General features: G+C 45.1%; 2 protein-coding genes across 3 annotated transcripts; both read left to right on the top strand.

The window, feature by feature from the left end:
- The first annotated feature begins 13995 nt into the window (after nt 1-13995).
- On the top strand, nt 13996-92018 carry SOGA3 (SOGA family member 3). Of its 2 annotated transcripts, XR_003941484.1 has the most exons (7): nt 13996-14775; nt 15213-15437; nt 22180-22338; nt 56589-56660; nt 74406-75581; nt 78301-78404; nt 91802-92018. XR_003941484.1 is itself a non-coding variant. In XM_030196866.1 (6 exons), exons 1-6 carry the CDS (start codon nt 13996-13998, stop codon nt 78232-78234), a joined length of 2523 nt encoding a protein of 840 aa, XP_030052726.1. The 2 variants fall into 2 exon arrangements, 1 of the variants encoding a protein (XP_030052726.1); XM_030196866.1 differs by lacking the exons at nt 78301-78404; nt 91802-92018 and adding an exon at nt 78124-78234.
- A 12975-nt stretch (nt 92019-104993) lies between these two features.
- KIAA0408 (KIAA0408 ortholog) lies at nt 104994-142629 on the top strand. Its single transcript, XM_030196867.1, has 5 exons — nt 104994-105236; nt 113775-114065; nt 114371-114450; nt 117546-118842; nt 140528-142629. The coding sequence occupies exons 1-5, from the start codon at nt 105102-105104 to the stop codon at nt 140699-140701; spliced, it is 1977 nt and encodes a 658-aa protein (XP_030052727.1). The 5' UTR covers nt 104994-105101; the 3' UTR covers nt 140702-142629.
- Nucleotides 142630-256727: the final 114098 nt, after the last annotated feature.

The raw sequence follows: 256727 nt of genomic DNA, 5'->3' as shown, positions 1-256727 counted from the left end.
TTGGAGGGGGGAACAGCGGCGACGTACTCAGGGGGCAGGGCAAGGGGCGGAGGATGGCGGGAGGCGGAGCAGTGTTGGGAAAAGAAGATCGAGACAGGAAGGGAGGGGCGTCTGGCGCTGCAAAAGTTTAGATTTTTATTTTCAGTTTTTAATTTAGTAAAGAGCGGAAGCGGGGAACAGCAGCGATCTCGGAGGGGGGGGGGGCAAGGCTGTCCATACAGGACGCTTCTGACGAGCGCCTTTGCCCCCTCCCGATCCTTTTTAGAGGTATGTTTACTTTTATAGTGATGCAGGGGGAAGCGGGGAGCCACGTGTTTGTGGGTTTTTTTTTTGTTGTTGTTCTGATGTTTGTGGCATGTGCAGAGCAGCCAGCATAACGCTTGGCTGCTCTGCGCATGATCTAGGGGCCGATTACCGACGGGGATTACGAATCTTTTGATACATTGTACTTTTCAATACCGCACCGAACATGTGCGACTTGTTTTTTTGGTGCATGCTTCGTTTTTTCAAATTCGTTAGGGAGTTTAACGTTTTTGAATTTTTTATGTTTGGTTAATGCATCTAGCCCTGAGTGAGAAACAGATACTGATTACCTATACATTGTTTCATTTGTAAAAAAAAATATATATATATATTTATGCATTTTCAAAACAAAATTACACAAGTATCCACTTGTTACAACAAAACAGAAAGGAAAATAGACAAATATCATATGAAAAGGGGAAACTTATTTGATTCTTCCTTACACCGCCCAAAAAAAAAAAAAAAAAAAGGAAAAGGCGAGGTGAAGTAATACCTAGATTTAGGAGAAGGAGATCCAAAAAATGAAGCAACTATACCATTATTAACCAGTCAATTCTTTCAAGTGATCTTTTTGAGTTTTAAAAAGGCTTTTAGTTGTTCTGGGGGGGGGGGGGGCACATATTTTAACCCCCCAAACTGTACTACTTACAGGGGTAACCCAACTTAAATGTTGCCCTAAGATTAAGCGTTTCTTGTCTATAAGCTAAAAAAAAGCTTTCCTACGATCTTGTGTAGCGTTTGTTACATCTGGGCTCTAGTGTACCAAGGGTGGGGTGGTGGGGGAGGTCTGTCCCGGGTGCAGGCAACAAGGGGGTTTGCGAAACAGAAGTGTGGCTATGAGCTCCGGCGGTCCCGGCCCTGAAACAGGAAGTTGACATCAGAGGGGGCAGGGGACCACCAGAGCTGACATTTGCGCACCTGCTCTGCGCACCCCCTTGCTCAGAGGAAGAGGGAGCTCCACCCCAGATGGCATCTAAGGTAGGTATGCCACTGCATCTGGGCATATCCATACTTCATGTCATGAAAAAGGACCTGTGAATTGCAAAAGCAAAACTTCATCACATTATTTCCTGTTCAAAGACAAACGAGGCCACTAAAGTAGACTTCTGAGTAGAATCTGAAATGGATTCCTCCAGTATTTCTGAAATATTGTTCAAGTCCATCTGTCCTTCATGTCAATGATCAGATAATAGCTTCCTCTGGGTATCCTTCAAGGGGACATTAATATAAAATACCTTATTAAGAGGGGAAATAAGATCCGAGGAAAACTGTAGAACTTCCATTAGGTACTTTTTAAACATGTCCATAGGCAAAATTCCAGTAACATGGGGAAAGTTTAATACCCTAAGGTTCAATCTTCTGTTAAAGTTCTCCATTTCTTCAATTTTTCTGTGGATTAACAATCTATCCTTGCCCAGCATTTTTAAAATCTTGGATATTCTCCTGAAGTTGCTGGAACTGGCTGGATGTGGCTTTCTTTATATCATCTATTGCTTTAGTTGGTCAATTAACTTTCACAACTAAAGCTATTACCTCTTCTGATGACTTCTTCACCGTAGTGGTAAGGTCCAAAAGAGTTTTCCAGATTGTTTCCAATGTTACCGCCATGGGGGACAGATATACTTCTCTTCCACCAATGCCTTCATTCTCTCAGAGTATACTCAGCGGCATACTACCCTCATCCAATACCAATACCAATGGCTTTTGTTAACTGCTATATCCCCTAATAAGGGTTCAATGTGGCTTACAGCATCAGAATGATAACATCATAAAATTTTACATTAATACCAAACAGAATTGATTTATAAAAAAAAAAGAAAGAAAATACAAAAACTACTTCAATAACATAGTATTAGACATGTCCAAACAAAATTGCCACAAAACGCCTAGCCGCCCACCTGGGGTTACCCTGTTGCCACCTAGAGGGTCTGTCTCCAGCACAGCTCAGGTCCGCTTGCACTTGCTGCTTGTACTCTACACTAGCACCCTCCTCCCACTGACTGGGTTACAACCGCCTCTGGGTGAGTGTCCTGCTCCAGTGATTTCTAGGTTACTGGGGGCCGCACTCCCAGTGGTCCCACAGTTCCCAGAAAGCACTCACATACCCAACACACAAACCACCAGGATTCTTTATCAGTCCAGACAGGCAGAGGCAAACATTTATTGTCTTTAAAAATTGGAAAAATGAACAAAAATATGTGCAATCATCAAACAATAACAGGTAACTGAAATATGGATCAATTATAATACTAACTAAACGTTTGTTTACTTCCTAGAAAGTACATGAGGAGATCAGGGCATATAGCTGTTCACCAGTTATCAAATATAACTATTTTTTACAGGGCTTTAGCAAAGAGCTCTCTCTCTCTCTCTTCTCCTGGGCTGAAACTGAAAAAAGCTCCTGAGCCAATCAGAGCCCAGTCAACAATAGCATTTGGAAAAAATGCTGGTTAAATCACTCAAACATTTCCTTACTAGTAAAAGAGGCCCGTTTCTGAGCAAATGAAACGGGCGCTAGCAAGGTTTTCGTCGCCAACACCCCTCCTTCCCTCCCTGGCCAACCCCTTCGTTGTTCTGCCATTGCTCCGCCCCCAACATCATGACATTTGACGCAAGGGCGGGACCCGGAGCGATTTTGGTGGCTTCACCACCATGAACCTTCGAACCTTTTTGAAGGAAGTCAGGGCTTGGATTCACTGATGTCAGTGTCCTCAGAACGTTGAGGGTGAGTTTTATGATAGTAGATCTGTGTTAACTAAAGAAAGAAGGTCAGTTCTTTGTAACAGCTGAAAACATAACATGCACCACCTGCTGGCCAAACTAGAGAAATACACTTCAAAATATAATAAAGACAGTTTTACAGGCTTAAAGTGCACTGTTCTGTCACACCTTCCTCCTCAAGAGAGGGACCCCAGACTGCAGCCTGTACAGATCACTGATTGGGTCTCACTAGTCCAGTGTCAGGGTGGTTTTGGCTCTTCCTTTCTGGAGAGTCCATCAGCTTTACCATGTTCATTGCCCTTCCGGTGCTTATAACAGAAGTTTTTACCATAGTCAGTACATGCTAACAGTTTTAATCCTGTATGCTTTATTTTGTGGATAGTGAGGAGTATCTTCCGACAGAAGCTTTTACCACACTCGGCACATGTGAATGGTTTTAGTCCTGTGTGTATTCTCTGATGCTTCATTAGCTGTGTTTATGAATAAAGCTTTTTCTACATTCATTTCATGTAAACAGTTTTCTTCCTGAACGAATTCTATGCTGCTTTGACAATAATTTCCTGCAACTGAAACTCTTTTTTACATTCCGTACTTGAAACTGGCTCTGCTTTCAAGGGTAATGTTCATTGGACCCATGTCGGTCCCACACAGTATTGGTACAGCATGTTTTTCATTATTACTACTTCTCTGTATCCAGGCTTGGTACCCCAATCCAGAAATGCTCGGGCAATGTGTACAGTCTCTCTGGATCCATTGGCTAGCACTGCCTCAGCAGTGCGCCCTGACAGACTAGCATCTTCCAGCACTAGCTCTGGTCATAACTGTCACAACTGTCAGGAATGGTGAGCCCTTGGACCAAAGCTGGAGCCTTGGCAGACACATCACCGGGGCTGGCACAGGCAGGAATCAGAACAGACAACTAGGATAAACTAACAGACTCAACAAGGCAGGGCAGAGGTAACTAAACACAATGGACAACATAAGAACCGGATCCAGACGAGGCAAGGAAAAGAAGGCAAAGGGCCAGAACTGGAACCCAGACAGGACAAGGCAAGACTTGGAACTGGATTAAAACTGGGACTGGGACCCAGAAATGCAAGACAAGGCAAAACACGGAAGTAGATTAAAACTGGGTCCAGAAAAGGGCAAGACAAGGCAAGGAATGGATCTGGATGCTGGATCGGGCTTGGCTTGGCTTGACTGGAACTGGATTCTCAAACAGGATTGGCTTGGCTGGAACCAGATTCTGGAATGGGCTTGGCTTGGCTGGAACCAGATTCTGGATTCTCAAACAGGATTCAGGGCTCTCAAACAGGCTTGTCTGGAACAGGATTCAGGATTCTCAAACAGGATTCAGGATTCTCAAACAGTCTTGGCTGGAACAGGATTCAGGATTCTCAAGCAGGATTCAGGATTCTCAAACAGGCTTGGCTGGAACAGGATTCAGGACTCTCAAACAGGTTTCAGGATTCTCAAACAGGCTTGACTGGAATAGGATTCTGGATTGTCAAACTGGATTCAGGATTCTCGAACAGGCTGGACTGGAACAGGATTCAGGATTCTCAAACAGGATTCAGGATTCTCGAACAGGCTTGGCTGGAACAGGATACTGAAAGGGACTTGGCTTGGCTTGACTGGAACAGGATACTGGAACAGACTTGGCTTGGCTTGACTGGAACAGACTTGGCTTGGCTTGACTGGAACAGGATACTGAAAGGGGCTTGGCTAGACAGGATACTGGAACAGACTTGGCTTGGCTTGACTGGAAGGAGTAGGCTGATGATATCACAAGTAGGAAATGAAGCAGAAGCATGGAGACCAAAGCGAGACTTGGCTTCAGGGACACCAAAGCGAGGCTTGGCTTACAGGAAGAACAACAATAGGAAAAAAGGCAGATTGGAGAGGTCACAGAGAATCAGTAGGTCTAAACATAAGGGCACAGCCACAACCGTGACAATAACAAAGTCATGCTAGAGCAAGTATACACAAGTTCAGCCACCTGGTTCTGATTCACAGTTTCTGGGGTGCTGTACTGTTGTGGAAATGCATCTGCTTCCTTGCTTGATGAATGGCCAGTAACCTTTTGTGCTGCGGTAAATGTGTGGGTCTCCTTTATGGTACTAGAGCCACCCACAAAAGCCGCCAGCCTTGTTGCAGGATTATTTGGGCAAACCGTTTTGAGATGTCCTGTGCTCCCACACTGGTAACAAGGACATTCATGCCTAAAGTCTTTAGACTTTGGGGAACACTGGAAGGTTTGCTGACAGTCTCTGAGGTTGCAGGGATATTTGGTTTAGGACCCTGGCTGCCCTTAGATCCCGGCTGCTGAAGATAAGGACAGCTTCTCTTTGCCAACCAGGGACGGTTAGCCATAAAAATGTCAACTAACTCAGCCACCTTCTCTGGAGTATGGGGCTGGTGATCTTGAACATATTCCCTCATCTCTGGACGACAAAACTGAAGAACCTGCTCCAGGACCATCAGGTTTTGTCAGTCCTCCACTGAGCCACCGCTGATGCTGGTATCTTAGCTGAATCACAAACTTGCTGTATCATCTACCCCTTTTTGCAATGTCCAGAATTTTAGTCTGTAGGTCTCAGGGGTAATGGCATAATGGTTCAACAAAGCTTTGTACTCCTCCTCAAACTGGGAGCATGTCTCCATGGACAGTTGGAATGCCTCTAATGCTCTACCAGTGAGCTTTCCTCCCAGATAGCACACCCAGTCTTTCTGAAGAATCTCATTGAGGCTGCAAATTTTTTCAAAGGCAGATATCCATCAATCTCACTTCTGGTATCATCAAACTGTGAAAACAACTTGGGCCCAATCTGAGCTGTGGATCCTGCTTCAGGCCTTGGAGCAGGGGTTGGGCTGGAGATTTGGATATGAGCTATTTCCATTTCCATCTTTAATTTCTGCAGCTGGAACTCCTGCTCCTCACACCGCTGTCGCTCTTCCCGTTCCTCTTGCCGCATCTGATCTAACTGCTGTTGCTTTATCATGTAGATCTGCTGGATCTCAGCTGTTGTGGTATCTGGCCCTGCCATCGCACGAGCCGTTGGCCAAATGGAATCTGGTCGCCCCTCAGGAGAACTCTGCACAGGCTAGTCCTGTGTATCCTCCTCACTAAGGCCATCCGATTGCTCTTGTGTTAGGTCAGGCATTTCCAGTGTCTGCTGGCTGCTACCAGTCACCATCAGCACACTGCTAATCTCCTAACACTACCAAAAAAAAAAAAGTGACCAGGAAAGGACACTGTTACTGCTGCACTTGTTCACAGTGCTCTGTGTCTGGAAGTTACAGATCAAAAAGACTTTGAACCACTCAGTGGATGACAACCCTCACTCCATGCATTGAGTCTGGCAATCCCACCATGCTGTCACCAAAACAGAAGGATAGGTCTGTCATGAAATGCCTAGCCACCGGCCTGGGGTTACCCCGCAACCACCTAGAGGGTCTATCCCCAGCACAGCTCAGGTCCCTGCACCTGCTGCTTGTGCTCTATACTATCACCCTCTTCCAACTGACTGGGTCACAACCTCCTCTGAGTGAGTCTTCAGCTCTCAAATTATCCCCAGTGATTTCTAGGTTACTGGGGCTATACTCCCAGTGGTCCCACAGTTCCAAGAAAGCACTCACAGACCCAACACACAAAACAACAGGATTCTTCATCAGGCAGAGGCAATAAACAATTATTTATTGTCTTTAAAAATTGAACAATGAACAAAAAACAAATGTGCAACCAGCAAACAATAACAGGTAACTGAAATATGGATCAATTATAACACTAAATATTTGTTTACTTCCTAGAAAGTACCTGGGGAGATCAGGGATATAGCTGTTCACCAGTTATTAAATATAATTGTTTTTTTACAGGGCTTCATCAAAGAGCTCTCTCTCTTCTCCCGGGCTGAAACTGGAGCAAAAGCCAGTACAATTGAAATGAAAAAAGCTCCTGGGCCAATCAGAGCCCAGTCAACAACAACATTTGAAAACAATCTGGTTACATCGTTCAGGCATTTCCTTATTTGTGTTAACTAAGGAAAGAAAGGTCAGTTCTTTTTAACAGCTTAAAACATAACATGCACCACCTGCTGGCCAAACTAGAGAAATGCACTTCAAGATTTATTAAAGACAATTTTACAGGCTTAAAGCACACTGTTCTGTCACAAAAATGTTTTCAACTTCTTACGAAAATGTAAGTAAATTGTTTCAACCCTTATAGCACAGGGTAAAGAATTTCAGAAAGATGACATAGCAAGGGGAAAAAAAGAGGTAAACTGCTTAGTATATTGAACCCCTTTAACGAGTGGGGTTGAAGCAGCATCCTATTCTGTAATCAAGAGGAAAGCGATGGGAAAGAGATAAAAACACATCCGAGGTCCTGCAAGCTGGTTCCGATTGCCCTTGAGGATCTCCAGCAACACTGCTGCTGACACCAGACATGGCAGGTGACTGGTATCTGGGGGGAGATAAGGTGACATCATGCCCCAAAGAAGCAGTTCTTCCTTCATTCTGCCCCTGTGCAAGGCCTCCAAACCCAGCCTCCACAGCCATAGGTCTGGTGGTGTATCGCTCAATTCTCTGCTGAATGGGAGATGAAGTACGAGCTGGTGAGGGAACCAATCTTATCACTCCCTTCCTCTTCATGTGACGCATAATGTTCAAGAAGAAACTGCGGGAAAAAGAGACACAGCAGAGAGGAGCCAGCACTGCTCACCAGGTTCCTGCCACCATCTTTGCCAATTCCCCCCCTCCCCTATACATTATTTTAGTAGTTCAAGGATAAACAAAACTATAATAAGATTTCAGCTAGGTTCCGTGTTCTTGTCCCCTGACATCTTATTCTTGATTATTTTCTGCTTGCATCCTTAACCCCTGATACCGCTCCTGGGGGAATAGTGGAATCCTATTCTCATAAATGATTTTGTGTCCATCAGGATTATCTTATCAATTTGTTGGATGTTTTTGAAGGTGTAAACAAACATGGATAAAGGTGAGCTGGTTGATAGTGAGTATAATGTTGAATAGGTTGTGTCTATTAAAAACACAGGGCCCGATATTCAAAACTACTCATCTGCTACCCAAATAAGTAGTGCAGGCCGAGGCTACCAATGGATTTTCCACAGCATTATCTAGATAATACTGCAGGAAATCCAGGCAGACCATCCCAGAGCTATCTGGTTAGAACCTGGGCAGAGCCAGAATAGCTCCAGACACTGGCAATAATCAGCACCGGTATCCAGATTAGGTAGGATGAAAACGTTCTCCAGATACTGATCCAGATCATAGCGCCGACTACCTCCATCTGGAACAAAACTGCAGACCCCGGTAAACCTGGCTATTGAGCTCCGATATCCAGAGAGCAGGCAACACCAAATATTGGGTAGATCTTTAAATGCTATGGCCAGCATTTAGAAGGAACACAATGACTGCAATGTATTAATATTGACCAGAGATATTTTAAATCTATACATGCAACACGAAAAAAAACTCTAGTGTTTTAGGAAAGACTCGGCAAACAAAGGGGCCCTTTTACTAAGCGGCGGTAAGCACTAACGCAATGCTTCCCGTGCACCAAAATCAAAACTGTGCTCAAATGCCCGGTGGTAATTCAGGCATCTGCGCACACTTTTCTGGGGGCGTGTTTGGGGGGGACAGAGAGTAGGCATGTACAGTCATGAGCTGTTTCCACCTACTAAATAGGTGTCAGTAAGGGCTCATGCGCTAATGGCCGCTCACTAATTTGGAAATTAGCACCTGGCCATTAATAGGAAAAGTGGAAATGCGGCCATTTTACAGCCGTGTTAAAAGTGGCCTCAGTATGCGGGGAAACCCACATGCTAATCAGAGTGCATGGTCCCTTGTAGCGCAGCTTAGTGAAAGGATCCCCTAGAGCCTCTTCTAAAATAAGTAAAGCGCCACCACAGAAGCATATATTTGGCACCACACAAAATGGGAATAGTCATTTTACAAAAAAAAAAAAAAAAAGTTCAAAAAGTGGCATCACTGTAGTGGAGGAGTGGCCTAGTGGTTAGAGCACCAGTCTTGTAATCCACAGGTGGCCAGTTCAAATCCCACTGCTGCTCCTTGTGATTTTGGGCAAGACACTTAACCCTCCATTGCCTCAGGCACAAACTTAGATTGTGAGCCCTCCTGGGACAGAGAAATATCCAGAGTACCTGAGTGTAACTCGCTTTGAGCTACTACTGAAAAAGGTGTGAGCAAAATCCAAATAAATAAATATATTGAAGCCGCAGAAAAAATGTGCATTTACATTCAGGTTTTACCAGGCCTAGATGGAATGTTGCTACTATTGGAGATTCTACATGGAATGTTGCTATTCCACTAGCAACATTCCACGTAGAAGCCTGCCCTTGCAGATCAGCAACGCAGGCTTCTGTTTCTGTGAGTCTGACGTCCTGCACATATGTGCAGGACGTCAGACTCACAGAAACAGAAGCCTGTGCGGCCACGTTGCTGATCTGATCTGCAAGGGCAGGCTTCTACATGGAATGTTGCTAGTGGAGGAGTAGCCTAGTGGTTAGTGCAGTGGAACATTGAACGTTGCTACTATTTGAGATTCTACATGGAGTGTTGAGGAGTGGCCTAGTGGTTAGAGCACTGGTCTTGCCATCCAGAGGTGGCCGGTTCAAATCCTGCTGCTGCTCCTTGTGATTGTGGGCAAGTCACTTAACCCTCCATTGCTTTAAGTACAAACTTAGATTGTGAGCCCTCTAAAGACAGAGAAATGCCCAGTATACCTGACTGTAACTTATCTTGAGCTACTACAGAAAAGGTGTGAGGAAAATCCATATAAATTAAGGAATCTGCATGTGTAAGTATCACTACAGGCATGTGTTTGTGATGATTTTTGGTACTTATACATACAACTAGTGCCACTTCCATCACAGGAAGTGGATTTTGGAAATCTGCGTGTCCATGAGGTGCTGTTCTCCAAAAGTCCCACATTTTGCAGTCAGAGGTAGGTTTGAATGCCAAAGCGGTAAGCACAATTCCCCCCTCAAAGTTTCCTCCAAACCCCTGATCCAAATGAGAAGGTTGACAAGAGTTAGGTATGATTCAAAGCAGATACATAAATACCAATGGAGAAATTGTGTGATATATATGTATTACTACTACTACTATCTATCATTTCTATAGCTCTACAAGTATTACTGCTCTAAACTTTAAAATACAAGTATAATTTGAAGAACATCATAAGCCATACCCAGAACATGCCTCCTTTACATTTTTCATGCTAAGGCATGTATGCATAAGTAGCACCTGTTCTAAAATCACTATTTATATGTGCATGGTGATTTAGACCTATATATGCTTTTTCCTTTGCAAATGGTGCATAGCTCTTCCACAAGGGCCTCCACGGTGTGTCTGCATTTTCAGAAGACTTTTGACAAAGTTAATCATGAAAGATTCCTTAGGAAATTAAAGTCATGGGATAAGAGGCAATGCCATGCTGTGGATTGGAAGTGGCTATGAGACAAGAAACCAAATGGTCATTTTCCAAATGGAATCACATCAGTTGTAAAGTGTCCAAAGGGATGTGTACTGTTTAACAGATTCATTGAAGAGAAGATCTCAGGAAAGAAGCAACAAGTGGGGTGATCAAGAGCAGCATTTTAGAAAGGATTTCCAACTTGGAATTGAAATGCCCAGGTCGATACATCACAGGTGGCACTTGAATTTCAGAACAGGATCTGCCAACATGGAGGCTATTCTAAAATACATGGTGGCAAGGGTGCCCAAGCACAGGTTACATGCAGCATGAATATCCAAGGGGGAGGGGTACATAAGTACGTAAGTATTGCCATACTAGGACAGACCAAAGGTCCATCAAGCCCAGCATCCTGTTTCCAACAGTGGCCAATCCAGGTCACAAGTACCTGGCAAGATCCCAAAAAAGTACAAAACATTTTATGCTGCTTATCCCAGAAATAAGCAGTGGATTTTCTCCAAGTCCATTTTAATAATGGTCTATGGACTTTTCCTTTAGGAAGCCGTCCAAATCTTTTTAAAACCCCTCTAAGCTAACCACCTTTACCACATTCTCTGTCAACAAATTCCAGAGTTTAATTACACATTGAGTGAAGAAACATTTTCTACGATACGTTTTAAATTTACTACTTTGTACCTTAATTGCATGCCTTAGTCCTAGTATTTTTGGAAAGGGTGACCTCCCTGAATCCCTCTAGAGGAATGCTGCTCAATCAGAGCACTTTTCTGTAATCTGGGCATTAGGTCTAAATGGTCAAATCCATCATTGTGGACACAGATGATGTTTCCAATTCTTAAATGGAGAATTGATGTCTATATTTTAGCCCCTCCCTAGTCCTGCCCATAAGATACCCAGACCATACCCCATTGCCATATGGATGTACTGAAATTTTACATGTCCATGCAATATGCACATCTAAATGGATGACTGAAACATGACTAGAACTTCTAAAATATGGGCCCAAATCTGCAAATGACATAAAATTATTCAAAGTTGCCAACATGGCAGAAGATGGCAGAGAATTGAAAAAGGATCTTGTGAGACTAGGAGACCGGGCATTTAAATGACAGATGCAATTTAATTTGGACAAATGCAAAGTGAGGCACATAGGGGAAAATAATCTCACCTGCAGGTACAAAATACAAGGCTCTGACATGCAGATGATCAAGCCCTGCGCTATTCCAAACAGTGCTCTAAAATAGCGCTGGAAAAGCGTGGGGCGCTATTAGACCTATGATCAGAGATAATGCATGCAAATTTAAGCAGTGCAATTATCTCTGATTATGGGGTAGAAGTGCGGGAGAATTGTGCCTGAGCATGCGCTCAGCACAATCCTCCCGCACTTGTTTGACAGGTCTGGGCTGGAGACCAATGAAACGAGAAGGAGGCCCATCTTTAAAGCGGAAGATGGACGTCAACTGCCCTGTTGCAGGGACGACCAAATTTCAAGGGGGTGTTGGGGGTATAGCGATGGGGCAATTGAGGACATCCAAAATTTGGACGTTTCTGCAATGGTAAGTTAAGGACGTCCAAAATTGGATGTTTCTATGATAAAGACATCTTTCTCATAGAAACATCCAATTTTGGACGTCCTTAACTGCCCATTGCAGAAACATCCAAAATTTGGACGTCCTCAACTGCCCCGTCACAGAAACGTCCAAATTTTGGACGGCCTCAACTGCCCTCACTGGCAGGTTTGCTGTAGGGGGGAATGGGGCCCTGCCAGCATGCAAATGCATGCTGGACAGGGCTTACCATTCCTCCCCAACGATCTGCAAACCCTAACCTGGCGTAGGGTTTGTCGCAGCCAGCGACCCAATCTTTGGCGCGCTGGACGCTGATCATTGGGAATGAATGCATTAAGCGCTGATTAGCATGCATTTACAGGCTACTTGCGCTAAGAGCCCTGTTTAGCATGCATTTGCATGCTACTTGCGCTACGATCCCTCAAGCATGTTGTTTCACGCGCTCAAGGGATCTGATCATGGGGTGATAGCAAACGCCGGAGCTAGTATGGCGCTAACAGCCTCTAGCGCTGGCATTTGCTTTTGATCATCTGCCTATGAGTTAGGAGTCACCCAAGAAAAAGATGTTGAAATTGTTGGCCCAGTGTACTAGAACTGCACTTAACAAAAAAGAAAACAAAAGCAGAATGTTAGAGATTATTCAAAAAGAAGGCATGCAACAAAATTGTAAGAAGGCTGGAACACCTCCCTTATAAAGAAAAACTAAAGGGGGTTACAGCTTACAAGAAGAAATACTACAACCCAAACCAGTGTAATCAATTAAAAGAATACAAATATAAAATACAGTAGACATCATGCAAGGTATAAGAAACTAATTATAAAGGAAAGATGATGGAATGCACTGTCTTTATGTGGTTACAATCAAAGCAGTTCACATATTATATATAAGTACTTATTTTGGACCTGAGCAGTAGAGAGCTGCATGACTTGTCCAGAGTCACAAGTAGCTGCAGTGGGAATTGAATCAGGTTCCTCTGGTTCTCGGGCCACTGCACTAACCATTAGGCTACTCCTACGATCCATTTTGCATTAAAAACTCTGCCAAGTGGCTTCATGTTTTGAATGGAAGCAAAATAAAGAAACCTAGCTAGTCCAGAAAAAGAGGCCCTCAAGCTAAACCTGCAGTATTTGCCTCCAAAACAAAGAAAAATGTGCTATAAAGTAAGGTATCTTAGTGTGAATGAAGGGTCTGTCTTAGGTTATTCAGCTCCAGGGCCAGTGCAAGAGTATTGGGCACCCTAGGAACCCTCCTCCCCCAAGGTTTGGATAATTAAACTCAAAAATCATGCTTATTCTAACACCAGCACTGTCAGAACAATCTTATCAACCAAAATTTGGGCATCCTACTCTAAAATGTTAAAGCTTGTCTTGTTATATATATAAATAAATGAGGCCAATGTTCAAAAGCCATACACAAAGGCAAATGTGTTATTTGAAAATTACCTATACTTTCTGTAGGGAAAAATGAGCACTGAAGGCTTTTTGAATTTGTGTGGCTGTCAGGATTTATTGTTTTGCTTTGACTGCAGATGCTTTTTTGCTGCTCCCCAGAAGCTTCTGCCCTAGGTGACCACCTGGTTTTTTCTTTATGGTTGGGCCAGCCCTGTTCATCTGTAATTCACATACGTAGAGATAAAATGCACAAACCTGTCCGATTACCCTTTCAACCCTACGAGTTAAATAAAAGAAATACAAAAAGGTTGTTAGAACGATGTAATCCCTATGGGCGTTATTACTAAAGTCAATTATTTAGGAAAATATTCTAGTGCCTTAAATAATTGTTGGTCACTGATGGCTGTCTGTGAGTGAATTTTGTCCAATGTCTTTTCTTCTACCCCACCCCATGTCTAGGACGGAGGATGACCTTTGTGATGGAGACCCCCGAACCTCAATATCTGTGCACCTGTCGTTGTTCTTCCAGATAACATCATGAGTCAGCCAGTCGGTGGCGCTGCTGCTGCTGCCGAGCCTCGCCTGCATCCGGAAGGGAGCAGCAGCAGCAGCAGCAACAAAAAACAAGGAGCTTCGTCACCGGCTAGACCCAGAGAGAGCGCAGGCAGACAGGCGGGCAGATCACAGGCTGCCCCCAAGGCCAACGCCGGCGCCCGCCAGGGCTCAGGCAGGGGCAGCCGGCAGCAGCCCGGGGCTCTGGGCGCCGGGAACAGCAGCGGAGAGAAGCAGCCTCAGCTGCGAAACGCGCCGGGAGCTGTCCAGGGCGGCGCTGGTGCTGAACCCCGCGGCGCGGCCAGGGCGGAGGCCGGCAGGAGAGCCTGGGCGGAGGGAGAGCTGGAGGGGCAGCGTCAACCTGCAGAGCCTCTAGCCTCAGATCTAGCGTCCACAAAAGCGGAGCAGAGCCGGCCGAGCCCCATCGCCGATTCGCCCATCGAGGGCGCGGCTGGGAGTTGGAAAGGGAAGAGCTCCCAGACAGGCGGAGGGGAGGGGGCCGCCGCCTCCTCTTTCGCTTCTACAGGGAAGAGCCCCCGGCAGGCAGGAGGCAGTGGCGGAGCGTACTGGCAAGAGGGATGTCTGCAGTCTGAGCTACTTCAATTTCACCAGAAAAAGGCTCAAAGCATGCACACTAAAAGCGGGGAGTCGGAGCCCCCCGAGGCTGGCATGGAGGTCGAGAGGACGGACGATCCCTTGAGCCTACAGGAGCAACAGCTGCAGAGCGAGGTGGAGAAACTACGGGAGGAGAACGAGATCCTGAAGGTAAGCACTAAACACTGCTGAAAGGATTGCAATATCCAATTCTTGTGCGCTTCATAGTCTAGTGCTGGCAGGGATCCATGGTCGTAATCCAGATCTTTGCTTAGAATTTGAAGCGGTTGGGTTAGCACCTACTGTTTAGAACCTAGAGTTAATAGGACAAGCTTTCATCTGGCACTGGGAGGATAAAAGCCTGTGACGGGGGCCTGAGAATAACCGGGAGTAATACAGTGTTGTTTGTGCGGTTTTCGTCATGTCGTTCGGTCTTTTTCTTTGCAGGGGATGCCTTAGGGGGGTTACGATGGTAAAGTGCCTATTGTATTTCTAGTATTCCGCTACCATTTTCTATTCACGTCGTTTTATTTCTTTTTTTTTTTTTTTTTTTAATACTATTAACATTAAGCCCTCCTTTCATTCCCCGCCTCTGCTCAACTCAAAAGAACGAAATCGACGAGATGAGAACGGAGATGGACGAGATGCGGGATAGTTTTTTCGAGGAGGATGCCTGTCAGCTGCAGGAAATGCGCCACGAGCTGGAGCGAGCCAACAAGAACTGCCGGATCCTGCAGTACCGCCTCCGCAAGGCGGAGCGCAAGAGGATGCGCTATGCGCAGACGGGCGAGATCGACGGAGAGCTCTTGCGGAGCATGGAGCAAGACCTCAAGGTAAAAGTCCACTGGCTCTTGCAGCTCGATCTGTGTCCTTGCTTTAGTCAAAGCCAGAGTCCCAGCCAAAAGGATGCTGACAAGCCCAGATAGGTCTTCTTCAGGAAGGGAAACCCGATTCTAATGACATACACTCAGTGATCTGTAAATTATATACGTGTGTAGATACATGGTAACACAAGTTTTAAAGAAAGATAGCATCCCAATGAGAGGAGGCAACAGTAACTCTAAAAGTCATGGATTCAACCCTAGTTTCTTGCTCATTCCCAAGTTTCAAAATTGACCTAGTTTACCATTTTTTAAAATCCTTGCTTGAAAGATAAGACAAGTGGTTAGTAGCTAGGATTGAACTTGATGATTGGAAACCACTAACTTATGTCCTGATTTTTTTTTAATAAGTAAGAAACTGCATTCCAATATATCTTGCTCAAATAATATATCTGCCTATATCTTTGTGTTTTGAGCAACACTCCCCAAGTCAGTCTCTTAGATGCTTTCTAAAAATAAGGTTTTCACTAACTCTCATAGTCTATGATGACCCCTCCCCTTCCAATCTGCATTCCAAATGTTAATCTTTTGACTTTAATACTTAGATTATGTTACACAAACCCTTAAAACTTCCAAGTCAGCAGGCTCAGTCTTTCTTATCATTGGCAGCATGAGGTAGATGAAAATTTAAAAAAAGTATTTTGATAAGGTAATTGAGATATAAATGATTTTGAAAAATTCAGAAATTGTTAGTCGCTAAGGTTGGTATTATTGCTGGCAAATTTCAAATATATGCTAATGGAACCATTTTATGTATCAAATACATTCTTGGAGATATATCTTTCAATTTTCCAGTTTTTCAGACACTATGGTACATCTGCTTTAACATCCCCCCCCCCCCCCCCCCCACACACACACCAGTGGCGTAGCCAGACTGCCAATTTTGGGTGGGCCTGAACCCAAAGTGGGTGGGCACAAAATTTTCTCTCTACCCCCCTCCCCCAGCAAAATGTAGTCACACTCAGATACATTTGTCACACAGGGTAAAGTGCTGCTTTTCAGTGCATCAGATCTCAGACAATTTATTTAATAGCCTAATCCTTTTCAGTGAGCTTTCAGAGGCCAAAACCTCCTGCCTCAGGTCAGTATAATGCTGTTACGGTATCCTCTCCTGACCTAAGGAAGGAAGTATTGGTCTCTGAAACTTTATTAACACCATATTACTTTATCCTAAATTAAAAATACAATTATTTTCTTTACCTTTGTTGTATGGCCATTTACTTTTTCTCATTGTGTTGCTCCCAGTCTCTAGATTCTGCTTTCCTTCGTTTTCGCTTAACTCTTCTGCCAGGGTTTCCTGGCCATTTGTCATTTTTCTCTCCTTTTTCTTTGCTTTCTTCAATATTTTTCTGCCTCTCTCTCTCTGTCCAGATTTAATTCATTCTTACTATCCATTCTTTAATTTCCTTCATCTACTTATGGCTTTTCATCTTTTTCTCACCCTTGTTCTCCCCATGCCCCTTCCTCTTATTCTCCAGTCTTTTACTACTCTCCTTTTCCATCCAGCAGCTCTCTTCTTTCTCTCCCCATCCTTCCAGTGTCTCCCCTCTCTCTCCCCATTCTTCCAGTAGTCTCCCCTCTTTCTTTCTGCATCCTTCCATCCAGTGTCACCTCTTTCTCCCTACCCTTCCATCCAGCGTCTTCCCTCTTTCTCGCCCCATCCTTCCATCCATCTACCCTCTCTCCTGATCCTTCCATCTAATGTCTCTCTCTCCCTCCTTCTAACCAGTGTCTATCTCTCTACCCTTTTCTGTTCAGTGTCCCTTCTCTCTCCACATCCTTCCAGTCTCGCCCCTTTCTCTCTGCATCCTTCATCCATCTCCCCTCTTTCTCTCCCCATCCTTCCATCCAGTGTCTCTCTTCCTATCCATCCATTTTCCCTCTTTCTCTGCCATCCTTCCATCCGTTTTCCCTCTTTCTCTGCCATCCTTCCGTCTGTTTTCCCTCTTTCTCTCCCGATCCTTCCGTTTTCCCTCTTTCTCTGCCATCCTCCCATCCGTTTTCCCTCTTTCTCTCCCCATCCTTCCTTTCCCTCTTTCTCTGCCATCCTCCCATCTGTTTTCCCTCTTTCTCTCCCCATCCTTTTGTTTTCCCTCTTTCTCTGCCATCCTCCCATCTGTTTTCCCTCTTTCTCTCCCCATCCTTCTGTTTTCCCTCTTTCTCCCCAGTCCCCATCCTGTCATCCGTTTTCCCTCTTTCTCTCCCCATCCTTCCGTTTTCCCTCTTTCTCCCCAGTCCCCATCCTGCCATCCGTTTTCCCTCTTTCTCTCCCCATCCTTCCGTTTTCCCTCTTTCTCCCCAGTCCCCATCCTGCCATCCGTTTTTCCTCTTTCTCTCCCCATCCTTCCGTTTTCCCTCTTTCTCCCCAGTCCCCATCCTGCCATCCGTTTTCCCTCTTTCTCTCCCCATCCCTTCCGTTTTCCCTCTTTCTCCCCAGTCCCCATCCTGCCATCCGTTTTCCCTCTTTCTCCCCAGTCCCCATCCTGCCATCCGATTCAGGCCCGCCAGCCCCAGCTACAAAAAGAAGAAGCGCTCAGCTGATTGAGCTGAGCGCCGCCACCAACGCTAAAGACGAGAAAAAATGTTTAAAAAAAAAAAAGCGCGGCACCCCGTAGGCAGCCTCGAAGCATTGGCTGCTGGCTCTGCAGGCTCCTCCCGTCTCTTACGTCACTGGCCCTGTTTCGCTCCAGGGGCAGTGACGTAAGAGATGGGAGGTGCCTGCTGAGCCAGCAGCCAATGCTTCGAGGCTGCCTACGGTGCCGCGCTTTTTTTTTTTTTTTACATTTTTTTCTCATTGTTAACGTTGGCGGCGGCGCTCAGCTCAATCAGCTGAGCGCTTCTTCTTTTTGTAGCGCCGGCCCTGCTGCTCAACAGGAAAAGCAGCAGTGGCCGGCAATGGGAGCAATGGGAGTGGGCGGGCCAGAGCTGAAATTGGGTCACCCGTAGCTATGCCCACACACACACACGTTTTGGAGGGAGAAAGGTAGCAAGGGGTGACATTTGAAGCAGCAATATATGTGAAAACCAATAATTATGTGTTTATTGTAGTCTACATACCTGAGCAGCGATTTGGAGAAATGGCCAGCAAATTATAATGTCAAAAAAAGAAAAAAAAAAGGAGACTACAAGATCTGGATATCTACTTTCCATGATGTTTGTTCTGAAAATTTTAAGTCTTATTCTCAACTCACCTATTGATGCTTTTCTATTGTTTTTTTTCTTGCTTTTCTTTTTTCAAAATTGTGACCATCTCTGAGAAAACTTGACTAAAGTGACCTGAAATGAAATATGAGGTTTTAATGAATTTTATTATGGCATACACTTTGTAGTACAACAGTGCAAACCCCATCCTTTTTTGTGAAAATGTTTAAAAAGTTGCAGAAATTAATATTTTGGATCTGCTACTTTAGTCATGTTTCCCCAGAGACAGTCACAATGTTACATTTTGAAGTGTGTCTCTATAGCAACATACAATAGTGATTACTCTTGTTCAATCCAGAACACACAAGGGCAATTCTATAACTGAGCACCACAGGTTAGGCTTCTAGGTGCAGTGTGTTGAGTGCTAACTGTAGAATGGCATCTTGATGTCAAGATTCGGTGAGAGAATACTAGCATAAGTTGGTAAATATCCCCCCCCCCCCCCCCCCCCCCCCACCGATATTGAGCCGGCAGCGGACAGTGTTATTTTTTTTGTACACCGCCAGCACTAAAACCAGAAATTCAATGTCTGGCCCTGCCCAAGCTTTGCCATTGAATATCCAGTTTTTTTTTTAATCCAGCTAGTGCATGGCTGGTTAAGTTAATATTCACACGTAACCGGCCATAGGTTAATGGATACAGATAGAACGGCTATTTGTGTGGCTGGTTATGTCTGAATGTCAGGAAGTAATCGGACTCTGCCCCCGGAATGCCCCCGACATACCCAACTTAATGTTTGCCACAAACTGGTCATTGTCAGGGACACTAACCAGTTAAGTGCCCCTGAAAATGACCAGACAGCCATAAACAAGAGAGTTAACCAGTCGGTTAAATCGTTCTGAATGTCGGCCGGTGGGTGCCACCTGCTTACGCCATGTCAATAGCAAATGTAAATGCGGCAGTTATGTACATAACTTACATAACTATTAGACATGCTTCTGGCTCGTTCATGCTCCTCCCCTGTGAAAGCCTCGTTGCATTTGTTTGGTAAGCAAGTTGAAAACCTACATTTCAGAATGGCTCTGAGTGTGCGGCTGCCATTCAGACCCTTAAGACCACACTTACTTAAGGGACCCTTTTTCTAAGCTGTGGTAAAAAGGACCCTGCGCTAACGGGGGGGGGGGGGGGGGGTGCATGCCGAGGCCCTTTCTACCGCAGCAGGGGAAAAGGCCAAAAAAGACATGACCATGCATTAAGATTACTCTTACGTTGCCGTTCAGGGGGGAGCAAGTACCGCCACCCACTGAGGTGGTGGTAAGGGCTCCCATGCTAACCCAGCGGTAACCGGGTAGCATGTGGCGCTGCCCGATTACTGCCAGATAACCCCCTGCGAAAATATTTTTTGAATATTTTCGCTAGTGCTGGAAATGCCATGCACTGGGGGTGGAACTGCCACCGGTGCCCGTGTTGGGCCAGCGGTAGATCCAGATTGGCACGCAGTAAGCCCACTGTGGTCTTACTGCTGCAAAGTAAAAGGCCCCTAAATGGCAGTATTCACCAGATGGCCTGTACACCAGTTTTTCCAGTTGAACCATGACTACATTTTTATGAAGTGCACTTTTTATACCCAGCCTCCTTCCATTTACAATTCCATGCCTCATATCACTGCTATCTTAGTTATCTTTGGACACCGATATCAAATGATAATACTTTTGTTAAAGCTCTTTCATTCCTGTTGATGCTTTCGTGTATTTGAACTTGATCTCTAATCAAAAAGAAATGCTTGCAGGTTGCTTCTCTCAAATCTAGTGTATGAAAATACAGAACTTGGTCACAATAAAGCTATTGGCACAAACTTATTGAATCCCTTCAGTGGAGAAGACAAGTCTTTATGGACCCCAAAGAGTGCATCAGCTAAAAATTCTTAGTGCTGTGAAGTAATGCATTTGAAAATCTGCAGTCTTTTCTCCTGGAAAGGAAATATTTTATTGTCATAATAGAAAATGTTGAACCAGGGATCCCTTTTCAATTTTATGTTTTTTAGAAACATCTATAAATATTTACATTTTAGCTACCTTGACTGAATTTGTAACTGTGATGCAGATCCGTATTGTTGACTTTCTAAACATACAGACATTTCCCTGGCCTTCTGGCAACAGTGGCATAGCCAGATAGCTAATTTAGGGTGGGCCTGAGCCCAAAGTGGGTGGACATGAAATTTTCTATCCATTGTCATCCTACCCCCACTATTCGTTTTGTCCCCAACCTCACAAACTCAAAATACAATTAGCTGAGGTGGTGGGGATCCCCATACCAGCTGAAGACTCCTCCCAGCCAGAACCTTTCCAAGCTGGGTAGCTGTTGGCAGTGTCCCAGAGTATTAGCGCTGCCCCACCTCTGGCTCCCCATGCCTGCTCAGTTTTTGCACTTATGCATATGCGCAAAAACTGAACATGCAAGAGGAAGGGGAGAGATGGCCATGATGCAATTCTGCCACTGGCTACCCAGCTTGGAATAATTCTGGCCACAAGGAGTCTTCAGCTGATGGGAGTTAGGGGGTCCCTGCCAGCCACAGCAAGGTTGGGCCAATGTTGGGTGGGCCTGAGCCCATCTGGGCCCACCCATGACTGCTCCACTCTCTGGAAGTCTTCAGATACACACTAATGCTCATAACATAGTTCTAGATGGAACAGACAGGATCAGTATATCAAAGGGATTTTCCTGTAGGCAGTTAATGAGAGAAAAGTGAAAATAGGTCTATAGTTTAAAAACTGCACTGTGACAGAAGACCCGATAGATTCTGGTGCATATGAGATTGTTCAGGTGGGTGTGGGAGATTCAAAGAATAGAAGGGTACAACGGAGTAAAGATGGAGGCATCTAAGTGACAGGAAGAAATATGGTAGGGAAGAATAGAAGAGAATAAAAGAGATGTTCAGCTATACGAAGTGGGCTAGGAACAGAACAATGATATATAACCTTGAGCAAAGCAGTAGATAAAGGGCTGAATCACTCTCAAGGGTACTAACATTTCAGGATTTGTCCACTTGCTTCTGTGCCTCAGACACACCAACGTGTTCAAAAATATAGAATCTCCCCTGCATTTGACTTGCTGTCCAACATAAGGTTAAAGACCATCAGCTACTGTTATGTAACATTTTTAGGGGTCCTTTTACTAAGGCGTGCTAATGATTAGCATGTGCTAAATGCCGTGCAGCGCTTTGTGTAGCTATAGGCTGCATGGCATGTAACACACACTAATTTGTTAGCACACACTTAGCCTTAGTCAAAGGACCCCATAATGACTTGGCAGGTGTTTTCAAAGGTTATAGTTGAGAGGACAAAAACTATTACAGAGATGACAGGGATTCAAATAGATTATTAAGCTTCCAGAAACATCAAGCAAGGAGAGCCAGGGTTTCAGTGACCTATATGAACTATTGCATGACCTTAACTGAAGGAGAAATATTTTGTTTTAATCAATGCAAAAATGGTTCAGCACCAGTAGGTGACCCTCATTTCATTAACTGGGATCTGACTGTGGTTGTCCTAAGGTTGCAAAGGATGTGTCAGTCCGACTTCATCATGAACTGGAAAATGTGGAAGAAAAGCGGACTAAAACGGAAGAGGAAAATGAGAAATTGCGACAACAGCTTATAGAAGTGGAAATAACCAAGCAAGCTTTGCAGAATGAGCTGGACAAAGTGAAAGAGGTCAGTGATATTATTCAGTGGTGTTAGAAATTGTGCAAACCATAAAAAGGACTATTTTTATAGCCATTTAGGACCAGATTCTATATATGACACCTAAAAATTGGCGCCAATATGCCTAGGCATATTCTATAAAGTACTCCTAAATTTATGTGAATTTTATAGACTAAGCCTAAATTTCCATGCGGTTTATAGAATACTAGTAAAAAAGGCCCGTTTCTGGAACGAATGAAACGGGTGCTAGCAAGGTTTTCCTGGGAGTGTGTATGTTTGAGAGAGAGAGCCAGAGTGAATGTGCGGGTGTGTGACAGAGTGAGACTGTCTGTGTGACAGTGTGTGTGTGAGAATGAGAGTGTGTGACAGGGCCCCCTCCCCTGTTCCTAATGCCCCTCACCCCGTTCCCTCCCCTCCTTTTCCTCCTCCTTCCCACACTTTGGTTCCTTAAGGCTTCAAAAGTCTATGTACCCCCGTGGCCCTAACGCCCAGTATCCGGATACCCCACCGCTTTCCTCCTCACCCCTCCCCCAAGATGTAATACTTTCACGTCCTTCATTTTTTAAAAAAAGTGTCCTATCTACCTGTGTACAAATGCCCGGCATCAGATTGTGTTCCCTCTCGTAAATTTTCATTTTCTTTCATTCATTCAGAACTTGCCCCCCCCCCCCCCCCCCCCCCCCCCGAACACTTTGGTTCCTTCAGTCTTTTAAAACTCTCCTATGTACCCTGTGTGCTAATGGCCAGCATTGAGATTGTTTTCCTGTCCCAAATTTGCATGTCTTTCAGTCATTCACAACTCCCCCCCCCCCCTTCTCCAGTTTAACACTTTCGTTTCCTTCAGTCGTTTAAAACTCTCCTATCAACCCTGTGTCCTAATGGCCAGCATTCAGATTGTTTTCCTTTCCCAAATGTTCATGTCTTTCAGTCGTTCAGAACTCCCCCCTCCTCCCATTTAACACTTTCGGTTCCTTCAGTCTTTTAAAACTCTCCTATCAACCCTGTGTCCTAATGGCCAGCACTCAGATTGTTTTGCTTTGCCAAATTGTCTGTCACTGATGTCACTGAGGTCAGTGCGTGCCTGCCTAGCAGACCACTTCCGGCAGGCACGGTCCCAAGCACATCCTGTTGGAGGTGAGAATTATTATATAGAATGTCGAGCACCCATCCCTGCCAATGCCTAAATTACATGCAGACCAGGTGTATTCTATAACCACATGCATAGATTTTAGAAATGCCCATGACCTGTCCATTCCACGCGCATTGCCATGCCCCCTTTTCAACTATGTGACTTAGAATGTACATGCATCATGTTATAGAATACGTGTAGACAGTCCTTTGTGTAAATTCTAATTAGTACCAATTAATGTCAATAATTAAGTGGCAATTATCAGCGCTGATTGGCTTGTTAACTAATTAAGTTGCAAGGGCAAATCCAGAATATGACTGGATTTGCCAGCGCAACTTAAGTCACGCTATATAGGTTATTGTCTTGGAAAATTGGCTTGTTTAAAGTTATTACCCCCCCCCCCTTAGCTAAAAGTGTATGCAGGCTTCCACTAAAGGACGGTGTTCTTGAGAGTTGTAAGAGGGCACAATAAACAAAAGGAACCTGTATACTTGCAAATCTACACACATACCCTGATTTATCTTATGCACACATTTTTGCACTTAGAATGCAAACTTAGTTGATATTTCAGTACCTATGTCTGCACGCATCCATTTACACCAACTAAAACATGGCATAAATCCTGGCGCATAGATTTAGGCGCACTGGGCCATATTCTATAACTAGGTGCCTAAATTTTGGAACACCCACGAAACTCCCATTTCCCCGCTCATAACACCCCCTTTTGCCTGTATGCATTAGAAGTTTGACGCACATCGTTACAGAATATGCTTAGTGAGTTATGCGCCTAAATTCTAATCAGTTCCAATTAGTGCTCATTATTGTTAAGTGCTGATGTCAGCGCTCATTAGCTTGTTAAACCAATGAAGTTACGCGTGGTGCTATAGAATCTGTGCTGATTTTGGCGCGTAACTCTAAGCGTACTATATAGAATCCAGGGGTTAACAGATAACCTGTTATATTGCACAATATAACCAGCTATCTGCCAATGTTCAAGCGCATTGATGGCCAAATTTGGCCACCAAAATAGCAGGTATATCTTTGTCCAGTTTAAAATTAATCAGCTAGCATTCCAGTTAAATTTAAACCAGCCAAAATACACCTGGATGTTCAATGCCGGTCACCAGAAACGGCCCAAAATTAAATATCTGGGCTCAGTTCCAACTGCAGTAGGCAGCCTGGCTACCTCCTGCGGTCTGAATATCAGACCCATAGCCTCTAACTACAAGGGTGGTGTACATGTGGGCAGAGCATTGGTGGCTCTCCCAGTTTGGCACATAGTTTTTAGAATACTATTATGCGTGTCAGTTGGCACACCAACTTATGCCTGCCATTGCTATGGTATATATATTTTATTTATTTATTTATTGAGATTTTGCTCACACCTTTTTCAGTAGTAGCTCAAGGTGAGTTACATTCAGGTACTCTGGATATTTCTCTGTCCCAGGAGGGCTCACAATCTAAGTTTGTATCTGAGGCAATGGAGGGTTAAGTGATTTGCCCAAGATCACAAGGGAGCAGCAGTGGGATTTGAACCGGCCACCTCTGGATTACAAGACCGGTGCTTTAACCACTAGGCCACTCCTCCACTAGCAACAGTCCATGTAGAATCAGCAATAATAGCACCATTCCATGTAGAATCTCAACTAGTAGCAACGTTCAATGTTCCACTGCTCTAACCACTAGGCTACTCCTCCACTAGCAACATTCCAGATCAGCAACGCGGCCGCGCAGGCTTCTGTTTCTGTGAGTCTGACGTCCTGCACCTGCAAGGGCAGGCTTCTACATGGAATGTTGCTAGTGGAATAGCAACATTCCATGTAGAATCTCCAGTAGTAGCAACATTCCATCTAGAATCTCAAATAGTAGCAACATTCCAGGTAAAATCTCAGATAGTAGCAACAGAATCTCAATTTATTAAGATTTTGCTCACATCTTTTTCAGTAGTAGCTCAAGGTGAGTTACATTCAGGTACACTGGATATTTCTCTGTCTCAGGAGAATCTAAGTTTGTACCTGAGGCAATGGAGGGTTAAGTGACTTGCCCAAGATCACAAGGAGCAGCAGCGGGATTTGAACCGGCCACCTCTGGCCGGACATGCCTACCCATGGGCATGCCAGTGCTGACTTTATGTTAGTATTCTCTAATAGAATCTTCGCACCAAGTTGCTGTTATAGAATTAATGCTAAGTGCACGGCCTTGTCTAGACCAGTGTTTCCCAAGTCCAGTCCTGGAGTATCCTTTGCCAGTCAGGTTTTCAGGATAGCCACAATAAATATGCATGAACTTCATTTGCATATACTGCCTCCATCATATGCAGGTCTCTTCCATGCATATGGATGGAGTGGAGGAGTAGCCTAATGGTTAGTGCAGTGGGCTTTGATCCTGGCAACCTGGTCTCAATTCCCACTGCAGCTCCTTGTGGCATTGGGCAAGTCACTTTATTATCCATTGCCCCAGGTACAAAACAAAACTTAGATTGTGAGCTCCTTAGGGACAGAGAAAGTACCTGTATATAATGTGTACAGCGCTGTGTACATCTAGTAGCACTATAGAAATGATTAGTAGTATTAGAATAAATAATACCTTCTTGGAACATATGAAATGTAGTCCAAACCTCCTTCCAAAAGCTTGATTAAAACCAATAGTTTCTTCTATCTGGATGCATTGGAGTAGTGCATATTCAAAAGGGGGGTAGGCAGGAGTGCTCCTCCCTTTAGGCCCTCATGTCTCCCTCCTCACTCTTGGAATCTTCCACCAATATCATTGCTGTTCTTCATCTTCCCACCTGATTTCTTGTTTTGCCTATTCTCCAGTTGTCTATCTCTCTCACCATACTCCTTTTCTCTAATCTTCCCCCACCCCAACTTCTCTTTTATTTCTTTACCCTTCTAATCTTTATTTACTTAAATTTTGCTCACGCCCTTTTCAGTAGTAGCTCAAGCTGAGCTACATTCAGGCACACTGGGTATTTCACTGTCCCTGATGGGCTCACAATCTAAGTTTGAACCTGAGGCAATGGAGGGTTAAGTGACTTGCCCAATAACACAAGGAGCAGCAGTGGGATTTGAACTGGTCACCTCTGGATGTCTAACTGGTGCTCTAACCACTAGGCCACTCCTTCACTCCTACTCGCTTTATCTTTCCCCCCTCCACACCTTTCCTCTTCACTCTCTTCTTTGACCCTTCTTCCTCTCGCCTTACTCATCCTCTCTTTGCAGGGCTTTTTTTCAGGGGGTACTCGGGGGTACTGAGTACCGGCACCTTTTCCAGTATCTGCTAAAATTGACCCATGGACCACAAGTTTTAATGAAAGAGCTCAGGCTCAACACACCAGTGCTGCCTTGTCATAGATTCTGTGACTGGTTGCAGGGGTCCTGGCTATTGTGGGGTGAGTCCCTCAGTGATCACCCCACCCCTGAAGGGTGGCCTGGCATTTGAGTACCGTCACCTTTTTTGCTAGAAATATTGCACTGTCTCTTTGTGCCCAGTTCCTCAACAGAAGAGCGGAGCTCCATAAAAGAAGCAGGCCGCACGTCTTCTAAGCCTCAGTGTATTAATTTTGAAGCTGCCAAATTAAAACGATTACAATTACTCCAACATTCTGCAATTAGGCTCCTTTTCAGTTCTAAAAAATTAGAACATGTTACCTCCCTTCTGCATGAAGATCATTATTTACCTATCATTCACCGCATCACTTTCAAGATTCTGACTATAGTACATAAAGTACATTTATCAGGACTTCCTTTATACTTACTAATTCCCCATTTACCAGTGAGAACTCTTCATTCTTCACAATTCAACGTGATGATTGTTCATTCCTATCATCACATTTGTTATGATTGTGTTGGAACTAGAATCTTCAGCGTGATTGGTCCTTCTTTGTGGAATACTCTTCCATTACACCTTCGCTTGGAACATTGTCATGTGCAGTTTCAATCTGGATTGAAAACATTTTTATTTAATCATGCATTTACTAATTAATTTATTGTTCTTGCCTGGGGGAGTTTTCCAGGCTCGCAGCAGGCTGATCTCCTTTATTTTTTTTTTTGAACCGCCTTTCCTATCCATAGTTCCACCCATCCCACTATTTTATTCTATCTTTTTAAATCTTACCTCAACATTTTTAATGTACAATGTAAACTGCCCAAAAAGTACTTCTAATGGGCATTATATCAAAATTTTAATAAACTTAAAATTTCAGACCCCCTCCCGTCCCCACCTCATTCAGAATAGGCCCCTCAGGCCTACCTTAACCTCGCTGGTGGCCCAGTGGAGCAGTAGGGGCAGGAGTGAAGCCTACTTGCTCCTGCCCCTTGCAGCTGTGTCTTGAAATAGCCACCATGACTTCTAGGGCATTGCACCTGCCCCCATCATCCTTATGGACCAAAACATGAGATAAAGGTAGGCCTGCAGAAGCCTATTTTTTTATTTATTTATCATTTTACTTAATTACATTCACATTTATCACATAAATGTAAGGAAAAACAGAAATTAATATAAAGGAAAAAGAAAACATTTTCTCTCATCAATATATATTATATAATTGTCCACAATTGGGAGATCCAAGATCAGGAAAACAATCTCAGAGAAAATAAGAAAAACTCAAAATGGTTAATCTTACAATTCACATTTTCTGAGGGAGGAAGGTTAATCGGTAATTGCAGCCGGTACAGTGGTAACCAAAGGAAGTTGCTGCAGAGGGTTCTTCATCTGTTCTTTCAACTCCACAAACTCTTGTAATTTCTTAGGTTCAACAAATAAGTAATAAGGAAATAAAACACTTACAAGGGAATCGCAGAAACCTATTTTGATCAGCAGAGTGTGGGTCTTCTTGAGGGAGCTATGAGGGGCTCTGAGCCTTTGTCAGGGGATGGAAGGGGGAAGATGCTGGAAATATGCCAGCTGGTTCTGGAAGTTATGCAGGTACCAGCTAATATTGGTATCCACATAGCTAAGCAAGCAAATATAGGACTGCCAACATAGAATAGTGCTAACTCTTGGCTCCTCCCTAACTCTACTCTAAGGGTGGACTGACAGTGGTCAGAGTCCCCGGGCAGTAAAGGTCATTGGGGCCCCCTGGCCACTGTCCACCGCTGCCCCCCTCCTGCACACTCCAGTTGAGACAAGGACTACCGCAGTTGCTGCCCCTCTCCCACACACCCTGAGCCAAAGTGGGCCCTCCCCGATCCTCCTTGAAAGGCCCCTGGTGGTCTAGTGGCTTCTTGGGGGCAGGAAAGAACCCCACTCTTTCCTGCCTGATATCGCTACTGTGCACTGCGCCGCCGTGTTTTCAAAATGGCTGCCAAGACTTACCGCTCTAGTCTCACAGGTCTTGGAAGTCTTGGCAGACATTTTTGAAAACACGGTGGCACTGCCAGAAAGAGTAGCGGCAGTGGGAAGGAAAGAGAGGGATTCCTGCAGAGGCCACTAGACCACCAGTGCCCTTCAAGGTAATGTGCGGTGGCGGGCAACCAGGCAGAACCTCTGGGCCCTCGGGCACTGCCCAGTTGCCCAAATGGTCAGTCCTCCTCTGCCCTGCCCCCTGTAATGCCCCTGTGTGTTCCAGCTCCAACTACCTGGTTAAGTGCTGCTGAATTTTGGTGGGTAGCTGGGTCCAAGCCTCTCCCGCCCCTTTAAATCACTTTGAATATTGACCCTTATGCCTACAAATGTAGGGTCTGCCATTCTTTTGCCTGAACCTAATTTATGATCCCAGTGCTCCTAAGCTTCGTTCCTGCCGTAGATCTGCCCCTGTTGCCACTCACTTTTCATACTCCTAAATTTAAGAGTTCAGTAAAGTTTTGAGCATAAATTTAAGCACTCAGCCCTAGTAAATTATCAAAGAGGCCAATTTAGGAGCCTGACTCTGAAAGGTAGGAGGCTAAATCCTTTAACTGTCCGGCCCAGTATTTTTATGACGTAGCACTAGAGTACTTATCAGTAGGGGATGTCAACCACTTAATTGTTCTTTAACTGCTGGCAATTATACAAATAACTTTTGACCGTATAAGTTGCTATCCCTCGAATTGTATAAAAAGTACTAAACATTGTGTGCACAAATTTGGGTGCGTTTACAGAATAGCATTTTTTCAGCGCCAATTTTTTTTGGCGTCATAATAGAATTTAGTCACTATCCTTGTGATTCTGTATATCGTGCTGAGATTTCCATATGGAAACTGAAGCATAGTCCATAAAAATGTGCATAACTTAGTTAACAAGCTAATCAGTGCTGATAATTGGATGTTAACCAATTATCAGCACTAATTGGCATTAATTAGAATTAACACATATTACTTGCTAAGCGTATTCTGTAACGTGGCGTGCGTAAATATAAATCGCATAGTTGAAAAGTAGGTGTGGTTATGGGGTGTAATGGGTAGGTTGTTGACATTTCTAAAATCTATGCACGTTGTTGTAGAATACACCCGTTACGTGTCTAATTTAGATGTCGGGATTTATACCCAGTTTTACCTGGCATAATTGACTGCGACTAACTTTAGTTGCGTGGACCAGTGCTCAGCGTATTCTATATACCATGTGGAAATTTAGCCTAAATTAAAGCATACTTTAGAGAATATGCCTAAGCGAATTTCATTCCAGCACTGAATTTTTAGGTGTGATATATAGAATCTAGTCCTGTCTATTAGTAGGTGACTCCTTTTAGGCATTCCGATGCTGCACAGTGACATCTTATTTTATAATGGCATTTGGACCCCCAGATTTCATTTTTAGAATATTAGCGGAACCTAGCATCAGTGCATCTTACATTTACAGTAGCCATAGGCGTGATGTAACCGAGCCGGGAGGAAACACCAAAGAAAGACCATGATCAAGTAAATAATATGCTCATTGTTGATTTAAAATCTTGAATTGATAATGAATGTGACTTGTGTAGACTGGATGGACCATTGAGGTCTTTATCTGCCGTCACTTACTATGATACTATGTAACTGTGGGCGCCTAAATGCAGGAAGGACACGCATAATTTACAGTATTCTATAAGTGGCTGCACCATCCATGCCCCTCCCATGTTCCATCCTTGTGAACGCCTCATGCAGTTACGTGGTGTGCCACTCATATGCATCCTTTCAGAATAGCGCTTAGTTGCTTCATTTTCCCATAAGCATGTACTGTCACCCGCGACAATGCCAGTATTCTGTGCATTTCCATCTGCAAGTGGTGTGTAAGATGAAGTGCCCAGCTATATAATTGCCCTTCACATGGCCAATGTTACTTTGCCGACTTAAAAATGATTCTGACTGGCTAGTGTAGATGACCTAAGGTTCAATGCCTGGACCCAGCTCTTGATCTTTGTGCCTGCAAGGATGGGAGTTGATGGTGATGAAACATTCTTAACACCCTGAAGGAAGTCCCAGTCATCAGTGGATAATGACACCTGCTGGTCGACTCAAGAGCATATGTGTATTGGGTTGCAGAGCACTGTTGACTGTAGTAGGTAGGTATACCAGACAGCAGGCTCAGTTGCAAATGGGAGAAGTGAAATAAACAGATAAACCAAAAATGTAGGACCATAGATTACAGCTTAATTTGGATTAGGTTCCAGCTGGGATGCGCTTCATTGTTTGTAACATAATTCTCTATCTGAATATTAATTTATAAGTACATTTCACTAGAGACAGTGTGTCTATTGTTGAGGTTGTGTCTTTCTGTCTCTCAGTCTGGCTGTCTATTTGAGTTCACACATGCAGCTTACAGACTGCAAGAAATGTAATGTAGGACAGTTCAGCAGGAGCAAGTATTTTGCCATGCAGTTCGTGATGAGGCCAGACCCTCGGAGCTTGCGTACTTGAGTTGAAGAGTTATTGGAGAAACCAGAGCCTGCTGATGATTGAAGAGGACCTGGAGCCAGTACAACTGGGCTGTGGGATTGAAGAGAAGCTTAGGCCCCAGCAACTGAAGAAGAAAAGTAGATGATAGAGGCTGAGTTGAAGGGGTGAGGGGAGAATAACATGAAGTGGAGAATTCAAAGGGGAAAGAGTGTGCTCCCTGCAGACACAAACACACCTCCCACATACCCACCACACCCGCCTTCCCCACACACACTCCCCACTTCATGTACACCAATCCTAAAGTCCGCTAATGGAGGTAAGGGAAACATGCCATCGTGTCTCAGTGTAAGTATACATTTTCCAGCTTGTTAGGATTATGGGGCTCAAGTGCCCAAATACTCTGTACACTGCTGAGGCACTGAAATACTTCTGAAGGTTTCACAAAATGGTACTATTCGTGCATTTTTCCAAAAGAGCCAAAGCTGTAGACAGAATCGGTATTAACCCTGAGCTTTGTTGGTTAGAAATCTGTGGGCAAATATAGCTAATCAGATAGAAAGCTTGTGAAATTGTTCAAATATGTATAGTTTTGTAAAGCAAGAATCAAATCTAAAAAAACCCCCACACATTTTCAAAGTTGAGGTTCTTTCTTAAACAATGGGGGAATTTTATATATGGTGCCTTAAAAATCGGCGGTTAGCGTGATTCTATAAACTATTCCTAAAGTTAGGTGTAGTTTATAGAATATGCCCACGTGCGACTAAAATTTAGCTGCACCCATTTAGGCCACCTAAAACCAGGCCTAAATACCTGTGCCTAACTTAAGTGCAGATCAGGTGTATTCTACAATAGTGCACAATGGGGGTCTTTTAATCAATTAAGTTGTGTGCGCAGTTTGCCATATGGCCAAATTATCCCGCACAACTTAAGGTTCCATATATTTAGGGTTAACATATGTCCGGATTTACCCAGACATGTCCTCTTTTTGAGGACATGTCCGGGCAACCGGGCGGGTTTTGCCAATCTGTCCGTTTGTCCGGATTTCTGGACAAACGGGCAGGCTGGTGGGCAGATTGCTAGCCTCCCCTTACGTACTACTGCCCAAGAGCCCCCTCTTTCCTGCTCGGAGCGCTGCCCTGCATGCATCCTTCCTATTGCTGATCTTGGCGCTGATTCAAAATGGCCGCCAAGAGTTGAAGTGACCTGCGAGACGTCAACTCTTGGCGGCCATTTTGAATCGGCGCCGAGATCAGCAACAGGAAGGATGCATGCAGGGCAGTGCTTCGGGCAGGAAAGAGGGGGCTCTTTCCTGCCCTGAAGAGGTCACTAGAACACCAGGGCAGTAGTAAGGTAAGGGGAGGGGGGTGACGGGGTGTGTGACAGGGAGAAGGGGAAAATGTGATAGGGGCGGAGCGAGGGTGTGAAAGGGGGTGGAGCGTGAAAGGGGCGGGGCATGTGTCCTCCTTTTGGGGGGACAAAATATGGTAACCCTACATATATTGAATTTGAGGGAATTTGCCTAAATTGGCCTGCTTTCCAGCATGGAGGGTCCTCCTTCCCACTTCACCTTCCCCCAGCCAGCAGCCTTTCTTTTATAAGTCTCGTTTTCATAACAATTAGAATTGTACACACCTTCATTTCTAGTGACAAAGCAGGCACTGTTTCAAATGCTAAAAGCTGTAGCACCTTTTTATAAATCTGTGACCATGCTAAGCCCCAGCAGTGGCACTTTTGAAAATGATTGCCTTTAATTTATTTTAATCTGTACCTTTCACTTTATCAAACTTCTCTATACCAAATTCTTAGGCATGTGAGATTCCATTAGTAGAAGAGCTGTACCCATTTTGGTTCATATTTAGATGTAGGCATTTTCTTTGTGGGATTTGAATTGCACATATATAAAACATAAATGTACAATGTCTATACATTTGAAAATGGAATTATAAATTGTAAACAGGTCTTTTGGAAATTGCATGGACAAAACTGAAATGTTTTAAGATGAAACTAAGATGTATGAATAGAGTTTCCAACATGCCATAAGTAGAGCTCTTTTACCACTTAACTGTGTTAGCAGGAGGTACAGCTATATCAGTCAGCTTGCTGCCAAACGTATTGAATGTTCTGGAGAAGTTAATTGCTGAGAGAATCAGTGACTGTGACCCAGTTCAGAATCTCTTCATGCAAGTGCATGGTACAAAAGCGGCTTGATTAATCAGTGGGTGGACACTTAAAACAAAACTGTGGTATTTCGGGGTTAAAGCATGTAGTCATCACTTCATATATCTAAAAGCTTGGAAAAAAAAGAAAAAGTATGACAGCCTGAAATACATTTCCTGTTGAAGATTACATTATGGAGCCTCTACACTACAGATTAACATGCACAAATAAAGCATGCTATTCAAGAAGGCCCTCGTATACAAGCTAAGCTAGACAATTTAGGGGGAAAGTTATCAAGATGCGGGAAAAGGAAAGCTTGCACTGCACCTTGAATGAGCAGCTTGTGGTATCTCAATACTGTAGGTTCCTGACTCTCATGGCAAATGAACAGCGCTGCTTACGAGCAGTGCATTTTTCTAGCAAAAAAGGTGCCGGTACTCAAATGCTAGGCTACCCTTCAGGAGTGGGATAATCAGTGAAGGACCCACCCCACAATAACCATATCCCTACATCCAGTCACAGAATTTATGACAAGGCAGAATTGGTATGTAGAGCCTGAGCTCTTTCATTAAAATTTGGGGTCCATGGGTCAATTTTAGCAGACAGTGGGAATGGTGCCGGTACTCAGTACCCCCAAGTACCCCCTCAAAAAAAGCCCTGCTTACGAGCCACCTTGCAAACAGTGTTATTCCAGCAGCCTCAAAGTCATAGACTGATGTTCTTAGGCCACTACTTAAAAGGCCATTCAGTTGGAAGCCCCACTCGATCCTTACCCGGCCCCTCGATCCTGTCTACTCCCAATCTTCCCCTGACCCCTCAACGGCCCCCATACCCACTCCCAGAGGCCTACAGCCTGTACCTGGTGGTTCAGTGGGTCACGGGGCAGAAGCGAACCCTAATCGCAACTGCCTGGCTGGCGCCACCCCCAAAAATGGCACCACTTGAAGTAGTATCATACTACTGCCACTGTGGGATCATGTTTCCATAAAAGGACACCTTGCTTTTGCTCCTTCTCCGATACATTTTCAATCTGGTCTTGACGCTTGGCTTTTAAACGCGCTTTTCCTTCTCTTTCTTGATTGAACTTTATGTGTTTTAATTCCTATTGTGTTGCCTTTATGTTACCTGTCCTCATTATTATACGAGGATTGTTTCTGGAATAACTTATTCTTGTCATTCCTCTTCCTCTACCTATTGTTTTTAATTGTCTTTGTCGTAACGTTTGTTGTGTTTTACTGGCAGATTTCGATATGCAAACTGCCTTGACACCGATGTGGTCTATCAAAATCATCCAAATAACTAAATAAATAAAAATTAAATAATGGGAATGTGGAACTCAGGAAAGGAGACAGATAGAGAGCAATAGAGGACAGGCACCAGCACTCACTTGAGATCTTCAACAGTGGTTTACAATCCAATAAAAACATTAAAAACAATCTGGAAAAGAGGGCTTACTGGTGAAGGGTGGAGGAGAGCAGAGTTGGTGGGTGGCCTGGGAGGACAGGTTTTCTATCAGAGGGGGCTGGCTCGGGCTTGCAGCAGTGGCACAGACTGGTCATGGGGGCGGGAAGTTTTGGTTTGAGCCAAAAGTACGCTGGCATTTTCAGCCATAACTTAGACCTGAATTTTGGGCCAATTTTGGTACTGAAACTGAAATTAAAACCGAAATTCAGTCAACCTCTAATGGCAAAAGTGTTAGTGAGGGGCACAGGGTGGGGTGAGAGAACGAGTGAGGGGCACAGATTGGGCAGGAGGAAGTAGCCTACATAAATAAAAGTGTACTGCTCTTGTTGCACTAACTGGAGACACATGGGGTCCAATATTCAAAACAAAACAAAAAAATCTGAACTCCTGAATTTATGCTCCTAAATTTACCTCCTGTGTGAGGTCTAGTGTTGTCATGTTGCAACAAAATTTCCTTTTTATGCTTCCAAACACTTCTTAATCATTCTTTCAAGGTTTTCAGGGTTGCAATATAATGCTTTGAGTGATCCTCCGATTATCCTTTGTGAGTTTGTCAATCTTTCTCATTTGAGACTCGTCCATTGCTATCATGGATCGTCCGCTTCATTTTTGATCACACAAATCAGTCCATCCTGGTCCGCAATCTTTACATTTTTTGGCCAGTGGTTCACAGTACTCGCATCAACACAGTAATCATCGTAAGCAACCTGCAGGCAAAGGTGCACAGAATGGATCCATCCTCGTACGGAAAAACTTTATCATCTTAAATTTCTGACTACTTGTGAGTCAGATTTTGTTGTATATTTGCCCGTATCATATGTTTTATGTGGGTCATACTACTAGGAAGATTAAAGTCAGTTTGACTGAACATAAAAGTAGATTAAATAGTAACATAGTAGATGACGGCAGAAAAAGACCTGCATGGTCCATCCAGTCTGCCCAAGATAAACTTATGTGTATACCTTACCTTGATTTGTACCTGTCTTTCTCAGGGCACAGACCGTATAAGTCTGCCCAGCAGTTTTTCCCGCCTCCCATCACCGGCTCTGGCACAGACCATATAAGTCTGCCCTCCCCTATTCTCGCCTCCGAACCACCAACCCCTCTTCCCCCCACCTGCTCCGCCACCCAATTTTAGCTATGCTTCTGAGGATCCATTCCTTCTGCACAGGATTCCTTTATGCATATCGCACGCATGTTTGAATTCCGTTACCGTTTTCATCTCCACCACCTCCCGCGGGAGGGCATTCCAAGCATCCACCACCCTCTCTGTGAAAAAATACTTCCTGACATCTTTCCTGAGTCTGCCCCCCTTCAATCTCATTTCATGTCCTCTCGTTCTACCACCTTCCCATCTCCGGAAAAGATTTGTTTGCAGATTAATACCTTTCAAATATTTAAACGTCTGTATCATATCACCCCTATTCCTCCTTTCCTCCAGGGTATACATGTTCAGGTCAGCAAGTCTCTCTTCATACGTCTTGGAACGCAAATCCCATACCATTCTCGTAGCTTTTCTTTGCACTGCTTCCATTTTTTTGACATTCTTCGCAAGGTACGGCCTCCAAAACTGAACACAATACTCCAGGTGGGGCCTCACCAACGTCTTATACAGGGGCATTAAAACCTCCTTTCTTCTGCTGGTCACACCTCTCCTTATACAGCCTAGCAATCTTCTCGCTACGGCCACCGCCTTGTCGCACTGTTTCGTCGCCTTCAGGTCCTCAGATACTATCACCCCAAGATCCCTCTCCCCGTCCGTGACAATCAGACTCTCCCCGCCTAACACATACGTCTTCCTTGGATTTCTACTCCCTAAGTGCATCACTTTGCATTTCTTCACATTGAATTTTAATTGCCAAATGTTAGACCATTCTTCTAGCTTCTTCAGATCTTTTTTCATGTTTTCCACTCCCTCCGGGGTGTCCACTCTGTTGCAAATCTTGGTGTCATCTGCAAAAAGGCAAACTTTACCTTGTAACCCTTCGGCAATGTCACTCACAAATGTATTGAACAGAATCGCCCCCAGCACCGATCCCTGAGACACTCCACTACTCACCTTTCCCTCCTCTGAGTGAACTCCATTCACCACCACCCTCTGGCGTCTGCCCGTCAACCAGTTCCTAATCCAGTTCACCACTTCGGGTCCTATCTTCATCCCTTCTAGTTTATTCAAGAGCCTCCTGTGGGGAACCGTGTCAAAAGCTTTGCTGAAATCTAAATAGATTACGTCCATAGCACGTCCTTGATTTAATTCTCCTGTCACCCAGTCAAAGAATTCAATGAGATTCGTTTGGCACGTTTTCCCTTTGGTGAAACCATGTTGTCTCAGATCTTGCAACTTATTGGCTTCCAGGAAATTCACTATCCTTTCCTTCAGCATCGCTTCCATTACTTTTCCAATAACCGAAGTGAGGCTTACCGGCCTGTAGTTTCCAGCTTCTTCCCTATCACCACTTTTGTGAAGAGGGACCACCTCCGCCGTTCTCCAGTCCCTCGGAACCTCTCCCGTCTCCAAGGATTTATTAAACAAATCTTTAAGAGGACCCGCCAGAACCTCTCTGAGCTCCCTCAATATCCTGGGGTGGATCCCGTCCGGTCCCATGGCTTTGTCTACCTTTAGCTTTCCAAGTTGCTGATACAGGGAACTATGTCAGCTCCCTTGGTACAACTCTGTTTGGAACACCAGCACACGTTTGATCAGATTAAATGGACAGTGATTGATAAGGTTCCTCCTCTGCCTATGGGCAGTTATATACTATTTTCCTGATGAAAACAGATTGTGCTCCTAAATTTATGCTGCTATGTTTATGCTCTTAAATTTGTGCCCTGTTTTCAGCCCAATTTAGAAGAATAGGAGTCGATATTCAAAGCGATTTATCTAGCTAGAAATGGCTCCTGGTCGGTTAAATCACCTGTTCACAGCTTACTGCTAATATTCAGTGGCATTTGACTGGATAGTGACACTGAAAATAACCAGCTGGCAGCGAATTAAAAACTATTTTGGGAGCGTTCGGGGGGCGGAATTGGCACTTGGCTGCTTAAGTGCCAATATTCAGCACTTAACCGGCCAGGTTAACGGCATAAATAGGACCACATAAAAGTCAGTCCTAGCAATTTGGGGAGGGGGGTGAAGAGGGGTAGGGGGATGGGTTCATAGGGGAGGGAGAAAAGGGAAGTGGTATAGGAGGGTGGTGGGATGGGAGGGGAGGGGCATTAACCAGAGAGCTATTGTATTAGAAAAAGTGAGTTAGATGTTAGTTTATTCTTTAATATTCAATAATGCCTGTATTGAAAATTGCGTTAATGATTCAGAGATGTTAAATCTTTTCAAGCTCTTAATAGAAATTTAAAGTAAAAAAAAAAAGTCAGTCATATCTTTATGCGGTAACCCAAGGCCAGTTAAGTGCTAAATTTTGGACTTAACAGCAGGAGCGTAGCCAGACCTCAAAGTTTGGGGGGTCCAGAGCCCAAGTTGGTGGTGGGGGGGCATATTTTGGCCCACGTCCCCGCTGCTCTCCACCCCCCGCCGCAACCGCACCTACCTTGACTGGTGGGGGTTTCTACCCCCACCAGCAGATTCCTTTATCCAGCGCGGTTCTCTCGCAGTTTGCCCGCCCTACTTCCCCTCATGTCGCGTGCATGCTCGGTTTTAGTGAAACTGAGCATGCGCAAAGTATCGTGCGTGCTTGGTTTCACTAAAACCAAGCATGCACGCAATGTGAGGGGAAGCAGTGCAGGCAAAGTGGCGGAGAACAGCACTGGATAAAGGCTTCTGCTGGTGGAGGTTGAAGACCCCAGCCAAACCAGGGGCTCCGGATCCAATTTGGGGGGGGGGGGCCCAGGCCTCCAAGGCCTCCTGTAGCTACGCCACTGCTAAACAGGCTATGCATTAGCCGATACTGCAAAACCAGATACTCAGTTCTGAAGGTGGGGGGAAGCGTTGTATGGATCAATGGTTCTCTCATGACCTGTCTGGGGTGGGGGTGAAAAGCCCAGCAGAGCAGCGATATCTCTGGAGAGAAAAATTTGGGGTGGCACTTTATTTATGTATGTATGTATTTATTTGCACTTATATACCACTTTCCTGATCAAAATAGATTTTAAAAATGGTTCATAAGCACATAAAACAATAACAGTACAGAACAAAGAGATAAAAGTTACAGAAAAGAAATAATATAAACAAATAACCAGCCATAATTAACCCACTTGAATCTAACATTCTAAGAGTCAAATCATCGGGGGAACAAAAATGTTTTCAGCTTCCTTCTGAATAACAGAAGATTCCTGTCTAATCTCAAATCTAAGGGAAGTTTATTCCACAACTCTGGCCCAATAACCCCTAGCTAGTTCAATCACTTTGAGTATCGACCCCTATGCTTCTAAATTTGGCTGCAACAGGGCACAAATTTAGGAGCATAAACTTGGGTATATAAATTTATAAGCTCAGCTTGTTTTTTGAATACCAGACCTTTTGTTCATATGGTTCATAATAGGTCTGATATTTAAAAAAAAATTTGAGCTCCTAAATTTGTGCTCCTAAATTATTACTCTGTGCCCGCAAATATGATTATGTGTCACCACTTCTCACTCAAAAGCATCAGTTACTGGTTATTTATAGAATCAAATTTAAAATCCTAAGGAGCATAAATTCAGGAGCTCAGCTTTCTTTTTGAATATTGGACCCACGTATGTCTTGTGTGCTATCAAACCTTCCACACATCAGCCACCACTGCTGCACTTGGGATGTCCATTTTTTCCCCAGAAAGGCTTTTCTTCTAAGAGTTGAACCAGTGATAAACTTTTTTTTCTTCTCTGTTATATTTGCCTCCTTCCCCCAATTTAATCCCGTCACTGCAGTGACAGTGCTAAGTCTCAGCTGGATGCTTCTGCAAAAAGTTGCAAGCCAAGGCCTTAAATCCAGCCACCAGGTGTCACCCTTGGGTAACGACTGGATTCTCCTGCCAGGGGCTCTCATTGCTACTTCAGTAATGTATCCAGACCTAGTAACCAAACCCAGGTTTTCTGTATATCATCGAGCTAGTGGGCCAGATTGTTTATATATGCCTTTTTAACTTCTGTGGATTAATTTTGTGCATACTATGACAGGAATTAACGTCACTCCATATCAGGATATTTTGGAGATGATCTCAGTCACTAATGCCCATCACAGCACTTGCATTTTTCCAAAACGATCCTCCTTCTAGTTCATAAGGTGTAAATGTGCAGGCAACATATGAAATTATTTTTTAATCAAGCCTGTACACTATTTCTGTATCTTTCCAGTACATTTTCTTGTTCTCTGCATTTGTTGGTACTTGAGGGTCTTGTGTTTTTCCACTTGTAGTATTGAATGGCCACTTGGCAGTTTCACTTCTGTTATTATGCTTTTCTCCTTTGCTCCTTCTGTAACAAAAGAAGGAGGTAAAAACCTCACGCTACTGTGAGATATGAAACAAAAAAAGTGAGGAGAAATCAAGGAGGATGCCAAAAAAACTTTAATTAGGTTTCTAAAAACGACCCGACATGGCCGTGTTTCGGCCCTTAGGCCTGCCTCAGGGGTCTTGTACAATCTCAGGTGTTGCAGTGAAATGTAATACACCGGTGAGAATTTGTATCCACTTATAGGATAAGTAATATTTCTCTGCTCCTCAGAAAATAGCGTGTCATCTCAAATAGAGGAGCAGAGAAATATTACTTATCCTATAAGTGGATACAAATTCTCACCGATGTATTACATTACACTGCAACACCTGAGATTGTACAAGACCCCTGAGGCAGGCCTAAGGGCCGAAACACGGCCGTGTCGGGTCGTTTTTAGAAACCTAATTAAAGTTTTTTTGGCATCCTCCTTGATTTCTCCTCACTTTTTTTGTTTCATTTCTCCTTTGCTCCTTCACCACAATGTCCAGTTTTCTTACATTAAACTTTTTTTTTTTATCTTTGGGAATGGGAATGCCTCAGGCCATCACAAGTTTGTTCACTTTTCACATTTCTGTCTGGCTGCAGTGAACCAAGTACTTTTTCATATCTTCCAATGGATGAGACGTGTTTCTATTGGTGTGCATTTCTGAAAATGCGTTTGGTTCCTTTAGGTGCCTGCAGATTGTGCATTTGCACATATACTTAGGAATTAATCTGTATACAATCGACTGCATGCTTTTTTTTAAGTGTTTGTGTGTATTCTATAACAAGTCATCTAAAGTTAGTCACCAGTTATATGCATAAGCTAGTTGAGCACGTATAGATAGTCCATAAATTTAAGGGTCCTTTTTCTGAGCTGTGGTAAAAGGGGGCCTGTGCTAGCATCAGCACATGTGTTTGACGCACGCTGAGGCCCCCTTTTACCGGTGGGTAAACGGCTGTCTTTTTCTGAAGAAAAGAAATGACCATGTAGTAAATGAAACACTTAACATGCAGCCATTTCGGGGAGGAGCCCTTACCGCCACCCAGTGAGGTTGGCGGTAAGGACTCCTGCGCTAATTCAGTGGTAACCGGGCAGCGTTGGTTAAGTTCCGGCACTACAAAAATGGCGTGCACTAGGGGTGGGAACTACCGCTGAGGTCCTGCAGTAGTCTGGCGGTAGTTTCAAATTGGCGCATGGTAAGCCTGCGGTGGGCTTTACCGATTCTTAGTAAAAGGGCCCCTTTACTGCACAAGTCACTTAGCACATAACTGCAAGGGAGCATTTATAGGGGAAGGCACATGGGCATGTGGAGAAGTAGCCTAGTGGTTAGTGCAGTGGACTTTGATCCTGGGGAACTGAGTTTGATTCCCACTGCAGCTCCTTGTGACTCTGGGCAAGTCACTTAACCCTCCATTGCCCCTGGTACAAAATAAGTACCTGAATATATGTAAACTGCTTTGAATGTAGTTGCAAAAAACCTCAGAAAGGCAGTATATCAAGTCCCATTTCCATTTCCCTATTTGAGATTCTAGATGGAATGTTGCTACTGTTGAGATTCTGTTGCTACTATTTGAGATTCTACATGGAATGTTGCTACTATTGGAGATTCTACATGGAATGTTGCTATTCCACTAGCAACATTCCATGTAGAAGCCTGCCCTTGCAGATCAGCAACACAGCCACGCAGGCTTCTGTTTCTGTGAGTCTGACGTCCTACACATATGTGCAGGACGTCAGACTCACAGAAACAGAAGCCTTTGCGGCCACGTTGCTGATCTGCAAGGGCAGGCTTCTACATGGAATGTTGCTAGTGGAGGAGTAGCCTAGTGGTTAGTGCAGCAGACTCTGATTCTGGGGAACCGAGTTCAATTCCCACTGCAGCTCCTTGTGACTCTGACCAAGTCACTTAACCCTCCATTGCCGCTGCTACAAAAATAAGTACCTGAATATATGTAAACCGCTTTGAATCTAGTTGCAAAAAAAAAAAAAACTCAGAAAGGTGGTATATCAAGTCCCATTTCCCTTTCCCTATTTGAGATTCTACATGGAATGTTGATAATATTGGAGATTCTACATGGAATGTTGCTATTCCACTAGCAACATTCCATGTAGAAGCCTGCCCTTGCAGATCAGCAATGCAGCCACGCAGGCTTCTGTTTCTTTGAGTCTATGTGCAGGACGTCAGACTCACAGAAACAGAAGCCTTTGCGACTACGTTGCTAATCTGCAAGGCAGGCTTCTACATGGAAAGTTGCTAGTGGAGGAGTAGCCTAGTGGTTAGTGCAGCGGACTCTGATTCTGGGGAACTGAGTTCAATTCCCACTGCAGCTCCTTGTGACTCTGGGCGAGTCACTTAACCCTCTATTGCCCTACTACTACTACTATTTAGTATTTCTATAGCGCTACAAGGCATACGCAGCGCTGCACAAACATAGAAGAAAGACAGTCCCTGCTCAAAGAGCTTACAATCTAATAGACAAAAAATAAATAAAGTAAGCAAATCAAATCAATTAATGTGGACGGGAAGGAAGAGAGGAGGGTAGGTGGAGGCGAGTGGTTACAAGTGGTTACGAGTCAAAAGCAATGTTAAGAGGTGGGCTTTCAGTCTAGATTTAAAGGTGGCCAAGGATGGGGCAAGACGTAGGGGCTCAGGAAGTTTATTCCAGGCGTAGGGTGCAGCGAGACAGAAGGCGCGAAGTCTGGAGTTGGCAGTAGTGGAGAAGGGAACAGATAAGAAGGATTTATCCATGGAGCAGAGTGCACGGGAAGGGGTGTAGGGAAGGACGAGTGTGGAGAGATACTGGGGAGCAGCAGAGTGAGTACATTTATAGGTTAGTAGAAGAAGTTTGAACAGGATGCGAAAACGGATAGGGAGCCAGTGAAGGGTCTTGAGGAGAGGGGTAGTATGAGTAAAGCGACCCTGGCGGAAGATGAGACGGGCAGCAGAGTTTTGAACCGACTGGAGAGGGGAGAGGTGACTAAGTGGGAGGCCAGCAAAAAGCAGATTGCAGTAGTCTAAACGAGAGGTGACAAGGGTGTGGATGAGGGTTTTGGTAGAGTGCTCGGAAAGAAAGGGGCGGATTTTATGGATGTTGTAAAGAAAGAAACGACAGGTCTTGGCAATCTGCTGGATATGGGCAGAGAAGGAGAGAGAAGAGTCAAAGATGACCCCAAGGTTTCGAGCTGAGGAGACAGGGAGAATGAGAGAGCCATCAACAGAAATAGAAAACGGGGGGAGCGGGGAGGTGGGTTTGGGGGGGAAAATGAGAAGCTCGGTTTTGGTCATATTTAATTTCAGGTGGCGTTGAGACATCCAGACAGCAATGTCAGACAAGCATGCTGAAACTTTGGTTTGGATGCAAGGTGAGATATCAGGGGTAGAAAGATAGATTTGGGAGTCATCAGCATAGAGATGGTAGGAAAAGCCATGGGATGAGATTAATGAACCAAGGGAAGAAGTGTAGATAGAAAAGAGGAGGGGACCAAGAACAGAACCCTGAGGTACACCGACAGGCAGAGGGATAGAAGTAGAAGAGGATCCACCAGAATGAACACTAAAGGTGCGGAGGGAGAGGTAGGAAGAGAACCAGGAAAGGACAGAGCCCTGGAATCCAAGTGAGGATAGGGTATCGAGAAGTATGCTGTGATCGACAGTGTCAAAAGCAGCGGAAAGATCAAGAAGAATGAGGATGGAATATTGACCTCTGGATTTAGCCAGTAATAGGTCATTGGAGACTTTAGTAAGCGCAGTTTCAGTTGAGTGGAGAGGGCGAAAACCAGATTGTAGTGGGTCAAGAATAGCATGTGAGGAGAGAAAATCAAGACAGCGGCGGTGAACAGCACGCTCAAGTAATTTGGAGAGAAAAGGAAGGAGGGAGATGGGTCGGTAATTAGAGGGACAAGTAGGGTCGAGTGAAGGCATCTTAAGGAGAGGTGTGACCACAGCATGTTTAAAGGCAGCAGGGACAGTCGCAGTGGAAAGTGAGAGGTTGAGAATGTGACAGATAAAAGGAATAAGAGCAGGAAAGATGGCATTAAGAAGGTGGGTGGGAATGGGATCAGAGGAACAGGTGGTACATTTTGAGGAAGAAAGGAGAAGTGTAGTTTCCTCAATAGTAACTTCAGGAAAGGAGGAAAGGGAATGAGGGGAAGGAGAGAGAGGGGAACGGACTAGTGGAGGGAGAGGTGGTGAGGTAGAGAAAGCAAGGTTTATCTTTTCAACCTTGTTGTGAAAGAATTCAGCAAGGGTCTGAGGAGATAATGAAGGGGGAGTTGGGGGAGGGGGCACCTTGAGGAGAGAGTTCAATGTGGTGATGAGAAGTCGAGGATTAGAGCCAAGAGAGTTGGTCAGTTGGATATAATAATCCTGTTTGGCACGTAAAAGAGCAGATTGGAAGGAGGTCAGCATGAACTTAAAGTGTAAGAAATCAGCAAGGGCCCGAGATTTCCGCCAGAGGCGTTCGGCGGAGCGGGTACAGGAACGTAGGTAGCGGATATTAGAAGTCAGCCAAGGTTGGGGTTTTGTACGCCTTACAGGGCGGGTCATCAAATGTGCAAGAGTGTCTAAGGCAGAGGATAGAGTATTGTTGTAAGAAGAAACAGCTCGTTGACAGATGTGGATGGTGCCACAGTAGAGAGGAGGTTTGAAACATGGGAGGATAGAGATGAAGGGTCAATATCGTGAAGATTCCTAGATAAATGAGATAAGATAGGACGGGACTGGGAGGGAGGAGATTTAAGTGTGAAAGTTATAAGATGGTGATCAGAGGAGGGAAGATCAGAGGCAAGGAAACTAGAGGGTGAACAGTTGGAGGAGAAGATGAGATCAAGACAGTGACCATTTTGATGAGTGGGGGAGGTGGAGCATAGTTGGAGATTAAAGGAGGACGTTAAAGCGAGTAACTTGGAAATATAAGAGTTGGAAGGATCATTAGCAGGAATATTAAAGTCACCAAGGATGAGAGAGGGGAGGAAGGATCATGGAAGAAGGCAAGCCAGGCATCAAAGTCACTGAGAAAGGAAAATAAGTACCTGAATATATGTAAACCACTTTGAATCTAGTTGCAAAAAAAAAAAAAAAAAACTCAGAAAGGTGGTATATCAAGTCCCATTTCCCTTTCCCTATTTGAGATTCTACATGGAATGTTGCTACTATTGGAGATTCTACATGGAATGTTGCTATTCCACTAGCAACATTCCATGTAGAAGCCTGCCCTTGCAGATCAGCAATGCAGCCACGCAGGCTTCTGTTTCTTTGAGTCTATGTGCAGGACGTCAGACTCACAGAAACAGAAGCCTTTGCGACTATGTTGCTAATCTGCAAGGCAGGCTTCTACATGGAAAGTTGCTAGTGGAGGAGTAGCCTAGTGGTTAGTGCAGCGGACTCTGATTCTGGGGAACTGCGTTCAATTCCCACTGCAGCTCCTTGTGACTCTGGGCGAGTCACTTAACCCTCTATTGCCCCTGCTACAAAAATAAGTACCTGAATATATGTAAACCACTTTGAATGTAGTTGCAAAACCTCAGAAAGGTGGTATATCAAGTCCCATTTCCCTTCCCTTCCCTACATGCATAACTGACATGATACTGTAAGTTGTGTGCTAAGATGCCATGTTTAGGCATGCGCATTCACACCTGCTGACTTGAAGGAGGGCATTTTCCATATGACATCTAAATCTGATTTTGGACATTTTGTTGAAAACATCCAAAAATCAAGCGGCGAACAGAGAGATTTTTGAATCAGAAAAAATGTCTGTCTTTTTGTTTTGAAAATGGACATTTCCTAGATGTTTTGTGCTTAGTGTGTTTTTCTTTTGTGACCATTTTTGGAAAAAAAAAGTCTAAGGGAAAAACTTACAAAAACAAGTCATTGGGACATATTGGGGTGTGTGTGTGTGTGGGGGGGGGGGGGTTACCATTCTTAGCAGACTGAGCACACAGACATCCCAGCAGAGCACTGGGGCACCCTGGGGGGCACACATCTCACCTTTACCCCCTTAGCTTGTATGGTGAGCCCTCCAAAACCCACCTAAAACATACTGTACCCAACTGTACACCACTAAAATAGCCCTTATGCCTGCAGGTGTCACCTATATGTGGGTACAGTAGGTTTTTGGAGGGCTCACAGTTAACACCACAAGTGTAACAGGGGCATAGCCAGACTTCGGCGGGAGGGGGGTCCAGAGCCCGAGGTGAGGGAGCACATTTTAGCCCCCCCTGGCGCCGCCGACACCCCCCCCAGCCATTATCGTCCTTCCTGCCATTGCTGACCCCCCTCCTCCCCGCCGCTGCCAACTTTGATGACCCCTGCCGACGGCCCTCCCTCCCACCGCCAGCCCTCCCGTGCCATTGCCTACCTTTGCTGGCGAGGGACCCCAATCCCCACCAGCCGAGGAGGTCCTCTTCTTCCCGCGAAGGCTTCATTCTGTTTCTGACGTCCTGCAGGTTGTACGTGCAGATGTATTCCCTCTAGCCTCATCACTTTATCTACCTTTAATTTAACTAGATCATCATAAACATAGTCTTCTGAAAATCATTCAAGGTCTATTACACTTCTATTCCTAATTGTGCTTGTCTTCTGTGGTCCTTCTTCTGGCCCTTCATCTTCTGAATATAGAACAGAAATATTTGTTATGCAATCCCACCTCATTCTTATCTGCTTCTACATATTCTACATTTTTCTTCACTCAACATGTAATTAAACTCTGGAATTCGTTGCCAGAGAATGTGGTAAAGGCGGTTAGCTTAGCGGAGTTTAAAAAAGGTTTGGATGGCTTCCTAAAGGAAAAGTCCATAGATTGTTATTAAATGAACTTGGGGAAAATCCACTATTTCTGGGATAAGCAGTATAAATTGTTTTGTACATTTTTGGGATCTTGCCGGGTATTTGTGACCTGGATTGGCCACTGTTGGAAACAGGATGCTGGGCTCGATGGACCTTTGGTCTTTCCCAGTATGGCAATACTTATGTACTTATGTACTTCCCCTTCACCCTTGAACATAAGAACAGCCATACTGGGTCAGACCAATGGTCCATCCAGCCCAGTATCCTGCTTCCAGCAGTGGCCAATCTAGGTTACAATTACCTGGCACAAACACAATTAGTAGCACCATTCCACGCTGCCAATCCCAGGGCAAGCAGTGGCATCCCCCATGTCCATTTCAATAACAGGCTATGGACTTTTCCTGTAGGAACTTGTCCAAACCTTTTTAAACCCAGATACACTAACCGTCATTACCACATCCTCCGACAATGAGTTTCAAAGCTTAACTATTCTTTAAGTGAAAAAAATATTTCCTCCTAATTGTTTTAAAAGTATCTATCATTTTGGTTGCTCTTCTTTGAACCTTTTCTAATTCCGCTATATCTTTTTTGAGATACGGTGGCCAGAATTGAACACAATACTCAATGTGAGTTTGCACCATGGAGCGATACAGAGGCATTATACTATTTTTGATCTTATTTTGCACCCCTCTCCTAATAATTCCTAGCATCTTGTTCACTTTTTTGGCTGTCGCTGTACACTGGGCAGAAGATTTCAGCGTATTGTCTACATTGACACCTAGGTCTTTTTCTTGAGTACTGACTCCTAAAGTAGACTCTAGCATTAGATAACTATGGTTCGGATTATTCTTCCCATTGCGCATCACTTTGCATTAAATTTCAATCTGCCATTCGGATGCCCAAGACCAAAGCAAAGAATTCATTCAATCTCTCCGCTATGGCCTTGTCCTCCCTGAGCGCTCCTTTTACTCCTTACTGATCTAACGGTCCCACAGATTCCCTCGCAGGCTTCCTGCTTATGATATACCTGAAAAAAGTGTTACTATGAGTTTTCATCTCTGTGGCAAATTTTTCTTCATATTCTCTTTTAGCCTTCTTTATCAGTGCTTTGCATTTGGCTTGACAGTGCCTATGTTGCTTCTTATTTTCTTCATTCGGATCGTTTTCCCATTTTTTGAAGGATGTTCTTTTGGTTCTGATAATCTCCTTCACCTCACCTTTTAACCATGCTGGCTGTCATTTGCTCTTTTTTCCTCCTTTGTTAATACGTGGAATACATCTAGTCTGGGCTTCCACAACTGTATTTTTAAACAACGTTGACATCTGATTCAGAGTCCCTACCTTTACGGTCAACCCTTTCAGCTTCTTTTTAACCATTTTCCTCATTCTGTCATAGTCTGTCTTTCAAAGTTAAAAGCCTCTACAGTAGATTTCCTTAGTGACTTCACTCCAGATATCAGCTCAGATTCGATCATGTTATGATCACTGTTTCCTAGCGGATCCAACACCATTACCTCTTGTACTATGCCCCACATTCCACTAAAGATTACATCCAAAATAGCTCCCCCTCTCGTCGGTTCCTGGACTAGTTTCTCCAAGAAGCAGTCATTTATTACATCTAGAAATTTTACCTTCCTAGCAATCCCTGATGTAACATTTATTCAGTCAATATTGGGGTAATTGAAATCAGTCATTATTATAATGTTGCCCAATTTGCCAGCTTTCTTAATTTCTGTAAATATATTTTCATCTGTCTGTTCATTCTGTCCAGGCAGATGGTAGTACAGCCCTACCAGTATACTCCTTCCCTTCACACCTGGAATTTCTATCCATAAAGATTCCACGTTTACTCACAGTTAACTGCAGATCAGAGGTTCTGCCCCACTGGCAAAGAGTCCTCTGGTACTAAGATTAGCAGTAGGTCAGAGCTGGCACAATGGTGTACAATGTCCTCTTTCAGCACCATTCAAGGTAAGAACTACGTTCTCTAACATGGGTAACACAGGAAAGGGAACTAAAACTGGCTTACAAAAATGGCCACTACCGCATAGACTACAACAGGAAACAAAACAGGGCACACTCTGACCCAGTTAGCAGGGGAAAAAGCACCATGGGAGTAGAGCCCAGTACCCTACACCCACTACAATGCATTGCTAATGTGACTCTGCAGGGCACCTAACAGAAAAGGTGTCACACTCACCGGAGAGCCACATCGCAACCAGGGAAAGGCTGTCGGAGGATACAACACATTCTGCTGTCATGGAGGTGGGTACGGCATTTGAGGCTGGCATACAGGCTGGCAAAAAAGGTTTTTAGTTTTATTTTTTTAGTTTGGAAGGGGATTGGTGACCACTGGGGGAGTATGGGGAGGTCATCCCCCATTCCCTCCAGTGGTCATCTGGTCACTTGGGGCACCTTTTTGAGGCTTGGTCGTGAAAATAAAAGGACCAAGTAAACCCGGCGAAATACTGCTTAACGCCGCTTTTTTTTTTTCCATTATTGGTGAAAGCCGGCCATCTGGTAGCCACGCCCATGCCCACCCATGTTCCACCTTCGCTAATCTACCGACACGCCCCCTTGAACTTTTGCCGGCGAAGCGACGGGAAAGTGGCGATGCTGTCAAAAATGCCGCTTTCGATTATACCGATTTCGCCGCTTTTAAGAAATCGCCGGCCATCTCCCGATTTGTGTCGGAAGATGGCCGGCGATCACTTTTGATTATAAGCTGGATAGTGTCCCATTGATTGTCTTCCTTCCACCAGGTCTCTGAAATGCCTATTTTACTGAGCAGCACGATCAATGGAAACGCTAAGGGGGTATCTTTATTTAGTTGAATGTCATTGGATATTCAGCAGTACTCAGGTGCATTGGATAAATATAATTGGATAAAGTTAACCAAATAAAGATAACTGGCTAACTGAAGCCCTTCTATACTACCAGATTTGATCGACTAAACTCTAAACATATACCCCTGGCATGCCTCTGCTTCTGCTTAACTGGATACATTTTGTCCCTCAAACCAGGTAGAGGTGTGAAAGATTTAAAAGCATGTAGATTGATCCAGGTAACTCACAAATTTATGTGAACAAATCCTTTGAATATTGGCCCTTGTGTTTCTGTGTTACTGTGATGTATGTGTGTGGGAGGATTGTGCCTGAGCACATCCTCAGGCACAGTCCTCCCGCACTTCTACCCCATGATCAGATAGAATTGTATGCTTAAATTTGCATGTAATTGTCTCTGATCATAGGTCAGGTAAGCCCCCCCCCCCCCCCCCCCCCCCGCTGTTCCAAGCCCCCCCCTCCGCTGTTCCAAGCCCCCCCCCCCTCCGCTGTTCCAAGCCCCCCCTCCCCCCCTCCGCTGTTCCAGCACTATTTTTAGCCTGGGCTTTTGATCACCTGCCTATTAGCTGGCTAGTGACTAGCCTTGAAAATCGATACCAACCTGTTGAGTAAAAGAAGAAAAACAAGAATGTCTGGAAGCCAATTCCCCCTTCCTCACCTCCTCCCTTCCACATTTTCTGTATTAAAACTAAAGGCTGTCCAATAGCCTTTCCCCTCTCTATGTCCCCGCATCCCCCCCCCCTTCTCCAGCCTCAAACCTTCTAAAAGTTTCCTCCACCAAATAGAGAGGGCACAGGCATAGGCATAGTTTGACTGTTTCATTTGGGGGGGGCAAAGGAGGGGGCGGAGCATATTAGCATATTCATTTGCATATATACATATGCAAATGAATATGCTAATATGGAGGAAGGAAGGAAGGGAAAAAAAGCTGGCTTTTTTTGGGAATAACCATAATGAATATGTATGAGATATCAAGCCAGCTCTTTCTCCCTTCCTTCTTTCCTTCTTCCACTCCAGTAGTATTTCCCCACCCCTTTTCCCATACCATGCCAGTGTTGACCTTAGAAATGCATAAGCTCTATATGTAGATCCTTCAAGAGGTAGTGTGTCATGATTTAGGCTCTACACCCTTTCTGATGTTTTGGTGCCACCTCAGTAAAGCCAACACACAATCTCTCCACTGCAACACACTATACACAAACTTGTGCAAAAACACACTCATAACCTTACTAAACCATAACAGCACTAATTCCAAGGACAGGACGAGCTGCAACCTTATGCGTGAAAAGGCAGAACTGTAATTACACCAGGCTCTAAAACACCAATACACTACCTCGTGAAAAACACATGACACAACAGACATGACACAAGGAACTAGAAAGAAAAAATATGAAGGCAAAATACTGAACTGGAAAGTTAACTCAAGAAGTCAGACTCAGCATGCAGCAATACCAGAAAAATTGAAACTTACATGCAAAATTTCACAGAAAGCTGACATATTCCAATTAATAAATTCTGAATAAAATACTTTTTTCTACCTTTGTTGTCTGATCATTTAGTTTTTCTATTCGCTTTGGTCCCAGTGTCTTCTGTTTTATGCAGTATCTTCTTTCCATTTGATATTCCATTTAATAGATTCAAAATAAAATACTTTTTTGTACCTTTGTTGTCTGGACATTTTACTGTTCAATCATGCTGGTTCCAGTTTCCTCTTTTCTTGTCTTTCTGCTAATTCTCCTTCAACTGCTTGCTGTCCATTTGTCTTTTCTCTTCTCTCCTGTCTTATTCCATTCCTTCACTACACCTACCTTTGACACATTATTTCTTTTTTAGCTGTTTCCTCTGTTTTTTTTCCTTTGCTGCCTCTCTGTTCACTTAAATTTCACCCTCGTCCTCATCCTTCTCCTTTTTAGTTTTCAGCTATCAAATTCCATTTCCTTCTCTCACCCACTAGCTGCCCCATTCCTCTTCTCAGTCCTTCCTCCAACCTTCCATTTCCTTTCATCTTTAATCAACTCTCCATTACCACATTTCTGCCCCCCCCCCCCCATCACTATCATCCTCTCATTTGTTTCCTTCCCACCTCCCCTTTGGCCTCTCCCAAATAGTTCCACCATTTGCAGCATCTTCCTCCCTCCAACCTTCTAGCCCAGCACGCCTGCTCCCTTTCTCCCCTTGTAGCCTAATATCTCCCTGTCCCTTCCACACACACATCCACACTCCAGTATCTTCCAGCCCCCCCCCCCCCTCCCTGTGGTCCAGCATTTCTTCCTCTCTCTCTCCCCTCCCTCCAATTGTCCAGCATTTCTCCCTCACTCCCTTCTGTCCCTGGATCCACAATCTGCCTCTTTTTCTCTTTCCCCTCTAATGTATATCTATCCCTCCCTCTCATCCATCCCCATGTACAACCTCTCTTCCCTCCTTCTTCTCTCCCACTGCCCACATCACTCTCAGTATCTCCCTTCCTTGCACCCTGGGCCCAACATCTATCTCTTTCGTTCTCTTCCTTCCCCTTTTAGCATCTCTCCCATCCCCATACAGCATCTCTCTCTGTCTCCCTCCCTCCCACTTCCATGTTCCAACATTTCCCCTTTTCTCTTGCTGTCCCTCCCTCCCTCCTCCACATCCAGTATTATTTCTCCCCTCTCTCTCCCCCATGCATCTCCCCCCACCAACATTCCCCACCTCTCTCGCTCACCTCTACCTAGCATTACCCCATCACCCCAACAGTGCTCCTGTGACTGTCTCTCCCTGCCACCAGCCAGCATGCTGCCTCGCTCTTCCTCGCCGGCGCTGCCTCAGTCCCTGACTCCCTGCAGCATTTTTGTCCGTCGCCGTCAGCGCTGCCATTCATTCTCACAGGCAGCCTCGTTCCCGCTCCCCTTTGCCGCGTCCTCCGGCTCTCTCTGATGCACTTCCTGTTTAACAGGAAGTGCATCAGAGAGAGCCGGTTGGAGGAGTGGAAGCGGCAAAGGGGAGCGGGGAACGAGGCTGCCTGTGAGAATGAATGGCAGCGCTGACGGCGACGGACAAAAATGCTGCAGGGAGTCAGGGACTGAGGCAGCGCCGGCGGGGAAGACACAATTAAGCCCCGCCAGTTCGCCGGTGCGACTCGTTTGGGGGGGCAATGCCCCCCCTCGCCCCCCCCAATCTACGCCCATGGGCACAGGGTAACCATCTTCCCAGTTCAGTGGAAGAATCTTTTCCAGTATGCAGAGGCTCAGATTGGGGAAAGAGTGGGAAATAAAGATGTTACTTAGTCCATTGTTGATGGGGGTTAATGGAAGGAAGAGGGCTAGAAGGGAGGAGATGGCTGTCAGAAATAGTTTTTAGTACTGGGTGGGAGGGAGGGAGAATTATAGTAAGTTGTTTCATAATGCTATACTGATGCATTTTATATAGCATGTACTTAGGTTGCTTTATGATAGAGTGGCCTCTGTTTTAAAAGCATCTCCACATGGATGCTGCAGCCTTTACATGTGTAGATCACATACATGTTTAAATATGGTAAGCTGTATTGTAGAAAAGCATTAGTATCATAGCCTATGTTAATTTATTTATTTACTAGTAAAAAAGCCCCGTTTCTGATGCAAATGAAACGGGGGGCTAGCAAGGATTTCTTCAGAGTGTGTGTCCCTGCCCTCTCCCCCTCCCCCTCCCCCCTCCCCCCTCCCCCCTCCGAGTCCAGTCCTTCAGTGTTAAGTTTCCTGCTGTTCTATGTTTTTGTTACAGAGAGAGTGAGGGCATCTCTCTCCCCTCCCCCCTCTGAGTCCTTCACTGTGTGAGATTTCGTGTGAGAGTGAGGGCATCTCTCTCCCCTCCCCCCTCTGAGTCCTTCACTGTGTGAGATTTCGTGCTGTGCTGTTTTCCTTCACTCATGGGGAAACCGGATATCTGTGGCGCTTCACACTTCCGGCTGGAGGCTTCATAGAACGTTGGTCTTGCCTTTTATATATATAGATTTTGGTGCATTTTTACCCCACATTTTCCCACAAGAGCAGGCGCAATGTAGCTTACATTAATTCATGAGGATACAATACAATACAGAGAAGGCACAGTTACGGATTGTGACAGGAAGGGAGGGAACATGGGATAACATGGGGTGAATGTTAGGGGCACAGCAACCAGCGAATAACCATGAACAGTCAACAAGAGAGAGAGGTTAAACATTGGAGTTGCCAGTGGAATAAGCCTTGTCAAAGAAGAATGTTTTTAAGGACTTCTTGAACAGTTGGTGGTCGACTAGCTCTTTTAGTTGTTTTGGCAGAACATGCCAGGATTTTGGACTGATGTAGGGGAAGGACGAAGCAAAAAGGCACGTGCTGGGCCATTTTTTTACTACGGATGAGAAAAAGGCTATTTTTTAATGGGCTGGGAAATGGACCTGTGCTAATATTAAAACTAGTTTGAATCTTCTAATGTGTATTTATTAGGTGTTTCGTTAGTATTATGCTGACATTGTATTATATCTCTTTTATTTGAATTTCAGTGCTGTCAAACGTGTGTATATTTTTTAATCCTGTTTCATGGTAATCATATTATTAGGTTTCAGTTTGCCGTTTTCAAGTTTATCTCATTTATTGTATTTATGTTTAAACTTGGTCATTGTATTATTGTTATGCTGTTAAAAAAATTATAAGTTTTATGTGACACTGTACCTGCTGTACACCTCCCTGGGTGAATCTCTGCATAAAGGAGGTTAATAAATCCGAATCCCAATCCCAATAAATAGAAAGTCAATATTTATATATGGAGATCCAAACTATGCAGAGCTTTCAAGGATGTGGCTTGCGTGGGGAAAAATCTACATATTTATTTCCCATTTCACAAAGAGGGATACATGCCTATGGAGAAAAATATCCCTGTCACGTTTTACATCAGCTAAGATTTTTTAAAAGTGCTTGGAGAAGTCAGTCTCCTGAATCTCCTGTTGTTGTTTTTTTTCTGCCTCCAAAATGAAACTGAATTAAAATTTGCAGTCTCAGTACTCAGTTGGCGACACTTACACATGTAGATTTGTAAAATGGAAAAGAGCAGTTAGATATACATAGGGCTTTTTTTGAGGGGGTACTTGGGGGTACTGAGTACCAGCACCTTTTCCACTGTCTGCTAAACTTGACCCATGGTTCTCGTATTTTAATAAAAGAGCTCAGGTTCTACATATAAATTCTGCCTTGTCATAGATTATATGACTGGTTGCAGGGGTCCTGGCTATTGTAGGGTGGGTCCCTCAATGACCACTCCACCCCTGAAGGGTGGCCTGGCATTTGAGTACCGGCACCTTTTTTGCTTGATAAAATGCACTGGATATACATGTAGTATAGTTAAAAATTTTATTTTAACAGACACAAATCCTGACGCAGCTACATTTCGGCACCTGCCTGCATCAGGAATACATATTGTATGAGTCTTCACTTGTAAACATGTAAGGTCATTCAGATGTACGTTGAAGTTGCCTTAATAAAAACAAAGAAGTTTATTTGCACAAAATCCCATTTTAGTACAACACCATTTTTGCTGTATAGAATAGCAGTATTAACTTATTCTAAGTTCTGAAGTGAAATAAACACTGTGGGGCTGATAGACCTTGGGGGATAGCCGGGCTGCCTCCTGTGGTCGATGGCAAACCCGGAATTCAGTGCCGGGTTGTATCCGGTGACCGGCATTTTATTTCCAGGGTATTTTTTTGGCCACTATGCACATAGCCGGTTAAGCCAATATTCATCAACTGACCAGCTAAGTTATAGTGGCCAAAGATAGATCTGCTATTTATCCGGGTCTATCTGGCCGCTCTACTTAGCCAGTCAGCTAATGAATGTTGGTACTAACCAGCTATGTTGTGCGATGTAAAAAGTGACTGGGCTAGCTGTTAAGTGCTAATATTCAGCTGAGATAGTCGACTGTCTTGTGCTAAATATTAGCACAGCCAGCATTAGGGTATTTAACCAGCCAGTAGCCATTCTTGGTTGGTTCAAAAGTGCTGAATATCAAGTGATGTGTTGGTACAAGGAACACCTTTACGTGGAAGCTGCTGGGATAATTTTATCCATGTTATATTTCTAAAATGGCTGCTCTTGACAAATATACGTGCAGTCCTGTGGGTATTTTAGGAAAGCTGTACAATTCCAGAGCCTTTTCTAAAATCCTGCTGGAGTGGAGGAGTAGCCTAGTGGTTAGGGTGGTGGACTTTGGTCCTGAGGAACTGAGTTCAATTCCCACTTGAGGCACAGGCAGCTCCTTGTGACTCTGGGCAAGTCACTTAACCTTCTGTTGCCCCATGTAAGCTACAGTGAGCCTGCCATGAGTGGGAAAGCACGGGGTACACATATAACAAAAAAAAAATGAGCCTATCCCAGCCTGGACATCTGTATTTTGATTTCTTCCCTCTATGTAAAGTTAGGGTTACCTTATGGCTCCAGAAAAAGGAGGACGGATTGAGCCAGCCGGGTTTTACTTCCATTGCTTTCAAGCAATGGAAGTAAAACCCGGCTGGCTCAATCCGTCCTCCTTTTTCTGGAGCCATATGGTAACCCTATGTAAAGTGGGCCTTTGAATGTATAAAATAAGTTGCTCATGGTGCACTTGGCATAACTGCATAGTACGACACAATGGTACTTCTTCTTCAGAGGGGCTCAGGCAATCTCTTTGGGTGATAATGTATTGAATTTCCTTGTTTTTCCAGTTGTCACTCAAAAGAAGAGGGAGCAAAGATGTGCAAAAATCTGAGAAAAAGACCCAGCAGACACCCACTGAGGTAAGTTAAAAACCCAGCAACATTTTTCTTGAATACCCTGTTCTTTATGGCCTGGCATGCCTTTCTCCATATCTGACCGTCCAGCTCATTTGGAACTTTCCCCATCCCAACCTGCTGCTGTTTAGGACAAGGGACTCTGAAGCTGATAGCTGTAGGCCTTTATTCCTACATTCCATTTTTTAGGTTAAAAATACACACACCTCTATGACTCGATGGTTATCAGAGACTGCCTGGTCACTCTGATGTTTGGGATATCTGCAGTGTTTTCAAATCTATGCTGAAAACCCACCTTTTCACCACTGCTTTTGGCTCCTAGCTACTACTCATTTGCCTCCCCTTGTTCCTTCTCACCCAGTACTCCCTCGCCCTTAATTGTCTTGTCTTAATTATCTTAATTGACTTAATTGTCTTAATTATCTTAATTGACATCGCCCTTAATTGTCTTGTCTGTCTGTATTACTTTTAGATTGTAAGCTGTATTGAGCAGGGACTGTCTCTCTATGTCAGGTGTTCAGCGCTGCGTGCGTCTGGTAGCGCTATACAAATGTTAATAATAATAATAATATCCACAAAACAGATTTGCATGCACTACCTCCATTATATGTAATCTATCTCATGTATATTCATTCTGGATATCCTGGAAATCAGGTGGTTCCTTAGGACTGGGTTAAGATCCACCGTTATACCTCATTTAACACAGTGTCAAGCTCTTGGTAAGGGGCCAAGGCTGAAGCTTCTTTCAGAGCCCCATCCATTTTTATTCCAAAGCTCAAATTCTGCTGTTGTGTAATAGCAGGGTTTGCCTCCTCCAAAGGTTGTGAATATCTCCTGTGCAGCACTCCTAGCTTGTGCTGGTTCAGTGAGCAGAAGTCACATCCAAAATTCAGTCTAAGATTTCCTGAGTGATGTCTTGCAGGGATCTCACCTGGCCATCATGCCAGTCCTTAATTTGTGTACTTTAAAACTGTTCCTTTTACTGGTGGCTGCAATTCATTATCCGTGCAACCTTTCACTCAATATGTGCGCCTAGGCAACTGCCTAGTACAAGCCCAGTGTGGTGGGACAGAGCCAGGACTAGGATTTACCCTAGATTTCTGAGCAAGTGGCATTAGACTTCACATCCATACTCTACTACTACTACTACTACTTAACATTTCTAGAGCGCTACTAGGGTTACGCAGCGCTGTACAAATTAACAAATAAGGACGGTCCCTGCTCAGAAGAGCTTACAATCTAAAGGACGAAATGTCAAGTTGGGGTAATTGAGATTTCCTGAGAAGAGGTGTAGTGATCAGGCGACATTGAAGAGGTGGGCTTTGAGCAATGATTTGAAGATGGGTAGGGAGGGGACCCGGCGTATGGGCTCAGGGAGTTTGTTCCAAGCATGGGGTGAGGCGAGGCAGAAAGGGCGAAGCCTAGAGTTGGCGGTGGTGGAGAAGGGTACTGAAAGGAGGGATTTGTCTTGAGAGTGGAGGTTACGGGTAGGGACGTATGGGGAGATGAGGGTAGAGAGGTAGGGAGGGGCTGCAGATCGAGTGCATTTGTAGGTGAGTTAATAATCCAGTTCACACAAGCTTTTACTGTTTCTTTAACGGTTAAATTTACAGATGCAGGAAAGGTTGAAGTGTCTAGGGCTCGTCGGCTTGGAGAAGAGACGGCTGAGGGGAGATATGATAGAGGTCTATAAAATAATGAGTGAAGTGGAACGGGTAGACGTGAATCGTTTGTGTACTCTTTCCAAAAATACTAGAACTAGGGGGCATGCGATGAAGCTACAAAGTAGTAAATTTAATACAAAGCGGAGAAACGTTTTCTTCAATCAACGTGTAATTAAACTCTGGAATTCGTTGCCAGAGAATGTGGTAAAGGCGGTTAGCTTAGCAGGGTTTTTAAAGGGTCTGGACGGCTTCCTAAAGGAAAAGTCATAGACCATTATTAAATTGACTTGGGGAAAATTCACTGCTTATTTCTGGGATAAGCAGCATAAAATGTATTGAGTTTTCTGGGATCTTGCCAGGTATTTGTGACCTGGATTGGCCACTGTTGGAAACAGGATGCTAGCAGCATACACAATTTGTTGTATCTCCTTACTCCTCCTTACTCCTCTTACCAGACTGGCTCACACACACAGATAGCTCTTATCATGCTATTCTCAATGTTATCAGTGGTGAAGGCAGTAACATTGGCAGGCTGCATTCTCTCCTGCTAGTTCATACATCTCACATTCCAATAACTAAATGCAAGGTAGGTGTAGGGACAAAAGACCATAGCTTTATTCATTAAAATTTATAAGAACATCCTAGGAAGCACCCAAGCTATAAGTTCAATGTCCATTCTTCATTCTCCTCGTCATTCATGCAGTAACCCACCCTATATCTTTGTCCAGCTAGGCCACATTATATATCCGCTTTCCTGGCTGTAAACCATTCTAGCAGCACACCTGCCATGAGCCCCAGCTAGGTGATACATCTTTTCAGTAGGTGCACAGTTGTTCACCACATTCGACTGAACACTATTTCTTTAGGTGCTCCTGCCCATCCAGGTGTTTTCTAGGCTCAGGTGCATCCACCATGGACTTGTGACTAGCAGGCCTGTCTCGAGTCCCCCCCAACTCCATGTAATCAAAGTTACTTTTTTTTTTTTTTTGAAGCAGTTTCCATGCTAGTGCAAGGCAAAGCCTCATAAAGAAATCCCAGATGTATTGCTGTCCGAAATTCCGCTCCTGCGCCTCATGGAAGTCATTGATCAATAAGCCTTCCGCATTGTCCAGGAAATGACTCTCATCCAAGCGGACGTTTCCTGGAGTGGGCTGGGTGGCCCGTTCACACCAGATCTTGTCTCCACCAAGCTGACTAGTCCACAGTCCAATCTGGTGATTCTTTAAATCATGAGACCACAACTTTGAGAATGTTCATCATAGCTGAGTGATGATTTCTTACCACCGAATAAGATGAATAACTCAAAGATGTCCTTCTTAGCTGTTCGCAAGGTAGCTCACTGATATCATTGCCCCCCTAAATGGATGACCAATGCATCCGGCAGAGCCAAAGTTCCTAATACGTCCTGAGCGTAAGGTAGGAGCTAGTGCCATCTTATTCCTGGAAATCCCAACCACTTGATGTGCAAACACCTAGCTTCCAATCCAAGATACGTACCCAGGGGGCAGGACATAGATTGTTTGCCAATTCTTAGGATGTAGGAATGTCTCACTATCCATGCCAGGAGCCCAGGAGTCCTGAAAAATGAATGGGGAGTGGTTAGTGATGCAATGTTGATCCTGCTAAATCAAGAGGTCTGATGTAGCTCTGGTACACCTTCGACTTCCATCGTCCAAGTCTGTGAATAGCAAGAGCAGGGAGTCCGAGCTGGAAGGCAACTGTGGTGGCACCGCTTCAAAATGAATGTGTATCATATTCCTCAGGATATTGTCCTACCTACCGGAGTCCTTTGTCGAAGACAGCAGCAAACTGAAACCTTGTAAGAGAGGTGACATCTTGGTGGGTAAGGAGAGGATGTCCATCAGGTGAATGGCCCATCAAGTAGGATCGGAGGTTCGTGAGAGGGCAAGTAGGCAGCTTTTGAACCCTTTCCAGATAGATCTGTTTTGGATCTGGCTAAATGGAATCTTCTCAGAGGAAAGGAAGGTGAGCAGTGGAGTGCCTCAGGGGTTGGTACTGGGGCCGATTCTGTTTAATATATTTGTGAGAGACATTGCTGAAGGATTAGAGGGAAAAGGTTGCCTTTTTTGCAGATGACATGAAGATAACCAATAACAGTGGATACCCTGGAGGGAGTAGAAACCATGAGAAGAGATCTCCAAACACTGGAAGAATGGTCAAGGTCTGACAGTTAAAATTTATTGCAAATAAATACAGAGTGATGTATTTAGGGTGTAGAAATCCAAAAGAGATGCACCCAATATGAGGGGAGAGATTGGTAAGGTCAGCTCAGGAGAGGGTCCTTGGGGTGATGGTGTCTGAGGATCTCAAGGTGACGAAACAGTACGATAGGCAATGGCCATGGCTGCATAGAGAAGGACATAACCAGCAGAAGAAAGAGGTGTTGATGCCTCTGTATATGTTGTTGGTGAGGCCCCACGTGGAGTATTGTGTTCAATTTGGAGGCCATATCTTGCTATTGATGTAAAAAGACGAAGTGGTTCAAAGAAAAGCAACAAAAATCGTATGGGGTTTAAGACGTATGAGGAGAGACTTGTAGACCTGAACATGCATACCTTGAAGGAAAGGAGGAACAGGGGTGATACGATCAGTGGCGTAGCTAGGGTAGTTGACACCCGGGGCCGGTCATTTTTTAACACCCCCCCCCCCCCCCTGAAATCCAGTACTAGGCATACCGAGAATACAAAACACTCAGGACCTATATATAGAGCAATTCTACCATACCATAAGCAGTAATTTGTACGAGTCACACAAGGAAAAGGAAAGCATCTTAAACACTACAGTCGAACACTAGAACATCAATTCACCTATTGTAAAACGAAAACACAGATTAGTACAGATCGTCGATCCTGCACAGTCAATGGCAACCGAAAGCCATGTCTTTTTCACAAACACAGATACACCCTAATCCACTATAGAAAAAGTAATAATAAACTTTCTATTTAGACAAAAATTAAACTGAACCCCCGATGCCAGACTCTGCATACAATGCAACACCACAGAAACAGAAAATGTCCCCTAATACTGTGCAAAATATAAAGAAAGCAGATGTAAATTTGAAAAAACTAACACATACCAATCACCACTTTACAAATTAACAAATAGAAATAAAACAAATACAGAAAATAAAATACCATTTTATTGGACTAATACATTAGCTAATACATTTAGCTTCCAGAGGCCAAAATCTCCTTCCTCAGGTCAATACAGTATAGTGCTGTTACAGTATCCTATCCTGACCTGAGGAAGGGGGTTTTGTTCTCTGAAAGTTAAGTCAAAATGTATTAAAATTAGTCCAATAAAAAGATTACCTTATTTACATGTTAAAGCAAAAAAATAAAAATATGTATTTTATTTACAGTTTGTTGTCTCTGGTTTCTGCTTTCCTCATCTTCTTTTCACAGTCTTCCTTCCATCCAGCATCTGTCTTTGCTCTCTCTCTCTCTCTCTCTCTCTCTGCCCTCCAGTGTCTGCCCTCTCTAATGTCCCTTCCATCCACTGTCTGTCCTCTCTCTCTGCCCCTTCCATCCACTGTCTGCCCTCTCTCTCCCTTCCATCCAGTCTGCCCTCTATCTCTGCCTCTTCCATCCACCATTTGCCCCAGTCTGCCCTCTTTCTCTCTCCCCCTTCCACCCACCATCTGCCCTTTCTCTCTGCCCCTTCAATCCATCTGCCCTCCCTCTCCCATCCATCCAGGGTCTGCCCTCCCTCACACTCCCCCCTTCCATCCAGGGTCTGTCCTTTTCAGCCCCCAGTTCCAGCCCCCTTATTCCACCTGCCCCTAGTTCCAGCCCCAGCCCACATCTCCCACCTGCCCCCCTTTTCAGCCCCACTATCCCACCAGTCCCCAGCTCTTTTCTTCCATTAGTCCCAAGCTTCAGCCCCCAGCCACTTCTCCCTATCCCCTTTTCAGCCCCAGTTCCAGCCCCCCTTCATCCACCACATGCCTTGCATCCCCCCTTTTCAGCCCCAGACCCATTCTCCCACCTGCCGCAGGCATGGACCCATTTTCCCTCTTGCCCCTTGTCAGACCCCAGTTCCAGCTTCAGACCCCTTCGCCCATCTGAGCACTCCCCTCTGAGCTCCCCCACCCCTTCCCAATCCCCTTCTCCCCTCCGAGCACCCCTCTGGGCTCCTCCACCCTCCCTCCCCAATCCCCTTCTCCCCTCTGAGCTCCCCCACCCCTTTCCAATCCCCTTCTCCCCTCCGAGCACCCATCTGGGCTCCCCCACCCTCCCTCCCCAATCCCCTTCTCCCCTCTGGGCTCCCCCACCCTCCCCAATCCCCTTCTCCCCTCTGAGCTCCCCTCTGGGCTCCCCCACCCCTCCCCAATCCCCTTCTTCCCTCTGAGCACCCCTCTGAGCTCCCCCACCCCTTCCCAATCCCCTTCTCCCCTCCGAGCACCCCTCTGGGCTCCCCCACCCTCCCTCCCCAATCCCCTTCTCCCCTCTGAGCTCCCCCACTCCTTTCCAATCCCCTTCTCCCCTCCGAGCACCCATCTGGGCTCCCCCACCCTCCCTCCCCAATCCCCTTCTCCCCTCTGGGCTCCCCCACCCTCCCCAATCCCCTTCTCCCCTCTGAGCTCCCCTCTGGGCTCCCCCACCCCTCCCCAATCCCCTTCTTCCCTCTGAGCTCCCCCACCCCTTCCCAATCCCCTTCTCCCCTCCGAGCACCCCTCTGGGCTCCCCACCCTCCCTCCCCAATCCCCTTCTCCCCTCTGAGCTCCCCCACTCTCTCCAATCCACTTCTCCCCTCTGAACACCCCTCTGGGCTGCCCCACCCCTTCCCAATCCCCTTCTCCCCTCCGAGCACCCCTCTGGGCTCCCCCACCCTCCCTCCCCAATCCCCTTCTCCCCTCTGAGCTCCCCCACCCCTTTCCAATCCCCTTCTCCCCTCCGAGCACCCATCTGGGCTCCCCCACCCTCCCTCCCCAATCCCCTTCTCCCCTCTGGGCTCCCCCACCCTCCCCAATCCCTTCTCCCCTCTGAGCTCCCCTCTGGGCTCCCCCCCCCCTCCCCAATCCCCTTCTTCCCTCTGAGCACCCCTCTGAGCTCCCCCACCCCTTCCCAATCCCCTTCTCCCCTCCGAGCACCCCTCTGGGCTCCCCACCCTCCCTCCCCAATCCCCTTCTCCCCTCTGAGCTCCCCCACTCTCTCCAATCCACTTCTCCCCTCTGATCACCCCTCTGGGCTCCCCCACCCCTTCCCAATCCCCTTCTCCCCTCTGAACACCCCTCTGGGCTCCCCCACCCTCCCCAATCCCCTTCTCCCCTCTGAACACCCCTCTGGGCTCCCCAACCCTTCCCCAATCCCCTTCTCCCCTCTGAACACCTCTCTGGGCTCCCCAACCCCTCCCCAATCCCCTTCTCCTCTCTGAACACCCCCACCTCTTCTCCCATCTGCCCCCCCCCCCTCCCGATCAGGTCCCGTCCCCCCTCGTGGAGAGCTAACAGAGCCCTCCTCTCCTGTCATCATCCTTCGTTTTTTTTTAAAATCCATTGCAGCAACGCAGGCAGCGCTTCGCGTCTGCCCTGCGTGTGCTGTGAAGAGAGAAAATCACCTCGCTGGCGTCGGGCCTTCCCACGTTGTGTCCCGCCCTTGAGGAAATAGGAAGTTACCTCAGAAGAGGGCGGGACACAACGCGGGAAGGCCCGACGCCAGCGAGGTGATTTTCTCTCTTCACAGCACACGCAGGGCAGACGCAAAGCGCTGCCTGTGTCGCTGCAATGGATTTTAAAAAAAACGAAGGGTGAAGGCAGGAGACGAGGGCTGTCCAGAGCACCCCCCCACCCGCTGACACCCGGGGCGGACCGCCCCCACCGCCCCGCCCTTCCTAAGCCACTGGATACGATACAGACGTTCAAATATTTGAAAGGTATTCATCTACAAACAAACCTTATCTAGAGACGGGAAGGTGGTAGAACTAGAGGACATGAATTGAGGTTGTAGAGGGGCTGACTCAGGAATAATGTCAGGAAGTACTTTTCCCCAGAGAGAGTGGTAGATATCTGGAATGCCCTCCTGCAGGAATTCAAAAATATATGGGATAAACAGAAAGGAATCCTGTTTAGGAGGAATGGATCCAAAGAAGATTAGGGGAGATTAGGTGGCAACATCAAAGCCAGAACTGGACAGACTTCTACGGTGTGTGCCCTGATCGTGGCTGGACAGATTCATTCAAATGTTAGAGAACAAGGCTGGTGCTGGGCAGTCTTCAACGGTCTACTCCCTGATTGTGGCTGAATAGATTTGGATGGGCTGGAGTGGAGCTTTTCAGGGGTGTTGATGACAACTTTAGAAGTTTTAGAATAAGTACAGTGCTGGGCAGACCTCTACAGTCTATGCCTTAAAAATTACCTTACATGTATACATATCAGATCAGGTATACATATGAAGTGTCACATCATACCTTATGTTATGAGTTTATCATGTTGGGCAGACTGGATGGACTGTAGAGGTCTTTATCTGCCATCATCTACTATGTTACTATGCTACTATGTAATGTTTCTAATGATCCCAGACTCAATCTACTACAGAGTGCTATGAACCAGGCTCCCTTGTACTACTTCCCTCATTCCACCACACTGGCTGTGTCTGTAAAGAGGTCCAAGTCCATGTTTGATTTTGGTTCTGATTGTATCATGGCAAGGCCATTGAAGTCTGCAAAAAGCTAAGCCAAATCTGCATGTCCTGCTTCATAGTGAAGGTAATTCTGATGTGGTACGCTTGCGTGTTATCCCGGCCATGGAAGCTGCTGCTCTCCATGTGAATATTCTGTCCATTGGGATAATGAGACAAGCAAAATTCAGGAAGCTAATAAGGGAATTATATTTGGTGAGCTTGGATGCTGCTACAGATGTGATCTTGCACTTCAAGTAGAACAACTTATCGGGCGGTAACCTTGTGGTCATGGCTATTGACTCAATTTCAATTCCAATGAAAGGGATGACTTGGGTAGGTCCTGTAGTTTTGTTGCATGCAGTGGGGACCCCGAATTTTCCAGCTATACCACTGAAGGTGTTCATGAGCTCCTTCCAGGTGCCAGAGTTACCTGGCCCATGAAAAATAAATCATCAAGGTAGTGAGCAATGGTCTTGGCAATTGCCTGCGCAGACACTACCCAATGCAGGATGGAGCTGGATGGTTGCAAGAGAGTACGCAGTCCATAGGCATACACTTGTCAAAGAAGAAGTTCTCCCTATAACGGATGACCTAGAGCGGGAAGCATTTGGGATGAACAGGAAGCAGGTGGAATGCAGACTCGATGTCCACCTGGGCAATGAAATCCACCTTTCTGGCAGCTATGTATTACACCATAGTAGTACTCTCTGGGATGTAATCATTGATTGATTGTCCGGTGGGTTGAGAGAGGTTGTGAATAAGCCGAAACTTTCCAGGTCCCTTCATCGGCACTGCATTAAGAGGTGACATGGATCATCGGATGTTTGTGTATTCTGATCAGGCAAGGCTGGCAGCAGGACCACACCGGTACCTGTAGTCATGTGTGGTGGTTCGGATTCCAGCGCCCAATCTTTTCAAGACCAAGGGGTGCTGCATCGGCCTGCTGATATGTCACACTTGGGAGGGTCTTTCTGTGACTCTCTCTCTTCAGGCAAGACTGGTTCCAGAGAGCAATCCACCAGAAGGATGACATTCACAGGTACAGCCTTAGTATGTTGCTGGAGTTCTGTAGTAGGGCGCAGCAATGAACGTAGGAGTGGTAGGTCTACTGAGTCAATGTAGCATTTGAGTGGGTGTCGCTGTCTCTTAGATCACATGGGGGAAGCTGGACCAGCTAGAAGCACTTGGGTATTGCAGGGAACCTGCACATTCTGGTGCAGGGAACCAGAATGTGTTACCAGGCCAGCTTAGGGAGCATTATCAAGGGCCCATAATTGGGCTCTTACATTGAAGAAAAGGAGGAGAGCCACTCAAAAGTAAGGAGACCTTGTGGAGAGGGGGGAAACTTGTCACAAAGAAAACTAGGAAGAACGTGGATCTGGAGGAGCGAAGAATGCACACAAGAGGTAAAAGCTAAGCCTAAAAACCCTGAGATACTGCCATAAACTAAGGAGCAAGCTGTCCTTACCTATGTGATCCGAGCTCCATTTACCACTCCCATGGAGAATAACACAAGGGAGGTCAATCACGGGCTGCAGCTGATTCCCAACACTCTCTGGCTTTGTGTCAGGGTTTTGTCAATATGGAGAGGAAGACACGGGAGCTGCGGGTCTTTGACAGTAGAAGATGCTGCTACTGTTCTTCCGGTTTCTATCGGGTGCTGAAAATGAAATGCTGCTGGGTACAAATGCTGCTTGAAAAATGTTGCCAGGTGCCACAGAGAGCTGGCTCAGGGCCCCGGCGAACATTTAAATCTTCCTCACTTTTGCCGAAGGCATGCTCCACCGCCTCCCTGGCCGTGCTCCAATCGTCAAGGGGAGTCCCTAGTGCTGTAGTGGCTGCATCAACAGCTCAGGGAGCAGGCCAGGAGGAAGGGGGCGGAGGAAGCTGTGGGATTGAGCGTGGCGGCTGCCTGGTTACCACGCCCTAGCTCGCAGTGAGCTCATAGGCCTCCATAAACACAACTTTTCAGGCAACCTTGATGACAGACTAAAATGGAGTTATCAGTTTATACCATAGTAACATAGTAACATAGTAGATGACGGCAGAAAAAGACCTGCATGGTCCATCCAGTCTGCCCAACAAGATAAACTCATATGTGTATACCTTACCTTGATTTGTACCTGCCTTTTTCAGGGCACAGACTGTACAAGTCTGCCCAGCAGTATTTCCCACCTCCCAACCACGTCCCGCCTCCCATCACCGGCTCTGGCACGGACCGTATAAGTCTGCCCTCCACTATCCTCGCCTCCCAACCACCAACCTCTCTTCCCCCACCTGCTCCGCCACCCAATTTCGGCTAAGCTTCTGAGGATCCATTCCAGATACCAGTAGCTATCTCCTGCTTTAGATGGTACATGCATCCCTAAGGTTAGGTACAGGGTGCCTGGTAGACATAACAGATTCCTTAAATGGACTCCTTTTCCCTGCTGTTGGACCCTACGAGGTGCAGAGGTTCCCCATACTTCCATACTACACAAGCCAGCGACAAGCTTCAGGTTCTGAGGCTTGTCCCTGGTCCATAAATCCTTGCTGTTTAAGCTAGTGCCTTGGTAGTGCTAATCTGTGAGGATCTAGCAGGCTGATTCTTCATTCAAGACCTCTGCTGCAGGCTTGGAAAGAAAGTGTCTCCCTGTGAACTACGGGTCAGAGGCGGGAGATGGGACCTATAACAATTCAGAATGCTTGGAGTGACTTATACTAGCAAGGACGGCTACTACTGCCACCAAACCCTCTTCACTGTTTATTATTCTGCAGTTCTAACCTTTCTTCGGTTTCCAGAGACTTCACAATTGTTCTATAAAGTTCTTCTCCTTTCTGGAAACTTCTGATGCCTGTTTGGTACTTTCCTGACAGATGCAGGAAGCACTTAAGTTCAGCAAGAGGCCACAGCTAGGTTGGACCTCTGGGCTGCTTATCTGATGCCGATGAAAAAGCAGATAGCTTCTTACTGTTGACCAGCAGTGGAGACACCGACACAGGAATGAAATTGGGAACAGCGCTGAGAATTTGGACAGCTTTATATTGCTGAATTTTTCATGATGTGACATCTGTAACAAATATGGCAACTATAAATAATACATATCTGGCATAAAACAAAAAAAATGTAAAGGAGCCATTGTAAATTGTTACCAAATGAAAGTGGAATCAAGGCATCTGGTGACAGTAAAAAAAAAAGTTTGATCGTAGCACTAATTTAGAGGGCAGTGTTATAACAGGGTACGTAACAAAGTATTGAATTACTCACCTATTGTATGCTCATTTCATAAAGACAAAACATATCCAAAATAACAAATTTTCAGCACCAAAGAAATTTCTAGGATGTGGTAGACTGTCATGTTGAATTGTGTCCCTGAAGCAGATATGGATTCAAAATATGATGTTATGTTGAACTACTGATTCATGGGGAGATATTTCTTCCATAAACATTAGTGAATTGAGCTATCTAGTTTCCTTTTTTTTTTTTTTTTTGGACTGTATTGTGTTTCTTTTTTATAAAGGCTCATTTTCAAAGCAGTTAGACTTACAAAGTTCCACTGATTACTATAAAACTTTGTATGTCTAAGTGCTTTGAAAATATGCCTCGTGGCACATGTCTTTATAAAATAAGTATCCATGTGTACATTCAGATATAAATGTGTGCGTGTACTATGTGCATATATACATGTATTTTATATTTTAAAAAACCCACATTTATGTTGAATGCTTATGTAACCCGGGTCTCACTCTCAGCACAGTGTCCTGGGTCACCGACTAAGTCTCCGGGTCCTGCATCCCTTGGCTCAGGCCACAAAACAATTCACACACACACAGTGCTTATCTTTTTTCACAAGAGCTTAGGTGCAGGCCTGGCTGGGCTTTCTCCGGTAGTTCATAGGGTGTTAAGGTGGGCTTTACTGAGTACTTTTTATCAGGCTGGGATTACTCTTACTTCAAAAAATACTCTCCACGCCAAGGATTGTATTTTTTGCAACAGCAAACTTTACTAAACTTCTGCAAGAGACAATCCAAACCTGTTTAGCTCAAACAGTTAATTTGTAATCCAGTTATACAAACTGTCACAAGCCAATTTAGGGATGTGGTGCAAATCCTCTAATCCACATTTGTAGATCCTACAGTATGTACATATTTACATCTCCTCCTGTCCATAACCCATCCTTTCTGGGTTGAAACAACCTAAGGCTGTACCTGCAGTGCTGGTGCAGCAAGCGATCTTCCTTTTGGACCAGACCTTCCTGTCTCTCCACACTCTTCCAAAGGAGTAACTCTCCGGGCTACCACCTTTGGCTCTGAACAGACTCTGTTCCTGCTCCCAGTCTGGGATCCCCTCCTCCACCTCACAGTTAATGCTGGAATTGGCAAAAACCTTCTCTTAGTTCAGTTACTTTCTTGAGCCCAATCAGGACACCCTCCTCTCCATAAGGGTCCTGGCGGGGGTAGAGGCTACCAAAGACCATGTGCTTTCCCCAACAGCAATATTTATTAACTCTAAATGCCACCCCCTACTGTCCACTCAACAACCAGGAACATTTCCCTCTGCAATTTTCCCAGGAACCCACCCCCTTGGGCTGGATCCTTTACCACCCCCAACCTCAGAACCCCCCACCTCCCCCCCAGCAACTCTGGAGAGTTCTCTCATATTCTTTAGTAATCCCTGTTATAATGGGAGATTACACTCTTTCTCCCCCCCCCCCCCCCCCCCCCAGTAAATGAAAGATGATTTCCCTGATTCTATCACAGAGAATCATCTTCCCTTGTCCTCAAGATCCAAACCTTTATTCTCCCCTCCTCCCTCAGGGGTCATTAAACACATCCTAATAACATCAACACTATTCAGCCATAACCATTTCTTTTTCTTTGATACTGAAACACCATCCTTATTACAGTTCCAAACATTTATCCAGATGTTTGTTCAACCTCTCGTGGATTATATAAAGAGAGGATGAAAGAGACTGTGGGGCTCATTTTCAAAGCGCTTAGACTTACAAAGTTCCATAGGTTACTTTGCTTTGAAAATATACCTCCACATATCACAAAAATCACTCTTCCAATGCAGTAGCACAAGTACTTAGAATTTAACCTAAGAACAAAGGAATGCTTGCACTACAGGAGAAAAAAAGCCTCAGAACCCTCCTCCACTCTCTTTTAATTTCAAAGTGGCAGAACCTTCTAGGGTAAATTTACGTCATTGGCATAAAAGACCACCTAAGTGTAGCAATTGTTACAACTCCAATTGTTCTTTAATCCTTCTGGATACCCTATTTAACAAGTGACTATAATTTAAAAAAAAAAAAGCAACTTAGCTTTCATTCAAAAGCGCACTCAATATTCAACTGCTGCCCCCTCCAATCCTTTACAATGAGTTGAAGGAGAGTGTGGAGAATATAAAGCGTGTTCCTGGGAAAAAAAAAGTATAAAGGCTAAGCAGGTTGCTGCTTTTACTAGAACTAAGGTGACCTGACTCATGGTCAAAAGTAAATATAAGTAGGAAGAATAAAGCTTAAACAGGCTGCCACCCTTGCCAAAGGATTGGCAAGGGGGGCAGCAGCTGAATATTGAGCGCACTTTTGAATGAAAGCTAAGTTGCTTTTTTTTATTTTTTTTTAATTATAGTCACGTGTTAGAGTGTCCACAAGGATTAAAGAACAATTGGAATTTTAACAGTTCCTACATGTAGGAGATATTTTATGCCAGTGAGGTAAATTTACCTTAGAAGGTAAATGTCAGGAAGTATTTTTTCATGGAGAGAGTGGTGGATGCTTGGAATGCCCTCCCGCGGGAAGTGGTGGAGAGGAAAACGGTAATGGAATTCAAACATGCGTGGGATAAACATAAAGGAATCTTGCTCAGAAGGAAGGGATCCCCAGAAGCTTAGCCAGTGGTGGGAGGCAGGGCTGGTGGTTGGGAGGTGGGGATAGTGCTGGGCAGACTTATACAGTCTGTGCCAGAGCCGGTGGTGGGAGGCGGGACTGGTGGTTGGGAGGCGGGGATAGTGCTGGGCAGACTTATACGGTCTGTGCCAGAGCCGGTGGTGGGAGGCGGGACTGGTAGCTGGGAGGCGGGGATAGTGCTGGGCAGACTTATACGGTCTGTGCCAGAGCCGGTGGTGGGAGGTGGGGCTGGTGGTTGGGAGGTGGGGATAGTGCTGGGCAGACTTACACGGTCTGTGCCAGAGCCGGTGGTGGGAGGCGGGGCTGGTGGTTGGAAGGCGGGGATAGTGCTGGGCAGACTTATACGGTCTGTGCCCTGAAAAAGACAGGTACAAATCAAGGTAAGGTATACACAAAAAATAGCACATGTGAGTTTATCTTGTTGGGCAGACTGGGTGGACCGTGCAGGTCTTTTTTTGCTGTCATCTACTATGTTACTATGTTACTAAGGTCCTGCCACTTTGAAATTAAAAGAGGAAGTTCTGAGGCTTCACCTTCCCTTAGTTCAAGCACTCCTTGTTCTTAGGTTAAGTTCTAAGTACTTGTGCTCCCTCGTGGATTCACATTTCACACCTCATATTCCAACAGCCAGTTTGTGTTCCTCTTTTCTTTTCCCAACAAAAGTTACCATTTAAAATGTACCTCTTGAAGACCCCACTCAAACCAGGACACCCAGGTAGTGGCAAGGGTGGCAGCCTACTTAAGTTTTATTTTTCCTACTTAATTTACTTTTGAGCATGAATCAGGACACCTTAGCTCTAGTAAAGGTGGCAACCTGCTCAACCTTTATACGCTTTATTTTTTTTCCAGAAACACACTTTAATACTCTCTGCACTCTCCTTCAATTCATTGTATTCTTCCTTACCCCTTGGTGATCAACGAGCAAACATAAACTTTATTGAACATATATTTTTTTTTACTTTTACCAAATTTTGTTTTATACCACATCACCTTCATTTGATACTGGTATTCAACAACCAACAGTTTTCCTCTGCATCACACAAAATTCTTCAACTCAATACAGGAACATCACACATTCTTTCAGTTTAAACAAACCCTGGGTCCTTTTTAGTTCCATTTACACTCAGTTTACCGATACCATTTCAGATCTGATTTTCATTCAAGCACCCCCCACCCCCCACCCCTTGTAGCAAACTGGTGACATTATGAAATTGGACTCTATGGTAAGAGTCCACACCCTCCACATCATGTTTTCTAATAATTCTGCCAGTGGTCCATTTTCGATATTGAGCTTCATTATGGTTCCAGACTGTGGGGTTCTCCATTTCAATGGGATAACTTGGATCAGGCCTCATCCTCTGAAAAATTGCCTCCCAAATCCAAGTTTCTCTCTGGGCGTCCATTATGCACATGACCGGTAAGGGGACATATAGGTAACCCAGTCCCCAAATATCCCAAACCAGTTTCTTTAAATGTCTGCTCTGCTCACCTTAGGGAGCTTCTCACCACCTGCTCTCCCCTGTAAATCCAAGGCTGTTCCAGTAATTCTTTTGGCACTGGGTTACCCAACCAGCTGCCAGCCACCTCCTCCGGTCTCAGAATAGCAACACCGTCTCCCCCAGCTTGGTCCATGCTGATGTTAAGGCTTCTAATTAGGCGCTTGACTTCTGGGCTCCTCACTTCGCACTCAGTCGCCAACACCACGGGGATATACAGGTCTACTTCCCCTGTGGCTAAGCACAAATATTCCAGCATTGTACCAGGATTGGAAAGGCCCGTCACCAGATCTTTCGGCACCTTCCACAAAATGCTCTGTTCTTTCCCCCTGAGTAGCCGACACACCACCGGATTTTCTGTCCAGGTTGCCCCAAAGAGTTCAGGTAAAGGGGTTGCTGCTCTTACTTCTGGTGGTACCCTCTCCAAAGGGACCACAAATGCTTTCTCCACAGTCCTCCTCCTCCAACCTTGTATTCAGTCCAGCATGCTCTCTGGACTGCTCATAGGGATGAAGTCATGGGAGTACTAGCACTCAACTCCCCTTTGCCATCACTTCCCCAACTTTTTCTAGTTGTTTCCAGCAAACTTGTGCCTCCAGGTCCCAAGCAGGTCTTTGGGCTCACCATCCTCAGGGGTTCCCCCTACTGTTCAGTGTCACTCAACGACTAGGAACATTTCCCTCTGCATTCTTCCCAGGAACCCAACCCTTTGGACTGGATTCTTTACCACCTACAACCTCAGAACCCTCCTCCCCAGCAACTCTGGAGAGTTCTCGCATATTCTTTAGTAATCCTTATTATAATGGGGGATTACATCTATATATAGCAGGCATAGAAGGACATGCCTAATTGACAGTTTTCCTGTCCAAACACCTTTTATCTTCATAGTATTGCCTATCATCTAATACTGGCTTTATGTATTTGACATTTTTCTGGTTCAATTTTCTAGAACAAAGGATGAAAAAATAAGAACAATTTAAACAGAAACATATAATTTTATCATGGACATTTTCATGAAATGTGGAGCAACATTTTAGAAAGGACATTCAAATCGGAACTGAGACGTCCAGGTTGGGATCTCTCAAGTTCCACTAGTATTTTAGAACAGAATCTGTCGACACAGAGCCTGTTCTAAAATATGCCATTTCCGTGTGGCAGGAGCATTCATTTTAGAATCATAAATGCCTAAAACATTAATGGCTCTTAAACTCTATATAGTATGAAGTAGCAACATAAATGGTGATGTACCAGAACATAAACATTCATGTTAGCCATTTTAGAAACATAAACGTGAATTTTTCTCGAAGCTGTCACAGATCCCGGTATCCCTTGCCAGTTTTGCTTTCAGGTGCAAAAAGGGGGCATCAACTATTGGGAGATTAAAGGGTGACCTCCCCTAATCCCGCCAGTGGAGTGTTGCTCACTTTTGAAACCTAGACAATTTCAGGTAGCAGGTGTAAATTCCAACATTATCTTTTTGGACATAGACGTGCATTCCCTTTCTGAAATGGTGCATTCACGTTTATGTTTTAGGCTCACTCTAGACCCACCCTAAAAAAATGCCCAGACCACGCCCCTTGCCAGATGCATGTCTTTCAGTTTTGCAGATTTTTACACAATATAAATATCTAAATGCCAGTTTATGCATGTCTACAACCCAAATAGCACTGAAATAAGCATCGTTGTCCACATTTTAAATATATTAGATAGTGGACTCTGCAATAGAGCATTTAATTATGTGATTTAGGGCTATGATTACATTTTTACTTGCCCTGTACTTCTTGGTTCTGGGTTGATATAGTAATTTATGATTGTCCCTATGCAATATTTTTGATGTATGCCAGATAGATATTATATTGTTTGGTTTATAGTTCTTGGTTTGGTTTTCATTTTAGGTCCAGTTGAAATAGAAAGTAAACTTAATTTCCCACATAGATCAAATAATTGGGCAACAGTTTTAGTATCCTTTCCTTTAAAGAACTTTTCCTATTGATTAGTTTAATTTTGCTTATTTGAATAACAAATTTTCATTGTATTCTTTTGATACTTTTCTAACTAGGAGGATAATGAAGATCTGAAATGCCAACTCCAGTTTGTGAAGGAAGAAGCTGCCTTGATGAGAAAAAAAATGGCTAAGATAGATAAGGAGAAAGACAGATTGGAGCATGAACTGCAGAAGTACAGGTCCTTCTACGGAGACCTTGACAGTCCTTTACCCAAAGGGGAGGCAGGAGGGCCTCCTACAACGAGAGAAGCAGAGCTTAAACTTCGACTGAGGTTGGTGGAAGAGGAAGCCAATATACTTGGCCGGAAAATTGTAGAACTGGAGGTAGAAAACAGAGGACTGAAAGCGGAACTTGATGATCTTCGAGGTGATGACTACTCAGGGACAGCAAATCCTCTCATGGGGGAGCAAAATGAGTCTCTCTCAGAGCTAAGGCAGCATTTGCAGTTGGTAGAAGATGAGGCTGAGTTACTGAGAAGAAATTTGTCTGACCTAGAGGAGCAAAACAAGCGTATCACCACCGAACTGAACAAATACAAGTACAAATCTGGATCCCATGAGACTTCCCGGCACAGTGATGGTGCCAAGACTGAAGTGCTACAGGAGGAGCTGAAAGCTGCCCGAATGCAAATCAATGAACTGAGTGGCAAGGTCATGCAACTTCAGTATGAGAATAGGGTACTCATGTCCAACATGCAGCGCTATGACCTGGCCTCTCACCTGGGAATTCGGGGGAGCCCACGAGACAGTGATGCAGAAAGCGATGCAGGCAAGAAAGAAAGCGATGATGACTCCCGGCCTCCACACAGGAAAAGAGAAGGTCCAATTGGTGGAGAAAGTGACTCAGAGGAAGTGCGCAACATTCGGTGTTTGACACCAACCAGATCCTTCTATCCTCCAGCAGCCGGCTGGCAAAAGAACTTTGCAGACCGGCAGCAAATGAAGGATATTCGCTGCGAAGCTGAGCGCCTAGGCAAAACAATAGATCGCCTCATCGCTGACACAAGTACCATTATAACGGAGGCTAGAATTTATGTGGCCAATGGAGACCTGTTTGGACTGATGGATGACGAGGATGAAGGCAGCAGGATAAGAGAGCATGAGCTGCTTTATCGAATAAATGCACAGATGAAGGCATTCAGGAAAGAACTCCAGACGTTCATTGACAGATTAGAGATTCCAAAATCATCTGATGACAGAAGTATGGAAGAGCCATTGTCCATCAGCCAGGTAGGATTAGGAAGCCACACTGTACAATGTTCTGCACTTTGTTACTGTAATTAATCGTGTGCCTTGGGTCAGGTATCTACCTCAAGCCTTCACTTGTGTTCATGTACAATCTTTTCGTTAAGGGCATGCTCATGTTATTCTAGACTTTGTTGAAAGATGTTGAAAGATGTTATGCCTTTGGGGATGTTTGTTTATATAACAGTATTCATTGGTTAATCAGATATAATTGTTGTCCATGAATCATTAGATAGTTGAGCTGTTAGCCATGAGGATGTGTGTGTGCATACATTTTAATGTGAGATTACACACACCATGGAAGAAGGAAAAAAGGGCAAGTGGTATAGCTGAATGCCTCAGTTCCATTGCAGGGAGCCCTCAAAAAGTCCTGGAAGACCTCCAGCCAGTGAGATTTTCAGGTTATCCACAGTGAATATGCATGAGAGAGATTTCCATGCACAGCTTCTGGACAAATCAACCTCAAGCATATTCATTGTGGATATCCTAAAAATTTGACTGGCTGGAGATTCCTAGCACAGATTTGGGAACAATTATCTTATAATGTGCATCCTGCTAAGTATCTGCTCTTGTGTTAATGCATCGAGGGTAGGGCATTGTTTCCTCTAAGCCAAGGGTTCTCAACCCAGTCCTCGGGACATACCTAGCCAGTAATGGATACCCACAATAAATATGCATGAGATAGATTTGCATGCCCTACCTGCATGCTATGCAAATTTATTTTATGTATATTCATTGTGGGTGTCCTGAAAACCTGACTGGCTAGGTGTGTCCCGAGGAATGGGTTGAAAACAGGGGCGTTGCTGCTATGGGGCCACAGGGGCCAGGGCCCCTGTAGATTTGGCCCTGCACCCCCCTACCATTGACCCCCCCCCACCTTGCTCGCCGTCACCTACCTGGGTTGGCGGGGAGCCCATCCCCCGCCAGCTGAAGTCTTCTTCCTTCCTTTCAGGTTTCTGAATCTGACGTCCTGCAAGTACAACGTGCAGGACGTCAGACTCAGAAACCGGAAAGGAAGGAAGAAGACTTCGGCTGGTGGGGGATGGGGTCCCCGCCAGCCCAAGTAGGCAACAGCGAGCGAGCGGGGGGGGGGGGGTCAAGAGGGGCAGCGGGGGGTGTCGGCGATGATGATGGCGGTGGGGGGGCCATGATGATGATGATGGTGGTGGCGCTGGGGGGGCTAAAATGTGCCCCCCCACCTCGGCTCTGGCCTCCCCCCCTACCGCTGAAGATCAGATACGCCCCTGGTTGAAAATCCCTGCTCTAAGCAGAGTGGGAGTTCTCCACCTACAACAATCCTGCCAGTGGGGGGGGAGGGGGTGCTGTTTCACTTTCACATTTTCAATAGTGAGGGATGGGCAAATTCTTCCTACCTGTCTCTAGCGATTGAAAACACAATATTGAAGCATCACCCCCCCCCCCCCCCCAATGGCAGCAATTCAGTTGGAGGACACCCATCCACTCAGCTTGGAGGAAACAGTGTGTTTGTGTGGCGGGGGGGGGGGGGGGGTGCAAGTACCATTCATTAATAACATCCTCTCACATACCATGAATTAAATTCAGATTTTGTTTTTAATTATGTCTTATTGTTGTTGACTGTTGGCTTCTGATTAGAATGCTGACATCAACAGCACCTAAAGGTTTTAGATAGGTTTTTCTTCTGTCAACAGTATGATTAAAAACTCATACAACATTTTAGAGCATAAATCAAAATTTTAAAAAAGGCCCTGATACCTGTATTATAATACTTCATACCAAAATAATTCTGTCAGGGTAAAATCACTTTTAGTGCTTTAGTTGCACTGATGATGTGATATCATAGAAGTTAAGTAAGTGCAGAACTGGTTTGTGTGGTGGTGGTGGTGGTGGGGGGGGGGGGGGGGGGGAGCCAAGATGCTGATTTCAAGTCTCACAAATGTTCCGTACCTGAACTCTATTGCTAATGGTTGGGAAACTGCCCCTGTAACAGACATTTCAGTATACCCCAGCAGCCAGTCAGGAAGACTCCAACATCTATAGCGAGATCCAGGTTTTAAAGCCTTTATTCGTAGAATTACAACTGGGTGTATCAGCTTATAGCACAGGGTGGTCATGAGCCAACACAAACCAGTCTCACAAATCCAGTTCTTCAAGCCATTTTCTAATATTATTAAAATCAGTAGTTGTACTGCATGAACACTGATCTTTCCGATCTGGCCCCCAGTAGGTGGTTAGGTATAAGCTATTAATAACTGCCCTCTTTAACAAGATACGGTCATGAGCTTTTCTTTCGCCATTGATCTTTCACCTTGCAGGTCTCTGATGTTTATTAACTAAATCCTATGGAGCAAAAATAATTAAAAAGATAAGGTTAATGGAAGTTAGGAAGCATGACCTGTGATTGAGTCTCCGCTTATTTTCTCTGCTGCAGTTGTAAAGAAAATGACAGAGTCATTGTAGTAGAGTTTATGAGAGAAATTACAGCTGGGTAACTGATGTCTGCTTTGCCAATGATTTCTTCTTTTTTCTCTGTATTTTACCTTCCCAGATGTTCCAGCCTATCATTCTGCTTATTCTCATCCTTGTGCTATTTTCATCCCTTTCTTACACGACTATTTTTAAACTTGTCTTCCTTTTTACGCTGTTTTTTGTACTGTAACCCTCTCATCCTTTTCTGTTCAGTGTTGCATTATTTTCCGTTTGTTTATTTTGTCCACTCACTAAGATAAGAAGTAGAAGAAACGTAGTTTGTCTTAGCCACTGCTGTAGAAAACACTGAAGACTACTATTTGTATAAAGAAAAATCCCTCGTTGTGTGCCATCTTGCAGGTAAGTAGTCAGATATATAGACCAGTAGGGCTATTATAACACTAAGTAATTCTCCAAGATTTTCCAGTTGACCCTTTTGATGTTTGTTGGGTCCCTTTCTCACTCCACCCCCACATATCCAACAAAAGAGACAAGAGGATATACAATCAGGGGCATTTTCGAGAGAGAAGAGCGCCCATCTTCCAACACAAATCGGGAGATGGGCGTCCTTCTTTCAGGGTAATCGAAAGCCGATTTTGGATGTCCTCAACTGCTTTCATCGCGGGGATGACCAAAGTTCACGGGGGCGTGTCGGCAGTGTACTGAAGGCGGGACAGGGGCGTGCTTAACACATGGGAGTCCGCGGCCGATAATGGAAAAAAGAAGGGCGTCCCTGATGAGCATTTGGCCAACTTTACTTGGTCCCTTTTTTTCAGGACCAAGTCTCGAAAAGGTGCCCGAACTGACCAGATGACCACCGGAGGGAATCGGGGATGACCTCCCCCACTACCTGTTACACTTGTGGTGGTAAATGTGAGCCCTCCAAAACCCACCCGAAACTCACTGTGCACCCACATGTAGACGCCCCCCTTCATTCCTAAGTGCTATGGTAGTGGTGTACAGTTGTGGGGAGTCGGTTTTGGGGGGCTCAGCACACAAGGTAAGGGAGCTATGCACCTGGGATCAATTTGTGAAGTCCACTGCAGTGCCCCCTAGGGTGCCCGGTTGGTGTCCTGGCATGTGAGGGGGACCAGTGCACTACTAATACTGACTCCTCCCACAACCAAATGGCTTGGATTTGGTCGTTTTTGAGATGGGCGTCATCAGTTTCCATTATCGGCGAAAACCAAGGTCGCCCATCTCTAAGGTCGACCATCTCTTAGGTCGACGTAAATGTTGAGGTTTGGGTGTCCCCGACCGCATTATCGAAACGAAAAATGGACGCCCATCTTGTTTCGATAATGCGGGATGCCCCGCTCCTTTGTGGGGACGTCCTTAAAGATGGTCGTCCCCGTTCGATTATGCCCCTCCAAGTCAACTGTTTCTTAAGTCCAGGCATACTCTGAGCTGGCGTTAGAGGTGTGGCAGCTGTGTAGTCACACTGGGTGCCGCTGTTTCAGGGGTGTGGCAGTCAATATAAAGAGGTATTGCTACCCTCAAGGGAGGCCGTGGAGATGACAACCTCTCTCCTGCCATTGAGGACACTTTCCAGTGCTCACTAAAGCCAGCTTTGGATGTACTGGCTATCCAAATTCTTGAGCTGTGTCCATGGCCAAGCATTGGAAAACATCTGACCAACTGCATTTTTTCTCCTGATGGAAAGATATGTATCTATATACTTACTGCAGCTCGGAGGAATGTTTGACGTAATCCCATGATTTCTTTGGTTGTATACAATTTTTCACACCTGTGAATTTTGCAGCAATTGTAATCTAACTTCCTTTCTAAATGTTTAGTTCATAGTGTCATGTAGAACTGCCAAAAACAGCAGGATCAATATTCAGCTCAATTTAACCAGCCAGAAATGGCTCCTGGCTGGTTAAATCACCTGTTAGGGGCTAACTCATCATTTCCAGTGGCATCTAACAGGTTTGCGCCACTGAAAATAACCGGATAGCCCTGAACTCAAAACCGGCTCTTTTGGGGGCTTCTGGGGACCGTCTGCACTGGGCCAGTTAAATGCTGATATTCAGCACTTACCTGGTCAGGGTAACCATATAAATGGGACTGCATAAAAGTCAGTCCTATCTTTAAGTGCTGAATATCGCACTTAGGGGTCCTTTTACTTAGCCGCTGTAAAAATTGGCCTGCGGTAGTTTAGTCGCATGTTTTGGGTGCGCAACGGGCCCATTTTTACCATGTCTGCAAAAAAAGGGATTTTTTTTTTTTAATGGGATGGGAAAAGAGCATGTGGTAAAACTGAAACCAGCACGTGCCTAAAGCCGGTCTGAGCCCTTAACGCCACCCATTGATCTAGTGGTAAGAGCTCCCACGCTACACGTGCAGTGACCGGTTGGTGTGCGCCAGCTGCCAATTACTGCTGGAAACGCTGTGCGTAGGAAATAAATAAATCATCCAGGCGTTATGGGTGTGCGGTAAATCTGAAATTACCATCAGGGGGCGCAGTAGCCTTATCAGTAATCTCATTTTGGCACGCACTGCACGCGCGTAGAGCCTCACGTGCCCTTAACTGTTTATGTGTTAATCGGCTCTGCAAATTTGGAAATTCAGTTCCGATGTCCAGACGTGGCCTGGCATTGAATTTTCAGGTTTAGGACCAGTGGCAGTCAGCAAAACGCTGATCATCGCTGACTGAATATTGGGCCCAGCATTTCATGGCTGTCATCAAAATAGAGCATGACAGTTCCATATGCAAAGACCAGTGTGAATCTATCTAAAACTCTGATATGAAAAAATTAGAATTTTAGCACCGGCATGGTTAATCCTCTGTTGATCAGAGCTTGGGTGGCAAATTTTCAGGTGATCCATCTTGAACGCACAGAGTACTTCACCTGAGGATTCCTGTCTTCTCCATCTTCACTAAGGATGCCCCCTGCACCCCCCCCCCCCCTAATAATAATAATAATAAAGAATGACATATTGATGTGACTGTTTTGGGGGAGGGGGCAAGGGATAGAGAGATTACTGGGGCCAGAATATGGAACAGATTACTTCTGGAATTGAAGCTTGCGCCTTCTTACTTTTCTTTTAGGAAAGCGTTGAAAACCTATTTATTTAGTTAATATGTTAGTTTGTTAGATTGTTATTTCCTCCTTATTATTGGAGTCTCTTTCATTATTGTAAACCAATTTAAATCCTTTTTTTGGAATAATAGTGATATAGAAAACTCCGATAGTATAGTATAGTTTATATTGGAGGTTGGGGCATTAGGGGGGTGGTTCCCCTAAGCCGCCTATATGATCTTCCTAGACCCGTGAAACAGCAAGGGACTTTAATGTGCAAAATCTGAAGGCAGTTTTCAGTCCCCCTCCGTCTCCCCCCAATTGTACTTGTGTTACTGTTTAGTGGTAAGGTAAAATCATACGATAATTATCCTCTATCTAATAGCAAGAGTCACAGAATGCTCCAATTAGAGAACAGGAACAGGAAAATACATCTAGGCGTAAGCTCATAACAGGTTACCTATTGTATGTTGGAAGTCAAAGAGGTTGTCAATTTTATTCCTGTTTTATAAAGGCAACATAGGTGCTTGAGTGCCTTTTAAAAAAAATAGACACTCAGAAGCAGCCCTGATAATCTGAAAGTTGAAATGTACAAATTTATACCTGTTCTGGTGTAAAATGTATACATGTATATTATGAGGGAAGAAAAAGTTGTAGGCCGGTTGTAAATGGTAAAAGTCTTTAATCACCATTAACTCCAGGTTGTTAAAGATATATGCCCGACTTGTCCATGTTTCGCCAAAGGCTGCTTCAGAGGCATTCAGTTACTGTCAACACACACCTGCAATATAATGCTAATAAGTCTCAAAATGCTAGTGATTCTGTAGTACTGAAAGGCTGAATATCATGAATAATAAAAGTCAAGGATTAGGTTGTCCAGAGCAGCTTGTGTTATAGTTTGAGTGTTGAACTTGCAAACGACTGATTGCCCAGTGTACATTACACTTTATGTAGCACTAGGGTCTCTTCAAATTCACTCTCTCTCTTGGGTGATGTAATCAGTTTCATCTGAGTCGGGTGAATTTGTTTGATATGCTTCTTCAAATAAGACGGCAAATTCATATAGGCCGACACTTCTTTTGGTTTGGGCGCACACAATAAGCAACATTAAAGCAAATACTTTTGAACATTGTATCTAAATAAGGCCACAGAGAGATACATGGCACATGCTTCAAAGGACATTTCACCAATTTTATGTTCAAATAGCTCAAATCTCATGAATAATGTGCAATATTGCCTACATCAGAAGCTAAACTCTGGAGGCAGAGAAGGGGCGAGAGAATGAAAGAGACACTGGCTGGACCTTGGGGGGAGGGGGAGTAAGAGATAGGGGCGCAACATCAAAACATCAAGACAAAAAACCCAGAAACCCTTCCCACAGCCAGGGCGCTGAGGGGGGAGGGGGATGCAAGGTTCCTCAGGCCTGGCATCCAAGGGGGGCCCAGCGCCATAAGGTTCTGCGCCCTCTGTCTGTCCCTCTCCTGCTTCTGTGTGTCAGGACCTGGGTGATTTCATTATCGTGATAACCCAGGTCCCGGCACACAAGAGGAGGAGCAAAAGCAGAAAAGTAAGCGGGGTGGGGGCAGTGGTGGGCTGATTGTGGGGGTGGGGGTGGTAAGGTTGCAACAGTAGCAGCGGCGGCTCGAGTGGGGATGCTGCAGCTACGGCGGTCCTGCCCTGGGCCCATCTCTGTCTCTCGGCAGCCCTGCCCACAGCTAGCGGGAAAGAAGAGGCAGTGGTGCACCTTTCACTCACTAGTGTCTCGATATGCTTCACCATTTTGAGTGTTACTTGGCTGGATTAAACGGGGATGATGCACCCTGGATAAGCTCTGCCAGCACTGGTGTCCTTGCGGCGAACCTCATCTGGAGCTTTGTGTGATTCAACCAGAGCTCCTGTGCTGCCTCTAAGGCCGGAGGAGGGGCATGTGTTCATGGCGGGAGGAGATTGGCTATTCTGGAGTAAAATGCTCATGTCAAGGGACACAACAGGGCTGTTATCATTGGTCCTGGCTCCGCCCAGTCTGTACTTGGTGAATCACCGTTACTGGGAGCTGTCACATTTTCACTCAAGTTTAGAGTGTATGTATGTATGTATACTGGTTGATCTTATTCTCCAATTTGGCTCATTCTCAGGATTAAAAAATAAGCTTTCAGAAATCGAAGGCCTTGGAAGTCTCCCCTGATGGTGCAAGCCACCAACCCCCCCTCCTTCCCAATGGCTTGGTCAAAGGGAACTTTAAAATATTTTGGAATCTTTCTTAATTCAGATAGGGGAGTATGATAATGTGATTCCACGGACAGGCCTGGGTCTGTAGTAAACACAGCCACACTGGAGTTACAAGTGAAAGGAAAGTATTTACATGCAGAGAAATATGTAACCTGCTCTCTTCACAGGTCAGGGATAAATAAACATACAAAGTCACTTTTTATAGTCATGAGCTTTCTCTCCCATGGCCTGCTCCTGTAGGCCCATGGCACATGCTTAGTTTCCCCTCCACCAGGCAGCCCAACCACCTTGTCTCTTTCTGGAATCCCCACCGTTCCAGTTTTGTCTTCCAGTATTCCACACTGGGCACCGCTTGGCCCTGACTTTCCAATTCACACTGTCAACTGTCACCTCTTCTGCTCTGTCACACCCTTGGAGTCCTCTGCACTCAGAGCCAGATGCACTAAACCCTCTAACAACCCTTTAACAAAGGCTTCTCCCTGTATGAAATAAAAACGCAAAATAAAAATCAAACTTTTGCAGCGCCGGGCCCCCCTCCCTTCCTGTCTCTCTCTTCTCCTTCTCCCACCACTGCTCCGCCTCCCGCCATCCTCCGCCCCGTGCCACGCCCCCCTGAGTTTGTCGCTGCCGCTCCCCCCCTCCACCGGACCCCCTCCCCTCCGCCTTAATGGCCAGTGCAGCGCCTCTCACCTCTATGTGAAGGCGCTGCACGGGATGGAACAGCTGATCGACGATCACTGCTGCCTCCTCCGACGTCTCTCTGTTCTTCCTGGGCCCGCCCTCCTCTGACGTTATTTCCAGTTTATTAGACCGTCTCATCTCTGTAGTTCCTGATGAAGTTGACAACAAAACCCTGCAGAGTCGAACGTGCAGAGGTCTGATGGGGTCCATTTTTAAATAAATCATCTCAGAATGGATTAATGTGGATTATCATAGTATATTGATAAGTGTGCGGGACCTTTTTTGATGGACAGTAATTGTTCCCGACGCTTTTTATGTGCTTCAATGGAGTATTGGTGGGAGTTTTGAACGCTGATATACAAGAAGTTTTGGACTTACGTTCTGTCAGCGGACCACCTTTATACAAGCTAAGTGCTTTTGAAAAATTTCTCTTTCTCCTCCCCGTTTGTGGAAAAGATTAACTTTCAAGTATGGACCATTTAGGGGTTTGGAGTTCTAAAATTTAAGAGAGAGCACTTATGCTAAATTATTATTGAGTACTAGTGTGAGTGGTTCCAGTGGGGCACCTTGAGAGAATAGGTATTAATGAGTGAAGTTTACTTTAGAGCATGGGATTTTTTTGCTCACTAAAAAATTGAAAATTATGGAGTAGATCAATGATCGAGAAGCTTGTCCACCCTTAGAGGTATAAATCGCTTTGGCGTTTCCTCGCTTGGGTGAGTTATCACTCTGAGACTACTCCTTTAACATATTTATTATTTAATCATTTTTTTTGCAGTATACCTGTTCTCTCATTGGTGTTTCCCCTGATTGAAACTCTGGTATCTCATTTGCTATTGATTATATTTTGCCAGAGGTCGTTCTGGGCTTTTGTTACTATATTGCAATTTATGGCAACAGTGACAAACTGGGCTTCAGGGATCCCAGGAGACACAGGCCAGGGGAAGGGGGTGGATAAGGAGGGTTGGGGGAGGAAGGAAACAAACAAACCAAAAAATTATATAGGAGGGATTTTTTGAAGTTGGTAACATTCGCCATTTTCAAAACGACTTTTAACGAGCCAGAAATGACCGCTGACTGGTTAAATTGCTTGTTTGGGCCTATCCACTAATTTTCAGTGGCACTTAACTGGTTTTCACCACTGAAAATTAGCAGTTAGCACCTAACTGAAAACCCAACTATTTTGGGGGCGTTCCAGGGGCGGAGTCAGCACTTGGTTGCTTAAGTGCTGATGTGACCATTGCTGATATTCAGCACTTGACCAGCCAGAGTAATCACATAAGTGGGACCATATAAATCACAAGTCTGTCTTTGGGCCTCTTTTATGAAACCATGCTAGTGATTCCCACACGGCAAATGCAACGCTGTGGCGCATTTGCCACACCGGGAATCGCTAATGCGGTTTAGTAAAAGAGGCCCTTTATGGTTACATGCTGAATATCGACCTAATTAGCTATGCATTTGCCAGCTCCACAAAAAACGGAGATTTAGTGCCGAAGCCTAGACATAACCCGGTATTGAGTATCCAGGAATAATGCCAGTGACGGTCAGCAAAACACTCACCAGAATATTTACCCCTTAACTTCTGTTCTTGCTGTACAGAATTATATCTCTTCAGCATTGTTTCATTCTGTTTTTCTGTTTTGTAGCTTGTATGAAAACTGAAAACTTTGCAGTTAGCTCCTAACTGAAAACTGACTATTTGGGGGGCGTTCCAGGGGCAGAGTCAGCACTTGACTGCTTAAGTGCTGAGATGACCATTGCTGATATTCAGCATTTGACCAGCCAGAGTAATCACATAAGTGGGACCATATAAATCACAAGTCTATCTTTGGGCCTCTTTTATGAAACCATGCTAGTGATTCCCGCACGGCAAATGCAACGCTGTGGTGCATTTGCCACACCGGGAATCGCTAATGCGGTTTAGTAAAAGAGGCCCTTTATGGTTACATTCTGAATATTGACCTAATTAGCTATGCATTTGCCAGCTCCACAAAAAACGGAGATTTAGTGCCGAAGCCTAGACATAACCCGGTATTGAGTATCCAGGAATAATGCCAGTGACGGTCAGCAAAACACTCACCAGAATATTTACCCCTTAACTTCTGTTCTTGCTGTACAGAATTATATCTCTTCAGCATTGTTTCATTCTGTTTTTCTCTTTTGTAGCTTGTATGAAAACTGAAAACTTTGCAGTGTCTTACTGTGCCTGAATCCTTCCTATTGTTGATAATAAAAGAGTTAAAAAAAAATAAAAAAAACAAGATGACACCTAGATCCTTTTCCTGGGTAGTGACTCCTAATGTAGAATCTTGCATCATGTAGCTATAGTTTGGGTTGCTCTTTCCTATGTGCATCAATTTGAATTTTCCCACATTGAATTTCATCTGCCATGTGGATGCCCTGTTTCCCAGTCTCAAAATCCTCTTGTGATTTAACAACTTGGAATAATTTTGTGTCATCAGCAAATTTGATTGGCTCACTAGTTATTCCTATCTCTAGATCATTTATAAGTATGTTAAAAAGCAGCATTCCCAGCACAGACTCCTGGGGAACCTCATTAGCGACCCTTCTCCATTGACAATATTGACCATTCACCCCTACTTTCTATTTTCTGTCAGAGGAGTGTGGTAGCCGTGTTAGTCCACTCTTAAGGTTATCAATAGAAATCAAACAAAATAAAACATGGAAAAGAAAATAAGATGATACCTTTTTTATTGGACATAACTTAATACATTTCTTGATTAGCTTTCGAAGGTTGCCCTTCTTCGTCAGATCGGAAATAAGCAAATGTGCTAGCTGACAGTGTATATAAGTGAAAACATTCAAGCATTACTATGACAGTCTGACAGGGTAGGAGGATGGGGGTGGGTCGGAGGTATGCATGGGGACATCAACGCATATCATTGATATTCTAACAGGATGGGTGTGGATAGGTGAGGGGAGGGTGATCAACAGAGACATACAGCTTTATGGTTTATAATGGGCTAGGAACCCCAGGTCCTTGTTAAGTCCTTTCTGTTGGGTGTTAAAATATTCAATCATTCTGACTTCAAAGGTCTTACGTTCTTGTATGGTTTTAAAGTTACCTTTCAGTATTCTCACTGTGAAATCACTGGTAAGGTGTCCTGGTTCTGTAAAGTGCTGTCCCACCGGGGTGGGGGGCCCTACTGGCTGTATTATTCATGTGATGTCTATGTAAATTGAATCTTGTCTTAAGCATCTGGCCTGTTTCTCCAATATAGCATCCTTCGTTACATTTTTTACACTGAATGATATATACCACATTGGAAGATGAGCAAGTGAAAGATCCCTTTATGTTGAATATCTTTCCTTTGTGGGTAACTGTGGGGTCCTGTGAAATATTTTGGCATAGTTTGCAACTGAATAAATTACAGGGACATGTGCCCTTCTGTTCCTTTTCAGTCTGTGATGGAAGTTTACTTCTGATTAGCTTGTGTTTTAAGTTGGGTGGCTGTCGGAAGGCCAGTACTGGTGGGGATGGGAATATCTCTTTCAGTAATTCATCCTCCTGGAGTATAGGTTGTAGATCTCTTATGATTTTCCTCAGTTTTTCCAGCTCTGGATTGTATGTCACTACAAGGAGGATTCTGTCTGTGAATTTTTTCTCCTTGTACTGTAGCAGATTCTCCCTGGGTGTTTTGAGGGAGGAGGCAATATTCTTGGAGATTATTTTGGGGTTATAGCCTTTCTGTTTGAAGGATGCAGTCAGGCTTTTAAGGTGTCTGTCTCTGTCCCCTGGGTCAGAGCAGATACGGTGGTATCTTGTGGCTTGGCTGTAAATGATGGATCTTTTTGTATGTGAAGGATGGAAGCTGGAGTTGTGGAGGTAGCTGCATCTGTCTGTGGGTTTCTTGTATATAGATGTTTGTATACAGCCATCACTGATTGAGACCGTGGTGTCCAAAAAATTGACTTTTTCTGGGGAGTAGTCAATTTTGAATCTGATTGTAGGATGGTATGTATTGAAGGCAGAATAAAATTGTTTCAGAGTTTCTTCACCCTCCGTCCAAATCATAAAAATGTCATTGATGTATCGGTAGTATTTTAGAGGTTTGGTCTGGTGTGTATTCAGAAATGTCATAATCCACAATATGACACTGCTTCGTATCCCATGACTTTTTAATTTCCTCAGGGTGTCACTGACACCATTTTGGACCTGGAGCAGTCCTGAGGTGGGCACAGAGGGAGACAGGTAACTTCTGGTTTCTGAGCTTGCATTTCTTGGAGATAATTCGATCATGTCTTGCATGTATTCGGGTGCACAACAGCCAGGGCTGTTTTTGAGGGGGTACTGAGTACCGGCACCTTTTCCATTGTCTGCTAAAATTGACCCATGGACCCTAAGTTTTAATAAAAGAGCTCAGGCTCTACACACCAATTCTACCTTGACATAGATTCTGTGACTGGTTGCAGGGGGCCTGGCTAATGTGGGGTAGGTCACTCAGTGATCATCCCACCCCTGAAGGGTGGCCTAACATTTGAGTACCGGCACCTTTTTTGCTAGAAAAAACGCACTGACAACAGCACACCTATCCACCCCCCTCCCCCCCCCCCCCAAAAAAAAAAACATTCCTTCATTCCAATCCTCTCATGTCTCTACATCTCCCCGGACATCCCCCGTTCTGACACCCCCCCCCCCCCCCCCCCCCCCCCCCCCGCAAAAAGTATTTGATGTCATTTGGTATATTACCATTCCTGACCACATGATAGTGGTTAACTATTAAAACAAACTAAAAACTGATATGAGACAAATTCTTACAACAGCAAAACATCATTAACTGAAAAGAGACAAGGGAATATGACAATAATTTCATCCTGGTATTGTACTTTTAACTGAACACAAAAGGTGATACTGAGTGCCTGTGTGAGACAGAATAAGTGCACTGCAAGGTACCTGGCTAAGCTCCTGAATCAGGAAAAAGTTATTGAAAACAACCAGGTTTTACTTGTTTATGTTTATGTAAATTAAAATATTTAATATACTGCTTAGCTACATCAAAGATCAAAGCGGTTTACAATAATTTTTCTCAGTGCCCCCCAAACATCCCCCCTGTTTCAATTCCCCCCCCCCCCTCGAATCCCCATATCCTGAACTTCTCAAATCCCCTTATTCCAACCTGTCTCAAGGTTCAAACCCCACCTCATCTGATCCCGCCAACCCATCAAGCAACCCTGCCCCCACACACAAGCCCCCTCCCCCAACAGAGGCTGTCTCTATCCCCAGTCCGCCTCCCAGGAGTCTCTATGGTGGAATAGTGGCCCAGGGCCCAGTCTCCCCCTCCACCAACCCCAGGACTGCTCCAGGTCCAAAATGGTGGCGATGACCCCTAGTGGTAGTCTTGCAGTATTATTAGTATGGAGCATTTTTCCATATAAGGAGATTTTAGCTTCATTATTCTCATTTACGCCTATATTTGTTCTCATACACTTGTAAATGACTGGAATGCCTGCATTTATGTTCATACTTGCTGCCTAAATCCAGGCAGGGTTGGACTGAGAGTGGTCTGGGCCCCCCCCCCCCCCCCCCACCTGGCCACTGCCCAACACAACCCCTCCCACTGCCCTGCTGCCCCCCCCTACCGCCGCAGTTGATGCCCTCACTGCCCCAGCCCTATCTGAAGGGCCCTGGTAGTCTACTGATCTCTGCAGGGAGAGGGGAGGAAGCATGTTCTTTCCTGCCTGCTGCGCTGCTGCTATTCTCCCGCCTGCTGGCACCACCATGTTTTCAAAATGGTGGCTGAGACTTCCCACGGTAGTCTCGCGGGTCTTGACAGTCTCGTGAGACTTCTGCAGGGAGTCTCGGCCACCATTTTTAAAGTATGGCGGTGCTGGGCAGGGGTAATAGAAGCAGCACAACAGGCAGAAAGAACATGTTCCTCCCCCCCCCCCCCCCGCCCTCGCAGAGGCCACTAGATCACCAGCAGCGCACCTTTAAAGGTAGGACCGGGGAGGGCTGTAATGTGTGACGGGCATTCGGGCAGAGTCTCTGGGCCCTCGGGCACTGCCTCGTTGCCTGAATGGTAACTCCATCCCTAATTCCAGGCAATTCCTTATAGAATTACCCCCTATAAGGGCAATTATATACTCTAGGTGCCCACATTTGTGTGCATGTTACGTGTGTAAATGTGTAGCTATTATGCACATATGTGCCCATATGTACATGCATAAGTGCCAGCAGGACACTTAAATGCTACTTTGCAAACACCCACCTAACTTACATAGTGCGTATTCACAAGGAAGGTAGAATATGGATGGGATGGGAGCAAGGCTCCCACTTACACGGGTAACTTACAGAATACTCTTAAGTTACACACATCCCTGCTGCACTTAGGTACACGCATGTATACCAGTTTTTTTGGGCTGATTTAAGTAGGCCTAAATATTAGCCATGCCGGTAACCTGTAACGGAACCTAGGCGAGTCGATATTCAAAGCGATTTAACCGGCCAGAAACAGCTTCTGGCCGGTTAGATCGTCTGTTCAGGGCTAACCGGTCATTTTCAGCAGCATTTAACCGGTTAGTATCACTGAAAATGGCCAGTTAGCACCTAAAGCAAAAGCAGCTATTTTGGGGGCATTCCGGGAGCAGAGTCGGCACCTAAGCGGTTAAGTGTGCTGATATTCAGCACATCACCAGCCAGGTTAACCGCGTAAATAGGTCCTATCTTTTAAGTGCTGAATATCACACTTAACCGGCTATGGTAGCCAGCTTCCCAAGCCCAGAAATTCAGTGCCGGAGCATAGACATGACCCCATGTTGAATTTCAGGGCATAGCACCAGCAGCGCTTAGCAAAGTGCTGAGCACTGTCAGCTGAATATTGACCCCCTAGGTACCTAAAGTCTGTTATAAAATAGGCTCCCACAACAAGGCCTTAGGTCACCTAAATGGTGAGGCCCAGTTATAGAAATGCCCCCTATGTGTCTCTACACAAATCATAACAAGAACACACACACACACTATCTCCTAGACACCTAGAACCTCCTAACTGTATCGACATCCCTCCACATCCCTTCCTTCTGAACTCAGATGTACTTATTTGTAATTGCGAGTGCCAGAAACGTCCTACCTGCTCATCTCTCCCACAGCTCAGCATACGTGTCTCCATAGTATCATCTTTTAATCTAGATCCTCTTTTGGATTAAAGGCATGACATAATTTATTCCACTTGTTATTTAAGGCTGCACCTCTTTTATATTTAAATCTGTTTATTAATTTTACAAAGTGAACATAGAAGTGAACATTTTGCAATACATAAAGAATCTGCAGCAAACTCTTCAATGCAAATCAGAACAATACAGTGCAAGGGCAAAGGGCCTTATCTCTGATAGCCCCATACCTACATCCCCGCGGCTGCACCTCTTTTAAATGTGATAAAATGTTCACAGTTGTATGACATTTTTGCAGTTGCCATAGCAATTTAAATACAACATACTGAAATTAAATCTTGCACTGATTTTCTAAAGAACCTTTTAAATCCCTTGCCAATCAATCCCTCCCCCCACCCCACCACCACCCTTGCAGACTAGAATGCAAGATGTTAAAAGTCTCTGCCAGTCCAAAAGGGGGGTAGGGGATGTAAATAAAAGGTCATCCTCAATGGAAGATATCTAAAATTGGATTTTGACAGTGTTGCACTCCATTAAACCTAAAAATGTCCTGGACCTGAAGTTGTTTACACAAAATACTAGAGGTTCTAAAGTTACGGAGCACAGGGTTGGATGGAGAGCCTCTGGAGAGCTGATGTCACGTGTGCCCCTACTGGCCCGATGATGTTAAACTGTTGCTCTTATTTTCCACAGGAGAAAGTTGGGATGTTCCCCAGTGCTGCTCAGCGCAGATGAAGCCTTATCTCCTTGTGTCCCTGCTAAGTGCTCTATCCAAGGACGGGCTGCAGACTCACAGCAGAGGCAGGGGGGAATCTATTCTTCCAGCTACACCAGGAGTTGTCCTTCTACTTTAAGTTAGGAGCAAGCTTACAGACTGCCTGAAAGTTGCAGTGCTGTCCCCCCCCCTCTAAAAAAAGGTAAGGGTTTTTTTTTTTAATTATTGGTATATACTTCTTTCTACAAACTGACATGCAGTTGGGACTTTATCTCAGAAGGAAAAGAGAATTCACTGCATCTAAGCAAATGAACATTCCAGCCGTACCATCTCCAGCCTCCCAGATACACTGCAAACAGTTCAGTTGTTATCCCCGGTGTTTTCAAATAGTGCTTCGAATCATTAACAAGGCAGAAGCTGACAGCGCTTTTGCAAGAGCTCTGTCTCTCTTGTGCTCTGGATCCTTCCCTGAAAGGATCTGCTTGGGTTTAGTGAAAGGGGCTCTGCTTAATGTTTAAACCTCTGAGTGTCTTTGAAAACATGGAAGAATGTATGTGTCTATTAGCCAGTCAGAGAATCGTGTGCAGTAAAATTGAGTTGAATGTGGATAAAAATTTTGCCTCTTCTTTTCAACATCACAGGCAGATTATAATTGGAACCTGGGGAACCCCTCATCGATTAATTTCAGGGCGTCTCCTCTCCTTTCTTCCTGAAGTTGAGAAGTCTCATTAGATTTGCAAGGTTAAGGAGTCTGAGTACCAGCTCTGATAGTGCACACATACTCATGATCAAATTCCTTCACTGTGGCCAGGAAGGGGTAATTGTTTCAGGCTATCATCCCTAAGCAGTCTGAAAAGTTGACTAATGGAGAGAAGAAAACAAATACTGTTGGTTGTTTGCCAAGAGTTACTTTCAGAAAGGATAGTCCGACCTTCCCAGGAGCGTTTAGAAAGTACGGATACAGCAGTGGGATGGAGACAGTCATGACCTACCACACCAGTGGAAAATTATCCTTCATGCGCGACGTGAGGGGTAAAGCAGCCGCAAGGCAGGCAATACGGCGGAGAACAGTGCTGGAAGAGGGCTCCTGCTGGCGGGGCTTGGGGACTCCTGCCTACCAAACCAGAGGCCCCGAACCCTGCGTCTGCTCCTCCCCGGCCTATAAGGGGGGCCTGGCGCCGGAATTTTCTCTCTCCTCTTGTCGGGACGCGATCACCTGGGTCCCGTCAGGAGTAGGAGAGAGACAGACCCCGGCAACGGACCCCCCCTTGGAGGCCGGACCCGGGGGGATCTTGCCCCCCGCCCCTCCTCTCGGTACTGGCCTGCAGTTGCACTAGCCATAGATCTAGCATAACTGCGGTCATGTAAGTGCAGCAAGAATGCACATAATGTATAGTATTACAAGTTACGTGTGTAAGTGGTAGCCCCGCCCACATCAGTTAGTCCCACCCACATAAGCAGTAGTCCTGTCCATGCCCCACATATGTACACACCCTCTTGCATCTATGTACTGTTTAAATTATGTGCACCATTGTAGAATAATAGGTACCCCATTGGCACTTTCACAGGTGCATGTGCAATTACATGTTCATTTGCTAGTGTTTTACACATTTACACATACAAGGGGTGCGTAAATGCGGGCACCTAGGTGTAAGTTTGTTGAGTACTTAATATATCGCCTTTCAGGGCAGGGGTCAAAGTGGTGTATAAATTAAAAGGACAAGGAAAAGAACTGCAACAAAAACAGGATAGAGCAGTGGTTCCCAAACCTGTCCTGGAGACACCTCAGGCTATCAGGTTTTTGGGATCTCCGCAATGAATATTCACGAGAGAGATTTGCATGCACTGCCTCTACTGCATGCAGATCTCTTTCATGAATATTCATTGTGGATATCCCAAAAACCTGACTGGCTGGGCTGCCTCCAGGACCAGGTTTGGGAACCACTAAGATAGAGGACAAAAAGGCAGAAAAGACTGATGTAGAGGGTCACGGAGAAAGAAGAGTTGCTAGAAATCTAAGTAGACCAAGCCTAAGCTCCCTCAGAGAAGGCACCTTACCCAAGCTCTAAAACAAGAGTAGGATAATTCAGTCCTAATATCTGGTTGAAGGGAATTCCAAAGGGACTGGGCCAGACAGAAAAAAGCTGAGTGGCGGGTGGATTCTAACCTCAAACAAAAAATAGGCGAGATGGGGAGGTGATGTTCAGAAACAGATTGAAGCATAGGGGAGGGCCGACAGGGAGGTTATAGAATTTCTCGTGTGTCGTTGTACAGCGCTCCGTATATCTTCTGTGTTCGCTACAAATCACAGCTGGCTTTGGGTGAAAGAGTCACACTCCAAAGAAAATAACAAAAAGAGGGCGGGAAGGGTGGAAATTTCAGTTCACTCTGTGGCATCTAAAATCATGTGGAATGTGGTTGGGAAGAGTCCAGCGTTTATAAAGGCAGTGAGCATACACACAGGATTCAGGCTTGTGGTTTTATTCCTGTATCTCGGAGGGGAGATAGAGACAGAGACAGGAGCCGGAGCCTTCCCAGGAATGTAACCCAGCGGAGACACTAGCCCTTCAAAGACTGTCAGGCGCTATCCCTTACAGATAACACAAGCCAAAGTAAGAGCTTCAGGGTGGGCTTCTGCGGCTTAAGGAAGCAGCTTGGAAGTGATGAGCAGAGGGAAAAAGCATGGGTGAAAGAGAAAGTGGCTTTTCAGGGAAGTCTTGGAAATGCAAGTAACTGTAATATCTGGCCCTGTTTCCAAAAGTGCTTTTGACAAAGACTCCACTGTGGAATGCCATTTGGACTGACACAGCTTTTAAGGGTGGATGATGGATGTGAGACTTGCTTGGGAAGCACCACCTTAAATGTGCTCTCTGGGATCTGCTTTGGGAAATGCTGTTTATAGCACCTGTCTGCCTGGGCTGGGGACATGCTGCTTTGTACTTACTCCTATTAATAACAAGTACAGCACCTGACCTGATGCTTTTAACAATATGGGCATGTGTAATACAGACCCTCCATACTGAGGGCCTCTTTTATTAAGAGGACAAATTACTCATCCCACCCTACCTGTTTCTGCTCTCGGTTGCTTCACTATTAAAGAGCTCCTTCGGTAGAGGGGAAAACAGGGAAGCTGTTCACAGGCTGAAGACTTCTGGTTGTTCTGAATAGGTATTTTTAATTTTTAAATATAATTTTGTACATTCAGTATGGTTTAAAGCAATAGAAAAAGTACTGCAATCATTTCACTGCTTCTCTGGCCTTCTGTCTGCAGTGTGAACGTTAGCACTGTTTTCCATTACAAGTGTCACGAGATCAATGACGGGATGGGTCATCAAGCAAGAACAGAAAGTAATAACAGAGGGGTCCTTTTACTAAGCTGTGGTAAGAGGGGGCCTGCGTTAGCAACAGTGCATTTTTGATGCACACTGAGGCCCCCGTTTACCACAGCGGATAAAAGGCTGTCTTTTTTTCCGAAAAGAAATGTTTAACCCATAAACGATTAAATGCTGAATATCGCTCTTAACCGGTTATGGTGTAGCCGGCTCCACAAACATGGAAATTCAATGCTGAAGCCCAGACTTGGCCCAGCATTGAATTTCCGGGTTTAACACCAGCGGCGGGCTGCAAAAAGCTGAATATCGGGCCCTTTAGTTAGGTTATGATATCCAGAAAGACCAGACGAAACCACAGATGGTAAGAGCACCAAACAATTTTTATTGGGACCCTACACAGTCCGTGTTTCGGCCAAAAAGGCCTTCTTCAGGGGGTCTTCAAATTGACATATACTGATGTTCCTCCGAAGGTTGTCTGCTATCTGAGATATCTGGAGTCTGCCATTCAATGACTCCAGATATCTCAGATAGCAGACAAATCACTGTTTGTCATTTGTTCTGCCAGATTACTTTTTTTATTGAGATTCAATAGTCCAGATCGGCTCATTTCATGAGAACCTTCGGAGGAACATCAGTATATGTCAATTTGAAGACCCCTGAAGAAGGCCTTTTTGGCTGAAACACGGACCGTGTAGGGTCCCAATAAAACTTTTTTGGTGCTCTTACCATCTGTGGTTTCAGTCTGGTCTTTCTGGATTTCTTCCGCTTTGTTTCGTTGTTTTTGTGGGGGGTTTTTGCAGGAGATTTGGACTCTCTTTGTTGTTCTTTTAGGTTGTGATATGCCTCAACCTAGCATGTAAATGATCCAAAGCGCTAGCTGGCAGCCAAATGTTTTTTACATGAAAGCACACCGTGCTCTGTCTCTGTGAGCATCATTTTCAAAGATCAAGTCCTGCATAACGCTGTGTTCATGAACCCACCTTTTCTCCTCAATCACTGTGGCCAGGCCCAGGGAAGCAACAATTTGGCATGGAAGATGGCACCTTTTGTCTTCAGCCCACATTTACTGCAGGAAAGAGAAGATCTGATACCCGCAAGAAGAATCCATTTCATTTAATTTATATACTGCAGGCCCAGCATAAATACTGCCCAGTGTGACTTATAACAGATAAAACAATATAAAATCAGTCAAGCAATAAAATATATTTCGATCCCTAACCCCTCTCAAAAATCTGTCCATTAACTGTTATACCCCCCCTACCAGGGCCAGCATTAACAAGGGTGGGGGGAGGGGGAAAAACAGGCCAGCTGCCCTGGGCCCCCCATGGGCCAACATGTCTTCCCCTTCTCTCTACCCCCTTTAAGGGGTTGCTGGCATGGCAGCGATTCTGATATGTTGCCCTCAGCCTCATCAATACTTTACCTCTCCCACGATCCGCCTCGGTGGAAACAGGAAGTTGCAGGAACACCCTGACCCACTAATGCTCCTCCCTTGGCCATGCCCCTTTTCAGATCCGCGCACTAGAATTTACGTGCACCTCTTTATAGAATACACCTAAAAAGATGCACGCATATATTCAAATTATTGCCAATTAATGCCGATCATTGCTTGATATCACCCAATTATCGGTGCTGATTGGCTAATTATTCAAAGCGCCATCTATAGAATCTGGGGGTATAAGAGCAACTCAGGACCCATGGAGGTAATCTACTTTATCGTAATACCACTAACTTACAGAAGTAACAAAACAAGGACCCTACCTAGGAAAACACAACACAGTAGATTCTTCAGTGGGATCTAGAACATCAATATGCCTTTTGGGAGACGGAACAAGCTGAGTTATTACAGATGCTTAAATAGAAACTCCATATAAACAGAGTACCTGGCCTCAATCACAAACACTGTACACTGGGGTCCTGCATTTTCTTGCCCCTTGCACGAGTTAACGTATAGAATACTAGCGCTTGTGCATGCGAGTGTACATTTACATGTGAAAGTGAAAGCAGGGTGCCTAAGCACTATTCTGTAAAGGCATACAGGAAGAGTGTAGCACATAAACGCAAGAGAGGTGTAGACAGTGGCGGCCCTATCATTAGGCCAACTGAGGCAGGGGCCTCAGGCGACACTCATTATGTAGTGGCATCTTTCCCCCTTCCTTCTGAAACGCCCCTCCACAGCCTACCTTCTTTTTTTTGTTTTTCAAAAGTCGGCGTCGGCAGCGATTCCCCCATACACTGTCCTGCCGCCAGCACCAGCATCTCCTGTGTACTGCAGCCCGTCGCTCTGATGTAACTTCCTGCTTCCTCTTAGGCAGGCCGCAGTACAGAGGAGATGCCGGTGCCGGCAACAGAGCAGCTTATGGGGATCACTGCCGCCTCTGACTTTTGAAAGCAATAACAAAAAAACAAAGGTAAGCTTGGGCAGAGAGAGAGATGCTAGACTGCAGCTGGGGAGGCAGGAAGGAGTTGGCAGAGGGCATGATGCTGGGGGGCAGGGAGGCCATTTTTTCCCTGCCTCAGGCGGCAGATTGCCTTGGACCGCCCCTGGGTGTGTATATGGGCAGGGCGCCTCTTTACACGTGTAACTTACGGAATGCTGTGAATTATGTACATCTCTGACACATTTACACCACCGCAGTTATGCCAGATCTATAGCTGGTGTAATTGTGGGTGTGTAGATGTTAAGCACACTAATACCAGTTTACACTAGTATTCGAAAACAGAATCTGGGCAGCTAGATGGTGTTATAGATTAGGCTTGCATGGCGTTGCATCAGGGCAGATAAGTGAAAGTGCTCACTTATAGAATTATCCCCTCCAAGAACACCTGATGAACTATCTAGCGCTATTACATTGATCAACTCCTTGACCTTAGCCAGAGGCATCCTCAGAGCAATTGTGACTTCTGTCCCTACCAAGTCTTGTAAATGTACTTTCCCCTGTTCCAGACCCATCTGATACCCTGGAGTCATCACTGGATGACACAGCTGTCAACCTATGTTGTTAAGTCTAATCTATCAAAAACTGTGCCATTATCAACACTGATATGCTTGATTCTGCACCCGCCAGAATGTATCCCAAGACTACAGTATGCCATTTTGGAGAGAGGATTACTTTGCATTCAACCTAACAAGCAAATGTCAACTCTAGTTGCAAGATGGCAACCATGTATGTTCTAGCTGAGAGTGCAAAACCAAACACAGGGTGGAAGAAAACAAGTCCAAGTGACCAGCCAAAACACAGAAGTAAACAAAGTTTATTGGGACCCTTACTCCTGTGTTTTGGCTGGTCACTTGGACTTGTTTTCTTCCACCCTGTGTTTGGTTTTGCTTGCGTTACTGTGGAAGGAGTGGACCCCTTTTTTTCTCCTTTGTTTCCACTAGTTGAGAGTGCAGCATATCTGTCTTCTGCATAAGCTACAGCAGTGCTGTGTCCTGTCTCTCTGTCTTCTGGTCTGTGTAAAGTACCCTCAGGTCTTGTAATCCTACACTACGTTTGTTCTCTCTTCCTACACTCTGGCCTATGCCATAAACTGCACCTAATCAGCCTCTGCTTGGGGAGGGGGGCCCAGGGAAGGAAGGAGCCCACTTATAGGCCCCATTCGTATCTTCTGAAGTGGATTCCTACCCCCCCCCCCCCAAAAAAAAAAAAAAAAAAATTCTGTCTGGTGTTTTGTTTGGGGGGGGGGGGGGCCTTTATTTAAACTTTGTCACTGAGAGATGGTACTACAGGGGAACTGCTGTGTCCATGCAAGCTGAGCCCTTTGTCTCTCAGGGGGCAATGCGCAAAGGTTGCTGTTAAATCTAGCAGTTGCGGGTGAACTTATCAATTCGGAAACAGCGACCGATGCAAATGAGATGTATGGAAATTTAACGACGATCTTTGTGCATCGGCCCCTGGAAGCGCCTAGCACATGCGCAAAACTGGAATTCTTTCCAGGACACCAGGGGGGGGGGGGTGAGCTCCTGCACCCACATAACTTCCTCAAAGACAAGCACTTACATCCTAAAGTGAAACACTGGGCACTGATCAGTTCTCGACACTCTAATTACAAGCAATAATCAGCCAGCAAAGTTTACCTTGAGGAGTAAACTTAAGCCTTGCCTTATCCCATCTTTCATTTTGGCTACTACTACTTAACATTTCTAGAGCGCTACTAGGGTTACGCAGCGCTGTACAAATTAACAAAGAAGGACAGTCCCTGCTCAAAGGAGCTTACAATCTAAAGGACGAAATGTCAAGTTGGGGCAGTCTAGATTTCCTGAGTAGAGGTGTAGTGGTTAGGTGCCGAAGGCGACATTGAAGAGGTGGGCTTTGAGCAATGATTTGAAGATGGGCAGGGAGGGGGCCTGGCGTATGGGCTCAGGGAGTTTGTTCCAAGCATGGGGTGAGGTGAGGCAGAAAGGGCGGAGCCTGGAGTTGGCGGTGGTGGAGAAGGGTACTGAAAGGAGGGATTTGTCTTGAGAGCGGAGGTTACGGGTAGGAACGTAAGGGGAGATGAGGGTAGAGAGGTAAGGAGGGGCTGCAGATCGAGTGCATTTGTAGGTTAGTAGGAGAAGCTTGAACTGTATGCGGTATCTGACCGGAAGCCAGTGAAGTGACTTGAGGAAAGGGGTGATATGACTATATCGGTCAAGGCAGGAAGATAAGACGTGCAGCAGAGTTCTGAACGGACTGAAGGGGGGATAGATGGCTAAGTGGGAGGCTAGTGAGGAGTAGATTGCAGTAGTCAAGGCGAGAGGTAATGAGAGAGTGGATGAGAGTTCGGGTGGTGTGCTCAGAGAGGAAGGGGCGAATTTTGCTAATGTTATAGAGGAAGAAGCTAAAAGAAGCCCAGTGTGGATGAAGAGGGCTGTTCTCCGGCAGCTCCTGACCTGCCGTAAAATCCAGCATGTTAAAGATAGGCGCTCCTGTCTGTACATCACACGGCAAGCTCATTATAATACTAATGAGTTTGTTGTAATACAGTTGCATAGGATTCTCGGTAGCTGCTACGGTAAATGGTTAAAGCCATGCAAAACCCCTTTGTGCATTAGACGCTACACAACTTTTGCTTTAGACTGGCTAAAATTGGTCTAAAGCAAACATTGAAACCATTGTGCATCGGCCCCTCAGAGTATAAGTGACTGCTTCTGGAGTTCACTTCAGCTTGCCATAGACTAATTCCCTCATGCTGGCAGCATTCATCCAGTTACTGCAGCTGCTTCACTGTGTCTTGTCCAGCGTAGCGTAAGGGTTACCCCTACGTGAGGCAAGAATGGAAACTGATACAGAAAATCATGTATGATAGCTAGATATAAATTATTCCTATGAGCAGCAGCAATAATCACCCCTGTGGAATTCTGTACTCTGTGTAACAAAAAAAAAAAACCCAAACAATTCTTGGCGAGAATTTCTTGTGGAATTATTCAGCCATTGTGCTGAGCTTCAAACTGTGATTAAATTATCCTTCACATTCCCACAATTATACAAGAGATTAAGGTCTTGTGAAAGTATTTAAATGTTTTTTTTATGTGCAAGTATATAAATGTTTTATATGTATTTAAGGATGACGAGAAAACAGGAATGTGCTTTAATTTCAAGACAGCCAATCTTCCCATCTCCTCACCCCTGTCTGCCAGTTTCATTGAGTGTGACACCCTGCTCCTGACAAAAGGACCCTCCCTTACAAGGAAGGGAGTGGGATTTGAGGAGCAGGTAGCAGGCCACCCAGAGCCCAGTGTCTGACTTCATCAAAAGCCTGATATGTAAATAGCACTCCTCCCATGCTTCATTGCAGTATCCACATCTGAATGTAATTCCTGGTGGATGAGGTGATTAGAATCTTTTTCCAAGGTGGTTTCCTGTTCGCAATGACAGCTGAGTTAAGCTTGCATAGTGTTGCAAGGAGCTACTACTCTTGAAGTGAAAAGTATTCTCTCCTCTAGCTCCAGTTACAATGAGATCATTGCCAAGCAGGGGTCAGTTATGTAAAAATCTGACTAACTAGCTTGCTTAACAGGAGCTGTAGCACTGCACACTGTAATGAGGGCAACCTGAGTTTGATTGCCAAGCCTGGCTTCTTTACCATGAATGAATCAGGGGGTGGGGGGGTGGGGAAGGCAGAAAGTCCCTAACACAAAGGAACCCCAATCATCCTTCAAAAGACAGACCAACTAGCTAAGTGGTTAAGGGGCTTATTTTCAAAAGAGAAAAGCGTCCAAAAAGTGGCATAAATCTGCATTTGGAGGTTTTTCTTACAAAAACGTCCAAACTGGTATTTTCAAAACCAATTATTAGACTTTTTTTTAATGAAGTCTGTCAGAAGTGTGTTCAAATCACAAGGGAGCGTATTAAGGGTAGGATGTGGGTGTTCCTAACACTTGCACATTTTTCTGCCATAATGGAACAAACCAAAAACTTCCAGGGCTATAAGTTGGACGTTTTGGTCTAGACCTGTTTTATTAACTGAACAAGTCATAAAAGTGCCCTAAATGACCAGATGACCACTCTAGGAATAAAGGAATGACAACCCCTTACTCCTTCAGTAGTCACTGACCCCCCCCCCCCTCCCACCCACCCAGCAAAGATGTAAATGAAACAGTACATGACAACTTCAGTTGTTATGGCCAGTCCTATTAGAACAGCAAACAGGTTCCTGGAATAGCCTAGTGGTCAGTGCAGAGCACTGTAGAGCAGTGGCGTTCCTAGGGTGGCTGACACCTGGGGCGGATCGCCGATGCGCCCCCCCCCCCCCACAGGTGCAGCGCGACCCCCCACACCCCGGCGAAAGGACACCCCCCCGGGTGCAGCGCGACACCCCCCCGGGTGCAGCGCGACCCCACACCCCCGGCAAAAGGACACCCCCCCCCCGGGTGCATTTTTACCTGCTGGGGGGGTGCTGCGCGCCTGTCTACTTCGCTCGTTCCATGCTCCTTCTGCCCCGGAAGAGGAAGTAACCTGTTCCGGGGCAGAGGGAGCATGGAACGAGCGGAGCAGACAGGCGCGTGGGGGGCGGACCACCCCCACTGCCCCCCCCACCTTGGTACGCCACTGCTGTAGCGAAGCTGACCCAGACCCATATCACACTCTATTACACTTGTGGTGGAAAGGGTGTAAACATGTAGAAATGCCATTCTAACTAAATGAGTAATTCTTGGCAAGCATTTGATCAAGAACAAGTCTATTTTCCCAGCCTACTCGACTAGTGGCACCAAGTTGGGCCGCTAAGCCTTGAATGGCATTTCTAGTAAAATTTATGAATCTTTGTTGATTATAATAAATGTAATTAATCCAATCAACAAGGGTCAGCCCCCCCCCCCCCAAACCTCCTATACCCACATATAGGTGACACCTACGGCCATAAGGACTATTATAGTGGTGTACAGTTGGGTACAGTAGGTTTTTTGTGAGTTGTGAAGGGCTCACCATACAATATAAAGGGGTAATGGTGAGATGTGTACCTGAGACCTTTTATGTGAAGTCCACTGCAGTGCCCCCTAGGGTGCCCCACTGCTCTGCTGGGATACCTCTATGGCCAGTCTACTAGGAAAGCTGGTTCCTCCTATGCCCCAATGGCTTGATTTGTGCATTTTTCACTTGGATGTTTTTTTTTAATTAAATGGTCCAAAAAGATAGACGTACTAAGTACAACAACATCTCGTTTTCAAAGAAAAAAAAGACTTTTTCTGGTTTGAAAATAGTCATTTTCACTACTTGATTTTTGGACGTCTTTAGCAAAACGTCCAAAGTTGGATTTAGACATCATATCAAAAATGCCCATCTAAGTCAGTTCAGTACTGTACTATTTATTTACCTATGAACTGAGGCTATGCAGTGCATGTCAACTATAGGTGTTATGAAAATGCTGTTTTAGCCCAAACTTTCCATTTTTAGGGATGTGCATTTATTTGAAATAGCACAGAAAATGTCAACGACATTTCCTGTGTCATTGGCAAATGAATGTGAGCAGAAAAAGCATAAATTTTCATGTTTTTCTTGTGCAAACTATTCACAAAGAGTGTGCCATTTTGTCAGTGGTGGCCCTTCCATTAGACCTCAGGCGGCACTCTTCTGAGAAGGCATCTCCCCCTTCCTTTCCTTCCCCAACCCTCAAACTTACCTTTGTTTTTTTAAGAGGCGGCAGTGACGGCGGCAGCAGTGATTCCCATAGGCTGCCCTGCCGCCAGTCCCGGCCCCTTCTCTGTACTACGGCCAGCCTCTGAGGAACAGGAAGTTACTTTAGAGAGGTGGGCCGCAGTAGAGAAAAGGGGCCGGGACCGGCTGCAGGTTAGCCTATGGGAATCACTGCTGCCGCCTTTAAAAAAAAAAAAAAAAAAGAAAAAGCTATGCTTGAAGGAGGGGGTTGGGGAAGAAACAGAAGGGGGGAGATATCAGATCGTGATGGGGGGCGGCAGAGGAGGAGCTGGGGCAGCAGCTCATTCCTGGCCTCAGGCAGCATGCGTGAACTATCACGTATGTGCGAATAGTGCACACTCTTTCAGAAGAGTGTGCATTGGTTTTGAAAGACATTGCGGGGGAGATTCTATATATGACGCCTAAACAATTGGCACTGAAATCATGCCAGTGCCAACTAAGCATATTCTATAATCGATGCCTAGATTTAGGCGCTGATTATAGAAAGGGAAGGGGACTTGATATACCGCCTTTCTGAGGTTTTTGCAACTACATTCAAAGCGGTTTACATATATTCAGGTACTTATTTTGTACCAGGGGCAATGGAGGGTTGTGAGTTGCCCAGAGTCACAAGGAGCTGCAGTGGGAATCAAACTCAGTTCCCCAGGATCAAAGTCCACTGCACTAACCACTAGGCTACTCCTCTGCTCCTTAGTTGATATTTCAGCGCCTAAATCTAAGCACATCCACTCAGGGCTGCCGAGAGACTAGGCCGGGCCTGCGGCAAGGCCGCCCCGCCTCCGCCCCCCCTGCCCCCCGCTGCTGCCGCCCCCCTGCTGCTCCCCCCCGCCGCTGCAGTCTGCAGTCTCACCTGCCTGCCTCAATGGCTCCGGGCCCCCTTCATTCAAAGCGGCAGTTGCAGATTGCGCCTCTTCTGGCCTTCCCTCCCTGTGTCCCGCCCTCGTCTGATGTAACTTCCGGTTTCCGCGAGGATGGGACACAGGGAGGGAAGGCTAGAAGAGAGGCGATTTGCGACTGCCGCTTTGAATGAAGGGGGCCTGGAGCCGTGGAGGCAGGCAGGTGAGACCGGGGACTGCAGCGCCGGCGGCCTGACCCCAGCACCGGGCCCCCCTTGGAGGCCCGGGCCCGGGGAATTTTACCCCCCTGCCCCACTTCTCTGCAGCCCTGCATCCACTTACATCAACAAAAGCATAGCGTAAATCTATAACTAGGCACCTAAATTTTGGAATGTCCACGAAATGCCCATTTCCCTACCTGTAACCACACCCCTTTTTGTCTGTGCACGTTAGAAGCTTGGCACAAATAATTACAGAATATGCTTAGTGAGTTATGCGCCTAAATTCTAATCATGCCAATTAGTGCTCATTATTGCTTGTTAAGGGCTGTTATCAGTGCTCATTACCTTGTTAAATTGCGTGTATTGTTATAGAATCCACACCGATTTTGGCACCGATCTTTAAGCACGCTATATAGAATCTGGTGCTGTACCTGTAATGACAAATTAAAGAAAAAACCCCAAATAAACAAACAAACATTCCCTGACGCAACACAGAAGTTTTCTTACTGCCCTCCCCTCTCCATTTTTACAATGTTGTTGAAATACCTGTTCACTTAAGTTTTTTCACAAGATAACTAACTTCCCATACAGTGATGTTGGTTGGATTTCATCTGTTGTTCAATTTGTTTTTGTGTTCTTCAGAATCGAAAGCTATTGAATCTTATTTGGGTAAGGAACACCCAACCTCTGTGAAGCACTGGAAAAGGAAAGAAAAGACCAGACACGGCTACCAACTGACTCTCACACTGGAGCCATGGACCTACACAGGCAGCTAGAAAGTTCTGTGGGGAGCTGGAACATGGAAAAGATGGAATTGCTTGAGCAATTTGACAGTGAAAGAAAAGAATGGGAATGTCAATGGAAGGTTATGCAGAGGAAGATTGAAGAGGTAGTTATTATGCTATTTTTAGTTGAGCATCTCTTTCTGTTACAGGAAGCCCCTGTTATTATAGCATGCACACACTAGTACGTGGCCTTTGTAAGACTGGCAGTCGGCCACCCACAGATAAAAATTGCTGCCCAAATCGGTTTTATGACCAGCATCTGCCACCTGCCACTGGCATTTTGCCATACTGGGCATAAGCTTTTTCACCACCTTGTCTCTAATTATTTTTCAGTGAGAGGTCAGTATTGTAACACCTTCCTAGCCAAAGACCCATGCGGAGGGCACTGTCAATGCTCATTAATCAGTCAGTAAGCTGTGTGGAGAAAGAGATTAATTTCAGGATATGCACGAATCGGAGGATAAAATGAGAGACTACAAGGACCATTTTATATTGTGTGCTGAGATGGAAATTGAGACATTCAGGTTGGGATGTGCACAGTTCTCTCAGTATTTCACAAAAGGCTCTGCCAAACATGGAGTCTTTTGTAAACTGCTATAAGGATATTCAGGACTGCATGTGTATTTGGTGACATGTCCAACAGGAGCAGCAATTTTAAAAAGCAACACGTGAGAAAAATGCTCTCCCCAATTGTGCACGGGAGCAACTTTTTAAAATCACTGCTTCCGACAATCATGCACCCTGTCACTCCCATTCACTCCTATACTAGGCACACGGCCCCCTCAAACTTCGACCCCCCCCCCCCCCGACACCTTCCTTTGACAACAGCACGATTCCCCAACCCCTCCTCCCCGAAAGCTAGAGTAGCCTCCTGACACTCCCCTGTAGCAGACAAGCCTCCCTATCTACGTGTTCCCAATCCCAACCCCTGCTCTTTCTGGGGATCCCTTGTGGTGTAGTGAGAGCATAAGCAATCCCCAGTCACATCTACTCTATTTGGGCCTGGGTTTAACATAGTGCACTTCACCCCTAGTGGTCGTCTCATGCTGCTAAACACTACAGCTGCAGAAACCAGTAAGAACAACGAAAGTGGAGGAAAAACAAACTAGCAGGTGCTAACTATAAATTTTATTGTATAGAGTAAAGGTTTACTAGTTAATATTCAGCCAGTGGTGGTCATTGGTCTTTTTGAAGCACTGATCATCACTTGCTAAATTAGACTCTGATATTCAATGCCGGGACATGTCAGGATACTGGCTTCGAATATCAAATTATTATCAGCTATGTGCTGTCCTCCAGCGTTTAATAGGGTCCCAGCCAATAGTCAGCTGGGACCTGCATAAGACACTTACGCTGGTCCAGTGGCATAGGAAGGGGGGGGGGCGGTGGGGCGGTCCGCCCCAGGTGCCGCTGGGGGGGTGTCGGCTCCGCTGGTTCACTGCTCTCTCTGCCCTGGAACAGGTTACTTCCTATTCCAAGGCAGAGAAAGCAGGGAACCAGCGGAGCCGACGCAGCTCCCAGCGACGTGCACTCAGGGTGGAGCGGCTCTCCCGCCTGCCCTTTTTGGTAAGAATGCACTCTGGGGAGGGGGGGTGCGCGCGCCGAGGGGGGCTGCGCCGTGCTGCACCCGGGGGGGGGGGGGTGCGCAGCGGCGAACCACCCCAGGTGTCAGCTGCCCTCGCTACGGCACTGCGCTGGTCCCCAGCTGAATATCGCCAAGGACCCATGCAAGGTGATCTTCCATTCCTTCCCCCATCCCCACACTCGATTCCGATCCCTCCTCCCCCCCAACATGAACTGAGCCTCCTCCCAACCTCCCAAACATAACCCGGACCCTGTTCCCAACAAGAGAAGCCCTCTCCCATTCCCCAGTAATCTCTCCAAGCCAGCCTTAACATCCTTGGTGGTGTAGTGGGTAGTCTGGGTAAGAGCAAACCCCACTCGCTTACCCACTACACCACTAGAGATGTTATAGTAGGCATGGGAGGGGGGGCTTCTTATGTTGGGGGTGTCAGGATGGGGTTTCACTTATGTTGGGGGGGTTACTCTTGTTGGGGAGGGGTCTGGTCATGTGGGGAGAGAGCGTTAGGAGGGATAAACTTATAATTGGTCTTGAATGTCGTACCATAAATTGATATAGCTACAGCAGTGTGCTTTTTAGTTGGGGTGTTGTGCTATAACCATGTGGAAACCACAGTTTTGCAGCTCAGATTAAGCAAACTCAAGCTGACTAACTTTCTGTATTTTGGCTGTGGCAGATCCATCATTTACAAATTGTTGCAGGCTAGGAGACTCTTTCAGTTTAAACTTGTTATGGACACTAGTTGAGAATGAGGTTGCAACGGTGCAGAGAAGCTGAAAGCCGTGTTCCAGGGATTACAAGACATACTGCAATTGTTGTTTTCAACACTATGGCAAATGTGCAGTAGAAACTAGTTGTAACCTAAGATTTTTAATCCGATAGGTTTCTGAGGGATTTTCTCCTTTTAATCATCATACGAGTTTAGTAAGCTCATTATCAACTAGTGTCCTTAACAAACAAGTTTCTATAGATTTACCTTATTTTCACACTAGTTTCTACTGCACATTTGGCATAGTGTTAAAGGTTCTTTCAGTTTCTCAGACAACTTGATGCCAGCCTGAATTACGCGATTCCCCTCCCCTCTCCCACCGCTCCTTATGTGCTGGTCCTTGTGCTATCCTATCTAATTTTGTAGTTCATACCCCCTTTCTCCTCTCTATTCTGTTGTGTTAGTTCCAGTGGCGTTCCTAGGGTGACTGACACCCGGGGCGGATCGCTGATGCCCCCCCCCCCCCGGGTGCAGCTCCCCCCCTGGTGAAAGGACACCCCCCCGGGTGCATTTTTACCTGCTGGGGAGGGGGGTGCCGTGCGCCTGTCGGCTTCGCTCGTTCCATGCTTCTTCTGCCCCGGAACAGGAAGTAACCTGTTCCGGGGCAGAGGGCGCACGGAACAAGCGGAGCCGACAGGCGCGTGGCACCCCCTCCAGCGGCGTGCACCTGGGACGGACCGCAACCACCGCCCCACCCCCTAGGAACGCCACTGATTAGTTGGATCTTCTTCTTTCCCTCGGTTAGATTGTAAACCGCTCAGATAAATCCATTGATGGGTGGGATAGTAAATCCCTAATAAATTTGGAACTTGAAACTTGGAGAGGGAGTATCACATCTCATCTCCCCCCGTTTCATAGTACTAATAGTCACCAGAGCAGATAGCCTTATAATGCTATGGCATTTGGTGCAGCAATCTTCTTGTTTGCTGCGAGATATACAGTAACATTTTATTTACAGGGGCAGCCATCAGGGCTGCCTCAGGGTTTGATAAGAAGGGTGACCGCACTGGGTGCCAAGCTAGTATGAGGATTCCATGTCAACCTTTTCTATCATCTTTGAGCTTTCAAGCATGCAGACCCAAAAAGGAAAAGGGGGATTGGGTGGGGGGTGGAGGGTGCTGAAAGCAATTCTTGCTGTAGAAACCATTTTCTCCAGCTACCCTGTTGCCATGGTAACTTTTACTATTTGAGGATCTCTACTCCATTAGGAAGGAAACCAAAACTCCTTGGATCACCAAGCTGTTGGAATTTACAAACTTGCCAACATCTTGGCGGCAGAGAGGGAGAGAGAAGACCTCAATTATCTTTTACCTTCTTTTTAGACTCCAATGAAGGAGAAAAAAAAACGTTCATGGCGCCTATAAACGCACACATACCTCTCTTCGTTCCTGATTGCCCCAGCATAATATTCTTGAGTAAAGCTTCACTTTGACAGCGTAATTAGTAAGTCATCCATGTATTATCCCATACTGTTCTATAGCAAAAATAGCCATCCAGCAAACTGAAGGCCAGCTGATAGTTCCACCTCTTGATAGTTATTTCAGCACTCCAGAACATCAAATTTCTCCACTGCCTGTCTCTGCCCCTCCCTATTGTACTTCAACCTCCATTTCATATTAAACTCCTATGCTCATCTGCAGCCATTTTCCTCTGTGCTCCATTGTTTCCTCAGATTTCTTTTGTCCCTGATGTTGTCTCCTGCTGACTCCAGCCTCTGGAATTGGCATCCTTTCTCTTTGCAATACCACAGGCTCCTCTTTTTTTGTTTACCATTCTCTGTGATTTGCCACATGACTCCTTCTACTGTTTTCCCTCTTCTCATCGCTACGTGGATGCCTCACTTTCTTCTTCTGTAGATTTTAAGTTTTTTGGGTGTTCAGGGAGTTTCCTCACATTGTGCTTACAGGGTAAAATTTCTTTAGGATGCTCAGTTGACCATCTCAAGGAAAATTGTCTGCCACAACCTCCCTGCAACTGCCTACATTTTGAGCAGCTTAATATAGCTACCTAGTAAACACTGAAAGCCATATTTAGGTACTCTGCAAGTGAAACATTTCAAAGCCTTGGTTAGTGAACAGTGGCCTAGTGGTTAGCGTGGTGGACTTTGGTCCTGGGGAAGTGGGTTCAGTTCCCACTGCAGGCACAGGCAGCTCTCTGTGACTCTGGGCAAGTCACTTAACCCTCCATTCCCCCAGGTACAAATAAGTACCTGTATATAATATGTAAGCTGCATTGAACCTGCTATGAGTGGGAAAGCACAGGGTACAAATGTAAATAAATAAATTCTTTTTCAATATCTACCCACATGTGACTTGTGTCAAAGATTCATTGGATCCCTGAGCTGACGTAGTATCCAAAGTCTTCTAAAAGGTAAAGCTAGCTGTTAGTGCTGAATAATAACAGGGTAGGGGGGGCACTTTGCCTTCACTTATTTATCGATTTTTTAAATGACTGTCCATCATGGAATGCAGGGCTCTGCAAGATTGTTTCACCAGCTGACCAGAGACACTAGGATGAGCAGTGTCTGGTGATGTCAGTTCCTAAAATAACTGCATGTGTAAGAAAAAGTCTTTATAAGACAAGATAAAGGTTCCCATAAGCAATGCTATAGACTTATATAGAAAGAGGCTTATTAGGAGCAAAGGCATAAGTAGCCTAATGGTTAGTGCAGTGGCCTGAGAACCAGAGCAACCAGGTTCAATTCCCTCTGCAGCTCCTTGTGACCATGAGCAAGTCACCTAACCCTCTGTTGCCCCAAGTACAAAATAAGTACCTGTATTCAATATGTAAACTGCTTTGATTGTAACCACAGAAAAGCAATTTAGCAAATCCCCTCCCCTTTCTCTTTCCCCAAAAGCCTGCTTTAAACCCATCCTTCATCGGTGGCCTACAGAACCTTAAGCGCTCATTTTCGAAGCAGATGGACTTCTCAAAAGGGCTCCCCAAAAGTCCCTCTGCCGAAAACGTCCAAATTTGCAATTTTTGAAAAGGCAGAATTTGGACATTTTCCAGTGAGTTTTGTCCAAATAGTAAGGGGCTGTGTTTTGGGCGGGACTAGGGCAGACCCCAAATTAGGACATCTTTCAGCAATAATGGAGCGGGAAAAATCGTCCAAGTCTATCTAGACCTGTTTGAGTCATGTCACAAAGCTTAAAAAAAAGAGAATGACCAGCTGACCACTGGAGGGATTAAGACGCACAGAAGCCCTGCAGAGTACAGTGAAGATCAGCTGAGAGGAGCGCATCTCTGTGGGCCGCGCACGCCAGAGTCAGAAGACAGCACTTCTGCTGGCGGGGGTTCGGGTGGAAGGAGCCCGGTGGTGGTGGCTGGTGGGACTGCGGCGCCGGGCCCCCCTTGGAGGCCTGGGCCCCGGGAATTTTGTCCCCCCTGTCCCCCCCTCTCGGCAGCCCTGCGCACCGGGGCTTGAACTACTTCCAGCGCCCGTGTTGGGTTAGCAATAGCTCCAGATTAGCTTGCAGTAAGCCCACGTTGGGCTTTCCGCTGATTTGTAAAAGGGCCCCCAAGTGAATTATGGAGACCGATGATCACTGCCTAAATACCACTGGAAAAAATGCAGTATAACTAGAAAAACTGGCATGCCATGAAATACAACTAATCTAAGAATGCACATACACGTGTAAATGTCAAAACTTTGCTGAAGCATTAGTCTCTAAATACATGCATATCTTACATATTGCGTATTTTACAGGTAGGCGTACACATAGGCAGAGACCAGGTGGAGCATGTGAAGCATTCACACTTTCCCGTAAGTTATGCACATATGTCCAGCATGTAGGTGTGAGCACTTATGGCTGGCATAAGTGCTTGGACCGAACCACATAGGCACATATATACCTGGTTATGCTAGTATTCTATAAAGGAGAGTGCCCTGTTATAGATTTACCTCCCTGTGATAGCGTCAGCATGGCAGCTGGCATGTGCTCCTCAATGAGAGAGGCAGCAGATGATTTAATCCAGAAAAAAAGTCTGTGTTATAATTTTTTAAGCAGTTTGAATCACTACATAACCTAAAGCTTCGCAGGCAAGTCAGTGTAACAAATAATCCTTCAAGATAACCACCACAAAGGCTTGGTCTCTAATAGGCCTGAGAGTCACACAAAAAATGGATTCTAGCAGTCTCTACCACTAGAGAATGACACGAGGATGGGGACCCAGGGTAACCACGGGGACAGAGAGCCCGCTGGGATGGGGTGGGGACAGATTCCATGGGAACGGGGTGGGGACGGGGTCAGATCCCATGGGGATGGGGACAGAGCCCGTGAGGATGGGGACAAACTTTGTCCTCATGTCACTTTCTACTTTGAAGCCTGTTAATGAACTGGACTGTTATTTATGTTTGATTGATGTAGACGACAATATTTGTATTTTTTGGAAAAGCAAGCAAACATGCTAGCCACAGCTAGCAAAATTTGCATGGTGGATCCTGTAACTCTTGCTACCAGCACATCTTCTAAGAAGACATCTTCAATTGCAGGAAGGACTGTGGAAGACAGGAGAACTAGACTGAATCCTGAGATTGTTGATGACTTCTTATTCATCCACAGATTAAAAAATCATAACAGTGCTTCATAGGGCATATTTCTCCCCTCTAGGGCATACAGAACGGGTTGTATTTTGTACCCCTGGACATTCTAACAGGGTGAATTAGGATTCCTTGGGGTAGTAGAAGTCAGCTATTGTTGGGGTTGGAAGGGTAGAGGGTGGTGGTGGTGGGAGGGTTTATTATAGTTGCTAATTGTTATTATTGTTTTCTATTTGTAATTTATACACAACAGTTGCACTGCATATTGTTCCTTTTTATACTTTAATAAAAAGATTTAAATATAAAATCATAATTCTTTGAAGCTTTTGCACAGAGACATGGCGGGGACGAGGAGAGAAACTGTGGGGACTGAGACGGGGCCTGAGGGAACAGGGTGGGGACAGAGACAGAACCCGCGGGGATGGGGCCAAATATTATCCCCGTATCACAGTGGCGTAGCCACAGGTGGGCCAGGGCCCACCTACTTAGGGCTTAGGCCCACCCAACAGTAGCACAAGTTTAGTGGTAGCTTGTGGGGATCCCAAGCTCCGCCAGCTGAAGACTTCTGCCTAATGGTAACAAAAACGCTACTCTCAATGATACCGGAACCTGCGCATGCTCAGTTTTCAGCGCATGCCTTTGCAGACTGCCAAGGTGGAAAGAAGCGTTTTCCTGCCAGCTTAGATATTTTGTTGGGGGGGGGGGGGGAGATCACTTGGTGCCCACCCACTTCTTGCTTAGGCCCACCTACAATCTGTTGTCTGGCTACGCCCCTGCCATATCATTCTCTATCTGCCACTTCTCTATCAGTCTCTGCCCTATTTTGTAGGTTGTTGTACTCAAATTCCTTCTTAGCAATTCTCCATCTATGGCTGACCAGATTTGGAAGCTACCTTCAGCCACAGTTGGCAGGGTATGGGAGCCTTCCCTCAACTCTCCCCAGGGTCTCCCTGACTCTCCCATGCTCAGAAGATTTATTCTCCCTGATTTGGGCCACAACATTTGGGTCTGTTAAGTTGGTATGGAGAGGATGTGCCTTAAGAGGAACTAGGGTTTGCCTAGGCACTTCCTCACACCCCCATGAGAGTATCTTTATAATAGAGTACCTAAGTAGGGAAGGCTGAGTGGCGTATGTGTTGTGGTTATCTCCTTGAAAACGCCCACTCATATTTATTCATCTGCTCTAAAGAAGGGAGTAACTTTGTGCATGTATGTCCTGGTAAGATTTGGCATTTACAGTGTGGGTGTATTTTATAAAGTACATGCATAAATGTCAATTCCGCCCCTGCTTTGCCCATTTTCCACACTGAGAATGCTGACAAATATGTTGCCTGAAAGTGGGTGTAATATTTTCTGAGCAGTTTCCTTTGTGTGTATAGCTTGTACCTGTTCAAGTTTAGAAGCAGGTACTGGAGTCAGAAAAATGTTCTAAACTCTCAAGTATCTTACAAAACTATGTCCTTAATGGACACTAAAGTGATTTTTGTTTAAATTTGAAAATGACACAAATCAAAGAACAAAAGATATTGGTTTTGTTTTGTTGTAGAATAAAAGCACCCCTCTAACAAAGAGTCTGTATGTTTAAGTTGCTACATATGAGACATACATAATAGCCACTGCCGGATTATGATCAGCAATAAAATGACTTTGGAATTGATTAAGCAAGGAGAGTTTATTTTTCCTGGATGCTGATTAATAGTGATGTTCCATTTCCTGTTCACATGATTATTAATTGTTATTACTTCCAGCTTTATCAAGAAGTAAAGTTAAGGAGGGAGAACAATGCATCTGAAGCTACCGGTACAGAAACATTGCAGCTTTCCCTGCACGCTCCGAGTTCCCAACTCAGCACAGCCAATGGCAGGACAGAAGCAGAGGGCGACTTGTTTGCTGAATTAGAGCAGGAGTGGCACAAGAGCATGACAAAAAGGAAAACTAACGATTTGTCAGTAGACCACCCAGGGACTGGCCAGGATGAGAAATTAGAAGACTGCCGTGATCAAAAAATACCTAAAAAGGAACGTGGTGCTCTCAATGAAGTAAGTACTCTGTGTCAGTGACTCTCAACCCAGTCCTTGTGTCAACCCCAGCCAGTCAGGTTTGCAGAATAACCTCATGTTAGCATGCATGAGAGAGTGACGGGCGTGGCCTACATTCTTTGCAAATCTGTCTCCTGCATATTCATTGTGAATATCTTGAAAACCAATTGGCTGAATGTGTCCCGAGACCTGGGTTGAGAAATTGTGCCGTATGGTAATATACTACAGCTTTTTATAGATTTGGGAAATGTTTCTATTTAGGTGTTAATGCAATAGGGTCTCTCTTTTTTTTTTTCTCCCTAAAGGCTCTTGAAGAAATTGCCAAAATTACTGAGGAATTAAGCAGCTACCAAGAAGAAATTAGAAAGAAATCAAATCACAGTAGGTATGTATAACATAAACATGTAAAAGGCCGTTCTATAACTGGACGGGTGCATTTGCATGTAGATCCACAGAAACGTGCATATGTCCACTGTGCATTGTTCTGTAAGATAGTGCTATCGTACAATTGGCAGCGAGACAGTAGTATAGCCAGGAACTTTTTACAGGAGGTGCATCTCTCCCCCACCCCTCTGTGCCACCACCCCCCCCTTTAAAATCTTCTTGGCGTAATTGGCTCACGTGATGAGGCCGGGAGACACTGCCTGTGCCAAATGTGGTCATCGACCTCACTCATTTTATCATGCCTTTTGGTCATGCCCGGGCATCCGGAACTTCTGGATGCATATTAAGAGATTTTTGATTAGATTATTGGGGGAAGGATATTCAAGGGTCATTGGAACAATTTGTTCTAGACAAACCTAGAACTTTTCACCCCCCTACCTAGATATGCTAGCCTCCTATGTCGCAAATTGAGTCTAGTGGCCCGAAAATGCATACTACAATATTGGACTTCATCAGAGCCTCCAGTTTTCCGGCACTGGAGGGGACCAGGTACATCTTCTGGTGACTTGGGAGGCAAGAGATGGAAGGGGGTCTCCCAGGTGTAAGATATGCTTTACACAAATTTGGAATCCCTACCTACAGATCCTGAGTCCTCGAGGTCGTAATCTGATCATCATAATCTGGTGGGGGTTGGGGACCCCTGCCAGCCAAGATGTACAGTGGCGGCAGTGGGTGGCAAGGTGGCGGAATGGTGGGGGCGGCAGCGGGGTGGAGGACCAAAATGTGCCCCCCCCCACCTTGGTCTCTGACCCCCTCTCACCTCAAGGTCTGGCTACGCCCCTGATATGAACAACATTAGCATACTTTTTTATGTGAATATTGTAATTCAGTGTTTCCCAAGTCCGATCCTGGAGTACCCCTTGCCAGTCAGGTTTTCGGGATATCCACAATGAATATGCACGAAAGAGATTTGCATATAATGGAGGCAGCGCATGCAAATCAAGTTCATGCATATTCATTGTGGATATCCTGAAAACTTGACTGGCAAGGGGTACTCCAGGACCGGAGTTAGGAAACACTGGTCTAATTGCATGCCTGTTAAGGTGTTTTCATTTGTAATGTTCTTCCGTGCTGCCTGTTAATGATGCCGTATCTGCTGACATTTATCATATTTCTATTATATGATTTTATTTATTTATTTCATTTATGTCCCACATTTTCCCAATCAAATCAGGTTCAATGCGGCTAACCATACAAATTAGTCAGTGAATACATCAGCTTAACAGGCTTGTAGGGTTGAATTAAACAATGATTAAATAGAATGTGATAATTAATTTGAAAGAATAATGTTGTGAAGTGAAAAAGAATGGAAATGGATACTTTCCGTTAGGATTCTTCCATATAAGGGGATCCATCAGTAAAAAATGTCTTTAAAAGAAGAGTTTTTAAAGATTTCCAGAATTTCAAATAATTATGCTTCCATTTTACTAGTTTCATGAGGGAATTCCACCATTTAGTACATTGGTAAGGGATCCCTGCCATGAAAACTGATTTATATTCCACTTTTTTTGCAAGTAGGATAATGGAGAGTTAAATAGTCTCTGGAACCAGGAAGAGCACTATGTAAGGGTAGATTAATTAAAGATTGCATATAATCTGGGGTTAACCCATATACTACTACTACTACTACTATTTAGCATTTCTATAGCGCTACAAGGCGTATGCAGCGCTGCACAAACATAGAAGAAAGACAGTCCCTGCTCAAAGAGCTTACAATCTAATAGACAAAAAATAAATAAAGTAAGCAAATCAAATCAATTAATGTGAACGGGAAGGAAGAGAGGAGGGTAGGTGGAGGCGAGTGGTTACAAGTGGTTACGAGTCAAAAGCAAGTTAAAGAGGTGGGCTTTCAGTCTAGATATAGAGTTTTGAAAACGATCACGCAGAGTTCAAAGGCTGTTCTGGCTTTTATAGGAGGCCAATATAGTTTCCTGAGCAGAGGAGATGCTTTCTCATAATGTATGACCTTGTAAACAAGTCTGGCTGTGGCGTTTTGGGCTGTTTGTAATCTTTATAAGGTCAATTCTTTGCAGCCGGCATGAATGGAATTGCAAAAATCAACGTGTGATAAGTACTAATGATTGTACTAAGGTTCTGAAGATATCATTAGGGAAGAAATATCTGATTCTTTTTAACCTCCATATTACTCTGAATGCTTCTGCTGTGACTGCTTGAACTTAGGCATCAAAAGACATATAGTGGAGGAGTGGCCTAGTGGTTAGAGCCATTGGTCTTGCAATCCAGAGGTGGCCAGTTCAAATTCCGCTGCTGCGCCTTGTGATCTTGGGCAAGTCACTTAACTGTCCATTGCCTCAGGTACAAACTTAGATCATGAGCCCTCCTGTGACAGAGAACTATCCAGAGTACCTGAATGTAACTCACCTTGAGCTACTACTGAAAAAGGTGTGAGCAAAATCCAAATAAATAAATAAGAGTCTATTATTAGTCCTAATAACTTTAGTTGTGATTCCAACAGATACGTTACTTGATCAATGGTAAAGCTATGGTAATGTATAATGTGATAGGGTTAGATAAGATCAAGAATTTGATTTTTTTCTCTTTTTAATTTTAATTTAAATGTGGAAGCCCAATTTTCCATTAGTTCAAGGCCAGAGTTAACATTGTTCAGCATGTCTTCAATGGTATTGTCGAAAGGGATATAAATTGTTACATCATCTGTGTAAATGAAATTTTTGTAACCTCGGGCATCCAGAAGCGTTGTTGTACAGTGCTGTTAAATGTGTATGTTTCTGACACTGTACCAAGTTCCTATTTCTAGGATTCAATTTGCCATCCCCAAGTTCACCTTTATTAATTGTATTTATACTTATATTTGGTTATTTTACTTTTGTTACCAAAATTATCCCCCCCCCCCCTGTTTACTAAGCCGCGCATTAGCGCGTATTAGCGCACGGCTTAGTAAACACGAAGGTATATGTTTTATGTTACTCGAGATGCAAATTTGGCAATGTTTTTACATCAGTAGCAATACCTTTCCTAAAACTCATCTTTCTTTCTTTCTTTTTTTGTGGGCAGAACGAAGCCATATCCAGTTGTGGGAGCATCTAAAGAAACCCAGTTTTCATCTCTTAGGCCAAATGTGAATCATGCATCTACTAAGGAGTCACGCATACCCATGGAAATTTCTCAAGTGGAAGAGCAAAACAATAGGAGCAACATGATGGTCACTGCCAGAGCTAACAGCACTGATAACAATACAAGTGCAGTAGACAGAACTCTCTTACAGAAAAGTGACGCTCCACCAGTTCCTCCAAGGAGTACCTCTCGGCATATGACAAGCTCGTTTTCCTTATTGCCACAAGCTCATAATGCACAAATACAGAATCTGAGCGTTAGCCGTGAAAGCCAAAAATGTCATTCCGAGAAACCATACAGCAGCCTCCCTGGAAACCAAATGATGCCCGTGGATGATGCCACAGCAGTAATTAATTCAGCTTCCACAATAAAAAAGGATTCCAACTCTGGGTTTTGCCACAACAAATGGACTTATGAGGTGGGCAGGTCTGAAGGAGGACACAGAAATGGATCTTCCACCTTGATGGCACATACGAGTCTTGGAGACACAAATATGACATCTGACAGAGTAACCCAGAGCCACGGTGCTGACCACCACAGTGGTCTGGATTGTACGAGTGGCTTATGTGATACTATGCTGTGGACTGATACGTTGAGAGATTCTAGGTATGTCATTGAACAAACCCAGGGGAATGGGATATTGGCAGCAAAGATTAATGAATTTAATCGTGCTGTGTTTCAAACAAATAAACTCCACACAGCTTCAGAAGGTAGCCCACTTCCAGGAACCACATCTGGAAATCCGAATTGCAATCATATTTCACCATTTGGCAGCTCAGCTAATGTAGAGGATCCTAGTAACACGTGTAGTGTTTCAAGCCCTAGTGTCTCAGCATGTAGGGATCCTGAGTCCTGTAGCCCTAACGAGAGCGTAAAACCTTCCCAGAAGCAAAAGCAAATGAATGGATTTCTTAGTATGAGAAGCTATCACAATAGGCTTCACGAATATGATTGGAAACCAAGTAATTTATCTGGTCGCCCACGATCGGCTGATTCAAGGTCAAACTATGGCGTTGTTGAAAAGCTCTTGAGGAGCTATGGGAGAGTAGCAGTGACTTCTTTGTGTGGCCCTAAGTACTGCAATGATGAACCTATACGGCTGGGCTCCAGTTGTACAGGTGGCAGCTCTGACCCCTTAAGCCAGCGTTTAGAAATGCTTCAGATAGAGCAGAGGAATTCAGTCATGCCGGTCGATTGGAAAGTCAAGCAGCAAACAGAAGGGCATCTGTTACCAGAGGTAAGTTGTGAATTAAGAAAAACCTTATTTTAATGGACGAGTAAACTTGAAATAGGACTGATGAACAGTGGAGCAACCTAAAACAAGGTAATCAAAGCACATTCAGGTAATTTAAAAATGTGAATGTTAGTTACAGCTTCTGGTTTTGTGCATGAAAAATTTCCAACTTGGTATGCCAGGATTATTATTAATAATCTTTGTTTTACCTTACTTTGTTGGGTTTTGATTTGTTTATTTTTTTTTAGCTGTTTGGTATCCAACGCCCCTCATAAGGAATCCAGTTTCCTTGTTACGGTTTTGATTTTTAGAATGATATTCAACAAAAACTGGCCTTCTAAATTTGTGCTGTATTTTCAGCCAAAATACAGCCTATCAGACCCTTTTACTGAGCTGCACTAGTAAATGAACTTTATTGCGCCCTAACGCGGGACTTTCCCGTGCACTAAGCTCATTTCTCCCATTGCCATAAAATAGGCATTTTTCTATTTGTTGATATTCTGGCCATGTGCTAATGTTAGAATTTACAAGAAATATGGGAGCACTTACCACCTCTTGTTTAGGAGTCGCTAACCCCTGGATTCTATATAGTGTGCTTAGATTTAGGTGCTGAAACCGGCGCGGAGTCTATAGCACTGCACGTAACTTAATTGGCTTAACAAGCTAATGAGCGCTGATAACAATAATGAGCACTAATTGGCACTGATTAGAATTTAGGCGCACAACTCGCCAAGCGTATTCTGTAACAATGTGCGCCAAACTTCCAATGTGCGGAGGCAAAAGAGGCATGGTTATGGGCGGGAAATAGGCTTCTTTTTGGGTGTTCCAAAATTTAGGCACCTAGTTATAGAATATTGCTCAGTGCGCCTAAATCTATGATGCCGAGATTTACACCAGGTTTTCGTTGGCATAAATGGATGCGCACAGATATTGGTGCTGAAATATCAGCTAAGCGAATTCTATAATCGGCACCTAAATCTAGGTGCCGATTATAGAATACGCTTAGTTGGCACTGATGTTGGCACCAATTTTTTATTTATTTTTATTTATTTATTTATTTATCACATTTATACCCCACATTTTCCCACATGTTTGCAGCAGGGGCGTATCTGCTATGGGGCCACAGGGGCCTGGCCCCCGCAGATTTGCCCCTGGACCCCCTTACCAATGACACTCTCAACCCCCCTCCTCCTGCCGTCACTCCGCTGTTGCACCTCACCTCCCTTTGCTGGCGGGGGACCCCAACCCCCGCCAGCCGAAGTCTCCGTCCTTCCTTCCTTCCTTTGTTTGAGATTGGTGGTTTCTGACGTCCTGCACGCACGTACAACGTGCAGCGTGCAGGACGTCAGAAACCACCAAACCCAAACGAAGGAAGGACGGAGACTTCAGCTGGTGGGGGTAGGGGTCCCCCGCCAGCAAAGGGAAGTGAGGCATGACTGCAGAGTGACGGAAGGAAGGATGGAGACTTCGGCTGGCGGGCCAGCCCCCGCCAGCAAAGGGAGGTGAGGCGCGACGGCGGGAGGAGGGGGGGTTCAAAGTAGTTGGAGCTGTCTTCCGCGAGAGGGGGGGTTTAAAGTAGTCGGGCGGGGGGGGCAGTGGTGGCGTCGTTGTCTTCGTCTTCAGCGGGGGGGGGGGTCAGTGCCGCCGGGGGGGGGGCTAAAATGTGCCCCCTCTCCTCGGCTCTGGCTCCCCCTACCGTTGAAGTTCAGATACGCCCCTGGTTTGCAGGCTCAATGTGGCTTACAATAAACCGTAAAGGCTATTGCCAGTCCAGCAGTTATACAATTACAATAGATTGTGGTAATCAGAGAGGATAGAAAGAGCGAGGTAAAAAGGGTAAAGGTAAGATAGTTCAAAATGATCCGTTTATATGCTGTTTTCAAGGATTTTAGGTTTTATGTTGGATCCTGGGGGTAGGCCATCTTTGACTCCTCTCTCCTTCTCTGCTCATATCCAGCAGACCGCCAAGACCTATCGTTTCTTTCTTTACAACATCCGTAAAATCCGCCCCTTTCTCTCCGAGCACTCTACCAAAACCCTCATCCACACCCTTGTCACCTCTCGTTTAGACTACTGCAATCTGCTTCTTGCTGGCCTCCCACTTAGTCACCTCTCCCCTCTCCAGTCGGTTCAAAACTCTGCTGCCCGTCTCATCTTCTGCCAGGGTCGCTTTACTCATACTACCCCTCTCCTCAAGACCCTTCACTGGCTCCCTATCCGTTTTCGCATCCTGTTCAAACTTCTTCTACTGACCTATAAATGTATTCACTCTGCTGCTCCCCAGTATCTCTCCACACTCGTCCTTCCCTACACCCCTTCCCGTGCACTCCGCTCCATGGATAAATCCTTCTTATCTGTTCCCTTCTCCACTACTGCCAACTCCAGACTTCGCACCTTCTGTCTCGCTGCACCCTACGCCTAGAATAAACTTCCTGAGCCCCTACGTCTTGCCTCATCCTTGGCCACCTTTAAATCTAGACTGAAAGCCCACCTCTTTAACATTGCTTTTGACTCGTAACCACTTGTAACCACTCGCCTCCACCTACCCTCCTTTCTTCCCTCCCGTTCACATTAATTGATTTGATTTGCTTACTTTATTTATTTTTTGTCTATTAGATTGTAAGCTCTTTGAGCAGGGACTGTCTTTCGTCTATGTTTGTGCAGCGCTGCGTATGCCTTGTAGCGCTATAGAAATGCTAAATAGGGAGGAGGAAGTGACGTCACCAGATAGAATGGACGTCTGAGAGCGGAGCTCCCGCTGCCCCGCAAGAAATCTGCTAATAAACTCGAGCGAACAGCGGCAAACGAAGCTCAGCGGGTCTGAATACCCCCTCCTTCAGTCAGCAATCGAGTTAAGATGACTCAGAAAGCGGCGGGGTTGGACCTAGCGCGATTTGCCTACCCGAACGGAGACGGTGCGCCAAGCTCCAAGATGGCGGCGGCCCGCGAAGAGCAAGAAAAACAAGAGGAGAGGAGTCAACGCCGAGGCGAAGGATCGCCTGAGCGCCCCGCTCTGGAAGCGGCAGATGGAGAGATCGCTCCAGCGCTAAAAAACTGGCTACAGGAAATCAGCTCAAACCTGAAAGCGTTACGTACAGAAGTAGCCACGCTTGGAGCTGACCTTAGAGGAGAAATTCGGGAGCTTGGGACGCGCTTGGAAGAAACAGAAAACCAGGTGGAAGGCCACAGTGAAGCTCTGGGGCAGATGGAACAACATATGACAGGATTGCATAAAGAGCAACAGCAACTATGGGCCAAGGTTGAAGACCTAGAAAATAGAGGCCGACGGAACAACCTGCGCTTTCGTGGGCTACCGGAGACGCCCACATATCAAGATAGCACAACGGTGGTTCAAAAAATGGTGGTCGAATTGATGGCAGCAAACAATATGGCTATTGAGGCAGAAGCAGTTCAGATTGAAAGGGCCCATAGAGTGCTGGGCCCGAGCCACAACAACATATCAAAGGATATAATAGCCTGCTTTACGAGTTTTAAGCTCAAAGAACAAATCTTAACAGCAGCACGCCAAGCCTCAGAATTTAAATGGGACTCATATAGAATTGAAATCTACCAAGATGTGGCAGCAGCGACGTTGAAAAGAAGAAGTGAACTGAAGCCTTTTACAAAAAGACTGCGTGACCTCAACATACAGTACAGATGGCGATATCCCTTTGCCTTGGCATTTTATAAAGACGGCAAGTTGCACCAAATAAGATCACTTGAAGAGGCCAGAACAATTTGCCCAGAACTAGAAGTGGAAACGGACTTGGTTGCTCCTAACGGGGATAAGAGAAGTACCACGCAGTCTGCACCAACAAAATGGAAAAGAGAGGGAAAAGGTCCATGGAGACTTCAGCGACAACAATCTGCTGCTAAAGTTACATGAAGCCACGGGACGAGAAGATCCAGAATTAATAAAAGGTGAAAAGCTGCTAGACACCAAAGCAGCGATTCGGGACCAAGACGAAGGACATGTTTAAGTAATGTTAGTTTGCTTATGTTACGTTAACTGATATTCAAGGGGTATGCGGTAAATGTTTGGTGAGTCACTTTCTCTTTGCTTGGGTGCCTGTCAATATTGAGAGACACCCAAATTACAAAGATGGGGGGAAGGGGGGGAATTGGGAGGGGGAGGGGAGTAGGGAGGGGAACAAAGATGACACAGTACATGAGGCAAATCAGGCTTATCAGGGTAGAGATACACGGCAGAGGCGAAGAATGACATCTCGAGATAATTATGGCTGATATAATAGGGTTATCATTAAACGTAAAGGGGCTAAACATACCCAGAAAGCGACAATTATTATTTAGGGAACTTTGCCGCCTACAAGTGGATGTGGCTTTGATCCAGGAAACCCACCTTAAACCCAGATATGAGAGACTCTGTTCGCATAGACAATACCCTCATATATATTTCGCCTCTTCCCATGCAAACACAAAAAGTAAGGGAGTTCTGATAGCACTAAGCAATTCCAAGCCCTGGGTGGTACGGAAGGTAATACGGGACAAAGATGGGCGATATTTGATTGTGAATCTGCAATTAGCGGGAAAAGCTTACACGATATTAAACATTTATGGTCCCAATGCCAATCAGGAGCAATTCTTCCTAGAACTAGACCGACAAATCACACAACACATTGAGGGATCCCTATTAGTAGGAGGAGACTTTAACATTACTCTACATCCACATTTAGACAACTCCGCAGTAGGAGTCACTTATGGCCAACAGGGTAGACGCCAGCTTAAAGAACTACTCACAAGGTGGCAATTAATAGACTTGTGGCGCAGGGATAACCCCTCCACACGTAGCTATACATTTTACTCTTCAGTGCATCATAGCTTTTCCCGGATAGACATGTGGCTGGGAGACGTAATGATATCGAGTATGGGGGCCACATCCCAAATACTACCACGTACATGGTCAGATCACTCCCCTGTGCTGCTACGACTCGCAAACATGGGGATGCCAAGAAAAGAGCGCATATGGAATCTAGATGACACACTATTAGTGAGCCCAGATAACCTAATCTCCATTGAACAATATATTAAAGAATATCTCACTTATAATGACAATGGGGAGGTATCCCCGGCCACACTCTGGGAGGGACTTAAGGCAGTGCTGCGGGGCCAATTGATTGCGCTGCGCTCACACTGTTGGAAAAAGAGAATTGCAGAGGAACAGAAATTGCGGGAGGAGTTGTTGCGAGTGGAGGGGGAGTTGCAACAAGGGGATGCGCAGCCCAGTCCAACATTGCTGAGACGGGCACAGGAGATAAGACACCAGATTCTGGACTTGGAATTGGCAGACTTGACTGTACAATTGCAAAGAGTAGGTCAAACACATTTTGAATTTGGCAATAAGCCCAGTCGGTTATTAGCGTATAAATTAAAACAAAGAGCTGCTAGGAATGGAGTAGGAAGCTTAAAAGATGAACAAGGTGAGCTCCATACAGATCAGGAGTCAATAAAGTCCATATTTAGATCCTTTTATCAACAACTATATACTCCAGAAACGGCCCCAAATCTAGAAAATATAGAGGAGTTTCTGGCGGGAATTGAGCTCCCTCAATTATCTGAGGAGGCCCAGCAAATATTATCGAAGCCCATCACGTTAGAGGAGGTCAAGTCCACCATTAAAAATCTGGCTCCCCACAAGGCGCCGGGCCCCGATGGATATACAAACCGATTTTACAAAATCTTTGGAGAGTTGCTGGCCCCCATTTTGGTGAGAGTCTTCAACTCCATAGATATGGCCACGGGGTTGCCGCCAACCTGGGATCTTGCTACTATAACTGTGATCCCCAAAGCAGGCAAGGACCCGCAGAAATGTGGGTCATACAGGCCCATCTCCCTACTGGGGGTGGACTACAAAATATTTACTAAAATTCTGGCAACTAGATTACAAAGATATCTCCCGAATTTAGTCCATGAAGATCAGGCAGGGTTTGTGGAAGGTCGGCAAACTTTTGACAATGTCAGGAGAGCCATTTTTATGGTCCAGAATGCACAAATTCATAATACCACCTTGTGCATCTTATCTCTGGATGCCGAAAAAGCGTTTGACAGGGTGAGCTGGGCTTTTTTATTTGAGGTGTTAAGACAAATAGGCATTGGAGGGCGATTTGGGTCCTGGTTACACACAATATACAAATCCCCAAAAGCGGCAGTGCGGGTTAATGGCCATCTCTCTCAAGCGTTCCAGCTGAACAGGGGCACCAGACAGGGCTGTGCGCTATCCCCGCTTTTATTTGCCCTAGTAATGGAACCGCTGGCTATTCAAATTAGAACCCAGAGAGAGATCAGGGGCCCAAGATGGGGAGGAATAGAGACTAAAGTTCTTATGTTCGCGGACGATATATTGCTCACGTTGGTGGAGCCCCTGGTCTCCTTCCCAAAAATAAATGAAGTTATACAAAAATATGGGGAAGTGTCAGGGTTTAAAATTAACTTTGACAAGTCTGAAGCATTAGATGTGGGGATACCTGATATACAGATGACACAGCTCCAACAGCAATTTCAATACAGGTGGGCGACCAAATACATTCGATACTTAGGGGTCAATATTCCACGTAAAATAGAAGACATTTTCAAATACAACTTCCCAGACAAAGTGCGAGAACTCTTTTTGGAAATGGAGCGATGGGAGGGCCTGACTTTGTCATGGATGGGAAGAATCAGTGCATTAAAAATGATAGTTCTCCCCAAACTTTTATATCTTTTTATGGCATTACCAATCAATCTCCCAAAGGGCTTTCTGAGGAATTTGCAGAGAAAGGCATTTGCGTTCATTTGGAAGAAAAAACCCCCGAGAGTGCGGAGAGAGGTGCTATATCAATCGCGTAAGCGGGGCGGGATGGGGGTCCCATCTTTTAAGACCTATTATCAGGCAGCGCATTTAAAAATAATAGCTGCGTGGCAGCAGAACCCGGTAAAGATAGGCATTAAAATGGAACAAAGATGGGTAGATCCCATTCCCTTGAGAGCGGTGCCATGGCTACCGACACAACAATTAGATGAAGTAATTAAGAGAAGCCCTCCCGTGCTGCGGTGGCCTCTTACGACCTGGAGACAAATAAGGAAGCAGCATTTCCCAGAAAGGACATACTTTACACACATGTTTCTCAGATTTGCTCCGCAGTTTGGGCCGGGTCAATTAGACGGGGCGTACCTAGAATGGGAAGAGCGAGGCTTGTGTGAACTGGGACAAATGTGGGAACAAGGGGTAAGGACCTCATACACAGAATTATGCCGAGAACATGGACTTTCCCCCCTGCAAGCTTTTCAATTTTACCAGGTTCGTGACTTTATAAAGAGGAGAGTGGTAGAAGAGCTTAGTCTGACAGAGACAATACTGGAGAAAAGTCTGACGAAAGGGGGTAGTAAAGGGGGGATAACTAAACTTTATGGGGCCCTCTTATCTAGGGAGAACCCAATAGAACACTACACTACAAAATGGGAGACAGTAATGGGTTCCACCTATGACCCCTCTCAATGGGCACAAGCCTTTCGGTCACTACTAAGGGTATCAGTCTCTAGTACCCTGATAGAAAACGGGCACAAGATGCTGTATTGGTGGTACTACACTCCCCACCGATTAGCCACAATGTATAAAAAGGGCATGGGCAACTGTTGGAGGCAATGTGAGATAAAAGGGGATATGTTTCACATGTGGTGGGCCTGTAGTCATGCCCAGAAGTTTTGGATGGAGGTGATAGGCTTCCTATGTAAAGTGACGAGCCAGACGTATCCCATGAAGGCAGAGAGCTGTCTGCTTCACTTTAAACCCACAGGGATTAAAAAAATCACACACAGCTTTGCCACCCAGTTATTTGTGGCAGGCAAACTCATCATTGCTTCAGCTTGGAAGAAGCCTATGATTCCGGGAATACACGTAGTCCGGGAAAAATTGGATAGAATACAATTGATGTCAAAACTTACAGCTATGAGAAATGGTCGGATTATACATTACCATAAAATCTGGGACCCGTATATTAAATGGAAAGCAACCTCTGCACCATGAAACTTGTGGCGCACATACTTATATAGGGGGTGGGAAGGCTTAAGAGGAGGGGAATATAGGTAACCTACATAGAGGTGTATAACTGTTTAGTTGAAATTATTAGATAATGTTTGAAACTCTTATGCTACTATGTGAAGACATGTATCTACAGAATCAATATATGGATATGTACTGTGTTTTAAAATGTTAAAATTATAAATAAATGCTTAAAAAAAAAAAAAGAGGTTGCTGCCTCTAATCAAAGAAAAGAATTTGCATGGAAGAAAGATGGAGAATTTAGAGAACCAATTAAGGAGGAATGATTACTACTACTACTACTACTATTTAGCATTTCTATAGCGCTACAAGGCATACGCAGCGCTGTACAAACATAGAAGAAAGACAGTCCCTGCTCAAAGAGCTTACAATCTAATAGACAAAAAATAAATAAAGTAATCAAATCAATTAATGTGAACGGGAAGGAAGAGAGGAGGGTAGGTGGAGGCGAGTGGTTACAAGTGGTTACGAGTCAAAAGCAATGTTAAAGAGGTGGGTTTTCAGTCTAGATTTAAAGGTGGCCAAGGATGGGGCAAGACGTAGGGGCTCAGGAAGTTTATTCCAGGCGTAGGGTGCAGCGAGATAGAAGGCGCGAAGTCTGGAGTTGGCAGTAGTGGAGAAGGGAACAGATAAGAAGGATTTATCCATGGAGCGGAGTGCACGGGAAGGGGTGTAGGGAAGGACGAGTGTGGAGAGATACTGGGGAGCAGCAGAGTGAATACATTTATAGGTTAGTAGAAGAAGTTTGAACAGGATGCGAAAACGGATAGGGAGCCAGTGAAGGGTCTTGAGGAGAGGGGTAGTATGAGTAAAGCGACCCTGGCGGAAGATGAGACGGGCAGCAGAGTTTTGAACCGACTGGAGAGGGGAGAGGTGACTAAGTGGGAGGCCAGCAAGAAGCAGATTGCAGTAGTCTAAACGAGAGGTGACAAGGGTGTGGATGAGGGTTTTGGTAGAGTGCTCGGAAAGAAAGGGGCGGATTTTACGGATGTTGTAAAGAAAGAAACGACAGGTCTTGGCGGTCTGCTGGATATGAGCAGAGAAGGAGAGAGAAGAGTCAAAGATGACCCCAAGGTTTCGAGCTGAGGAGACAGGGAGAATGAGAGAGCCATCAACAGAAATAGAAAACGGGGGGAGCGGGGAGGTGGGTTTGGGGGGGAAAATGAGAAGCTCGGTTTTGGTCATATTTAATTTCAGGTGGCGTTGAGACATCCAGGCAGCAATGTCAGACAAGCACGCTGAAACTTTGGTTTGGATGCAAGGTGAGATATCAGGGGTAGAAAGGTAGATTTGGGAGTCATCAGCATAGAGGTGGTAGGAAAAGCCATGGGATGAGATTAATGAACCAAGGGAAGAAGTGTAGATAGAAAAGAGGAGGGGACCAAGAACAGAACCCTGAGGTACACCGACAGGCAGAGGGATAGAAGTAGAAGAGGATCCACCAGAGTGAACACTAAAGGTGCGGAGGGAGAGGTAGGAAGAGAACCAGGAAAGGACAGAGCCCTGGAATCCAAGTGAGGACAGGGTATCGAGAAGTATGCTGTGATCGACAGTGTCAAAAGCAGCGGAAAGATCAAGAAGAATGAGGATGGAATATTGACCTCTGGATTTAGCCAGTAATAGGTCATTGGAGACTTTAGTAAGCGCAGTTTCAGTTGAGTGGAGAGGGCGAAAACCAGATTGTAATGGGTCAAGAATAGCATGTGAGGAGAGAAAATCAAGGCAGCGGCGGTGAACAGCACGCTCAAGTAATTTGGAGAGAAAAGGAAGGAGGGAGATGGGTCGGTAATTAGAGGGACAAGTAGGGTCAAGTGAAGGCTTCTTAAGGAGAGGTGTGACCACAGCATGTTTAAAGGAAGCAGGGACAGTCGCAGTGGAAAGTGAGAGGTTGAGAATGTGACAGATAAAAGGAATAAGAGTAGGAGAGATGGCATTAAGAAGGTGGGTGGGAATGGGATCAGAGGAACAGGTGGTACATTTTGAGGAAGAAAGGAGAAGTGTAGTTTCCTCAATAGTAACTTCAGGAAAGGAGGAAAGGGAATGAGGGGAAGGAGAGAGAGGGGAACGGACTAGTGGAGGGAGAGCTGGTGAGGTAGAGAAAGCAAGGTTTATCTTTTGAACCTTGTTGTGAAAGAATTCAGCAAGGGTCTGAGGAGATAATGAAGGGGGAGTTGGGGGAGGGGGCACCTTGAGGAGAGAGTTCAATGTGGTGAAGAGAAGTCGAGGATTAGAGCCAAGAGAGTTGGTCAGTTGGATATAATAATCCTGTTTGGCACGTAAAAGAGCAGATTGGAAGGAGGTCAGCATGAACTTAAAGTGTAAGAAATCAGCAAGGGCCCGAGATTTCCGCCAGAGGCGTTCGGCGGAGCGGGTACAGGAACGTAGGTAGCGGATATTAGAAGTCAGCCAAGGTTGGGGTTTTGTACGCCTTACAGGGCGGGTCATCAAAGGTGCAAGAGTGTCTAAGGCAGAGGATAGAGTATTGTTGTAAGAAGAAACAGCCTCGTTGACAGACGTGGATGGTGCCACAGTAGAGAGGAGGTTTGAAACATGGGAGGATAGAGATGAAGGGTCAATGTCGTGAAGATTCCTAGATAAATTAGATAGGATAGGACGGGACTGGGAGGGAGGAGATTTAAGTGTGAAAGTTATAAGATGGTGATCAGAGAGGGGAAGATCGGAGGCAAGGAAACTAGAGGGTGAACAGTTGGAGGAGAAGATGAGATCAAGACAGTGACCATTTTGATGAGTGGGGGAGGTGGAGCATAGTTGGAGATTAAAGGACGACGTTAAAGCGAGTAACTTGGAAATATAAGAGTTGGAAGGATCATTAGCAGGAATATTAAAGTCACCAAGGATGAGAGAGGGGGAGGAAGGATCATGGAAGAAGGCAAGCCAGGCATCAAAGTCACTGAGAAAGGATGAAAGGGACTTATCAGGGGGACGATAAATGACCGCTATTCGAAGAGGCAGAGGAGAGAAAAGGCGGATAGAGTGGACTTCAAAGGAGGAAAAACAGTGAGATTGAGGTGGAAGAAGGGGTTGAAATCTGGAGGAGGGAGAGAGAAGTAGTCCAACACCGCCCCCACGGCCAGCAGAGCGAGGAGTATGTGAAAATAGATAACCGCCATGGCACAGGGCTGCGACTGAAGCAGAGTCATCAGGGCAGAGCCAGGTTTCTGTTATGGCGAGCAGATGGAGGTGACGCGAGATAAAGAGGTCCTGGATATAGGGGAGTTTGTTACAGATAGAGCGGGCATTCCATAGGGCGCAAGAGAAGGGCAGAGAAGAGGAGGGGAGTAGAGAAATAGAGATGAGGTTAGAGAGGTCACGGTGAGATCTGTAGAGTTTGGATAATAGTTGGTGAGGAGGGCCAGGATTGGGATTGATGTCACCAGCTGAGAGTAAGAGAAGGAGTAAAAGAGAGCGGAGGAGAGTAGGAGAGGTGTGGCCACGAAGGCGTCGAAGGCGAGAGGTATTTAGGTGGAATGGGGAAGGCAAAATGGAGGGAAGAAAGAGACGGAGATTAAAAGCCAAGAGGGAGGAAGAGGGTAGGAGAGAAGGTGAGGTGATGAAGTCAATGGATGGGAAGTGAGTTCCTGTAGCGGAGAGAGGTAGGGGGTGAGGGAAAAGATTAGGAAGGGACAGAGCTAGGAAGAGAATGTGAATAGGGGCCATAAATGATTAAGGTACTTTAGCAACTGGAAAAAGATTAGATACAAAGAGAAAAATGCCCCGCGCGCCGTTAGGATTTTAAAGTTTCCTAAATCCTCTTACATTTCGCCATTGGAACTTTTCAAAAAATATGACAGAAATATTGAAAATACCAAGTGAAAATCATCCACCGGTGACTAAACTATTATATTAAAGGAATTTCCAAGAATAAAAGAGGCCTTACAACAAGACACTGTGAATCTGACTGACATTTTAGAAACCTCAGTTGAAAAGGAAAGGGCAACCTTGAATTGGACAAAATTCATATTCTGTGCTTATTTTTCAAACATGTTAAGGAAGTTTTCATGGGTGAGAAAGTAAATATATTTCCTGACTTGGCAAGGGAGACATTGATAAGAAGGAAAGAACTAATGACGTTTAAGTCAAGAGTTCTGGCTCTAGGAGTCAAGTCATTATTCAATTTGAAGAGAACATTTTTCTATTTTTTGATCCCAAGAAACTTAAAGAATTTGTTGAAAGTAAAGAGAGAATGAGAAACCCTGTAGTGGATGTAACAGACATCTGCTGTAGCCTGATTGCAAATGTTTTGTGAACCTTCCGCTTCGTAGAAAACTGCTTTAGTGTTTTCATTTAAGTATTCTAATTTAAAATTTCCTTGATCTTGGATCTATAACAACAACGTGGTTTAAAGTTACATTATAATTTTTTTTTGTGTAAAGTTTATTTCTGATTTAAGAAAGATATGTAAGTTTTCAGATATATCTTAATGTATTGAATGTACAAAGATGGAAACATTTAAAAAAGAGAATTAAAAAAAAAAAAAAAAAAGAAATGCTAAATAGTAGTAGTAGTAGTAGTTTTGAGTAATTTCCTGAAGTTGAGATGGTTTTGAGTGGTTTTGACAGCATTCCATAATTGGGTGCTGATAAAGGAAAAGGAGGAATCGTAGGTGGATTTAGATTTGAGGCCGTTAAAGGTAGGATAATGGAGATTTAGGAATGAACGGGATGTGCTTGATGTATTCCTGGCTGGAAGATTGATTAGGGCAGGGGTAGGCAACTCCGGTCCTCGAGAGCCGCAGGCAGGTCAGGTTTTCAGGATATCCACAATGAATATGCAGGAGATAGATTTGCAAGCACTGCCTCCGTGGTATGCAAATCTATGTCCTGCATATTCATTGTGGATATCCTGAAAACCTGACCTGCCTGCGACTCTCGAGGACCGGAGTTGCCTACCCCTGGATTAGGGTATTCATGTATTTTAGGGGTCTCTTTCCTGCCCGGAGCACTGCCCTTGCCCTGCATCCTGTTGCTGTGACGGTCCTGGGATTTAAAATGGCCGCTGAGAGTTGAAGTCTCGCGAGGCCGCTTCAACTCTCGGTGGCCATTTTGAATCCCGAGACCGTCACAGCAACAGGATGCAGGGCAAGGGCAGCGCTCCGGGCAGGAAAGAGGGGGCTCTTTCCTGCCCCGAAGAGGTCACTAGACCACCAGGGCAGTAGATAGTAAGTAAGGGAAGGGGATGCTAGGGTAGGCCCGCCACCCGCCCGCCCGTTTGTCCAGAAATCCGGACAAATCGGCGGACTGGCAAAACCCATCCGGACGCCCGAACATGTCCTCAAAAAGACATATGGTAACCCTACCTATGGGGGTCTTTTACTAAAGCTTAGCTTGAGTTATCTGCAGCAGGGCCCATTGGAATAAAATGGGCTCTGCTGCAGATAACTCGAGCTAAACTTTAGTAAAAGACCCCCTTTGTTTGTTGTGGAAGTGTATTATCAAGTTGTACAAAAAGATGTAGTTGGTCACAGCAAGTCAGATACCCAAGCTAGTTGAGCAAAATGGAAAAAGACAGGAATGCACTCCGAGTGGTGATGCAACTAGAGTTGCCAACATTTTGACAGAAAAAAAAACACCACCTGTCCCACTTCATACTCCTGTCTTGTCCAGTCCCCCATGCTCCGCCCCAAGCCCCTTGTCACCCCTACTGTTGCACCTATCCCTTGCCTTGCTTGCCCTTCTACAACCAACTGTCCACACGAGGGTTGCCATCTCAGGTTCTAATTTCACAAACTTTACAAATAACAGAAGTGGGCACATTTTTAATGGATATGTATTTCAGATAAACCAAGCACTATGCACCAGATTCAGTAAAGGGTGCCAAAACAAATGCACACTGAGCGCAATTCTATAACCAGCGCTCCGAGTTGGGTGCCATTTATAGAATAGCGCCGGGATCTGTGTCCAACTTTGGGCATGAGGATTTACACCACTAAAATTAGGTGTACATAAGCACATAAGCACGGCCATACTGGGAAAAGACCAAGGGTCCATCAAGCCCAGCATCCTGTCTCCGACAGCGGCCAATCCAGGCTTCAAGAACCCGGCAACCCCCCCCCCCCCCCCCCCCCCGAAAAAGAATAATTTTTAAATAATGTTCAATGGACTTTTCCTTCAGGAATCTGTCCAAACCCCCCTTAAACTCCATAACGCCAGCTGCTGCCACTACATTCTCCGGCAACAAGGTCCAGAGGCCAACTACACGCTGAGTAAAGAAAAACTTTCTCCTATTTGTTTTAAATCTACCATATTCTAGCTTCATCTTGTATCCCCTGGTTCTATTATTGTTTGAAAGTGTAAACAAACGCTTCACATCTGTCCGCTCTACTCCTCACAAGTAAATTACTAATTGTATCTGATATCCTGGAATGACTATGTCATAACAAAACTCTGTAAGCCACATTGAGCCTGCAAATAGGTGGGAAAATGTGGGATACAAATGCAATAAATAAATAGTAAATTAGGCACAGATCCCACAAATTCTGTAAGACTGCATTGCATCTTTAGTGGCCCTCCATGGCCACGCCCCCTTTTTGGTTATGCGCTAAAAGATTTGCATGCAGTTCTTTATAGAATAGCGCTTTAGCAAATCCAAATTGTTGCCTATCAATAGCATCCAATTATTTCCACCAAATGGCTCATTACTTAAATTCCATGCGCAAATTGGGTGCCATTTATAGAATCCGGGGGTATATGGCAAGGACTTTATAGGATAGCACAGTCCAGAATCAGTTGGTTACACACCCCTCACAGTCCCCAGCCTGTCTAGACAGCAGTCCAGGTGTGGGATCCAGCATTGAATATTCAGATGTGTGCATTCACCCGATGTTCAGATCGGTGCTCTGTTAGCTTGGCGGATAAACTTAAGATGGTAATTTCTATAAGGTTAGAAATAACTAGCACATGCATTGGTGCAGTGGTTCTCAACCCAGTCCTTGGGGTACACCCAACCAGGATATCCACAATGAATATGCAGGAGATAAGTTTGCAGTCATGTATATCTATTTCATGCGTATGCATTGCAGATATCCTGAAAACCTGACTGACTAAGAGTGTCCCCAGGACTAGATTGAGAACCCCTGCATTAATGGGGCTGTTTTCACTGCTAATATGTTGCTTCCAGAATAATCTTTCAAATGATCATGCAATCCATTTAGACACCATGGGAGATTTTTGTCAGTGCAGTAAAAGTTCTTTCTAGCTTTGCTTGCAGTGTGCCCTGTATGCCCTGTAAGCAGGTTTGAGCTGCGTGGGAGTCCTCTGCCATTGTTCCTGCCAGATCCAAAGCACATTATCATTGCACCTCTGGCGCAGCTCAGAATTGCTTAGCAGAAAAGTTGTTTGTATGTATGCATCCCTATATGTACTATGTGAACCAATTTGATTGTAACCACAGAAAGGCGGTATATGAAATCCCTTCCCCCTTTCTTTTACCTAATATGCAGAAGTGTTAATTTATAGCAATTCAAAGTGAAACATGGGGTTTCATTAGACAGAGATAGATATTAAGGATTATGTTAGCACTGCTATGTTGTTGTCTATTGACTTGTCAATCTAGTGAACTCCAGTCCTTAAATTCTGCAAAAAGGGGTCTGGTTTTCAGGAGTTACAAAGTGAATGTTGATAAAGTACATTTGCATGCCTATGGTCCAAAAACGGAGCTATTTTGTGCAACTTAGCCATCCTGAAAATCAGACCTGCTTGCAGCACTTAAACTTCAGAGTTCATCAATCATCCCCTATCTGGATTTTTTTTTTCTTTTTCGTCCACTTTTCCAAGGGATGCTGAAGGCGGTTTACTGCATCAGTAGAAATCAGGTGCAAGAAAGACAATAAGCAAGTTTTAAAATTTACCAAACTAGTTGAGGTTGTGCTGGCTTTCTGGCTACCGAATTGGGCTGGGACTTGGGAGACCTAACTTCATACCCCACTTCTGCCACTGACCTCTGCAGTGACCAAGGCCAAAGTTCCTTTCCCAGGCCACTTCTTGGATCTATAGCTTATTTTCTGGGTCGGGCCTTGTGCATATTGTATAAATTGGGAGAATATTTTGTATGGAAGCTGAATATTGTTATCCATTTTTTCACTATTTTTTTTACATTCCAGTTATCAATCTGTTCAGGTGACAGATAGAAAACCAGTTTGCTTATGGGTGACGTTTTGAGTGTCAGACATGCTCCAGTGTCAGCCATTATGTCCTGATGCTGCTGTTTAAGCACAATTCAGTAGAAACAGCGTGGTCAGTAAGAGGAATCGCAGTGTGACAGATAAGGAAGCAATGGGGTAAGGCGAGGGGGAGATGAATGCGGTATAGTGGTCTCCATCCCCCAGATTTAGGCATGGATCCCATATCTCCATGTAAACTAATTAGTCAATTAAGTGCTAACCATTGATTATTAGCGTCAACAATTACTTAATCGGCAATAATTAGGAGTTACGCATCTGTCCTATGCCCTATTTCAGTGGTTCGCAAACCTGGTCCTGGAACCACCCCAGCCAGTCAGGTTTGCAGGATATCCACAATAAATATTCGTAATTGTCTCTTAGATCATTGTACACCAGCTATAAATTTTTCACAAAAATACCTTTATGAACTTTAATAGAAAATGTTACAAAAGACATACGTATAAACAAGCCCACAAGATGCCTGAGCTGAGTTCAAATTTGCCCAATGTAGTACTTTACTCTTTAAAACAACCCTAACCTCTCAGATTCTCCAACCATAATATCCTTATCTACAGTTGATTGTCCACTTAGGCTATAAAGGAGCACCAGAAATTCAGTGGCAGTGCCACTGTAAGATCACTGCCTCTCCAGGACCTGCTGCTGTTGTTCTGCTATTATTATCCTGCTGCCCCTCCTCTGACAAACATTTCACATCAAATAAATATTCATGAGACAGATTTGCATGCAGTGGAGGGAGTGCATGCAACTATCTCTCATGAATATTCATTGTGGATATCCTGAAAACCTGACTGGCTGGGGTGCTTCCAGGACAAGGTTTGGGAACCAGTGGAACAGGGCATTGGACAGATGCGTAACTCCTAATTATTGCCAATTAAGTTCCCTATTCTATGCGTGCCTAAATGCCATAGCACATAACTCGAAAGTGGGTGTGGACAGGGGAGGGGCATGGGAGGTTGGCACATTCCCAGATGTTATAGCATACCTGGATTTCTGCCTAGCTGACACCAGCTTGTGGCAGGTGTAAGTGCTGACACCCAAAGTTAGGTGCGAGAAACACACCAACCTAATATTCTGTAAAAGGCGCTCTGTGCAGAGCAGCCTTTACCGAATACTATCTTAGCACAGATCATAACAGCGCCCAACTTTAGGCATCATTCACTGAGGCCCCGATGTTCAAAAGTAAACGCAAGTGCTAGAGACCATTAGCACCTGCATTTACCTGCGCAGAATGTTCAGAGGCCTGGAGAGCGGGAACAAACGAGTGCACAGACAAACAATGCAAGTAGCATGCTAACGTAGTCAAGCTCATGTTAACGAGGAAATTTTGTATTCCTCCCCAATGCTCAGAAAAGAGCACCCGAAACAAAACTGCCTTACCACTGCAAAAAATAACGCCAGGTCAGAGCAGGCGTTAGGCTGTTGGAAGAGAGGATTTCTCATGATTCTCACACTTCTCTCATAATTCTTTCTGCAAAATGTACGGGTTTTGATTGCTTTTGGAAGCAGAAGGAAGCCCTTAAGCACTGGTCGTGAAAAAAAGCAGACCCAAGTGATAGCACACGCTGGCGTCTGTTTCCAGCATCTAAATTTAATTGTCCAAGCAACAAAAAAATTTTTTTAATGCTTATATTTAGTCCGGAAAAAACAGACACCAATGTGTGTTTCACATTCAGGTTTTACCAGGCGTATGCGCACAGGAGGCGAGCTTACCGCGAAACTCTTCTGTACATGGGCCAAGCACAATCCTCCCACCAAACTCCCTAATGCTCAACTCTACGAGTGCACCTATATTTGCTTCTCGTTAGCGTTGGTATTTTTATGGAGCGATTTGGAACAGCACCAGAGGTTTGAACATCGGGGCCTGAATCTGGCACTATATATGTACAATGTCAGAGTAAGAGGTATCGCAGGGGAGAGTGAAGGGGACAAGAGTGTTGTTTCTGCAAAATTTGAGTGTTCTAAATAGTATGATGGTAATGTTCTTATCTGTGTATTGTTGGAGTAGAGCTCAATTAAAATTTCAAATGCCAGCCCCCCCCCCCCCCCCCCCCCGCAAGATATTTAACAGCAGTTCGGCATTGTGAGAGTAATTAGTGACATCTGTACACAGCAACGAGGCCCTCTCTGGATCATCTGAATGAAATCGTGAAATCTTAAATGTACAAAAAATAGAAAATAGTTCAGACTTTTTTGCACAGTTGTTTTCCTCAGTACTAACTTGCAGTCCTATTCCAGTGGCTATCATGTGCAGCATCAACACTTAAGCAAACATAGGTCCAGAGCTGGAAGTGTTAGTGTTTTGTATGTCTGAAGGAACCATAGTGAATGGGGTTTACATCTATGCTGTATGATGGCAACTGTTCTAATTTAGAAAAGGATTTCTGTTCAGCTGGATTCTGGATATTACTCTGTAAACAGGTCTATCTGGCATCATCATTTTGTAGCATATTTAGTAACATTATGAACATTAAGGAAGAACTTACCTCATGAATTTGTCGCCAAAATACTTCTGTTGTCTCCTGCTTCCACTGTTTCTCATATTTCCTCCCCTCTTCAAGATAACAGCCTTTTTCATTCAGATATATTCAGTGGTGTGCTGGTAAATGTTTAACAACAGGCTCTCTCCCCAGTCCACTTCTGCACCCCCCTCCCCATCCACCTCTGCCCCCCCCCCCCCAAATTGCAGAGCTAGCTATAGCCGGGGAGAGAGCCTGGGGGGGGGGGGGGGCGGTAATTCATTACTCTCACCAGGAAAAAAAAATTAAATGCTCCCAGGTTCCAATCTAATTCATGTTTAATGTGGGATAAAATTTTGTTACATTTGTACCCCGTGCTTTCCCACTCATGGCAGGCTCAGTGCAGTAGGCAATGGAGGGTTAAGTGACTTGCCCAGAGTCACAAGGAGCTGCCTGTGCTGGGAATTGAACTCAGTTCCTCAGGACCAAAGTCCACCACTCTAACCACTAGGCCACTCCTCCACATAAATAAGTAAATAAATATAAACTTTTAACGTTGAGAACCTGATTCTCTTAACATGATGTCTGTTTTAGAAGCTTTACCAGGGGAAAAAAAATCTCTGCAGTATACCCAAAATGACACAAACCAAATTAGCATACAGACCAGGAATTAGGAGAACAGACAGTCTTGCCAATGCTGAAAAACAATGTGTTATCAAAATCTCAGAACCTAACAAACAGATCCCTATTCAGACACTTGGCCTTGCAGTCATACATGCAGAACAGAGATAGCCCCTATTCAAATTCTTCAAAAATTAACCTGAAACCCTAAGAAGTTAGACTCTGCATGCAGCAGAATACCTGAAAAATAGAAAGAAACACATTACTATACATTGCAAAATATGATATCAGATGTAAATTCTCAAAGTGGACATATTCCAAACACTAAAATGAAAATAAAATGATTTCTTCTACCTTTGTTGTCTGGTGACTTTGTTTTTCTGATCATGCTGGCCCAGTATCTCATTCTGCTGCTCTCTATCTGTTCCCTTGACTCCATTTCCAGGGCTTCCTTTCCATGTATTTCTTTTCTTTCCTCCTTTCTTCTTCATTTCTTGCCCTCCATAAATAAAAGCTGGGTCATCCGCAGACTTGACTATTGAGTGGATCCAGCTTCTGCCTATTTTCTCCATCCATGTGCAGTTTTTCTCCTCTCTTCCTTTTCCCTCATCTCATCTCCTTCCTCTCTCTTCCCTCCATATCCAGCATTTCTTCTCTCTCCCTTCCCTCTCCTCCATCCATGTCCAGCATTTCTCCTTTCTCCCCTCCATTCAAATTCATCTCACTTCCTCTCTCTTCCCTCCCCTCCATCCATGTCCAGCATTTCTTCTCCCTCCCTTACTCTCCATCCATGCGCATCTCCTTCTTGTCTTCCCTCCCCTCCATCCATGTCCAGAATTTCTTCTGCCCTCCCCTACATCCATGTCCTGAAACTCTCCTCTCTCCCCTGCCCTCCCCTCCATCCATCCATGTCCAGAAACCCTCCTCTCTCCCCTGCTTTCCCCTCCATAAACCCATGTCCAGCAACTCTTCTCTCCCCTCCCTCCCTTCCATCCACCCATGTCCAGCAACTCTCCTCTCCCCTCCCCTCCATCCACCTATGTCCAGCAACTCTCCTCTCTCCTGCCCTCCCCTTCATCCACCCATGTCCAGCAACTGTCCTCTCCACTGCCCTCCATCCATCTATCCATCCATATCTAGCAATTCTCCTCTCTCCCCTGCCCCCCTCCATCCATCCATATCCAGCAATTCTCCTCTCTCCCCTGCCCTCCCCTCCATGTCCAGCAATTTCTCCTCTCTCCCCGGGCCCTGCCCTCCCATCCATGTCCATCGATGGCTTCGATGCTCCTCTGCCCTCCAGCTCCCATGTCCACCTGCCCGCCCTCTTCTCCCCCCAACATCCTTCTTTTTGCTCCTGCCACACCCTGCGTGGTTTAAATCTTTGATTTACCTCCTTCGCAGCGGCCACATCAGCAAAAGCCCTGCCCATCTCTAGCCTTCCCTTTGTTTCCTGTCAGTGTCCTGCCCTCGCGGAAAGAGGAAATGACATCAGAAGAAGGCGGAACACTGACGGTAACGAAGGAAAAACTAGAGACAGGCAGGGCTTTCACTGCGTCTGCTGCGATGGAGGTAAATCAAAGATTTAAACTCCCCCCCCCCCCAGTGCGGCGGGAGGTGAGGTAAGCAGCATGGCTTGTGGCGCCCTCCTGCCATGCTTACCTTGCTTACCGCCAGGTGTGCCGCCTCTGCAAGCCGGCTCCAGCACACCACTGGATATATTCCAACCCAACGGAGCCAGCTGTGTGGGTGCCAGTTGGTGCTGAGTGCTCCTACTATTAAGCAAACTCCATTGTGTCCAGGGAGGAATAATTTATTTATTTAGTTAGTTAGTTTTTGGGATTTATTACCGCCTTTATGAAGAGATTCACTCAAGGCGGTGTACAGCAGGTACAGTTTAACATAAAACTTACAATTTTGTTAACAGCAAAACAATTGTAAAATAACCAAGAATAAGCATAACTACAATAAATGAGGTAAACTTGAAAACAGTAAATTGAAACCTAATGATAGAACTACCGTGAAACAGTATAAAAAAATATACACATTATACAAATATACAATATACAAATTTATATTGTGTTTGACACCTCCAATTATTTTGAAATATGTTTTTGGCAGTAGAATTAAATGACCGAGGCTTACCATCTACTTTTCGGCTCTGTGAAAGCAAAATAACTTGGAACCAGAGAAAGTGCCATACTTAAGTTAAAAGTGGTCAAAACCATATCTTTTATGCGCCATATTCTATAATAAAACCTATAGCCCAGAATACATTTCTCTCCAGATAGATAAAATATTAATAGAGAGTCTTACCATGAATAATTAACAAAAAGGTGATATTTGTTTGTGTTGTAGATATCTGTACCGCTTCATTATGCCATTGGAAGAGGATTCTCTCGGCCTGCTCGACCAGCGAATCGACGCCTGCCATCAAGATGGGCCTCCAGGTCGCCATCAGCACCCCCAGCCACTCGAAGGACTGCGCCTGGCTATTCTCGCTCCCTCCATTCCCAACGCTCCGTGGTCTGAAGCTGGGGGTGCGTGGAAGGAAGTTACCACTTCTGTATCTGCCGGCAAGACTTGACACCCATCTTAACTGTGCTGCTGGGAACCAGTCTGCGAGATCCCTCTCACTCCACTTGCCCAAAGAGGTGACCACAAGGAGTTCAAAAATCGCCATCATAAGTCTTCAGTGTTTTTTTTTTTCAAATGGCAAGATTTCTGCATTTCTGTACTTCTTATGTTCTGTCCTCCAGCTCGTTAATGCATTTCTTTGGATTGTCGTTACTTATTTACTGATCTGTTCTGAGTAGAGACAATGTACAGTCCTGTGTATCGGAACGTCCCTGCGAAGGGCAGAGAGTACAGCAGTGTGCATGTTCAGGTGTTTGTAGCTGCATGTGTTGAACTAGGAAGAGTACTTGTAAGTACCTTACTTAGCAAAGGCGAACCGTGTGCTACAGCAGTGCTCACGTTTAAATTACCAGTTATATAGCATCTATTCTCTGTGTAATGAAAAGAAAAAGAGGTTTGAAATCATACAGTACTGCCAACATTTCTATTTTGTATATCTTTTAAAAAGATAACACGACTCTGCTCTCCGATGAGCAGGTAGGACGTGGTCCTTTCCCGAGACTAGGTATGAAAGATAGCCATTGTGCAGTAGATTTGTAGATTAATAATTCATAGTCAATATATCAGCATCATGCATTAAGTTTTTTGATCCTTTGCATTTCTCTCCCGACAAAGCTAAGCAGCCCCTTTGCTTAAATTCTTGAACAGACATTCCTCAAACCAGTTGCGCTTCGGTGTGTTATTGCATTTAAGACATTTAAGGCTGTGTTTGCGAAGGCTTTTTTCCTGTTCGGGCTGCGCAGAGGAGGAAAAGCTGAGTGAATCAGGCACTCAATGTACTGTACTATAACTTTATCTGCAGCCATTCTGTTGTCATCACCTTTCCCCCACTCAAAAGGAAAGGGTCAGGGGACATTTTGCCCTGCCTTGCTTTCTGTTTTTCTGCTAGTGCTGTATTTATTGTGAATAGCAGTCAAACAAGATGAAACCATGTCGTTTTCAAACAGGAGTAGCAGAGCGGAGGATATAATCCCTGCTACTCAGCAATTGGACTGGTAATGGTCACTTCTGAACTGCAGTCCCTCCCTCCCAGCATATTAGCCAAGTAGTATAATTAGCTGTCAGACATACAGTTTGTTAGCCTTTTGGCATTGCCTGACATACACAGATATTTCGTCAGGAGCTGAAGGAGATACGATAGCTCTGGTGCCGGAAATCCTAGACCAGCGGCAGCATCACTATGATTCATGTGCCTCGTCTCTGCCCTAGATTATAAAGCAGACGCTTACTTTTAATAACGCTCCCTGGAGGAGTGCAGGGTTCGCTGATGCTTTCTAGGTGAACTTGTTGCCTTCCATGGCATAATGTCTGATTTTATATAACACTGGGAGGATGTCAAAAATGTCTTCTGAATAGCCTTTAAGCAGCACACATGCACGTGTACTGCGGTTGATATTTAGCATAGACTGAAATGTAGATTTGGTTGAGACAGTTCGGAGTAATTGTATAGTATGAGCGGTAACTGAATATCCATCATAGATTCCTGAGTTCATACTGGGACACAGTCACCATAAACACTATGGGCCGATATTCAGCACTATTTAGCTGTCCAGGAACGGCTCATGGCCAGTTATATAGCGCTTATCCAGCTAAGCACTAATATTCAGCATGAGATAGTTGGTTATCTACTACTACTACTATTTATCGTTTCTATAGCGCTACAAGGCATATGCATATCTCTGTAGAATATTAGTGCTTAGTGGCACTAACCAACTATGTTGCGCAACTTAGCCAACTGTGAATATACAGCGCTAAACCAGCTATGTTGAGTGGCTATGTTGAGTGATAGGCCACTGCTTGCCCTGGGATTGGTAGCATGGAATGTTGCTACTGTTTGGGTTTCTGTCAGATACTTGTGACCCAGATTGGCCACTGTTGGAAGCAGGCTACTGGGCTAGATGGACCATTGGTCTGACCCAGTATGGCTATTTTTATGTTCTTAGAAAATGTGGTAAAAGCAATTAGCTTAGCAGGGTTTAAAAAAGGTTTGGCTAATTTCCTAAAAGAAAAGTCCATAAGCCATTATTAAGATAGGCTTGGGAAAATCCCTTGCTTATTTCTAGAGTAAGCAGCATAAAATCTCTTTTACTCTTTGGTGATATTGCCAAGTGCTTGTGGCCTGGATTAGCCACTGTTGGAAACAGGATACAAGACTTGATGGACCTTCGGTCTGTCCCAGTATGGCAGCACTTATGTTCTTATTTATAGAATGGCACTGAATGCTCACCTAGCACTTCTACGCATGAGTGTAGACTTACCAATGTAACCACTAGTATTTTACATATCAAAGTGCAGAAATGGAGCTTCAGGTTTTGCACCAAAGTTATAGAATGATGGGACAGATCCACACACAGCAGATTCCCAGAGGCACACATTACGTAAAGAAAAGTCACCAAAGACTGTCATTAAATTTTATTTCAAAATAAGTTTGAGCCTGACACTTGAAGTGAGCTCTGCATTTGCCAGCAGGTGGTAAAAGTATTTTCAGTCCTTTTATTGACAAAAGTAGGCTTTTAACTTGCTAAAAGGAAATTTTATCTATAGAAGGGGCTGGAATTCGGGAGAGGCAAAAGCACAGCTGGATCTATATATTTAGCAGCAGTATTCAGTCACTAGGGCCAGATTCTATATAAGGCATGGCGAGTAGTGTGCGTTAAATTGTGCGTACAGCCAATGTACACACGCTGTTCAATTGAGTAACGAGCCAGTTAGCGATGATAATTGGCCGATAACCAATTATCACCACTAACTGGCAATAATTGGAATTTACACGCTTTTCTTTTTAGGTATATTCAAAAAAGAGGCACGTATAAATTCCAACACGTGTAGCTGAAAAGGAGGCCATGGGAGGAGCGTAGGTGTGTTGGGGCAGCAATCAAATTCACCCGTGTTGTTATAGATGTCAGAGAAATGCACATATATTCGGGTGCATGTATTTACACCAGGTTTTCAGTGGCATAAATGGCCACACCTAAATCTACACAGGTTCCCCCCAGCCTATGCGCTATTCTATAAACCGCATCTTACTGTAGACACGGTTTATAGAATAGCGCTACACGCACTATTCCGACATGCCTACATCTTAGAAGCCATTTACTGAATCTGGCCCTAATTGGCTAAGTTTTGTGTTTAAAATTAGGTCTTATTTTGAACAGACAGTCAACAGCATGGTTGTCATCAGATGTGTATTGAGCAGTGGCGTAGCTACGTGAGGCCAAGAGCGGCCTGGACCCCCGTAGATTTGGCCCTGGACACCCCTGCCGCCGACCCGCCTGACCCCCCTCCCGCCGCCAACCCGCCGTCGCCTGCCTTTTGCGAGAAGAAGAGGACCTCAGCTGGTGGGGGTTGGGGTCCCCCGCCAGCAAAGGCAGGCGACAGCGGGTTGGCGGTGGGAGGGGGGGCAAAGTCAGCATTAGCAGTGGGGTGTCGGCAATAGCGGGGCGGGGTCGGTGGCGCCGGGGAGGGGGCTAAAATGTGCCCCCTCACCTCGGGCTCTGGACACCCCTCCCGCCGAAGTCTGGCTACGCCCCTGGTATTGAGCAGTGCTAATTAAATGGATAGAGCTGCTCAGTATATTATAAAGTTCAGTGCCACTGCTGGCACTTAATTTAAAATGCTGGGCAACTCGGCTAAATTATTTTTTGGAAGAGGCAGTAAGGAGGACACTTACCTGCTTACTGTTTCTGTAGGGAGCGATTAGGGTGCAGTTTCCTTCCCTCCCCTTTTGAAAAGTGTAAGTCAGGCCCTTTGGCCTTCAGGGCCAGCACTATGTCACAGACCCCAAGCCTGCCTGAAGCTGAAGCAGGTACAGCCTGCTAGTGGGTGTTGGTGCCCCCTTCCAGACTTTTGCTTAGTGACCCAGTATGTCTACTCTGACGTGGTCTACTTTTAAAAAGAAATATTATATAAAAGCTGGCAGGTTTACAGTCTCAGAGAGTCATCCTGTCTGTCAATCCCCTAGTGCCTGGAGTTCCCTTGCTATGAACCCCATGGCTTCCAAACACAGCAGCAGGCCCAGTGGTAGCAAAAGGTTAAGGTACAGACTCACCGAGTCCATGTATAATACAAGGTCTCACTTGATTTCACCTCAAACTTTCATAGGAAAGGTAGGACCTGTGAGCCCACAGGGGGCTCAGGAAGTCTCCCTGCTAACTTCCATCTGCCGCTGTCACCAGGACCACCGTTGTACTTCAGGAGCTATGAAATATGAGGTGGGATGAGCGAAGAGGAACCGAGAGATTCTGGGAGGAGAAGTGGAGCCATTAGATCTGTGGGAAGGAACTTGGCGATGTCAGGTATGACACTGGTGCCCACCAGGATTCCCAGGATTTGCTCCCTCATGTTTAGAAAGGCTCCTGCTCAGACTGTCCCTTGCAGATGAAGTCAGTAATGTAGTGTTCTGCAAGGAGGTCTTCTAGGGGTATGAGATGCATAAAACACCCAGGGGGTCGTTATTCAGCCAGCGGCGGTGAGCATTTTTTTAGCCAGCATTATTCTTGGATAATCAATGCTGGGCAATGTCCGGCACCAGCATTAAATATCCAGGTTTATGCGGACAGCTATCTCTTATGTAGTTAAGTGTAATTTTCACCACTTAACCCTTAAAGCAACAAAGCATAAAGATAGGACTGTTAAGTGCTGAATATCGGCACCAACCCTGTCCCTGAACCACTCACAAAATAGCCGGCTTTTAGTTTAATGGTCTGTGGTGATATCCGGCGACACTAGCCGGTTCAGTGCCACTGAATATCAGCGGATATTCCCAAACTAGTGATTTAACCGGCCAGGACCAATTAAATCACTTTGAATATCAAGCCCCTAGATTCTGGGTACCTCATGGTGAAAGCCATGATTGATAATTGCTTTATGTTTGAACACCTCCCACTCCCAATAATCTCCCTGCCTCCCCCCACTACCAGCACATAACGTCGGCTGCCTGGATTTATTTACAAATCTGGATTTTTTTGCTTCTCATAAAGTTGAAGGAAATCTACGGTCACTTCCTGGACCCAGATCTTAATCTCCTGCCACTGGAAGCATTTTTTTTTGTTTTTTAATCCCTGACTATATCTGAAGTGTCCTCTGATAGTTGAATATGTGTGTCTGGGGATGACGCTTGACTGCTGACACTCTGCTGGGAATCGTTGCTCACAGCCCTCTTTATTGATCTGTGCTCTGTTTACCCATTTCCCAGAACCAATACAGGACAGTAAAATGCAGCATAACATATCCAGCATTGGCAGTCTGAATCATGGAACCAACTTGATAGGAAGAATGGCCAGATCCAGCTTTCCCAAGACCCCTGTTTGCTGCATTTGAAACACAACCACATCAGGCTCTTTATTCATTTAGAGTTAAATTTGCTGACATGCAGTACCGCATTAGCACATGCTAATGTTGTTCATGAATGTTATTAATAAATATTTCCATCTTGCAAATAAGGCAACACATTTTAGTAAATCTAGCTCTTAATATTTTTAAATGTAAAATATCTTGTGCAGTCAACTGCTCATTTCCGGTAGCTGCTGCTGACCCAGGGCTTGGGTGCCAGCAGGCTCCAACACTGCTTCTAGCTAGGGAGTTGGGACAGACTTTCTAATAAAGCTTTGGTAACTTTATTATTTGTGGTTGGGTGAAAATGAAGAAATGGTAGCTCAAATGCTGATTATAAACGACATAGCCCATTCTACTTTTCAATTTGTGGCCCGCTGAGGAAAAAGGTATCAAAAGTAGGGTTTGTGACATACTTACACCACAAGATAGAGGGATATCAGTTGCATAATCCTGCCAAATTTCAGCCTCAGGTATGGACTAAGTACGTCTTTAAAAAATGAGAAACGTTTATCAATAAAAAAACAATTAACCCTGGAAATTACATACCCTGCTTTAGGTACTTGCAGTTTTTAGGCTGTAGAGCATGAAAAACATCAATGTTGTGGAAAAACAATTGCATAGTTCCATTCTACTGACCCTATAGTACACAAAACGTGGAAAAATAAAAGTTGCCCCTCCTAATATTTATAACCTATTTGTAACCCCAGTTTTGGTACCTTTTCACTCAGCGGGTCACATATTTATCTTGTCATCTGCAGAATTAGTTGCCACAAAAGATAGCAACAATTTTGGCTGATAGTTTCTTTGGACCAAGTCAACAATGTTAATGAAATTGAGGAGAGAGTGCAAAAGCAGGTTATCAAAACAACACCTGGCGTTGCACTGTATGCTATCCAGGTAAACTCACTAAATTGCAACGCATTGAGGATGCATTTACCCATGATGTATGTTGTGGGTGGTTTCAGCTAAACAATAAAGCAAGAGAGAAGCTGAGCCATACAGTGGCCTTATAGACTGGTTCCTTTGGACCCTGCGGTTGGGATCCCCTTATGTAACAACTCACTTCTTGGAATTGTCTTATTACTGCTAAATGCTAAATAGTAGTAGTAGTAGTACTGCTGAATTGTAACAAGCAATCATTTTTGAAAAAGAGGAAACAGGAATTTTAGATCAGAAAAAAAAACCCCCAGCATATTTTGGATGAATTCAATTTAACGTAATTCCAGAAGTAGTTTTTGATGTTCATCAACTATGTAGAAGCCCAATATTAGGGACCCGATATTCAGCACGATTTCATCAGTCAGGAATATCTCCTGGCTGGTTATCTACGCTGAATATTAGCACTTAGCGGCTAGCCACATGACTTAGCTGGCTAATACTGGGGTTTACTAAGCCCAGTGGCGTAGCTATGTGGGGCCACAGGGGCCTGGGCCCCCATAGATTTGTCCGACCCCCCCTGCCGATGACCCTCTTGACCTGTCGCAGTCGCCTACCTTAGTTGGCGGGGGACCCCATCCCCCACCAGCCGAGGTCCTCTTCCGGCGCAAGACTTTGTTCAGTTTGTGAACATGCAGGATGTCAGACTCACAAACTGAACGAAGCCTTGTGCCGGAAGAAGAGGACCTCGGCTGGCAGGGGTTGGGGGTCCCCTGCCAGCAAAGGTAGGCGACGGCAGGGGAGGGTTGGCGGCGGGAGGGGGGGTCGAGAGGGTCATTGGCGGGGGGGGGTCAAAGTTGGTGGTGCCGGCGGCAGGGGGGTCGGCAATGGCGGCGGGGTGGTCGGTGGCACCAGGGGGGGGCTAAAATGTGTCCCTTCACCTTGGGCTCTGGACCCCCCTCCCGCCGAAGTCTGGCTACGCCCCTGACTAAGCCACTAGCTTGACTGACTGTGCTAGTGCCAACACATCACATTCACTTTGGGAGACTTTTTCAAAGCATCGGTAAGCCCAGCACAGGCTTACCAAACACTAAATCGGGATTACTGCCAGCCCAACGCGGCTGCCGGCAGTAGTTCCGCCCTGAGTGTGTGCCATTTGTGGGGGGAAAAGAAAACCCCTGGAAATGGTTTGCACTGCAGTAACCCAATGGTAATCGGGCATCATGCAGCCCGGTTACCGCGGGAGCCCTTATCGCCACCTCAGTGGGTGGCGGTAAGGGCTCCCCGCCACATGGCCATACGATAAGAGTTCTCTTATCATATGGCCATGTTTGGGGGCTTTTTACTTGCTGTGATAAAAAAGGCTCTCGTGTGCAGGAAAAATGGCCCCTGACTCTAGCGTGGCTTGGTAAACAGACCCCTAAGCGTGAATATTCAGCTCTAAACTGGCTAAGTTGAGCAGTTAAGATAGGCGTGCTATTTAAGTGGCCTATCTTTAATCGTTATTAACTGGCTAGCGCTGAATATTTGCTTAGCCGGTTAAGTTGCTACAGCCAAAACTGAAACTGGATATTCAATGCTGGTCACCAGATACAGCCCGACATTGTATCTGGGGGTCAGAGCCGGTGGTGGCAGCTAACCACACTGCCTGCTTCTAGCTGAATATCAGAGGATAGGTCTTTATGGTTTCCTGATTCATGCGGACATATAAGGATGTGCACAGCCAAAAAAGATTTTTATTCACTTTAGAGTTTTTTTGAAATTTTCCCCTTTTCTCAAGTGTTTTGGTTTTTTTTGGTTCACACATTCATTTTAATAACTGCTTTTATATGTAAGAATTTAACATTTACAAGTCAATGGTAAACATGTTAATTTGTAGGTTTATGCACATATCATCAAACGTTTGCACACAAAAATTGTGAAAGCATTCAAACAAACCAAATACATATCCCGAAAGCATGGCTATGAACAGAAGAAGTCTTGTAGAGGCCAAGAATAAACACACTCATTCAGCTCAGCTACATTGTCCCTGAGTCCATGATGTTCCCTCCTAACTATGGCAGCATGCAGTGAGTCAGTTATTAAGCTGGCTCTCTTGTTTTGTGTGTCCGAGCCAAAATAAGCATTCGATAACTTAATTTGTTGGCTCTTAAGCGAATGTACTTCAGCTAGTCACAGCACAGTCAGTACTTTCTATCTCCCTCTGTCTCTTTGGCTCTATTTCTCTTTCCTCCCTCCTACTTACCAGGTGGCTAAGCAATTCTCAGAAATGGCTTGCCTTAGATTTTTTTTCTGCTGTTGAGTGTGCAGTTTCTATACACCATCTTGGACCCCAATACTGCCAAGTTCAAATTAGGGATGGGCATTTGTTTGCAACAATATAGGAAATGTGAACATGTTCGATGTCATTGTGTGTCAGACAAAAAAAGCAGGAAAAAAAACTAAAAAATTGTGTGCTGTATTGTTTGCTGATAATTCCCCCTCCCCCTTTTACTAAGCCGTGTGCAAATGCCACATGCCACATGGCTTAGAAAATGGAGGGGGGAGAGACTGTACACTGTTTGCAAAGATGGCACCCTCTTTCAAAAGAGTGCCCTCTAATGGCTGCTCCTCTGATGAACGGATGACCAAATGAAAACAAATAAAATCAACATTCCCCTAAACAATATAGGGAATGACACAAAATAAAAAAAATTCTGGCTGCCCATCCCTAGTTTAAATCTGTTACAATAACTGAAAAGTCTTGGGAACACCTGTTCGTGGGTTTAACATCCTGAGTTCCATTACCACCAGCTCACCTGCAAGGCATCAAATTGCTTTGCTCTGAGCCTGTTCTGCTTCTCAACATAGGTTAAGGCTTTTGTACAGTTTGGGCCTTTCTTTTCAAAAAATGATTTTGATTTTTATTATATAAGAAGACATTACCAAGGATCTTATTATTGTAAATATAAAATAAAACAATGGTAGGTAGGAGTACGATTAGTAATATTCAGTTGTGTTATAGACAGATAGCTTATCTGATATTACAAACGTGTACATATTACTACAGAAAATTATTAGTACAGTATAAAACTGCTCACAGCATATATGTGTGGAAACGTTTTCTATTACATACTACAACTCAGATGCAGAAAGAATATCTCTTCCAGAATAAGAGAGATGTATTTGGCCTACAACAAAAAGATAATTTCTAGTACCAATATGAGGGTAATTTGAATGTTACACCTTGTTATTTTTTTTAAACTATGATCATGTGTAATTAAGTACATTTTCAATTGTATTGAATGGGCATCTGTGCTCCCTTAATCCTGTCTTTAAATACCAGTACTACGACATTCATTTTGTCAGGTAAGTCGTATTTTTCCAGTGTTAGACTAAGAAGGGTCAACTAGATTTCATGCAGATAAAAAGAGGCAAAAAGCATGCAAGCTGGTATGTGTGTAGTTCATGAAACAGCTCACGTTCTGCCCAGGTACTCCCTTTCCCACAACTTCAACAGAAAGAACGGTACCCAGCCAAGGAGAGTGTAGATATTCGGATTTAGCCAGGAGTAGAAATCTTATAGGGCTTTCTTAGTACCAGTTTTTTTTTGTGTGGCACAAGTCTTGCATTTTGCTTTTCTAGAAGTTGCAGGACATTCATTCCCTGGGCTGAAGGTCAGCTGTTTCCAAATTGTGCATGCACAATTTCTCTCGGGTTTTACCTTAATTTGGCCCGTTCTCAAAATGTGGCACCACTTTGCCAAGCTCCAGTGGAGTGATGCCATGCACATTGGCAACATCTTTTCCTCTTGTGAATCTGCCAGTTATGAAAGGGCGAATGGTTCCAGGTACCTCCACAGAGTCCTTTCATTCTCATATTTCATTTTATGCATCTACCCACTTCAGACAACCTGCTTGGCCTTCACACTTTGCAGATATGATATCAAAAGGCCTTCAAGCTATGCCTTAAAAAAATGCATCGGGTGGAATTCCTTTTAAAATTCCTCGGACTGTAGGCACACTCAATCCTGCATCCCAGATTGTAACTTGTGAACCAAGTAAACTCTGCTGTCTAGCATTCAAAAATGCACTTTTTGCTGCCTTGCTATGCAAAAGAAATTATTTCTAAATGAAAATTTGTTAACAGAAACCTTTGGCTATAATATGCCATTTGTTAGGGTAGGCTACAAGTCAATTTTATTGACTGTGTGAGTACTGTTTAGTATCAAACATAACAGTGCACTTAGTTTACATGGTCTCACTGCTTTGCTGCTCAGAATTAGCTTTCTATTGCTGGCCTTGGAAATCAGGCCACCCATTGTATGCACAAATGATTTGGGTGGGAATGGGTCAGGGTGTGTTACCATCATGGCACTCTCTTTTTTCTCTCCAGAAAACTCTTTATCTTGTTTTGCGATGGAAATGTGGTGAACCTGGACTTCTTGCTTTTTTTTACTTTGAAGAGTTGAACTGTCTTACACAGCTATTAATGACTTGCATAAAATCTGTTACCTTCCACACAGTTCATCAGCTGATGTCAAATGTGTCACTTACTAAAAAAGGGGGGGGAGGGGGAGATAGACAATTCTAGAAAGGGTGCCAAGATGCAGAGCACTAAGGGGGGATTCTATATATGATGCCTAAAAAAAATATTTCCACCAAAGCGTATTCTATAAGTGGTGCCTAGATTTAGGAGCGGTATGTAGAATATGCTTAGTTGATATCCCAGGGCCTAAAACTATGCATGTCCATTTACACCAATGAAAACATGGTGTAAATCCTGGCACATAGATTTAAGCACCCAGGGCCATATTCTATAACTACATGCGTAAATTTTGGAATGCCCATTTCTCTGCCCATAACCATTCCCCTTTTTTTCCCTGTGCCTGTTAGAAGTTAAGCGCTCTCTGTTACAGAATACGCAGGGGGTCTTTTACTAAGCAGCGGTAAGCCCAATGTGGGCTTACCACTCACTAAACCGGAAGTACCGTCGGGCTACTGTAGCGGTCCTGCGGTAGTTCCCACCCCCAGCGTACGCCATTTCTGGCGCTACAAAAATATGTTTATTTTTATAGTGTCAGTGTTTACCCAGCGGTAAACGGGTAGTGCTGGGTTAGTGCAGGAGCCCTTAAGTGCTCCCCCGAAATGGCTACATGCCAAGTGAAGCACTTGTATAGTCATTTTCAAACCAGCTTTTTACCCACTGCAGTGAAAGGGGGCCTCAACACACATCAAAAACATGCACTAATGCCAGCGCAGGCCCCTTTTTGCCGCAGCTTAGTAAAAGGACCACTTAGCAATTTATGCATGTAAATTCTAATTATTGCCAATTAGAGCTCATTATTACTTAAGTGCTGTTAACAAAGCTGATTGGCTTGTTAAGCCAGAGTGGAGTGGCCTAGTGGTTAGGGTGGTGGACTTTGGGTCCTGGGGAACTGAGGAACTGAGTTTGATTCCCACTTCAGGCACAGGCAGCTCCTTGTGACTCTGGGCAAGTCACTTAACCCTCCATTGCCCCATGTAAGCTGCATTGAGCCTGCCATGAGTGGGAAAGCGCGGGGTACAAATGTAATAAAAATAAGTAAATTGTGCACATTGTTACAAAACAGCAGCAATTACAAACAATTATATTCTCATTCCCCAAATTCACCCCAACCCAGACCCCTCTCCATCTCAGTAATTAGTGCAAAGACAACCAGTAACCAAAGGGTCCAGATTCTGATGACCCCCTGGGACTTACCACACTCCCCAAAGAAACCCCCTACTTATGATCAAACCAGAAACCAAACCTTACAGAATCCTGAGCCCTACCATATGACAGTTAATAGAATGCACAGGGAATACACAATCACAAGGTGTTCAGAATCAGGCTTCTGTAGCGGACTGCAAGTTCAGATCTTTATAAAGGGAGTCTTGCATTTAAAGGGCCCACGAGCCTCCTGTACCACCCAACTGAGCAGCTGGTGTAGCTGATTTCGCCATGCCCAGTACAGAGGTTCCTCCAAAGTCAACCTTTGGAGAATACATTTCCTTGCTAGAAGACACATTTTATAAAATAATAAGGTACCCTCCATAGTGTTCCCCCTAAAACAGCCAGGTGTATCTAAGACCAATTGTTCCAGTGACCCCTCAATCCAACACTACAGAATAATGGCCATCTACACAATTACCTTTCTCCAAAACCATTGAATCACAACACAAGCCCAGAGAGAATGATAGAAGGTGTTGCCTAGATGGCATTTGCCACAGAGCCAAGAATAGATATTTCCAATATTTGTTATAAATTTGTACAAAATGTATTTCTTCTTAACCTTATACAATAAATCTCGTAACAAACCATATCCCTGCTTCAACAATATCCATTTGCTTGCATTGGTCCTTATAATTGAAATCCTTCAAAATAGTTCTGTTGTTTTGTTATGCAAACTAGTAACCAATAATGTTGTTGTTATACTTGACCATAAAACTCTGGCAACACAGTGTTCATCACTCTATTGTCCACTCATTCTTCTCCGTTGTTTATGGTTTTCAATTGTATTCCTTAATGATCTTCACAATGCACTCTCATGTAAATAAGGATTTTCAATTATATCCCATAATATATCTTCTCAACAGATATTCACAGTTCTAAACAAAGCTTGTGTTTCGCCAAGAGAGTCCTCAGGAACGGTTCGATATATCACCGTATTGCATTGATTTAAATTTTAGAATCTACAGAAACAATTTATAATATTGATATTACCATTACAAGGATTATCATACTCCATATATCACAAATCATGCATATTTTTTGTTAGATCTTTTTATAATCACTTACTATATTGTTGCAAATTCAGTCTCACAACAATTTCCAGCACAACAATCTCGGGTCGAACCAAGCGGGTCCAACCGCTAATCCAAGTGACGTTAGTTCGGATGGGGCTGTCCTTAAATGAAGGTACCAACCCCTTCCTGTGCTATATTACAATTTTCAGGTGTTCCCTATAATCATCAGATAAGTTCACTCCATTCGAACTCCTTGTTAAGTCCATGGGGGTGATAGGTCTGCCACGTGCATATTATATGTTGTTCAATTCTTACTAACTTTTGTGTAAAATTACCACCTCTACCTTTGTCTAACTGCATCAATACCTTAAACCTTAAATCTTGTTCAGTATGCTTCATTTCTGACCAGTGTGTAACCAAAGGAGCCTCTGTCCGTTCTCTATGGATATTGCACAAATGTTCTCCAATCCTCAATTTGATTCTCCTAGTGGTTTATCCCACATACCATTTCCCACATGGGCATATTATTGCACAAATTACTCCTGATTGAGAACTAGTGGAGCTGCGTATGCAGAACTTTTTCCACATATGGTGATTATAAATTGAATTCCCTTCAATTGCATATTTGCAATAGCTACAAGTTAATGATGTAAACCCACCCCCTGTATCATGGGGCCTGTTGTGTATTTCCCTATGCACTGATGTTAATTCTGCTAAATTACGACCCCTTCTAAATGCTATTTTTGGTCTATCTTTAAAGGCCGTATGAACTTTTAATATGTCCCAATATTTATATATTGCTTTTCGAATCTCCATTGCTTGAGGAGAATACGGTAAAACACATACCGTTGCCGGTTATGAATCTGATTTGTGGGTCTTATGGAGAAGTCACTCCCTTTGAGCATACTTGGCTTTCTTGTATGCTTTTTTAATTACTTTTTTGGGGTAGTTTCGTTGTATAAATCTCTGTGACATCAGTTTAGCATTCTTATGAAACATCTGAGTCTCCAATGACCTATTACTGGCTAAATCCAGAGGTCAATATTCCATCCTCATTCTTCTTGATCTTTCCGCTGCTTTTGACACTGTCGATCACAGCATACTTCTCGATACCCTGTCCTCACTTGGATTCCAGGGCTCTGTCCTTTCCTAGTTCTCTTCCTACCTCTCCCTCCGCACCTTTAGTGTTCACTCTGGTGGATCTTCTACTTCTATCCCTCTGCCTGTCGGCGTACCTCAGGGTTCTGTTCTTGGTCCCCTCCTCTTTTCTATCTACACTTCTTCCCTTGGTTCATTAATCTCATCCCATGGCTTTTCCTACCATCTCTATGCTGATAACTCCCAAATCTACCTTTCTACCCCTGATATCTCACCTTGCATCCAAACCAAAGTTTCAGCGTGCTTGTCTGACATTGCTGCCTGGATGTCTCAACGCCACCTGAAATTAAATATGACCAAAACCGAGCTTCTCATTTTCCCCCCCAAACCCACCTCCCCGCTCCCCCCGTTTTCTATTTCTGTTGATGGCTCTCTCATTCTCCCTGTCTCCTCAGCTCGAAACCTTGGGGTCATCTTTGACTCTTCTCTCTCCTTCTCTGCTCATATCCAGCAGACCGCCAAGACCTGTCGTTTCTTTCTTTACAACATCCTTAAAATCCATCCCTTTCTTTCCGAGCACTCTACCAAAACCCTCATCCACACCCTTGTCACCTCTCGTTTAGACTACTGCAATCTGCTTCTTGCTGGCCTCCCACTTAGTCACCTCTCCCCTCTCCAGTCGGTTCAAAACTCTGCTGCCCGTCTCATCTTCCGCCAGGGTCGCTTTACTCATACTACCCCTCTCCTCAAGACCCTTCACTGGCTCCCTATCCGTTTTCGCATCCTGTTCAAACTTCTTCTACTAACCTATAAATGTATTCACTCTGCTGCTCCGCAGTATCTCTCCACACTCGTCCTTCCCTACACCCCTTCCCGTGCACTCCGCTCCATGGATAAATCCTTCTTATCTGTTCCCTTCTCCACTACTGCCAACTCCAGACTTCGCGCCTTCTGTCTCGCTGCACCCTACGCCTGGAATAAACTTCCTGAGCCCCTACGTCTTGCCCCATCCTTGGCCACCTTTAAATCTAGACTGAAAGCCCACCTCTTTAACATTGCTTTTGACTCGTAACCACTTGTAACCACTCGCCTCCACCTACCCTCCTCTCTTCCTTCCCGTTCACATTAATTGATTTGATTTGCTTACTTTATTTATTTTTTGTCTATTAGATTGTAAGCTCTCTGAGCAGGGACTGTCTTTCTTCTATGTTTGTGCAGTGCTGCGTATGCCTTGTAGCGCTATAGAAATGCTAAATAGTAGTAGTAGTAGTAGGAACACAATCTTTTTAACCTTAAAAATTGACCAATGGGGATGCTCTCCCTGAGAGCTCTCGGGTGGTAACTAGAAAAGTGAAGTAAGAGTTTCTATCAGTATCTTTTCTATACAAAGGTGTTGCTATACAATCTCCACTGAAAAAAATAGATATATCTAGGAAGTGTATTAATTCTCTGTCAGATTCCATACTAAAGGTAATGTTTAGATCACATGTATTCAGATAGTGTATAAATTCATCTAATTGACTTCTATCACCTGTCCACATGAACAATATATCGTCTATAAAACGCTTCCAAATTAAAAAATGTTGATAATACTGACATGAATATACATATTTCTCCTCAAATTGTGTCATGTAAAGACAGTGGCTCCCATCACCACTCCTTTTACTTGTAAATAGTATGACTGCTCATATCTGAAATAATTGTGCTCTATTACTATGGCTGCCATATCCTTTATTAGTTCTTTATGTGGATCTGATAATTCCGTCCTCCCCACATATAACTCCACTATTTGTTTAGCCCCTTCCTGGGGTATATTCGTATACAAAGCATTGACTTCCAGGAAACTAACAAAATGGAGGAATCCACTGGAATCCATATATCATTCAATATACCTATCAAATGTGTGGCGTCCCTTAGATACGACGGGATTTGAAGTACAAAATGTTGCAAATGATAATTAACGTATTGAGACAAGGGCTCAAGCAGGGAGCCACTCCCCGAGACTATAGGTCTACCAGGAGGGGTTGTGGTGGACTTGTGAATCTTGGGAATAAAGTATATAATGGGGACATTGGCCTGCTCATTATACAGATACCTATATTCCTTTGAAGATAAGATACCGTTATTACTGGCATGATCAATTAAGAGTACCAACTTGCACTTTGTTCTCCTTTGTCGGATCCTCCATTAACTTCTTATAGTGTTGTTCATTAGATAGTTGTCTCTCTGCCTCAGTTTGGTACATTAATCTATCCATCACAACCACTCCCCCTCCCTTATCAGCCCGGCTGATTACCAATGTGTCATCATCCATTAACTGTTGTAACGCCTTTTGTTGATGTCTGCTTAAATTCCTAAACATCTTGTTACCTTGATTCTCCATCTCCTCTAATTCTCTCATTATTAACTGTTGGAAAGTAGCTATTACTGAGCCACAATGACCCGTAGGAATCCATCTAGATTTATGTCTGTAGATCTCCGAAAACCCACGAGGTTTGTCCATTTCATTGTCTAAATCATTAAAGAATAATTTCAACCTTAATTTCCTAAAGAATCTTAATAAATCCACTCTGGTATTAAAGGGATCATATGCACTGGAAGGTACGAAAGACAACCCATGTTTTAACACTTGTATCTGAGAATCCATCAATTGTTTAAATGACAGATTGTAAATATCAATTATTGGGCCTTGCCCTGCTTCCTCGTTTTGTAAACCTCGGATCTCACACTGTCCACTGAACTTTGATTCTGGGAGCCACTCGGTAACCATAAAAAATCAGCTGGTATTTTATTCACCTGATCTTCTCGATTCTCTACAGGCAATCCCTTTATAGATAAACACTCATCACCTGTCGAATCACTAGATGAGTTAATGAGTCACCCTTATATTCTTCCTCCTAGATTTCCTAGATCCCCCCGTTTTGTCCATCCATATATACACGAACCCTTCGTGTAATCATAAGTATCTCTTTTGTATTTCTTAATTTTCTGCATTCTTATTTGATGCCGATACTTCTCCATTGATGAATCATGATCTACAATCGCTTTAGAATAACTTTCAATTTGCATCTTAGATCTCAAACTGTCTGGTTTACTCTGTAATTCTTTTTGTTGTATTTCAATCATTTTAGTCAATTTATCTATGGTCAATAACATTAAATCTAAGGAACATCTGGTTAAAATAGAGTTCCATTGGTCCACATACTCTAGATCATCCAGAAATCTAGGTTCTTTATTCAACCTGAGTCCCCTCGGTATTCTTTGAGAATGGCAGTATTCTACTAACGCAGCTGAATTTAATTCAGTTCTTACTACCATTTTATGAAATTTCTCTAAACAGACCAATCACCCTCTTGACTTTCCTCTTGTGTATTAAACAATCTGTTACCCAACATCAAGTTCGCAATACAATCTGATGATAACCCCAGGTTAGTATCCCACCCGATATGTGCCATATTTCCCAACCAATTACACCTTAAGTACAATAATAAACAATGTTGGGTTTACACTTATCACTATTCTTCCTTGTGTTAATCACCGAATATTTGCCAAGAATAGATATTTCCAATATTTATTATAAATTTGTACAAAATGTATTTCTTCTCAACCTTATACAATAAATCTCATAACAAACCATATCCCTGTTTCAATAATATCCATTTGCTTGCATTGGTCCTTATAATTGAAATCCTTCAAACTAGTTCTGTTGTTTTGTTATGCAAACTAGTATTATTGTATAAGGTTGAGAAGAAATACAATGGTACCCTGTGAACCTTAACCAATTGCACCCGAGCGTAATATACCTGATGCAGAACTCGAAAATAGCATTCCCTATATTCTGCAAGATCAATCAACCCTACGAGTCCCTGCCACAGTAAAAGCCTGCACTCTAATAGCTACTGTTGTGCATTACTGTGTTTGAATGCTATACCGCTGTTGCGGCTGCTTGAAACAACAGGTGAAGCTAGGCCTAAGGAGGAGAGAACCTGCTCAGTTGCAACTTGTTTGGGGGAGGACCTGGGTATTTGGTGTTGCAAAATTCCTTGGACTGTTTGCAGCAGATTTTGTAGAAATGTACCCAGATCCAGCAGCAATCCCTATAGCCTTGAGGTTTGTACAGTGTTTTTTTTAATGTCTTTAATTTTCATGGTGAAGGAAGGGATTTTACAGACACTAGCAGTCTCCGCCTCTTCCGCAGAGTATATATGTGAATGATATAACCCTGCTTACCTTTAGTGTGTGTTTGAAAAACAAGCAGGAAGGCTGGAGAATGTTGTTCTGCTGGTTGCAGTATTGACCACCAGGCAGTCTGGCCTTCTGGATCCTTGTGGCCTTGGGTAAGTCATCTGGAGCTATCTGGAGATTTTTAAAATAGCCACTGGTCATGGCTTAAAAAAAACCCCCACAGTAAACATGACATGCTCACATTTGCCTTATCTCTCTTAATAGGTCTGTTAATGTTCACTTTCTTGGACATCCACCACTTCCATATTGTTTCCAGATCAGTTAAATTCTATCCCTTTGAGAGCGGAGGAATTTAATTTTGCTTTAAATTGTGCCAAAATTTATCTAAAGCCAGGAATGAATTATTTACAGTTATTTGGCAACTCCATGTATCCTTGGATTAATAAATATTATAGAAAATTTCTTCTCACTCTATAAATGTTGCTTTCTGATAATACTCAGAACTATTAAAAATGGATTTTGTTTCTGCTCCTCTGCAAAATTCCCTCTGTATGATTTCACAATCTCTTTCACATTCTGGATTTTGCTTCTACTCCTCTGCTAAATTCTTCTCCGTATGCCTTCACAATTTCTTTTGCATTAGAAAATCACAGGCATTTTGCTAGCAATGCCTCTTCCCACTTAGCGGGGAAGATCTGTGACAGCCTTCTGTGATTTATAAAGCAGGATACAGCTTCCACACTACTTTCAATGACGGGGAATGATGGGGGATCTGAATTTGGATCTCCCACCCAGCCAAGATGATGTACTCAGGCCAAGGGGTAGGAGAGAGAGAGAGGAGACAGCTACTACTGTGGCTACCACCCACTGGCCAACAGAATGGTGCTGATGCTATGCCTCAGAGGAAGTAGCCCTTCAACCCTCCTGAGCCATTTGAGCATAAGTACATAAGTATTGCCACTCTGGGACAGACCAAAGGTCCATCAAACCCAGCAACCTGTTTCCAACAGTGACCAATCCAGGTCACAAATACCTGGCAAGATCCCAAAAATGCTCAATACATTTTATGCTGCTTATCCCAGAAAAAAAGCAGTGGATTTTCCCCAAGTCATTTTAATAATAGTCTATGGAATTTTCCTTTAGGAAACCGTCTGGACCTTTTTAAAACCCCGCTAAGCTAACCGCCTTTACCACATTCTCTGGCAATGAATTCCAGTGTTTAATTACACATTGGGTGAAGAAATATTTTCTATGATTCATATTAAATTTACTACTTTGTAGCTTCATTGCATGCCCCCTAGTCCTAGTATTTTTCAATAGAGTAAACAAACGATTCATGTCTACCCATTCCACTTCACTCAGTATTTTATAGACCTCTATCATATCTCCCCTATATGCCTAGGTAGTGGGCAGCAGCAGAAACCATTTGGGATATTAAGGAGAAAAGGAAACCCCTACTTCTCGTGATGCTTTCTGACCAACCAGACTAGTGTGTCGACTCAGTCCTGTGAGCATTATTTTAACAGCACAAGGAGCAGGACCCCATCACGCAGGAATAAAATATAGGCTTTCCTGCTCTGAAGCATTTGTCTAATGGATCAGAGCTTCCCAGCAGTAGCATAAGAGGAGTGCCAGAGCGGTGGCACACAGGAACAGTGGACTCCCTAGCTGCAAATCACTAAAGAGTAGACCCAAGGCACAATGAGTTGGAAGCAACAGCAGGAGTGATGGATGAGACACGTGGATGGGGCATAATCGAACGGAAACGCCTATCTCCATGGGCGTCTATGTCCGAAAACGGGTACGTGAAGAGGCGGGACAGACCGTATTTTCGAAAAAATGGACGTTTTTCAGCTGGGCGTTTGTTTTTTTTAGCGATAATGGAAACTAAAAACGCCCAGCTCAAAAGTCCTAATCCGAGCCATTTGGTCATGGGAGGGGCCACGATTCATAGTACACTCGCCCCCCTGACATGCCAGGACACCAACTGGGCACCCTAGAGGTCAGTGCGGTGGACTTCAGACGCTGCCACATGCATAGCTCCCTTACCACGGGTGCTGAGCCCCCAACCCCCTCCCCCAAAACCCACTACCCACAAATGTACAACACTACCATAGCTCTTAGGGGTGAAGGGGGCACCTACTTGTGGGTACAGTGGGTTTTGGAGGCCTCCCATTTACCAGTACAAGTGTTACAGGTAGGGGGGGATGGGCCTGGGTCCGCCTGGCTGAAGTGCACTGCGGTACCCACTAAAAGTGCTCCAGGGACCTGCATACACGCAGGCCTCTAGGACTTGTTGCTGCTATATAACATTGGCACAGCAGTTGACACCTGAAGACTAATCTCTCCGAAAACGTCCTTTATTGGAATAAGCATGCTTACTCACAGTTAACTGCAGATCAGAGGTTGTGCCCCACTGGCAACGAGTCTCCCTGTTACTGAGATTAGCAGTAGGTGAGAGCTGGCAGAATGCTGTACAATGCCCTCTTTCAGCCACATTCAAGGGAAGAACTAAGTTCTGTAACGTGGCTAACAAGTGAAAGTGATCTAAAACTGGCTTACAAAAATGGCCACTATCTCATGGACTACCGGAAACAAAACAGGGCACACTCTGACCCAGTAAGCAGGGGGAAAAGCATCATGGGAGTACAGCCTACCAACTACCAACATCGTGAACATTTGCCACAAGCTAGTGGAATCACGGAGCCCAATACCCTACACCCACCACAATGCATTGCTGATGTGACTCTGCAGTGCGCATAACAGAAAAGGTGTCACACTCACCCGAGAGCCACATCAGAACCAGGGAAAGGCTGTCACAGGATAGAACACATTCTGCTGTCATAGAGGTGGGTGCGGCATTTGAGGCTGGCATAGAGGCTGGAAAAAATGTTTGTAAAGTGGGTTTTTTTGGTGGGAGGGGGTTAGTGACCACTTGGGCAGTCGGGGGAGGTCATCCCCGATTCCCTCCAGTGGTCATCTGGTCAGTTTGGGCACTTTTTTGGGACCTGTTCGTGAAAAAAAAGGGTCCAAAAAAAGTGACCCAAAATCGCAGTAAAAACGCCTTTTTTTTTTTCGATTATCAGCTAAAGACGCCCATCTCTCCTCGGCCGATAACCATGCCCCAGTTCCACCTTCACCACGCCTCCAACACGTCCCCATCAACTTTACCCGTTTCCGTGACGGATTGCAGTTGGAAACGCCCAAAATCGGCTTTCGATTATACCGATTTGGGCGCCCACGGGAGAAAGACGCCCATCTCCCGATTTGGGTCGATTATAAGCTGGATAGTCATCATCTCAAACCTTCACACAGAGCAGAACTCAGACCAAAAAGGAAGGAACTAACGTGAAAGAATGAAAAGGGACTTTAAAAAAAAAAATCTGAAAAAGTGAGAAAAATTGAAAAATCTCAGTGCAAATGTTATATAAGTTATCATGCTATTAATAAAATATGGGACTTCTGATTTAAGGTTTTAACCAACAAACATCAATAAGATAAGAAAACTTTCAAATACATGTTTACTGGATAATCACTAGAAAAAGATCACTTCCCCTACTACCCTCTCACCCCTTCCCTCAGTATTTCAGCCTTTTCTGATCTCACAACTTCTAAATGACACAAATGTACATATTTGAGTTCGCTGAAAAAACTACCAAGCAATAGTACCTGTAGTATGAAAATACCAATAAGCATGCATTTTTGTATTTTGAAGAACCCCATAATTATCTGGAAAATTTACAATTTATAAATACCACAGAATGGAAGTCCTATTTATACTTTGAAATAACCTTTACAGCTCATATTAGTTACCAGCGATTAAGCTAATCTCTCCTTCTAGGTTTCCAATGCTCCTTCATGCCCATCTGACAGACTTTCACTAATCTGTCCTGATTTTCTTTTGTTAGTATTTTGGATCTTCCCATAATGGTGGACTGTTCATTTTGAATTTATTGATCTTGCTTCCTTGAATGGCATACTTAGTATTAATCTTTCATTACACTTGGTTTATCTTCATCTGTATTTACTTTGTTTTATGTACAAAGCTTTATTGGTTGATACTTGACATTTTTATTCATTGGTTAGGATGCCGAGGCACGTGTTGGTACCAGCTGTTGCCTACTTTGTTTGTTGCTCAACGTTTCTCTTACCATGACTTAATTTTAATCCATTTGGGTGGGAATGATCTTTGTTATAACAAAGGGGTAGATTTTATTCAGGGCATGAAAAGGTCTTTGCTGTTTTTGGCATGTCATTTTCCTTGTATGCGGCTGATTTGGTCAAAAATAATTCCTCATTTAGAGCTTTTTTTTTTTACTAAGGTGTGCTAGCATTTTTAGGGCACACTAAACATTAGTGACGTCCATAGGAATTTATGGACGTCGCTAACATTTAGCGTGCCCTAAATATTATCACGCGCTAAAAATGCTATTGTGCCTTAGTAAAAGAGGTCCTTAGTCTGGAAGGATGCCAAATCAATGAAGGGGATAGAATGTCTGTGAAAACAGGTGAATGGGGAGATTGCTAAATTTGTGAGTTCCTTGGGGGTTATGGTTCTCACTCATGAATTATTGACAATTGATTGTCCTGGATTGTACCGTCCAGATGGGATTCATTTGTCTAATATTGGCTTAGATATTTTTATTAGTACCATTCAAGACTTATTGGAAGCGGGTTTTTCCCCCTAATTTGGCTGCAGCTTTGGGGGTGGGGGGAGCAATGACAACCTATAGTCTGTCCTCGCTTTGGTGGAAATGAGGGGAGCAAGTGGTAAGTGGCATTTACATTTTGAATTTCGTAACATGATGGTGTGAGTATTACTGGCTTGTGTACAGGACTGCCACAAGATGACAGGAAGCCTTGACGAAACTGCAGGTTGGGGGTGGAGGATGGGGGTGCTTAGTTCGTCACCGACTAGCACTGAAAATGTGAAGTAATTGAAGGTCACTTGTTGTTTTAGTTGACTAGTAGGTATTTATGTGTTCACATTGATGTTAACAAAGCTATGGCCAAATATTGTTTTCCACATGAAAAGGGTGTAAGTGTATCTTGTTGTTATGAGTGGGGTCAAAAGAGGATGCGATTGTCAATGGTATGTGAGGGTAAGAGTTGCACATTGAGACAATACCATAAAGTAAACATGATGTGGTGTTTCTCATTCAGTATAGTCTAAAATGACAGGGTGCTAGGCTACACTGAAAGCTGGGTTTGATAAATTTATAGACATTCTTCCTAGGGTCAAAATAAAAGGAGCATAATGCCTTTTACTGTACCTTGATAACTTTCCCCTAAATATTATAATTCCTATCTGATTGTTTTACTGAAGCAATCACCAGACTAGAAGTTCTGAACATTTTAACGTAGCACAGACTGTCATCTCCGACTGAGGAATATTTATTACTGTCCTTTAGGTTTGCAAAACTGCAACTTTCTATTCACTTTCAGTCCCTTATCTGCAAGTCTTATATCTGCCAGGGTTTGTAACAGAATCACATAGCAGTTATGCTCTCCACTGTTCCTATTTTATTTGATAAGGGGGCTGTGGCAAATTCTTTTTCCCCAAGCACTGACTTGGCGGTGCCTGTGTTCACTGGAACAGTGGTCGTCTAGCCCTCATTGCTCTAAATCCTACATTTTAGAAATACTTCATTTGCAGTGCCAGCAGCTGGTCTCTCTCATTTTTCTTTCTGTTGTATTGTGTTCTGGAAATACAGACAACGGATGTTTTGCTGTTAGTTTTGAGAAGTGGATTTCAGAAAGTACATTAATTTTCTTGGTGTGTAGCAGTTTCTGCCAAGATTTACACTTAGGCCAGACAACTTCAAGATCCACACATTAATGCACAAGATTATCCATGGTGAATCTCCGGACTATATGGTAAACCTGATTGACCTTCCAACAAGAAACATGGCTGAATCTTCGCAAAATTACCTCAACCTGCACTACCCCAATTGTAAAGGACTCAAGTATAAAACATATTATGGATCCAATTTCTCCTTCCTAGGCAGCCAACTCTGGAATGCTCTCCCCAGACCTATCCGATCAATCCGTGACCATCTACCCTTCCGGAAAGCACTAAAAACCCATTTATTCAAGCAAGCCTATCCAAATGACCCAAACTAATGAACCCATCTACTTAACAAATACCAAGAGACAACGGCATTGACCCAATCTATATCTCCCACCTTAATCCCTTCTCCACTACCTATCTCTACCTACTTATCTATTTTACTACTTGGTTATACTTAATTTTTACTCTCTCTACAATATTCTGTATTCCCTATTACTATGTAAGCCGCATTGAACCTGCTTTGAGTGGGAAAGCGTGGGATACAAATGTAATAATAAATAAATAAATAAAATATTTTATAGTGCATTACACAGTAGCATTCCTTTGGGATTACACAGACAACCTTAGGTGACTCATGAGGCAGGTCAGATAAGCCAAAACACGGCCATGTTGAGTCTTGGTTGTTAGACCCTTTGGAGCATCAATGATCCCTAAGCTTTTTGGGAAGATAAGAGAGCAATTCTATAAGTGTGCGCCTTGAATTAGGTGTGATGGGTGCCAATTCTATAAAGACACTTCAGCATTTATTTAATTTAGATTTTGCTCACACCTTTTTCACTAGTAGCTCAAGGTGAGTTACATTCAGGTACTCTGGATATTTCTGTGTCCCAGGAGGGCTCACAATCTAAGTTTGTACCTGAGGCAATGGAGGGTTAAGTGACTTGCCCAAGATCACAAGGAGCAGCAGCAGGATTTGAACCAGCCACCTCTGGATTGCAAGACCAGTGCGCTAACCACTAGGCCACTCCTCCACTCAACAGCATTCCATGTAGAATCAGAAATAATAGCAACATTCCATGTAGAATCTCAAATAGTAGCAACGTTCAATGTTCCACTGCACTAACCACTAGGCCACTCCTCCACTCCTAAAAACATGCCTAAAACATTATAGAATACTAGCATAAGCCCACTTTGGTGTGTCAAAAGTTAGGCACAGTCACTTGCGCCAAGTCAATGGCTGGTGTAAGTGGGCACCTAAGAGCTCCATGCAACACACGCATGGTATTTTATAAGTTGAAGCATAGAAACATAGAAAAATAAAGGCAGATAAAGACCATATGGCCCATTCAATCAGCCCATCCATTTCATCTACTATCCTTTCATTAATTCAGATATAGTTTTGGTCTGCACCACCTCTACCGGGAGGCTGTTCCATGAATGCACCACCCTTTTCATGAAGAAGTATTTCCTCAGGTTACTTCTGTCCCCTTTCACCTTCATCCTATGCCCCTCATTCCAGAGCTTCCTTTCAATTGAAAGAGACTCACTTCCTGTGCATTTATGCCATAGAAGTATTTAAACTTCTATATCATATCTCCCCTCTCCTGTCTTTCTTCCGAATACATATTGAAATCTTTAATTCTGTCCCCATATGCTTTATGATGAAGACCACTGACCATTTTAGTAACTGCCATCTGGACTGACTGCATCCTGTTTACATCTTTTCGAAGGTGCAGTCTCCAGAATTGTAAATGAGGTCTCACCAGAGTCTTATACAGGGGCATCATCACCTTTCTTTTTCCTACTGGCTATTCCTTTCCCTGTGCACCCAAGGATCTTTCTAGCTTTCGCTGTCGCCTTTTCTACCTCTTTGACCACCTTCAGATCATCACATACAATCACACCCAAATCTCACTCCTCCTTTGAGCACAAAAGTTCATTCCCTTGGGTTTTTTGCAGCCCAAATGCATGACCCTATATTTTTTAGTATAAATCTTAGCTATCAAATTCTAGACCCATTCTTCAACCTTTCTTAGGCCCTTTCTCATATTATCCACATCATCAGGGGTGCCTACCCTATTGCAGATTTTGGCATCATCCGCAAAGAGGTAAACCTTACCAGACAGCCCTTCTGCAATATCGCTTACAAAAATGCTTAAAAGAACTGACCTAAGAACCAAACCTTGCGGCACAACACTAATTAACATCGCTTTCCTCAGAGTGAACTCCATTAACCACTACCCTCTGTCACCTTCCACTCAAGCAGTTCTACCCCAGTCAGTCACTTTAGGGCCCATACCGAGGACACTCAGTTTATTTATTAGGCATCTATGTGGAATTGTGCCAAAGGCTTTGCTAAAAACTAAATACACTACATCTAGTGCTCTTCCTAGGTCTCTGTCACCTAGTCAAAGAAATGAATCAGATTTGTCTGCAAGACCTGCCTCAAGTTCTGTAATCCATTGGATTCCAGAGGCTTCACTATTCTTTGTTTTTAAAAGAAATTTCATTAATTTACTTACCACAGAAGTCAGACGTACCAGCCTATAGTTCCCAACCTCTTCCTTACTTCCTCTTTTGTGGAGCGGGATCACATCTGCCCTTTGCCAGTCGGCCAGGACCACTCCCGACTCTAGAGAAGCATTGAAAAGGTCAGCCAGCAGAGCTGCCAGAACTTCTCCAAGTCCCATCAGTACCCTCAAATGAATGCCATCAGGCCCCTTTGCTTTGTTGAATGTGGCACTTGTTGCCATGCCCATGGCCCGCCCATGATCTGCATATATGTATGGCCCTTTTCAATTACATACCACAGCACTAACATATTACTTTATAGAATAATATGTAGTGCATTTTGGTGCATATCTGTAAATTAGAGCAGCACTTATACTCATAAGGTGCCCATAACATGTGTAACTGTACATTCTTTAACATATCCAGAAATGTTCTATAATGTCTTTTGCTCTAACACTATCATGTATTTCACTACCATGTAACCCAAAACCCTCTGTAAAATCTAATGTATATTCTCTTCTATTTCCATCATCCATAATAAATTGTAAGCCACATTGAGCCTGCAAAGAGGTGAGATAATGTGGGATACAAATGCAATAAATAAAAATAAATAAATAAATAACCATGTTCATTTATAATATTGCCTCCTATAAATTAAAATATAGACCCTGACTAGGGCTGAACATAAATTTACTGTATTGAAACTGAATAAAATGCTGTATTCTCTATATCAGCCTGTATCTATGTGACCTCGTCTATTTATAGGTACTTGGCCATGTGATACTCTTTACTGAGGTTTTTTTGTATTTGCCACTCTGTTATAAATAAGGTATTAACTTTGCTTTTCTGTAAGAACATTAGCACTTATCTATAAAAGGTAGTGAGGAAGAAAATGTACTGGAGAATGCAGCAAAGCAATAATGTTGTGATAAGCTGGGTTATCCTGAAAGCTTGAAGGCTTATCTGCAATTTACTGCAAGCACGGCATTATATTGGAAGAAAGGCTGGAAGAAGGTACACCATGGTGCGAATAGTAGGAAGCAACTATTCCTTCCATGACCCACATAAAGGCTTATTTATATCCACCTGAATAAGAGTGGAATATTATGCTAGTAACAATGGGCTTATAATTGAAGTCTTACCAAGTCAGAAGGGGTTTTATGTTGCATTCTGAGTTTTTAAATGTAATTGGATTATGATATTCTTATGCTTGATTTATATGTAGCCACTCTTCTGGATAATTATCCTGGATTATGGTACGGCTTCTCAATCCCATCCTAGGACCCCATAGCTGGTTGGGTTTTCAGGATATCCACAATGAATATCCCAGAAAGCAACAAGGCAAACGATCTGCAAAATCCAACGTGGAGAACAAACCAGCAGATCAGTAAAATATCCAAAATACTTTATTGAAGATACCGTATGTTAGACAAATGCCCGACACAGGCCCCGTCAGGGGCTATAATGAACAACAAATATAATAAATTAAAAAACATATCTCTATAAAATATATAAAAAAATATATATAAAACATCAATATAAATGATAATGTACATTTGAACCATAGACATGAATTGTAAGCACCATCCATTGTAAATTTATATGTGGGCAATTTGCTGGTTTGTTCTCCATATCCACAATGAATATACATGATGTCAATTTGCATGCACTGGAGACTCAGTATATGCAAATCAATCTTGTGCAAATTCACTGTGGATATCCTGAAAACCCTGGGAAGCCCTGAAGTAAGGGTTCACTTAATTCTAAATCTTTGTCCCAAAGGCCCTTAGTGAAACTGGACCAGATTTTTGAACAGGCAAAAGGGATAATTTTCTTGAAAACAGTCAGTGGCAACAGGTTCCAAATTTATCACATCATACATGAAATAGGACTATGATGGCCCATCTAGTCTGCATATTTTCCCTTCACACTGCAATAGTATAACGTAAGAACATAAAGCCCAGTATCCTGCTTCCAACAGTGGCCAATGCAGGTCACAAGTACCTGGCAGAAATCCAAATAGTAGCAACATTCCATGCTACCAATCCCAGGGCAAGCAGTGGTTTCCCCCATGTCTATCTCAATAACAGACTATGGACTTTTCCACCAGGAACTTGTCCAAACCTTTCTTAAACCCAGATATGCTAACCACTGTTACTGCATCCTCTGGCAATAAGTTCCAGAGCTTTACCATTCTTTGAGTGAAAACATATTTCCTCCTATTTATTTTAAAAGTATTTCTATATAACTTCATTGAGTGTCTCCTGGTCTTTATACTTTTTGAAAGAGTAAAAAATCAATTAACTTTTAATCGTTCTATACCACTCAGGATTTTGTAACCTCAATCATTTCCCTCCTCAGCCATCTCTTTTCCAAGCTGAGGGGAGATATGGATTTCTATTGTTACGTTAATTTCCCCACTACTAAGGATCATCTGTGCCTGCTAACCAGATACATGCCACTGAATGGCAGTGTACGGATAGTGCTGTTGAATATCCTTACAGACCACCTTGAGGCCATGCCCCTAATTCTAGAAGGTTATGCACCCAAATTTCCAACTAGCACAAAAGTTTGCATATGCAACTTATGGAGGGCATCTTTTATCAAGCCGCGCTAGCAGTTCCCAAGTGGCAATGCAGACAAAGCTCATTCAAAGTGAATGGGCTTTGTCGGCTTTACCTCATTGGGGACCGCTAGCGCAGTTTGATAAAAGAGATCCAGAATAATGTCACTTGTGTATATAACTTGCAGTGTTGCATATGTGACACCTCCCTGCTAATTACCTTGAAAGTACTCTGAAGTTCCCCTCTCCCCTCTGCTTCCAACCTGAGCCAGAAATAGGAGCCCTGAAGATCCCAGGGCAAGGAGGGTAGGAAGCAATTAGTTGCTAAGAGACAGATTAAAGGAGGACCCTGACTCAGAGCTACTCTCCCCCTCTCATCTCCTCGGCTCATTAACCTATCACTGAAATCGGATCCAGTACTGATCTTAACAGCTGAAAGGCAAGCTGAAATAACACACAAGACAAGACCAGAACACCAGACCTCACACCAAAGAACAAAAGTCCTACCAAGCATCCAGTCATCAGAACATGGTCTTATTAATAGTCCACAGGGAATAGAAACCAAAATGAATACCTTCAAACTACTCCTAATAATCTACTCCTTAACACTGATCCCCTTAACACTAACCACCCCTCTCACAGAAAGTAACAGTATACGCATACTATACAATCATCAAAGATTGATCAGATACACCAAATCTCATCAAACTAGCAACAACTTAAACAAATGAAAAACACCATTATGCAGACAACCACCACAAAATGCAAAGATGGTTCCAAACAAACTCACCTCAACAAAGAAACGCCAACTAATAAAAGTCCACACAACACCAAATGCTGAAGACCCATTCCAAACAGTCCAAGTGCGCTACATCAACGCCAGATCTGCTGTAAACAAAACAGCAATGCTAACAGACTGGATCATGGCAGAAGACCTTGACCTACTCTTCATCACTGAAACCTGGATCAATGACCAAAAGGACCCTATAATCCTAGACCTGTGCCCTCCAGGATACAAAATCACACACTGGACCGGAAAGGATAAGAGAGGAGGAGGCATAGCGCTAATCTATCGATCCCACTTTACCACTGAAACCATGGCTGAGTCCATGAAAACTCAACTTGAAATTGCCTCGATCAGATTCCACAACAAAACCCTACGTGATCATTTGAATTGCTTCTTGTTTTACAGACCTCCAGGTAATTGGAACAAAGGCCAAAATAACTTCATGGACTTCATTTCAAACACATGTGTAACCAACTCTAATGTACTAGTACTAGGAGACATCAACCTTCACTTAGAAGACCCAAACTCAATCAACGCACGGGAATGTAAGGAATTCCTCCACCTATGGGATCTTAAATGGCCACAAATGCAAGCAACCCACGTCAAAGGGCACACACTGGATCTCATCTCACACAAAGTTTCAACAGACCAGAACTTAATAATAACAGATACTAAATGGACTGGATCAGGCGACCCTCAGGGGGAGGAATGCTGGCTTCGGCCTAACCCCTGGTAAGCCTTTCCTCAGCTGAGAGGTGCCCACCTCTACCACCGGCTGCCTTTCAGGTGCTGTGGAGGACTTGCAGCTCATCTGCATATCCTTACAGCCTTCTCCAGGGTGACACCCAGGTCCACCCCGATCCACTCAGGGCCTCCGCTCTAGGTGCCGCGCGCCATTAGGCGCGCGGGGCATTTTTCTCTTTGTATCTAATCTTTTTCCAGTTGCTAAAGTACCTTAATCGTTTATGGCCCCTATTCACATTCTCTTCCTAGCTCTGTCCCTTCCTAATCTTTTCCCTCACCCCCTTCCTCTCTCCGCTACAGGAACTCACTTCCCATCCATTGACTTCATCACCTCACCTTCTCTCCTACCCTCTTCCTCCCTCTTGGCTTTTAATCTCCGTCTCTTTCTTCCCTCCATTTTGCCTTCCCCATTCCACCTAAATACCTCTCGCCTTCGACGCCTTCGTGGCCACACCTCTCCTACTCTCCTCCGCTCTCTTTTACTCCTTCTCTTACTCTCAGCTGGTGACATCAATCCCAATCCTGGCCCTCCTCACCAACTATTATCCAAACTCTACAGATCTCACCGTGACCTCTCTAACCTCATCTCAATTCCTCTACTCCCCTCCTCTTCTCTGCCCTTCTCTTGCGCCCTATGGAATGCCCGCTCTATCTGTAACAAACTCCCCTATATCCAGGACTTCTTTATCTCGCGTCACCTCCATCTGCTCGCCATAACAGAAACCTGGCTCTGCCCTGATGACTCTGCTTCAGTCGCAGCCCTGTGCCATGGCGGTTATCTATTTTCACATACTCCTCACCCTGCTGGCCGTGGGGGCGGTGTTGGACTACTTCTCTCTCCCTCCTCCAGATTTCAACCCCTTCTTCCACCTCAATCTCACTGTTTTTCCTCCTTTGAAGTCCACTCTATCCGCCTTTTCTCTCCTCTGCCTCTTCGAATAGCGGTCATTTATCGCCCCCTGATAAGTCCCTTTCATCCTTTCTCAGTGACTTTGACGCCTGGCTTGCCTTCTTCCATGATCCTTCCTCCCCCCTCTCTCATCCTTGGTGACTTTAATATTCCTGCTAATGATCCTTCCAACTCTTATATTTCCAAGTTACTCGCTTTAACGTCGTCCTTTAATCTCCAACTATGCTCCACCTCCCCCACTCATCAAAATGGTCACTGTCTTGATCTCATCTTCTCCTCCAACTGTTCACCTTCTAGTTTCCTTGCCTCTGATCATCCCTCCTCTGATCACCATCTTATAACTTTCACACTTAAATCTCCTCCCTCCCAGTCCCGTCCTATCCTATCTAATTTATCTAGGAATCTTCACGATATTGACCCTTCATCTCTATCCTCCCATGTTTCAAACCTCCTCTCTACTGTGGCACCATCCACGTCTGTCAACGAGGCTGTTTCTTCTTACAACAATACTCTATCCTCTGCCTTAGACACTCTTGCACCTTTGATGACCCGCTCTGTAAGGCGTACAAAACCCCAACCTTGGCTGACTTCTAATATCTGCTACCTACGTTCCTGTACCCGCTCCGCCGAACGCCTCTGGCGGAAATCTCGGGCCCTTGCTGATTTCTTACACTTTAAGTTCATGCTGCCCTCCTTCCAATCTGCTCTTTTACGTGCCAAACAGGATTATTATATCCAACTGACCAACTCTCTTGGCTCTAATCCTCGACTTCTCTTCACCACATTGAACTCTCTCCTCAAGGTGCCCCCTCCCCCAACTCCCCCTTCATTATCTCCTCAGACCCTTGCTGAATTCTTTCACAACAAGGTTCAAAAGATAAACCTTGCTTTCTCTACCTCACCAGCTCTCCCCTCCACTAGTCCGTTCCCCTCTCTCTTCTTCCCCTCATTCCCTTTCCTCCTTTCCTGAAGTTACTATTGAGGAAACTACACTTCTCCTTTCTTCCTCAAAATGTACCACCTGTTCCTCTGATCCCATTCCCACCCACCTTCTTAATGCCATCTCTCCTACTCTTATTCCTTTTATCTGTCACATTCTCAACCTCTCACTTTCCACTGCGACTGTCCCTGCTGCCTTTAAACATGCTGTGGTCACACCTCTCCTTAAGAAGCCTTCACTTGACCCTACTTGTCCCTCTAATTACCGACCCATCTCCCTCCTTCCTTTTCTCTCCAAATTACTTGAGCGTGCTGTTCACCGCCACTGCCTTGATTTTCTCTCCTCACATGCTATTCTTGACCCATTACAATCTGGTTTTCGCCCTCTCCACTCAACCGAAACTGCGCTTACTAAAGTCTCCAATGACCTATTACTGGCTAAATCCAGAGGTCAATATTCCATCCTCATTCTTCTTGATCTTTCCTCTGCTTTTGACACTGTTGATCACAGCATACTTCTCGATACCCTGTCCTCACTTGGATTCCAGGACTCTGTCCTTTCCTGGTTCTCTTCCTACCTCTCCCTCCGCACCTTTAGTGTTCACTCTGGTGGATCCTCTTCTACTTCTATCCCTCTGCCTGTCGGCGTACCTCACGGTTCTGTTCTTGGTCCCCTCCTCTTTTCTATCTACACTTCTTCCCTTGGTTCATTAATCTCATCCCATGGCTTTTCCTACCATCTCTATGCTGATGACTCCCAAATCTACCTTTCTACCCCTGATATCTCACCTTGCATCCAAACCAAAGTTTCAGCGTGCTTGTCTGACATTGCTGCCTGGATGTCTCAACGCCACCTGAAATTAAATATGACCAAAACCGAGCTTCTCATTTTCCCCCCCAAACCCACCTCCCCGCTCCCCCCGTTTTCTATTTCTGTTGATGGTTCTCTCATTCTCCCTGTCTCCTCAGCTCGAAACCTTGGGGTCATCTTTGACTCTTCTCTCTCCTTCTCTGCTCATATCCAGCAGACCGCCAAGACCTGTCGTTTCTTTCTTTACAACATCCGTAAAATCCTCCCCTTTCTTTCCGAGCACTCTACCAAAACCCTCATCCACACCCTTGTCACCTCTCGTTTAGACTACTGCAATCTGCTTCTTGCTGGCCTCCCACTTAGTCACCTCTCCCCTCTCCAGTCGGTTCAAAACTCTGCTGCCCGTCTCATCTTCCGCCAGGGTCGCTTTACTCATACTACCCCTCTCCTCAAGACCCTTCACTGGCTCCCTATCCGTTTTCGCATCCTGTTCAAACTTCTTCTACTAACCTATAAATGTATTCACTCTGCTGCTCCCCAGTATCTCTCCACACTCGTCCTTCCCTACACCCCTTCCCGTGCACTCCGCTCCATGGATAAATCCTTCTTATCTGTTCCCTTCTCCACTACTGCCAACTCCAGACTTCGCGCCTTCTGTCTCGCTGCACCCTACGCCTGGAATAAACTTCCTGAGCCATTACGTCTTGCCCCATCCTTGGCCACCTTTAAATCTAGACTGAAAGCCCACCTCTTTAACATTGCTTTTGACTCGTAACCACTTGTAACCACTCGCCTCCACCTACCCTCCTCTCTTCCTTCCTGTTCACATTAATTGATTTGATTTGCTTATTTTTTATTTTTTGTCTATTAGATTGTAAGCTCTTTGAGCAGGGACTGTCTTTCTTCTATGTTTGTGCAGCGCTGCGTATGCCTTGTAGCGCTATAGAAATGCTAAATAGTAGTAAATAGTAGTAGTAGTAGGACTGAAACACCCTGGACTGATCACTACAAACTAAACTTTTCCCTACACTGGCGGAAGAAGGGATCACACCAAATACAAGAACACACATCCTACAGCACAAGATGTCAAGTAGACACGAAAACATTCTGGCAACTGATATATAACAATGAATGGTCAGCACAAACAGACACCATATACTTCTTCATGGAATGGGTTACTCCAACAAAATTATTAAACACGCCTATAAGAAAACGTTGTCTAGTGAATTTATTTAGGGGTCCTTTTATCAAGCTGTGGTAAAGAAAAAAGAACTGCACTAGTGGTGGGGGCCCTTTTAGCAGCACACTGCGGCCCTTTTTACCGCAGCGGGTAAAAAGACCAAAAAATGGCATGGCCATGTGGTAAGATTTCACTTACCACATGTCCATGTGGGAGGGGGAGCACTTAATGCCACCCATTGAGGTTTTCATCAAGGGCTCCCGCGCTAACTCAGCAATAACTGGATAGCGGGCGATGCTACCTGATTACCGCCGTGCTGAAATGGCACATTCTGGGGCTGGAACTACTGCTGGCATCTGCGTTCAGCCGGCGGTAGGTCCAGATTAGTGTGCATAAGCCCTCGTTAGGCTTATTGACGCTCTGTAAAAGTGCCCCTTAGTTCTTTACTGGAGGGGGGTTGGGTAAGAATTCCTAGTGTCAGCGTTCAGATGTGGGGATGAGAGAATGGGGAAAGATAATGGGTAGAAGAGGGGATCTCAGAGGTAATGAAGAGAGCTCGGGGGAGAAATTTAGGGGATCAAATATAGAGAGAAGGGGGAATCAGGGAGGAGGAGATGGAAGAATCACAAGAAGAAGGAAGGGGGTAACGGGAGAAAACTTAAGGAGATTCATGGATTGGAAGGGGTGAAATCAAGGATCATGAGAGGAGATAAGAATGTGTCATTAGTGGTACCTGCCCAGGAAGGATGTTTTAGGGCAGCCATTATAGTAGGCACTTTGATTATTAGGAATGTAGAAAGCTGGGTGGCTGGTGAGCCTAAGGATTGCCTTGTATCTTTCTGCCTGGTATGAAGGTAGCAAGTATCACCTGTCACATAGGATTTTAGGCAGTGCTGGGAGTATCTGACTGTCTTGGTACATGTAGGTAGCAATGACATAGAAAGCTGTGGGAAGGCGGTTCTGGAAGCCAAATTTAGGATTTTAGATAGAAAGTTGAAATCCAGAATCAACACAGTGGCATTCTCAGAATAACTATTGAGGTAATTAAATTTGCTGATGACACAAAGTTATTCAAAGTTGTTAAATCGCAAAAGGATTGTGAAAAATTGCAAGAGGACCTTACGAGACTGGGCATCCAAATGGCAACAAATGTTTACTGTGAGCAAGTGCAAAGTGATGCATATGGGAAAGAGGAACCCGAACTATAGCTACGTGATGCAAGGTTCCACGATAGAAGTCACCGACCACAAAAAGGATCTAGGAGTCATTGTTGACGATACTTTGAAACCCTTTCCTTAGTGTGCTGCGGCAGCAAAGAAAGCAAATAGAATGTTAGGTATTAATAGGAAAGGAATGAAAAATAAAAACGAGGATGTTATAATGCCTTTGATATCACTCCATGGTGCAACAGCACCTGGAATACTGTGTGCAATTCAGGTCACCGCATCTCAAAAGATATATTGGAATTGGAAAAGCAGCAGAGGCAGGATTGTCTTAATCTTTGCTTCTGAAAACAGGGCAGAAGCATTTCATCTGAAACACTTCAAGCTTGTGCTAGTCCTCAGCTAGCAATTCCAATATTTCTGATGTGTAGAGAAGGACTGGCATGATTGCGGTGTTACAAGCACTCGTTTTGATCTTCTGTGTTACACTGTGCTTTTTCCATGGACACCATTTTAGACTAGTGAACGTCATGGCCAATTCTGGTTGCTGTATCAGCAGGTGCAGCAACCCCAGTCCTCCTGAGTAGCATTGTGACATTCCTCAACTTCTGATCTCCTCCCGTCACTAACTGATGAGTTAGTGGTAGAGTAGGAATGATCCCCAGCTACTTTTGAATCCAGCCCCTTTATGGCTTAAAGTAAAAATGGGGAACGTGGAGGAAAAAGCCTCAAAAGAGAAGCTCCTACTTGATGTGGCAATAAGCCTTATATTTCAAGGAGTTTACAATCTCATCACAAGTAAAAAAAAAAAAAAACACAAACCCTCCTACTGCCTTAATTTATTCGTTTTAACTCTATTTTTTCAAATTTTTCACATTATATTAGTGTATAGCTTTCAGTAGCTAAACTTATCTGTACTCGTTGCTCAGCTACTCAGCGTTATCAATACGCCACGGCCGATTATGGCCAAAGTTTTGAACCTTCTTCAGAGTCCGTGGCGGTTCGCTTTCACTGTGTTGGCATCCGGTACTATTTTTATAGTGCCAGAACTTAACCAGAGGTAATTGGGCAGTGCAATGCGCTGCCGAGTTACCGCTGGGTTAGAGTGGGAGCCCTTACTGCCATCTGAATGGGTAGCGGTAAGGGCTCCCCACCGAAATGGCCATGCTTTTTCCCAAACATGGACAGCCTTTTACACATTGTGGTAAAAAGGGACCTCAGCATGCATGAAAAACACACGCTGATGCTAGTGCAGGCCCCCTTTTACCGCAGCTTAGTAAAAGGACCCCTTAATTGCCATAACAGAATACTAGCATGCCTACATTTTAGCACTAAAATTTATGTCAGGTCTATGTTTGGCATAAATATTAGCACCTAAATGCTACATTTTCTTGTGTCATGTACAGAATTCTGTAAGTTACTCGCATCCATGTCAGTTCCACCTATGCCCCTCCCCTGTGAATGCACCCCTGATAATTATGTGCTTAACTATTTTAGCACATAATTCTAGAATACTGGTTAGATGCGTCACTGCCATTTACACGCATAAGTGTACCCTAACCTGTATGCATGGCAGTATTCCATAAATTTAAGCTTGCAAAAGGTGTTTACATATAGGCAAGCTGCTAAAGAATGGTGGTGGGGTGGGGGGGGGGGAGTACCCATATTCAGCTCCTATCTACACAGTAAAGCATTTTAATTTAGGACAATAAAAGTGCTGTTCTAATTTAAAATAGCAGCTCAACATCAACAGCTGTTCATGCTGTTAGGGTGCATTTTGATAAAAATGATTAATCTTGCAATTATTCACACAATTAGAGGTATTTTTTGTTTGTATTTATTTATTTCCCACTGCGGCTACTTGTGACTCTGAGCAAGTCACTTAGTCCTCCATTGCACAAGGTGCAAAATAAGGATATGTATATAATATGTAAACTGCTTTGATTATATCCATAGAAAGGAAGTACATCAAATCTCATCCTATTCTCTTCCGTAAGGATTGAAGGATTGATAATCTCCCTCCCTCCCACCCCCAGATCCAACATCTCTCCCTTTCTCTTCCTTCCCTCCCTCTCCAAGGTCCATTATCTCTCTTTCTTTCCTGGGGTCCATTCCTTCTTTCTCTCTCTCTCTCTCACCCCCCCTTCCTTCCACCCCCAAGAGCAGTGATACAGACTTGGTGGTGAGCAGTGCCAAGCTGTTTTCATGGCTGCTGGAGCTCACTGCCTTGGCAACAGCTTCCATTGATGGCCCCTTCAGTTCTGCTCACAGGTCTGTAGCCCACTCCCCTCCTCCACCACCTGGGGTTCAGCATCTGTCCCCCCCTCTCAATCCTCCCCACCAATCTACCTTAAAGGTGGTCTTCTGTTGGTCCCTGAAAGTGGCAGTGTTGCACATATGCTGCCTGTGACCTGCTCCAAAGTGGAAGAGAGCAGAATAAATGTTTGGAGAAGACAGGAGACACTGCAATATGATTAATTTTTTTTAATCACGATTAACGATTAATGCACTAATCACAAAGTTAACTGTGATTAAAACGCAGCCCTACTATTTACATATACTCAGCACTGCTGCCTATCTGGATAATAGTGCTGAATAGATGTAGTTTTTTTTATATGCCACAGACAGAGTTAAAAAAAACCCACTTACCACTGCAGCAGAATATTGAACTGATTAAAATAACAATAACAGCCCATTTATCCAAGTAATTGTTTTATTTTTTAAAAATTGCCTTTACTATATACAGTTGTGAGATCCCAGTTAGAAAAGGAATACATGGTGGGTCTCCTTAGCCCGCATCCATCCTGTGGATTCTGCTCTTTGCTGTCTTTTAAAATGTTGACTGTCCATAACCTTCAACAAGGTTTCAAGAAACTGTCTTAATTCACGTCTTAATATGCAAGTTAAAAGAAATCTAAAAACCAGCAGATGGAATATGAATAACTGGATTAAATCTATTTCTATTTTCTCCATTAATAAAGCGAAATAAAGGCATTTGTTTGTGAATCCAGTAAAATGTAGAAAGGCATGTTCATTTCCTAGTACTGGAGGACAGATGGTGCTCAGTGAGTCCTTCCCTCACAGATGTGGCTTTTTGCCCATTTCTGAAGATCTCCTTCTGGCAAACCAACAAGCCCACAATCTCCAGGGGAACGTTTCCAATACGTTCATTATATCATTGCATGTGAGAAAAGAACCGAACACTTATAGCCAGTGGTGTGCTGGTAAATTTTTAACAACAGGCTCTCTCCCCGGTCCACCTCGGCGCCCCCCCCCCCTGTCCACCTCGGGGCCCTCCCCCATCTACCTCTGTGCCCCCCCCCCAAAAAAAAACTGCAGAGCTGGCTATACCCAGGTGGGGGGGGGGGGGGGGCGGCGGCCAACACATTCCTCTCTCCAGGAAAAAAAATTTAAATGATCCCAGGTTCCAATCTAATTCATGTTTAATATGGGATAAAATGCCATAAATAAGTAAATAAACATAAACTTTTAACGTTCAGCACCTGATTCTCAAAGTGGACATATTCCAAACACTATAATGAAAATAAAATTATTTTTTTTCTACCTTTGTTGTCTGGTGACTTTATTTCTCTGATCATGCTGGTCCAGTATCTGATTCTGCTGCTTTCTATCTGTTCCCTTGACTCCGTTTCCAGGGCTTCCTTTCCATTTATTTCTTTTCTTTCCTTCTTCATTTCTTGTCCTCCGCAGACTTGACTGTACAGTGGATCCAGCTTCTGCCTATTTTCTCCATCCATGTGCAGTTTCTCTCCTCACTTCCTTTTCTCTCATCTAATCTCCTTCCTCTATCTTCCCTCCATGTCCAGCATTTCTTCTCTCTCCCTTCCCTCCCCTCCATCCATGTCCAGAATTTCTCTTGCTCTCCCCGCCATCCATGTCCTGAAACTCTCCTCTCTCCCCTGCCCCTCTCTATCCATCCATACCCAGCAATTCTCTTCTCTCCCCTGCCCCCTCTGCCCATCCATGCCCAGCAATTCTCTCCTCTGCCCATCCATGCCCAGCAATTCTCTCCCCTGCTTCCCTCTGCCCATCCATACACAGCAATTCTCTCCCCTGCCCCCCTCTGCCCATCCATGCCCAGCAATTCTCTCCCCTGCCTCCCTCTGCCCATCCATGCCCAGCAGTTCTCTCCCCTGCCCCCCTCTGCCCAGCAATTCTCTCCCCTGCCTCCCTCTGCCCATCCATGCCCAGCAGTTCTCTCCCCTGCCCCCCTCTGCCCATCCATGCCCAGCAATCCTCTCCCCTGCCTCCCTCTGCCCATCTATGCCCAGCAGTTCTCTCCCCTGCCCATCCATGCCCAGCAGTTCTCTCCCCTGCCTCCCTCTGCCCATCCATGCCCAGCAGTTCTCTCCCCTGCCCCCCTCTGCCCATCCATGCCCAGCAGTTCTCCTCCCTCCCCTGCCCTCCCGCTCCCATCCATGTCTAGTGATGTCCTTCACCCCCCACCCTCCCCAGCAATTCTCCTCCCTCTCGCTCCCATCCATGTGTAGCGATGTCCTTCGCCCCCCATCCTCCCCTGCCGCTCCCATCCGTCAGTTTCAAATACCTGCCTCGAAGCGCCACATTATTTAAGGCCTGCCTGCTGCCCATCTCCAGCTGCCTTCCCTGCTTGCTTCTCAGGCATTCGGTTCACGTGCGCCCTTAGTCCCGCCGTGGGAAAAGGAAATGACGTCAGAATGACGTCAGAAGGCGGTACTAAGGGCGCGAACCGAACGCCTGAGAAGCAAGCAGGGAAGGCAGCTGGAGACAGGCAGCAGGGCTTTAAATAAGGCGGCGCTTCGAGGCAGGTAATTGAACTGACGGATGGGAGCGGCAGGGGAGGATGAGGGGGCAAAGGACATCACTAGACATGGATGGGAGCGGGAGGGGAGGTAAGCATGGCGCCCTCCTGCCATGCTTACCTTGTGCAATGGAGCCGGCTCGCCCTGTACAACAACCGGCTCGCAAGAGCTGTCAAAATTTAACAAGCGGCTCTCGCGAGCCGGCTCCAGCACACCACTGCTTATAGCCCTAAAGACATAGAAATCTGAATTGATATGTGCAGGTTGGGATGTGATTTTATTGTTTATGTTTATTAAAACACGATGTAATCACTTTTTTTTTTTTTACAAAGTAAATTCAAAGCAATTTACAATACATGAAGCAAAGGCAGGAAAGAACTCCGGAGTCCTTTTACTAAGCTGCAGTAAAAGGGGGCCTATGTTAAGGTCAGTGTGTGTTTTTTACATGTGCTGAGACCCCATCTTACTGCAGCAGGTAAAAGGCTGTCTTTTTTCACAAAAAGAAATGGCTATGCGGAAAGTGAACCACTTGCCATGCGGTCATTTTGGAGGAAGCACTTACCGCCACCCATTGAGGTGCCGGTAAGGGCTCCCCCATGCTAACCCAGTGATAACCAGGCAACACACGGCGCTGCCCAATTACCACCAGGTAAGCACCAGCACTACAAAATTAGAAAATATTATTGTACTGCTGGAAATGGGAACTACCGCTGGGCTCCTGTGGTATTCCAGCGGTAGTTCCGGATTGGTGCGCGGCAAACCTGATGCAGTGCGCCAACCCTTTAATAAAAGGGCTCCTCAATTTCCTATATGAAAGGCCAGAACCAATAGAGAGGGTAATACAGCATACATAGAAAGTATACAAACAAAAAAAGCAACACTGGGCCTTCAAGACTGGGACAACTGAAGTTATTTATTGACAAGTGACCTGACACGGGCCATGTTTTGGCGTTAATCAATGCCTGCCTCAGGGGTAAAGATATAATTCTGTAATAGGTAAATTGTATAGGGTCGTTACCCCAAGATGTTTAGTGATAATTATGAATAGCCGCACTTGCGAAGGTAAAGCTCTATAAAGAGCCTTCTCATTTGCACAAAAGCGCTAGTAAGACTTACTAGCACTTTTGTGCAAATGAGAAGGCTCTTTATAGAGCAGTGGTGTTCCTAGAGGGGCTGACACCCGGGGCGGATCGCTGATGCGCCCTGCCCCCCCAGGTGCAGCGCCCCCCCCTGGTGAAGTGCGACCCCCCCCCCGGCAAAAGGACACCCCCCCACCCCAGCGAAAGAACCCCCCAGGTGCACGCCGCTGGGAGGGGGTGCTGCGTGCCGGTCAGCGTCATTCATTTCCATGCTCCCTCTGCCCCAGAACAGGTTACTTCCGGTTCCGGGGCAGAGGGAGCATGAAAACGAACGACGCTGACCGGCGCACGGCACCCCCCCCCCCCCCAGCGGTGTGCACCCGGGGTGGACCGCCCCCACTGCCCCCCTTGGTACACCACTGTTATAGAACTCTACCTTCGCAAGTGCGGCGATTCATAATTATCACTAAACATCTTGGGGTAACGACCCTATTCAATTTACCTATTACAGAATTATATCTTGACCCCTGAGGCAGGTTGATTAACGCTGAAACATGCCCGTGTCGGGTCACTTGTCAATAAAGAACTTCAGTTGTCCCAGTCTTGAAGGCCCAGTGTTGCTTTTTTTGTTTCTATATCAAAGGCCACAACCATTCCAACAGAGCATCACATTCATACTATTATTATTACAGCTATGAGCTTTGGTTCAAGGCCTGAGACTTTGGGTCAGGATCTAAAAGTGACAGAACAGCTTACTGGCCTTTAACTGTAATCTGAACTTTGAAGTTCCAGTAAGACTCCTGAGCTGCTGGGACACATCATGCAGCAAAATAAGGAAGGGTTAGGGTGCAAAAACCTCATAAACAGGATGGTGCGGTTTACCAACAGGGCAGAGTCAGTTACACCCAAGAAGATATGGTCAGAAATGTAGAACTGAGTGGTCTCGCAAGAAGATTCCGAGCAATGCTAAAAAAAAAAAAAACAAGCACGTACGGTAAATGGTACCATATATGGTCACTAAGGTGGTGACTATAATATATTATATCCAATAAGGTGTGTTACTGTCATTTTGTCTGTATCCTAAATGGGCATATAAAAAGGAGTGTACTTCTTATGTCTTTGGTGAGAGACAGTCATAGCCAGTACCTTTGTGCAAGCAGTGCTGCTCTCTCACATGAGAAACCAATCAATTGTATCTGCATTGGCAAGTAATCCAATTGCTTTCTCATAATTAGTCTTGAATCTCTTATACATATATTTGGAGAATAATAAATAAAAGCATTTCATTGCTTGTATATTGTTTAGAGTCTCAGATATAGAAGTAATTCTTGTGTAGCAATGTTCTGTACTCCCAATGAGATATCACTGATCTGCTAATAATACAAATACTTGAGAAGGTATCTAATAAAGAGCAAACTGCTGCAGCCTTGGGTGATTTATTTCTTCCTAGGTAGGGATAAATTGACCCTAAAAAATTCAATACTCTTAATGCTAGAGTGTACTTCCAGAGCAAAGCTATGAAAAAGCTCTAGTAAAAAGATGTCTTAAAAGAAGATTCTAATCCGACTGAACGAGGTAAATTATTCCACAAAAAAAGGAGCCACAAAATACTGAGTAGATTCCCAGTTTGCCATAGAAGGCTAGGTAATGCAAGTCTATAATCATTAATAGCAGTGGCGGCCGTACCATTAGCCCACCTAAGGTGGGGGCCTAAGGCAGCACTCTTCTGAGGCAGCATCACCCCCTCCCCCCCGGTCCTTCCTTCCCCAATCCCCTTCCTCGAACTTACCTTTTTACCTTTTCTTTTCTTGTTTTCTTAAAAGGTGGCAGCGACAGCAGCAATTCCCATAGGCTACCCTGCCGCCGGTCTTGGCCCCCTTTTCTCTCTACTGCGGCCCGCCTTTCTGATGTAACTTCCTGTTTCCTCAGAGGCAGGTTGCAGTAGAGAGGAGGGGCCAGGACCAGCGGCAGGGCAGCCTATGGGAATCGTTGCCGCCGCCTCCGCCTTTTAAAAAACAAGAAAAGGTAAATTCAGGGAATGGGGTTGGGGAAGGAAGGGGGGAGATATCAGATCGTGGTGTGGCGGTGGCAGCAGAGGAGGAGCTACAGCAGCAGCTCATTCCTTGCCTCAGGTGGCAGATTGTCTTGGGCCGCCCCTGATTGATAGACTGTAAACACCCAGCAGCTGTCACGCTTCTAACGGTACTTCTAGGTTAGTGAGCCCTTGGGCCACTGCCGAGGAGTGGCAGCGGCAGCGGCAGAAGAATCACCCAAACACAGGACAGGCAGAACAGACTTCCCGGTACCCTCGGACGGAACTCTCTGACAAAGGCTGCCGCCCAGGCAGCTCAGGCTGACACCAACTGGACTGGGAATAGCCCAAATTTCACCTGCACTTCTGGGGTTGAGCCCCAGAATGCGGGCGGTCAGCAGGACTTACCGGACAGGGAAAGGAAAGCAGAGTTGCAGGGACCAGCAGGCTAAAGGAACCAGGAACCTGGCTGGAGCAGGGCAGGCAGCCGGCAGCAGAGTAAGCCAGGAGACAAGCCGGGTCTGGGCAGGCAGCAGTCAGAAGAGAAAGAAGACAAGCCGGGTCTGGGCAGGCAGCAGTCAGAAGAATAAGTCAGCAAACAAGCAGGGTCAAAACCTAAAACAGGAAAAACTCAGCAGCACTGCAAACGACTTCCACCAAAGGAAACTCCTCTGCAAGGCAACTAGGAACCTTTCCAGGTGGTTAATAAAGGCAGCCCACAAGGGAGTTCACCCGGTACGGGTACTGCTTAGTTCCAAAAAACTCCCAAAACAATCTGGAGGGCTGGAAGATCCAGACCGGACCGGACCAGCTGTTATGATTGGGGTCTGAACCCCTCTCAAACTTACCTCTTTCCTGGGGGTCAGCTTCTTAGCTGGCTTCTGTTTCTTTCTCTGTCCTTTCTGAGCTGGCTCTGTCTCTCTGTGCTGGCAGCTTCCAGCAGCAGGGCTCTAATTGTTTCACTATACTGCACCTGTGTGGGTAGTCTGAGTTGCTCTAACTCTCTTTGGGTGTACTGGCTTCAAGTGTTTCACGGTTTTGCATTGGTGTGGGTTGGGCCTCTCTGGGTCAATGTGCTTTTGCCTAGGTCTAGGGAGTGTGACATCATCAGGGAGGGCCTTGATAAGGAAGTGGTGTTGTTTCCTTCAGGGCCTTTGCAACAGTGGTGTTTGCTTTAGGTAGGGTGGTGCAGTGTGCACTTCTGACTCTGTGTCTAGTTTCCCTGCTTGCTTTTGCTAAGGTCCAGGTTAGTGTTAGTGCAGTGTGCACTGGTGGCTGTGTGTTTAGCTTTCCTGCTTTTCCCTTATGGTTCCCCTGCTTTTGGTTTTGGAAGCATTGCTATGTGTAGGGCTTTGGAAGCTCTGTTGCTGATAGAAGTACTTCAGGGTTTAAGTACATAAGTACATAAGTAGTGCCATACTGGGAAAGACCAAAGGTCCATCTAGCCCAGCATCCTGTCACCGACAGTGGCCAATCCAGGTCAAGGGCACCTGGCACGCTCCCCAAACGTAAAAACATTCCAGACAAGTTATACCTAAAAATGAGGAATTTTTCCAGTCCATTTAATAGCGGTCTATGGACTTGTCCTTTAGGAATCTATCTAACCCCTTTTTAAACTCCGTCAAGCTAACCGCCCGTACCACGTTCTCCGGCAATGAATTCCAGAGTCTAATTACACGTTGGGTGAAGAAAAATTTTCTCCAATTCGTTTTAAATTTACCACACTGTAGCTTCAACTCATGCCCTCTAGTCCTAGTATTTTTGGATAGCGTGAACAGTCGCTTCACATCCACCCGATCCATTCCACTCATTATTTTATACACTTCTATCATATCTCCCCTCAGCCGTCTCTTCTCCAAGCTGAAAAGCCCTAGCCTTCTCAGCCTCTCTTCATAGGAAAGTCGTCCCATCCCCACTATCATTTTCGTCGCCCTTCGCTGTACCTTTTCCAATTCTACTATATCTTTTTTGAGATACGGAGACCAGTACTGAACACAATACTCCAGGTGCGGTCGCACCATGGAGCGATACAACGGCATTATAACATCCGCACACCTGGACTCCATACCCTTCTTAATAACACCCAACATTCTATTCGCTTTCCTAGCCGCAGCAGCACACTGAGCAGAAGGTTTCAGCGTATCATCGACGACGACACCCAGATCCCTTTCTTGATCCGTAACTCCTAACGCGGAACCTTGCAAGACGTAGCTATAATTCGGGTTCCTCTTACCCACATGCATCACTTTGCACTTGTCAACATTGAACTTCATCTGCCACTTGCACGCCCATTCTCCCAGTCTCGCAAGGTCCTCCTGTAATCGTTCACATTCCTCCTGCGACTTGACGACCCTGAATAATTTTGTGTCATCGGCGAATTTAATTACCTCACTAGTTATTCCCATCTCTAGGTCATTTATAAATACATTAAAAAGCAACGGACCCAGCACAGACCCCTGCGGGACCCCACTAACTACCCTCCTCCACTGAGAATACTGGCCACGCAATCCTACTCTCTGCTTCCTATCTTTCAACCAGTTCTTAATCCATAATAATACCCTACCTCCGATTCCATGACTCTGCAATTTCTTCAGGAGTCTTTCGTGCGGCACTTTGTCAAACGCCTTCTGAAAATCCAGATATACAATATCAACCGGCTCCCCATTGTCCACATGTTTGCTTACCCCCTCAAAAAAATGCATTAGATTGGTGAGGCAAGACTTCCCTTCACTAAATCCGTGCTGACTTTGTCTCATCAGTCCATGTTTTTGTATATGCTCTGCAATTTTATTCTTAATAATAGCCTCCACCATCTTGCCCGGCACCGACGTCAGACTCACCGGTCTATAATTTCCCGGATCTCCTCTGGAACCTTTCTTAAAAATCGGAGTAACATTGGCTACCCTCCAGTCTTCCGGTATTACACTCGATTTTAGGGACAGATTGCATATTTCTAACAGTAGCTCCGCAAGTTCATTTTTTAGTTCTATTAATACTCTGGGATGAATACCATCAGGTCCCGGTGATTTACTACTCTTCAGCTTGCTGAACTGACCCATTACATCCTCCAAGGTTACAGAGAATTTGTTTAGTTTCTCCGACTCCCCCGCTTCAAATATTCTTTCCGGCACCGGTGTCCCCCCCAAATCCTCCTCGGTGAAGACCGAAGCAAAGAATTCATTTAATTTCTCCGCTACGGCTTTGTCCTCCTTGATCGCCCCTTTAACACCATTTTCGTCCAGCGGCCCAACCGACTCTTTGGCCGGTTTCCTGCTTTTAATGTATCTAAAAAAGTTTTTACTATGTATTTTTGCTTCCAACGCTAATTTCATAGTAAAAACTTTTTTAGATGTTGTTAGGAACACTGCAGAGTTTGCTGTTAGAAGTACTTCTGGTGTTTGTGCTATTGGGAGCATTGCAGTCTTTGCTGTTGGTGTTTGGTGATTTAGAATCACTTTTGGCTTATGTGTTAGCTTCCCTTCTTTTTCCTTGTGGCTCCCCTGTCTTCCCTTTTAGTGCTAGGAGCTCTTCTGGTTGCTTGCCAGAGTAGTGCTTAGGAAGCACCTTATTAGTTGTATCTAGCTTGCTAGAGCAGTGCTTAGGTAGCTGGTTAGTTCTGTGTTTAGCTTATTAGTGTATAGCTCTGCTTGTAGCTTGGTGCTTAGTAGCACCTGTGTTAGCTTTGTGTTTAGTTCCCTGCTCTGTTAGTTTAGGGCTTAGGAAGTCCCTTTCTTGAGCAGGGCTTAGGAGCTCCTGTTTAGTATAGGGCTTAGGAAGTCCTTTTGTCAGTTTACTGTTAGGAACACTCCTGCTGGTTTAGGGCTTGGGAGCACATAGATCAGTTTAGGATTAGGAGCACTTCTGTTTCCAGTCCTGGTCCCTATGTCATCCGGTATCCAGTAAGTCCTGTCGGCTACTCGAACCCAGGAGCTCAACTTCTGGGGGGCTTAGTAGCTAAGTGCAAGTGAAGCTGTGTGGACCAGTCCGGTGTGCTCCAGTCCAGTGTTCCAGTCCTGTGTCCTCCAGTCCGGGGGATTCCAGTCCATGTGTTCCGGCTCGCTGGGCGGTGCCTGCAGTCCCTGCCGGTGCCGGTGTGTTTGCCCAGCGTTGGTTGGTGGGTTTTGCCTGCTGCTGTCGCTCCTCGGCAGCAGCCCAAGGGCTCACGTTTGCTCCAGAGCCCGGCCCCGCGGGCTCTGAACCTGAGAACCTGACACCAGCATATCTTCTGGAACATGGGAAACGGTAAACCATCAATTCGCAGCATTCCCCAGGTCTAACCCCCGGGGCCCGAGGTGACTGCAAGCCAGGAACCGGGACACAACCGTGACAGCAACAAAATATGGAATAACCAGTGGCGTAGGAAGGGGGGCGGGAGGGGCGGGAGGGGCGGTCCGCCCCAGGTGAACGCGCTCGGGGGGTGCCGGCCCCGCTGGTTCCCTGCTCCCTCTGCACTTCCGGGGCAGAGAGAGCAGGGAACCAGCGGGGCAGACGCAGCTCCAAGTGACGTGCACTCGGGGCGGATCGGCCCTCCCGCAGGTGAGAATGCGGTCCGGGGGGGGGGGGTTGTGGTCCGGGGGGGTGCGCCGCAGAGGGGGGGGTCGTGCCATGCTGCACCCGGGGGGGGGGGGTGCGCAGCGGTGACCCACCCCGGGTGCCATTAGCCCTCGCTACGGCACTGGGAATAACCTAGTTAAACAGTCCAGAATACCAGACTGGAGCGCATTACATGTCAGAGTGTGCAATTGCAGTCGTATTTTAGAAAAAGATCTGCCAATGCAGAGGCTTTTCACATGCAGGGATGCACTTGCATTTGCCTGCACTTGCAGCAAGAACAGCCATTTCACAACAATACACAGTGTAATTCTGAACAGAGGAAACCCTACAAATTATGCATGTAAATGCCAGTGCATAACACGTGTAAACTGATATTTCATGTCTTACATATGTAAATTACATATGTATACCTGCCATTTTACAAACCTACATGTATATATGCTGACAATTAACAATGAGAGGCCACAGTCTCTTTATTTTTGTTTTGAAGGGGAAAATCAGCAACAAGGGATTAAGGGAAGAGCATCCTTAATCCCTCCTATAAAGGGATGGCTGAATGAGCACTCTTTAAAAATATATGTGTGTGAAGGAACAGTTGTAAAACCCAGTGTTGAAATAGCAGGATACAAACATGCATTCCCTTTCTGAAATGGGGAATGCACATGTAGATTTGGATTCCGCCCAAGCCCTGACCAAACCTCAACCTCTTTTTATCTGCACATGATGCATTTATATACATGTAAATACCGGCTTTCTAAAATCAGGTTGTATACGTGTATTTGATAGACACATGTAAAGGCCAGTATCTATATGGGTAAATTGCAAATAGGATTTCTAAAATAAGGGCCGTGGAGGGGCATTTTCGATATGACGTCTAAGTCCGACTTTAGACGTTCTGCAAAAAATGTCCAAAATCTGAATAGGAATGAAGTTCATTTTCAAAAAAGAAAAACATCTATCTTTTGTTTTCGAAAATACTGTTTCTAACAAGGTTTTGTGCGTTGGACATTTTGTTTTTTGGTCCATTTAAAAAAAAAAAAAAGTGTCCAAGTGAAAAATGTAGAAAATCCAGCCATTGGGATGTAGGAGGGGCCAATATTTTTAGTAGATTGGCCTCCCAGACAATCCCAGAACACAAATAGGGCACCCTAGGGGGCACTGCAGTGGACTTCAAAAACATGCTCCCAGGTACACATGTCACTGTTGCTGCCTTATCTTGTCTGCGGAGCCCCCCCCCCCCCCCAAAACCCAGCTTCAGGAGTATCCCACAAAGCTGGATTCAAGACCAGGTTGCGGCGATATTCAGCGAGCGTGATAAAAGGGTCCATATCTGAAACTGGGTTTTCAGCGATTCCAAGCCACCGGACACGTTTTCTCTCAGCTGCCGCTTCAGGGGTCTTCTTCAAAACAGGATGAGACAAAAGTTTCCCACGATACTGAGCATCTTGACTGGAACTGCAACTCGATCCAGACTCAGCATCTTGACTGGAACTGCCCTTATGGGTGAAGGGGGCACCTATATGTGGGTACAGTGGGTGTCTGGTTAGTTTTGGAGGTCTTACAGTTTTCCCCACAAAAGTGACAGAGGGAGATAGGGACCAAAGTCCCCCACTCCATGTTGCACTGTACTACACTGACCCCTACACTACTCCAGGGACCTGCATGCAGCTCTACTAGACCTGGCTCTAACATCTGAAGCTGTCATAGATGCTGCAAAAGCATATTTGTATTCACATTTGTGGGAGGTGGGACGGGGCTCAGTGATCACTGGGGAGTATTGAGGGGTCACCCCTGATTCTCTCCAGTGGTCATCTGGTCATTTAGGGCACCCTTTTGTGCCTTCCTGGACACTTTTGTTTTGCTCAAATGTGGCTAAAAAACGTCCAAGTGTTAGGAACGCCCAGATCCCACCCTTAACACACCCCTAATATGCCCCCTTGTGATTTGAATGCACTTCTGATGGACTTCATAGAAAAAACATCTAAAAATTGGTTTTGAAAATACCAATTTGGATGTTTTTGTGAGAAAACCGTCCAAATGCAGATTAATGTCACTTTTTGGATGTTTTTCTCTTTTGAAAATGAGCTCCTTAGCCTCCTTACTTCATGTCTAAGCTTTTTATATGGGAAGAAACTTACCACTGAAACCAGCATCTTAACTGAAATGATGCCATGCTGTATATTAAACAGTACTATATGCATTATAGTAAGCAGCAAATAGACCTGGTTATCAGCTCAGTGTAAAGTTATTTGCTCTGTATTTTCTGTCGAATTTAAAAGGCTGAATACAGGTATGCTATTGAATTAATGTAAATTTACCTGGATTCTGGCTCACGGTTAAAGTGGTCCTTATACCAGTTTATTTTCGAAAGAGAAAGACACCCATATTTCGACCCAAATCGGGAGATGGGCGTCTTTCTCCCGTGGGCGAACAAATCGGTATAATCGAAAGCCGATTTTGGTCGTCTTCAACTGCACTCCGTCGCAGGAATGAACAAAGTGAACGGGGGCGTGTCGCAGGCGTGGTGAAGGCGGGACTGGGGCGTGGTTATCGGCCGAGGAGAGATGGGCGTCTTTAGCTGATAATAGAAATAAGAAGGGTGTTTTTGACGAGAATTTGGTCCGCTTTATTTGGACCCTTTTTTTTCAGGTCTAAGTCCCCCAAAAAGTGCCCCAACTGACCAGATGACCACCGGAGGGAATCGGGGTTGAGCTCCCCGGACTCCCCCAGTGGTCACTAACCCCCTCCCACCAAAAAAAACCCGCTTTACAAACTTTTTTTCCCAGCCTGTATGCCAGCCTCAAATGCCGTACCCACCTCCATGACAGCAGAATGTGTTCTATCCTGTGACAACCTTTCCCTGGTTCTGATGTGGCTCTCGGGTGAGTGTGACACCTTTTCTGTTATGCATACTGCAGAGCCACATCAGCAATGCATTGTGGTGGGTGTAGGGTATCAGGCTCCGTGATTCCACTAGCTTGTGTTAAATGCTCACGATGTTGGTAGTTGGTAGGCTCTACTCCCATGGTGCTTTTCCCTCTGCTTACTGGGTCAGAGTGTGCCCTGTTTTGTTTCCAGTAGTCCATGAGGTAGTGACCATTTTTGTAAGCCAGTTTTAGCTCCCTTTCATGTGTTACCCACGTTACTGAAAGTGGGCATTGTACAGCATCCTGCCAGCTCTGACCTACTGCTAATCTCAGTACCAGGGAGACTCTTTGCCAGTGGGGCAAAACCTCTGATCTGCAGTTAACTGTGAGTAAACGTGCTTATTCCAATAAAGGACGTTTTCAGAGACATTAGTCTTCAGGTGTCAACTGGTGTGCCAAGGTTCTACAGCATCAACAAGTCCTAGAGGCCTGCATGTATGCAGGTCCCTGGAGCACTTTCAGTGGGTACCGCAGTGCACTTCAGCCAGGTGGACCCAGGCCCATCCCCCCTACCTGTAACACTTGTGCTGGTAAATGGGAGGTCTCCAAAACCCACTGTACCCACATGTAGGTGCCCCCTTCACCCCTAAGAGCTATGGTAGTGTCGTACATTTGTGGGTAGTGGGTTTTGGGGGAAGGGGTTGAGGGCTCAGCACCCGTGGTAAGGGAGCTATGCATGTGGGAGCTGTTTCTGAAGTCCACCGCACTGACCTCTAGGGTGCCCAGTTGGTGTCCTGGCATGTCAGGGGGGCCAGTGTACTATGAATCCTGGCCCCTCCCACGACCAAATAGCTCGGATTACGACGTTTTTGAGCTAGCCGGTTTTAGTTTCCATTATCGCAAAAAAAAAAAAAAAAAAAACCCACCCAGCTCAGAAATGAACAAATCCATGGCATTTGGTCCATACAAACCGTATTTTTCGAAAATACGGTCTGTCCCTCCTCTTCACGTACCCGTTTTCGGACATAGATGCCCATGGAGATATGCGTTCACATTCGATTATGCCCCTCAGAATCATTGGGCAGGAATTCCAACTTTTGCATTTCAGGAACATTTGCCGAGTGAACCGAGAAAGTATTTGCATTGGGCTGTAAAGAAAGTCATTGCAGCCAAGCTGGAGAAGGAACTAGTGAGGAAGAACTGTTGGTCTTGAATGAACCCTCCTAGTGTCTGAGCTTTGGACTCTCACACCGTAAAAGCAGTCCTCGTGTTCTGCCAGGTTAGCCCAGGTCACCAGGCTTGGGACCTTTTTGAACTGCAACCATTTTTTTTCCTTCTTCACCCTACCTAGAATGGAAGATAGAGACTGGTGTTGGCTCTAACCTGAACCTATTTATCTTTCTTTCTTTCTTGTGGTACAAGACCCTGTGCATCATGATCTGGAGTCATATGAAACTAGATTAACTGGTGCTCTTGTGGCTTTTGAGATAGACACAGCTCGCATAACACAACTGAGGGAAGTTGGTGGTTGTGTCTGGCTTACAGCTGTTCAGTATAGGAATCAAAAAGCTTTTTCTGCTTTTTGATTCCGATACTGGTTGCCTAGTGGCTGCGCGGGACTTTTGTGTAGCTCTCGTGCTTGATTGTTCTTGGTCTCTGTCTGCTGGTGGGCATGAGTGGCCCAGGCGCCGGCGCTGGTGTCTGGACTGGACTGGAGAGCTTAAAGGGAAGACAATTATCAGGTAAGATCTAATTTCTCTGTTAATACAATATTCAAATGTTTTATTGTGTTGGCATTATAATGTAGCATATGTGCCATACTTTGTATTGTTTCAATATTTTTACAGCTGTAATTGTTCATTGCTTATGTTTGACGTATTCTTGTTGTACACCGCCTTGAGTGAATGCCTTCAAAAAGGCGGTAAACAAATCCTAATAAATAAATAGACAATTGAACAAGGAATAAACTGAAGAACTTCACCTCTCACAGCTCCAGTTGCTCACTGCAAAAGTAGGTCTTCTGATTAGGCTGAATGGTGGTCTAAGAGCAGCTAAGAGCTAGAGAAGGTATATGTCTGTTCCAGTGTGAAGCAGTTAAAATTAATGCACATACAACCTACTTTTCAGAGAGCACCAGAATGGCTCAGAGTTACAGAAGTGCTGTGCTGGGGCAGACTAGTGGCTGATGGAGCCCAACATCCTGTCTGCAACGGTGGCCAGTCTTGGTCACTTGGAAGTTCTCAGCAGATCCCAATGGAGATATATCATTCCACATTACTCAAACCCAGAATTAAGAGATGATGACCCCACGTCTCCCTGGCTAATAACCACTAATACACCTGTCCTCCAGAAATTTGTCTAAGCTTCTTTGAAATCTGACTATACTACTAGCCTTGACCACATCCTTCAGCAGCGAATTCAGTAGCTTAATTCTGTATTAATTGACAACACTTTCTTAATTTTGTTTTAAATGTGTTACGAGCTAGCTTCATAGAGTCCTAGTACTATCTGAAAGAGTAAATAACAGTTCCCTATTAGCATGTTCCACCATATTCCCTCTCAGTCCCATCTTTTCCATGATGAAGAGCCCTAATCCATGAGCCTTTCTTCCTAAAGGAGGTGTTTCAGCCCCTGTATTATTTTTTGTTGTCTTTTTCTGTACCTTTAAGTTTCACAATATCTTTTTTTGAGTTACAGTGACCAGAATTCTACCCAATACTCAAGGTGTGGTCACACCAGGAATCTAAACAGAAGCATTATGACATAAACCCAAAATGTGTCTATTCCTTTCCATATAATTCCTAAAATCGTACTTGCTTTTTTTTTTTTTAACCCTGCTTTAAATTTAAGAAAAATCTAAAGGCTTTTTTTCTTTCAACTGGCATTTGCGCTAGTGCCTGAGGGTAGGCGACTCAGAGAAATCCTGATTTCGCAACTCATTTTCTGCTGTCTGTTTCTCAGGGGGCAGTTTCTCCAAATGGGTTAGTTTTGTGCATACCATGACAGAAATGAGCCTCACTCCTAAGTCAGGGTATGTAGAGTAACATAGTAGATGACGGCAGAAAAAGAACTGCATGGTCCATCTAGTCTGCCCAAGATAAACTCATATCTTGAATTTGTACCTGTCTTTTTCAGGGCACAGACCATATAAGTCTGCCCAGCAGTATTTCCCGCCTCCCAACCACCAGTCCCGTCTCCCATCACCTGCTCTGGTACAGACCGTATAAGTCTGCCCTCCCCTATCCTAGCCTCCCAACCACCAACCCCTCTTCCCCCCACCTGCTCCGCCACCCAATTTCAGCTAAGCTTCTGAGGATCCATTCCTGCTGCACAGGATTCCTTTATGCATATCCCACGCATGTTTGAATTCCGTTACCATTTTCATCTCCACCACCTCCCACGGGAGGGCATTCCAAGCGTCCACCACCCTCTCCGTGAAAAAATACTTCCTGACATCTTTTTTGAGTCTGCCCCCCTTCAATCTCATTTCATGTCCTCTCGTTCTACCGCCTTCCCATCTCTGGAAAAGATTTTTTTGCGGATTAATACCTTTCAAGTATTTGAACGTCTGTATCATATCACCCCTGTTGAGTATGATCTCAGCTTTCACAAATTTACTGCTAACACTCACCATAGAACTTGCATTGTGCCAAAGAGCTTTCTTCTGGAGTTCATAAGATGTTCTTCAATATATTTCCTCTTTCTTCCATTTTCTTATAAGCTCTCTTTGTGTGCTCTCTGTATTCAAATACAGGGTTTATTGCACTATATTATCTCCTTTTTTTTCTTCAAGATAACAGTTTTTAATCCTCCTACCTTTTTCATCCATTTCTGTGGTTTATCTTCTGCTGCAGTGGATCCACAAGCAAGTTCAACATGGCCTATGGTTGCATCAGGGATGCTTTCTTCTCCTGAAGGTTTTGCACTATGGCTACTACCATCATTACACTGGGCATCTAAATGGCAGATGACGTTTAATGTGAGCAAGTGCAAAGTGATGCATGTGGGAAAGAGGAAACCGAACTATAGTTACGTAATGCAAGGTTGCACATTAGGACTCACCGACCAGGAAAGGGATCTAGGCGTCATCGTTGATGATACGTTGAAACCCTCTGCTCAGTGTGCTGTGGTGGCTAAGAAAGCAAATAAAATGTTAGGTATTATTAGGAAAGGAATGGAAAACAAAAATGAGGACGTTATAATGCCTTTGTTTCACTCCATGGTGCAACAGCACCTCGAATATTGTGTTCAATTCTGGTCACCGCATCTCAAAAAAGATATATTGGAATTAGAAAAGGTACAGAGAAGGGCAACGGAAATGATAAAGGGGATGGGATGACTTCCCTATGAGGAAAGGCTAAAGTGGCTAGGACTCTTCAGCTTGGAGAAAAGACGGCTGAGAGGAGATATGATAGAGGTCTATAAAATAATGAGTGGAGTGGAATGGGTAGACGTGAATCACTTGTTTACTCTTTCCATAAATATTGGACTAGGGGGCACGCAATTAAGCTACAAAGTAGTAAATTTAAAAAGAATTGGAGAAAATATTTCTTCACTCAACGTTTAATTAAACTCTGGAACTCGTTGCCAGAAAATGTGGTAAAAGCAGTTAGCTTGGCGAGGTTTAAAAAGGTTTGGATGGCTTCCTAAAGAAAAAGTCCATAGACCATTATTAAAATTGACTTGGGAAAAATTCACTGCTTATTTCTAAAATAAGCAGCTTAAAATGTATTGTAGTGTTTTGGGATCTCGCCAGGTACTTGTGACCTGGATTGGCCACTGTTGTAAACAGGATGCTGTGCTTTATGGGCCTTTGGTCTGTCCCAGTATGGCAATACTTATGTACTTATGTAAGTCTAGTGCATAAGCCAGAGGTGGGCACATTTTGATCCTGGGTAATGTGCTAGCCAGTATGCTTGTTTGTCCTTCCTATCATGCTCATACAGCAGTGTTGCCTGAGATTTGGTACTGATGTTATACAACAGGGTCACCATGTGATGTTACTCACTAAGACTTGGGGAGAAAACGTATTCCATTCCCCTCAGAGATACAAGGCAATTTACCAGTTTATCTGCCAAACTGATCCCCTTTCACCAGTTTATCTGCCAAATTGATCCTCTTTGACCCCTGCTGCTGTTGCTCTATCTGTTTGCTTATTAGTTGCTTGTTTAAATTGTAGAACAACTTGATTGGCTGTAGTTCAAATATTCTAGAGAATTCTTCAAATAAAATAAATAATTTGTTGGGAATTCCTCAGTGAAACTAACTACTTACTCTCATTCAAAAATGTTAATGTTAATACTTGAATAGAATTAATCGAGAATTTTAATTAGACCTTGATTTACACAGTTTTTCAGCTTTAATAATCTTGTTTTCTAAATGTCACTGCAAAGAAGAAAAAAAAAAAACTTTACTCCAGATATTTATACAATAAGAAACACTGCAAAGTCCATGACCTGGCGAGAAATGAAATACTCTTCAGATGGAAAAGACACTTTATCAGCCATTTGAACCCCTAGACATCCTCATAAACAGTCTTATTGGCATCAGAGTAGTCCACAGTTGAGTTAGGCAGTCAGCCAAGGCTCAGAGGCAGTCCCACATGCTTCTGTCTTTCTGGAAAAAGAAAAATTGCATTCCACTTGGCTTATGAGTTGCACAACTGCCAAATATATCCCTTGTGTGGCCAAGAATGGTCTCCAACACGCAGGGGCAAAAGGACAATGTCAGCAGTGGCAGCAATATGAGCAGAACCCGCCAGGTTATTGCATGAAATAGCAAACTCTTGCCAAATTGCTTTATATTTTCTATTTCTCTGCAGAAAAGGCAAGGATTCATATTATTGTAATTTGTTACATAGAAATGGTTTTTATAAACCAGCACATATTGGTGGGAGAAGGTCAACAAAATAAAATTTGATAGAAATTTTAAACATTACAATAGCAATCAATATGACAATGTAATAAATAGAAATAAAACAAAACCAGAGAAAAGAAAATACAATGATATCTTTTTTTATTGGACTAACAATACATTTTTTGGATTAGCTTTCGAAGGTAACCCTTCTTCAGATCAGAAATAAGCAAATGTTGATAAATATCGGTATATATAAGTGAAACACAAAAGCATTCCAATGACAGTCTCACAAGAAGAGGGTGGGGTGGGTTAGGTGAGAAACGGGAAGCTGGGTGGATGAGAGACAGGGAAAGATGGATTGTAGATGAGGGTGGCAAAGCAGTAAAATATGACAATGCAATTTAAAAAATTCAATTACATCATTTCTGCACGGTGAGATTAAGAAAACAATTGTCTTCCAGAAAGTTTAAATCAAAGTCAAACAATTGTTATAGCTGTAATTTTCAACTTTTTTCATCTCTCAGCCCAAGGTGCAAACAATTGGGCACACCACTGGAAACTAACCCATATCCACCCATCCCGCTAAGATCCATTTCATCCCCACAAGTAACCTCCTCCATCCACCTGTACCTATAACCAGGGGCGTAGCCAGACTTCCGTGGGAGGGGGGTCCAAAGCCCGAGGGGAGGGGGCACATATTAGCCCTCCCCCCGGCGCCACCCCCCACCGCTGCCATTGCCGCCCCCCCCCCACGTCTTTTCCGACCCCCCTCCCGCCGCGAACCCTCCCCCGCTGCCGCCTACGTTCACTTTTGCTGGCGGGGGACCCCACTCCCCGCCAGCCAACGTCCTCTCCGTCCTGCTCCTGCTCTTGTTGCATGCATTGCTGATGTCCTGCAGAGTTCTGTTCTCTGAGTCTGACGTCGCACGTACAACGTGCAGGACGTCAGCAATGCATGCAACAGCGGGAGCAGGATGGAGAGGATGTCGGCTGGCGGGGAGTGGGGTCCCCCGCCAGCAAAAGTGAAGGTAGGCAGCGGCGGGGGCGAGTTCGCTGGGAGGGGGGGTCTAGGCTGGAATCTACGGGGGCCCAGGCCCCCTCAGGCCCCACGTAGCTACGCCACTGCCTATAACCTTCAGTAGTCATTTCATTTAATTATGTTATCAAAATAAACAAAAGGTGTGAGCAAATCCAAATAAAAATATACCTGCTACTGGGAAACTGGAACAAGATGGACTGTTACAGATTCCTACACAGACACCACATGCCAGCAGAATCCTACACCTCAGCTGCAAATGACGAACATGAGTCTCACCTGATACAAAATAGGGAACCGCAAAAAACACGCAGACAAAAATTGAGATACAGGACTCTACATGTCAAGCAACACCAGAGAAATTGAAAGAAATGCATGTTCTCCTGTACAGTGCAAAATAAAGCTCACAGATGTAAATTCTCAACACTGACATAATTCAATCACTAACCTGAAAATAAAATCACTTTTCTTACCTTTGTAGTTTGGTGATTTTATTCCAATCATCTTGTTCCCAATTTTTGGTTCTGATTTCCTCTAGCTGTGCTCTTAACTCTGTTTCCAGGGCCTTCTTTCCATTTGCTATTTCTTTTCTCACCTCCTGCCCAATACTATTTGGCACTGATATTTCATGTTCAGCTTTCTTCAATTTTTGCGCCTCCTTCTCAAATCTATCTTGTTTTCCCTCTCTTTTTCCTTCATGTGCAGCCTGTCTCCCCTCTTCCCTTCCCTTTATGTTCAGCCTCTCTCCCCTCTTCCCTTCACGTGCAGCCTGTCTCCTCTCTTCCCTTCCCTTTTTGTTCAGCCTCTCTCCCCTTCCCTTTATGTTCAGCCTCTCTCCCCTCTTCCCTTCACGTGCAGCATGTCTCCCCTATTGCCTTCCTTTTATGTGCAGCCACTCTCCCCTTCCTTTTATGTTCAGCCTGTCTCCCCTCTCCCCTTCCCTTCACATGCAGCACGTCTCCCCTCTTCCCTTCCCTTCATGTGTAACCCAACTCCCTTCTTCCCTTCCCTATATGTGCAACATTACACTCATTTTCCTCTGTGATACTGTCCCTCCTTCTCCTCCCCACCCTCGTTCCCTCCTGTAGGTCCAATATCTTTTGTTACCTTCCTCATCCCATCTCTCAGGCCTCTCTCTCCTCTCCAACTCAATTCTACAAACTTTGTGGTTGCTGGCAGCTCTTAGAACAGGCCTTCCTCTGGCTGTCCGGAGGCTTTCCCTCCGCTGTCCCTCCCATGCAGCAAAAGGAAGTCGTGTCCGGGGCTGGCCAAAGGAAGGCCTGTTCTAATAGATGCCAACAGCCACATTGTTTGTAGAATTATGACGGAGAGGAGAGAAAGACCCAAGGAGTGGGAGGAGGAAGATAGTGAGGCGACACCTTTGACCTGGAGGGGATTCCCGCGGACTCTGCAGCATACCTGGGGAGCAGCTGCAGCACACCAACGTTCTGTGGGCACAGCAGTTGAAAAACACTGTGTTATATCAGTGATTGCACAAAGATAATCACAGCTTCAGGTGCCCATACACCTCTTATTTAGCCATCAGCACGTCACTAGATAACTTATACTCTTGGCAGATGAATTTCATCTGGAAGGGGGTAATTCTATAAAGTGGGTTCCAACATTTGTGCACATTGTACGTAAATGCCAATATTCCAGCTATGCGCTATTCTATAAAATGATACCTAAATGCGATGGCATATAGTTTGATGGTGGGTGTACACATGGATGGAATCTGGGCAGAGTGTGACTGGGGCACACAGCTTCAGGCATAAATGATAGAATATTATAATCTGCAAAGAAATACACGCAATCTAGATGCAAGCATTAACACCAGATCTATGGCTAGCATTAAGTGCTTGCACCTAAATCATAGGCACATATTTCACCTGTTATACTAGTATTCTATAGAGGAAAGCAGGCATCTACTTTCCTTTACAGAAGAGGTGACACACAGAGAGGCATTTTCAATATGATCTCCAAATCCGAATTTGGACGTTAACTCCAGTGCAAAACATGGTCATTTTTGAACCAGAAAATGTCTACCTTTTTGGTTCAAAAATTGTCCTCTTTCAGTGTGCCTTTCTTAACGGCCATTTTCAAACAAAAAATGTCCAAGGGAAAAATGCACAAAAACAAGCCATTGGGATGACTGGGGGCCAGCAGTCTTACTAGACTGACTATATAGACAATCCACCAGAGCAGTGGGGCAGTTTAGGAGGCACTGCAGTGAACTTCACATAAAAGGTGCCAGGTACACATCACATCATAACTCCCTTATATTGTATGGTGAACCCTCCAGGAATAGCAAAAATGGACTGTACCCAACTGTACACCACTACAATAGCTCTTATGCCTGCTGGTGTCACCTATATGTGGGTTCAGTAGGTATTTTGTGGTTTTGGGGCACTCACATTTTCCATCACAAGTGTACCAGTTATAGTAGGATATGGGCCTGCTCTCCTTCTCTATAGTCCACTGCACCAACCACTAGGCTACTCTAGGGACCTGCTTGCTGCTCTAAGAGGAATGGCCGTTATACCTGCGACTGTCATAGATCCTGGTATGCACTGTCACCTCTTAGTGGGGTGGGAGGGGGTCATGCCTTAATCCCTCCAGTGGTCATCTGGTTAATTTGGGCAATTGTTTGGCACTTAGTCGATATTGAAACAGATCTAACCAAAAACGTCCTATTTTTTGCCCTGGACATTTTTACAATGTTCCATTATTGCAGAAAAAAGGACGCCCTAGTCCAGCCAAAAACACACCTCCAACACACCCTCTTGAGATTTAGTCAAACTGCATTTTGTAAAACAAAAATGTTCATCTGCAATTTTGTGCCATGGATGTTTTTCTGTCTCAAAAATTAGTTCCACATGCAACTAAAGTTAAGCACACTGATACAGACTTGCCTTTTAAACTTATGGGCGGCAATTCTATACCTGGGTGCAGGGGTGTAGCCAGACCTCAGCAGGAGGGGAGTCCAGAGCCCAAAGTGTGGGGGGGCACATTTTAGCCCGCCTCCGCCACCACTTCCGATCCCTCCCCCGCCCCTCCCCCCACTGCCATTGCTGGAAGGTACCTTTGCTGGTGGGGGTCCCCAACCCCCGCCAGCTGAAGCGTTTATCTGTCCCGTGCTGGTCTCGCACTTGCTTCCTCTCCTGTTTTCAGCGCGCTGTGCACTGCATGCTCGTTTAAAATGAGAGCATTCACGGTGCGACTGGAAAAGGAGAGGAAGCAAGTGCAAGTCCTGTGCGGGATAGATAATCGCTTTAGCTGGCGGGGGTTGGGGTCAGGGACCCCCCTCCAGCCATACTAGGGGCCCCATAGCCAATTTGGGGGTCCAGGCCCCCATAGCTACGCCACTGCCTGGGTGCCACACTTTAGGCACCTAGATGCCGCATTCTGAGTGCTAATTCCATAACGGAATCTGGGCACCATGATTCCATGATAGAATACTAAGGTAAACTGGCATCAATCCACGTACATTTAGGCACTCTAACTTACACCATGTCAACAGCAGACACTATGTGGGTGTGCCTAAAGGTAACAATTTAGCATGTAATGTACAGTGTGCTCTGTGAGTTACCCATGTAAATGTTGGTCCTTCCCAGACCCCGCCCATTCTCCTCTCCTGTGAATGTCCCCATTTGCTTTTACGCACTAAGGTGCATTAACAAATTTAGTGCATGCTAACAGTTAGCGCACGGTAAATGCCATGCAGCCCACTCTATACCTATGGGCTGCATAACACTTAACACACACTAATTCATTAGTGTGCCCTAATCTGTTAGCACACCCTAGCAAAAGGACACCTAATGGACTTATGCTCATCATTTACAGAATAGCACTAAGCATTCAGCTAGCCCTTATGAATGTAAGTGTGTCTTATCCACCTTAGGTGCTAGCATTCTATCAACTTATGTCCTCAGTCATTGTGTAAATTCAGGCAGCATGTCATAAAATGAGGAGATTAACTTTTTTTTACCAACCTCAGTCCTCCCCTTTTTCCAGAAGGATACATTTGACCCTTCTATGTATAAACTGACCAAATGTATCCACTGCATATATGTGTGTGTGTGTGAGACCCACTGAGTGAAGAGGTACCGAAAGTGGGGTCACAAATAAGAGATAAACCCCCAAATTCTATATATGGTGCTTTAAGTTGTGTGCGCTAATTTGGAGGAGTGGCCTAGTGGTTAGTGTGGTGGACTTTGGTCCTGGGGAACTGGGTTTGAATCCCACAGCAGGCACAGGCAGCTCCTTGTGACTCTGGGCAAGTCACTTAACCCTCCATTGCCCCAGATACAAATAAGTACCTGTATATAATATGTAAGCCGCATTGAACCTGCTATGAGTGGGAAAGTGCGGGGTACAAATGTAACAAAAATAAAATAAATTGATTAACAAGCCAATCATTGCAGATAGTTGGTACTTAACAGCCAATTTGTGGCACTAATTGACTTTAATTAGAATTAATATGCACAACTTTCTAGGCATATTCTATAACGTGGTGCACATAAATTCTAATGTGTTCAGTCAAAAAGGGGGCATGGCCATGGACGGGTTGTGAGCATTTCAAAAAACTAAGTGCACTGTTATGGAATGCACCCGATCTGCACCTAACTTAGGTGCAGGTATTTAGGTACTCTGATCTCATCCCATGGTTTTCAGTATCATCTTTACGCAGATGATTCCCAGATCTACCTTTCCACACCAGAAATCTCAGCCGAAATCCAGGCCAAAGTATCAGCCTGCCTGTCTGACATTGCTGCCTGGATGTCTCAGCGCATCTGAAACTAAACATGACCAAGACTGAGCTTCTTATCTTTTCCCCTAAACCAACCTCTCCTCCTCCCCCATTCTCTATTTCTGTGGATAACACTCTCATCCTTCCCGTCTCATCAGCTCGTAATCTTGGGGTTATCTTCGACTCCTCCCTCTCCTCTGCACATATTCAGCAGACTGCTAAATTCTGTCGTTTCTTTCGCTATAATATCAGCAAAATTTGCCCTTTCCTTTCGGAGCACACTACCAGAACCGTCAACCACACTCTTATCACCTCTCACTTAGACTATTGCAACTTGCTTCTCACAGGTCTCCCACTTAGCCATCTCTCTCCTCTTCAATCTGTTCAAAATTCTGCTGCACGACTAATATTCTGCCAGTGTTGTTATGCTCATATTAGCCCTCTCCTCAAGTCACTTCACTGGCTTCCTATCCGTTTCCGCATAAAGTTCAAACTCCTCTTATTGACCTATAAGTGCATTCACCCTGCAGCTCCTCAGTACCTCTCCACTCTCATCTCTCCCTACATTCCTCCCTGAGAACTCTGTTCACTGGGTAAATCTCTCTTATCTGCACCCTTCTCCTCCACTGCTAACTCCAGACTCCGCTCCTTTTATCTTGCTGCACCATATGCCTGGAATAGACTTCCTGAGCTGGTATGTCAAGCTCCATTTCTGGCCGTCTTCAAATCTAAGCTAAAAGCCCACCTTTTTGATGCTGCTTTTAACTCCTAACCCTTATTCACTTGTTCAGAACCCTTATTTTATCATCCTCACTTTAATATTCCCTAATCTCTTGTTTGTCCTGTTTGTCTGTCTTAATTAGATTGTAAGCAATGTCGAGCAGGGACTGTCTCTTCATGTTCAAGTGTACAGCGCTGCGTACGTCTAGTAGCACTTTAGAAATGATAAGTAGTAGTAGTAGTAACTGCGTGGTTTTATATTATTGACCCACCCCAGTTCGACTATAAGCAATTTTTGGGTGGGCCAACAGGTTGGATGGGTGGGGCACTAGACAGTGGTGTGCTGGTAAATGTTTAACAACAGGCTATCTCCCTGGTCCACTTCTGCGCCCCTCCCCTGTCCACCTCTGCGCCTCCCCTCAAAATTGCAGAGCTGGCTATAGCCGGGGAGAGAGCCTGGGGGGGGGGGGGGGCAATGCATTACTCTCTCCAGGAAAAAAAAATTAAATGATCCCAGGGTTCCAATCTAATTCATATTTAATGTGGGATAAAATGCCATAAATAAATAAATATAAACTTTTAACATTGAGCACCTGATTCTCAAAGTGGACATATTCCAAACACTATAATGAAAATAAAATTATTTTTTCTACCTTTGTTGTCTGGTGACTTTGTTTTTGATCATGCTGGCCCAGTATCTGATTCTGCTGTTATCTGTCCTCTTAACTCCGTTTCCAGGGCTTCCTTTCCATTTATTTCTTTACTTTCCTCCTTTCTTCTTCATGTCTTGCCCTACATCCGTAAGTAAAAGCTGGGTCCTCCGCAGATTTGACTGTCCAGTGGATCCAGCTTCTGCCTATTTTCTCCATCCATGAGCAGGTTTTCTCCTCTCTTCCTTTTCCCTCATCTCCTTCCTCTCTCTTCCCTCCCCTCCATCCATGTCCAGCATTTCTTCTCTCCCTTCTCTCTCCTCCATCCATGTCCAGCATTTTTCCTCTCCCCCCTCCATCCATGTCCAGCATTTCTCCTCTCTCCCCTCCATTCATGTTCATCTCACTTCCTCTCTCTTCCCTCCCCTCCATCCATGTCCAGCATTTCTTCTCTCTCCCTTCCCCTCCATATGCATCTCCTTCCTCTGTCTTCCCTCCCCTCCTTCCATGTCCAGAATTTCTTCTCTCTCCCCTCCACCCATGTGCATCTCCTTCCTACTACTACTATTTAGCATTTCTATAGCGCTACAAAGCGTACGCAGCGCTGCACAAACATAGAAGAAAGACAGTCCCTGCTCAAAGAGCTTACAATCTAATAGACAAAAAATAAATAAAGTAAGCAAATCAAATCAATTAATGTGAACGGGAAGGAAGAGAGGAGGGTAGGTGGAGGCGAGTGGTTACAAGTGGTTACGAGTCAAAAGCAATGTTAAAGAGGTGGGCTTTCAGTCTAGATTTAAAGGTGGCCAAGGATGGGGCAAGACGTAGGGGCTCAGGAAGTTTATTCCAGGCGTAGGGTGCAGCGAGACAGAAGGCACGAAGTCTGGAGTTGGCAGTAGTGGAGAAGGGAACAGATAAGAAGGATTTATCCATGGAGCGGAGTGCACGGGAAGGGGTGTAGGGAAGGACGAGTGTGGAGAGATACTGGTGAGTAGCAGAGTGAATACATTTATAGGTTAGTAGAAGAAGTTTGAAAAGAATGCGAAAATGGATAGGGAGCCAGTGAAGGGTCTTGAGGAGAGGGGTAGTATGAGTAAAGCGACCCTGGCGGAAGATGAGACGGGCAGCAGAGTTTTGAACCGACTGGAGAGGGGAGAGGTGACTAAGTGGGAGGCCAGCAAGAAGCAGATTGCAGTAGTCTAAACGAGAGGTGACAAGGGTGTGGATGAGGGTTTTGGTAGAGTGCTCGGAAAGAAAGGGGCGGATTTTACGGATGTTGTAAAGAAAGAAACGACAGGTCTTGGCGGTCTGCTGGATATGAGCAGAGAAGGAGAGAGAAGAGTCAAAGATGACCCCAAGGTTTCGAGCTGAGGAGACAGGGAGAATGAGAGAGCCATCAACAGAAATAGAAAATGGGGGGAGCGGGGAGGTGGGTTTGGGGGGGAAAATGAGAAGCTCGGTTTTGGTCATATTTAATTTCAGGTGGCGTTGAGACATCCAGGCAGCAATGTCAGACAAGCACGCTGAAACTTTGGTTTGGATGCAAGGTGAGATATCAGGGGTAGAAAGGTCATACCCTTCCCTCCCCTCCATCCATGTCCAGCATTTCTCCTCTCTCCCCTCCATTCATGTTCATCTCACTTCCTCTCTCTTCCCTCCCCTCCATCCATGTCCAGCATTTCTTCTCTCTCCCTTCCCCTCCATATGCATCTCCTTCCTCTGTCTTCCCTCCCCTCCTTCCATGTCCAGAATTTCTTCTCTCTCCCCTCCACCCATGTGCATCTCCTTCCTGTCATACCCTTCCCTCCCCTCCATCCATGTCCAACAATTCTCCTCTCTCCCTGCCCTCCCCTCCATCCACCCATGTCCAGCAACTCTCCTCTCTCCTCCACCCACCTATGTCCAGAAACTGTCCTCTCCCCTGCCCTCCATCCACCCATGTCCAGCAACTCTCCTCTCCCCTGCCCTCCATCCAGCCATATCCAGCAATTCTCTTCTCTCCCCTGCCCCCTTCATCCATACCCAGCAATTCTCTTCTCTCCACCGCCCCCTCCATCCATCCATACCCAGCAATTCTCTTCTCTCCCCTGCCCCCTTCCGTCAATCCATGTCCAGTGATTCTCCTCTCTCCCCTGCCATCCCCTCCCGCTCCCATCCATGTCCAGCGATTCTCCTTTGCCCCCATCCTGCCCTCCCATTCATATCCACCTGCCCACCCTCTTCTCCCCTCAACATCCCCCTTTCTCTTCCTGCCACAGTGCCACCCTGCTTGCCGTGGTTTAAATCTTATTTACCTCTGTCGAAGCGGCCGCGTCATTGAAAGCCCTGCCCATCAAGCCTTCCCTTCATGAGTTTGTTCCCTCAGAGTCCCGCCCTCGCGGAAAGAGGAAATGACGTCAGAAGGCAGGACTCTGAGGGAACAAACTCACAAAGGGAAGGCTTGATGGGCAGGGCTTTCAATGACGCGGCCGCTTCGACGGAGGTAAAAAAAATTTAAACCCCGGGGGATGTTGGGTGGGCGGGCCTGGAGGGAAAGTGGCTGGGCCTGGGCTCATCCAAGCCCGCCCATGGCTACGCCCCTGACTGTAAGTGGAGTGAATGGAGATGTGGAGTAAGAGTGGCCCACGTGAAAGCGAAAAGTGTGAGATCTGAAGTGAATGAGACAGTGAATTTTTTTTGTGGCCTGTGTCCAGAGCTAGAACCGGGTGAGACCCGGGTTACACCTGTATACTTTTAGCTGGGCAGTTTTCAGACAGGAAATTTACGGAGGTAAATGGGTTTGAAAAGTGCCCTTGTTACTGTCTGTACTAAGGTTTCACAGGTTTATCTGGATCCTACTGTTCTTCAAGAAACTGAATGGTTGCCACTACATTTCCATGATAAGGCTGGTCGGACTTATCAGCAAATTAATTTCAAAGTGTGGCAGCCAGTTCCTATGAAATGCTTTGTAGATAACAGTCATGACCCAGTGAACACCAAGGCTTTTACTTTCACTTTTAGCAAGACAGTGCCAGTATGTTTTGCAATTACATTATCTATCTTTGAATGATGCTAGATGGTATCTGATACAAGAAGCTTTCCAGTCATGAGACTGTTTTATGACCCTTGACATAGGCATTTCACCGAAACACAAGTTGTGTCAGGTCTTTGAATAAACACTACTTCCTCACTCAAGACTTCAAATGCATCTTTACTTCCTTTTTTCCCCACTTGTGGCCCACTGAACTTCCTTTTGTGGTTTCTCGTCTGTGTTGTTGATTCCCTCTACTGTGTTCACCACATAGGGGTAAATTCTATATATGGTGCCAAAAAAAGCATGTAACCCGGCCTGTCCTCACTCACTCAGTTCACAGGCACTGGCTAAACTCTTCGGGTCAGGCACCCCAGAGCCAGGATGTACAAACAGAGTTCAAGATGTCGAGTTGCATGAAGGCCAGGGCTGGACTTTATCCCAGTAGGTCATGGAGTAGTCTGATTAGAGGGTACATTTTATTTCACACTCACAAAAAAATAGGCAGTAGTCTCTGTATTTCAAATTCAATTTGATTTACTAACAGTAATTTGAAAAACAGTTCATAAACTAGTCAACTTGGTCTATATATTTCAGGGCTTTTCAGATGGTCAGCACAACAAATGATATTAGGGCATTCAAATCACAGTTCAGTTCTATCTTAAATTTCCTCTATTTGCAAACCAGAACACAGTACTTGGTAATTTCCTTGAAGCCTTTATACAGTTTCTCAGTCATCTCCACACGATTATCTCAGTTCCCTCTCTCCCATCCCGGAATAAGAATCATTCACATGTGTAATGAAAGTCCTGCCAGAAGTGAGGCACTCTCGTTCCCACTCCTCCTACCTGGGATGTCTTTTTCCTCAAGCACTCTTTCTCGTACCCTAGTTAGGAACACTCCACAGGCACCCGCTGCCCTGTGGCAGGAGCTTCAATCTTCACCCACTGTAAAATCCTAATTCTTTGGTTCCCAGGACTTCCCCCTCGGTGCGTAGGGTCTTGGTGGTGATGGGCAACCAAAGAACAGAATTTTCTCGATACAATCCCATTTATTAACTCCTGGCCGTGCCTCCATGGGCTGGCCCTTCCCAAAAACCACCCACCAGGTTGGCAATCCCAACCCTCCTTGATTTAGTGAACGCCCTGAAAATCCTCCCTCCCACTCCACTACTGCAAGCAGGGCATTTTCATGGGGAAGGTCACAAGTGCTATTCTACAAAACATGCTTAAAGTTAGGTGCAGTTTATAGAATAGTACTTACACCTGGGAATCGTGCCTAACTTTAGGTACAGCCATTTGCACCAACTAAAACGTGCATAAATTTAGGCATGGATGCTTTTATTCCCTAACTACATGTGTAAATTAAAGGAATATCTCCGATCTGCCCATGACCCACCCATACCCCATTTTTTTTGTCTTGTGCAGTGGCGTTCCTGGCCTGGATGGCATCCGGGGCGGAGCGCCGATGCCCCCCCCCCCACCCGCTAAATGACACCTTCCCCCCCTCCGGTGAAATGACACCCCCTCTGGTGAAATGACCCCCCCCCCCCGGGAGCACGCCGCGGGGGGGGGGGGGGTGCCGCGGCGCGCGCCTGCTCCGAGTTCACTAAACTTCACTTCGCTGCAGCTCCCTCTGCCCCAGAACAGGAAGTAACTTGTTCCGGGGCAGAGGGAGCTGCAGCGAACGAGCGACGAAGTTTAGCGAACTCGGAGCAGGGCCGCGGCACCCCCCAGCAGCATGCACCCGGGGCGGACCGCCCCCCCCCCCCTTAGTACGCCACTGGTCTTGTGCATAAAATTTAGGCATGGACCCTGTATCTAAAGTTAGGCACATCTATTTCAATTAAATCTAAATAGTGCCAATAATTGCTTGTTAAAAAGCCAATTATTGGCACTAATTAGCTTGTTATTCAATTAAATTGCATCTCCCCATTCTCTTCTCAGTTCCCTCACTCACATTCCAATATCTCTCCTGTCCCCTCCCCACACAGACCCAGAACTTCTCCCTCTCTCTCTTCTTTCTTTCATCTCCCTGCAAGTCCGGCACCTCTATCTTCTGCCCCCCCCCCCCCCCCCCCCCCCCCCCACTGAATGCAGCACTTTTCCTTCTCCCTCCCTCATCCCCCCGAGAATGTAGCACTTCTCTTTCAGCTATGCCCCCACAGGTCCTTCAGGCTTTTGAGCAGCAGCGATCACACACTGCTTGGTTTGTGCCCTCTGCTGTGTCCCGCCCCTATGACACAATGAGGGGCATAATCGAATGTCACTGGCAAAATAGATAGCTGGCGATCTATTGTGGCGGTGGCGCAACAGCTAGCCGGAACCGTATTATCGAAAAAGATGGCCGGCCATCTTTTTTTCCCGATAGTATGGTTTAGCCCGGCCAAATGCCAGAGTTCGCCGGGTTTGAGATGGCCGGTTTTGTTTTTCAGCGATAATGGAAAAAAATGCGATATCCAAGGCATTTGGTCGTGGGAGGAGCCAACATTTGTAGTGCACTGGTCCCCCTCACATGCCAGGACACCAACTGGGCTCCCTAGGGGTCAGTGCGGTGGACTTCAGAAAACGCTCCCACATGCATAGCTCCCTTACTTTGGGTACTGAACCCCCCAACCCCGCCCCCCCAAACCCACTACCCACAAATGTACACCACTACCGTTGCTCTTAGGGTGAAGGGGGCAACTACATGTGGGTACAGTGGGTTGTGGAGGGCTCCCATTTACCAGCACAAGTGTTACAGGTAGGGGGGAATGGGCCTGGGTCCGCCTGCCTTAAGTGCACTGCGGTACCCACTAAAAGTGCTCCAGGGACCTGCATACACGCAGGCCTCTAGGACTTGTTGCTGCTGTATAACCTTGGCACACCAGTTGAGACCTGAAGACTTATCTCTTTGAAAAAGTCCTTTATTTGAATAAGCACGTTTACTAAAGTCTAAAGAGAATCCACGTACGTGGAGAACTTAATAGATCCCACGGCATGTAAAGTGTAAACAAAAAGGTGGGAATATGAGCCAGGCTATCCAATAATTGGACCTGAAGTTAAGTTTAAAATAAACAAAATTTAATAATATTCAAACAAATAATAATAACACAACTCCACATTAAAAATGACTCGACACAACGTTGTGTTTCGGCCAGATGGCCTACATCAGGAGTCTTGTGGCTAATGACGATGATAAAATATGATCATCCAGCGACGTGATGAAGAGAACTCAAGTCACGAATGAGAAAAGTGCAGACAAGGATTTAAAAATGGTCTATTTATAACAAAGTGAGGCCAATGAATACTTGGATAATGGTTTGTCTTGAGTAAACAAACATCTGGTCATTAGGAAACCCTTAATAATGGACTGTCTTGAGTCAACAAACATCTGATCATTAGGAAACCCAGATTAGCAACACCTCCTTACAGATTTTAAACGAGTGGCAAGGAAAACGCCGTACGTCTCTTCTTATGGTACTTAAAATGGGGGAAGGACAGAAGGGAAGGGAGTGATGCCAGTGGCTAGGGGAGGAAAGAGAAGGTAGAGATCCCAAAGGAAGAGACAGTGGTGATGCTAGGCAGTGAGGGAGAAGAGAAGATGATGATGATGCAATGGGAATGGAGGGGTGGAAGGGAAAGGTGATGATGCCATAAGGTGGTGGGTGGGAGGGAAAAGTGATAATGTTGGGAAGTGGAGAGGAAAGGTAAGGGAATGCCACAACAACATGAAACCTGTGCTGGATATGTTATGACACAAAAAAACTGGGCACCGCTGCTTTGCTACCAATTCACAGCATGTGTTGTTTATGTCGGGAATGAATGAAGTCAACAGCTGGTCACACATTCACCCAGAGACACAACATCCATGAAGGAATTTAAGTTACAGAATTAAATCAGAGAGTGTTGAAATGATAGATACTCCCGTTTTAAAAAAGCATAAATAAATTTAGCTGGTAATTGCCATTTGGAATTTAAACCATGTTGTTTACTTTGTAGTGGGGAGGAAAACACAATGAAAGGGACATTATCCCACACTGTCTTCTGGGCCTTATTTTCAAAAGCTACTTAAATATGCAGATGTGGATTGTGACCCAGGGGCATAGCCAGCCCTCCATTTTGGGGAAGAGGGGGGGGGGGGCGATGCATTTTCTCCCCCTCCCCCATGTGTTAAAAATATTACTTTAGCTGGTGGGGATGCCAAAGCCCAGCCAGACAAAGAAATACACTGCCAGAGCCACTTCCCTCCTCCTCCTCATGCAGAACCGAGCATGCGTGGAGAGTCCTAGCATTGGCAGCTGGAGGCATACCACCAGTTCCTCTTTACTGCAGCAGCACGAGGCCCCCAAGACACTGGTGGATATGGGGAGGAGGGCAAAAGGCTCATCTTCTTTACTCTATCCAGGCTGATTTTTGGTCACAACAGTGGCATAGCCCCAGGAGGGGGGAGGGGGTTCTTGGGGGCCTTGTGCTGCTACAGAAAACAGGAAGTTGGTGTTGTGCCCACTTTACTACTGGATCTATGGCTCCTTAGTTAAATCCCTTTACATAACAGGCTCCTCTCCCCACACACCTGGCTCATTCCTCCACTTTCTAAACATATTTCAAAACATTGAGGTCAAAACATTGAGGACTTCCAGCAAAGGGAGAGAAGATCTTGGGCAGACAGAGCACAGCTGGAAGCAGGTCACCAAGACCCACAAGATCAATCCTCCAACTCCACCTTCTATTCAGCTAAAGAATCGGTTCACAGCCCTGGAAGTAGAAGAGCTAGAAACATCTAAAAAACAGGAGGAAACAATGACCAAAAATGCCATCACAGCCAGACAATTGGCCCAAAGAAAGCGAAAGGTAGTGGTGGTTGGAGATTCACTTCTCAGGGGTACCGAAGCACTCATCTGCCGGCCAGATATGTTGTCCAGAGAGGTGTGCTGTCTGCCTGGTGCCAAGATTCGTGATATTGTGGAAAGATTGCCTAGACTCATCAAGCCTATGGACCATGCTCCTTTGCTACTCATCCATGTTGGCACAAATGATACAGCTAAGTTTCCTACTGAACGTATCATATGAGACTTCGTGGCTTTGGGTCAGAGGGTGAAGCATCTAGGTGCACAGGTGGTGTTCTCATCGATCCTCCCTGTCGAAGGTAAAAGTCGAATGAGAGAAGCTCGCATCTTGGAGATAAATGCGTGGCTGCGTTGTTGGTGCCGACGAGAGTGCTTTGGTTTCGTAGACCATGGGATGATTTTCCAAGAGGTACTGAGCGGTGATGGTGTCCATCTGTCAAGGAAGCGAAGGAGTGTCTTCAGCTACAGACTGGCTAAAGTACTAAAGAGGGCTTTAAACTAAAATTGATGGGGATGAGTATAAAAGGCCACAAAGCCATAATTAACCCCAAGGAAGGTAGGACATCTAATGCCTCTATAGAAGTGAATAAAAAGAGTAAACTCTGGAGAGCCTTGTATACCAATGCCCGTAGTATAGGAACAAACTTCTAGATCTTGAGGCTACAATGATGGAGGCGGACTTGGATTTAGTGGCGGTCACTGAGACATGGTTCACAGAGAACCATGACTGGGATGTTGCCTGGCTATAATCTATTCAGGAAGGACAGAGGGTGGAGGTGTGGCATTATATGCTAAGAATGATATCCAAGTGGCAGAACTGGAGGACGTATGGGGTATGGAAGAAGCACTGTGGGTTAAACTGGAAAGAGGGAAAGGAAAATGTATCTATATCTGAGTGATATACAGACCTCCCTCACAGTCAGAGGAAATGGACAGGGACTTAATTGAAGACATCCACAAGATAGCAAGGAAAGGGGAAGTACTACTGATAGGTGATTTCAATATGCCAGATGCTGATTGGGGTGTCCCGGCTGCGGGGTTGCCTAGAAGCAAAGAGATCTTAGATTCCCTACAGGAAGAATTGTTCCAGCAGTGGGTAATGGAACCGACGCAGGATGGAGCTGTTCTGGACCTGGTGCTTACGAATGGAGAGTATGTTTCTGACGTCAAGGTGGTGGACCATTTGGCATCTAGTGATCATCGTATGGTATGGTTCAATATTAAAACAGAAGAGAGGGCTCATTCGAGATTGAAGGTCCTGGATTTCAAAGGAACTAACTTTGCTGAGATGGGGGAATTTCTCAGGGAACAGTTAGCGAGATGGGAACAGCTGAAGGATGTAGAACAGCAATGGACAAGACTGAAAGGAGCTATATTAAAGGCAACTAACCTTTATGTTAGAAAATTACATAAAAGTAAGAGAAAAAGAAGGCCTCTCTGGTACTCGAATGTAGTAGCTGAAAAGATAAGGGAAAGGAGGCTAGCCTTTGCAAGTTATAAGACGACTCAGAAAGATGAAGACAGGAGAGAATACCTAAATAAGCGAAGAGAAGCTGGAAAAGCTATCAGGAAAGCGAAGCGGCAAATGGAGGAAAAGATAGCTAATGCGGTAAAATTGGGGGTCAAGACCTTTTTCAGATATATAAGTGACAAGAGGAAGTGCCATTGTGAGGCTCAAAGCTGAGGGAGAGAAATATGTGGAAGATGATAAGGATAAAGCTGAACTGCTTAACGAATATTTTAGCTCCATGTTCACGAATGAAAGACCGGGGGTAGGGCTGCAGAAAACAAACGCTAAAGGGGATGGATGTATGGTAGACCAAGACCCGTTTACGGAGGACTGTGTTCGTGAGGAGCTTGTCAAAGTAGTTGATAACAAACCCTAGTGGCTCAGACACCTGATTAGTTAAGCACATTGACTCTGTTGCTGCTTCCTGTGATATGCACTTGATCAGCCAATCATCCAGGGAAACACATACACTCCCAGTCTGCGTAGATATGCTGCAACTACCACTAAACGCTTGGTGAACACTCTGGGAGTTGATGCGAGGCCAAACAGCACAAAGTGATTCTGATAGTGGTATTTCCCCACATGGAACTGGAGACTTGGAACTATCATAATGTGGGTAAGTCTAGAGAGCATAGCCACTCATTTTCCTGAATCATGGAGAGAAGGATGCCCAGGGAAATCATCCTGAACTTTTCTCTAACCAAAAATTTGTTCAGGGACCTTTGGTCCAGGATGGGATGGAATCTTCCCATTTTCTTGGACATAAGGAAGTACCTGGAATAGAATCCCTTCCCTTCTTCTCTGGGTGGCACGGGTTCAAATGCACTAGGCAACAGAAGGGCGGAGATTTCATCTACAAGTACCTACTTGTGCTGGGAGCTGGTGTAAGATGCTCTCTGTGGGTAATTTGGTAGTCTGTGATGCCAATTCAGGGTGTAAGCAAGACGGACTATTTGAAGAACCCACCAGTTGGAGGTTTTAAAAGGCCACATGATGGTAAAGATTCAGCCTCCCCCATACCAATAAGCCATCCGATGATTACTTGGAATGTGGCTATGCTCTTCCAGAGCCAGTCAAAAGCCTGTTCCCTGCTTTGACTGGGGAGTCTGCTGGGACTTCTGGGCATGGGGTTGGCAAGGCCTGGGAAGCCTGGGCAGAGTGAAGGAGGCGGAAACCTACGCCTTTGAGAGTAATAGGTCTGCCGCCTAGGCCCACTCAAAAATCTTCTAGTAGAAGATGTAGCAGATGAAGGGTGCCGAGATAAAGTGAAAATGGTGTTGGTATGCTTCTTGATACAATGAGCAACCTTTTCCACCTCATCCCTGAATAGATTGTCCTCTCAGCATAACACATCCACTAATCTCTCCTGAACTGCTGGTTCTAGGTCAGAAACACAGCCATGAGAGTCTGAACATTCTCCATCCATGGTGGACCCATAGTGGAGTATCATAAGCGCCCCTGGTCAGGTATTTTCTGCACTCCATCTGCTTATTGGCCAACTGGTGGAGCATATCTGAAAGTTTTAGTGTACTGTTCACCAAAGACTCCAAGTATAGGCTCATGTAGAGCTGGTAGGACTGGATGCAGACAGCAAGCATGGAGGCCTGAAAAGTCCTTCTCCCAAATAAGTAAGGTCCAAGTCTCTTTACCAGGGGGCATGAGACCTGGAACTTCTAGCTCATTTGAGAGCGGATTCGACCACCATAGAATGATCAGCACTGCGTATGTCTAGTAGCACTATAAAAATGATTAGTAGTAGTAGTAGATGCGGTAATGTGGTAACTGTGCCCTTTCGAATCCGGGAGTCTTCTGGATACGGTATTTTGTATCCACCTTCTTGGGTGCGACTTCACTGAGAAGAGAGATTCCCAGTTCTTCATCACTGTGTCCTTAAGGATAGGGTTCAATGGCACAATGACCCCTTCCTTAGTAGGTGACTTGCAGCACAGAACAATCAACATCTCTGCCCTGGGCTCTTCCTTCTTCTCAACATAAATGGGATGGTGGTCACCATCTCCCTCACAAAATCTGTGAAAGAGAGTCCCTCAGGTGGGGATTTTCATCTCTCTTGAGGTGGAGAGGGATTAGAGGGTAGTTCATATGATTCCTCCTCCAAGAAATAATGTGGACCCTCCTCTGAATCCCAGGAGCAGTCCCAATCAGATTCCTCAGCATAGTCATAATCAGCTGCAGGGTTTCTGTACTTGACTCAGCCTGGTATCTGTGTCTATGCCCTGAAGGGCCCCAAGGCTCAGTCCTGTCTTTCAACCCTGGGGAAGTTTCCTTCCCTGATGTTATGGGGAGTTCTGTGTGCTTCAGCGTCAATGTCGACATTCATCGAAGAACTGGCTTTGAGGATCTCTGCACAGGCATCAGTGGCACCTCAGAGAGAGGCATGGGCACTGGTAGGGTGACAGTAAAAGCATGCATTGATGTCAAACCAGAAGCTGAGACCTGACTACATGGAGGTTGGTGCATTAACACCTCTTCCACCTCTCAGTGCCGGTGCTTCTCAGCTCTCCTAGCACCATGCATCAAGGAACACTGATGCTTGTGCTTATTGGGCATCCCTCGAGGCACTGTATCTCGGTTCTTCGGTGCCAATGAAGATGCTGCTGAAACTAAGTGCGCCCTCGGTGTCAGGTCCAATGCTGACCGATCCCGGGGCCTACATCAGCACCCAGTGTAAACAGAGGTAGAGAACTTCTTGATGCCAGTGTACTCCCAGTGGATGTTGAAGTTTGTGCATCCAGCCATCGAGGTCAATGCTTCCAGTGCCGATATCAATGCACCAGATTTCGAGGAGCCAAAAATTCTCTCCTGCTGGGCCTGCTAAATGCTCTGTGTTTTCAGCTACAAGTGTTAGGATCATGGTCAGGCCTGAGGGAGGCACCCGATGCACCATAAGTACAGGTCCGTCATGGAAATCACTCTACTACACAGGGCACGCCTTTTGAAGTCCCTGGGCACCTTCTGGGACATTGAAAAGGAATCAAGGCCAAATTAAACTCCTCAATCTTGGCACCAAAAAAGTGGGGCTGCAGCCAGATTATGGGCCTAGCCAAACACAAAAATTAAGAAAACTTAAAAATGCCACAAAAGTTAGAAAATACAAGGAAACAGGGAATGGAGAAATAACTGAGAAAATAAATAAAAAGTAAGGAGAAAACGTGAAAAAGAAACACATGGGAAGGCATTTGAAAAAAATCACAGAGGTGATAGCGCACGCGCGTCAAGTGGAAGGGCACCTGCAAATAGGCAGTGTGGGTGCTGCTAGAAAGTTCTACACGTAGCTAGTCAGCTTCTGCACTGGGCTTCATCAAATGACATCACCCATCTTTGAGAATAGATGGCCTGCCTGTCCTCAGAGAATGATTTTTAGCGCTTAATTATCATTGCTAATTGGCTTGTTAAGTAATTAAATTGCATGTACAAATTGGGAGTGAGCCCAAATTTGTGCATGCAATTTTGAGCGCTATATATAGAATTAGGGGGTCAGCGTGTAACTGCAAAGGTAAATACATGTAGGTGGAGCATGGGTGGGCTATGGGCATATCACCAAGCAATATGCACAATGCACAATTTATAGAATGCTATAAGTTGCACACATTGCATGCCGCACTTAGATGCAACTAGCCATCGACTTGCTGTTAAGTTGGCGCGTCTACATTTTGGTTCACCAATGTGGCATTGTGATAGTATTTTATAACGACTTAGGTGTGCTTAAGTGCCATTAATAGAATTGGAGCTACGCACACTCCGTTGTGGCAACCTACATCATGATGCCAAGTGATAGAATTGCCCCCATATTAAGCTCTTCAAAGAAAAGCTGGAAGTTTTTTCCTTCTTTTTCTAGCAATACACAGAAGAGACAGAAGGAATTCCTGACTCTTAGGCCTAGGGTTCTTGCCTTGGGAGCTACGTTTATGTTAACATTTCCTGTAGATTGTTTGTGATGTTGGATGGTTGTACTCATCTTTTCTTTGAACCTAAATAGTTACTGGACTTGATAGCTGTGAAAGAAGGAATATCTTTTAATGCGCCTGCTTGAATAATTCTGTAGTGCTGGATGTGGTAGATAGATTTTCGCGCCAGCCTCAGTTTTAGTTGTTTTTCTTGAGTTCTCTATAAGTATATCCTGATTCTTGGCCCATGTGGTTTGATTTGAGCCACAGTTTCCCCCCCTCCCCCTTCTTTTCTTATTTTAATGATTGATTTATGGCTGTATTTCTCATTCTTGGGGAAAAAAAAAAAAAAGAAGTGCTGAAAATCCGAGATCCAATTTTTGCATTGATGTTTTTCAGAGATATTATTAAAGGATACTTTTTTAATATAATTTATTAGGGTGATATTTTTGCATTTGTTGACTAGTGGCTTGTCACCCTTCCACTTTCACATATTTTGTAAGCTGAATCGTTGGACAAACAAGCTCATCCAGTAGTCCAGTCCAGAGATGCAGCCTGCAAATTATCTGCACTCAGTCAGGCTGGGACTATGCGAGTCAGGCTGCTGCAGTGCTGCCTAGTGCTTTACTCTGCTGTTACTTAGTCACAGTGGTAAGCTGGTGGTGGCAGTTCTTAGCTTGAGTTCTCTCTCTACATATGGCTCCTATTGCTCTTAGGCTCAGAGTGGAGAAGGAATTGTGATTGCACAAGCATGGTACTTGGGAAAAACAATTTCAAAGCACTTGTCTTTGACTTGGTGTTGAAGAAGAATGGGAAGGAAGAGGACAGGAGGCACAGCCTTGGCTGATGGCCTTGGTTAGCTTAATGTGGTGCTGGGGTCTCAGCAGGATTCAGGACAGTGCTTGAATCTGTGCCCAGTTCTCTGTCAGTGTGAGTTGTGGTCGATGGGAGTTATCAATTGTACGTGGAATTTGGAGTTACACCCAACCCACCCTATACACAATGATCGTTCTAGAACGGAGTCACGTGCCACCAGCACCCTGAAGGATCACAGCAAGAATAACAGCTAAAATGCTGTTACTGCTGTGCAGTATTACTCCCATCATCTTGCCCCTGGGCTCATCAACACAGTTCCATCCCTCCCATATAAAACAATGACACTTCTAGTGACAGTTGTTATCCTCTGCCAGCAACCAGCCTGGCCATATAAAAACCTGCCAGGCCAGCTAAAAACTGGCCAGTTGACAACCCTGTGTCCTAAATCCCAAGCTGGTGGAGTGCCACAAAAATGTTTTTGAGGCAGTCTGAGAGTGAGTTTGAAAGAGAAGTTGGGTACCAAAACCAACCCTTGCCTAGGGCACGGTTTTGTCCTGCAACTGCCCTTGTTAAGCCAGTTATGAAAATTGGAAAACCATGAAGAATAAGTATTTTACTTTTACTTTTATTTAATTTTGGATTTTGCTCATGCCTTTTCTTCAGAAGCTCAATGCAAGTTACATGGGCATTTCTCTCTCCTCAGTGGTCTTACAATCTAAGTAGTTCATTTATGAATCCATGGTAAAATATCGTATGTTCCAAGCCATAGCAACACAAAAATGACAGGCCTCAACTCAGATTTCCCCTTTTAAAAATTGATTGGCCAATATAATTTCTTTGGAAAAATAGCAAATGGACCCACCTGGACCCATTCCTCACCCCCAGACACCAGTTCCTTGAAAAAGTAGCAAATGGATCCATGAAATTATTGTAAACAGCTCAGTGTTCCACCCTCCGATTCTCTCCCCTCCCCCTAGCATCTAGGGATCTCCCTGGTAGGTGGTAGGGCAGAAGTGATTTTGGTCCTTGACAAATGGCAGCCTTAGACCCCTACTGGTAGTAGAACAATACCATGGCTGCATTTGCATGCTTACTATTATTGCATCAAGCTGTATTATTGTCATAATACAGTTTAGTAAATAGACCCCCTAAGTTAGTAACTGAAACAATTGAGGATGAAATTACTTTATTTACATTCACAAAGAGAAGCAATGGGAGTTGAACCCTAGCTTCCCCTAGTTTCCAATCCACTGCTTGAACTAGTAGGTCACTCCTTGAGCCTTGAGGAAATACTATATATACTCAAATGTAAACCTATCCAAATATAAACCAAGATTATATTTTTCCCTTTAAAAAGGAGGGAAAAATGTTAACTTGAATATAAACCACCTCCTCCATGGTATCTGGTATTCCTCCCCTCCTCTTCCTTCCCCAACACCACCTACCCAAACCAAAAAAGTTCCTCCCTCCCTCCTCCCCTCAATCCTGAAGCCCCCACCCCCAGCCCTACCAAACAGTCCTGTGGTCAAGCTAGAGAGTTGGGGCAGAAGCCATGTCCACTCATTCCTGCCCATGCTGTCTTCCTCATTCAAGATGGCTGACATGACTTTCAGTGGCAGTCATGCAAAATTACCACTGGAGGTCTCGGCGGCCAGTCTGGAATTGGAGCCAGCTTCTCTAGCAGAAATTGCATAATACTAGCAATACTGCTGCTATAGGTCACGATATCCATTTTGATGAAGGAGCTACAATGGGCAGGCCCGAGTTGGGTTTGTTCTCGTCCCAATGATCCCTCCTAGAGCACCAGGGATAGAAAAGTTAGGCCCAGGAGGATGGGCGAGGAGAACTTAGTTGGGGGAGCTATGTTCTTGCAGAGGGGGATGGGAGAAATTGGAATGGGGGCCCACTGCTCTTCTGGGGAAGGGTGAGAGAATGGCAGTGCTCTTTGCGGGAGGGGTGCAGGTGAAAGATGCTCGGATAAGTACTGGCTCTGCCCAAATTCTACCCTGAACCACCCCAATACTCAGTGGTATTCAATGGCACTACCCAGTTATGTGCTGCTCAATATCAGTGGATAGCCAGGCACAGATGATTTAACCAGACAGAAGCCTCTGCTGCCTGATTAAATTGCTTTGAATAATGACACCTCGGTGTCCAAAAATAGCAGAAGATTCATTCCCCTAGATGGCAGTTTCCCCTCGGCAAGCAGTGGAGGAGTAGCTTAGTGGTTAAAGCAGTAGGTAAGTAGCATTATCTTTGTAACCGTGGGCAACTCATTTCACTGTACATTGTCTCAGGTACAACTTAAATTGTGAGTCCATTTGGGCACAGAAAGAACTCATGTAACTCTCAAGCACTTGTAAGAAATCAGGACTCTCTGTTGACCTGTGTGCTTCCTTAGTATGCACAGACATCACAGATTCAGAGAATCATTCAAAAACATTGGCCAATATTGTCATTACATTCAGGATTAGATTAAAAAAAAAAAAACTAGGTTCTTTTCTTTAGGGGAAGGAATTTGGGGAGTTTCTATTGAATGAAGGGGAAACATGAGTTATAATAACACATATAGATTAGGGCATTCCCCATGTACACACTGTGTTTATTGCAACTTTGCTATTCGAGTGGAAAAATTACAGATAGCTAATACACAGAAAGGGTTTGTAGTGCACTCTAAAACAAATTGTAACTCTCATCAGGTAATTTATGGTATAAAATGCCCATGTCAACTGTGGTATATAAGGGAAACGAAGCGAAAAAGAAAATATAGAATTGCTCAGCATTTGAGCAATCTCAGATTGCAGCAGAGAGACTCACCCCTCATGGAACACTGGATGAGAAAACAGCATAGTCCAGAGAAGCTGTAATTCATTGTACTCATACAGGTTTTAATGCTACAGATGTCAGTAAATTGCTGGTCTTAAAGGAACAGAGACTAATATTTATGTGGAACACGGTTGAACCGTATGGTTTAAATAAAGAGGTGGATTGGGCTTTGTTAATGGGGATTTGAATTGTAGAAGCAACAGGACTGTATATATGCTGTGTATGTTGTTAAGTGGTTTGGTAAGTGAGGCCCCATTTAGAGTACTGTGTGCAATTCTGGAGACCACATCTACAGAAGGATATAAACAGGATGGAGTTGGTCCAGAGGGCGGCTATAAATTTGGTAAGTGGTCTCGGTCATAAAACATATAGGGACAGGCTTAGGAACCTCAACATGTATACGCTGGAAGAGAGACGGGAGAGAAGGGATATGATAGAGACGTTTAAATACCTCAGAGGCGCTAATGTACAGAAGGTAAGCCTTTTTCAAATGAAGGAAAACTCTGGAATGAGGGGGGTCATAGGATGAAGTTAAGAGGAAATAGGCTTAGGAGGAATCTAAGAAAATACTCTTTCATAGAAAGGGTGGTAGATGCGTGGAATGGCCTCCTGCTGAAGGTTGTGGAGACGAGTACTGTGTCAGAATTTTTAAAAGCATGGGATAGAAATGTGGGATCTCTTAGGAAAGGAAGAGTTAGTGGTTACTGAGGATGGGCAAACTGGATGGGCCACTTGGCCTATATCTTCTGTCATGTTTCTATGTTTTTATAGTACTAATAACAAATACAACAAACATTTGTTAGTTAAACAATAGATAGATACATAAATAAATAGTAAATAAATACACCACCAAAACATATGCATAGTTACTCAATCATATTATATCACAAATATCAAGTAAAAAAATAAATAAGTAAATATTTAAATGATCAGCATAAAAATCAATATAAAAGAGTAAAAAAAAGGACATCTATCCACGTGGTGTGCAAAGCTAAAAAAAGAAAAATACTTCAATTCAACACATATCCAGTAAGCCTATAACAACCCTCAAGACATATATACAAAAAAGGAACTCTTTCCAAATCTCTCCAAAAGATGGCAGCCTCACCCAGCAATCTGAATGCAGGGATTCTGACAGCAATATTGCTGCTCCAAGTAAGGGTTCCCTTATATACATCCAGGTCAGAGGTCAAATAATAGCTATGGTGCCAAAACTCACTAAACATCAGAAAAACTAGAAATCAGGCCAATCGCTGTCAGAATCACTAAAAATCTTCTTAAAAACAGCCAAAATATAGCGAAAATTGAAGGAAAATAAAAATAAATAAAATCACTATTGAAAATGCAAACCAATGACATAAATGAATTCCAGTGACATCATTGGTGCATTCCAACATCAGGAACAGTGATCTTTGAGAGAGTGTACATAAATATATGAGTAATTTTGAAAAATTGTTTCTTTCAGAGCATGCCTATGAAACCAATGCATTACTTTGGAAAAGATACATTGATGACATCTTTATAATTTGGAAGGGCACAGACGCCCAGTCTCGTAAGGTCCTCTTGTAATTTTTCACAATCCTCCCGCGATTTAACTACTTTGAATGTGTCGTCAGCAGTGTTTGAACATAACCTTTTCAAACATAAGACTTGTCTGTAAGGACAATGTGTTTTAAGAGATGTGCTATGACAACTATCATAATCCAAGTATTTATTAACATCTGTGGATTTACAGTAAATGGTTTCAAATTTATCATTGATACTAATCTTTATATTAAGGAAAGGCACACTTTGCATGTCATAACACAACTGGAATCTCAAATTTGTATCTAAATTATTTAACCATTTATGAAATTCTTTAAGCTGTTCCTCTGTGCCCTTCCAAATTATAAAGATGTCATCAATGTACCTTTTCCAAAGTAATGCATTGGTTTCATTGGCATGCTCTGAAAGAAACAATTTTTTCAAAATTACTCATATATAGATTCACTATAGAAGGGGCCATGGTATCTCCTTCGTTGATTAGGCTGCACTGGCTGCAGGTTCAAGCCAGGATTCATTTTAAAGTTTTATGTCTTGTTTTTAAGTTTTTGTATGGTACCTGCACTGCAGACTTTCTAGATAGTTTTAAGAACTTGAAAAATTCTTCTTTATCTCGATCTTGTAACTTTTTGCTTTTGACATTTTCGTCAGTTAAATGTATTCATTTCAAAATGTTATTTTCTGGTTCATTTTGGTTTACATCTTTAGTCTTTGGAATAAGTTACCTATTCAGATATATTTGTTAATGAATCTTTTTGCTTTCCGAAAGGTGTTGAGAACATATTTATCTTCTGGAAATTGATGTATTTAGTTTATTTATTTTTGCTTTTTACTTAATCTGATATTTTGTTACATCTTAATTTATGTTTCAGTATTACTTATTTTGTTACCTCACTTTGAATTCCATTTGGAAGATTTGGCGGGTTATAAGAGCCTTGATAACATAACAAGAAAACATTACATAGTATCCCCCATGGCTGTGCCCTTTATTTGTTGATAGAGCTTGCCATTAAAACAAAAATAGTTCTTAGTCAATGCTATGGTCGCAAGTTCAACAATAAATTTAGCATGGACTCAAATAGAAATCACTTCATATGATAGGGTCCCTGAAAATCTGAACTGCCTCTTTCTGAGGTATATTGGTGCACAGAGATTCACATTGAATGTAATCAGAATCACATCTTTTGTATATGTGATGGTGTTTAGAATACTGATCATGTCAGCTCAGTCTCGAACATAGGAAGGAATCTGTTTAAGAAAAGTCTGAGGAACTTATCTGTAAATATGGTTCCAGCATAGATCCAATTGCAGAAATAATTGGTCTGCCAGCAGAGGAGTGTGGCGACATGAATTTTGGGGAGAATGTAAATTGTAGGGAGAACAGGTTCTTTAACACTAAAAGAGATTGATTTTTTTTAACACTTAAAAAAAATCACTCTCTTTTTGAGCGATACAAAGACATTATAATGTTCTCATTTTAATTTTTCCATTCCTTTCTTTAAAATTTCTAACATTCTATTTACTTTCTTAGCTGACACTGCACACTGAGCAGAGAGTTTCAACATATCATCAACAATGACACCTAGATCCTTTTCCTGGGCAGTGACTCCTAATGTGGAACCTTGTGTCACATAACCAAACAGGTAGAAAAGGCAATGACAAAAGCCAGAAGAATGCTTGGGTGCATAAAGATGGGAGTGGCCAGCAAGAAACAGGAGGTGATAATGCCTCTGTATAAGTCTCTGGTGAGACCTCATATAGGGTCCCTTTTACTAAGCCACAGTAAAAAAAAAAAAAAAAGTTGCTTGCGCTATTTTTGGCACATGAAATTGGTGAGCGTTGGGCCATTTTTTACCATGGCAGGAAAAAGGTCTTTTTAAAATATGGGGCAGTAAATGTCTGTGTACTAATATTAAAATTAGTCTGCAGCTATGTACTGTCTGAGCCCTTACCACCACCTATTAGAAGCCAGTAAGGGCTCACGTGCTACCCGTGTGGTAATCAGGCAGCATGCGGCAATGTGGCTGCGCTGCCAATTACCACCAGAAATGCCCCCCTGCATGGGAAACTGCATGCATTAACTTTGGAACTACCCCCAGGCACTTACACTACTCCAGGCAGTAGGGTCGATTTGGCACGTGCTACTCACACCGTAGCTCTACCGTAGCTTAGTAACAGAGTGTTGTGTATAATTCTGGAGACCGAACCTTCAAAAAGATGGAGTCGGACCAGAGGGTGGCTACTAAATTGCTCAGCGGTCTTAGTCATAAAGCATATGGAGATAGACTTAAAGGTCTCAGTGTAGTTTATAGTTTATTTCGCTTTCTATACTGCCTAGCTCAAAAACTAGATCACAGCAGTTCACAATCCTAAAACATTAAAAATAAAGAGAATAGGAACTCCAATTCAGACACACTCATACAAGACCACACACTCCCTAACAACAATCACACACACAAAATAAAATACTACTGCTGTCAAAACTCATATTTTCGAAGAAAGCTTGGAGAGGGAAAATATGAGAAATCTTTAAAAACCTCTGTGGCATAAATGCACAGGAGGTGAGCCTCTTTCAATTGAAAAGAAACTCTGGAATGAGAAGCATGTTTTCTGATGCTAAGGAGTCTGCAGGGATCTGTACTGGGACCAGTGCTATTTAACATAGTCATAAATGATCTGGAAATCAGAACAACGAGTAAGGTGATTAAATTTGCAGATGACACAAAACTATTCAAAGTTGTCAAAACACATGCGGATTGTGAAAAATTGCAGGAAGACCTTAGGAAACTGGAAGACTGGTGAATTAATTCAGTGTAAATGTTTAGGTCTTTTTACCACCTCTCCAAATCTACATATACCAGTTATCACAATTTGTACAGATAAAAGACCAAGGCTGCCACTTATGAGAAAAGAAATTTATTTACTTACCAAGTATTGATACAATTAATATTTTCTCATGGGAGGATAGAACTACTGCATACATATGCTTTCTGTATCTATCACTCCAACTAAAACAGCTATTTTTATACACTTGTATTTAACAATGATTTACAAGGCTTCAGCAAGTTATCTTACTAGGGATCATCTGGTCTTTTTCAAAACTATCTGGTTTCCTTCACCTGCTAGACCACATTCTCATGTTTGTTTATACTTCCTCCTTTCCCAGGCCTGTTTGCCCGTAAGGATATCATATCAGATCATAAGTTCCTGGGCTTCACGATTTATGGTCTTTGCCCTTTGACTCTACTCCAGCGTGCATAACTCTGTTTATTATCTACACTAGGCATCCAAATGGCAGATGAAATTTAATGTGCACAAATGCAAAGTGATGCACATTGGGAAGAATAACTCAAATCATACTTACCTGATGCTAGGGTTTCACCTTAGGAGTCAGAACTCAAGAAAAAGATAGTGAATGATACATACCTGTAGCAGGTGTTCTCCGAGGACAGCAGGCTGATTGTTCTCACGACTGGGTGACGTCCGCGGCAGCCCCCACGAACCGGAAGAAGCTTCGCGGGCGGTCCGCACGCGGGGCACGCCCACCGCGCATGCGCGGCCGTCTTCCCGCTCGTGCGTGACCGTTCCCGCCAGTTGAATGACAAGCAAGAAACAACATGAAAACGCAACTCCAAAGGGGAGGAGGGAGGGTAGGTGAGAACAATCAGCCTGCTGTCCTTGGAGAACACCTGCTACAGGTATGTATCATTCACTTTCTCCGAGGACAAGCAAGCTGCTTGTTCTCACGACTGGGGTATCCCTAGCTCTCAGGCTCACTCAAAACAAGAACCCAGGTCAATTGAACCTCGCAACGGCGAGGGTATAACAGAAATTGACCTACGAAGAACAACTAACTGAGAGTGCAGCCTGACCAGAATAAATTCGGGTCCTGGAGGGTGGAGTTGGATTTACACCCCAAACAGATTCTGCAGCACCGACTGCCCGAACCGACTGTCGCGTCGGGTATCCTGCTGGAGGCAGTAATGTGATGTGAATGTGTGGACAGATGACCACGTAGCAGCCTTGCAAATCTCTTCAATAGTGGCTGACTTCAGGTGGGCCACTGACGCTGCCATGGCTCTAACACTATGAGCCGTGACATGACCCTCAAGAGCCAGCCCAGCCTGGGCGTAAGTGAAGGAAATGCAATCTGCTAGCCAATTGGAGATGGTGCGTTTCCCGACAGCGACCCCTATCCTGTTAGGGTCGAAAGAAACAAACATTTGGGCGGACTGTCTGTGGGGCTGTGTCCGCTCCAAGTAGAAGGCCAATGCTCTCTTGCAGTCCAATGTGTGCAACTGACGTTCAGCAGGGCGGGTATGCGGCCTGGGAAAGAATGTTGGCAAGACAATTGACTGGTTAAGATGGAACTCCGACACCACCTTCGGCAGGAACTTTGGGTGGGTGCGGAGCACTACTCTGTTGTGATGAAATTTGGTATAAGGAGCATGAGCTACCAGGGCTTGAAGCTCACTGACCCTACGAGCTGAAGTAACTGCCACCAAGAAAATGACCTTCCAGGTCAAGTACTTCAGATGGCAGGTATTCAGTGGCTCAAAAGGAGGTTTCATCAGCTGGGTGAGGACGACGTTGAGATCCCATGACACTGTAGGAGGCTTGATAGGGGGCTTTGACAAAAGCAAGCCTCTCATGAATCGAACGACTAAAGGCTCTCCAGAGATGGCTTTACCTTCCACACGATAATGGTAAGCACTAATCGCACTGAGGTGATTCCTTACTGAGTTGGTCTTGAGGCCAGACTCTGACAAGTGCAGAAGGTATTCAAGCAGGTTCTGTGCAGGGCAAGAACGAGGTTCTAGGGCCTTGCTCTCACACCAAACGACAAACCTCCTCCACTTGAAAAAGTAACTCTTTTTAGTGGAATCCTTCCTAGAGGCAAGCAAGACATGGGAGACACCCTCAGACAGACCCAACGCAGTGAAGTCTACGCCCTCAACATCCAGGCCGTGAGAGCCAGGGACTGAAGGTTGGGGTGCAGCAACGCTCCGTCGTTCTGCGAGATGAGAGTCGGAAAACACTCCAATCTCCACGGTTCTTCGGAGGACAACTCCAGAAGAAGAGGGAACCAGATCTGACGGGGCCAAAAGGGCGCTATCAGAATCATGGTGCCGTGGTCTTCCTTGAGCTTCAGTAAGGTCTTCCCCACCAAAGGTATGGGAGGATAAGCATACAGGAGGCCGGTCCCCCAATGGAGGAGAAAGGCATCCGACGCCAGTCTGCCGTGGGCCTGTAGTCTGGAACAGAACAGAGGCAGCTTGTGGTTGGTCTGAGAGGCGAAAAGGTCCACCGAGGGGGTGCCCCACTCTCGGAAGATCTTGCGTACCACTCTGGAATGAAGCGACCACTCGTGCGGTTGTATGACTCTGCTCAGTCTGTCGGCCAGACTGTTGTTTACACCTGCCAGGTATGTGGCTTGGAGGAGCATGGCGGACTGGCAAGCCCACCGCCACATGCCAACGGCTTCCTGACACAAGGGGCGAGATCCGGTGCCCCCCTGCTTGTTGGTGTAATACATTGCAACCTGATTGTCTGTCCGAATTTGAATAATTTGGTAGGACAGCCGGTCTCTGAAAGCCTTCAGTGCGTTCCAGATCGCTCGGAGCTCCAGGAGGTTGATCTGCAGATCCTTTTCCTGGAGGGACCACAGACCCTGGGTGTGAAGCCCATCGACATGAGCTCCCCACCCCAGGCGAGATGCATCCGTCGTCAGCACTTTCGTGGGCTGCGGAATTTGGAATGGACGTCCCAGGGTCAAATTGGTCCGGATGGTCCACTAGAGCAGTGAAGTGCGGCAACTGGTGGAGAGGCGGATGACATCTTCTAGATTCCCGGTGGCTTGAACCCACTGGGAAGCTAGGGTCCATTGAGCAGATCTCATGTGAAGACGAGCCATGGGAGTCACATGGACTGTGGAGGCCATATGACCCAGAAGTCTCAACATCTGCCGAGCTGTGACCTGCTGAGACGCTCTGGTCTGCGAAGCCAGGGACAAGAGGTTGTTGGCCCTCGCTTCGGGAAGGAAGGCCTGAGCCGTCTGGGTATTCAGCAGAGCTCCTATGAATTCCAGAGACTGGGTTGGCTGGAGATGGGACTTTGGGTAATTTATCACAAACCCCAGCAGCTCCAGGAGTTGAGTAGTGCACTGCATGGACCGGAGGGCTCCTGCCTCCGAGGTGTTCTTGACCAGCCAATCGTCGAGATATGGGAACACGCGCACTCCCAGCTTGCGTAGATACGCCGCCACCACCACGAGGTGGGGCAGAGGCGAGCCCAAAGGGCAGCACACAATACTGAAAGTGCCGTGCGCCCAGGCGGAATCTGAGATACTGTCTGTGAGCTGGCAGTATCGGGATGTGAGTGTATGTATCCTTTAAATCCAGGGAACATAGCCAATCGTTTTTCTGAATCATTGGCAGAAGGGTGCCCAAGGAAAGCATCCTGAACTTTTCTTTGACCAGGAATTTGTTCAGGCCTCTCAGGTCTAGGATGGGACGCATCCCCCCTGTTTTCTTTTCCACAAGGAAGTACCTGGAATAGAATCCCTGCCCTTCCTGCCCGGGTGGTACGGGCTCGACCGCATTGGCGCTGAGAAGGGCGGAGAGTTCCTCTGAAAGTACCTGCTTGTGATGGGAGCTGAAGGATTGAGCTCCCGGAGGACAATTTGGTGGCAGGGAGGCCAAATTCAGGGCGTATCCGCACCGCACTATTTGGAGAACCCACTGGTCGGAGGTTATAAGAGGCCACCTTTGGTGAAAAAATTTTAACCTCCCTCCGACCAGCAGATCGTCCGGTACGGACACTTTGAGGGCGGCTATGTTCCCGTGGATCCAGTCAAAAGCCCGTCCCCGGCTTTTGCTGTGGAGGCGCAGGGGGCTGCTTAGGCACACGCTGTTGACGAGAACGAGCGCGCTGGGGCTGTCCCTGTGCCTGATGAGGCCTTCGGGCTGGCTGGGTGTACCTACGCCTTGCAAAGGAATAGGGCGCAGCCTGCCGGGCCCGGGAAAAACGTCCACCTGCTGAGGTGGATGCTGAAGGCGCCCGGTGGGAGAGCTTGTCGAGGGCGGTTTCCCGCTGATGCAGTTGGTCCACCAGCTGCTCGACCTTCTCACCAAAAATGTTATCCCCCCGGCAAGGGACATCGGCCAATCTCTGCTGGGTGCGGTTGTCCAGGTCAGAGGCACGCAGCCATGAGAGCCTGCGCATCACTATACCTTGGGCCGCAGCACGAGATGCCACGTCACAGGTGTCATAGATACCCCTGGACAGGAACTTTCTGCACGCCTTCAGCTGCCTGACCACCTCCTGATAAGGCCTGGACTGCTCCGGCGGGAGCTTATCGACCAGGTCCGCCAGCTGCTTCACATTGTTCCGCATGTGGATGCTCGTATAGAGCTGGTATGACTGGATGCGGGTCACGAGCATGGAGGATTGGTAGGCCTTCCTCCCAAACGAGTCCAGAGTGCGAGACTCCCGCCCCGGGGGCGCCGAGGCGGTATCCCTCGAACTCCGTACCCTCTTGAGAGCAGAATCCACGACCGCCGAGTCATGGGGCAATTGTGGCCGCATTAACTCTGGGTCCGAGTGGATCCTGTACTGGGACTCTGCTTTCTTGGGGATGGTGGGATTAGATAATGGTCGCATCCAGTTCCGAAGCAGTGTCTCCTTGAGGACATTGTGCAGCGGCACTGTGGTGGACTCTCTAGGTGGTGATGGATAGTCGAGGACCTCGAGCATCTCAGCCCTCGGCTCATCCACAGAGACCACGGGAAAGGGAATGCAAATAGACATATCCCGCACAAAGGAGGCAAAAGAGAGACTCTCAGGAGGCGAGAGCTTCCTCTCAGGTGAAGGCGTGGGGTCCAAGGGAAGACCCGCAGACTCCTCTGAGGAGAAATATCTGGGGTCCTCCTCTTCCCCCCACGAGGCCTCTTCCTCGGTATCGGACATAAGCTCATGTAGCTGAGTCCTGAACCGGGCCTGGCTCGACGTCGAGGCGCCGAGGCCTCGATGTCGTCGAGCGGTGGACTCCCGCGCCGGCGGGGACGAAGCTCCCTCCATCGACGTCGACTCCACCTGCGTGGCGGTCGAGACCGGCGCCGCAAGCGGCGGCGGCGTCGACGGCCTCGGCACCGGGCTAGAGCTCGCCGGCGCCACAGTCATCGGCGCCGAGGGCGCAAGCACCCCCGGCGCCGGCACAGCCTGGCGCATCAGCCCTTCCAGGATCCCCGGAAGGATGGCTTGGAGGCACTCGTCCGGGCCCGCTGTCGGGAAAGACGGTAGAGGCATCGGTGCCGGAAGCTGCTCGGGTCCAGGAGACTGCACCGAAGTGCTGGGACCCTGACGTGGCGGTACCTCCACCACCGAGGGGGACCTCTCCTCTCGACGCGGACGCTTCGGCGTCGACTCCTCTCCGGTACCGAGAGCCGGATGCGTCGAGGGCGACCGGTGACGGTGCTTCTTTGCCTTCTTACGGTGCCCGTCACCGGTGCCAGGTGGTATGGAGGAGGAGGAGGTCGATCCCCCTCGGTCCCGAGGAACCGGGTCAGACAGGGTTCGGTCCCGAGGGCCACGGGCTGAAGGAGTGACCGGGGCCGACTGCCCACGCGGTCTCTCACCTCTACCCTCACCGGAGGACCGGCGGGCCGACGGGACCTGTTCTCCTGGGGTCGATGCCATCGGTGCCGATTTTTCGGGCATCGATACCGGTACCGAAGGACCGGGCGTCGATACCGATGCCGTCGAAGTCGACGTCGAGGGGCCGGCGCAAGTTCCAAAAGGCGGTCCCGCAGAACTTGCCTCGCAACCTGAGTCCGTTTCCGGAGACCGAGACACAGAGAACACGACTTGATATTGTGCTCCGGCCCGAGGCACTGGAGGCACCAAGCGTGGGTGTCGGTCTGCGAGATCGGCCGGCCGCACCGACCACACTTCTTAAATCCACTCGGGACCTTCGAGGACATCGACGGAAAAATCGCGTCGGCGAAGTTAAAGTCATCGATGGTGGCGGAAATCACACCTCGAAAAAATAAATCGATTGCGCGGCCACAAGGCCGCAACGCGACGCCCTCGCTAGAAACGAGGGAAAAAGGAGCGCGTGCTCTTCTTTTTTTTTTTTTTTTTTTGAAGAAAAGAAAAACTGGAGCACGCGGTAACCGAACAAACAAAAGTTAACCAAAATCGCGTAAACGCGACGGTCTTTCCGGGGCTGCGAAGGGAGAGCGGCGACGGCACGACTCTCCTCAGGCGCGGAAAAGACTGGCGGGAACGGTCACGCACGAGCGGGAAGACGGCCGCGCATGCGCAGTGGGCGTGCCCCGCGTGCGGACCGCCCGCGAAGCTTCTTCCGGTTGGTGGGGGCTGCCGCGGACGTCACCCAGTCGTGAGAACAAGCAGCCTGCTTGTCCTCGGAGAACTAGGTGTTATTGTAGACAATACGCTGAAATCTTCAGCCCAGTGTGCGGAAGTGGCCAAAAAAGCAAATAGGATGTTAGGAATTATTAGGAAAGGGATGCAAAATAAGACCAAGAATATTACAATGCCTCTGTATTGCTCTATGGTACAATCTCACCTTGAGTATTGTGCTGGTCACTGTATCTCAAAAAAGATATAGCGGAATTAGAAAAAGTTAAGAGTGACCAAAATGATAAAGGGGATGGAACTCCTCCCATATGAGGAGAGGCTAAACAAGTTAGGGCTCTTCAGCTTGGAAAAGAGATGGCTGAGGGGGGATATGATTGAGATCTATAAAATCCTGAAATGGTGTAGAACGGGCAAAAGTGAATTGATTTTTCACTCTTTCAAAAAGTACAAAGGCCAGGAAACACTCAATGAAATTACATGGAAATACTTTTAAAACAAAGAGGAGGATATATTTTTTCACTCAACGAATAGTTAAGTTCTTCAACTCGCTGACAGAGGATGTGGTAACAGTGGTTAGCATATCTGGGCTTAAAAAAGGTTTGGACAAGTTCCTGAAGGAAAAGTCAATAGTCTGCTATTGAGATAGTCATAGGGGAAGCCACTGCTTGCTCTGGGATTGGTAACATGGAATGTTGCTACTATTTGAGTTTCTGGCAGGTACTTGTCACCTAGATTGGCTACTGTTGGAAGTAGGATACTGGGCTAGATGGACCATTGATCTGATCCAATATGGCTATTCTTATATTCTTATGGCATAGGATGAAAGTGAAAGGGGACAAACTCAAGGAAACACTTCTTTATAGATAGGATGGTGAATACATGGAAAGGCCTTTCAGTGGAGATGAAGACTGTATCTAAATTCAAGAAAGCTGGGGACAAATGCATAGAATTCTAAGGGAGAGGAAGGGATAGTAGATGTTATGGATGGGCAGACTAGATAGTCCAGTTTTTATTGTTGCCACCTGCTGGTGAGGTGAGCATGTGGGTCCTGTAGGGATGTCTCTAGCAGCTGAAGAGAGACAGCTCCCTTTCTCAGGAACCATGATTACTCTCTCTTTAATTATATAAGGCAGGTTCCCAGAGACACACACTTGAAACAACAGTCTTTAGCACTTTCCCTAGAATCAATCTTGGAAAGAAAATCAGAGCATGTTAAGTTTCCAGTACAAGATATGGCAGCTTCTCTCAAATGTTTCAACTAAGATCTATAAAGTTAATTCACTTTATTATCTTTCTATAGCAGGATAGCATCCATATTGTGTAATTTTTTCTTTCAGCTGCCTGTCTCAGCAGTCTTTGAATACCGAGGGTTACCATATGGCTCCAGAAAAGGAGGATGGATTGAGCCAGCCGGGTTTTACTTCCATTGCTTAAAGCAATGGAAGTAAAACCCGGCTGGCTCAATCCGTCCTCCTTTTTCTGGAGCCATATGGTAACCCTATTTTCTGATTTAATCCACACATCCTTCAGCATTTCCAGTTAGCAGCTGCTTAAATGATAAAGTTCTGTTCCTCAGTCCCAGTCTCTATCTGAAGGTCATAAAGTATAGCATTAAGGTCATTTCCCATGGTGCTTGAAAAGAGAAAACAATACTACTACTACTACTACTACTAACTAGCATTTCTAAAGCGCCACTAGGGTTACGCAGCGCTGTACAATTTAAACATAGAAGGACGGTCCCTGCTCAAAGAGCTTACAATCTAAAAGACAAGAGAACAATCTAAAGACAAGTGAACAATCTAGAGGACGAGTGAGCAGTTAATCTAATAGAGGGGATAGATTGGGGCATTCTGTCTATCTAGAGCGGTTAGGCGCCGAAGGCAGCATAGAAGAGGTGAGTTTTAAGCAGAGATTTGAAGATGGGTAGGGAGGGGGCATGGCGTATGGGTAAAGGAAGATTGTTCCAGGCATAGGGTGAAGCAAGGCAGAATGAGCGGAGCCTGGAGTTGGCAGTGGTGGAGAAGGGTACTGAGAGAAGGGCTTTGTCCTGTGAGCGGAGGTTACGGGCGGGAACATAGGGGGAGATGAGGGTGGAGAGGTAGTGAGGAGCCGCAGACTGAGTGCACTTGTAGGTGAGGAGGAGGAGCTTGAATTGTATGCGATAACTGATTGGAAGCCAATGAAGTGATTTGAGGAGAGGGGTGATATGAGTATATCGGTTTTGGCGGAATATAAGACGTGCAGCAGCGTACTGAACTGATTGAAGGGGGAATAGATGGCTGAGTGGGAGGCCGGTGAGGAGTAAGTTGCAGTAATCAAGGCGAGAGGTAATGAGAGCGTGGACGAGAGTTCTGGTGGTGTGCTCAGAGAGGAAAGGGCGAATTTTGCTGATGTTGAAGAGGAAGAAGCGACAGGTCTTGGCAGTCTGTTGGATATGCGCAGAGAAGGAGAGGGAGGAGTCGAAGATGACTCCGAGGTTGCGGGCAGATGGGACGGGGAGGATGAGGGTGTTATCAACAGAGATAGAGAGTGGAGGAAGAGGAGAAGTGGGTTTGGGAGGAAAGACGAGGAGCTCGGTCTTGGACATGTTCAGCTTCAGGTGGCGGTTGGACATCCGCAGGTTTCCACAGCTGCAGGTTTCCAAAACAAACTGCTGCTTTCTGTCAGCTTCAAATCACAAAATGCCTTCACTCTTTCATAAACTTTTGTACTCAGCTTCCTTAAACTCACAGCTGTTCCAAATTATTGGCTGCATTCAACATCTACTGCTAGGCTGCACTTTCCAAACACAGTACCCTTTTCACTATTCCAGCATTGTGCCATGCCCTTGCATACTTTGGCCCAAACCTCCCCATGACCATTCCCAAACTAAGTAGCAACCAAACACCCAGAGCTTTTGCTTCAAAACAATACTCACCTAACTGACCTTTATCCTGCTATGTCCATCTCCTCAGAAGAGGGATAATCAGGAGCTTGACCAGTTATTCACAAGGATTCAGGTTCAGCGCAAGTCTCTGTCTTTCCTTGTGAGCCTCCTCTTTCTCCCCTAGGAATACTGTTGTTGGTGTGCTGGAGCAGGCTCGCTCCGGCTCGCAAGAGCCGGTTGTTAAAATTTCTACCGACTTGCGAGCCGGTTGTTAAAAATCGCGAGCCGGCTCTGGCTTTCCTTCTTCCCTCCGGATCCGGTCCCTCACCGACTCCTGGCTTGTCCTTTTAATTCTTCGGGGCAGGCAGGCAGTCTTGCCTGCCAGCTGACTCTCCCCCGCCGATTCGTGCTTTAAAAATGGCCGCCGAGACTTCCAGAGGCGGCCTCGCGAGACTTCTGCTGAAGTCTTGGCGGCCATTTTGAAGCGCGAACCGGCAGCGGAGGAGAGTCAGCTGGCAGCGTTCAGGCAAGACTGCCTGCCTGCCCCGAAGAATTAAAAGGACAAGCCAGGAGTCGGTGAGAGACTGGATTGGGAGGGAGGTAGGAGAATTCGCTGAACTCAGGATGGGGGTGTCACTGTGTGGAGCATTCATAGCGTCTAGATTGCATTTATTCTCAGGTGGAAGACAGGCATCAGGGCACTCCCGTGAGTCTACTTGGTGCAGCTCTTCCTGTGCTGGTAACCAGTCAGGCAGCTTTGTACACAATAGTTGCTCTCTTGTCTCTTGATTGGCTGTTGCTTTTGGGCACTGAACAACTGCATGCAAGCAACATTGCATAAAATGTGCTTTCCTTTTCTTTGTTTCCTGTTAATTCTCTCTCCCCCTTCCTTCAGTTAATTTCTCTGGACCGTAGTTTGGGTTTTCTGACCAGCTCCACTGAATTAAGGAGACAATGTTGTTGATGTCATCTTAGCTCTGCACACCTTTTCTTCTTCTGTCTCAGATCATAATCTTCAGTTTAGGCATTTCCTTGCTCCCTGGCCTTTTTCTTTTCCCGGGTCTGTCACCTACCTACCGGTCAAACCAATGCTTGGGAAAATTCTTCAACTTCTCCCATTCTGCTTTACCCTCCTGTCTCTAGAAAGAGTTGTCACATGGGATTACCATATATTGTCCTTCATGTAACACTTTGTGCCCCTGTTGTCTGTGATATTCCTTCTTGTCTAGGAATGCATATTTAGAGGGCTTGATAAACTCTGGGCGCTAGGTCATGACACCTAGAGATTGGACCCTGCAACCTGGGATTTCATGTCTATAGGCCTGGCTGCCTCCCTTGCAAAACAGGCTTTCCTACCATCTGCATCACACCACTGAGCTCTCAATGAATTCAAGAGGCACTTTCTGTACCACAAATACACAGAAAGCTCAGCAGAGGCACAGTGCAGATGCAAAGGACATCCATACGGAGGATGCAGAAGCAGCTTAGCCATACTGAAGGAAATAAGGCATTGGGGGTACCTATAGTGTAGCAGGTCCATCAGCTGACTGGGACTGGAGTGAATGATGGGGTTGATACTGCTGGGGAGAGGGAGGGTGAGAGAGAAACAAGCTGGGTGAGGGAGGGTGATGAGTGAAAAATAGACCTACTGGTTTAGCCTACAGTGATAGATCAAGTCAAAGAGATGTTTGTAGACAGACGGCATGCTTTTTTGGGGTGGGGGAAGTAGTCAAGCTGTTGCTTGGGAAAATAGTAAATCTGGTCCTAATGAGCTGTGGCAGACCTTAAGAGGGGATACTCTTACTCCTCTATGCCTAAAATCTTTTATGGAAACAATAGTGGGGAAGAGGGAGCATCAAGAGAGGTTTCACCTGCTGGCTCCTAACTTCAAATAAAATGTATTAAGCCCTGCAGGTTTAATTCCTTAATTCTCATTTCATAGGGATTTTGCAGTAGACCCTGCACTGTTCTCATAGCCTTCCTCTACAATCTTTTGGAAAGATTTAGAAGTGGCCAAGGACTTAGTAACTAAGATTCAGTGGAACAACTGTAGAGCATGTGGGTTGCAGAAATTCAATAGAAAGGTTGAGGTGAGATACTGATAAGCACCAAACTAAAAATAGATTAATACTGGAATGATTGTATCTGATGAAGTAGAGGTTCTATTAGCAGAAAAATGAGAGTGATAATGCCTCTGTACAACTCATAGGTGAATTCTCATCTACAGTATTTTGTCCATTTCTGGAGGCTTTATCTTCAAGTGGCTATAGACAAAATTGAAGCAATCAAGGAAGTTTAATAAAATGGCATGGAGTCTGTACTAAAGCCCTATGAGATGACAATTAAGAACATAGATATATATACCCAGGAGGAAAAGACAGGCAGGGCGGATGGGGGAAGAGGGGAAATTTTATAGTCAATTTCAAATACAACAAAGGTAAAAATAAAACACAAGAAGCAAACATGCTTTTGTGTGGAAAGGGAGTTAAAGAACAAAGGATCATAAAGTGATGCTCAAAGCAGGTAGAGTTGGAAATTCTATTTGAAAACATGTGTTCACAGGAAAGGTGGTGGATGTATGGAATGGCCTCCCAGTGAAGGTGGTAGAAGTAAAAGCTGTAACAATTCAAGAAAACATATGATAAGCATGCGTGGCAGGGGAGAGAAGGGAGTCGCTGGGCATGGGTGGATGGAGCCTCCAGGGGAGAGAACTAAGGGTCGTACTGGGTATGGGTGGATGGAGGGCAGGGGAAAGGAGGGTCACTGGGTATGGATGCAGGGGAGGGAAGGGTCGCTGGACATGGGTGGATGGAGGGCAGGGGGGAGAGAAGGGTTGCTGGACATGGGTGGATGGAGGGCAGGGGAGAGGAGGGGAGAGAGAAGAAATGCTGGACATGGATGGAGCCTGAGGGGAGGGAAGAGAGAGGAAGGAGATGAGATGAGGGGAAAGGAAGAGAGGAGAAAAACTGCATATGGATGAAGAAAATAGGCAGAAGCTGAGGACCAGAAATGAAGAAGAAAGGAGGAAAGGAAAGAAATAAATGGAAAGGAAGCCCTGGAAATGGAGTTAAGAGAACAGATAGCAACAGAATCGGATACTGGGCCAGCATGATCAGAAAAACAGTCACCAGACAACAAAGGTAGAAAAAAATCATTTTATTTTCATTATAGTGCTTGGAATATGTTCACTTTGAGAATCAGGTGCTCAACATTAAAAGTTTATACTTGTTTACTTATTTATGGCATTTTATCGCACATTAAACATGAATTAGATTGGAACCTGGGATCATTTAATTTTGTTTCCTCGAGGAATGCATTGCCACCCTCCCCCCAGGCTCTCTCCCCGGCTATAGCCAGCTCTGCAATTTGGGGGGGGGGGGGGGGGGGCGCAGAGGGGGACCGGGGAGAGAGCCTGTTAAACATTTACCAGCACACCACTGGTTATGACTGCCTTAGAACTCTGTTTCTGAGCACTGTCTGAAGGCTATCAAGGCTATTCTCAAGCTGTTTTGGCTATTGGGGGCAAGGTCTACATTTTCCAACCGGCCTATACCACTCCTCACATGGATTGGGTTTGCCTTCCTGATGACGAAATTAGATTCTGAAAAATAACATATATTCTAAAAGTGGTCAGTGAAACTGGTCTTTTATTTTAGAATTGCATAAGGTATCTTGTTAACAAGGTGGGAGACTAGTGGAGACATCTGTCTGCTTCTTAGTCTACCTAAATCTAGTGCAAATAGTTACATTTATAGCTTTGAAACTGTGAATGAGGTAATTAATCAATTCTATGCAAGGAAATCAATAAATCAGCAAACTTACAAAGAAAAGGTCTTTGAAAAGTAGGATACAGATGTTTTTTAAGACAAGCAGAACATATCTATTGAAAGGAAAGTCTAACAACTACAGACTACTTCCTTAGTCTAAACACAATATTTGGAGCTTGGGAGCCAGAGTAGAAAAACAATTTTCAATAGAGGTAATTTTTTATCTAGAGATAAGCACTTTGCAGTTTGTTTGTTCTCCTTCTTCCATCCTGGGGCCCCTCATTAGTGTAGATTTACTACTACTACTATTTATCATTTCTATAGCGCTACAAGGCATAAGCAGCACTGTACACCATACACAAAAAGACAGTCCCTGCTCAAAAAGCTTACAATCTACATTTAGAAACAATCCTGTTTGCACACTAATCAAGTACAGACCCCATTTCCCAATGTCTGGTGAGAATTGCTGATGCCTGCAATTGTCGTCAATTCACTGAAGGCAAATTTTTTACAATTTTAAGACATGAATGTTAACCATAAGTTTTCCAAATCCACACTGACTAAGCCTGTTTGCCCATCCCTCAAGGTTCACAGTATTCCAATTTCTATTCTCTTCTCAAGGTCCAGGCTCTGGCTTTCTTAGGTAGGGCTTTTGATAGCATTCTATTTCATGAGATTGTCTCCATATTTTGGGCTACTAGTATTCTAAAATGTAGAGGTTTATACTGTTTTGTTTCAATTTAAATTTCTAAGGTTTTGTCTGGAAAAGGGCAGATGTGGTACTACAGGCCTGTTAGCCTGACCTCTGTGGTGAGTAAATTAATGGAAACACTTTTAAAGCAGAGGACTCTGAGGTTTCTAGTACTGAATGGACTGCAGGACCCACAGCATGTTTTACTATATGTAAGTCTTGTTGGACAAATTTGATTAATTCCTTTGACACACACTAACTTCAAGACTAACAACAAAGTAATATGGTTAACTGTCGTAAAATGTAAGCCACATTGAACCAACAATTGATTGGAAAATGTGGGGTACAAATGCAGTAAATAAAAATAATTCTCCCCCCATAACTACTGCACTCCCCCATTCTACCCTTCTCTGCTTCCTACTTCCTCCTGACCTGCCTTGCTCCCTACTAATTCCTCCCTACCATTAGGTTTCCCTTTCACCCCACATTTGGTCAGTGCCCCTCCCTTGCAGGCCAGGCTCACCCATCCCTGATACCTCCTAAGCAGATTCATCTCACATTTCAAATTTTTTATCCTCACCTTGTTCTGGCAAGGATCATATTCCTACCCTCACTCCCCAATCCTTCCCAGAGCCCCAGAGCATCTCTATTCCCTGACACCATTCACATCGTCCCATCCCCTGGAACTCACAGATTGAAATACAATAACTGTTCCACATCCAGAAAGACCCTATGACCTGCTCCACTACCTGCATGTACAAACCTTAGAAGCTCAGCAATCAGTTTATTCCACAGCCGCTAGGGCCACATTGCATATTCTGCTTCCTGCCCTCAGGTTGAAAACTCAAAGATCACATGTTGAGCAGGAAATCAGTGAAGCCAAATGCTTGCATTCAAATCAGCCCACTGTGTGCCAGCCCACCTGCTAAAGCTCTAGTAGTTACAGAGTAAGTGGTTGGCTTGGAGAGCTGAGTTAGCACTGCCTTTAGGCAAAAATGGAAATTGGCACCTCATTTGGTGGTGAATTGAAAAAGATCAAAAGGCGTAGCAAAACCGAACAAAAGTGGTGAGAAACATGAGCAGTGCATTTTTTCTAGCAAACAAGGTGCCGGTATTCAAATGTCAGGCCACTCTTCAGGGGTGGGGTGATCACTGAGGGATCAACCCCACAATAGCCAGGCCCCCTGCAGCCAGTCACAATCTATAACAAGGCAGAATTGGTGTGTAGAGCCTGAACTCTTTCATTAAAACTTGGGGTCCATGGGTCAATTTTAGCAGACAACGGAAAAGGTGCCGGTACACAGTAACCCCAAGTACCCCCTCAAAAAAAGCCCTGAACATGAGGCTATAAAAAAAAAAAACAGATCACATAGCTGACTTGATTGATTTATGATGCCTCCAAGCTGGATTCTCCTCATTACCTTTTGTTGGGCCGTTATGTTTCTCACCACTTTTGTTTGATTTTGCTACTCCTTTTGATCTTCAATTCTCTATTGAGTGTCAGTTTTTCCCTTGTATTTTTGTGGACGTCATTTGGTGGTAGCATCTTTAGCACAATACCCCCTTCCTTATTAGTGGTGACTCCAGCACAATGTCTCTATTTCTCCTTTTACCAAACATCCCCTTCTTTATTCCTCTACTCTCTGCCCAGAACCATTATCTCCCCACTTCCTTCTTTCCCTGGCCCATATGATGTAGAGGGATATAGAGGTGGCACACCACTATACCAGTACTTCCTCATTCATGGTGCTCTGTGCAGCCATACGGGTCATACACCCCAAAAGCTGTGCTGTGCTGGGAGTGAAAATGGAAAGCAAGGGCTTAGTAGCTGAGCCAAGAGGGAAATCAAACCAAGAAACACATATATCTGGAGGACAGTGAACTCCTTACCCCCTTCCAGACTCCACCCATCTCTCCTGTAATCTCTTCCTGCTGCTGCCATGCTATTTCTTTGGGCCAATACAGAATAATGAGCTCCCTTAGTTCAACACCACTGTCTCCCATAAGATGTGACAGGAGATTGACTGTTTTATTTTTAAAAGGAGATGGTGTTACTCTGTATTCCCCTTTCAATTTGAGACTCAATCATAGGTCTCTGCAACAACCTAACTTATATATCTCTTATGTTTTCTTCATACAGTCTGCTTCTCTTCTTTTTTTTCTAATAAAATCAAGAAACTTTAAAATTTTGCCGGGAGGTTAAACTTGGCATTTGATCATTTCCCCTAGTTGGCTAATATCTCACCATTGAAACTTACTAAGAAGTGCTCAATAGAAGTCCTTGGTATGCCTAGGGAGACTGTGCTGCTGATGTTCCCAAATTTATTTTCTATCTGAGAAGAACCATTCTGAGAAAAGGGGTGAAAATCTGTCCGAGGACAGTTTGCCACTCAAATTTTGGAATCATCATTGGAGGAGAAGCTGTAAAGATCAACTCTCCTAGTGACATTTGTCCCTGAACTTGATAAAGATTGGATCTTGAGACTTTATTTTAGGAATCATGCTAAGTTGTTTTTGGGTGGGAAGGTTTGGATTTTCCCTGATGTCTGTATAGATATATAAGAACAAAAGAAAACAATTTTGTAGCTGTGCCAGGAGGGTTTGGCTCTTGCTGCTAGTTTTTTCTTATGTTTAATATGGTTTGAAAATAATTGTTATATCTTCTATGACTATAGACAGCTGAAAGCTTTTCTTGAAAATAGATGTTAGGTTGTAGGATCCTCAGAGGGTGGCAGAGGTGAAGAAGGTGGCTCACCTGCTTCTGAATTAGTAGTCTTTGATTTGAGTGGATTGGGTTGTGGGTGGCACCTTTGGCTTTGTAAATGTTTCTTAATTTTACAGCTCATTTTACAAAATGGCACTAGCGATTAAAATGTGCTGAATACAAAGAAACCCATGGGAATTGAATGGGCTTCTTCGCATTGTAAAGGGGTCAGCTTCCTCCACTCTGGGTTGGGGCCGGCAGCCCTATTAGGCTCACAGGTTTCCAGCAAAGAACCAGACTGCCATACGGACTTAAGACCAAAGTGCTTTATTCTTAATTCAGTTCTACTCTCAAAATTGAAATGCAGCTCACAAACAGGGCTCAGGCCAGGTTCAAAACTCCAGCCAACATTCAGTTCCTTAACAGTTCAGGCCCACTTCCTTTGCAGTACCTTCCCTTCTCCCTCAGAAGGGCTCAGTCAAAGTTCAGCCTACTGTTCTATACATCCCAATAATTCAACCCTTTCACAAACAGCCTCTTCAAAGGAAACCACTACTTAATGCCCCTGTCCTTTTCACAGCAACCGGGAGGACCCTGTACCAAACAGGGCTGGCAGCTTTCCTCCTACCTCACAGCACCACACCCCTGTGGCCTTTCCCACTGCCTTCATGTGCTGGTCAGGGTTACATCTACATTCTCGCACTCCATGGCAGCTTTCTCTCCCTCCTGGTGGTTGGGAGCCACCCGGAAATCTCTCTCTCCTCTCACAGCTGGAGGGAATTATATACTGGTGATGCAGCTAAGGGACTGAGCTTCACCTCCCCTTCTCCCTCTAGTGGGGAAGGGAGTAACTGGCTCCCCTAGCACTGAGCTACTGCTCCCCCTGCTGGGGTTGGAAATCCATTCCACCCTTTTGGGGCTACCCTCCTCTCTCCTGCTTGCAAGGGCTTCTGGGATTAGCTGCTTCTCTGTGGGGCCCCGAGTGCTACCTTTGTCACAGCATTCAGCACGCCGCTAATAGGTAGCGCTGCTTTGTAAAAGGAGCCCTAAGCTTTGCCTTTTGTTTCTTAATGGATTCTATCTCCATAATGTGGGAACATAGGGAATTGTTCACCTGTTCATTTTGCATTAGGATCATATTTTCCTTGTCTTTACTTTTGGCAAATAGTTCTACTTCTCATACTGTATATGCTTATAACATAGTAACATAGTAGATGACGGCAGAAAAAGACCTGCACGGTCCATCCAGTCTGCCCAACAAAATAAACTCATATGTGCTACTTTTTGGTGTATACTCTACCTTGATTTGTACCTGTCCTCTTCAGGGCACAGACCATACAAGTCTGCCCAGCACTATCCCCGCCTCCCAACCACCAGCCCCGCCTCTCATCACCAGCTCTGGCACAGACCGTATAAGTCTGCCCAGCACTATCCCTGCCTTCCAACCACCAGCCCCGCCTCCCACGACCGGCTCTGCCACCCAATCTCAGCTAAGCTCCTGAGGATCCATTCCTTCCTTATATAATTTGAAACATGCAGAAACAAAAAAAAAAAAAAGAGGAGCCATAAAATGCATTTCAAGTTGTTTTTGATACATCAAGTACATGGAGGAGAAGGATAGCCTAAAGGTTAGAGCAGTTGGCTGAGAACCAGTTCAAATATCATTGCAGCTCCATGTGATCCTGGGTAAGTCAATTAACCCTCCATTGCCTCAGGTGGTGCACACCTAGATTGTGAACTCTTCAGAACAGGAAAATACCTGCTGTACCTAAACATACACAAAGTAGGCTGTGGAGGAGTAGTCTAATGGTTAGTTCAGTGATTCTTTGATCTTGATGGCCTGGATTCAATTCCCATTTCAGCTCCTTGTGACTTAACCCTCTTTTGCCCCAGGTACAAAACCTTGGATTGTGTGCTCTCTAGGGATAGTGGAAGTACCTGCATATAATGTGTACAGTGCTGCATACATGTAGCAGTGTTACAGAAATGATTAGTAGTAGTAAATAAAAACGTGTTACACAGTTTGATCAACATAGGAAAGTTAACTAAAAATGGTTGAGAAAAATTCATCTATAGAAACGTGATAGCAGATTAATGGCTCATCCGCTATCTCTTCCTCTCCCTAAGAAGTCGCACACTTTCTGCAGTTCACGTGGAGGGGCATTTTTGAAAGGGACGTCCAAGTTGCGATTTGGACGTCCTTGAAAAACGGTGAAATCCAGGGGCAGGGAAACCCGTATTTTTGAAACAAGATGGACGTCCATCTTTTGTTTCGAAAATACTGTCAGGGACGTCCAAATCCTTAAATTTGAACATCCCTAGATTTGGTCGTCCCTAGACATGGACGTTTCTGACTTTCTGCGATTTTCAAAACCAAGGACGTCCATGTCAAAAGCGGCCAAATGCAAGCCATTTGGTCGTGGGAGGAGACAGTATTTCTAGTGCACTGGTCCCCCTGACATGCCAGGACAGCAACCAGGCACCCTAGGGGGCACTGCAGTGGACTTCATAAATTGCTCCCAGGAACGTAGCTCCCTTACCTTGTGTGCTGAGCCCCACAAAACCCAATACTCACAACTGTACACCACTACCATAGCCCTTACGGGTGAAGGGGGGCACCTATATTTGGGTACTGTGGGTTTGTGGTGGGTTTTGGAGAGCTCATTGTTTCCTCCACAAATGTAACAGATAGGGGGGTATGGGCCTGGGTCCGCCTGTCTGAAGTGCACTGCAGTACCCACTAAAACTGCTCCCAGGACCTGCATACTGCTGCCATGGACCTGAGAATGACATCTGAGGCTGGCATACAGGCTGGCACGACATATTTTGAAAAATGTTTTTTGACAGTGGGAGGGGGTTAGTGACCACTAGGGAGTAACAGAAGGTCATCCCCAATTCTCTCCGGTGGTCATCTAGTCATTTCGGGCACCTTTTTGTGCCTTAGTCGTAAGAAAAACAGGTCCGGGTGAAAATGTCCATGTGTTCATCAGGGACGTCCTTGTTTTTTTTGATTATGGGTCAAGGACGTCCAAGTGTTAGGCATGCCCAAGTCCCGCCTTCACTACGCCTCCAACATGCTCCCTTGAACTTTGGCCTTCCTTGCGATGGAGTACAGTTGCATACGTCCTTAATCGGTTTTCGATTATACTGATTTGGACGTCCCTGGGAGAAGGACGTCCATCTTCCGATTTATGTCAAAAGATGGACGTCCTTCTCTTTCACAAATGAGAACAATAGTTTCCATTTCCACCAGGAGGCTATTCCAAAAATCTACCATCCTTTCTGTAAAAAAGTATTTTCTTAGATTATTCATGGGCCTAAAACCTTTTAACTTCATATTATGCCCTCTCATTCCAGAGTTTTCTTTCAATTAAATTAGACTCACATCTTGTACATTAATGCCACAGAGATATTTAAATGTCTCTATCATATCCCCTCTCTCCCGCCTTTCTTCCAGGGAGTACATATTGAGCTCTATAAGTCTATCCCCATAGGTTTTATGACAGAGACCACTGACCACTTTTGCAGCTGCCCTCTGAACTGACTCCATCCTGTTTATATCTTTTTGAAGGTGTGGTCTCCACATTATTCTAAATGGGGCCTCACCAGAGACTTACACAAGGGCACTAATACCTCTTTTTTCCTGCTGGCCATTCCTCTCCCTATGCACCTGAGAATCCTTGTGGCTTTGGCCATCACCTTTCTACCTGTTTGCCACCTTAAGATTGTCATATACAATCACCTCTAGGTTCCGCTCTTCTTTCTTACACAGAAGTGCTTCACCTTCTATACTATACTGCTCCCTTGGATTTTTGCAGCCCAGGTGCATGACCCTGTATTTTTTAGTATTGAATCTTAGTTGCCAATTTCTGGACCATTCTTTAAGCTTAGAGCCCTCCTTATGCTACCCTATTATAGAGTTCAGTATCATCAGCAAAGAGGCAAGCCATATCAGACAACTCTTCCGCAATATTATTCACAAAGATGTAAAAAAGAACCAGCTCAAGGACCAATCACTGTGGCACACGTGAACTCCATTTACCATTACCCTCTGTCTCCTTCCACATCCAGTTTCTAACGTGAAGGGGCATAATCGAACGGTGCCGCAACCGTATTATCAAAAAAAGTTAGCCGGCTATCTTTCGTTTCGATAATATGGTTGGAGCCGGCCAAATCTCAGCATTTGGGCAAGCTTTAGAGATGGCCGACGATAATGGAAACTAATGCCGGCGATCTCAAACCCGGCCAACTCCAAGGCATTTGGTCGTGGGAGGATCCAGCATTTGTAGTGCACTGGTCCCCCTCACATGCCAGGACACCAACCGGGCACCCTAGGGGGCACTGCAATGGACTTCAAAAATTGGTCCCAGGTGCATAGCTCCCTTACCTTGGGTGCTGAGCCCCCCAAATCTCCCCCAAAACCCACTCTCCACAACTGTACACCACTACCATAGCCCCAAGGGGTGAAAGGAGGCACCTACATGTGGGTACAGAGGGTTGGGGGGGGGGGTTGGAGGGCTCCCATTTACCACCACAAGTGTAACAGGTAGGGGGGGATGGGCCTGAGTCCACCTGCCTGAAGTGCACTGCACCCACAAAAAACTGCTCCAGGGACCTGCATACTGCTGTCAGGGAGCTGGGTATGGCATTTTAGACTGGCATAGAGGCTGACAAAAAACGTTTTTTTAATTGGTTTTTTTTTGTGTGGGAGGGGGTTGGTGGCCACTGGGGGAGTAAGGGGAGGTGATCCCTGATTACCTCTGGTGGTCCTCTGATCAATTGGGGCACTTTTTTGAGGCTTGCTCCTAAAAATAAACGGACCAAGTGAAGCCGGCCAAATGCTCGTCAGAGCCAGTCTTCTTTTTTCCATTATCGGCCGAAGCCGGCCATCTCATAACCACGCCCCCGTCTCCCCTTCCATACTCTTCCGAAACGCCCCCTTTTATTTTGGCCAGCTCTGTGATGGAAAGCAGTTGGCGCTGGCCAAAATCGGCTTTCGATTATACCGATTTGGCCGGGTTCAGGAGATGGCTGGCCATCTTCCGATTTGTGTCGGAAGATGGCCGGCGATCTCCTTCGAAAATAAGCAGAATAGTCAGTCACTTTAGAGTCCATACTGAGGGCACTCAGTTTATTTATCAGTCGCCTATGCAGTACTGTGTCAAATGCTTCACTAAAATCTAAGTACACCACATCTAGTGCTCCCCCTAAATCCAACTGCATCTCACTGCCCCTTATATCATTATTGGTCTCCCCATTTTCATTTTTTTCAATAGTTTTTTCTATAAAATTCTCATAACTGTGCATATATATTGTGCAAAATCTGCTTCCAATTGAACCACTTAATTTAACAATATTGCACTGAAGATAGAATGTTTGAAGTTAATAACAGACTAACACCCTGATGCAGAATACAAAACATTGGCCATGTTGGCGGCTTCTCCGAGGAAATTTGAATTAAAGAGCGTTATGTTAAGTTAAATGGTTCAATTGGAAGCAGATTTTGCACAGTATATATGCACTATTATGAGAATGTAATAGAAAAAGAACTATTGAAAAAAATGAAATGGAACATGGGGATGCCGATAATGATATAAACGGTAGTTACTCACTTGAAAGTTGCCATTTCAGAGGGTCCATCAGTGGCGTAGCCAGACAGCCAATTTTGGATGGGCCTGAGCCCAAAGTGGGTGAGCACAATATTTTCTCTGCCCTGCCCTACCGCAAAATATAAACACATTAGCTAATAAGGATCCTCAAGCTCTGTCAGCTGAAGACTTTCTCTGAAGGTGGCCAGAACTCCCTTTTACGAAACTTGGCAGGCAGCAGCAACATCCATAAGCCACTGATGCCAGCACCCTATGCGTGCTTAGCTGTCGGTGACTCAAGCATGCTGTCACCGACTGCAGAGCTTGGTAGAAGGAAGTTCTGGCCGTCTTTGGAGGAAGTCCTCAGCTGGGGAGGCTTGGAATCCCTACCAGCTATACAGCAAGGGTCAGAACTGGTGTTAGACATGCTAGAGCCCCCTCCTTGATCTCCTCTCCTCCCTGCCTTCCCTCCGATTTCCCAACCTGCCATTACTGTCACACCAACAGACCCTCACCAAATACAGAACAAGGGATCATGTATCAGAAATAAAAATATTTAGACAAAAATTGAACTCGGAACCCCAAAAAGTTAAACTTAGCATGTACTTCAACACTGGAGAAATTAAAACAGAAATGCATTTCCTTTCTCCTGAACACGATACAAACACATTTGTTATGTAGATTTCCCAAAGCCAACATATTCCATTTAAAATATTCAAAATACATTGCTTTTTTCTACCTTTGTGGTCTGGACATTGTATTTTTCCATCATGTTGGTTGCAGTTTCTTTTCTGCTTCCTTGTCTGTCGTCTTCTAATTCTCTTTCGAGCGGCTGCTGTCCATTTGTCTTCTTTTACCTTCACTACACCTGCTTCTGACATATTGACTGTTCTTATTTTTAGCTCTTTCCTCTCTTTTTTCTTCTTTCTGCCTTGCTGTCAACTCAAATTTCACCCTCTCACTGTTCTCCTCCTTTTTAGTTTACAGCTACCTATCAGATTTTCACCTTTTTCTCTCACCCACTAGCTTTTCCATTTCCCCATCTCCTTCCTCAGCCCTCCATTCCCTTTCATTACCATATTTCTATCCTCTGTAATCACTATCTTTTTATTTATTTATTTCCTTGCCACCCTCCTGGCCTCTCCCACATGGTTCCACCATCTTCCTTCCCTCCACCCTTCTAGCCCAGCATCTGCTCCCTCCTGCCCTCTCCTCCATGTTCCAACATTTCTCCCTCTCTCTTCCCTCACTCCCACTGTCCGGCATCTCTCCATCACCTTTCTGCTCCTGAATCCAACATCTCCTTTCTCCCCTCTCCACCTCCTATGTTTCTCTCTCCCTCTCATTCACCCCCAGGTCCAATATATCTCCCTCTCTCCCACTTTCTACCATTTCTCCCTCTCTTGTGCCATGGGTCCAACACTTCTCTTCCCCCCTCCCCCCATGCAGCATTTTCTCTCTTCCTCCCTTCCACTGCCATGTCCAACATTTCTGCCTCTCCCCCTCCCTTGTGCCCCATCCAACATCTCTCGCTTCCCCCTACAGCATCTCTTCCTGCCCTCCACCATCATGTCCAATTTTTCACCATCTATCTTCCCCTCCTCACCACCCCCTGTCCAACATTTACCATCTCTCCCTCCCCACTACCCCTATGTCCAATATTTCTCCCTCTTTTGTCCCTCTCCCCTCCCCATGCAAGATTTTTTCCTTTCTTACCCCTCTCTACCCTATGTCCCACAATTCTCTCTCTCTTGCTCCTCTCCACCTCATGCCTCCCCATGCAGCATCTATCTTTTTGAAAGGAGACCTCCCCCCAACTCTCCCTCTCTTCAATGGGGCACCACCCTTAACAGCCCCGGTATTGGAGGAAGCAGGCTGAGCTCCGATCCTGCATCTGCCTCCCTCTCTCTCACGGCAGCGCTTCCTAGACGCTGCCTACCTACTGCCGCCACGATCCTGCATCTACCTCCCTTTGTCTCAGCAGCAGCGGACCAGCGGTAGCGATTCATGCTGCCTCCTGCTTCGTTCTAACCCGGAAGCATTTCCTCTGCCGCGCGCCCGCGTCCTGCCCCAGCAGAAACAGGAAGTTGTAATAATGGGGGTGGGACGCGGCAGAGAAGATGCTTCCGGGTTAGAACGAAGCAGGAGGCAGCATGAATCGTTACCGCTGGTCTGCTGCTGCTGAGACAGAGGGAGGTAGATGCAGGATCGTGGCGGCGGTAGGTAGGCAGCGTCTGGGAAGCGCTGCTGTGAGAGAGAGGGAGGCAGATGCAGGATCGGAGCTCAGCCTGCTCCCTCCGCTGCCGTTCTAATGAAGGTGCTCCACTGCTGGGTGGGCCGGCCTGAACCCAAATTGGGTGGGCCTAGGCCCACCCAGGCCCACCCGTGGCTACGCCCCTGGGGTCCCTTATTATCACAACATGATGCTTTTGATCTAAGATATCTGTTTGAATGTGGCAAGATAACATACTTTAAGAAATTATGAGAGAATTTTAAAACTGTTGGGTATATACATGATTTGGATGCTAACCAGGCATTTTCAGCACCACTATCTGGTTAAGTGCCACTGGTTAGCCTCAAACAAGCGACTTAAATGGTCAGGATCTGTTTCTGGCCATTTAAATTGCTTTGAATATATTGACCCTATAATATATTACAATATAGATTAGGTAGGCGAGAGGAGACCTGCCTAGAGGTTAGGGTCTTAGGTCAAGGGGCAGAGTGCAGGGCTCCAAACCTTGGTTTGCTGGTAAGGAGGTCTCAAGGGAGCTCTTAGACTACCAAGCCCCTGGTTTTCTTGGAGAAGTGGAGGTGGGGGGAGGGGGAAGGCTGATGGTTCTTTAAAGAAGGACCCTACTTTGTGTTGAGAGAGGAATGGAATATTGACCCTTCACAGCTCTGGGAAGGTCTTTGTCGATATATCAGTGGGTGTGGCCTGCCAATATTCTCAGCTTTTTAAGTATATCTTTTGAGGAGCACCGAAAGCAGGCCAAGAATCCATGAAGATCACTTTTTCCATTATACATTGTCAGATGAAGCAGGCAGGGACTGGGTGACTGGGAAAACTGGGGTCTTCAGCCAGAAAGGTCCTTGGGGCACCCAATCTCTGGTTTGCTTAAGGTAGCTCTCCAGGGTGAGTCTTGACCATGAAACAGGTATCCACTGTCTAAGCTGGAAGAGGAAGCAAACATCAGGTTGATAGCCTTTCACAACATCTTTACCAAGATATAGGCAGGTACATTAGATCACCAGTGCTCTCAGCCAAAGCCATCTAGTCGGCTCATTAATATTTGCAACACGTTACGTCTGGCGAAAGCGCAGGCGGAAGAAAAAATGGCTAGAAATGTAAGGAGGGGTGACAAAAAATTTCTTCAGGTATATTAGTGAAAGGAGGAAGACAGATAAGGGAATTGTGAGACTGAAAGACGCTGCGAACCGCTATGTAGAAAACGATGAAGAAAAAGCAAATTTGCTAAATAGATACTTTTTTTCTGTATTCATAGAAGAAAATTCTGGAGAAGGACCGCGATGGACTGGCAAAAGTGCAAATGCAAATGGAGTAGATATAGCACCGTTCACGGAACAGAGTGTGTATAAACAACTTGAAAAGCTAAAGGTGGACAAAGCCGTGGGACCGGACGGGATTCACCCCAGGATATTAAAGGAGCTCAGAGAGGTTCTGGTGGGTCCTCTTAAAGATTTGTTTAATAAATCATTGGAAACGGGAGAGGTTCCGTGGGATTGGAGAACGGCGGATGTGGTCCCTCTTCACAAAAGTGGTGATAGGAAAGTAGCTGGAAACTACAGGCCGGTAAGCCTCACTTTGATTATTGGAAAAGTAATGGAAGCGATGCTGGAGGAAAGGATAGTGAATTTCCTGGAAGCCAATAAGTTGCAAGATCCGAGACAACATGGTTTTACCAAAGGGAAATTGTGCCAAATGAATCTCATTGAATTCTTTGACTGGGTGACTGGAGAATTAAATCAGGGATGGGATATAGACGTAATCTACCTAGATTTCAGCAAGGCTTTTGACACGGTTCCCCACAGGAGGCTCTTGAATAAACTGGACAGGCTGAAGATAGGACCCGAAGTGGTGAACTGGATTAGGAACTGGTTGACGGACAGACGCCAGAGGGTGGTGGTAAATGGAATTCGCTCAGAGGAGGGAAAGGTGAGTAGTGGAGTGCCTCAGGGATCGGTGCTGGGACCGATTCTGTTCAATATATTTGTGAGTGACATTGCTGCAGGGTTGGAATGTAAAGTTTGCCTTTTTGCGGATGATACTAAGATTTGTAACAGAGTGGACACCCGGGAGGGAGTGGAAAACATGAAAAAGGATCTGAGGAAGCTAGAAGAATGGTCTAAGGTTTGGCAATTAAAATTCAATGAGAAGAAATGCAAAGTGATGCACTTAAGGAGTAGAAATCCATGGGAGACGTATGTGTTAGGCGAGGAGAGTCTGATAGGAACCGACGGGGAGAGGGATCTTGGGGTGATAGTATCTGAGGATCTGAAGGCGATGAAACAGTGTGACAAGGCGGTGGCTGTAAGTAGAAGGTTGCTAGGCTGTATAGAGAGGGGAGTGACCAGCAGAAGAAAAGAGGTTTTAATGCCCCTGTATAAGTCGTTGGTGAGGCCCCACCTGGAGTATTGTGTTCAGTTCTGGAGGCCGTATCTTGCTAAGGATGTAAAAAGAATTGAAGCGGTGCAAAGAAAAGCTACGAGAATGGTATGGGATTTGCGTTACAAGACGTATGAGGAGAGACTTGCTGACCTGAACATGTATACCCTGGAGGAAAGGAGAAACAGGGGTGATATGATACAGACGTTCAAATATCTGAAAGGTATTAATCCGCAAACGAATCTTTTCCGGAGATGGGAAGGCGGTATCACAAGAGGGCATGATACGAGATTGAAGGGGGGAAGACTCAAGAAAAATGTCAGGAAGTATTTTTTCACGGAGAGAGTGGTGGATGCTTGGAATGCTCTCCCGCGGGAGGTGGTGGAATTCAAACATGCGTGGGATAAACATAAAGGAATCCTGTTCCAAGGGAATGGATCCTCAGAAGCTTAGCTGAGATTAGGTGGCAGAGCCGGTGGTGGGAGGGGGGCTGGTGGTTGGGAGGCGGGGATATTGCTGGGCAGACTTATACGGTCTGTCCCAGAGCCGGTGGTTGGGAGGTGGGGATAGTGCTGGGCAGACTTATACGGTCTGTGCCGGGGCTGGTGGTTTGGAGGCAGGGAAAATGCTGGGCAGACTTATACGGTCTGTGCCAGAGCTGGTGGTGGGAGGCGGGGCTGGTGGTTGGGAGGCGGGGATAGTGCTGGGCAGACTTGTACAGTCTGTGCCCTGAAGAGGACAGGTACAAATCAAGGTAGGGTATACACAAAAAGTAGCACATATGAGTTTATCTTGTTGGGCAGACTGGATGGACCGTGCAGGTCTTTTTCTGTCGTCATCTGCTATGTTACTATGTTAAGCCCATTTCAAATAGTTAAAATGTACAGAAAAGTATATGAGAAACAAAGTCTTTGCTATAATTAAGTTTCATTCTCAGTCATTAATTGTTCACTTGCTGCCTCTGCATTCAGCACTTCAAGCCCAGTGCTTCACACTGTATATCATAAAGGCCACAAAAAGGTACAAACCATACATATTTCTAGTTTTTATTATAAGCTATTTTGCTCTTCTTTGAACTGGGAGCAGATCTGGAATTGCAAGAGAGCATTTTTTCGGGTAACTACTTTCTAAGGCTGTAGAAATTTGTAGTTTGACATTTTGGCCTGTGCTAACTTGTGATAAGTTGTTGGTCAGCAACTAAAAGCCAGAGACTCCTATGACTAAGGACACCTGCTGTATCCAGATAAACAATCAAAAGGAGAAGTGAATGGGTGGGGGTAAAACTATAGCCCTAGCAAGAGGGTGGAGGGGATAGTATGATGACTGTGCATACCAAGGACATAGGTCTACCCATATCAAATGAAAAGTTATACTTCTGTGCATGAGAGGCCCTAACTGGCAATATAATAAGGGAATAAATGATAGCATTTGATGAAACATATTGGAACATGATACGTCATAACAGGAAACAGAATATTCTGGAAAGATGCATATTCATTAGGTAGGAAGGGTAATTATAATAAAGATAATGAAGAAAAAAGTATTTAAGAGGAAACAGAACTGAGGATGGTGAGCCTCAATGTACCTACACTAGCAGATTGACATATTGACAGCTCCCAGGGAAAACTCTGTTTTTATTTGCTACATATTATACTGTATTGGAAGTTTATTTGTTACTATTTCAATAATTACTAATTGGCTTCTTTGACAATTTGAATAAACATTTATTATGTCTAATACTTATTTAGTAGCCAGAGTTTTTTTGCCTGGGGAGTAAAAATTTACTCAAGGCCAGGAGATCTCCAGAAGGCAAATCCTGTCTCTGAGGCAAAGGCAGGAATGCAGCACGCATATGAGCCTCAACAGGAAAATGATAAACAAAACTTTACAAGAAAAATGTTGGCAAAGCATATTTGAGAGTCAAGTATCCTTTTGGCTTCTTTGCTGGAATATCACAAAGCTGTTTCCAAATTATTCAAATGATGATTAATAAGCAGGAACAGTTGAGCCCAGGCAGAAACAAATCTAAATTAAATTAATTCCCAGGAAAAATATTTATAAAAGACAAATGAATTAAACATGTTTCAGAATATTTAGATATTGCAATCTTTGATTTCACAGTCACCTGTTATTAACATGGAAGAAACAAAGCTTTAAATACCCAGAGAGAACTAGGCGCAATATTCACCCTGTAGCAGTCAGTGGGGTTTTTTTTTAAGATGGCCGTGGAGGTCATTTTATACCCAGATAGTCAGTGTCTGGCCATATCCAGGTATCTGTGCTGAATATCCTGCTATAATGTGCCCACTAGCATTTATCCAGGTACCAGCGAAATTCAGACTGCTGCCCACATAACTAGCTGGATAATGTTAGGACAGCCTTTTTGTTGTCCTAACCTTTTCTGGACAGTTGTCTGGTTAGAGCACTGAATATAGCTGCTAACTGGGTAACTCAGCTCCACCCAGATTTGGTCCTGGGCGGCCCTGATGCTGCCCAAATAGTGGCAAAGTGTTCTGCCCAGATATTCAGTGGCACTATGCAGGCATGTGCTACGCAGTATCCTAGTGTGCCTGATCAGTGGGAGAAAACCAGGTAGGAGCTTCATGTACCCAGTAATCTCATTAGAACATAAGAATAACCACATTGTGTCAGACCAATGGTCCATCTAGCTCAGTATCCTGTTTCCAACAGTGGCCAATCCAGATCACAAGTACCTGGCAGAAACCCAAATCATGGCAACATTCCATGCTACCAATCCCAGGCCAAGCAGCGGCTTCCCCATGTTTGTCTCAATAGCAGACTATGGACTTTTCTTCCAGGAACTTGTCCAAACCTTTTTTAAACCCAGATACACTAATTGCTGTTACCACATCCTCTGGCGACAAGTTCCAGAGCTTAACTATTCGTTGAGTGAAAAAATGGTTTCTCCTATTTGTTTTAAAAGTATTTCCATGTAACTTCATAGAATGTCCCCTGGTCTTTTGTACTTTTTGAAAGAATGAAAAATCGATTTACTTATACCCGTTCTACACCACTCAGGATTTTGTAGAACTCAATATCAGTGGCGTTCCTAGCCTCGACGGCACCCGGGGCGGATCGCCGATGCGCCCCCCCCCCCCCTGCAAAATGACCCCCCCCCCCCCGGGTGCACGCCGCTGGGGGGGGGTGCCGCAGCACGCGCCTGTCTGCTCCCAGTTCGCTACGCTCGCTAAATTCTCTCGTTCGCTGCAGCTCCCTCCTTCTGCCCCGGAACAGGTTACTTCCTGTTCCGGGGCAGAGGGAGGGAGCTGCAGCAAACGAGAGAATTTAGCGAGCGTAGTGAACTGGGAGCAGACAGGCGCGCGCTACGGCACCCCCCCCAACGGCGTGCACCCGGGGCGGACCGCCCCCCCCCCCCCCCCTTGGTACGCCACTGCTCGATATGTCCCCTCAGCCATCTCTTTTACAAATTGTCAGGTTTTGTAAAACCATTAGTAACCTCTAAACAGGAAAGAAGGGCTCTGTAGACCTCCAGCAGGCAAGCACCACAGCCAGCTCCCACTGCCCTGTTTTTACCAAGGGGTCAAATCCATCCTTTTTGGCACTATCCACAGCTTCTGGTGCGGGACTGCAGGAATATTGGCCTGCAGCATCTGGTGTATGAAAGTTCTTCCCTTCTAAAGAGCTTAATGACAGCAGATTCACCTTCCACGCGCTTGGGTGAGAGTTCACTCAGTTTGAGAGAACTGCCTCCAGATAGAGGGGAACCCTAATCCTTCAGATTGTCCCAAACTACCTCCCCATTTCAATCAATGCAGAACCGTCAGCATCATTTGGGGGCTGTGGCCCTCATGACTGAGGGCACCGAGACTGTTAATGGAGGCCATGGCAACAAAGAGG

Source organism: Microcaecilia unicolor, chromosome 3 (assembly GCF_901765095.1).
Source record: "Microcaecilia unicolor chromosome 3, aMicUni1.1, whole genome shotgun sequence".
Lineage (NCBI taxonomy): Eukaryota > Metazoa > Chordata > Amphibia > Gymnophiona > Siphonopidae > Microcaecilia > Microcaecilia unicolor.
The sequence above is the reverse complement of the archived record's forward strand: the minus strand, read 5'-3'. Positions and strand labels throughout refer to the sequence as shown.

Bases quoted from the DNA above. Each gene is read 5' to 3' on its own strand.
- SOGA3 (XM_030196866.1), top strand. From the start codon at position 13,996: ATGAGTCAGCCAGTCGGTGGCGCTGCTGCTGCTGCCGAGCCTCGCCTG. The intron at 14,776-15,212 runs GTAAGCACTAAA...TCAACTCAAAAG, and splicing joins AGGAGAACGAGATCCTGAAG to AACGAAATCGACGAGATGAG. The intron at 22,339-56,588 runs GTCAGTGATATT...TTGTTTTTCCAG, and splicing joins AGCTGGACAAAGTGAAAGAG to TTGTCACTCAAAAGAAGAGG.
- KIAA0408 (XM_030196867.1), top strand. From the start codon at position 105,102: ATGGACCTACACAGGCAGCTAGAAAGTTCTGTGGGGAGCTGGAACATG. The intron at 114,066-114,370 runs GTAAGTACTCTG...TTCTCCCTAAAG, and splicing joins AACGTGGTGCTCTCAATGAA to GCTCTTGAAGAAATTGCCAA. The intron at 118,843-140,527 runs GTAAGTTGTGAA...TTTGTGTTGTAG, and splicing joins AAGGGCATCTGTTACCAGAG to ATATCTGTACCGCTTCATTA.